The sequence below is a fragment of the Coregonus lavaretus genome (assembly GCF_964263955.1).
Source record: "Coregonus lavaretus genome assembly, chromosome: 5".
In the NCBI taxonomy this organism is placed as follows: domain Eukaryota; kingdom Metazoa; phylum Chordata; class Actinopteri; order Salmoniformes; family Salmonidae; genus Coregonus; species Coregonus lavaretus.
The window spans coordinates 53,001,811-53,290,168 of NC_139992.1; positions in this window are offsets into that span (position 1 = coordinate 53,001,811).

Sequence of the window (288,358 nt, forward strand, 5' to 3'; positions counted from 1 at the left end):
GGCATTAAACGGGACCCTTCAATGGCTGAAGGGTCAAAAGGGAAGAGGCCACACTTCTTAAACCCTTCCACCACATAGCGCATGTCCTTGCAGCGCTGGTACGGGTAGCAGAATACTCGGGCAAATTCTGATTTGTTTACCATATAGGAGTGGTCAAAATGGCTAAGGTCTCCAGCTACCTAGGAGAACTCAGCCTTTAAAGGGCCCAAATATGCCATGTCCAGCAGCTGCAGGACATGGATGCAGTGTGGTGGAAGACAAATAAGTATAATCCCTTCCCTTAGTGCCGCCGCGAGCACCTCCGGGTCCATGTGGCTCTTGTGCCCATCGAAGATGAGAAGGAGCTCCTTCACTGCATGCTTAATGAAGTGCTGATTGTGCAAACGCCCCCGTCAGAGGACTCCAATTTTGATACAGTAAAGCTTGACAACATTTAGCGTGATATGAATTATCTAATGCTTACAAGTTCTTTCCTTTTTGCTTACTTAGCAGTTCTAACAACATTTAGCAACTAAGCTAGCAACATTAGAAAATCCGGTAGCTATATTTCAGAGGTAAAAAGTTGGATATTAAATGATGTGTGGTCTGTCTTTTGAAAACTCTCAAAACCGAACTTACATAAATTGCACTGAAAATAGACATATAGCCAGTAGCCACCCAAACTAGGTCTATCTGAAATATGAAAATGATCAATGAAATAGTCAGGTAGCCTATTGTTCTGGCAATCATGAGTCAGTAGTAGATTGCTAAACTGTATTTTACATTAATGATAAACATAGGCCTAATCTGTTTTTGCTAGGCAAAACTGAAGGAAACAAAACAAGTTCTTTCTTTGTTTTGAACACACTGAAGTCGAAAGTTGGAGATTTCCGAGTTCGCAGTTGTTTTCACCGGGCCTCCCGAGTGGCGCAGTGGTCTAAGGCTGTGCCACTAGAGATCCTGGTTCGAATCCAGGCTCTGTCGTAGCCGACCGCGACCGGGAGACCCATGGGGAGACCCATGGGGCGGCGCACAATTGGCCCAGGGTAGGGGAGGGAATGGCCGGCGGGGATGTAGCTCAGTTGGTAGAGCATGGTGTTTGCAACGCCAGGGTTGTGGGTTCGATTCCCACGGGGGGTATGAAAAATAAAAAATAAATAATGTATGCACATGTAACTGTAAGTCGCTCTGGATAAGAGCGTCTGCTAAATGACTAAAATGTAAATGTAAAATGTGACTTGCGGCCAGTGGGTTCAGAACTGGTCATATTTTGGTCATAATAAAGACATTACATATTTGTTTCTTAAACTGGTCATATTTTGGTCATATGACGTCGCGACCATAATATACCCAGAATAAGACATCAAAATGACGTTGTGTGCCCATTGGGCAGTATGGTCCCAGCTCTCCCTGCGCTGTGAGTCATGTGGGTCGAGTCAGCCAGGCTAGTTATACCCACCATGCCTGGAGTATCCAGCAGACTCGGACACTTTTAGACTATCTCAAATGTCTTGGCCCCATTCTGTCTGGTCCACTGAACCCTCTGGATTGCGGTCTCCATCATGTATTCCGCAACCTGGTTTGCCGGCCAGATGTTGTTCAGCCACTTGGTCATCTGGGCTGCCCTCTCACATTTGACTCTGTTGTGAACACAAAGTATTCAATGAATTATAACAATCCGTTTTCAAAATACACAACAAATCTTTCAACATGTGTCGCTTGGTGTGTCCACAGTCCTATGTATTCATGTTTGTGACCCGAGGACCTCCCCTTGTGTATAAAAAGGTGGTATTTACAGAATACTCACTGCGTGTAAGGCTTTCATGTGCTTCTTTAACTTCAGGCTATAGTCGAGTTGTCCAAAAGCTAGAGTTAGCTATTTTTTCTTCTGCAAAAGAGAGGGTAAAAGGGAAAGGGGGTACCCTAATCAGTTGCACAACTGAATGTATTCAACCGAAATGTGTCTTCCGCATTTAACCCAACCCCTCTGAATCAGAGAGGTGCGGCGGCTGCCTTAATCATCATTCACGTCTTCGGCGCCCAGGGAGCAGTTGTTGTTGGGGCTAAACTGACTTGCTCAAGGGCAGAACGGCAGATTTTTCCACCTTGCTGGCTCAGGGATTCGAACCAGCGAACTATCAGTTACTGTCCAAACACTCTTAACTGCTAGGCTTAACCACTAGGGGGAAGATTGTAAGGGATAGTTTCACCCACAATTCTAAATTAAATCTTTGAGGGAAGGGCTGATAATCCAGGTCAAATGTTTGAACAAAGGCAAGGGAGTGAGAAAATAGCAAAATGAATAGGGGCGGCAGTAGCTTCGAGGTTAGAAAGGCAGGCCGATATTCAAAACCCCGAGCTGCCTGCAGGTAAATCTGCAGGGAGTGATCCATCAGCCAGTGGGTTACCAGCTACAATATCTCTGTATACCAGTGGAGGCTGCTGAGGGGAGGACGGCTCATACTAATGGCCGAAACGGAGCGAATGGAATGGCATCAAACACATGGAAACCATGTGTTTGATAACATTCCACCTATTCCGCTCCAGCCATTACCACGAGCCCGTCCTCTCCAATTAAGGTCCACTAACCTCCTCTGCTGTATACTACCTACTGCTGTTATGCCCTTGAGCAAGGACTTTACCCCTAAGTGCCCATGAGCTGCGCCCAGCTTGTGATGTGTGTGTTGTGTGGCAGGTTGGTCACTATGACAGAATATTTCCTCAAACTTTGGAATCAAAGAGGCAAGGTTCCACTCATTCCGCGTATCTTTAAAAAGCTGTCCATTCATTGGCCTTGACCTCTGTATTTAGTACAGTACAGAAATAAAGAAATGTTAGAAACATAGCTAGCTAGCTAGCTAAACTAACTTGGCTACATCACATTTAAGGTAAACTCTAACATTAGCTAGCTAACAGAATTTGCATCCATCCTCCTCAACTTCACAAGTCCGACTAAAGCTGCCACTGTCAGCAGACAAAACCGACAGACTGGGTTAGAAGTATGGTCACTGTGGTCAAACCTAACAAGATCCGGATATGTATGGATCCACAGGACTTGAACAAAGCGATCAAACGAGAGCACTACTGACTGCTCACTGTTGAGGAAGTTGTATCCATCATGCCAAACGCTAAGATATTCTCTGTATTGGACAAGAACCAAGGGTTCTGGCAGATAAAACTGGACAACTAGAGTTCCAAGCTCTGTACATTCAACAAGCCCATAGGAAGATATTGATTCCTGCATTTACCCTTTGGTGTCTCATCTGCATCTGAGTTGTTCCAGAGATCCGTGGCACAGATGATCGCAGGCCTGGATGGAGCAGTCAACATCATCGATGATTTGTTGGTCTGGAGTCAAAGCATATTCAAGAAGTCGCTACATTAAGCTCCTTCAAGGCTGCAGAGGACGTTCCTCTGACTTCAAAGATACAGTCTCACTGTCACCTTGAGCCATCTCCTGCCTCTCCTCCCCCATCTCATAGCAGAGTTGAAGGAGCACAGCAAGGGGAGCATGCCAATCAACGATGGTCGCATGTAACGAGCCGTGGAAGCCGAAGACAGCAGCCTCCCACAAAGCAGTCTACACTCCCAACGAGAGGGAGCGGATACAAACAACTAATAGTTTCGCCGCCCTGGAGCCTGATCTTCCTGCACCTTCGTCGCTGGGGGTACCTGTGTCTGTGGCTGCTGTGCCTTCTCCTTCCCATAAGATTTCGAAGTCAATGTCGGGAACCTTCTTGTCAGAGGCCTGCACCAGGTGCCAGGAGCTACGGGCTCAAGTTATCCTGCCTCTCACCCGTCCTTAAAGGGTTCTCTGAATCCTGTGAAGCGTGGGAGTGGGCGGATTTCTTTGTCCTTCTCGCCAGCCATGAATTTGGGCAGCTCCATGGTAAGAAATGTCACTGTTCCAGATGCAAAAACACTGCCCTATCCCGGAGCTCGAGTAAATTACACTAAGCTTCTCCCGAATGTTCTACGCCAGGAGATGGAAATCGATTCTATCGTAGTCCATGTGGGTTTTAATGACATTATGAAGGGCAGCTCTAAACGTTTGAAACTGGATGTTAAAGAGTGGATTGATTCTCTGCTAGACACCAATACAATACCCATCATATCTAGCCCTGTGCCGTCTCTGAATTGTGGCATTGAATGCTTCAGCAGGATTCTTTCTCTTTACAACTGGCTGCATGATTATTGCAGCTCAATGGGTGTACATTTTGTTGACAATTTCAATATCTTTTGAAAACAAAACATGTTTTATAAGGAGGATGGGATCCAGCCAAATAATTTGTGTTACTGGATCTTTTCACAGCATTATAAGGCTGCGTTGAGACAATGACTTATCAATAACCCAAGCCTAGCTGTGTCGCTGAGTTGTCATAATGCTTCAACAAATATACATTATCCCAGGGGCGTTGGTAGACACTATTTAAGAAACCTAATTTATGTCCCTCTAACTGCCCTGAATGCCTCTGCTGGTCCTACAGCTATTGTGCGCAGTAATCATGTGCAAGAGTTATGATGGTAGCACTGAGGCGGTGTGCCCAAGTAGGAAGTCCATTGTGTGAAGCTCAACCTGCACTAACATAAATAACATGAGCATGTCTACTTCTGCTAAGTTTCCCAGTAAAGCAATGAAAACAATCAAGCATCCCAGAAAAGTGCTACAAATAGCCCACGTTAACATATGCAGCTTAAGAAACAAGGTTAATGAAATCAATAACTTGCTAGTAACAGATGACATTCAAATTCTGACTATCTCTGAAACTCACATAGATAATACATTTGATGATACAATGGTAGCAATACATGGTTATAACATTTACAGAAAATACAGAAATGCCAATGGTGGAGGTGTTGCTGTTTATATTCAGAACCACATACCTGTAAAGCCTAGAGAGGATCTCATGTTAAATACCGTTGAAGTAATATGGCTACAGGTTCATCTGCCTCACCTAAAGCCCATTCTTGTGGGAAGCCGTTATAGACCACCAAGTGCTAACAGTCAGTATCTGGATAACATGTGTGAAATGCTTGATAATGTATGTGATATCAACAGAGAGGTATATTTTATGGGTGATTTAAATATTGACTGGCTTTCATCAAGCTGTCCACTCAAGAAAAAGCTTCAAACTGTAACCAGTGCCTGCAACCTGGTTCAGGTTATCAGTCAACCTACCAGGGTAGTTACAAACAGCACAATAATGAAAATATCAACATGTATTGATCAAACTTTACTAATGCTGCAGAGATTTGCTTTAAAGCAGTATCCAAATCAATCGGATGTGGTGATCACAATATAGTAGCCATATCTAGGAAAACCAAAGTTCCAAAGGCTGGGCCTAATATAGCATATAAGAGGTCATACAATACGTTTTGTAATGATTCCTATGTTGTCGATGTCAATAATATTTGTTGGTCTGAGGTGTGTAATGAGGAGCAACCAGACACTGCACTTGACATATTTACTGTGTGAAGTTGCTTATTCCAGTTAGTAATAAGCATGCACCCATTACGAAAAGGACTGTAAAAACTGTTAAATCCCCGTGGATTGATGAGGAATTAAAAAATTGTATGGTTGAGAGGAATGGCAAATAAGTCTGGCTGCACAACCGATTGGCAAACGTACTGCAAATTGAGAAATCATGAGACTAAACTGAATAAAAAGAAGAATAAACTATATTATGAAACAAAGTTAAATGACATAAAGAATGATAGCAAAAAGCTTTGGAATAGCTTAAATGAAAGTTTGGGCAAAAAGGCATCATTTATTGAATCCGATGGCTCATTCATTACAAAACCCACTGATATTGTCAATTACTTTAATAATTTTTTCATTGGCAAGATTAGCAAACCTAGGCATGACATGCCAGCGACAAACGCAGACACCACACATCCAAGTATAAACGGATCAAATTATGAAAGACAAGCATTGTAATTTTGAATTCCGTAAAGTGAGTGTGGAAGAGATAAAAAAAAGTATTGTTGTCTATCAACAATGACAAGCCACTGGCGTCTGACAACTAGGATGGAAAATTACTGAGGATAATAGCGGACGATATTGCCACTCCTATTTGCCATATCTTCCATTCAAGCCTACTAGAAAATGTGTGCCCCCAGGCCTGGAAGGAAGCAAAAGTCATTAAACTAACCAAGAATAGTAAAGCCCCCTTTACTGGCTCAAATAGCCGACCAATCAGCCTGTTACCAACCCTTAGTAAACTTTTGGAGAAAAAAAATCTTTGACCAGATACAATGCTATTTTACTGTAAAATGAGACAAAATTAGAAAAAGAAATCCAGAAAATCACATTGTAGGATTTTTTATGAATTTATTTGCAAATTATGGTGGAAAATAAGTATTAGGTCACCTACAAACAAGCAAGATTTCTGGCTCTCACAGACCTGTAACTTCTTCTTTAAGAGGCTCCTCTGTCCTCCACTCGTTACCTGTATTAATGGCACCTGTTTGAACTTGTTATCAGTATAAAATACACCTGTCCACAACCTCAAACAGTCACACTCCAAACTCCACTATGGCCAAGACCAAAGAGCTGTCAAAGGACACCAGAAACAAAATTGTAGACCTGCACCAGGCTGGGAAGACTGAATCTGCAATAGGTAAGCAGCTTGGTTTGAAGAAATCAACTGTGGGAGCAATTATTAGGAAATGGAAGACATACAAGACCACTGATAATCTCCCTCGATCTGGGGCTCCACGCAAGATCTCACCCCGTGGGGTCAAAATGATCACAAGAACGGTGAGCAAAAATCCCAGAACCACACGGGGGGACCTAGTGAATGACCTGCAGAGAGCTGGGACCAAAGTAACAAAGCCTACCATCAGTAACACACTACGCCACCAGGGACTCAAATCCTGCAGTGCGAGATGTGTCCCCCTGCTTAAGCCAGTACATGTCCAGGCCCGTCTGAAGTTTGCTAGAGTGCATTTGGATGATCCAGAAGAGGATTGGGAGAATGTCATATGGTCAGATGAAACCAAAATATAACTTTTTGGTCAAAACTCAACTCGTCGTGTTTGGAGGACAAAGAATGCTGAGTTGCATCCAAAGAACACCATACCTACTGTGAAGCATGGGGGTGGAAACATCATGCTTTGGTACTGTTTTTCTGCAAAGGGACCAGGACGACTGATCCGTGTAAAGGAAAGAATGAATGGGGCCATGTATCATGAGATTTTGAGTGAAAACCTCCTTCCATCAGCAAGGGCATTGAAGATGAAACGTGGCTGGGTCTTTCAGCATGACAATGATCCCAAACACACCGCCCGGGCAATGAAGGAGTGGCTTCGTAAGAAGCATTTCAAGGTCCTGGAGTGGCCTAGCCAGTCTCCAGATCTCAACCCCACAGAAAATCTTTGGAGGGAGTTGAAAGTCCGTGTTGCCCAGTGACAGCCCCAAAACATCACTGCTCTAGAGGAGATCTGCATGGAGGAATGGGCCAAAATACCAGCAACAGTGTGTGAAAACCTTGTGAAGACTTACAGAAAACGTTTGACCTGTGTCATTGCCAACAAAGGGTATATAACAAAGTATTGAGAAACTTTTGTTATTGCTAAATATTATTGCTAAATACTTTTTTCCCCACTGTATTCTGCTGCTGGAAAAACATACAGTACCAGTCAAAAGTTTGGACACACCTACTTTACTTTTTACTATTTTATATGAAGCTGGTTGAGAGAATGCAAAGAGTGTGCAAAGCTGTCATAAAGGCAAAGGGTGGCTATTTAAAGAATCTCAAATATTAAATATATAAGAAAAACCCTTGAATGAGTAGGTGTGTCCAAACTTTTGACTGGTAGTTTATGTGTTATGTCTTTACACCCCCTTCTATATTGTGGATAAAGAGTTACCTGTCTAACAGAACATAGAGGATGTTCTTTAATGGGAAACCTGGAACGCTGCACATGTCCATCTGCAGCAGGCTATCAGGCGGAAAAAGACGAGCGCCGATCGCCACCGCAGTGAGGCTCCGGTGTATGCACCGGGAGATCGGGTCTGGCTCTCGACCCGAATCCTGCCCCTTCGCCTGCCCTGCTGGAAGCTGGGTCGGCGGTTTGTGGGGCCATTTAAAGTCCTGAGGAGATTGAACGAGGTATGCTATAGGTTACAACTGCCCATTAATTACCGCATTAACCCCTCGTTCCATGTGTCTCTCCTCAGGCCGGTGGTGGCTGGTCCACTCCAGGAGAATGAGGTACGAGAGGCTCCTCCGCCCCCGTTGGACATCGAGGGGGCTCTGGCGTACTCAGTCCGTTCCATCTTGGATTCGAGGCGTCGGATGGGGGGCCTGCAGTATCTCGTGGAGTGGGAGGGGTACGGTCCAGAGGAACGGTGCTGGGTCCCTAGGAGGGACATCCTAGATCCCTCCATGTTGAGGGACTTCCTCCGGAGTCATCCGACTCGCCCTGCTCAGCGTCCTCCTGGCCGTCCCCGAGGCCGGTGTCGGCGCACGGCTGGAGCCGGAATCAGCCGAGGCTACCCCTCCTCCTTGCTCAGGCAGGCTTCGGCGTTTGTCGTCCCCGGAGTACTAGCTGCCACCGATCTATGTTTCGGTGTTTGTCTAGTTTGTCCTGATTATTTTCACCTGTTTCCCATTATGTTACATTGTGTTCCGTGAGGTCGGCAGTGTTCGGGTGTATGCGTATTTTGTTCCTCCCTGTTTGGAGGTTTTGTTTGTATTTTGATTACTGTGCTAGTAAAGTTTGTCTGCCAGTAGCTCGGTGTCCTGCGCTTGACTTCGCTCACAGCATACACGTCGCCCTGACAGGACCTCGGAAAATTACAGTTGGCTCAGAACCGGGCAGCACTGCTGGCCCTTAAATGTACATGGAGAGCTAACATTAATAATACGCATGTAAATCTCGCACGGCTCAAACTGGAGGAGTGATTGACTTCTTCACTACTTGTTTTTGTAAGAAGTATTGACATGCTGAATGTACCGAGGTGTCTGTTTAAACTACTAGCATACCCCACAAGACATGCCACCAGAGGTCTCTTCACAATCCCCAAGTCAAGAACAGACTATGGGAGGCGCACAGTACTATGTAGAGCCATGGCTACATGGAACTCTTTACCACATCAGGTAACTGATGCAAGCAGTAGAATCAGATTTAAAAAACAGATAAAAATACACCTTATGGAACAGCGGGACTGTGAGGAGACACACACAGAGGCACAGACACATGCTTACACATACACATGATAAGCCTAGAGTCACTCCGCCTTTGCATACTCTCTCCCTTTCATTCTAAAATGTGTGGAATTATTTAAATAGGAATAGCTAGCTAGCTCGCCAGCCATTTCATACAGTTACAGCAGCAGTCTACTAGCTAACCACTGGACACACAGAATGTCGAGTGATGAGGTGAAATGTAACGTTAAACTCCAAAAAGTATTTGTATTGTAATACCATATGGCAACGTTGTGCAATTTGTCAAGTTACGTTATGTGTTCTGCCGGTTCCCTTGCTAACGTTTGCTAAACCAAAGCTAGTTTTACACAATTACAGCTACAGCTAGCTGCAATAGTTTCAACCTTGTGAAATTGTTTTGTAATAGCCAATGTATGTAAGAAAGTATTTCACATAGCAGGACAAACATCTAGCTAAAGTCCTTCATTGTATGCGCAGGTTGCGTTGGACAATATTGATGATGGCAGTCTGACTAGCAGGGCAAGAGGCAGGGCTAGAGGGAGAGCCAGGGGCAGAGGCAGGCAGCAGAGAAACAGAAATGAGGATGAGAGGCTTTTTGCTTTCCGACGTGATAGAATGGCTGCCTCACCGGTTTGTATTATGTTGAAAATGCCTATAGATTTAACAAAAATAAAGTATTTCTTCTTGAATAGTTCATGTATGAACAGAATAATTGGTGGCTGAATACATTTTGGTTGTTGGAATTTCTCCTTTCAATAGAAACATGATCTAGTTTCATGAATTTGAAATAGAAAGTAATGTGTGAATTGGCTTTGAATGAATTGTAGACCTTGACCATACGTATGAGAAATACCTTTAGGGTATGGATAGAAATATCACATTCTGCCTTACTGATAATAGGCTATGTGTGCATCTGTTCATTCAGGAATTCCTCATCAGGGAGCTGGGTGATGCAGACAACAGGGAGGTGGTGAGGCTGATGTTTCAGCGAGAGCCAGGGTTGGTTTTTGATGTCCTAGAGATTTACCGGCGGCGAAATGGTGAGCCACCACCTGCACATGTACCAGGTGCATCTGTGGCAACTGCAGGGAGATGCCTACAGACAGAGCGAGGAAGTGTTTTTGTCAGGGACCAGACCTCTGTGTAAGCCAGCTGCCACATTTCGCCCATTACTGCCTAGACAACGGATATTTACGTTTGCACAGGCGGTATAGGGTTGACATATTGGCAGTAGATGATGCAGCAGAGCCTGGAGATGATGCCCGGGAGTACCGGCATGCTGCCTACACACAGGTGCAGGAAACAGAGTTGTCATCCCCAGTTGCTGTGTTTGGAGGATCAGAGACACTTTCCTGATCCCCATTCACAGTACACTGGGTTCCACCCTGGGCACCAGGATTCTCAAAGTGTTTGGCATGATGACATACTAGTGTTATGCCCAAAGAGTGTCCGTTGCCAGACACTTATTTGCATGACATTAGCATGGCATCATGTCACTTGCTGTGAACAGAACACAACCTCTCCCTCAGTTTGCATTCTCCACACACAAACACCTGCCAGGTGTAACTTCAGGACATCAAACACCTTCTTACTGTCATATCAAAGATTCTAAAGGTTGTTAGTTTATTTCTCACACAAAAGTGTCATCAATGCACTTTCTCCCGGCACAACAAAGTTTAAATGGTAAAATATCAGATTTTATTTATACATCTGAAAGTGTGCTTGAATAAATAATAATTTTACATTAGTTTGTTTGCATATTTGTTTTTTTCTGGATATAAAGTTTCAAAGGCACAATATTACACATTTTAGACAACGTTTGTCTATATTGAAAATTGGTTATCATTTACATAATTCTACGGTTGAAATGTCACCCTCAAAACAACAGTTAACACCAATGACTTGTGCCAGGTCTATGCAGGTAAACGAGAACTTACTCCAAGCCTTGCTGTACATGGGATGTCCAGTGAAATTATTAGGTTATGGTACCGATATTCCAGAGGAGTTTTCAACTGGGATATAAAATACATAACTACTCCTGGACAAATTAACTCAATTACATATTTAAAGTGGTAATCAGCGAGTCGTCCATGACCGCAGGCTCCCCCCCCCCCCCCCCCCCGCTTCTTGTGTTGTTTAATTATACAATCTATGGTTGTGAGAGAGTGGGAGAGCGCATAGATGCGAGAGAGAGCGCTTGGGCATGAGAGAGCGTGCATGAGCGTGCATGAGAAAGCTCGAAAGTAAACAGCAGAGTAGTCACCTGCTAGCTAGTTGTAGATTTTTAGAAATGTTCTACTGAACAATCATCATCATCATCATTAGTATTGGATCTGGATCAACTCGACCCGAAAAGAGAAGTGAGAAAAAGAGGTAAGTGTTGGGTTTTGTTACAAATGAAATAACAAAAGAGGTGCGTCCTGGGGGTCGCAGACGACTCGCTGATTCCAGCTTTAAGGAGTTAAGATGCAATGTGAACATGATCAAACGCAAGTTAACCCTTAGCTACCAAGAAAAATGGTCAACTGATAAATGGCTAAAACAGAAACTCAGAATATAACCAGATCAAAACACCTATGATCCAGAATCTTGTGTCACTTGTCACCTAACAAGAAATAAAATGTGTGTGTGCCAGCCCAGACATAATATACACCCGTAGAGGCAGATAGAGCCCCATGAACACAGGGATGGGAGGATTAGATGAGGGTAAAGAAGCCAACAATATATTTTAATAGAGCTATGGCTGACAGGTGGTCCGGGTAAGACGTAGCAGCATAGGTGGATCAATGGATCTAGCAGTGTAAAGACCTTTATAGATTGTCACTCTTATTTTGTCTTCTAAACCAATGATTTGTTGGCAAGTTGGGATGTGTGATGTCACTTTTTGTGAAGAGCCTTTTAGGAGGAACTGCTTGGCAAATTGAATGAGGTGATCACGTGATGACGGTGGGCCTTTAATGAAGTAATGTACTCTCAAAAGTAAGGCCATGTTTACAGAGCAAAGTAAACCTATGAAAATGGTCTGGCACTGTATGCCCTCTGCACAGCATTAGATCAATACACATTCCATGTGTATGTTCCTGTCATCAGTCTGTGTGTGTGGCCTGGTACATGGAGAAAGTCGTGCATTCAGTTTTGGGGTTGGGACTGGGAGGCAGGCAGGCAGGGAGGTCACTTGATAGTGGAGGCTTCAGAGGGGTCTTTAGAGAGGTCCAGCAGCAGGGGTCTTGGTCCTTCAGGGCCTTTACTGTTAATCTAGAGATGTATTCCAACAGATAAGTCAGAAAAAATATAATTGTTACTATGAGGGGCAAAGAATTCTGTAGTGAAAAAACTAAATTAAACCGCTTTCAAATTCTGTCATTCTGAACTTGGTGTAAAACGGTTTGTATGTATGTGGGTCGTTACCTGGGTTTCTCACAGGGTTGCTGAGCTGGGGGAGGTTTCTGGAGCTCCTGCATGGTTCACCCAACGCTAGAGGGAGAGAAAGAATGCGGAATGTGGAGGTTTACTGTACCGATACCGTGAAATTATAAAAATACAACTATTCATTGACTGCATAGGTATAATCTCCTACAGGCTTTATTATAACTCACTCTGAGGTCTGATGCAATTCTACCTGATATTCCTGCCTTCAGTTTTTTACTTAACTAGGCCACTATTCACTTGTGGTTGCAGAAGTTCTTCAGTTGTTGGTCAAAGAATAGGGGGTATGAGTCCAAGTCTTCTAGGGTCTTCGGGCCTTAGGGTTCTTCTCCTTGGCATCACGCCACCAGATTCCAAACGCTTCCTCAAAATCTTGCATTGGAGGTCCGGAATGTATCCATATGTCTTCTTAATCTTTAGTGAGGAGACACTCCAACGTTTTGCATTTTTTTTATACAGTCTTCTATAGCTATAAATCAACATAATTTGAGAGTATGCATTGTGTTATAAAATATTACAAATGTACTTTCAAGAACAATTAGTAAGGTCACAGATCTTGCAATCTGAGTTCAACAGAACAAATAAGGTTGTGCATCACCTCCCTCAATGGTTTAGAGAAAGTACATTGGATGGTTTACAATACACTGCAAATGCTTCTGGTAGGAAAAATGCTTCTGGTAGGACTCAAGATCAGCTGTTGATCTGTAAAAAAACACACACAAAAGAACACAGACAAGTCATAATGAATGCATCATGAAATCAACTAAATCGTAATCCTCCTTTGGCTGTGTGCATGTCAAACATCACCCTAATGCAGGGTTTCCTAACCATCTCCTCTGTGACCAATAGACCAATATTTTTATACATTTTCTGGTGGTCCCTGAGGACAGTAATTCATAATGGACCATTATCTGTAACAAATTGCTAAATTGCTCTGGCAGCGATTACAGCCTCGAGTCTTCTTGGGTATGACGCTACAAGCTTGGCACACCTGTATTTGGGGAGTTTCTCCCATTCTTCTCTGCAGATCCTCTCAAGCTCTGTCAGGTTGGATGGGGAGCATCGCTGCACAGCTATTTTCAGGTCTCTCCAGAGATGTTAAATCGGGTTGGGCCACTCAAGGACATTCAGAGACTTGTCTTGAAGCCACTCCTGCGTTGTTTTGGCTGTGTGCTTAGGGTCATTGTCCTGTTGGAAGGTGAACCTTCGCCCCAGTCTGAGGCCCTGAGCGCTCTGGAGCAGGTTTTCATCAAGGATCTCTCTGTACTTTGCTCCGTTCATCTTTCCCTCGATCCTGACTAGTCTCCCAGTCCCTGCCGCTGAAAAACCTCCCCCAGCATGATGCTGCCACCACCATGCTTCACCGTAGGGATGGTGCCAGGTTTCCTCCAGACGTGACGATTGGCATTCAGGCCAAAAAGTTAAATCTTGGTTTCATCAGACCAGAGAATCTTGTTTCTCATGGTCTGAGAGTCTATAGGTGCCTTTTGGCAAACTCCAAGCGGGCTGTCGTGTGCCTTTTACTGAGGAGTGGCAGAGTGCTGCAGAGATGGTGGTCCTTCTGCAAGGTTCTCTCATCTCCACAGAGGAACTCTGGAGCTCTGTCAGAGTCATCATCGGGTTCTTGGTCACCTCCCTGACCAAGGCACATCTTCTCCGATTGCTCAGTTTGGCCAGGGGGCCAGCTCTAGGAGTCTTGGTGGTTCCAAACTTCTTTCATTTAAGAATGATGGAGGCCACTGTGTTCTTGGGCACCTTCAATGCTGAAGACATTTTTTGGTACCCTTCTCCAGATCTGTGCCTCGACACAATCCTGAATCGGCGCTCTACTGACAATTCCTTCAACCTCATGGCTTGATTTTTTGCTCTTAATTACTGGCAAACATTTTGAATACTACAGAGGGAGACATGACAGTACCAGAGAGATACACCCTTTCATAGGCTACTCAAAGAAGGCAGGAAACAAAGAGAGGGACACAAAAACACAGAAACCAACCATAGATGATGTACACACAAGAAAGTTCACACTACAAAATAGCCATCATTGAAAGGAATAGGAAAAAGGTATCTAGCTATTCTCCTATTGAAATTAAGCATGTGTTCTCACCTATCTGACAGCGTGGTGCTGGATGCCACTTGATAAAGCAGGCAGAGGTAACACTTTCCTTGGAGTGGATTGTGGTGGGGCCTTTTCATAACTAGAAGATGAGAAATTACATTTTTATTTTGGTCATGTCCCATTATTATATCACATTATATCTAGCTAGCTAGCTAGCTTGCTAATGAATGTCACAAAACCTAGCTAGTGAGCGTGGTTGTCAACTCTCTACCAAACTACATAATGTAAGCTAGCTAATGCAAAATGTATGTAGGTTCTAAATGATCATGACTCTCAAAAATACACATGCTTATGTCAATATCCTGACTGGTTTTAGATCGTAAATACCATGTACACCTTAGTTATTTATCAAGACAGCCATACAATTTAGATAGCATAAATCTAACCCGGATTCTCCATTCACAAACATCACAGCTAACATTAGCTAAATAGCTACTGTGTAGCTGGCGCAACTTCTTGGTAACGTTACCTGTCAAGCAGAAAACAGGCCATCTCTGCATCAGACTTCAGCCCTTTTAGGTCCATAACTTCTCTCCAGCAATTAAAATTGTTACCTATATTTACTCTGTTTTTTTCCGAGCCTTATCATTTAGTCGCTTGGCTAAACTTCTCATTTTTTTGGCACCTGTATCCACCACCAGTGGGGCTGCCATTGTTGATTGCGCTCGGAAGAAGATGACCACGCCTCCTAGTGACGCTGCTCAAAGAGGGAGGGTGCAACCCTCCAATTCGAAAACAAGAGACGCACTGTCTATTGTTGACCAAATGGAAAACTGAAATTGTGAACGCAATTTTGTAAGGGCCCAAAGCATTTTTTTTTGTGTGAAACACTATCATTCCACTATCACAGCAGATATATTATGGTCATTTTATGACATTATAATGCAACAATTCTACATAATGCTCCTTTAATGGTGCCTTAATGTTGCTGGATCCCAGGAAGACTTAAAGTGGATCCTTAATAAATACAAATACAAATACCTAGAAGCTAGGCAAAGAAATGCACATAACAGACACGTTGAGTAGAATGAAGATCTGCTGGGAGAGGAGTTGGTGGTAAACTGGATTATACCTCAGCTGCCAATCTATAATAATTATAATATGCCATTTAGCAGACATTTTTATCCAAAGCCACTTACAGTCATGTGTGCATACATTTTTACGTATGGGTGGTCCCAGGGATCGAACCCACTACCCTGGCGTTACAAGCACCATGCTCTACCAATTGAGCTACAGAGGAGAAGCTACAAGCGTTCAGGAAAGCAACAGCAGAAGATCCAAAATGCAACTGCTGAGAGAAACAGCAATGAGTGGATGGCCCAGTGAAAAGAGTGCGGTTCCCAAATAAATCCATTCATACTAGACATGTGCAATGCCACAGATGTCTCAAGTTTTGAGGGAGCGTGCAATTGGCATGCCGATTGCAGGAATGTACACCAGAGCTGTTGCCAGGTAATTGAATGTTCATTTCTCTACCATAAGCCGCCTCCAACGTCGTTTTAGAGAATTTGACAGTATGTCCATTCGGCCTCACAACAGCAGACCACGTGTAACCACACCAGCCCAGGACCTCTACATCCGGCTTCTTCACCTGTGGGATTGTCTGAGACCAGCCACCAGGACAGCTGATGAAACTGAGGAATATTTCTGTCTGTAATAAAGCCCTTTTGTGGGGAAAAACTCATTCTGATTGGCTGGGCCTTGCTCCCCAGTGGGTGGGCCTGGCTCCCAAGTGGGTGGGCATATGTCCTCCCAGGCCCACCCATGGCTGCGCCCCACCCAGTCATGTGAAATCCATAGATTAGGGCCTAATTAATTTATTTCAACTGATTTCCTTATATGAACTGTAACTCAGTAAAATCATTGAAATTGTTGCATGTTGCATTTATATTTTTTGTTCAGTGTAAGACCATGGGCAAAGATCGGCACTGATCTGTTTCACTACAACAGCTCAGAGTATCTTCTCTGTGTCGACTAATACTCAAAATATCCAGAGATCACCAAACTGAGTGAAACTACGAGCAGAGGTGTCATCACAGCCATGAATCGACATTCTCTAGGCATGGCATAGCAGATGTTGTCATTTCCGAAAATGGTCCATGCAACGAGTTCAGATGTTTTGCTTGAAAGCTGGGAGTTCGAGCACATAACTTCCAATCCAGGACACACTCAGTCAAATGGACAATAGGAGAGGACTGTGCAAACAGTCAAGAACCTGCTCAAGAAGGCACAAAGTAGCAAGAGTGACCCCTACATAGCTCTACTGGAGTACCGCAACACACCACTAGAGAGCATAGGGTTATCACCAGCCGTTCAACTACTATTGGGACGACAGCTGAAGTCCAAATTGCCAGCCTCTAACACCCTACTGACTCCTGAAGGTAATGTTCAAATCCAAGACAAGCTGAAGAACAGACAGCTTAAACAGAAAGGTTACTACAACAGACAAACGAGACAACTACCAGACATACATGAAGGTGAAAACGTCAGTATCCAGAGAGGAGACCTGTGGCAACCAGCTGTTGTGCTGAACAGGCATGAGCAGCCAAGGTCATTCGTTGCTCGTACGACGGATGGAAGAATATACAGGAGAATCAAAAAGCATCTGCTGAAGACAGGCGAACGAGCGTGTTGACAAACAGTGTCAGAGAGAGACATTAGTGTTGACTTTGGGATCACAAACACTCATGTGGATGATAATGATCAGTCAGTATCTATCAAGATCACATACCAGCCTGACACACCTCAGAGACAGTCACAACCGTGTCAGATAACTAGATCAGGTAGAGAGATCAACGTTTCAGCTAGATTCAGGGACAAAAAAACACGCAGCACAGACTTACACTTAGTTTATGTTCATGTATATAAATGAAAATAATTGGGATGATGTTGTAATTGAATGTAAGTGCTGATTGAAAGAAAGAAAATAAGGGTCAGAAGTTTTGTTTCTTTGTTTAGTTTTGCTGGATGTAAGATACACCAGTATTGCACATTTGAGGCATTATTTCATGTTTATGTCACATAAAAAATTTTATCAAATAAAAAACATCTTAAGAAAAGGGACGTGACGTACTATACAGGTATCCATAGCTGAACTAGAGTGAAGTAATGTGTGAAGTTTATAGATCTAGACAGATCTCTGTTGTCCGGTTCATTAATATTGTATCAATATAACAGTAGGTAGCTAGGTAGATAGCTTGTTTTCCATTTTCCAACAGATGTTTCTAATTCCCCTGATTGGTCATCAACGGTTACTGGTCTTGGAACTTGTTGCCACAGGTTTGCCACAGATTCAAATTGAATCCCGAGAGAATTGTCTGGTAGAAAAAAACCTCTGCCGAACTGTTTGCCACTAGCGGCAATAAATATTATTGTTGCCAAAGGTTTGCCGCAGATTCACCACTAGTGGCAAACGTTTGCAAACTTTTGGCAACATTTTGTGGCACACGATTTAGTTTGCAGAAAACTTGCCACAAACTTGCAGGACGTTTCAGCAACAAATTCATTTTTGTAAGGGTCTGAACTTTAAATGCAAAATGTAACCAAGAGAAAATGTCAAGCCCTACCCTTGTTACAGGTTGTTTAAAGGTCCACTTTCAGATGTTTTCTCTATTATTGTATTTTCCAACCTCTGATTCTCACATTCAGGATGCCACCGACCAAACAACAGTTAAATGGCACAACAGCAGTTGTGCAGTAGTACAATAATACAATGCATTCACAAACAGCAGGGTTCAAATTACCTGCAGGAGGCAAGTCCGTATTTGTTATGTAAATGCCTGGGACAGTATAGGCCTACCATGGTGTCATTCAGTTACAGTAACAGTTATATACAGTAGAGTATACATTCAAAACACACTGTTTGCTTCTCAGCTGGGCTCTCTGACTCTCTCCGACTTAGCTAGCCCCGCTACAGTGTTGTAATTGAAACGGATGGCTTCAGACTAGGAAAAGGTCACTAGTCGTCACCAGTCACATTCAGTTATGATACGGATCACTTAGGTCACGATACACGGGCCTGCTTAGACTAGTGTCACCTGCAAGTTGGGAGCCCGCTGCAGATCATGGCTACATCACATGCTCCATTAATTCTGGTGCAGGGAGTTAAAGATCACCCCTCTACATCCGGCGAGCATGCCCCAAAAGGAAAAGACAGTTGTTTTTCTGCCCTCTCAGAGGGGTGTCCTGTGGCTCCCTCAAACTGAGTTTAGGGGATTTGGATAGGTGGAAGGATTAATGGAACTGATGGGCAGATGGCTGGATGGGTTCAGTCTCTCCCTAAAATACAGTACCCTTTGAATACAGTTGTAGATACTGTAAAATATATGTGTAGAGTGTTTATTAATTATCTTTTGCTATCTCATTCTGTGACTTAATGTTCATGTTGAATTTGGGTTTAGGTTTAGGCAGGGACGAAATTAGAGAAAGGTCATCACTTTAAAATAAGTAGGAAACCCCAACAATTCCAGCCCTAACCTTAGGTGCATGCTTAGTTGATGAAATAAAAAATGTCCTAGAATAAATCAGGGCAAACATTTTTACGTTGGAGAAAATATGGCACAATCATGGATAGTCACTGGTGTGCCATGAGGATTTTGAAAGAATTATGATTTTGTATTTTTATTCCTTCTTTTACCAGGTGAGTTAACTGAGAATACATTCTAATTTACAGCAACAACCTGGGGAAAGTTCTAACACATAGTAAAAAATACATACAGTAGTTAACATACAAAATATATAAGCAAGCAAAAAACACAAACACAATAAAAAAAAACGACATAAGATCAAGCATAGAATCATAAGAAACAACCACATTATTCCTTAAAAAGGTTCTCAGACAGCCATCTGAACTGCCTCAGAGGCACCAATTCATTCAATTTTAGCGAATTCTGTAGACCATACCACAAGCAGGGTGCAAAATAGCTAAAGGCAGATTTTCCTAACTCTGTCAAGATCTAGGGATTTCCAGAGTTAGCCATCCCTGAGACCGTGTCTGATAGCTTTTATTTCTGTAAGTTAACAGAGAAGTGAGGTATGGTGGTAGTTTATGCAAGAGGGCTTTATAAAAAAAAAAGTGTGCAATGCATCGATCTACAAGACTTCAAAGAGGGCCAGCCTTCTTTCTGATACAGAGTGCAGTGTGCTGAAACTATCGGCCGTAATAATGCGTAATGCACTATGATAAACTGCGTCCAGTGGCTTCAATACAGTGGCAGCTGCATATATATATGCGATATCGCCATAGTCTAAGACCGGAATCAAATCACATGTGACAAATACAACAGGTATAGACTTTAACGTGAAATGCTTACTTAAGATAAAATAAGAATAATTTGCAAATAAGAAAAAAATAGTTAATAGTAGCACAACAAAATTAGAATAACGAGGCTATGTACAAGGAGTACAGGTACCGAGTCAATGTGCAGGGGTACGGTGTAGCTGAGGTAATTCAGGTAACATTATTTATTACAAGATTTAGTTGAGGTTTGGAGTTTAGTGAATGATTTGTTCCAAATACAATGCTTTTAGTTTTAGAAATATTTAACTTATTCCTTGCCACCCACTCTGAAACTAACTACAACTCTTTGTTAAGTGTTGCAGTCATTTCAGTCGCTGTAGTAGCTGACATGTATAGTGTTGAGTCATCCGCATACATAGACACAATGGCTTTACTCAAAGCCAGTGGCATGTCATTAGTAAAGATTGAAAAAAGTAATGGGCCTAGACAGCTGCTGGGGAATTCCTGATTCTATCTGGATTATGATGGAGCGGCTTCCATTAAAGAACACCCTCTGTGTTCTGTTACACAGGTAACTCTGTATCCACAATATAGTAGGTGGAGTAAAGCCATAACACATATGTTTTTCCAGCAGCAGACTATGATCAATAATGTCAAAAACCACACAGCCCCCACAATATTTTTAGCATCAATTTCTCTCAGCCAATCATCAGTCATTTGTGTAAGTGCTGTGCTTGTTGAATGTCCTTCTCTATAAGCATGCTGAAAGTTTGTTGTCAGTTTGTTTACTGTAAAATAGCATTGTATCTGGTCAAACACACATTTTTCCAATAGTTTACTAAGGGTTGGTAACAGGCTAATTGGTAGAGCACGGCGCTTGTAACGCCAAGGTAGTGGGTTCGATCCCCGGGACCACCCATACACAAAAAATGTATGCACGCATGACTGTAAGTCGCTTTGGATAAAAGCGTCTGCTAAATGGCATATTATATTATTATTATTATAAAGGGGGCTTTACTATTGTTAGGCAGCGGAATTACTTTTGCTTCCCTCCAAGCCTGGGGGCACACACATTCTAGTAGGCTTAAATTGAAAATATGGCAAATAGGAGTGGCAATATCGTCCACTATTATCCTCAGTAATTTTCCATCCAAGTTGTCAGACCCTGGTGGCTTGTCATTGTTGATAGACAACAATATTTTTTTCACCTCTTCCACACTCACTTTACGGAATTCAAAATTACAACGTTTCTCTTTCATAATTTGGTCAGAAATACTTGGATGTGTAGTGTCAGCAATTGTTGCTGGCATATCATGCCAAAGTTTGCCAATCTTGCCAATGAAAAAATAATTAAGTAGTTGGCAATATCAGTTGGTTTTGTTATGAATGAGCCATCTAATTCAATGAATGATGGAGCTGAGTTTGCCTTTTTTTCCCAAAATGTCATTTAAAATGCTCCAAAGCTTTTACTTTAATTCTTTATGTAATTTATCTTTGTTTCATAGTGTAGTTTATTCTTCTTTTTATTCAGTTTAGTCACATGATTTATTTTGCAGTATGTTTGCCAATCGGTTGTGCAGCCAGACTTATTTGCCATTCCTTTTGCCTCATCCCTCTCAACCATACAATTTTTCAATTCCTCATCAATCCACAGGGATTTAACCGTTTTTACAGTCATTTTCTTAATGGGTGCATGCTTATTAGTACTGTAACTGGAATAAGCAATTTCATAAATGTGTCAAGTGCAGTGTGTGTTTGCTCCTCATTACACACCACGGACCAACATATATTCTTTACATCAACAACATAGGAATCACTACAAAACGTATTGTATGACCTCTTATACACAATATTAGGCCCATTCTTTTGAACTTTGGTTTTCCTAGATATGGCTACTATATTGTGATCACTACGTCCAATGGATTTGGATACTGCTTTCAAACAAATCTCTGCGGCATTAGTAAAGATATGATCAATACATGTTGATATTTTCATTATTGTGCTGTTTGTAACTACCCTGGTAGGTTGACTGATAACCTGAACCAGGTTGCAGGCACTGGTTACAGTTTGAAGCTTTCTCTTGAGTGGACAGCCTGATGAAAGCCAGTCAATATTTAACCCCCCCGTTGTCCTAGGGTCAAAATGACCCGCCACTATGTTGAAACAACTTTATTTAATTTTTATATTTTTTGGATCATTTGTGAGAAGGAGGCAGTGATACTTTCTTTAAAGTCTCACTGCCTCCTTCTCACAAATGATCCCAAAAATATAAAAATGTAATAAAGTTGGTTCAACACAGTGGCGGGTCATTTTGACCCTAGGACAACGGGAGGGTTAAATCACCCAGAAAGTATACCTCTTTATTGATATAACATACATTATCAAGCATTTCACACAAGTTATCCAGATACTGACTGTTAGCACTTGGTGGTCTATAGCAGCTTCCCACCAGAATGGGCTTTAGGTGAGGCAGATGAACCTGTAGCTATATTACTTCAACAGTATTTAACATGAGATCCTCTCTAATCTTCACAGGAATGTAGTTCTGAATATAATCAGCAACACCTCCACCATTGGCATTTCTATATTTTCTGTAAATGTTATAACCTTGTATTGCTACCACTGTATCATCAAATGTATTATCTAAGTGAGTTTCAGAGATAGTCAGAATATGAATGTCATCAAATTATTGATTTCATGAACCTTGTTTCTTAAACTACATATGTAACGTAGGCTATTTTCAGCACGTTTCTTCTGTGATGCTTATTTGTTTTTATTGCTTTACTGGGAAGCTTAGCAGCAGTAGATGTGCTTATGGTCTTTATGTTAGTGCAGGGTGAGCTGCACACAGTGGACTTCCTCCTTGGGCACACCGGCTCAGTGCTAACATTATAAATCTGGTTCTTAGGCACATGATTACTGCATACAATAGCTGTAGGATCAGCAGAGGCAGTTAGAGGGACATACATTAGGTTACTTATATTGTGTCTAACGACGCCCCTGGTGTAATGTACATTTGCTGAAGCGTTTTGACAACTCTGTGTCACAATGGTAGGGATTAGCTGAGCTGGACTTGGGTCATTGTTAAGTCATTGTCTCAACACAGCCTTAAAATGCTGTGAAACGATCTAGGAACCCAAATGATTTGGGTGGATCCCATCCTCCTTATAAAATGTGTTTTGTTTCCATAAGGTATCGAAATTGTCAACAAAAGTTACAGCCATTGAGCTGCAATAATCACATAGCCATTTGTGAAGAGCAAGAATCCTGCTAAAGCATTCAATGCCACGATTCAGAGAGGGCAAGGGGCCAGATTTGATTGTTTTTTTGTTAGTGTCTAGCAGAGAGTCAATCAGCTCTTTAAAATCCAGTTTCAACTGTTCAGAGCTGCCCTTCATAATGTCATTGAAACCCACATGGACTACGATAGAATCGATTTCCATGTCCTCGCGTAGTACATTCGGGAGCAGCTTAGTAATGTATTTTATTCGAGCTCCGGGATAGGACATTGATTTTGCACCAGGAACGGTCACATTTCTTACCATGGAGCTGCCCAAAATCACGGCTGGCGAGAATGACGAGGAAATCCACCCACTCCCACGCTTCACAGGATGCATGCCTCCTACAGATGGAGAAGCCCCGCTCGATCCAGAGCAGGGACGGAAGGTTGCCGACGTTGACTTTGAAATCGTAGTAGTAGGCACTGCGGCAGCAGACACAGGCACCCCCAGCGACGAAGGTGCAGGATGGTCATGCTCCAGGACGCCAAAATTAGTTGTTTTTTGTATCCTCTCCTGGCCTCTCATTGGGAGTGTAGACTGCTTTGCAGGAGGTCGCTGTCTTCGGCTTCCACGGCTCGTGACATGCGACCATCGTTGATTGCCTTTCTCCTCATGCTGTGCTCCTTCGACGGCACTGTCAGATGGGGGAGCTCGGGGCAACACCGGCCAGTCGGATAACCACAAACTACAAGGCGGAGATGCAACCAGCAAGCGCGAACGCCGTCCAGCCTCCGGAGTAGAAAATTTAAACATTCCACTCTGCGTTTTCCCCAGTTTCTTATGTAGGCTGGCGACCTGCGTGACCAAGGAAGCCTCCTCAAGCCTCGGCAAGTAAACAATTGCCGCATTGGAACTCTGAGTGATCCGGTTTGTCCTGAAACAAAGCGTAATAGATACAGCTCCTACAGCGCTGGAACTGTTCATTTAGTTCTCCAGACAAAAAGGGCTCTATTGTAAAACTAATCTGGCACCAACTTCGTTAGCTTGATGGCTAGCAGCTTATCGTCTCTGTCAAGCAGGCTTCAACCTGTCTCTTAAGCAGGATTCTGGGACAAGAAATAGTGGTCCTAGCTGTTAAACGCTAACCGCTTTGTGGAATCCACGCAAAAACATGTTCTGTATTCGTTTTTATGAATAGCCTTTTTGTTTTAATCAAAAATAACAAACCGAGTAATTTCCAGCATACAATGTTCAGCTGCACACTCTGATGACGTAGTCTGCAAAGCATAATCAACAAAGCATGAGGTTAGCAGTCTTATGGCTTGGGGATAGAAGCTGTTCAGGAGCCTTTTGGTCCAAGACTTGGCGTTCCGATACCTCTTGCCATGCGGTAGCAGAGAGAACCGTCTATGACTTGGGTGGCTGGAGTCTTTGACAATTTTTATGGCCTTCCTCTGACACCGCCTGTTATAGAGGTCCTGGATGGCAGGGAGCTCGGCCCAGTGATGTAGTGGGCCGTACGCATTACCCTCTGTAGCGCCTTGCGGACGGATTCCAAGTAGTTGTCATATCAATCGGTGATGTAGCTAGTCAAGATGCTCTCAATGGTGCAGATGTAGAACTTTTAGAGGATCTTAGGGCCCATGCCAAATCTTTTTAGCCTCCTGAGGGGGAATAGGTGTTGTCGTGCCCTCTTCACGACTGTGTTGTTGTGTTTGGACCATGATACTGTATCTTTATCAGCGTCATAAAAGCTGATAGTATTTCAACCACAGAAAATATGTATCCAAGCCAACATTTTTGGTCATTTTCACAGCTTTCTATTTTCTTACAACCGGTCAAACTGATGTCATCTGGAAATGTTGCACTGAAAATTGTTATATTTTTATGTTGTTGAGTTATTGCTTTGCGGAAGAAGCAGAGATGACAGACAAAACTTTACTGACGTCAACTCGATTGAAGCATTCATTCGATCATTTTTGACATTATTCTGGTGAGAAAGGGTTTATTTAGTCTTCTAGGGCAACATATAATGACAGAAGAGAAGCTGCATTTATCTAGTTATAGACAAGTTTACTAACAAATAGCCTACCAAAATGTCGGAAATTATAAGCAGAAACATATTGAAATTAGGCTAAATAAATCCTGCATCACCTTTATTTTTTTGCCATATCAGACTGTATCCTACAGTGCATTTTCTATATTTGTGGGTTAGGTTCGGGTGCAGGCCTCAGATTTTCACTTTATCACATATACAGTGGGGAGAACAAGTATTTGATACACTGCCGATTTTGCAGGTTTTCCTAATTACAAAGCATGTAGAGGTCTGTAATTTTTATAATAGGTACACTTCAACTGTGAGAGACGGTATCTAAAAATCCAGAAAATCACATTGTATGATTTTAAGTAATTAATTTGCATTTTATTGCATGACATAAGTATTTGATACATCAGAAAAGCAGAACTTAATATTTGGTACAGAAACCTTTGTTTGCAATTACAGAGATCATACGTTTCCTGTAGGTCTTGACCAGGTTTGCACACACTGCAGCAGGGATTTTGGCCCACTCCTCCATATAGACCTTCTCCAGATCCTTCAGGTTTTGGGGCTGTCGCTGGGCAATACGGACTTTCAGCTCCCTCCAAAGATTTTCTATTGGGTTCAGGTCTGGAGACTGGCTAGGCCACTCCAGGACCATGAGATGCTTCTTACGGAGCCACTCCTTAGTTGCCCTGGCTGTGTGTTTCGGGTCGTTGTCATGCTGGAAGACCCAGCCACGATCCATCTTCAACGCTCTTACTGAGGGAAGGAGGTTGTTGGCCAAGATCTCGCGATACATGGCCCCATCCATCCTCCCCTCAATACGGTGCAGTCGTCCTGTCCCCTTTGCAGAAAAGCATCCCCAAAGAATGATGTTTCCACCTCCATACTTCACGGTCGGGATGGTGTTCTTGGGGTTGTACTCATCCTTCTTCTTCCTCCAAACACGGCGAGTGGAGTTTAGACCAAAAAGCTCTATTTTTGTCTCATCAGACCACATGACCTTCTCCCATTCCTCCTCTGGATCATCCAGATGGTCATTGGCAAACTTCAGACGGGCCTGGACATGCGCTGGCTTGAGCAGGGGGACCTTGCGTGCGCTGCATGATTTTAATCCATGACGGCGAAGTGTGTTACTAATGGTTTTCTTTGAGACTGTGGTCCCAGCTCTCTTCAGGTCATTGACCAGGTCCTGCCATGTAGTTCTGGGCTGATCCCTCACCTTCCTCATGATCATTGATGCCCCATGAGGTGAGATCTTGCATGGAGCCCCAGACCGAGGGTGATTGACCGTCATCTTGAACTTCTTCCATTTTCTAATAATTGCGCCAACAGTTGTTGCCTTCTCACCAAGCTGCTTGCCTATTGTCCTGTAGCCCATCCCAGCCTTGTGCAGATCTACAATTTTATCCCTGATGTCCTTACACAGCTCTCTGGTCTTGGCCATTGTGGAGAGGTTGGAGTCTGTTTGATAGAGTGTGTGGACAGGTGTCTTTTATACAGGTAACGAGTTCAAACAGGTGCAGTTAATACAGGTAATGAGTGGAGAACAGGAGGGCTTCTTAAAGAAAAACTAACAGGTCTGTGAGAGCCAGAATTCTTATTGGTTGGTAGGTGATCAAATACTTATGTCATGCAATAAAATGCAAATTATTACTTAAAAATCATACAATGTGATTTTCTGGATTTTTGTTTTAGATTCCGTCTCTCACAGTTGAAGTGTACCTATGATAAAAATTACAGACCTCTACATGCTTTGTAAGTAGGAAAACCTGCAAAATCGGCAGTGTATCAAATACTTGTTCTCCCCACTGTAGTTGCCGGTTGCGGATGGGTTATTAGAAATTGTGGGCGGGTGCAGGTGACCCGCACACCATTAGGGCACAGGGACTATGGTGATCTGCTTGAAACATGTAGGTATTACAGACTGGGTCAGGGAGAGGTTGAACATCTCAGTGAAGATACTTGCTCTGAGTACATGTCCTGGTAATCTGTCTGGCCCTGCGGCCTTGTGAAAGTTAACTTGTTTAAAGGTCTTACTCACATCGGCTACGGAGAGCGTGATCACTCAGTCGTCCGTTTTGTGCTCTCATGCATGGTTCAGTGTTGCTTTCCTCAAAGCCAGCATAGAAGGTATTTAGCTCATCTGGTAGGCTCGTGTCACTGGACAGCACGCAGCTGGGTTTCCTTTTGTAATCTGTGATAGTTTGCAAGCCCTGCCACATTTGACGTGTGTCAGAACCAGTGTAGTAGGACTGGAAGTTGGTCCTGTATTGATGCTTTGCCTGTTTGATGGCTTCTGTTTGGGAAAGATACGTACGGTCACTGTGGGGACGACGTCGTCGATGCACTTATTAATGACGCTGGTAACTGATGTGGTAAATTCCTCAATGCCATCAGATGAATCCTGGAACATATTCCAGTCTGTGCTAGCGAAACAGTCCTGTAGCTTAGCATCCGCTTCATATGGACCACTTCCGAATTGAGTTCGCCACTGGTACTTCCTTTTTGAGTGTTTGATTGTAAACAGGAATCAGGAGGATAGAGTTATAGTCAGATTTGCCAAATGGAGGGCGAGAGAGAGAGCTTTGTGTGCATCTCTGTAACACCCTGGCTCTGGGACTCTATATGTTGAGCCAGGGTGTGTTCTTTCATTGTGGTGTATTTCTATGTTGGGAGTTCTAGGTTGTTTATTTCTATGTTGGCCTGAGTGACTCCCAATCAGAGGCAACGAGTGTCAGCTGTGGCTGGTTGTCTCTGATTGGGAGCCATATTTAAACTGTCTGTTTTTCCCTTTGTGTTTGTGGGTTCTTGTTCCGTGTTGGTCTATGTTACCTAGGACGTTACGAGTCGTTTGTTGTTTTGTTTCATTGTCAGTATTTATCACTATAGATAAATAAACATGTTCGTTCATCACGCTGCGCCTTGGTCTACTTCCTACGACGATCGTGACAGAAGAACCCACCATACAAGGACCAAGCAGCGTGTCCAGGAGCAGGCAGACTGGACATGGGAGGAAGCGCCGGGAAAGGAGATGGAGAGGTTGGCGATGGCCCAGGTGGGCAAATCGTGGTCCTGGGAGGACATGCTCGGGGGCAAAGGGCCATGGGCTAGGATTAAGGCCATGGCGAGAGAGGAGCAGCGGCGTCAGCAGTGTCATCGTCGGACGGACGAGAGGCAACCCCAAAACATTTTTTTGGGGGGGCACACGGCATGGGCGGCTGGGCAGCAGGAGGCTGCCATGGGCGATTTGGAGAGGAGGCCACCGGGTTTGGGGGGCCAGAAGGCAGGTTGGCGGAGCCTGGATGGAGAGCAGAGCCAACTCCCCGTACTCAGGCATGGCAGCATGAGACTGGTCAGGTTCCGGGGTATGCGGAGCTGCGTACTGTGCCACGAGTGGTCCGGCATAGTCCGGTATGTCCTGTGCGAGCACCCCGCACGTGTTGTGCGAAGGTGGGCATGCAGCCAGGACGGAGTGTGCCGGCTCAGCGCTCGTGGCCTCCAGTGCCTCTCCTCGGTCCCGGATATCCTGCGCCAGTGTCACGTGCTGTTATGCCAGTACGGGTACACAGCCCTGTACGTCCTGTGCTGATGCCTCACACAGAGTGTGTGAAGGTAGGCATTCAGCCAGGACGGGTTGTGGCAGCTCTTCACTCCAGGTCTCCTATCCGTCTCCACAGCCCGGCCCGGCCTGTCCCTGCTCCACGCACCAAGCCTACGGTGTGCGTCGCCAGCCCGGTCCGGCCTGTCCCTGCTCCACGCACCAAGCCTACGGTGTGCGTCGCCAGCCCGGTCCGGCCTGTCCCTGCTCCTCGCACCAAGTCTACGGTGTGCGTCGCCAGCCCGGTCCGGCCTGTCCCTGCTCCTCGCACCAAGCCTACGGTGTGCGTCGCCAGCCCGGTCCGGCCTGTCCCTGCTCCACGCACCAAGCCTACGGGGTGCGTCGCCAGCCCGGTCCGGCCTGTCCCTGCTCCTCGCACCAAGCCTACGGTGTGCGTCGCCAGCCCGGTCTGGCCTGTTCCTACTCCACGCACCAAGCCAGGGGTGCGCATCGTCAGCCCGGTCCGGCCTGTCCCTGCTCCTCGCACCAAGCCTACGGTGTGCGTCGCCAGCCCGGTCCGGCCTGTTCCTACTCCACGCACCAAGCCAGGGGTGCGCATCGTCAGCCCGGTCCGGCCCGTTCCTACTCCACGCACCAAGCCAGGGGTGCGAGTCGTCAGCCCGGTTCGGCCCGTTCCTACTCCACGCACCAAGCCAGGGGTGCGAGTCGTCAGCCCGGTCCGGCCCGTTCCGGCTCCACGCACCAAGCCAGGGGTGCGCGTCGTCAGTCCAGCACAACCCGTGCCTGGGTCACCGGTGCCTGGTAAGGTACCGGTCAACTGCTCCACTACGGAGCTGAAGCTAACCGCTCCTGCTACGTCCAGTTCAGCTCCAGCCAGCGGGGCCAGACCGGACCAGGGGCGCTATGGGGGGTTTATTGGAGGGTGGTGGGCAAGGCCGGAGCCAGAACCGCCGCCGAGGAGGAATGCCCACCCAGCCCTCCCCTGTTTTGCTCTAGTTGAGGCGCGGTCGCAGTCCGCGCCTTTAGGGGGGGGTACTGTAACACCCTGGCTCTGGGACTCTATATGTTGAGCCAGGGTGTGTTCTTTCATTGTGGTGTATTTCTATGTTGGGAGTTCTAGGTTGTTTATTTCTATGTTGGCCTGAGTGACTCCCAATCAGAGGCAACGAGTGTCAGCTGTGGCTGGTTGTCTCTGATTGGGAGCCATATTTAAACTGTCTGTTTCTCCCTTTGTGTTTGTGGGTTCTTGTTCCGTGTTGGTCTATGTTACCTAGGACGTTACGAGTCGTTTGTTGTTTTGTTTCATTGTCAGTATTTATCACTATAGATAAATAAACATGTTCGTTCATCACGCTGCGCCTTGGTCTACTTCCTACGACGATCGTGACAATCTCTGTGTGTGGAGTAGAGGTGATCTAAAAAAAAATGCCTCTAGTTGCACAGGTGACATGCTGGTAGAAACGAGGTAAAGCGGATTTCAGTTTTCCTGCATTAAAATCACTGGCCATTAGAAGCGCCACCTCTGGGTGAGCATTTTCTTGTTTGCTTATGGCCCTATACAGCTGGTTGAGTGTGGTCTTAGTGCCAGCATCGGTTTGTCGTGGTAAGTAGACAGCTATGATACCATCGCGTGACTCCAAGTTTACTTTGATATGATGGAAGTTATATAAATTTTTTGTGATGTTATGCCTTTACTCGCATAAAAACTGTGGATGGAAACGTGGTTAGTGGTGCAACAACAACAGCCTATGCTAACACAAACCCAGAAGGCATCTAATTGTAAAGGACGAGATGGTGGGAGGGGGTATGACCAGTGGTGTGTTGGTGAGGTAAAGTGGGGGTGACTTTTGGTGTCCACAATCACCAGCATGGCTCCAGAATAGGTGCCTGACCAAATTTGTGTTTTTCACTGCCAAAATCCATTGGATCTCAAATGGTTGTAGATTTAATCTCGTGTCTGTTAAATTTAGGAAAATCGATATTAAAGTTATTATTTTTTGAAAGTATTTAAAATGTATTATAAAAAGTAAACAAGGTTTTATTGGTTTAATTTAGTACAATACCATAAGTAAATGTTGTAGGACTAGTAGTGCAATAGACATACTGTTCTCGAATCTGTAATTCATGAAGAAATGGATCATGGAGAGATTAATAGTTGTTGTGTTTTGGTGAATAATTGTCATTTTTTATTATTTTATATTTTTTATTTAACCTTTATTTAACCAGATAAGCCAGTTGAGAACAAGTTCTCATTTACAACTGTGACCTGGCCAAGATAAAGCAAAGCAGTGCGATAAAAACAACAACACAGAGTTACATATGGGGTAAAACAAAACATAAAGTCAAAAATACCACAGAAAATAAATATACAGTGTGTGCAAATGTAGCAAGTTATGGAGGTAAGGCAATATAGTTCATATGGTTATTGTTATGTAAAGCCTTTTCACAAGCTTCTTGATACAGCATGCTTGGTTTCCATCTCATAAAAATCCATCGGTTTTCTATTGTGCTTCTATAAAAACTATCCCAAGTCTCTCATCAAAAAGTAGGGGCTATTTGTATTTTATACCACTAGAGGGTGTACAACCATTGACTAAAAACAAAGACGAGGAAACTGCTGAGGGTATGGCTGTCTTATGCTCTGATTTTGGACCTAGTTTTCTTGTGTAAGATGTGAGACCTAAAGTTTTGCAGAGTTTCCTCTACTATTACTTGAGTGGTCCATGCTGTGCTATTTCTTGTGGGCCTTTCTTTTGTTTTTATGTTACAGCAATTTATATTGTAACATTAAATGTATATCCTTGCATTCAGTAATAATATTATAAAAGAGTTCTGCTGAGCGTTTGGGCCCTTAGCATTTGGTGTGTGTGTGTATGTGCGAAGGTACCGCAGGGCACTCCTTATTTGTCAGAGGGCCTCATGTGGCTTGTGTCTGTTCTCATCATCACCATCTCCCCCCATAGATCAGATACTGGCTGCCCAGGCCCCTCTTCCCCTGTCCCCCTGCCCCTAATGCTCCTCGCTCACAGCTTTAGTATTGTGTTTAGCTATTTAATGTAACACTTGGTTTTTCAGGAACACCCAATTATGTGTGGATAGTGAGGAAGTGTGTATGTGTGTTTGTGTGTGCATGTGTGCGCGCGCGTGTGTGTGTGTGTGTGTGTGTGTGTGTGTGTGTGTGTGTGCAAACAGTGAGAGAACCTTTTCTCCCTTTGTCCAAGTGTACAATATGAGTAAATAGCATGTATTGCAGAGAATTTCTGAATTAGTCACACATTATATAGCCTAAGGGAATTCAAGGAATAATTATGTATGCGGGTGCCATACACAACACATACATCTTCAAAATAATTTCAAAATAATTATTGCTTAATTTAAGCTGTCAGGGTGTTGACAGTGTTACAGCTGGTTGTGAAGCCCGTATACCATGGAACTCCAGTTCAGTGTCCCATTGAACTTCTGATGACTTCACACCAGAGTTGGACTTGTGAATATTTGCTTCCTATAAGAACCAATTCATGCTTGATCCGAAATGTGGTCGGAGGCGCCGTATGGATGGCGTGACACAATTGTGGAGCCTCCGGAGGCACGCAGAGGCCAAATTGAGCTCTGTACCGCATCGGCGTGCGCCTCTCAAATTTTGTAACAATATGGAGGGCTCCGTATAGACATGATTGGACGACGGTAGGTGAGGGCGGGAGGTCCTGTATAAACACAAACTGACTTCCTTGACAACACCTCTGTGCTACTCTGCAAATCATGAATGCCCTGACTTCTGCAGAGGCCATATCACCATTATTATTTTAAAACCTTTATTTAACTAGGCAAGTCAGTTAAGAACAAATTCTTATTTACAATGACGGCCTACACTGGCCAAACCCGGACGATGCTGGGCCAATTGTGCACTGCCCTATGGGACTCCCAATCACGGCCGGTTGTGATACAGCCTGGAATCGAAACAGGGGGTCTGTAATGACGCCTCAAGCACTGAGATGCAGTGCCTTAGACCGCTGTGCCACTCGGGAGCCCTAATGCTGCACGGCCAATGCAGATATTGGATTGACCTGTCACACGCTGGGCTAGAACTCCGGTCTCAGATGTGGAGAGCTGGGGGGTTCTACCCCTTAGCCACAGAGGAGGTATAGTTGGACCCAAATGAAACACCCAAGGCAATACTCCAGGCAAGTAGATTTAATGTAAAAACAAAGGTTCTTCGCACTTCAAAAATAGTCCAACAAAAGTTCTTCTCCGAAGGAGGTATATTAACAGAGGTAGAGTAACAAAACAGGAGGCAAAACAAAATAACTCCACGAGGGGAGAAAAACAAACTAAAGATAACTTAGAAAAGCTTACTTGGAAAGACACGGTGGGACAAAGCAGGAGACACATAGCCAGGACTCAAAAACCAAGTGAGAAACAAGGGGAAAACACACAGCTAAAATACTCTAGGGGAAACAAGGCACAGGTGACCTGGATCAAGCTAATAAGGACACACGAGGAAGAACTAAGGCAGAGGGGAACACAGATGACCTCTAGAGGCCCGGAGACAAACAGGAGGCAGGAAGCTGACAGTACCCCCTCCTCTAGGAACGACTCCTGACGTTCCTTCCAGAACACCCTGGCCTCAGGGTGCGAAAATCTCGGATCAAACCTGGGTCCAGGATGTCCCTGGCTGGAACCCAGGAGCGCTCCTCTGGCCCGTAGCCCTCCCAGTCCACCAGATACTGCAGAGAGTTCTGGACCCTCCGGGAGTCCAGTATCCGGCGGACTGTGTAGGCTGGCTGGCCGTCAATGATCCTGGGAGGTGGCGGGGGTCTGCGTGGGGGGGCAAAGGGAGAAGACAAGACAGGTTTAAGTAGTGAAACATGGAAAGTGGGGTTAATTCTAAGGGAGCGAGGGAGAACCAAACGATAAGAAACAGGGTTAACTTTTCTAGCTATGCGGAAAGGGCCGATGTATCTCTGGGAAAGCTTCTTGGATTCGACCCGGAGGGGCAGGTTCTTAGTGGCCAACCAAACTCTCTGACCAGCTCGGAAACTAGGGGCCGTCCGGCGGTGGCGATTAGCCTGACTTTGGTATCTCTGGGAGGTCCGAAGGAGGGTACGCCTGGCCTTCTTCCAGGTCCGCCTACAGCGTTGGACAAAGCGCTGGGCCGAGGGAACACCAACTTGCGCCTCTTCCTCTGGAAATAATGGAGGGTTGTAACCGAACTGGCATTCGAAGGGGGACAATCCGGTGGCTGAGGACTGGAGGGTGTTGTGGGCATATTCAGCCCAAATGATATAGGTGGCCCAAGACGTGGGATTACTGGCCGCCATACACCGCAGGGTGGTCTCCAGATCCTGATTAATCCGTTCCGTTTGGCCATTAGACTCTGGATGGAACCCCGACGATAGGCTGGCTGTGGCCCCAATAAGCCTGCAGAAGGCCCCCCAAAACCGGGACGAGAATTGGGGACCTCGGTCGGAGACCACGTCCAGGGGAATACCAAATATCCGGAAGACATGGTTCATGAGGAGCTCAGCAGTCTCCTTAGCCGAGGGCAGCTTGGGCAGGGGAATAAACCGAGCAGCCTTAGAGAACCGGTCTACCACCACTAGGATGACGGTGTTGCCCTGGGATGGAGGAAGTCCCGTAACAAAGTCCAGAGAAAGGTGTGACCATGGCCTTCGAGGAATAGGTAAGGGATGGAGCAGTCCCTGGGGTCGCTGGCGTGTTGACTTTCCCTGGTTGCACACAGGGCAGGCCTCAACATAGACCTGCACGTCCTTCTTGATGGACGGCCACCAAAACCGCCGTCGGAGGAATTCCAGTGTGCGAGCACTGCCTGGATGGCATGTCAAGGGCGACTCATGACCCCACTGCAAGACGCGGGCCCGAACAGAGAGAGGAACGTACAGGCGACCGGCAGGACCACCGCCTGGATCGGGCTCATGGACTAGGGCTTCTCGTACCCCTCTTTCTAGTTCCCACTGAAGAGGTGCGACGATCCTAGACCTCGGAATAATCGATGCCAAGGGCTTCTCTTGTACCTCGGGAGAATAGGCTCGAGACAGGGCATCCGGCTTGACGTTCTTGGTGCCAGGTCGGTAAGACAGGAGGAACTGGAATCGATTAAAGAAAAGGGACCATCGTGCTTGCCGAGGGTTCATCCGCTTAGCCTGTTGGAGATATTCCAGGTTCTTGTGGTCTGTGAGAACCTGGAAAGGGTGCTGAGCCCCCTCAAGCCAATGGCGCCACTCTTCCAAGGCCAGTTTTACCGCAAGCAACTCTCGATCCCCCACGTGGTAGTTGCGCTCGGCCTCAGACAGGCGGCGAGACATGAAGGCACACGGGTGTAATCTCCCATCCTCACCCCTCTGTGACAGGACGGCTCCCACCCCCACCTCTGAGGCGTCCACCTCCACCACGAAAGGTCTTTCTGGGTCAGGGATCACCAGAATCGGAGCAGAAGTGAAGCGGCGCTTGAGATCCTCGAAGGCCCCTGCTGCTTCCGGACCCCAGTGAATCTTGGTCCCTCCTCCCTTGGTAAGCGTCGTCAAGGGGGCTACCACCGAGCTGAAATTCTTGATGAACTTCCGATAGAAGTTAGAAAAGCCAATGAACCGTTGAACCTCCTTGACCGTGGCAGGTGTGGGCCAGCAGTGGACCGCTTTGACCTTCTTGGGATCCATCTCTAGGTGCCCGGGAGTGACAATAAACCCGAGAAACTGAGTCTGAGAAACATGAAATTCACACTTCTCAGGTTTAACGTAGAGGTGATTGTCAAGGAGCCTCTGGAGAACCCTGCTAACATGCCCCTCATGCTCCTTCAGTGACCTCGAGAAGATGAGGATATCGTCCAGGTACACGAAGACGAACAGATTAAGCATATCCCGGAGAACATCATTAATCAGGGCTTGGAATACTGCGGGAGCATTGGTGAGCCCGAACGGCATCACCCGATATTCATAGTGCCCCGTGGGCGTGTTGAACGCCGTCTTCCATTCGTCTCCTTGCCGGATCCGCACGAGATGGTAAGCATTGCGGAGATCCAGTTTAGTAAAAATGGAAGCCCCTTGAAGCAGCTCAAAAGCAGTGGCCATGAGAGGAAGGGGGTATCGATTCCGAACCGTGATCTTGTTGAGATCCCCGGTAATCAATACAAGGCCTAAGACCCCCGTCTTTCTTTTCAACAAAAAAAAAGCCCGCCCCAGCCGGGGAAGTAGAGGCATAGATGAGGCCGGCTGCCAAGGACTCCTTAATGTAGGTGTCCATAGCTGCGTGCTCGGGGGAGGACAAGGAAAAGATCCGACCTCTAGGAGGGCAGCACCCAGGGAGTAGCTCAATGGCACAGTCATACGTGCGATGAGGCGGTAAGGAAGTAGCCCGGGCCTTGCTGAACACTGCCTTGAACCGATGGTAAACACTGGGGACTCGGGAGACGTCAACAGACTCTTGAAACTGGGTACCAGGGGCTGAGGGACTCTGAAGCATGCAGGTGAGTTGGCAAGTGGGACCCCAGCTAAGAATGGTGCCAGTAGGCCAGTCGATCTGGGGAATATGTCTGCATAGCCAAGGGTGACCCAGGATAATAGGATACTCGGGAGAGTCAATGAGATAGAAGGTCTCCTCCTGCTGGTGTTGAGAGATGGTAAGTCGCAGGGACTGAGTCGCCTCTGTAACCTTTCCTGGTTCCAGAGGTCTGCCATCTAAGGCTGTAACTGCCTGGGGTTGAGGAAGTAGTTGGGTAGGGATCTTAAGTTCCTTAGCCAAGGTAACATCCAGGAAATCACCTGCGGCACCGGAATCGATCATAGCCTGGACCCGATGCTGGTGGCCCTCCCAGGACAGAATGGCTGGAATAGCCAGGACAGCGTTAGTAGGAGGAGCTCTAATTCTCCCCATCACAGCCCTCCTGTAGCTGGGCGGGGACAGGCGTTTCCCGAAAGCTCGGGGCAAGTGGAGCGGAAGTGGCCGGCAACCCCGCAGTAGAGGCACCGACGCTCCCTCATGCGACGTTCCCTTTCGTTGGGAGAAAGCCTGGAACGGCCTAACTGCATGCTCTCCGGGGAATCCTGGAGCAGTTCAGGAGCCGGGGAAGCTCTGAATGACGGAGTCCAAACAGGAGAAACAGAGCTGCTCAGAGGAACTTGGGACTGAGACATCTGGCGGCGAGCCGTTCTCCGCTCTCTTAGACGATTGTCCAGGCGGATGGCCAAGGCTATGAGGGACTCGAGATCTCCAGCTGGTTCTCGGGTGGCTAACTCATCTTGAAGGGGCTCAGATAACCCTCCCTGAAAACAGACCCTCAGCGCTTCATCATTCCATCCGCTCCTTGCTGCTATGGTCCGGAAATCAATGGCAAAATCTGCCGTGCTTCGGGAGCCCTGACGGAGAGACAGTAGGCGCTTGGAAGCCTCCCGCCCACTGACAGGATGATCGAACACCCGCTTGAACTCTTCTACAAATGCAGCGTGGGAGTCACAACAGGCCTCCTGGGACTGCCACACCGCAGAGGCCCAGGCGAGCGCCTTGTCTGAAAGAAGGGTAATGATGTAGGCAATCTTGGAACGGTCTGTGGGAAAACTTGAGGGTTGGAGCTCGAAGGTGAGGGAGCATTGGGTGAGGAAACCCTGGCAAGCGCTGGGTTTCCCCAGCAAAGGGCTTGGGAGGTGGTAGTCGGGGCTCCGCCACTAGAGAAGGCCTGTCGTCACTGGGGGGTGACCTGGGGGAAGGGAGAGGACCAGGGAGGCGTTCAAAGAGCTGGCGGAGGGAACTCATCATTTCGGCCAGGAGTTGAGAATGACTAGCCATCAGCTCTTCTTGTCGGCTGAGAACGGCTTCATGGCGCTGGAAAGAAGCCTCATGTCGAGTGATCACCGCCAACAGGTCCTGGGAACTGAGTGTTTCTGGGTCCATGATTGACTTGGTTTTTCTGTCACACGCTGGGCTAGAACTCCGGTCTCAGATGTGGAGAGCTGGGGGGTTCTACCCCTTAGCCACAGAGGAGGTATAGTTGGACCCAAATGAAACACCCAAGGCAATACTCCAGGCAAGTAGATTTAATGTAAAAACAAAGGTTCTTCGCACTTCAAAAATAGTCCAACAAAAGTTCTTCTCCGAAGGAGGTATATTAACAGAGGTAGAGTAACAAAACAGGAGGCAAAACAAAATAACTCCACGAGGGGAGAAAAACAAACTAAAGATAACTTAGAAAAGCTTACTTGGAAAGACACGGTGGGACAAAGCAGGAGACACATAGCCAGGACTCAAAAACCAAGTGAGAAACAAGGGGAAAACACACAGCTAAAATACTCTAGGGGAAACAAGGCACAGGTGACCTGGATCAAGCTAATAAGGACACACGAGGAAGAACTAAGGCAGAGGGGAACACAGATGACCTCTAGAGGCCCGGAGACAAACAGGATGCAGGAAGCTGACATGACCATACAATGCCTTTAAAGGGGCCTCATTTATCAACCATGCACAGGCCTACATTTCTTAAGGCTTGCACACATGGCACTGAATGTGCCTCTTAAAGGTGTTGCATGGTCAATCCGCCTCTGCATTGGCCTTGCAGCATTTAGGGTGTGATATGAAGAGTGTTTGATCCAATATTATGAAGATTGTAAATTGTATAAGAGAGCGAGGAAAGCCATGTGTTAGTGGTAACCAGAGTGAGGAGCAGAGGGTCGGTGTGCCAAGATAGATTGGGGGCCACTAGTGCTAATCTTAGGATTGGTGTGTGATGGAATGGACTGGCTAGGGTGAGATATGACACCAAGGAGAGGAATGATATGTCGGAAGTGAGTGGCAGCTAGTAATAGTTAGCAGCTGGGAAGGATCAAAGTAGACTGGAAGGGCACTATATAGGTGAGAGAGAGTCTATGTAATTCAGTCCTATGACAAGATGCAAAGCATGTTCGTCTTATTATATGATCCAGTACTGAAATAAATGTAAATCAAACTTCCAGCTGAGTGTCGACTACTCTCTTACATCCTGAACTTCTTCATACCAGAAACTCATCATAACAGGGTGATACGGCCTCTGCAGAAGTCATGGCATTCATACTTATTGTGCTTTGCCAAACAGCACAGAGCCGTTGTGAAGGAAGTTGTCAAGGAAGTCAGTTTGTGTTTATACAGGACCTCCCGCCCTCACCTACCGTCATCCAACCATGTCAATGTGGAGCTATACGGAGCCCTCCACATTGTTAAGACATTTGAGAGGAGCAGGCCTCTGTGTGCCTCCTGAGGCTCTGCGATTGCGTCACACCATCCATATGGCGCCTCTGACCACATTTTAGATCAAGCATAAATTGTCTCAGCATTCATCTGCCAACCGTTCAGTGCACTGTGTTTTAGGGACCAGACATCTGACTGCCTACAATTTTCATGCGATTCTACGTGTAAAATTGGTGTGTGCTCGGTTTGCAAATTATGTTCAGAGGTGCTAAGTACTGTCTACCAGCAAACGCTATTAGTGTGTCTGAGCCCTTAATAAATTCTGGTGTACTTTGAGATTCTAGGATTTGCTTGCACCACAAATTATTGGGATTTATCAGACTGTAGCACGCAACATACAGGGATGTTTTCATTGATGAATCAGAGTCATACTATACAGTGAGGGAAAAAAGTATTTGATCCCCTGCTGATTTTGTACATTTGCCCACTGACAAAGACATGATCAGTCTATAATTTTAATGGTAGGTTTATTTGAACAGTGAGAGACAGAATAACAACAAAAAAATCCAGAAAAACGCATGTAAAAAATGTTATAAATTGATTTGCATTTTAATGAGGGAAATAAGTATTTGACCCCTCTGCAAAACATGACTTAGTACTTGGTGGCAAAACCCTTGTTGGCAATCACAGAGGTCAGACGTTTCTTGTAGTTGGCCACCAGGTTTGCACCCATCTCAGGAGGGATTTTGTTCCACTCCTCTTTGCAGATCTTCTCCAAGTCATTAAGGTTTCGAGGCTGACGTTTGCCAACTCGAACCTTCAGCTCCCTCCACAGATTTTCTATGGGATTAAGGTCTGGAGACTGGCTAGGCCACTCCAGGACCTTAATGTGCTTCTTCTTGAGCCACTCCTTTGCTGCCTTGGCCGTGTGTTTTGGGTCACCTTGTCATGCTGGAATACCCATCCATGACCCATTTTCAATGCCCTGGCTGAGGGAAGGAGGTTCTCACCCAAGATTTGACGGTACATGGCCCCGTCCATCGTCCCTTTGATGCGGTGAAGTTGTCCTGTCCCCTTAGCAGAAAAACACCCCCAAAGCATGACGGTGGGGATGGTGTTCTTGGGGTCATAGGCAGCATTCCTCCTCCTCCAAACACGCGAGTTGAGTTGATGCCAAAGAGCTCGATTTTGGTCTCATCTAACCACAACACTTTCACCCAGATCTCCTCTGAATCATTCAGATGTTCATTGGCAAACTTCAGACGGCCCTGTATATGTGCTTTCTTGAGCAGGGGGACCTTGCGGGCACTGCAGGATTTCAGTCCTTCACGGCGTAGTGTGTTACCAATTGTTTTCTTGGTGACTATGGTCCCAGCTGCCTTGAAATCATTGACAAGATCCTCCCGTGTAGTTCTGGGCTGATTCCTCACCGTTCTCATGATCATTGCAACTCCACGAGGTGAGATCTTGCATGGAGCCCCAGGCCGAGGGAGGTTGACAGGTCTTTTGTGTTTCTTCCATTTGCGAATAATCGCACCAACTGTTGTCACCTTCTCACCAAGCTGCTTGGCGATGGTCTTGTAGCCCATTCCAGCCTTGTGTAGGTCTACAATCTTGTCCCTGACATCCTTGGAGAGCTCTTTGGTCTTGGCCATGGTGGAGAGTTTGGAATCTGATTGATTGCTTCTGTGGACAGGTGTCTTTTATACAGGTAACAAGCTGAGATTAGGAGCACACCCTTTAAGAGTGTGCTCCTGATCTCAGCTCGTTACCTGTATAAAAGACACCTGGGAGCCAGAAATCTTTCTGATTGAGAGGGGGTCAAATACTTATTTCCCTCATTAAAATGCAAATCAATTTATAACATTTTTTACATACGTTTTTCTGGATTTTTTTGTTGTTATTCTGTCTCTCATTGTTCAAATAAACCTACCATTAAAATTATAGACTGATCATTTATTTGTCAGTGGGCAAACGTACAAAATCAGCAGGGGATCAAATACTTTTTTCCCTCACTGTATGTGTGGGGCCTCCACTCACCTTTTATGGTAACAGAAACACCCTCATTTGCTGTATGATTTGGAAATGTTGGAACTGGGCCATGTCCGTTTCTAAAAGAAAGCGGAATACCAAATTTGATCACATTTCTGTAGAGGTGTGGGCAGAATGTTTTAATATTTTACAGGGACTTTTTCAAACAAAAAATGCATGCCGCCTATAGTGAGCGCCAAATACTGGCTGCGCATTCTTCAAGCTTGATTGGCTATTGGACAATTTAAAGTAAACGCTGCCTACAGTCCACACTTTTATGTCTTTATCAATACATGATTGTGTTTCTATCTCCTGCCTTGGTACAGGCTCTGAGATGAAATAAGCTGAAATTAACGGTCTATTTACTTTCGAGCATGTTTTTCTATTGAATGAGTGATCGATAAATGGTAGCCTACTATTTGTTGTGTAACGGCAGTAATAATTTAAACCAGTTATGTCAGTAAAGGAGAGAATTAGGCCTACATTTTAATGTTTTTATTAGCCTACTATTATTATAATTCCCGTGCATCAAACACCTCCCATTTCCCCCAAAAGAACAATAAGCCTATTTGATTGCAATACAACTGATCAACCTTCTTGAAGTTGTAAACACGCATGGTTTGAGATTTGCGTGGAGATATGCACACTTTCCCGTCAAATTCAATAGGCCTACCAACCGTTGCAGGAAAACTGGCGCAAGCAAGGTTTAGATGTTCTTGTTTTTTGCATGCACCTCTGATAAATGAGGACTCTGGGGCTTCATTTATAGCCTTGTGTAAATTTAACACTAAATATCTGTGAAGACTGAAAAGACTACACACTCACAAAGATATTATGATTTATAAACTTAGCGCATGGCATACATTCGCATGTTTCAGAACAGTTGTAAAATTGTGCACGTATGAATGAGCATTATTAGTCACCTTTTGAAAACATCATTCACCTTTTATGGTGACAATAACGCCCTTATTTGCTTTATACTTTGGAAATATTGGAATTAGGCCAAGACAGTCTCTAATGGAAATAGCAATGGCGAATTTGAACAAATGTCTTTGGAGGTGTTGACAGAATGCCTTCTTTTGCTGTGACATTTGCTGTATCTGGCCGTTTCTGAAAGACAAAAACAATTGCACATTGTTGTGGACTTGTAAACAGATCATTTGAATGCAATATGTTTTGCATTCACTTTTTCCCGAACCTAAATAGTCTATGCTGCACTGCTCAAGAATTCTGAAACATTGTCAACTTGAAAAAAAATAAAAGAAATACAGTAGGCCTACTTACACTCAGTGGTAGCCTACACACTTCAATGCAAAAGATAAAGTGTCTGTTCACCTGTTAAATTCTACTGTATGTAGTCCTCTGTAGCTCAGCTGGTAGAGCACGGTGCTTGTAACGCCAAGGTAGTGGGTTCGATCCCCGGGACCACCCATACACAAAAAATGTATGCACGCATGACTGTAAGTCGCTTTGGATAAAAGCGTCTGCTAAATGGCATATTATTTATATTATATTTATAAACCGCTCTCCCTGTCAGATGCATAGAGTAAAAACTTAAATTCTAATAGCCTATCGAATAGGCCCAATTAAATGAGAGGTGCGCATGGTAATTTGTTCTATGCTATTGGCTACTTCGGGAATATTAACTCATCATGGCCAGAAAAGGTAAGGAATTTATTCTGAAATAGTTATGATATATGTGTTATGTATTATGTTTATAAATGAAATATTGTCTACTTGAGAAATTTGACATTACAGTATTCAGAGATAACCTACAAACTTCAATCGAAAAGGTGAACTGTCTGTTCTACTGTTAAACTGCACTTCGGATGAGATCACAGAGCAAAATACTTAGCATCTCAATAGCATCTCTTTACTAGTGTGAAATGGGTCCAATTACATTTTAGTAATTTAGCAGATACTCTTATCCAGAGCGACTTACAGTTAGTGAGTGCATACATTTTCATACTGGCCCCCCATGGGAATCAAACCCACAACCCTGGCGTTGCAAACACCATGCTCTACCAACTGAGCTACAGAGGGCCAATGAGAGATGGGAGGAATGGTAGCTTATCCTAACTTGTTGTAGGTCTATAGGCTATGTTGTTTGTAGCCTATGAAACCATCACAGTCAGAAAAGGTGAGGGATGTATTCTTCAATGATCATGGAAATTAAATAAATAATAGGAAATAGATGACAAATTCAAATTATTTTAGAATGCAAAGATAAAATGAATCGATTTTCGCTCTTATCACTAATGGCAAATGATTGCATCTTGTTATTAGCCTATACTTAGCTACTTCTTTTTTTTGTTATGAATAAGAGTGTCATCATATATTCCCCATTTGCAAAAGGCTACAACTAGGCTACTTTTGCATTCTTGCAATGCAATAGAAACTGTGTGAACACATGTTCTAAAGTTTGCGGGAGGATAAGCACATTCTCACCTTAAATTCAGTTTTTATAAATCCCAACTTTTGCTTGAAAACTGGAGCACTCATGCTTTGGGGCATATTTTTAGCAACATTTATAAACGAGGCCCTTTATAATGTGTGTAAATTTCACACTAAATTATTGCACGCGCAATTTCTGAAAAGTCTGCACAGTACACAAATATTGAGATTTATCAACTTGGCGCATGCCATACATAGCATGTTTCCCGTTATAAATCAGACCTGTCATAAAACTGTGCACGCATGAATGAGCATTAAAACTCTGCCTGAAAAACGCCCCCCTATTCACCTTTTATAGTGACAATAACGCCCTTTATTTGCTGTATGATTTGGACTGTTGGAATTAGGCCACGGCATGCAAAATTGTTGTTTAATATTTAGTTTATCAATAGATTATTGGGTTTATATGTCCTGCCTGGGTATAGGCTCTGAGATTAAATAGGCAATGATGTCACGCTCCTATCGCACAGCAATAATATAGCCTACCCATACTGTCAACGATTTTACATAAAGCTACGGTTTATTTATTGTGTTGGCAAAATGTCTTAATCTTTAGCAGTCATTTATGCTGTATCTGGAAAATGACTGTCAGTTTCTGAAAGAGAAAACAATGGCAAATTGTTATGGACCTGTAAGCAGAATGTTTGAATTCCACTATGTTTTACATCCACTTTCCCCCCAACTTAAATATGATGGACTGCCCGTGAAATCTGAAACATTATCCAGGGCAGGCAATTTTTTTTTTAAAATTAAGATTAAGCAGCATGCATAGGCCTACTTCAATGTAAAAGGTCAACTGTTCAGCTGTTGTTTACTGGTGTCATAAACCGCGCTGCCTATGATATTGCTAAACTTGAAATGCATATAGCTTATCTATTTACCAGGCTACTAGGTCCAATTAAATGAGAGATGCGCATGGTAATTTGTTGTAGGCTATGGCTCCTTTGGCAATATGAACCCATAATGGACAGCAAAGGAATTTATTCTGCAATGGTTATGAAAATAAAATAATAGGAAAAAGATTCCATGTGTAATTATTTTAGATTCTATAAATTAAACATAGATTTTCACTCTATGCATAAGCTTTTCATCATATCCCCCACAATAGGGCTACTTTCTTGCCAGCTTGCAATGCAATATTTCAGCCACTAGCAGATGTCCGTATGCATGGTCTAAAGTTTGCGAGGAGGTGAGCACATTCTCAAGTCAAGTAGCCATAAAAAAATAAAAATAAGCCAACTTTTGCGTGAAATCTGGCGCACGCACATTTTGGGGTATATTTTATGTGTACACACGATTTATAAATGAGGCAACAGGTGTATGTCAATTACACCTGCACTGCTATCACTACGAGGGCACTACGTTCATCCAACTCTGGCCTGCTAGTCCCCCTACCTCTACGGAAGCACAGTTCCCGCTCAGCCCAGTCAAAGCTATTCGCTGCTCTGGCACCACAATGGTGGAACAAGCTCCCCCACGACGCCATAACAGCGGAATCACTGACCACCTTCCGGAGACACTTGAAACCCTACCTCTTTAAGGAATACCTGGAAAAGTATAAAAGTAATCCTTTCAAATCACATTGAGAGCTTACATCATTGACAGAAACAACTTGAATTGTTGCATCTCCTTGTGTTGTTGTCCTCTGGTGGCTAGCTAGCTAAAATTGGCCCTTTCCTAAACTAGCCATGGATGGAGATAGGGATTTGGACTTGTGGTTTTACTTAATTCTCTGTACTGGCCAATGATTATAACAGCGATTCTGATCCAACCATTAATTCATACATTGTTGTGCCCCTTGCCTGAGAGGATGAAAGTTCAATATGTAGCTAGATCTAGAAGGCTAATGTTAACTAGCTAATGTTGCCCATAAATGGAAGTTAGGCTAGCGAGCAAGCGTTTTAGCTAGGTAGCCTAGGACAACTAAAAATAAAAGTGTGTACTGTATGACAGAGTGATAGACTGTTTTGTCAACATGAAAGAGAGGAGGCTAGCATTGGCGTTTCTCTACAAGTAGGGTGAGTTAACATGTTTTTCTACTTGCACGAATGCGCACGCACGCACACACACACACACACGCGCGTGCACACAGAAATCAGAATCATGGACAGCCACATCATATTTAGCTTACATTGATTAGACTAAATTGTTTTTGGTATTCATTGTCACTGTATTAGACTAAGCAGAGGAGATTTGAAGTTGTTGAAATGTTGAAGTTGAAATGGTGCTGGAAAAGTGGAGGCAGCTCCTGTTTTCTTTGTGACTTGCGGTAACGCTCTGTGGTTCTAAATCAACAGTCGTAGCCGGCCGCGACCGGGAGACCCATGGGGCGGCGCACAATTGGCCCAGCGTCGTCCAGGGTAGGGGAGGGAATGGCCGGCAGGGGATGTAGCTCAGTTGGTAGAGCATGGCGTTTGCAACGCCAGGGTTGTGGGTTCGATAAAATAATGAATGTGCTAACTGTAAGTCGCTCTGGATAAGAGCGTCTGCTAAATGACTAAAATGTAAATGTAATGTAAATGTTTAATGGTCCGAAAATTAATGAATGAATTGACAGGTTATAGAGCAAACAACGCAATTATAACAACACATAGGTTGTAATATGGCTTTTTTTTTGGGGTGGGGGGGGGCTTCCCCAGTGATTTTACCCATGCACCGCTACTGTAGGCCCTGTGTAGCTCAGTTGGTAGAGCATGGCGCTTGCAATGCCAGGGTTGTGGGTTCAATTCCCACTGGGGGCCAGTATGAAAATGTATGCACTCACTAACTGTAAGTCGCTCTGGATAAGCGCGTCTGCTAAATGACTAAAATGTAAATGTACTGCTGTCACCTACTACCATATCCCGTTCAAAGGCACATTTTTTGTCTTGCCCATTCACCCTCTGATTGACACATACACCATCCATGTCTCAATTGTCTCAAGGCTTAAAAATCCTTCTTTAACCTGTCTCCTCCCCTTCATCTACACTGATTGAAGTGGATTTAAGAGGTGACATGAATAAGGTATCATAGCTTTCACCTGGATTCACCTGGTCAGTCTATGTCATGGAAAGAGCAGTTGTTCCTAATTTTTTGTACACTCAGTGTATACGTTTGACTGATTCATTCATTCAATGAATGATTCTTGTCTTTTGAACAATATTGTGGGTTCTGTTTTAACCATGTCATGGTTCCTAATACCAAACAGCTCATGACTAAAATAAAATAAAATGAGGCTTTAAGTGCATGGCTGGATTGAGAAGAATTTGGAATCTGTGAATCAATGCAGGATTATTATTTCAACATACTTTTCCTGTTAATTACAAAATTATATCTTAATCATGCTTTAGAATTATTAATTTTTTTAAGTGTAAAATTAACAAGGGCTTCTGGGAGTACTATAAAGTCCAAAAGTTATGGGTGGAGCTAGAAAGTTGTCTGTCAATTATTTTGAAAAATCTTTTACTTAAAAACTGGAAATCAAATGATCCTCCATCGTTAAAGACAGTGGAAGATCAAATGCATGATTATTTAAATATTGAAAAGGTGTGGGCGTCAGAGAAAACAGAATACCGCAATTTGAGGCCATATGGCATGGAGTCTGGAGATAGATACGGAGATAGATGTGGTGGGAACATGTGGGTCTGGGAAGGTGGGATGTCATTGATGTTTGTGTGCTTCTGACTGTTGTCTTTTGTCTGTATATGTTTATATTGTTTAAAAAAAAAAAAATCTTGCAAAAATAATAATAATCGATTTTAGTAATTTTTGTGAATAATGTAAGCTCTGAACCCACTGCCCTTCTCCTATTTAGCATGGGGGCCTATGTCATTGCAGTGCATACCAACTTGCACAAAAAAACGTTCTCTGCACACACAACATAACATTATCATCAAAATAACGAGGGATATTGAACCAAGACAGCTTAGTAACGGCCATAGCAAGTGAGTAAAAATAACAAAACTCTGCTTGTTATTTTGGGTCCCTGCTCTCTTTTCCCTGATGTTACCTCAACATGTACATATTATCATAAAAACAAAGCCTGTATTTTTATTCCTCCAGTGCCTCAGGCCTCGTTTGAAGACTTTTGGCCTTGTCTCTCGGTGTGTGTGTGTGTGTGTGTGCGCATGCATGTGTGAGCGTGAGGAGTGCGCACGTGTGTGCATGTGTGTTTGAAGACGTGGCCTTGTTCCCCGGTCCGTGTACGTGCGTGCATGGGTGTGTATGCACGTGCATGTGTGTGTATATGAAGACGCTGTTCCTTGGTCCGTAGCGGCGGCAGCCGGCAGGTTTCCAGGTCATCTAAGGCGATGTGCATATTTTGGACGTCGGCTCGGCTCGTTGTATTATTGTTTAATTCACAGACCATGGACTAATTATTTCAACAGCTAGAGCTCGGCAGTGAGCAGACTGACAGTTGCCGTCATTGGAGTGATCAGTCTTGTTTCCACGGGCCTCAGCCCGGGACCTTTTTGATGTATATTACCAGTAATTGGTGCCACAGCCCGCGACCATGTTTAGTAAACCTTTGTGCCATTTTCCAGGACGGTGCCCATGAAGAATTCTGGGAAGCTGGTCTGTCTGTCCATTTGTCTGAGGAGGAGAAGGAGATGGAGAAGGAGTTGTCTTGAGAATGATGATGAGATTGGGAAGGCTGCTCTCTGTGATCTGTTGTACCATATCTTATTCATCACCACTGTCATCATCATCATCATCATCATCATCATCATCAGTAAAAAAGACTGTAGCTCTCTCTCTCTCTCTCTCTCTCCCCTTTTAATGCCTGCCCTTAACTATTGAACTTCACCCTAATATGAAATTCGACAATACTTTGTACATGAAATCCCATTGGAGCAGCTGCACATTTTAAGTTACTTTATCTTAAACAAAGAATATACTATGAAATATGTTGTTGAGGAATGAAGAGGCGGTATGGTAAAGTTCAAGTTCAAACTCTATCCAAAAAATTAGCTTACTAATATCACTTTGGAAGCTAAAATACAAAGTCCACACATACATCTTTTTGAACCTAATATACATTTCCTAGTTTAATTATTTGTTTATTTATTTGTTTGTTTGTCGGGGCGAAAGTTGGTGGTATTACCAGAACCTCAGTGCTTGTTGAGTGGTATGGTGCTGATCCGGTGACGTGCCCAGTTCACGGTGGAGTTACAGTGTCTGGCAAGTAGGGTTAGGGTAAGGTTGGGGGGGTGGGACTCTAGCAGGTTACCGGCTGCCAGATCCTACAAGTGTACGCAGGCCAGATGTAGGCTGACAGGGAGCTGCTCATTAGGCTGAATCAGTGTCACGATGTGACAACTGGACAACTTGAGGCTTCTCTCGTCACCCACTCTACTCACCGCAAGCCTGGACCAGACCAGGTCATAGCCCCAGTATTGGCTTGTACCCCAGCACCAGCCCGGCAATGGGATAATCAATGTACCCCAAGCCCAGCCTCGGCCCCAGCCTCTATTACTCAGCCCTATAAGCTGCCTATAAGCCTATAGGCTCCAGCCTTCTCTCACAACTCCAGTACCAACCCTAATCCTACCACCAGCCCCATTCCCCATACCCCAGTCCTATACCCCAACACATCCCCATGCAGCTCCAACCCAGCTCCAACCTAGCCCCAGCTGTATGTCTGGTCAGCCCTGGTCCCTCTGGGTCCCCCTCCCCAGGCCGGAGTTGTGATATCTATATCAGTCTGCCCTAAGACCAGACAACAGGGCCCAGTGTGGCTCTAGAGAATTCCCCCTATCCGCCAACGACTAACTGTAAGCGCTCCTCCGCTCATATGCTTCAGCATCTCCTGTGTCCAAACCATTTAGCATCCGATGGGTCGCTTTGCTCTGAGCCATTTAGGCCATGTTGCAATTATAGATGTGTGGCTGTTGGTCGGTGATGAGCTTTGATCTATTTACGGTGAGATGGAATGGAAGGGGGAAGGAGGGAGGGGTCATTTCAGTCTCTTTCTACAAGAGGTTCAGATCACGCACCTCTGACATCGCTTGACATCCACTCTGTAACAGTGGATGATGTGATGCGGTAAGCATAGTATAAGTCAGTAACTTGCTCCTATGGCAAAACTTTACATTTGTTTATGTGCACATGTGTGTGTGTGTGTGTCCATGTGAGTGTTTGCCTGCATGTGTGTTTCTGTGCGTTCGTGCATCCATGTGTTTATGTCCACAGTACACATACTTACATGTGTGGAGGTGAGGGCTAGCCAAATGTGTCGGACAATCTCCAAACACACAATTAAAGGGTGCTGGTATAAACCCCATCTGTTGAGCTGCCAAAATTCACCAAAGGGCAAAATAGTAAGTGTTGGTGTACAGTTTTAACGCCTTGTCATCTTGGTTCGAAGTGCCTTAGGTGGTGAAAAATGGAAAACAAATGTTCTGCTGACAGCTTTCTTATGCCCAGGGTGTGTTAGTATTTATATCATAAAGGTGCTAACACATCCTGGTTTACAGGCTGACCATCGCTGGGGGAGTGTGTGTGTGTATGTGAGTGTGAGTGAGTGAGTGAGTGTGTGTGTGTGTGTGTGTGTGTGTGTGTGTATGTGTGCGTGTGTGTGTGTGTGTGTGTGTGTGTGTGTGAGGGAACATTCTGCATCTCACACTGTTAATTTGTATAGGAGCTTCTGGTGTTGGATACATTTTGTGATTAAATAATTCTGCTGTGGTGGGAAGTTATTTACTGTCCTATAACTCAAAGTTGGATATTACTGAATTATAACACTACCTTTTTAATTGTGAGTGTTACAGTTATTTTAGATGGGCCCATGGATAGACTAGGCTGTGGCTGGGGAATATATGGTCTCAGGCTGTGGCAAGGGCTGGGGCTGGGGCACGGGTATATGGCTGGGGCTGGGGTAGACAGCTGAGGCCTGGGCTGGAGGTAGAGAATACACTCTTAGAAAAAAAGGTGCTATGCACTCACTAACTGTAAGTCGCTCTGGATAAGAGTGTCTGCTAAATGACTAAAGAATTTTGTCCCCATAGGAGAACCCTTTGAAGAACCCTTTTTGTTTCCAGATAGAACCCTTTTGGTTCTAAGTAGAACCCTTTTGGGTTCCATGTACAGTATAACCCTTTTCACCAAGGGTTGAGAAACCATGGGGTAGAGGGCTGAGGCGGAGGCTGGAGGTAGAGTTAGAGTATAGGGCTGGGGCTTGTGTCTCTGTCCGTGTCCCTCTCTGTGTTTATGTTTGTAGTGGAGGCTTTAAGCAGGCTAAGTTTTAGTAAAATTCCCTCCTCCGGTCACTGCCCCGCCCCGCCCTGTCACTTGTCTTATTGTCATCATTTGCTTGTGTATTAAAAATTCAAGGGTCACTTGTATGCCATTTGGTGTTTGTCTCCAGTGTACCGGTGTGTCCTTGCTAACTAGTCAATTGTGACCACTTTGCAAAGCTGCGCCGGCGGCGCCTTGGGCGAAAGTGTGATTTCATAATGTTTATCGTGTAGCCTCATGGAAAAATGGTAATGATACCACCCCTGATATGAATAATGAATAACCTCATATCAATTCATAAATCTGGGGGGACGTACAACACATGACAATAAGCAAGCATACAGTATTATTCCTGTCGGTTTCTGTTGGTCTGTCAGACAAAAAGGGAAGGGTTACACACATGAGAAGTGTATAGCACTTTGAGCATTTAATAAGAAACAATAATAATAATAATAATAATAAAAATAATAATAATAATAATAATAATAATAATAATAATAATAATAATAATAATAATAAGACATTATAATAGGGTCATATGGTATGTGCTTATATTTGCTTAAGTCTTATAATGTATTATAACTGCACCATAATGCATTACCTGTCAGCCAAAGTGTAACCAAAGTGTTACATCAAGTAAGAGTAAAGCTAATGTACATACACAACGTAAGGACACAAGATTTTATCTTTAGTCACAGAGGTGTACTTCTTTACTCCCCTGACGTGAATGTGTGTAGATGTGTCCTGAGGTGAACCGAGTGTAAACAGCTATGGTTCCTCTCTGATGTTCTAGATGCCTCTCAGTCCTGTGGTCCCATGTCGCGCTGCTACCTTCCTACTGGATTTGTTCCAGCTCAGTGCAGTTAGAGTAGAGTAGTAAAGGCCCATGTGCTCTCATTCATAAACACACCCTACAGGCCTATAGTCCTCAGTGTCGATTATACTGTGAGGGTTAGGTTGAGCCAATGTTAAGGCTCACCTGGGATATAAATAGGGGGAAAAAATTATATAGGTACAGATTATATTAAATACACTTTGTGTTTCAGTTATATTTTAAGGTAAGCAGTAGCACTTCAGCATACTGTGTATGTAAGTAAACTGAATAGCGTATGTCAGGGCTATTCAATTTAGTGCTGGAGGGCCGAAACACTTCTGTTTTCCATTCTCTCCATCTAATCAGGGACTTTTCAGACCTGGGACACCAGGTGAGTCGACTCTCTGGCCAATCAGTAATATTTCTACTGTAAAAATAAATACTAGTAACATACAGCATTCCAAGGACTAGGCACCCCTTCAACGGCCCTTGGATAAAATGCCAGCATACTTTAACTAGCCTACAATCATATCTAGGATTATCGCAAATCCCGTCATTCCCTTTTAAAAGGTAGCCTATGTGTGCATCCATAATCATGTTTTTCTCGTAACCTCTCATGCAACACAAATACAATCCCTAAACAAAGTGATTGGTAGATGGTGATTTTTGGAGGTCTGCTTTGACCAGCTCATTAATTCAGTTAAATGAAGTGAGAAAGTGGGAATCAGGGTGAACCCAACAGGAAAAACAGCCCTTAAAACCATTTCCTGTGATTTGGTTAATGTGTGCAGAGCAGCTCCTCTCTCTCTCTCTCTCTCTCTCTCTCTCTCTCTCTCTCTCTCTCTCTCTCTCTCTCTCTCTCTCTCTCTCTCTCTCTCTCTCTCTCTCTCTCTCTCTCTCACACTCTTTCTCTCTCCCTCCCCTCACTCTCTCCTCCCTCTATCCCTGTCTCTTCTTCATTCCTTTCATATCCAACCCTCCCTCCCTCCCTCTCTTTGTCTGTCTCTCTCCATTGCTGGGTCAATGACTCCTGCTTTCGGTCGGTGCTCAGTCTCGTATCGTCCACCAGCTTGGGGCTGCAAGGGCTTAATGCCTCCTGACACTCCCAGCCTCATCACTCCCCGTTGCATTATTCCAATAATGTAGAAGGATTTCAGGGCCTGGGGATCGCGTGAGGGGATTTAATTAGGAAAACCCAAACAATCTAAACTCATAAAGCCCATTGAGAGACTGCAGACGGGAATGTGAACTTGTGCACTGTCCCTGTCAAATAAATTCCTTAAATAAATAGTTGGAGTGTCACAGAAAATGACTGGATGAATGTGTTATGTTCTCTTTAGTCTCACATTTTCACAGAAGTGTCTTCTGAGTTGTGTCTACACTCTTAGAAAAAAAGGTGCTATCTAGAACCTAAAAGGGTTCTTCAGCTGTCCCCTCCCCTTAGGAGAATCCTTTGAATAACCCTTTTTGGTTCCAGGTAGAACCCTTTTGGGTTCCATGTAGAATCCTTTCCACAGAGGGTTCTACATGGAACCCAAAAGGGTTATACGTGGAACCAAAAAGGGTTCTCCTATGGGGACAGCCGAATAACCCTTTTGGAATGCTTTTTTCTGTAGGGAAACAGAAAGTACACGTTTTCGGACTAACATTACCATTTTCAGAAATATCTCTAGGAATCTTTCTAGCCAGTAAACAAAATAGTTGGAAATATTTTTGATAAAATAGTTATGTATGCACATGGACAGCTTCTAGAGTGCACATACCTCTGAGTATGCTGATTTCTTTGGCCTATGTAACTCTAACTGGTAAGCAGGCCTATAGCAATATCAGTATCTTCTTTAAAGGAGCACCACTCTGAATTGTTGCTTAACCCAAGCAATGACCCTGCCACACACTATATCCATCCCCCCACACCAGATTCACCACAACACTATTACCCTTCTAGGCAAAAGGGATTCACTCATTGCATATCAACCACAGGGCTTTGGAGAACGAAAAGAGAATGAAAAAACGACCAGTGCCTACTCATCTGTTAAAAGCCAAAGTGATCTGGAAAGTTTGTATGGGAGGGTTTTTGACGGTGCCCTGCTGCTTTATCAGTGCAGCACATGCTGCAGGCACTGGCATCCCCTATTGCCTTCCAGGTCATTGGACAGGCTCAGCAGGGAGGGGATGGGGGGGGGGGGGCTCCAGTCCCGTGACACGTCCCTGATTCGCAGCTGGACGTGTAACAAGGTATCATAGTAAATGAGTCGGTAAAACATCACTGGTTTGAAGAGCGTGAAAAATTGTCATGATATCATTTGTAATTCCTGATCTGCTGGACTGCCGGTGGTGGTGGTGGAGGAGAGGAGAGGAGAGGAGAGGAGAGAGAGAGAGAGAGGGCAGCAAGGCTCTGTCTCTGGTAATGAAAGTTTTCATTCCTCTCCTCCCTTACTCTCTCTCTCTCTCTCTCACAGACTTGCCCCTTAATGCGATAAGGCAATCATTAAGCATACCGTGTGTCTCGGCCGTGTGGGTTATAGGTGTTGTGGCCTTGACACGAGAGCTTTATGACACCTTGTCCTGTTTGGAGATTTGGGTTTTGCTGTTCATCACACATGACTCATTATGAGCAGTCATGATGCTTCAGTTTGGATCGGGGTTTGTCCCAATGACTCATTAGCGTTCTCTTGGATTGTCTCTGTCCTACTGAGAAGTAGTAATAGTAGTGATGTGGAGTTGTCCTGAGACAGAGGTTAACTATCCCCTGTTGCTATAGGGTTGTGTTCAGTAGTGAGGAAACATTTAGGAAAAGTGTGAAATGGGCAGGTATTACCTGAACTTAACATCCAATTAGAACACAGGTTATGGGTTTGCGTTGCAAAACATTTTGGTATGGTGTCCCCTTCTGAATACGACCCATGTTTCAACAGTGTCAAGCCATGCTACAATAAGGACATTTCAGCCAACTGATGAAGAATCTACCCTGGTATATCTTAGACATAACAGCTTCATTTACTCACTAAGTAACATAATAAAAAGATCCCCATCCAAATCTGTCAGTTTAAGCTAGAGATATCCTGGGTTTTTTCAATCCACCACATCCGCCTAAACTCTTCATGCTTTTCTACGTCTGGTGGGAGGACAACACAATATCATTGCGTGACTCTAAGTTTACTTCAACATGATGATTATTACATCCATATTTGCGCATGAAAAGCATTTCCACCGCAATTGTCGTTTAATCTATTTCACCTACAAAAAAGTATCCACACTCGTCTGGCATATTTTGTGTTGTCGACATTAGGACATACTTGCTGTTTCCATCAGGCCTGTCATGAGATTTTTTATGCATCAGTTAATTAATCCACATAAAATGGTTGGATGGAAGCATGGTTAAAGGAAATCATGAAAACGCATTTGACACTTTCTCTATTTTGAAAGTTCTATATCTTGAAAACTTGATTGCTGACATGCAAAACATTTTGGGACTATGTCAACAGTGGACTAATGAAACAAATACCAAAATATTGTTTTTGAGTGATATTTTCCTTTAATATTAGATTCTTGAATGATGATATTTTGATGAGATACATAACGTAAAGATATTAATCATGGTTATATGGAAGCCTGTAATTAATTTCCCACTGGGAACACAGATTAATTGGTAGAAATAAGCTTTCAAGTAAACTTTTGTAAGACATTTTGGCAACTAATTTATTCATTTTATTACACAATCATACATGTTGATCTTATTCAACTACAAAAATAGGAATTGTTCCAATATTTCACATTTTACTCAATGATGTATGTCTATGGTTTTGTTTGAAAAGTACAGTAGCCCTGTGCTATTTTTATATATTTTTTTTTTTAACTTTTCAGGATGTGTGACAAATGTTTGAAGAACAACATAGCTACATACATTTTGTCAAATCATTACTGTAAAACTTCCATTTATTGTTTGTTTAATACAACAACACGTGGTGTGGATTACCTTTTACTTTGGTAGAAGCTCACATCAATATTGTATTATAGTAGTTTTGCACAAATGGTCATACTGTATTATAATCCATGTATTATATTTGTTCATCAATAAGAAAACCATGACTGTTTCCCCCCCAAAATTACAATAATAAAAGTTCAGCTTATGTAACAGAAATCCCTGACATATTTGAATTCTTCCTTGTGATCTTTAATGTTTCTATGTTTAGACTACAGTATGTGTGTGTTTGTGTGTGTGTGTGTGTGTGTGTGTGTGTGCGCACAAGCGTATGTGTGTTTGTTGGAAGGGGTGCTAAGGATGGACAAACACCAGCCGCCTGTCTGCAACCACAATGGAGACCTTGGATCTAAATGTCATGGTTTCATAACGGATCTACTGACATTTGTGTGATGGGATTTAGCTATGGGTTAATGTGGCCAACACTGGCACGCTGCATTGATGTCAGTCTAACCCGGGCCTGTGAAGTCTATCTTTCCATGTTTTTGGGTCCCCCTCCCCTCTCAGAACCATCTCTCAAAGAGATGAATTGGATTCTATGGTGGTTATGGCCAATTAATTTCTCAGGCAAGTCTGTTTGATATGTGGGTTTGTTTTATATCATGTCAATGCGCCTCGGGAGTTGTTATCGTTTAATTTTTTGGGGAGGCGATCGGTATTAAAATCAGAGCCATGTAAATCTAATCAATTATACAGTTTTGCAGATAAAATATTGGTAAATCAAAACACATTTTCCAAAAGTCACAGTATAATGAGAAATTTAAATTGGAAACAGAAACCATTTGTTTATTATAAATGCCAGGGTGAGGTGGTGACTTGCCATCCATAAATTTTGTCGTCCTTTTATGGTCCTTTTATCTCCAGCTACAGCCCTGGCACTAGTTCAAGATTTTTAATGAACCCAGACATCTGAGGCATCAAGCCCGGGTGATGCATTGTCCATTTGGATCAGGGAGTACAGAGGGGGGACAAAGGGGACGCGAGTTAAAAATATGTTTTTTCATATCAAATGTAATATTCCAGTCGCCTTAGACAGCGGTCATTAGATACTTCCTATGACTGAGATTGACAGCAAAATAACACGTCTTCAATATGTATTTCACAGCTAAATGGATTGTGTGTGTCTGTCTGTGTCTGTGTCTGTGTGTGTGTGATGGGAGGGGGTGTCTGTCTTGCTGTCTGTCTTGCTGTCTGTCTGTCTATGTGTGGCAGGTTGACGTTTATTGTCATTAGTCTTGTCCTGGAGGCAGAACTGAGCAATTTCCTCTTAGATAGGCCAGCTGCAATGTCAAAATTGGCTGTATTGTAAAAACTTGTGAAAACAAAAATTTACTTTTTGGTCTTAAATTAAGGTTAGAGTTAGGCATTAGGGTTAGCATTGTGGTTAATGTTAGGGCTAAGGTTAGGCTTAATTTTAAAACCAGATTTTATGACTTTGTGGCTGTGCCAGCTAGTGACTACTCTGCAAAGCTGCCTCCAGAACAAGATTCATTATGAAAAATGCTAACCTGCCTGTATATGTGTAGCAATGGGTTGACTTGAATCAAAAAATAATAACTCTTTGCTACAAGGAGACAGAAAACCCCCACTGTACCCCGCCCCCGCCTCCCCTCCTCCTGCTCTGGCGCGACCCGGTGTCGGCTGCTTTCTTGGGCTCAGGGGTTCCTATGGGAGACCAGAATGGAAGTCGAGCATCTTGCTGTGATCCAAAGGTAGTGTGCCAAATGCTATCAAAACTGGATTAGTAGCTTGCAATTGGTGGTGGGGGGGGTGGTGGGGGGGGGGGGGGGGTAATGCCAAGCAACCCACGAGTGGAATTTTTAAAACTACATTGCTTTTTTGTCTTGGATATGAAAAGGACAGACAGAGAGTACAATGAAATCAAACAGCAACAATTGAAAATGTGACTTATTACCCATAATAAACATAATACTAGTAGCATACTGTAAGTTATTATCAATTATGTTAAATATGCACCCACACAATATCAGTGTTATATCAATTACTATGTGTAGTCTGATAGTTCACATTGACTTGTTTGAATTTAATTTAATTATTTAGTTAAATGAGCTGACTGTTGTGTATTCTAAAGGTACAATGATGAATTATATTGTGATCCCTATTGTAGAATTCCGAAGGTCATATTTCCTCAACACATTTGTCAGCTGTTGTTTGGATTTTTTATCTAACTATGGCAGTGCATTTGTGTTAAAGTAATTGGTTCATATTGACTAACTAACATTTGTGTTGTATTATCAAATAATTTATGGGGGAAATAATTTAACAATTATTGGGGTTATGTACGTATACAGTACACTGTAGGAGATAATAATGTACAGTAGGTGGGGTAGCACTGGGTTGTTCAGCTATCCATTGATATTACTTTTTCCACTCATCACTGTAGTGTAGAAGGCTTAATTAGGAAGAGGAACAGTAGACAGTGCATTACTGACTAACCTTTATAGCAGGTTTTGCCATACCTTCCACTTCAATAAACATTTTTTACAACCCTTTTTAGTAAACTGTCTCTTCAAACAAAAGAGAAATCCATAAACTGTTTCCTAAAACTTTCAAACAACAGTACAACCTTGTAATCTGATACGTTACCCTGGACCACAGTGTCCAAGGAACACTCATATTTTACTACTACTGGTCCCTGGCACCTCCAAGCAGGGGGTACTAAAACTGGGATACCACCAAACTACACTAAATTAGCTCAAGGCATCTTCAAATAGATGTATGTGTATTTTTCTCTCATCATCTTCAGGTACAGTACTATAGACCTAACAATACAGTATGTCACGGTGAGCATGAGAGCACGCGCCCAGGCGTCCGTCCTTTGAATGCTGACATTTGGAGCGAATCCCCTGCTGACTTAATCCTGGCAAATATTGCGTGTCATTTGTGCTCCATACACGGACCTGGCTGACGGTAGTGGTAGTAATTCACCACTGCTGTGAGAGGGGACACCCGGGGTGCTGTGCCGTGCTGGTGCTGTAAGCTCTCTGTCTCGCTCTCCCTCTGTTACTTACCGTGTCACTCGCTCTTATCCTTTTCCATTTCTCTCGCTCTATATCTCTATTGTTCTCTCTCTGACTATTGATAGCCTCTCCCATCCTCAGTCTCTTACTCCCTGTGTCCTTATAATGTAGCCTCTCTCTCTCTCTCTCTCTCTCTCTCTCTCTCTCTCTCTCTCTCCATTTTTCCTATCATGAGCAGCAGGTCACTAGCATAGCTGGGGAGAAGGGCCATCTGTGAAGTAGGACACAACCAATGAATGAAAATCTAGTAAATTAATGAGCAAGTACTGTACATTTTAAGTAATATATACATTTAAATAAATGTATCTTTGCTGGGTTTTATTTTATTTTATTGGTGGCTTAATAGAATAATGATGAACAGAATAATGATCAATCGATATTCTTTACAGAAAACTATTTGCCACAATCATTAGACTTAGTTTGCAGAATGCAACAAACAATGAGGTAATAAAACTTTAATCTTTGTCAAATTTACTAAACATCAGCTATTTTTTTTCTATCACACCGACCTACCTTATGACTGTACTACACAAACTGTGTTGTAGCCTGATGTGAATGACACTTGAAGCTGTATAATTTTCTTCACTGTAAATAGTATTTACCTTTAATGTCATGTGCCACGAGGAATCCGCCCCTTCTGCCTCAGAGGTAAATCAGAGCTCATCGATTGCTCAAAAGAAATACACCGGTAGCCAATACCGCTTGCCTATAGAAAAACGTGGAAACAACATTGGGCAGTCCATAACCCGAGATGTCAGACGAGTTGTCCCACACATTGAGTTAGAAATTCTACTCTCAATGCTGTTGTGAACTAGGCTTTGTGTGACTACAAATTACTACGAGCTCCAGTAAACAGAAACGGAGCTCTTGGCAACAGTTTGGGAAGGCCCTTTCCTGTTTCAGCATGACAATGCCACCATGCACAGAAATGGTTTGTCGAGATTTTAGTCCTGCACAGAGCCCTGACCTCAACCCCATCGAACACCTTTGGGATGAATTGGAACGCCGACTGCGAGCCAGGCTTACTCACCCAACATCAGTGCCCGCCCTCACTAATACTCTTGTGGCTGAATGGAAGTCCCCGCAGCAATGTTCCAACATCTAGTGGAAAGCCTTCCCAGAAGAATGTAGGCTGTTAAAGCAGCAAAGGGGGGACGTAATCCATATTAATGCCCAGGACTTTGGAATGAGATGTTCGTCAGTTGTCCACATACATTTGGTCATGTAGTGTATTAGGGGTATGAACGTTCAATCGTTAAGGAAATTAGGATCGTTAAGAAAAAATCCCTAATGTTAGTAGGAGGAGAACATTACATTTTTTTTGCTACTTTAGGGCCATTCCACGGTAAGAGAGTGATGCGTAGACTCACTTATTCACTTTAAAATGTATGCCAAGCAAAAACAATTGAATGCAAAGTTTAACAAACCATACACCTACACTGAGTATACAAAACATTAAGGACACCTGCTCTTTCCATGACATAGACTGACCAGGTGAAAGCTATGATCCCTTCATGATGTCACTTGTTAAATCCACTTCAATCAGTGTATATGAAGGGGAGGAGACAGGTTAAGGAAGGATTTTTAAGCCTTGAAACAATTGAGACCTGGACTGTGTATGTGTGCCTTTCAGAGGGTGAATGGGCCAGACAAAAGGACATCCAGCCGACTTGACACAACTGAGGGAAGCGTTGGAGAATGGCGCCGGAGGGGATGGCTGCCGTTTTATGGGCTCCTAACCAACTGTGGTATTTTGTTAGTTTTTTTCGCATTGTTTGTAACTTATTTGGTACAGTTGCTGGTACCATCTCTTATGACCGAAAAGAGCTTCTGGACATCAGAACAGCGATTACTCACCTCGAACTGGACTAATATTTTTTCTTTAATGAGTCCGACGCGAAGGATGTATTGCTCTCCGGAGACCAGGCCCAAATCCCCATCATTTGCATGAACAAAAGGCGGAAATACAGAGGGAGAAGCTCGGGGTACCTTGTTAGGATTCATAGGTAAGTGAGTAAATCGCCATTACCATCGGTTCTATTGACCAACGTGCAATCACTGGAAAACAAACTCGATGATCTACGGTCGAGACTATCCTACCAACGGGACATTAAAAACTTGAATATCATGTGTTTCACCAAGTTGTGGCTGAACGACGACACGGATAATATAGAGCTGGCTGGGTTTTCCTGCATCGGCAGGACAGAGCAGCTACGTCTGGTAAGATGAGGGGCGGGGATGTATGTCTATTTGTCAATAACAGCTGGTGCGCGATGTCTAAAATTAAAGAAGTCTCTAGGTATTGCTCGCCTGAGGTAGAGTACCTCATAAGCTGTAGACCACACTATATACCAAGAGAGTTCTCATCTATATTATTCATAGCCGTCTATTTACCACCACAAACCAATGCTGGCACTAATACCACACTCAACGAGCTGTATAAGGCCATAAGCAAACAAGAAAATGCTCATCCAGAAGCAACGCTCCTAGTGGCCGGGGACTTTAATGCAGGCAAACTTAAATCCGTTTTACCAAATTTTTTACCAGCATGTCACATGTTCAACCAGAGGAAAGTTAATCTAGACCACCTTTACTCCGCACACAGAGACAAATACAAAGCTCTCCCTCGCCCTCCATTTGGCAAATCTGACCATAATTCAATCCTCCTGATTTCTGCTTACAAGCAAAAACTAAAGCAGTAAGTACCAGTGACTCACTCAATACAGAAGTGGTCAGATGACCTGGATGCTACGCTACAGGACTGTTTTGCTAGCACAGACTGGAATATGTTCCGTGATTCATCCAATGGCATTGAGGAGTATACCACCTCAGTCACCGGCTTCATCATTAAGTGCATTGATGAGGTCGTCCCCACAGTGACCGTACGTACATATCCCAACCAGAAGCCATGGATTACAGGCAACATCCGCACCGAGCTAAAGGCTAGAGCTGCCACTTTCGAGCGGGACACTAATCCGGACGCTTATAAGAAATCCCGCTATGCCCTCAGGCGAACCATCAAACAAGCAAAGCGTCAATACAGGACTAAGATTGAAACCTACTACACCGGCTCTGACGCTCGTCGGATGTGGCAGGGCTTGCGAACTATTACGGACTACAAAGGGAAACCCAGCCGTGAGCTGCCCAGTGACGCAAGCCTACCAGATGAGCTAAATGCCTTTTATGCTCGCTTCGAGGCAAGCAACACTGAAGCATGCATGAGAGCACCAGCTGTTCCGGAAGACTGTGTGATCACGCTTTCCGTAGCTGATGTGAGCAAGACCTTTAAACAGGTCAACATTCACAAGGCCGCGGGGCCAGACATATTACCAGGGCATTTACTCAGAGCATGCGTGGTCAAACTGGTAAGTGTTTTTACTGACATTTTCAACCTCTCCCTGACAGAGTCTGTAATACCCACATGTTTCAAGCAGACCACCATAGTCCCTGTGCCCAAGAATGTGACGGTAACCTGCCTAAATGACTACTGCCCCGTAGCACTCACGTCGGTAGCCATGAAGTGCTTTGAAAGGCTGGTCATGGCTCACATCAACAGCATCATCCCGGAAACCCTAGATCCACTCCAATTCACATACCGCCCCAAAAGAGCGACAGATGACTCAATCTCAATCGCACTCCACGCTGCCCTTTCCCACCTGGACAAAAGGAACACCTATGTGAGAATGCTGTTCATTGACTACAGCTCAGCATTAAACACTATAGTGCCCACAAAGCTCATCACTAAGCTATGGACCCTGGGACTAAACACCTCCCTCTGCAACTGGATCCTGGACTTCCTGATTGGCCGCCCCCAGGTGGTAAGGGTAGGCAACAACACATCTGCCACGCTGATCCTCAACACCGGGGCCCCTCAGGGGTGCGTGCTTAGACCCCTCCTGTAATCCCCATTCACCCACGACTGCGTTGCCAAGCACGACTCCAACACCATCATTAAGTTTGCTGACGACACAACAGTGGTAGGCCTGATCACCGACAACGATGAGACAGCCTATAGGGAGGAGGTCAGAGACCTGGCAACCTCTCCCTCAAAGTGAGCAAGACAAATGAGATTATTGTGGACTACAGGAAAAGTAGAGTATATTACATTATATTGTACTCTACTCATGTGTGCTCTAATTTTCTGTACTCTACTGTACTGTACTCTACTGCAACTGTGGTTTGTGACTACAATGATTTCCCATTGTGGCCAATTCAATTGCAGTCTTTCTGTTACATATTTTTTGGTCACATTAGGTAGGTTTCCATACAATTGGCGACAGATTTTCATTGCTTTTATTCTAAAATCTGCACAAAGAAAATATGTACAAATGTTATTGGTCACATGCACCGAATATAACAGGTGTAGACTTTACTGTGAAATGCTTACTTACAAGCCCATTCCCAACAATGCAGAGTTAAAAAGAAAAGTATTTGCTAACTAAAAAAAGGAATAGTAACACAATAAAAACAATAATGAGGCTATATGACTTGGTAATTGTATTCCTTGTAATGTGCAGGGGTACGAGGTAATTGAGGTAATACTGTATGTACTTATGGGTAGGGGTAAAGTGATTAGTCAATCAGGATATATAATAAACAGAGTAACGATAGCGTATATGAAAGTGTGTGTGTGTGAGTGTGTGGCGTCTATGTACAGTGTGTGTGTGTGTGTGTGAGCGTATGTCGTGTGTGTTGTAGAGTCAGTACTAATAATAATATGCCATTTAGCAGACGCTTTTATCCAAAGCGACTTACAGTCATGCGTGCATACATTTTTTTTGTGTATGGGTGGTCCCGGGGATCGAACCCACTACCTTGGCGTTACAAGCGCCGTGCTCTACCAGCTGAGCTACAGAGGACCACTAGTGTAGAATGTGTGAGTGTCTGGGTAGAGTCTAGTGAGTGTGGATACAGTAGAGCCAGTGCAAAATCAATTTGCGCGGGATCAATATAAATTGTCCAGGCAGCCATTTGATTAACTGTTCAGCAGTCTTGTGGTTTGGGGGTAGAAGCTGTTCAAGTGCCTTTTGATCCCACACTTGGTGCTCTGGTACCGCTTGCTGTGCGGTAAAAGAGAGAAAAGTCTATGACTTGGGTGGCTGGAATCTTTGACAATTTTTAGGGCCTTCCTCTGACACCGCCTGGTGTAGAGATCCTGAATGGCAGGGAATTCTGCCCCAGTTTTTTACTGGGCCATATGCACTACCCTCTGTAGCGTATTGCAGTCGGATGCCGAGCAGTTGCCAAACCAAGCGGTGATGCAGCCAGTTAAGATGCTCTGAATGCAGCTGTCGTGGTCGTGCCCTCTTCACGACTGTGTTGGTGTGTTTGGACCATGATAGGTCCTTAGTGATGTGGACACTGAGGAACTTTAAGCTCTCTATCCGCTCCACTACAGCCCTGTCGATGTGAATGGGGGCGAGTTTGGCTCTCCGTTTCCCGTAGTTCATGTTAAGCTCCTTTGTCTTGCCCACGTTGAGGGAGAGGTTGTTGTCCTGGCACTACACTGTCAGGTCTCTGAACTGCTCCCTATATGCTGTCTCATCGTCGTCAGTGATCAGGCCTACCACCGTTCTTTCGTCGTTGTGGTGAACAGGGAGTACACGAAGGAACTGAGCACGCACCCCTGAAGGGCCACGTGTTGAGGTTCAGCGTGGTGGATGTGTTGTTGCCTACCCTTACCACCTGGGGGCAGCCCGTCAGGAAGTCCAGGATCTAGTTGCAGAGGGATGTGTTCAGTCCAAGGGTCCTTAGCTTAGTGATGAGCTTGGATGGCGCTATGGTGTTGAATGTTGGGCTGTAGTCAATGAACAACATTCTCACGTAGGTTTTCCTTTTGTCCAGGTGGGAAAGGGCAGTGTGGAGCGCTATAGATATTGCGTCATCTGTGCATCTGTTGGGGTGGTATGCGAATTGGAGTGGGACCAGGGTTTCTGGGATGATGGTGTTGATGTGAGCCATAATGACCAACTTTTCAAAACATTTCATGGCTACAGATGTGAGTTTCATGGTGCGGTAGTCATTTTGACAGGTTAACTTGGCGTTCTTAGGCACAGGGACTATGGTGGTTTGCTTAAAACATGTAGGTCAGGGTTCTTCAATTCCGGTCCTGGAGGGCCGAGACACCTCTGTTTTTCATCCTCTCCTTCTAATAAGGGGCTAATTCAGACCTGGGACACAAGGTGAGTGCAATTAACTACCAGGTAGAAATAAAAAACAGAAGTGTTTCGGCCCTCCAGGACCGGAATTGAATAACCCTGATGTAGGTGTTACAGACTGGGTCAGAGAGAGGTTGAAAATGTCAGTGAAGTCACTTGATAGCTTGTCAGCGCATGCTTTGAGTACGCGTCCTGGTAATACGTCTGGCCCTGCGGCCTTGTGAATGTTAACCTGTTTAAAGGTCTTACTCACATAGGCTACGGAGAGCCTAATCATACAGTCGTCCGGAACAGCTGGTGCTCTGATGCATGCTTCAGTGTTGTTTGCCTCAATGCGAGCATAGACGGTATTTAGCTCGTCTGGTAGCCTTGCATCAATGGGCAGCTCTCGGCTGGGTTTCCCTTTGTAATCTCCCGAGTGGTGCAGTGGTCTAAGGCACTGCATCGCAGTGCTAGCTGTGCCACTAGAGATCCTGGTTCGAATCCAGGCTCTGTCGTAGCCGGCCGCGACCGGGAGACCCATGGGGCGCCGCACAATTGGCCCAGGGTAGGGGAGGGAATGGCCGGCAGGGGATGTAGCTCAGTTGGTAGAGCATGGCGTTTGCAACGCGAGGGTTGTGGGTTCGATAAAATAATGTATGCGCTAACTGTAAGTCGCTCTGGATAAGAGCGTCGACTAAAATGTAAATGTGATAGTTTGCAAGCCCTGCCACATCTGACGACCGTCAGTAGGTGTAGTAGGATTCGATCTTAGTCCTGTATTGACGCTTTGCCTGTTTGATGGTTCATCGGAGGGCTTAGTGGGATTTCTCATAAGTGTCCTGCTCCATTGAAGCGGAAGCTGTAGCCTTTAGCTCAGTGCGAATGTTGCCTGTAATCCCTGGCTTCTGGTTGGGATATGGTATGGTCAATGTGGGGACAACATCATCAATGCACCGGTGAATGATGTGGTAAACTCAATGCCATCAGATGAATCCCAAAACATATTCCAGTCTGTGCTAGCAAAACAGTCCTCTGGCTTAGCATCCGGTTCATCGGACCAATCCCGTATTGAGCGCATCACTGGTACTTCCTGTTTGAGTTTTTCTTTGTAAGCAGGAATCAGGCGGATAGAGTTATGGTCCAAGGCCGGGGGAGAGCTTTGTATGCGTCTCTGTGTGTGGAGTAAAGGTGATCTAGAGTTTGTATCCCTCTAGTTGCACAAGTGACATGCTGGTAGAAATATGTTAAAACGGATTTCAGTTTCCCTGCCTTAAAATCACCGGCCGCTAGGATGAGCATTTTGGGCTTTTGGCCCTATACCAGTCCCTCCAAGATTCTGCGATCGCATAATTCAATGCAAAATCAACCAATCAGTGCATATTATGCGAGAGCTCGCAATTTTGACCAATCCCTGCACTTTTAGCGTATAAAAGGGTCCAATCAAAAGCGGGTTCGTAATTTGACCAATTACTGCACTGTTACCGTGGAAAATGGCCCAATCCAACCACACGTCAACAACGTTTTTTCCCCCTGACCTGTCAGCGTATTCACGTGCGAAGATGATGGCTGATTGTTGATGTCTGACAGGCAGTACAATGAACAGAAATCAATCTCATTTGCCAACAAAAATAACAGCTAAAGACTGCGCGAAACAATTTCCAAATGTTTTACATGAAAGTGGGGGGAAATTGTTTTGCACTCCGTGCAACGTTGTGCTAGAACACAAGAGAAAGTTGACAATCAACAGTCACTTCGAATCAGCAAAGCATGAGAATGTCAGAACAGTTCGCACAGCAGTGTCAGATCACCATGACTGAAGTGGTAGCAGGGAAGACTGGCAAGCGCTGAACAGATCAAGGGCCTCCTGTAGCTCAGTTTGTAGAGCATGGTGCTTGCAACGCCAGGGTTGTGGGTTCGATTCCCACGTGGGGCCAGTATGAAAAATGTATGCACTCACTAACTGTAAGTCGCTCTGGATAAGTGCGTCTGCTAAATGACAAAAAAAAAAAAAAAAAAAAAGATTTAACAAAATAATATGTGAGTGGAGTTTTACTCCGCTAACCTTGGCTTTAGTAGGGTGGTCTGCACTCTGCTCTCCCCAGTCTGTCTATGTAGTGCAATTTGTCAGCTTTGCCATTTTAAACTCTCTGCAAACGTAATACGGATCACGAATGCACAATCTTTCTGGATGTTTTAGAAATGGTAATACTGTTTTAAAAGTACATATCAACCACAATACTCTATTTTTACGTTTTCAAAATGCCCCTTTCCAAAAGTGATCACCCCTCAATGAGGCAGTTTCTGCAACTTCTTGCAGGGAAGCCAGTGGCAGTCATCTTTGATGAAACTCCAGATGTTGAAGGAGTCCAAGATGGCGTAGTAGTGCAGTTGTGTTTTTATCGTATGTCTGTAAATAGCCTGTAAATACCCTATTTTTCTGTATTTTTCGTACATATTTCCCTATCAGACTTTTCATCCTTCTACAAAATATACTTTCCTGCAACCCATCTCACTCAATGTGGAACGGATTCTATTATTGACTTACCTTTATCTAGAATCTAGAATCTCCAGTTGAAACTAGCTAGCCAGCTAACTAGCTACTTGCTATTAGCCACAGCTAGCGGTATTTCACCCAGAACATTGGATTTTTTTCTGCGGGATTAATTTTAATCACTGGACATTAATCACCGGATATTCGGCCAGTCTGCACAGCGCGTTATCGACCCAGAACATATCAGTTTTTCCGCCGGAATCACTGAATCACTGGACCTTTAACTCCGGATTCATCGCTACCAGCTAGCTACAACAAAACGGACGCTGTGGTCTGGCTAATCATCCTGAGCTAGGCCCATCTCCCGGCTATCTACCTCTCTGTCAACCGGACGGGACCACCTAGTGTTGACACGGAGCCCTGCCGATCCTACACGACTGGTCTGGCGATGAAATCGTCTGATGTGGTTACGACATTAACCACGAAGATTCCATCCATCTGCTAGCCCCGGCCCGCTAGCACACGCTAGCCGTGGCCTCTTACTCACTAGTGCTTTACCACCGGACCTTATGATAACTCAGCTATACAGCTGATGTCTGCTGGACTGTTCCTTTTTACGGTACTACATCCTGTTTATGTTTAGCCTCAGCCCAAACATGGTTAGTTTATTGTTGTTTCGGTTATTTCTAATTGTACTATATCACTGTAGACCCCCCAGCCTAGCTAAACCTACCTTAGATAGCTCCTTTGCCCCTCCCCCTAAACACGCGGAGACCGACTCAATTGATGCCTCCAGCGATGCTATCTCTTTCATTGTTACCCAACGCTTAGGTTTACCTCCACTTTACTCATATCCTTCCATATCCTTGTCTGTACATAATGCCCTGAATCTTTTCCATAACACCCGGAAATCTGCCCCCTTTATTCTATGTACCCAACGCACTAGAAGACCAGTTCTTAAAGCCTTTAGCCGTATCCTTATTCTAGTCCTCCTCTGTTCCTCTGGTGATGTAGAGGCTAACCCAGGCCCTGCAGCTCTCAGTATCACTCCTACTCCCCAGGCGCTATCATTTGATGACTTCTGTAATCGCAAAAGTCTTGGTTTCTTGCACATAAATATCAGAAGTCTACTTCCTAAGTTTGAGTTATTCACTGCGTTAGCACACTCTGCCAACCCTGATGTTCTAGCAGTGTCTGAATCCTGGCTCAGGAAGGCCACCAAAAATTCTGAAATTTCCATCCCCAACTATAACATTTTCCGTCTAGATAGAACTGCCAAAGGGGGTGGAGTTGCAATCTACTGTAGAGATAGCCTGCAGAGCTCTATCATACTATCCAGGTCTGTGCCCAAACAGTTTGAGCTTCTACTTCTAAAAATCCACCTTTCCAGAAATAAGTCTCTCACTGTTGCCGCTTGCTACAGACCCCCCTCAGCCCCCAGCTGTGCCCTGGACACCATATGTGAATTGATTGCCCCCCATTTATCCTCAGAGTTTGTACTGCTTGGTGACCTAAATTGGGATATGCTTAATACCCCAGCCATCCTACAATCCAAGCTAGATGCCCTCAACCTCACGCAAATTATCAACGAACCTACCAGGTACAACCCTAAATCCGTAAACATGGGTACCCTCATAGATATCATCCTGACTAACATACCCTCTAAATACACCTCAGCTGTCTTCAACCAGGATCTCAGCGATCACTGCCTTATTGCCTGCGTCCGTAACGGGTCCGCGGTCAAACGACCACCCCTCATCACTGTCAAACGCTCCCTAAAACACTTTAGCGAGCAGGCCTTCCTAATTGACCTGGCCCAGGTATCCTGGATGGATATAGATCTCATTCCGTCAGTAGAGGATGCCTGGTTGTTCCTTAAAAGTAATTTCCTCTCAATCTTAAATAAACATGCCCCATTCAAAAAATACAGAACTAAGAACCGATATAGCCCCTGGTTCTCCTCAGACTTGACTGCCCTTGACCAGCACAAAAACATCATGTGGCGTACAGCATTAGCATCAAATAGCCCCCGCGATATGCAACTTTTCAGGGAAGTTAGGAACCAATATACACAAGCAGTCAGGAGAGCAAAGGCTAACTTTTTCAAACAGAAATTTGCATCCTGTAGCACTAACTCCAAAAAGTTTTGGGACACTGTAAAGTCCATGGAGAATAAGAGCACTTCCTCCCAGCTGCCCACTGCACTGAGGCTAGGAAACACTATCACCACCGATAAATCTACAATAATCGAGAATTTCAACAAGCATTTTGCTACAGCTGGCCATGCTTTCCATCTGGCTACCACTAACCCGGCCACCAACTCTGCACCCTCTGCTGCAACTTGCCCATGCCCCCCCCGCTTCTTCTTCACACAAATTCAGACAGCTGATGTTTTGAAAGCGCTGCAAAATCTGGACCCCTACAAATCAGCTGGGCTAGACAATCTGGACCCTTTCTTTCTAAAACTAGCCGCCGAAATTGTCGCAACCCCTATTACTAGTCTGTTCAACCTCTCTTTCATAACGTCTGAGATCCCCAGAGATTGGAAAGCTGCCGCGGTCATCCCCCTCTTCAAAGGGGGTGACACTCTAGATCCAAACTGCTACAGACCTATATCCATCCTGCCCTGCCTTTCGAAAGTATTTGAAAGCCAAGTTAACAAACAGATCACCGACCATTTCGAACACCACCGTACCTTCTCCGCTATGCAATCCGGTTTCCGAGCTGGTCACGGGTGCACTTCAGCCACGCTCAAGGTCCTAAACGATATTATAACCGCGATTGATAATAGACAGTACTGTGCAGCCGTCTTCATCGACCTGGCCAAGGCTTTCGACTCTGTCAACCACCGCATTCTTATTGGCAGACTAAATAGCCTTGGTTTCTCAAATGACTGCCTCGCCTGGTTCACCAACTACTTCTCAGATAGAGTTCAGTGTGTCAAATCGGAGGGCCTGTTGTCTGGACCTATGGCAGTCTCTATGGGGGTGCCACAGGGTTCAATTCTTGGGCCGACACTTTTCTCCGTGTATATCAATGATGTCGCTTTTGCTGCTGGTGACTCTCAGATCCACCTCTACGCAGACGACACCATTTTGTATACATCTGGCCCTTCATTGGACACTGTGTTAACAAACCTCCAAACGAGCTTCAATGCCATACAACAATCCTTCAGTAGCCTCCAACTGCTCTTAAACACTAGTAAAACTAAATGCATGCTTTTCAATCGAACGCTGCTGGCACCCGCCCACCCGACTAGAATCACCACTCTCGACGGGTCTGACCTAGAGTATGTGGACAACTACAAATACCTAGGTGTCTGGTTAGACTGTAAACTCAACTTCCAGACTCACATAAAGAATCTCCAATCCAAAGTTAAATCTAGAATCGGCTTCCTATTTCGCAACAAAGCCTCCTTCACTCATGCTGCCAAACATGCCCTCGTAAAACTGACTATCCTACCGATCCTTGACTTCGGCGATGTCATTTACAAAATAGCCTCCAACACTCTACTCAGCAAATTGGATGTAGTCTATCACAGTGCCATCCGTTTTGTCTCCAAAGCCCCATACACTACCCACCACTGTGACCTGTACGCTCTTGTTGGCTGGTCCTCACTACATGTTCGTCGTCAAACCCACTGGCTCCAGGCCATCTATAAATCACTGCTAGGCAAATCCCCGCCTTATCTTAGCTCATTGGTCACCATAGCAGCACCCACCCGTAGTCTGCGCTCCAGCAGGTATATCTCACTGGTCATTCCCAAAGCCAACACCTCCTTTGGCCGCCATTCCTTCCAGTTCTCTGCTGCCAATGACTGGAACGAATTGCAAAAATCTCTGAAGCTGGAGACTCTTATCTCCCTCAATAACTTTAAGCATCAGTTGTCAGAGCACCTTACCGATCACTGCACCTGTACACAGCCCATCTGAAATTAGCCCACCCAACTACCTCATCCCTATATTGTTATTTATTTTGCTCTTTTGCACCCCAGTATCTCTATTTGCACATAATCTCTTGCACATCTAGCATTCCAGTGTTAATACTATTGTAATTATTCTGCACTATAGCCTATTTATTGCCTTACCTCCATAACTTGCTACATTTGCACACACTGTATATATATTTTCTGTTGTATTTCTGACTTTATGTTTTTTACCCCATATGTAACTCTGTGTTGTTTTTATTGCACTGCTTTGCTTTATCTTGGCCAGGTCGCAGTTGTAAATGAGAACCTGTTCTCAACTGGCTTACCTGGTTAAATAAAGGTGAAATAAAAAAATAAAAAAATAAAAAAATCGCACCACTTGAAAAGGATACCTCGGGGAGAATTCTTGCCTACCTCGCAGAGACAGTGTTTCTGGAGCAGTGCAACCATTCAACAGTTTCCATGGCGGTGGTGAAATGTCTACATGACTACAATATCTCCAATGATGACGTCATTGTCTTTGACACAGACAATGCTGCGTTCATGAAGAAAGCCTACAAAGCTGCACTTCAGTCATTGTTTCCCAACTCCCTGCACATAACATGCATGGCTCACATCATGAATCTGATAGGGAGTGCTTTCCGCAAATCTTTTGATCAGCAAGACGCTACGTTTTTTCAGATGTTTTACCAGGCAGGGGCACGCAAAAGAAGATACCTTACCTTCCTCACCACCAAACTGGCAGCCTACATTTTTTGTAAGCTGTGATGCCATTTCACAGTGAGTATAAGTAATACTCTTTTTTATTCCTTGTCATTCACAGGTGTGTGGCCGAAGTGCACCACAGTCTGTAGAGAAACTCCATGAGATGCTACAAGACCAAGAGCTGGTTCAGTCGCTGCATATTCAGTTGAACATCAATGCAGACAAGTGCAAAGTCATCCTGCAGTTTCTCGACATCTTCCAGAGCAGACGCCCTGTGACAACAAATATCTTTCACTATTTAGAGGACTTGCAGATGAACATTGCAGCCAACAAAGAACTACAGTATGAGGCTTGTTCACACTACTTTGACGCAGTTGACGACTTGCCCATTGCTGTGAAAACAAAAATCTTGAGCACTGTTGAAGAGGCATACAGCAATGCAGAGGAAAAACGTACAAAGTACATGTCAGATGGACAGCCTGCCATGGAGTTCCTCCAAGAAGTTAGGGTGTTTGACCCACGTCACATTGCATTTATGGATGACAGAGTGTCCAGCTACAAGGCTATTCCAGGCTTCAGTAAGGTACTGAGAGATGAACTGGATGCCTACTTGACTAATGTAGGACAAGCAGCACTGAGAACCACAGTGAGTGGGGTGGTGGATTTGGATATCTTCTTGGATGGACTTCAAGAGAGACTTCCTGTGCTGAGCACCCTGGCCAAACGCTACAAAGATGCAGTCTCAAACTCAGCTGATGCTGAGCAAAGCAACAGTATCTACAAGCTTGTGTTGTCCAGCCGTAGGCGATCAACCTCTAACAACAACCTACGAGCCTTGGTCTTCATGTACCACAACCAACGACTCCGCAGTGGAGCAGTTGATATGGAGGAGGATACTGAGGATGAAATGGATGATTACATTGAGATATAGGCCTAGATGAGCTAGGCCCTTGGTCACCCCCCACCTTTCGTTATGTTCAGAAAAAGAGCTGTGTTTGTTCAAAAAAAAGAAACAGCCCAAAAGAGCACTTTGTCTCTAGTTATTTTCATGGAAGATGAACTTGAGATATAATATGTCTTAATTGCAGATTCGACCCCAGGTGTTTATTTTGTCCTAGTTTAATCTGTCTTACTACCTACAGATTATGGGGGCATGCTTTTTTTATGTTGGAACTAGCTTCCACCCCTTTTTTGTTCAGAAAAAGAGCTGTTTGTTCAGGAAAATGAACAAAATTGAGCACTTTAAATGTTTCTAATTGTTTTTGTATTATGTATTTTGCTTAAAATCGTCCTAAAACTGAGCACATATTAATTTTGTATTGCTTTATATGAAATTAACGTGAAAAGAAACATTGCAAAATATATCGCAGAATTTTTGAAAAGCTGCTGCAAAATCAGAACTACAGATGAAAACTCTCTTGGTAAAAAGTATGGTCTACATCTACATGTATTTTAACTTGGGCAGGCAGATCCTCGAGACTTCCTTAATATTTGAGATTGCGCACTAGCTGTTGTTAATAAAGACACATACACCACCCCCCTGATTTTACAGGACTCTGCTGTTCTGTCCTGCCGAGTCATGTCCTTGTTCAGCCATGACTCAGAGAAGCATAGTATGTTACAGTTCTTAATGTCCCATTGATAGGATAGTCTCCAATGAATCTAGTCCAGTTTATTCCCCAGCAATTGCACATTTGCCAATAGAACAGAGGGTAGAGGATATTTATTCTAGGGATGTGACAAATGGACAATTTTGTTTAACGTTTAAACTGCCATTTTTTAAATTGGTTTTTCATTAAAATTATCAGAAAAAATCATAACATTCCACATCAATTTACAATGTAGAATAATAGTCCTATTACATATGTAAGAAATTAAGTTATATAGACCGTAACCTTTTACAGATAGAATGAAGCTACTGTAACATGTCAATAGCAACAATGTATAACTTTTCAGACAATTTTAAAAAGTGTGGCATCTGAAGAGTCTGCTCTGGCATTTAATGTTCTATTGTTTTCCTGACAACAATAAACGCTGCTGATTGATGTGCTGCTGTGATGTTTATTATGCTGTTTTTAATGGTGGGATAGCTAGGTGTGCTTTCTTTCTACTTAATGTCTTGGTAAGTCACAGTATTTAAAGGACTTTAAAATACTTTTTTACACTCTCTTAGAAAGAAAGGGGCTATCTAGAACCTTAAAGGGTTCTTCGGCTGTCCCCATAGGAGCACCCTTTGAAGAACCCTTTTGGTTGCAGATCAAAAAGGGTTCTCCTATGGGGAGAGCCGAAGAACCCTTTTGGAACCCTTTTTTTCTAAGAGGAGAAAGTGGTCTGAATGCAGGCAGGCTGTACGCAGCAGCTCAATATTATTTGATTCACAGTTCTGGTCTCCAAGTGATGGAAGTTAGTCCCGCTTCAGAAGCAGCATTACTTTAAAGACAAGTAAAATGCTGTTTATCTCCGGAGAAGGTTTAAAAAGCAGTAGTGTGGCCTACCCTAACAGACAAACAAACATGCTGTAGCCGAGGCGCTTTCAAGGGGCCACATTCCATTATATCTGAAAAGGGTAATCGATACAGGCTACCGGTAGCCTACTGTAATTTCATATTATGAGACAAAAACACCCCCACCAACTCAGCAACGAAGAGTACCCCGTGCTCGCAAGACTGGCCCGAAGAAACCTCTGTATCCTGTATCGGTCCCATGAATAAACTATAATATTCTACAGGCAACAGACCGAAGACTGAACACACACTTGCATCATTAGCAAAGAGAAAGAGCAGGCAGGCCAGCACTAAGGAGAGAGAGGAGGGGCAGGCAGAACCGTGCGCATATGACTTGGTAATCTACATCTCGCAATGTCTAACTCTTGCATGCTTTACAAATTCACCAAAGTAGCCTAAAGTTTGCCTCTTCCTCTCTGGTTTTATTTAAATTACGTAACTTTCCACAGGCCTTTATAGCTATATTGTCTAGTTAGGATATAACACAGAAAATAATTTGTTTTGTGGTAATTGCACTGTGATTTTAATTATGTGGGGAAAACATTGTTTTTGGTTAGGGATTTTTCTTAATGTTAAACATCCCAACTTCATTTCAACGTTCACACCCCTAATGTATTCATTTGCCACTGTAGTCTCATCAGGGTGCCCGCGCATCAGCCTCTATAGTGGCGTCGTCGCCTTCTTCAAGTGTCGGGGATTAGGGCCTGGTCCGGGATAATTAATATGTCTTTCGACTCTGACTCATTGAAGTAGATGTCTTCATGCAAATCGAGGTTAGTGATAGCTGTTCTGATGTCCAGAAGCTCTTTTTGGTCATAGGAAATGATGGTGGAAATATTATGGACAACAAAAGTGAAGATCAGCGCAAAAGAAAGACACAAAATAGCACAATTGGTCAGGAGCCTGTAAAACGGCTGCCATTTACTGACTTGTTGTGGATTAAATCAGTGTGTGATGTAGTGCACATAAAATGTACTTTTATGTGCACTTCAATGTGTTTCCATCTAATTTTCAACTCTACCGGTAGTTTTGTCACAAACTGTTGAGTTAAACAGCAAATGTGCCTACTCTGGTCTTGGCGCTTGCGCTCTAGCCAACAGCTCACAGATAGGCTACAGTACGGGTAAGGTGTACAGGTAGGCTAGTCTACATGATGAGATTATTATGGATTTACATTTACATCATTTAGCAGACACTCTTATCCAGAGCGACTTACAAATTGGTGCATTCAACTTAGATAGCCAGTGGGACAACCACCTTTTATTATATATATATATTTTTAGTGGGGGGTGGGAGAAGAATAATTACTTTATACTATTCCAGGTATTCCTTAAAGAGGTAGGGTTTCAAGTGTCTCCGGAAGGTGGTCAGTGACTCCAATGTCCTGTTGTCGTGGGGGAGCTTGTTCCACCATTGGGGTGCCAGAGCAGCAAATAGCTTTGACTGGGCTGAGCGGGAACTGTGCTTCTGTAGAGGTAGGGGGGCTAGCAGGCCAGAGGTGGATGAATGTAGTGCCCTCATTTGGGTGTAGGGTCTGATCAGAGCCTTAAGGTAAGGAGGTGCCGTTCCCCTCACAGCTCCGCAGGCAAGCACCATGGTCTTGTAGTAGATGCAAGCCTCATCTGGAAGCCAGTGGAGTGTGCGGAGGAGCGGGGTGACATGAGAGAACTTGGGAAGGTTGAACACCAGACGGGCTGCAGCGTTCTGGATAAGTTGTAGGGGTTTAATGGCACAGGCAGGGAGCCCAGCCAACAGCGAGTTGCAGTAATCCAGACGGGAGATGACAAGTGCCTGGATTAGGACCTGTGCCGCTTTCTGTGTAAGGTAGGGTCGTACTCCGCGAATATTGTAGAGCACGAACCTGCAGGATCGGGTCACCGCTTTGATGTTAGCGGAGAATGACAGGGTGTTGTCCAGGGTCATGCCAAGGTTCTTTGCACTCTGGGAGGAGGACACAATGGAGTTGTCAACCGTGATGGCGAGATCATGGAGCGGGCAGTCCTTACCCGGGAGGAAGAGCAGCTCCGTCTTGCCGAGGTTCAGCTTGAGGTGGTGATCCGACATCCACACTGATATGTCTGCCAGACATGCAGAGATGAGATTCGCCACCTGGTTATCAGAAGAGGGAAAGGAGAAAATTAATTGTGTGTTGTCTGCGTAACAATGATAGGAGAGACCATGTGAGGATATGACAGAGTCAAGTGACTTGGTGTATAGAGAGAATAGGAGAGGGCCTAGAACTGAGCCCTGGGGGACACCAGTGGTGAGAGCACGTGGTGCGGAGACAGATTCTCGCCACGCCACCTGGTATGAGCGACCTGTCTGGTAGGACGCAATCCAGGAGATGCCCAACTCGGAGAGGGTGGAGAGGACGATCTGATGGTTCACAGTATCAAAGGCAGCGGATAGGTCTAGAAGGATAAGAGCAGAGGAGAGAGAGTTAGCTTTAGCAGTGCGGAGAGCCTCCATGACACAGAGAAGAGCAGTCTCAGTTGAATGACCAGTCTTGAAACCTGACTGGTTTGGATCAAGATGGTCATTCTGAGAGAGATAGCAGGTGAGTAGGCTAGAAACGGCACGCTCAAAAGTTTTGGAGAGAAAAGAAAGAAGGGATACTGGTCTGTAGTTGTTGACATCGGAGGGATCGAGTGTAGGTTTTTGAGGAGGGGTGCAACTCTCGCTCTCTTGAAGACGGAAGGGACATGGCCAGCGGTCAAGGATGAGTTGATGAGTGAGGTGAGGTAAGGGAGAAGGTCTCCGGAAATGGTCTGGAGAAGAGAGGAGGGGATAGGGTCAAGCAGGCAGGTTGTTGGGCGGCCAACTCTCCTGCTATCTCTCTCAGAATGACTCCCCTCTCATCTGGAGAGAGAGGGGAGAAAGAAGTCAAAGCATAGGGTAGGACAGTGTGAGCAGGACCAGCGGTGTCATTTGACTTAATAAATGAGGATCGGATGTCGTCAACCTTCTTTTCAAAATGGTTGACAAAGTCATCCACAGAGAGGGAGGAGGGAGGAGGAGGAGGAGGAGGATTCAGCAGGGAGGAGAAGGTGGCAAAGAGCTTCCTAGGGTTACAGGCAGAGGCTTGAAATGTAGAGTGGTAGAAAGTGGCTTTAGCAGCGGAAAGAGAGGAAGAGAATGTAGAGAGGAGGGAGTGAAAAGATGACAGGTTCGCAGGGAGTCTAATTTTCCTCCATTTCCGCTCGGCTGCCCGTAGCCCTCTTCTGTGAGCTCGCAATGAGTCGTCAAGCCATGGAGCAAGAGGGGAGGACTGAGCCAGCCGGGAGGATAGGGGACATAGAGAGTCAAAAGATGCAGAAAGGGAGGAGAGGAGGGTTGAGGAGGCAGAATCAGGAGATTTAGCAGAGGGAAGAGATGATAGGATGGAAGAGGAGAGAGTAGCGGGAGAGAGAGAGCGAAGGTTTCGACGGCACATTACCATCTGTGTAGGGGCAGAGTGAGTAGTGTTGGAGGAGAGCGAGAGAGAAAAGGATACAAAGTAGTGGTCGGAGACTTGGAGGGGAGTTGCAGTGAGATTAGAAGAAGAACAACATCTAGTAAAGATGAGGTCAAGCGTATTGCCTGCCTTGTGAGTAGGGGGGAATGGTGAGAGGGTGAGGTCAAAAGAGTAAAGGAGTGGAAGGAGGCAGAGAGAAATGAGTCAAAGGCAGACGTAGGGAGATTAAAGTCACCCAGAACTGTGAGGAGTGAGCCATCCTCAGGAAAGGAACTGATCAAGGCGTCAAGCTCATTGATGAACTCTCCAAGGGAACCTGGAGGGCTACTAACTACCTAATGTTAACGCTTCAGATAATTAGGTTAGAAAAACAGCTGAATGGTAGGTAGCTAGCTGGCATAATTTCAGGTACTCTTAAGCGTGAAATAACATTGGAAACAACTATCCACAGTTGCTAATAGTTACCAGTAGCTATGAGTAACAATATTAGCGCATTTTGTAATTGACAGATGCAGGGAAAGGAGCATCACTTTATCAAATCCTCCTTCAGAGTCACTTGCAGGTAAAACATTTTGATTTCTATATAGTATCAGAAAGAGCATATTCTGCAGTTTCTATGACACTTACTTTTGTCAAATACAGTGCATTCGGAAAGTATTCAGACCCCTTGACTTTTTCTACATTTTGTTACGTTACAGCCTTATTCTAAAATGTATTAAAACAAATAATAATCTCATCAATCTACACACAATACCCAATAATGACAAAGCGAAAATAGGTCTTTAGAAATGTTGGTTAATTTATTAAAAATAAAAAACAGAAATGCATTATTTAGATAGGTAATCAGACCCTTTGCTATGAGACTCGAAATTGAGCTCAGAAACCTGCCACCATCCCTACGGTGAAGCATGGTGGTGGCAGCATCATGCTGTGGGGATATTTTTCAGCGGCAGGGACTGGGAGACTAGTCCGGAACGAGGGAAGATGAACGGAGCAAAGTACAGAGAGATCCTTGATGAAAACCTGCTCCAGAGCGCTCAGGACTTCAGACTGGGGCGAAGGTTCACCTTCCAACAAGACAACAACCCTAAGTACACGGCCAAGACAACGCAGGAGTAGTTTAGGGAAAACGTGATGCTTGATATTCAGGCCAAAGAGTTCAATCTTGGTTTCATCAGACCAGATAATCTTGTTTCTTATGGTCTGAGTGTCATTTAGGTGCATTTTGGCAAGCTCAAAGCGGGCTGTCATGTGCTTTTTACTGAGGAGTGGCTTCCGTCTGGCCACTCTACCATAAATGCCTGATTGGTGGAGTGCTGCAGAGATGGTTGTCCTTCTGGAAGGATCTCCCATCTCCACAGAGAAACTCTGGAGCTCTGTCAGAGTGACCATCGGGTTCTTGGTCACCTCCCTGACCAAGGCGCTTTCCCCCCGATTGCTCAGTGTGGCGGGAGGCCAACTCTAGGAAGAGTCTTGGTTGTTGCAAACTTCTTCCATTTAAGAATGATGGAGGCCACTGTGTTTTTGGGACCTTCAATGCTGCAGAAATCTTTTGGTACCCTTTTTGCTTTGTCATTATGGGGTATTGTGTGTAGATTGATGAGGAAAATGTTTTATTTAATCAATTTTAAAATAAGGCTGTAACATAACAAAATACACATACACACAATACCCGCTTGGAGTTTGCCAAAAGGCACCTATAGTGGGGAGAACAAGTATTTGATACACTGCCGATTTTGCAGGTTTTCCTACTTACAAAGCATGTAGAGGTCTGTAATTTTTAAGCTTGAATGAGCTAGTGACTGTGACAGCATGGAATTCAAATGAGGAGATAGACAAATTGATCAGGGGAAAAAGAGAGAATGTCCACTTGGGAGAGATGAGGATTCCTGTGCCACCGCTGTGCTGACCATATGCTCTCGGGGTATGCGAGAACACATGGTCAGATGAGGAAAGAGCAGTAGGAGTAGCAGTGTTTTCAAATCAAATCAAATCAAATTTTATTGGTCACATGCGCCGAATACAACAGGTGCAGACATTACAGTGAAATGCTTACTTACAGCCCTTAACCAACAGTGCATTTATTTTTAACAAAAATAAAAAAAAGGAAAAATAAAACAACAACAAAAAAGGTGTTGAGAAAAAAAAGAGCAGAAGTAAAATAAAATAACAGTAGGGAGGCTATATATACAGGGGGGTACCGGTGCAGAGTCAATGTGCGGGGGCACCGGCTAGTTGAGGTAGTTGAAGTAATATGTACATGTGGGTAGAGTTAAAGTGACTATGCATAAATAATTAACAGAGTAGCAGCAGCGTAAAAAGGATGGGGTGGGGGGGCAGTGCAAATAGTCCGGATAGCCATGATTAGCTGTTCAGGAGTCTTATGGCTTGGGGGTAGAAGCTGTTGAGAAGTCTTTTGGACCTAGACTTGGCACTCCGGTACCGCTTGACGTGCGGTAGCAGAGAGAACAGTCTATGACTAGGGTGGCTGGAGTCTTTGACAATTTTGAGGGCCTTCCTCTGACACCGCCTGGTATAGAGGTCCTGGATGGCAGGAAGCTTGGCCCCAGTGATGTACTGGGCCGTACGCACTACCCTCTGTAGTGCCTTGCGGTCGGAGGCCAAGCAGTTGCCATACCAGTCTGTGATGCAACCAGTCAGGATGCTCTCGATTGTGCAGCTGTAGAATTTTTTGAGGATCTGAGGACCCATGCCAAATCTTTTCAGTCTCCTGAGGGGGAATAGGCTTTGTCGTGCCCTCTTCATGATTGTCTTGGTGTGTTTGGACCATGATAGTTCGTTGGTGATGTGGACACCAAGGAACTTGAAGCTCTCAACCTGTTCCACTACAGCCCCGTTTTCTGTGGTAATCCATGTTTCCATCAGCGCCAAGAAGTCAAGGGACTGGAGGGTAGCATAGGCTGAGATGAACTCTGCCTTGTTGGCCGCAGAACGGCATTTCCAGAGGCTGCCGGAGACCTGGAAATCCACGTGGGTCGTGCGCGCAGGGACCACCAGATTAGAGTGGCAGCAGCCATGCGGTGTGAAGCGTTTGTATGGCCTGTGCAGAGAGGAGAGAACAGGGATAGACAGACACTTAGTTGACAGGCTACAGAAAAAGGCTACAATAATGCAAAGGAGATCGGAATGAAATGAACTAAACATCTGGGAAAGCGAGAGAGCGGGGCCTCCCTCACTTACGTTTCACTGAAACACTCAAATATAACTCTCCCAACTTCCACTTTAGAAATTATAATTGTTGTAAACTACAGCGGTTCAATGTTTTCTAGGAATAGACTCTAACTTTGTTTATTCAGCTAGCTAACTTGGTACAGTATTCTTCTGTGAAAACCGTCCAGGGCACCGAATCCTATGACGCCATAGCCAACTAGCATGGCAGCCTCCAATAACACGATTTAGCACCAATATCCGGTTACAACAAACCACCAGTGTGTTAACACGCCAAACAGATCATTCGTGTCCGTGTCTAACGTTGTGTGAAGTTTTGGGTTAGTTTTGACAGTTTGAGTGAGTACTTCGTCAACTTATTCAGCCAGTTAGTTAGCTAGAATAGTTAGCATACTAGCTAGCCATTGCTCTCTGCCAACGAACCAACCCGTCCTCCCACGGCACAAAACACAGAGAGAGCCAAGCTAACGTTAACTAGTAACCCATGTCCCAAATTCCCTTGAACTACTCTGGTTACCAGTATGTAAAAACAAAACAAAAATAAATGCAGGTTATAACTTACCCTTAGTAGCTACTGTTAGCCAGTTAAGTGCAAAACTAGCCACTGAATCGATTCAGCCAGTTCGCATCTGTCCCAATGGAGAGAAAGCGTCTCCAAATATTACAGCTAGGTCGTTCCAGCTATTGTTTAGTTAGCTATCCAGGTAGCAACAAGCTAGCTACATTTCGAGTACAGTAGCTACTACCTAACGTTAACGCTTCAGATAATTAGGTTAGAAAAACAGCTGAATGGTAGGTAGCTAGCTGGCATAATTACAGGTACTCTTAAGCGTAAAATAACAGTGGAAACAACTATCCACAGTTGCTAATAGTTACCAGTAGCTACCCGCTAGCTAGCTAGTGGATAAGAGCGAGAATGTTTAATTCTGTAGCTTAATAAACTGCATGGTTTCCCAAGTCGTAGTGGGAGCGACCACACACCATATCATCGCGTGACTCCAAGTTTACTTCGATATTATGGTTATTATATCAATATTTGTATTTCTCGCATTATTAATTTTACCAACACAAAAATTATCTGTCGGTATTTATAAAATTGTACCGAAATTACCTGTTTCCATTTTCTTTATACGGTATGACTTTACTCGGATGGAAACGTGGTTTCTGTTACCGATTTGGTAACAGAGTGATGCACTTTAATCATTTAATAATTAATAAACAAAATAGTTTTCAGTAAAAACACTAACTAGGCCTAATTGGTACCTACCTTTATGTGTTACTTCTGTGAACCTTCATAATCCTCCCTCCTGAGTGAGAGAAATTTGAACATTTCTTAAAATTAGAGGGCAAATAATTTCTGCTAAACTAAATATAAATGTTGATATTAGTTGGCAGGGGCCTTTATTTCAACATGATTGTGTTTTGATGTATTTCTACCATTTAATACTTTTTCTAGTAGATATTTTGTAAGACTCCTTTTCCATCTATGTGACCAGCAATCAAAGCCTTGGTTGAAAAACGTATCTATGCCTTAATTTCCCAAAATTAGAGACTTAGCTTTCATTTGACACCAAATTTGATATGCTCTTATAAACTTCATATTCTGGTGCTCATGGGTCCTTTTAGATGGAAATGTCCTTAACCGGATCTGTCATGCACGAGAGAGAGAAGCATAGCAGCAGCTCAAGCAGGGAGTGGGGGGGTGTCTGTGTGAAGAGGGGAGCAGGGAGGGGGAGAGATGCAACCAAGTCAACAAACTTGTTACTTGTTATTTATTAGGGGTGGACTGGGAAAAAATTCAGCCCTGGCAATTTAGCTACACTAGCCCACATCACCGTGCGTGTAACAAACCCCCACCTCGTGACTCGTGCCACCCCAAAAAAATCAAACTCTTCCCTCCTCGCTTGTTGTCGGAGATGCATTTTTGCCATTTTAAAGCTCATTCCTTGCAATGCTACATATTTTGCCATGTCTTATGTGTTATGATACCTGATTGACTCAACAAAATCAATGGGGGCCCCCTGGGGGTCGAGGCCCCTGGGCACTTAATCTGGCCATGATAACTACAATATTTAGACAGCTAACGAGCTAATTTACCCATCTAGCTAACATGGACAATAGTTGATCAACTGGACATTTCTGACAGGTTAAAAATAGCTCTCTAAGGTCTGTCAGTGAATGACATAACAAGAGGAAAACTGCCCATGCACTACAAAATGTATTTTGAAAATGAACCTTGTGCCTTGTACTATTACAATTCTCAACAGCAGTAAGTTAAAAGCCTGACTGAGTTTTTTAAGTCGGGACCCTCATTGACCCCGTTCTGCTTCCGGATTCTGACCACGTCCGCCAGTTGAGTATGGCAGCAGTACACTATAGTACAGCGTTTCTCAACTTTTACTGTACCAGTGACCGGTGAAACATAGTTATCCTCCTTTTTAAACAGCTCTTTTTAAACAGCTTCATGTTTAAGACAAATACAACACGTAAAAGCACCACTGGAGATACATCTCACCACTATAACTGTGCCTCTGTTGCCTCCCTGTTGTGCAGTCTGTCTCTGCATCTTCTCTGCTGTCTCTCTGTGTCTGTCTGTATCTGTCTGTCTGTCACTCCTAAGTGTTAATTGCTATTACATAAAGAGCCAACATATTAAGGAACTAGCAGTACATCTGTGTCTTTCTGTTTTCTTCCTACCGCCACTGCACTCACCTGTCACACCCTGGCTCTGGGACTCATTATGTTGAGCCAGGGTGTGTTCATTTCTATGTGTGTATTTCTATGTTGGTGTTCATTCTAGTTTGTTGTATTTCTATGTTTGCCTGAGCGACTCCCAATCAGAGGCAACGAGTGTCAGCTGTTGGCTGGTTGTCTCTGATTGGGAGCCATATTTAAACTGTATGTTTTCCCTTTGTGGTTGTGGGTTTTTGTTCCGTGTTCGGTCATTGATACCGTGGACGTCACGAGTCGTTTCTTGTTTTGTTTCGTGCTTTAACTAATTAAAGTCATGTTTGTTCATCACGCTGCGCCTTGGTCTACTCCTTACCTCGACCTTGACAGAAAAACCCACCATAAAAGGACCAAGCAGCGTGTCCAGGAGCAGGCAGCCTGGACATGGGAGGCGCGCCGTAGAGAGGAGCAGCGGCGGCAAACGGGTCAAAGTCGGAAGGTCGAGAGGCAACCCCAAGAAATTTTTAGGGGGGGGGCACAGGGCATGGACGACGTGGGTACTGGAGGCGATAAGGGAGAGGGTGAGAGTAGAGGCACGGCGAGAGGAACTGTGTAGGCAGCTGAGGGAGCGGAGGGTTATGAAGAAACCCAGTCCCGCTCCTCACACCAAGCAAGTGGTGTGCGTCACCAGTCCGGTCCGGCCCGTTCCTGCTCCCCGCACTAAGTTAATGGTGCGCGTCGCCAGCCCAGTCCGGCCTGTCCCTGCTCCACGCACCAAGCCTACGGTGTGCGTCGACAGCCCAGCCCGGCCTGTCCCTGCTCCACGCACCAAGCCTACGGTGTGCATCGCCAGCCCAGTCCGGCCTGTCCCTGCTCCACGCACCAAGCCTACGGTGTGCGTCGACAGCCCAGCCCGGCCTGTCCCTGCTCCACGCACCAAGCCTACGGTGCGCGTCGCCAGCCCGGCCCGGCCTGTTCCTGCCACTCGCACCAAGTATACGGTGCGCGTCGCCAGCCCGGCCCGGCTTGTTCCTGCCACTCGCACCAAGTATACGGTGCGCGTCGCCAGCCCGGCCCGGCTTGTTCCTGCCACTCGCACCAAGTATACGGTGCGCGTCGCCAGCCCGGCCCGGCCTGTTCCTGCCACTCGCACTAAGCCAGGGGTGCGAGATGTCAGCCTGGTAAGGCCCGTCCCTCCTCCACGCACCAAGCCAGGGGTGCGAGTCGTCAGCCTGGTAAGGCCCGTTCCTTCTCCACGCACCAAGCCAGGGGTGCGAGTCGTCAGCCTGGTAAGGCCCGTTCCTCCTCCACGCACCAAGCCAGGGGTGCGCGTCGACAGCCTGGTAAGGATCGCTCCTGTTAAGTCCAGTCCTGCTCAAGCCGGCGGGGCCAGACTGGACCAGGGGCACTATGGGGGGTGTATTGGAGGGTGGTGGTCAAGGCCGGAGCCAGAACCGCCGCTGAGGAGGTATGCCCGCCCAGCCCTCCCCTGGTTTGTTTAGTTGAGGCGCGGTCGCAGTCCGCGCCTTTAGGGGGGGGTACTGTCACACCCTGGCTCTGGGACTCATTATGTTGAGCCAGGGTGTGTTCATTTCTATGTGTGTATTTCTATGTTGGTGTTCATTCTAGTTTGTTGTATTTCTATGTTTGCCTGAGTGACTCCCAATCAGAGGCAACGAGTGTCAGCTGTTGGCTGGTTGTCTCTGATTGGGAGCCATATTTAAACTGTATGTTTTCCCTTTGTGGTTGTGGGTTTTTGTTCCGTGTTCGGTCATTGATACCGTGGACGTCACGAGTCGTTTCTTGTTTTGTTTCGTGCTTTAACTAATTAAAGTCATGTTTGTTCATCACGCTGCGCCTTGGTCTACTCCTTACCTCGACCTTGACATCACCTCTTAGCTGTCTCTGCTAAACCTAGCATCCTTTCCCACAGAACTGGTACCAGAACACCAGGGGACCACACTGCCTGTGCTGAGCCCAGAAACATCCTAGTTGTGAATGAATAAACACACTTATTAGAAAAAGAAGAAAAACAAACAAATAGATGCCTCATAGATGACCTTTGGCTCATACTACCTTATGAAAACCTAACTACTTATATTGCAAATATAAGTGCCTGGCTGTCTTATATGTCCCCCCCTATCCTAAGGGTTAATTACTATTACATGTATAATATAGAGCCAATGTATCAATGAACTGGCAGTACACGTGTCATGTGTGTCTCTCTCTGTTTTCTCCCTACGTCCACTACACTTGACTGCTGCAGCAGCAGCTGAGATGTCTGTGTTGCTAAGCCTAGCATCACTGGGACCAGGGGACCACATTGCCTGTGCTGGTTCCAGCAACATCATAGGGTAACACTTTAAGGGTCAATAGTAAGCTATTTATAAGGCATTTACAATTTTTTTGCTCACCATTTGTGACCGACCACCTCGATTCGATCTTATGTTGCAAAATTTGAAATTGTGTTTTTTATATTGGATAAAAGTAGAGACTCAGAGCTACAGAATTGTACATCATACACTGCAGTTGAGGAACAATGGGAAAGTAATTCTGCTTTGAAAGCTGATGAACTTGTAACTCCACTTTTGAGAAAATGGCCCTTGAATGTTTTGGTACACCTACTGGAGAGCTCTTCTTTGTCTAATTGTATTTTCTAAAAACGTAGGCCTATTGATATCAATAGTGGAGCGTGCCCAGCATCTGCAGAGCACAGCCTTGAGGAACTCAGGCATATATCTTCCATTTGATAATCTGCTACCTAGGCTGAAGGAGTGATGCAGCCTATAACCATGCATGTTGAATTGTTGCAATAGCTTATTAAACTGTTACAAATTTAGTCTATAGCCGATTAAAATAGCAAAATAAATAACGACCATGACAGTAGATGGAAAAAATCATGGCGCTCGAAATGTCATGATTGTGGGTTCGATTCCTGGGGCCACGAACGGAAAATGAATGCATTCACACTGTCGCTTTGAATGAAAGCGTCTGCTTAATGTCACATGTATTATTTTTGCACACCTCATATTTGTGAGACATCGAACATTTTCTTACATGGAACTTTTGTAGCTATGGGTTGGCTGCCTGCACATTCTGAGAAGACAGAAGAAAATAAAACTGCGTATCTAAAGCGGGTGAGTTATGAATTGTATCACCAACTGTGTAACTTTGTCATAGTGTTTCTTTGTCATAACCCAAGGTTGTATGCCACATTTTTGCTGAACCTAAACATAGACAAAGTTTAATTCAAGATTGAGACCTCACATCACCAAGTCAACAATAGGCTACTATTTCCTGTCTGTTTTACAAATCTGTGATTGCAATTTCAATGTAGCAAATAGCAGCATACATGCATCGTCAATTGCCAACATCAATGCTTGCAGAGGTTTCCTTAATAGGGAGCTATCATTAACTCTAAAGGAACCAAAAACACATGATCCAGCAGCGGTGGCATCTGCTGCTCGAGCCATCTGCTTTGCAGCTCGAGCCGGACTCGGCGCCTGACGTTGTGTGATTCAGTCAGTTGGTTAACAGTTGAGGCCAGCCGGAGAAGATACCAAAAAGTTCAAAATAGGTAATTGTAGCTATTGTATTTGTAGTAGTATATTTTGTCGCAGTCGCTAATTCATTTGTGACATTGTAGCTAGCTTCATTTCTGGACTGGTCATGGTTGTTGTCAAAGTTTCTCCGTTAACGTCAGCTAATGTTAATGTTAGCTAGTTATCTTAGCTAACTGTTAGAGCAAAGGTAGCTAGCTAAGTCAATACATTTAGGGTCTAGCCTATGTGATATTAGGTAGCTAATTGAGCTAGCTAGTGTTTTTGTTTGTAAAACATCAGTAGTCTAGCTAAGACCAGCCAAGAAAGGACCCGGTTAACATAGCTAGCTAACAGTCACAGTTAGCTGTGCTAACTAGCGAACGTTAGCTAGTTAACTATGTCCAGTGAGTCACAAAGGACTCGCGCGACTCCAACTGGTCTAGAGCGGAGGTGGCAAAGAGCGCTCCAAGATATGATTATTTATTTCATTTAATGTGTACTATGGAAGCTAAACACTGAATTACAGTAATTTATATATATATATGGTTCTGTATAACATTAGCTACTTGAATTATTTGGATCTAGTTAGTGGTCGACCACAAAACAATAAATAGTTTTGCAAAACTATTCATGGTTGACCCTATACTGTCAATGAGTTAATCAGCTGCTGTCTTCTTTCATTGAAAAGCAAATCTATAAAAATAAAATAAACTATAAGTATAATGTAAAACAACATTATATGGGTTGAATGATTAGTGTTTCCAGCTGATCCCATTCCTCACTTGAACCCAATGTAAAGCGATGTGCTCAACAATACGTCTTCTTCTTTGTCTTCCTGCCAGCAGACTCTGTATCTCCACCCTCAGCCTCTGATGGACTGTCTCGACCTTCCACCACCATGCCTCAAATACTCAAAATGTGAATCTGAATGCTGGCACCCTGAGCCTGAGCTGGTGCGGCTGGACAGTAAAGGAGTCAATCTCAAATGTGAAAACTGTTCAAGGGTGTGTAGACTTTCACTAGGCACTGTATACCCATTGATTCTTGAATAAAATAAGGTATACATGCTTGTTGAGCTTAGTTTAACTGTTCTTCCCTATCAAAACCAAACAGTCCTGTTTAACTGAGAGAAAAAAAACACTGTATAGCATTAAAACATGGTTAAAACTATAATTTTGTATATAATGGATGGCCAGGCCTTGCATCCATAGCTCCTATATGTTTATGGTCAGTGCTAACTGGGATCCTTGGGACATCCCTACCCTAAACCATAACCCTAACCTTAACCCTTACCCTAACCTTACACATAACCAAATCCCTTACCTAACCTCAACCATTTTAAATGTCAACTTCAATGGGGTAGGGACGTCCAATGGATACTGAATAGCACGGACCATGTGTTTATCATCTGAGAGCTGTATCCATGAATACTGGGCAGGGGACACAAGATAAGAGAGACTGGTGTGAGAGACAGACAGTGGCCTGACCATAGAATTAGGAATTAGAATACTATTATGACATAGCCTGACAATAGATCACAGAAAATAATTTCATGAATTTTTCTTAGTGTTTTTATGGAAAACCAGCAGTTAAAAATGTAAGAGAAATTGTAAATTCCTCACACCCCTAGTGTATATCTGGCTCCACTAACCTGTTAATGAGATGCTTCCCCTCCAAACTGCTGTACTGTTGGTTTTGTACATCTGCACTTAATTTGTCTGGTTGGACTTAATGAGGAACTTCAAACAGTTTAAATGTAAATTACAAAGGAGGTAGTGGGGTTTGTAGTTCTAGTAATCTGTCCGTATTGGTCATCGGGAAACATGGTGCCAGGTGGCTTTAATTCAAGGCAGATTAATTTCTAGAGGCGCAACAGTGACAACCCGGCTAATCTGCAGTGTGAAGTGACTGTCACGCCAATCTGCTGTTGGACAGTGTGTATGTGTGTGAGAGGTGTACAGTGACAGTGTTTTACGCCTGAAGGGTTAAAGGATGTGTGCTTAGTGGCACTAATTAGTAGGCCTAGGCCCGGAATGATTTTAGTATGGCGATACTCGTTAGTGTCGTTGCAAGGAAACAAAACACAAAGCGGATTTAACTTCTTTAAGAAAATAGCCCTAATGTTGGAAACAAACATCATTATGTTGTCATCCAGAGTCACCTTTACTTTTTTTTCCAAGCTATAGCACACAATATTTTACATACAGCAGGAGCAAAGAGTTTGGTCTGCTTTGTGTAAAAACAATTAGCCATAGATCTTTTTTTGCTGGTATCGTCACAGCCCTAGTTATTAGGGCCACCAGCTCAGAGGAAAACAACTACGCTAAATTCATTTAGGCTTTTCACACTGTTTAAAAGGTAAAATAGCCTGTTGCTTATTAGTTGTCTGTATTTTCAAAACATTTATTTTATTGCATGTTCACAGATAATCTGCAGGGGGAAAATCCTATTTTAGAATCATTTTTATAGAAAGTTAATGAAATACACAAATTCTCAGTGTTTATTATATATTTGTACAAATGGAAGCAAACTTGAGAGCAGTGTACAGATGTGGCCGGGAGAGGAATGTGTTTTGTGTTTTATGGAGAGCCCTAGAGCTGTAGCCCCAGCCTCTCAGCCTCGAAGTTGCCGTCAGGGCAGACTGCTCTTTGTCAAAACACCTTCACGTCAAAGATCCAACAGCATCCTGGAGGAAACATTGACTGCTGCTATGAAGTCGACAAGTGATGAAATTCACCTAGAGCTTGTCAATTAGGCAACCGGGGCCTGGACCTCATAAGTTAATGGGCAGTTTCCCTTTGGTGGGTCTGCCAGGCCTTTATAGCACAAGTTATTAAAAAACAAAACAAGTGTAATGTCCCCCTATAACATTTTCAATTAAGACCCACCGCAAAAAGCCGCATGGATACTCGACAATCATGGCGGACTGTTTTGTAAAGTGCCGTTTTGTATAAATTGGGAGGTTGGTTTCTGATTGCCCCAGATTCTGAAGCCCTTCTTCTCGTGGAAATTGGCCTATATGGATACGGCTAAATTGAAATATTTCTTACAGAATAAATATGGAAAGCATATGCATAACCATGGTAGCAACAGTTTGGAGATAAGGGGAAAATTATTAGACTAAAGGTGAGGACACAACAGTTCACCTGACACAAGACTGAATCCAAACATTACACTGTTGATTTTATGTGCATTTTACATTTACTGTACTTTTCACCGTATTTGTTGATAATGAAATCTGAAAATACTCTGGGTACATTCAGTAGTAACATGATAAGAATATTCTTGGAAAACTTGGGGTACGTGCATCATAAGACAAAACAATTACAAGGGTTTGAGTGAGAGGTCTTGGGGTTTCCAAGTGGCCACACACCTCTCCAAAGTGTGCACAGTTCTTAAGTAATTTCAGTGCACTTTTATGACTCAAAGAAGAGTCTTCAAATATAACCAGGTTTACATCCAACCATTTCATGCGGATGAATTACCTGACGTATGAAAAAGTCAGGACTGGGCTGATGGAAACAGGAAATGCCGGTACAATTTTATAAATGCCGAATGACAATTTGTTCGTTCGACATGGTGGGATCTTTTTGTGTCTGTAAAATTAATAATGCGAGAAATGGCAGTGGAAGCGCCTTTGTGCGCAAATATTTATATAATAACCATCATATCGAAATAAACTTGGAGTCATGCGATATGTTGTGTGGTCCTCCCATTATGACTCGGGAAAGCATTCAGTATATTAGGCTACAGATTAAATAAGTTATGATGAACATCACAGGGTGATGAGCTTGATGCTACTTTCCAATAAATATTGAGGGTCTTATTCTGGTGAAATGATGATCGATGCTTGGCTGCAGTTTGACAAATAAAAATAATATCGCTCTTATCCATAATAATATCATAATGTAGAGTGGCTTGCGAAAGTATTCACCCCCCTTGGCATTTTTCCTATTTTTACAATTACAATAGAATTTTTAGGGGTTTGTATCATTTGATTTACACAACATGCCTACCACTTTGAAGATGCAAAATATTATTCATTATGAAACAAACAAGAAATAAGACAAAAAAACTGAAAACTTGAGGGTGCATAACTATTCACCCCCCCCACCCCCCCCCCCAAAGTCAATGCTTTGTAGAGCCTCCTTTTGCAGCAATTACAGCTGCAAGTCTCTTGGGGAATGTCTCTGTAAGCTTGGCACATCTAGCCACTGGGATGTTTGGCCATTCTTCAAGGCAAAACGGCTCCAGCTCCTTCAAGTTGGATGGGTTCCGCTTGAAGGAGCCATACCACAGATTCTCAATTGGATTGCGGTATGGGCTTTGACTAGGCCATTCCAAGAGTATTCATCCCCCTTGGCATTTTTCCTATTTTGTTGCATTACAACATGTAATTTTAATTGATTTTTATTTGGATTTCATGTAATAGACATACACAAAATAGTCCAAATTGGTGAAGTGAAATGAAAAAAATAACTTGTTTCAAAAAATTCTCAGATATAAATAACGGAAAAGTGGTAAGTGCAAATGTATTCACCCCCTTTGCTATGAAGCCCCTAAATAAGATCTGGTGCAACCAATTACCTTCAGAAGTCACATAATTAGTTAAATAAAGTCCACCTGTATGCAATCAAAGTGTCACATGATCTCAATATATATACACCTGTTCTGAAAAGCCCCAGAGTCTGCAACACCACTAAGCTAGGGGCACCACCAAGCAAGCGGCACCATGAAGACCAAGGAGCTCTCCAAACAGGTCAGGGACAAAGTTGTGGAGAAGTACAGATCAGGGTTGGGTCATAAAAAAATATCAGAAACTTTGAACATCCCACGGAGCACCATTAAATCCATTATTAAAAAATTGAAAGAATATGGGACCACAACAAACCTGCCAAGAGAGGGCCGCCCACCAAAACTCATGGACCAGGCAAGGAGGGCATTAATCAGACAGGCAACAAAGAGACGAAAGATAACCCTGAAGGAGCAGCAAAGCTCCACAGCGGAGATTGGAGTATCTGTCCATAGGACCACTTTAAGCCGTACACTCCACAGAGCTGGGCTTTACGGAAGAGTGGCCAGAAAAAAGCCATTGCTTAAAGAAAAAAATAAGCAAACACGTTTGGTGTTCGCCAAAAGCCATGTGCGAGACTCCCCAGACATATGGAAGAAGGTACTCTGGTCAGATGAGACTAAAATTGAGCTTTTTGGCCATCAAGGGAAATCAAATCAAATCAAATCAAATCAAATTGTATTGGCCACATGCGCCGAATACAACAGGTGCAGACATTACAGTGAAATGCTTACTTACAGCCCTTAACCAACAGTGCATTTATTTTTTATAAAAATGTAAAATAAAACAACAACAAAAAAGTGTTGAGAAAAAAGAGCAGAAGTAAAATAAAATAACAGTAGGGAGGCTATATATACAAGGGGGTACCGGTGCAGAGTCAATGTGCGGGGGCACCGGCTAGTTGAGGTAGTTGAAGTAATATGTACATGTGGGTAGAGTTAAATTGACTATGCATAAATAATTAACATTCTTGGAAATGTCTGGCGCAAACCCAACACCTCTCATCATCCCGAGAACACCATCCCAACAGTGTCATGCCCTGGCTCTGGGACTCTGTTATGTTGAGCCAGGGTGTGTAGTTTCTATGTGTTTGTGTTCTAGGTTCTTTATCTAGCTCATGTGTTTCTGTGTTGGCCGGGGTGGTTCTCAATCAGAGGCAACGAGTGTCAGCTGTTGCTTGTTGTCTCTGATTGGGAACCATACTTAGGCAGCCTGTTTTCCACAGTGTTTTGTGGGATCTTGTTCCGTGTTGGTTTTGTGTTGTAAACCAAGGACTTCACGTATCGTTTTGTTGTTTTGTTCGTGTGGTTGAATATAAATAAAAGTATGTTCGCATATCACGCTGCGCCTTGGTCCACTGTGTTTGACGAGCGTGACACAAAGTGAAGCAAGTGTCTCCGGAAGGTGGTCAGTGACTCCGCTGTCCTGGCATCGTGGGGGAGCTTGTTCCACCATTGGGGTGCCAGAGAAGCGAATAGCTTTGACTGGGCTGAGCAGGAACTGTGCTTCCGTAGAGGTAGGGGGGCTAGCAGGCCAGAGGTGGATGAACATAGTGCCCTCGTTTGGGTGTAGGGTCTGATCAGAGCCTGAAGGTAAGGAGGTGCCGTTCCCCTCACAGCTCTGTAGGCAAGCACCATAGTCTTGTAGTAGATGTGAGCCTCAACTGGAAGCCAGTGGAGTGTGCGGAGGAGCGGGGTGACATGAGAGAACTTGGGAAGGTTGAACACCAGACGGGCTGCAGTGTTCTGGATAAGTTGTAGGGGTTTAATGGCACAGGCAGGGAGCCCAGCCAACAGCAAGTTGCAGTAATCCAGACGGGAGATGACAAGTGCCTGGATTAGGACCTGTGCCGCTTTCTGTGTAAGGTAGGGTCGTACTCTGCGAATGTTGTAGAGCATGAACCTGCAGGATCGGGTCACCACTTTGATGTTAGCGGAGAACGACAGGGTGTTGTCCAGGGTCACGCCAAGGTTCTTTGCACTCTGGGAGGAGTACACAATGGAGTTGTCAACCGTGATGGCGAGATCATGGAGCGGGCAGTCCTTCCCCGGGAGTAAGAGCAGCTCCGTATTGCCGAGGTTCAGCTTGAGGTGGTGATCCGACATCCACACTGATATGTCTGCCAGACATGCAGAGATGCGATTTGCCACCTGGTTATCAGAAGGGGTAAAGGAGAAAATGAATTGTGTGTCATCTGCGTAGCAATGATAGGAGAGACCATGTGAGGATATGACAGAGCCAAATGACTTGGTGTATAGAGAGAATAGGAGAGGGCCTAGAACTGAGCCCTGGGGGATACCAGTGGTGAGAGCACGTGGTGCGGAGAAAGATTCTCGCCACGCCAGCTGGTAGGAGCGACCTGTCAGGTAGGACGCAATCCAAGAGTGAGCAACGCCGGAGCTGCCCAACTCGGAGAGGGTGGAGAGGAGGATCTGATGGTTCACAATATCAAAGGCAGCAGATAGGTCTAGAAGGATAAGAGAAGAGGAGAGAGAATTAGCTTTAGCAGCGTGGAGAGCCTCCGTGACACAGAGAAGAGCAGTCTCAGTTGAATGACCAGTCTTGAAACCTGACTGGTTTGGATCAAGAAGGTCATTTTTAGAGAGATAGCAGGGGAGTTGGCTAGAGACGGCACGCTCAAGAGTTTTGGAGAGAAAATAAATAAGTCATACTGGTCTGTAGTTGTTGACATCGGAGGGATCGAGTGTAGGTTTTTTGAGGAGCGGTGCAACTCTCGCTCTCTTGAAGATGAAAGGGACATGGCCAACGGTCAAGGATGACTTGATGAGCGAGGTGAGGTAAGGGAGAAGGTCTCCGGAAATGGTCTGGAGAAGAGAGGAGGGGATAGGGTCAAGCGGGCAGGTTGTTGGGCGGCCCTCCGTCACAAGTCGCAAGATTTCTTCTGGAGAGAGAGGGGAGAAAGAAGTCAAAGCATAGGGTAGGGCAGTGTGTGTCATTTGGCTTAATAAATGAGGATCGGATGTCGTCAACCTTCTTTTCAAAATGTTTGACGAAGTCATCCACAGAAAGGGAGGAGGGAGGGGAAGGAGGAGGAGGATTCAGCAGGGAGGAGAAGGGGGCAAAGAGCTTCCTAGGGTTAGAGGCAGAGGCTTGAAATTTAGAGTGGTAGAAAGTGGCTTTAGCAGCAGAAACAGAGGAAGAGAATGTAGAGAGGAGGGAGTGAAAAGATGACAGGTTCGCAGGGAGTCTAATTTTCCTCCATTTCCGCTCGGCTGCCCGGAGCCCTCTTCTGTGAGCTCGCAATGAGTCGTCAAGCCATGGAGCAAGAGGGCAGGACTGAGCCAGCCGGGAGGATAGGGGACATAGAGAGTCAAAAGATGCAGAAAGGGAGGAGAGGAGGGTTGAGGAGGCAGAATCAGGAGATTTAGCAGAGGGAAGAGATGATAGGATGGAAGAGGAGAGAGTAGCGGGAGAGAGAGAGCGAAGGTTGCGACGGCACATTACCATCTGTGTAGGGGCAGAGTGAGTAGTGTTGGAGGAGAGCAAGAGAGAAAAGGATACAAAGCAGTGGTTGGAGACTTGGAGGGGAGTTGCAGTGAGATTAGTAGAAGAACAGCATCTAGTAAAGATGAGGTCAAGCATATTGCCTGCCTTGTGAGTAGGAGGGGACGGTGAGAAAGTGAGGTCAAAAGAGGAAAGGAGTGGAAAGAAGGAAGCAGAGAGACCTCAATCCAATTGATAATCTGTGGTATGAGTTAAAGATTGCTGAACACCAGCGGAACCCATCCAACTTGAAGGAGCTGGAGCAGTTTTGCCTTGAAGAATGGACAAAAATCCCAGTGGCTAGATGTGCCAAGCTTATAGAGACATACCCCAAGAGACTTGCAGCTGTAATTGCTGCAAAAGGTGGCTCTCCAAAGCATTGACTTTGGGGGGGTGAATAGTTATGCACCCTCAAGTTTTCTGTTTTTTTTGTCTTATTTCTTGTTTGTTTCATAATAAAAAATATTTTGCATCTTCAAAGTGGTAGGCATGTGGTATAAATCAAATGATACTAACCCCTAAAAAAATCAATTTTAATTAAAATAGGAAAAATGACAAGGGGGGTGAATACTTTCGCAAGCCACTGTATCAGGTTTTAGAATTGGGTGTATGGTAGCCTATCTCCGTTACCTGTACCTCTGTTACTAAAGATCAACAAAAGTAAATGTTTTGAAAAAAGTATCCAACCTAAAACTGGAAATATCTAAAAGATACATATTAGTAGATACATATTAGTACGTTGTTTAATATGCAAATTAAATGGACACTGAGCATCTGACCTTTTCATGTACACTTGTTACTGGTAACTGAGTTACAAATGTTCTGAACATAAGAATGTGAGCACCTTTACAAACTTAAGTCTATGGATATCTGCTAGCATGCTAGTAGATATCCATAGACTTCCAGTCATTGCGCTAATGCTAGTTAGCATTGGCTCGCAAAACTACCTCTAACTTCCTTCATACTGGACACAGAGACATAAAAATGGTATCCACAAGTTCATCTGACTGGGGAATTAGATAAAGGGCCTCATTGCCAAAATCCCGAAGTATCCCTTTAAGGATAAACATTTTCCTCCAAATTAGGTTTAAAATGGACCATATTTAGCCTATATTCTTTATTGATATTTTCTCAACTAAATATCCCGTATCAGATGGAGAGAATATGTGTCTTGTTCTGCATTTCTTTTAAAATGTTCAAAGTAAATCCTCCCATTCATGTTGTGGCTGGCAGAGTAGGGGCCAGCCTCTGCATCCCATAGAAAAACAAATGAGTGCTGAGTAAATACCAATGTGTTGACACCTCATTTCCTCCTTGATTGGTGCTGGTGGCCAGGAAGGCCAGAGGTAAACTATGTGGCCATAATCCTGAGTCGCTCTCGAACCAGGATTGGAATAGCCGGGGTCGTGTTCATTAGGGCACGCCACAACAATATGTTTCAAAATCAAGTGTTTCTTATTGGACAATCTCCTCGTTTCAGAGCGTTTCGTTCCTACTGAACCCAACCCGGGTTGGAAAGCAGGAGGCCAAGAAAAACTTGCGAGGCCCTATTTCTGACTGTAGCCTAATGTTTTTAAGCCCAATTTAATCTGCTTACTGCTTTAATGGCAGCCCAGGGCCTGGTGAGACCAAAGTTTGTTGACAATTTTGATGGATGCCGCTGAAAAAGAAGTGAACTATTTTTAAAAGCCTATCTCACTTTTTTCCCCCTTGTAAAATATGTTGAATCCTAATTCAAGCGGCAGATCATTTATATTGTCTGTTCAGATAAACAGTAGTGCCCCGAAAACATGATGGAGTGAAACTGCAACATCTGTGTGTGTGCACACGCAAGCGTACACGTGTTCGCTCTGAGAAATACTTTTTCTTCCCCTTATTTTCAAGCCAGTGCATCAATAAATCACTCTATTACCTGTTGTTGACCCTAGCTAAACTGGCCTTTGAAATGCGTTACAGAGCATTAAGTTAACACGTGTTGCAGTGGGAAAACAAAGCTCTCGTAGAACGGGGCTTGGGGGACCATACCAGCTGAGTAAATTGTGCCGGGGATGGGATGGTAAGAGAGTGACCAAGCAGAGAGAGAGGCCTGCACTTGTCCCAAGGCATGCACGCACACACACACGCACACACGCACGCACACACACACACACACACACACTAGAGGATCCCATACGGCTAGCAGATGGATATTTTACCCCCGGGCCTTTGATCTGCGGCAACCTCCTTGGTCGAGGAGCAGGGGCTTCCTCGGAGTCTTCAGAGCCCATGCACATGGGATCGCATCTGTACAAACAGGGTCGCCGCTGTGGAATGTGTGAACAATGAAACAAAATAATCTCATTCTGGAGAAGAACGCTGGGGGGAGTGGGGGCTCGGGCCTAACGGGGCGGTTTGTGTGGTTTAGAGATTGAGTGTGGTGGTCAGATGGGGAAATATGCGCAGTGTTTTTAATGATAACAAGAAAGTGGGAGATTTGTGTGTTTGGCTTAAAATTACATGCGGTGAGCCAATGGAAGTGGTGTGCTGAAATTGGTGTGATGAAATCTCCTGTAAAACAATAAACCTTTTCAGATTAGCCAAGAGTATAGGCCTATAGCAGGGTTTTTTAACATGGCAAAAAAAGGTTTGATATCTTAGCTAAAATGTCATTGTGTGTAATTATTGACTAAATGTATCCTACCTTTTGTGTCCATTGGCTACCAATCCTCTATGTGACTGTCTTGTTGGTTGGAGAATAGCTTTAGCTCCAGCACTTTGTTTTGTTCAGACATGGAACCCTTGTATTGAATGAAACATACTGTATGTTTGTATGCTCTACCCCTATGAGTCCTCATTGTACATTTTTCACCTAAATTATTTGCTTAATGGTAAATTAGGCTGAATTGTAATGTTCTGTTTATAGCCATCCTATTTATTTTGAATAGTACACATTGACCTCTTCTGAGAAGCCCACCCAGTCTCGTTTGAGGTGCTGAATGGAAGGCCTATTTGTTGGACCTGCATTGGAACATGCAATGTAGGCACGATTAGCATTCTCTAGGCCTAATACGCCCCTGAAAGAGAGAATTGGGTCGGTACAATACGTACCCCACTTAGTGTTAATTGGGTGGCAGGCAGAGTTGCGTGTGGCTGGGATATTACTTCCAGGTTCAGTCTGAGTCTCTCCATCTGGATTTGCCCTTAGGCCCAGATCTAGGATCAGTTTATGGGTTACCTCTCCTAATTCTAACTCTCAGGGGGAGAAATCCCATAAACTGACCTTAGATCAGTGTCTAGGGGCAAGTCATTCAGGGCCAGGTCACGCCATGGATAGCGTCTACATTAAAAAAAAGCAAATTCAGTCACTTGATGCTATACATACAATGAGAAAGGGCTTTTTGTAGTTTCTAGACTACACTTCATTATGTTTGTAACCAGATCCTAACAAAAGTTATGATGGTTTAATCATAGTGTTACTTGCTTACAACATCAAGCATGACTGTTGCAAGTTTTCCCCTTTTTCTACAGCAAATTACATATGCAGTATATACATTAGAAACATTATTATCCTTTTTAATTAATTATTGGACATTACTTTAAAAGGTCTAATGTGTAAAAATAATTTGTTCATGGATTTAATTAATGTAAATCAGGTTTTAGAACTGAGTGTGGTAGCCACTTCTGTTAAATGTACCTCTGTTACCAAAAATCAACAAAAGTAAATTTTTTGAAAAATGTATCCAACCTAAAAACGTGGATATATCTCAAAGAAAGCATATTAGTACCTTTTTTTTTATGGACAATGGACATCTGTTACCTTTTCTTATACCCTCATTACTGGTAACGGTTACAAAGGTTCTCAACATGACAATGTGAGCAGTTTTTAATATTTTAGATTTCTGAAAATGCTTTTAAATCAGGCAGGTCTACAGTATTTCTCCAGTATTTTGTCTTCAATAGAAAGTTCAAGCTTGCAAGGAGCATAGCTAAGCCCAACCACGGTGTTCCTCTCTGGACCTCCTCCAGATGACTCACCCACAGATATAAATATATAAAGGTAACTGCCAAAATAAAGGAAACACCAACATAAAGTGCGTTGGGCCACCACGAGCCAGAACCACTTCAATGCACCCTTGCATAGATTCTACAAGTGTCTGTAACTATTGGAGGGATGCGACACCATTCTTCCACAATAAATTCCATCATTTGGTGTTTTGTTGATGGTGGTGGAAAACGCTGTCTCAGGCGCGGCTCTGGAATCTCCCATAAGTGTTCAATTAGGTTGAGATCTGGAAACTGATATTGGGGTTGGGGTAAGGGGGGCGGTAGAAGGATTACTTTATCCTATCCCAGGTATTCCTTAAAGAGGTGGGGTTTCAAATGTCTCCGGAAGGTGGTGAGTGACTCCACTGTCCTGGCGTCGTGAGGGAGCTTGTTCCACCATTGGGGTGCCAGAGCAGCGAACAGTTTTGACTGGGCTGAGCGGGAACTATGCTTCCGCAGAGGTAGGTGAGCCAGCAGGCCAGAGGTGGATGAATGCAATGCCCTCTTTTGGGTGTAGGGACTGATCAGAGCCTGAAGGTACAGAGGTGCCGTTCCCCTCACAGCTCCGTAGGCAAGCACCATGGTCTTGTAGCAGATGCGAGCTTCAACTGGAAGCCAGTGGAGTGTGCGGAGGAGCGGGGTGACGTGAGAGAACTTGGGAAGGTTGAACACCAGACGGGCTGCGGCATTCTGGATGAGTTGTAGGGGTTTAATGGCACAGGCAGGGAGCCCAGCCAACAGCGGGTTGCAGTAATCCAGACGGGAGATGACAAGTGCCTGGATTAGGACCTGTGCCGCTTCCTGTGTAAGGCAGGGTCGTACTCTCCGAATGTTGTAGAGCATGAACCTACAGGATCGGGTCACCGCCTTGATGTTAGCGGAGAACGACAGGGTGTTGTCCAGGGTCACGCCAAGGCTCTTCGCACTCTGGGAGGAGGACACAACGGAGTTGTCAACCGTGATGGCGAGATCATGGAACAGGCAGTCCTTCCCCGGGAGGAAGAGCAGCTCCGTCTTGCCAAGGTTCAGCTTGAGGTGGTGATCCCTCATCCATACTGATATGTCTGCCAGACATGCAGAGATGCGATTCGCCACCTGGTTATCAGAAGGGGGAAAGGAGAAGATTAGTTGTGTGTCGTCAGCGTAGCAATGATAGGAGAGGCCATGTGAGGATATGACAGAGCCAAGTGACTTGGTGTATAGCGAGAATAGGAGAGGGCCTAGAACTGAGCCCTGGGGGACACCAGTGGTGAGAGCACGTGGTGCGGAGACAGCTTCTCGCCACGCCACTTGGTAGGAGTGACCGGTCAGGTAGGACGCAATCCAAGAGTGAGCCGCGCCGGAGATGCCCAGCTCGGAGAGGGTGGAGAGGTGGAGCTGATGGTTCACAGTATCAAAGGCAGCAGACAGGTCTAGATTGACAAGAGCAGAGGAGAGAGAGTTAGCTTTAGCAGTGCGGAGAGCCTCCGTGACACAGAGAAGAGCAGTCTCAGTTGAATGACCAGTCTTGAAACCTGACTGGTTTGGATCAAGAAGGTCATTCTGAGAGAGATAGCAAGAGAGTTGGCTAAAGACGGCACGCTCAATAGTTTTGGAGAAAAAAGAAAGAAGGGATACTGGTCTGTAGTTGTTGACATCAGAGGGATCGAGTGTTGGTTTTTTGAGAAGGGGTGCAACTCTCACTCTCTTGAAGACGGAAGGGACATAGCCAGCGGTCAAGGATGAGTTGATCAGCGAGGTGAGGTAAGGGAGAAGGTCACCGGAGATGGTCTGGAGAAGAGAGGAGGGGATAGGGTCAAGCGGGCAGGTTGTTGGGCGGCCTGCTGTCACAAGTCGCAAGATTTTATCTGGAGAGAGAGGGGAGAAAGAAGTCAAAGCATAGGGTAGGGCAGTGTGAGCAGGACCAGCAGTGTCATTTGACTTAACAAACGAGGATCGGATGTCATCAAACTTCTTTTCAAAATGGTTGACGAAGTCATCCACAGAGAGGGAGGGGGGGAGGAGGATTCAGCAGAGAGGAGAATGTGGCAAAGAGCTTCCTAGGGTTAGAGGCAGATGGTTGGAATTTAGAGTGGTAGAAAGTGGCCTTAGCAGCAGAAACAGATGAAGAAAATGTAGAGAGGAGGGAGTGAAAAGATGGCAGGTCCGCAGGGAGTCTAGTTTTCTTCCATTTCCACTCAGCTGCCCGGAGCTCTGTTCTGTGAGCTCGCAATGAGTCATCAAGCCACGGAGCTGGAGGGGAGGACCGAGCCGGCCGGGAGGACATAGAGAGTCAAAGGATGCAGAACGGGAGGAGAGGAGGGTTGAGGAGGCAGAATCAGGAGATTGGAGGGAGAAGGATTGAGCAGAGGGAAGAGATGATAGGATGGAAGAGGAGAGAGTAGCGGGAGAGAAAGAGCGAAGGTTGCGACGGCGCATTACCATCTGTGTAGGGGCAGAGTGAGTAGTGTTGGAGGAGAGGGAGAGAGAAAAGGATACAAAGTAGTGGTCGGAGACATGACGGTGAGAGGGTGAGGTCAAAAGAGGAGAGGAGTGGAAAGAAGGAGGCAGAGAGAAATTAGTCAAATGTAGACGTAGGGAGGTTGAAATCCCCCAGAACTGTGAGGGGTGAGCCATCCTCAGGAAAGGAACGTATCAAGGCGTCAAGCTCATTGATGAACTCTCCAAGGGAACCTGGAGGGCGATAGATGACAAGGATATTAAGCTTAAATGGGCTAGTGACTGTGACAGCATGGAATTCAAATGAGGAGATGGACAGATGGGTCAGGGGAAAAACTGAGAATGTCCACTTGGGAGAGATGAGGATTCCTGTGCCACCACCCCGCTGACCAGATGCTCTCGGGGTATGCGAGAACACATGGTCAGACGAGGAGAGAGCAGTAGGAGTAGCAGTGTTTTCAGTGGTAATCCATGTTTCCGTCAGCGCCAAGAAGTCGAAGGACTGGAGGGTAGCATAGGCTGAGATTAACTCTGCCTTGTTGGCAGCAGAACGGAAGTTCCAGAGGCTGCCTGAGACCTGGAACTCCACGTGGGTGGTGCGTGCAGGGACCACCAGGTTAGAGAGGCAGCAGCCACGCGGTGTGGCCTGTGCGGAGAGGAGAGAACAGGGATAGGCAGAGGCATAGTTGGCAGGCTGCAGCAGATGGCTACAATAATGCAGAGGAGATCGGAATGAAATGAACTAAACATCTGGGAAAGGAGAGAGCAGGGCCTCCCTCACCACAACTCCCAAATATAACTCTCCCAACTTCCACCTCAGAAACTATAATTGTTGTAAACTACAGCGGTTCAATGTTTTCTAGGAATAGACTAACTTAGTTTATTCAGCTAGCTAACTAGGTGCAGTATTATTCCGTGAAAATCGTCCAGGCACCTAGTCATAAGACGCCACAGCCAGCTAGCATGCCGGACTCCAACAACACGGTTTAGCGCCAATACTCGGCCACAACAAACCACCAGTGTATCAACACGCAAGCAGATCGTTCGTGTCCGTGTCTAAAGTTGTGGGTTAGTCCCGACAGCTTGAGCGAGTCCGTCGTCAACTTATTCAGCCAGTTAGTTAGCTAGAATAGTTAGCAAACTAGCTAGCCATTGCTTTCAGACAAAGAAGAACCCCTCCTTTCACAGCACGAACACACAGAGAGAGCCAAACTAACGTTAACTAGTCACCCATGTCCCGAATTCCTTGAACGACTCGGGCTATCAATATGTAAAAAACAAAAAAATGTAGGTTATGACTTACCCCTAGCAGTTACTGTTAGCTAGCCAAGTGCAAAGCTAGCCACTGAATTGACTCAGCCAGTTCGCGTCTGTTTGCTCGGTCGTTCCAGCTATTGTTTACTAGTAGCTATCCAGGTAGCAACAAGCTAGCTAAATTTCAAGCACAGTAGCCACTTGCTACCTAACGTTAACGGTTCAGACAATGAGGTTAGAAAACAGCTGAATGGTAGGCTATTATTGTATGTCATTATTGTAGGCAGCCAGCTGGCGTAATTACAGGCACTCTCAGGCGTGAAACAACTATACCGTTGCTAGTAGCTACTCGCCAGCTAGTCCAGGTGGTGGGTTAGCTAGCTAGCTTCGTGCTACACCGGGCACAGCCGAATACAATACTAACCTACAATAATTATATACAACAACCCACGATAACTACCTACAATACCTAACTACAATCTAAATACATAGTTTAAGCCTTACTCGACAAAGCCCAAGCTATGTATAAAGCCAAGCTTACCCGACGCCAAGCTTACCCGACGACCTCCTCCTTCGACGTTCACAGCATACGGTTTCCATCGTTTTCATACTCATCAAAGTATTCAGTGACCACTCATGCCCTGTGGATGGGGGCATTGTCATCCTGTGGGGGCATAGCCATGGAAGCCAAAATGTGAACATTTTACCTATGCTCCTAAATATTTTGCTGTGCGACCTGGAATTTTCATTTAGGAGCACCAGTGCACCTAGAAAAAGTATGGATTCTAGCTTTATTACCTCAAATATTTTTCAATGTGCTCCTAAATGTCTTTGTGTGTGCGGTCTAGGGCTGTGGTGGTCATGAAATTTTGTCAGCCGGTTATTGTCATTCAAAAGACTGCCGGTCTCACGGTAATAGACCTTTAATTAACATAAGCACATGTATACAAGCCTCATACAAGCCGCTGATGTGTGCCTTTGGAACATCTACATTAAAGAAAGTCTAAGAAATTTGAATATACACAATCAAAATAAATACATTATTTATTTTAGGCAGGTCTAAAGAAACATTATGATATGAAGAAAATGTATTTCAGAAGATCAGAATATGATTTGGCCTACTATGTTATCTGGCTATATGCCATTTCACAGGCTTGTTCGTTTAGCAGACAAGATATGCTTATAAGTAAAAGTTCCATGCAATTATTTTATATTATATGATTTTATAGTAAGAAGAATATAAATGAACTTAGCAAAATAAAATAGAAAGGATATTTTTCCCGTTCCGGAGCGAGAGTGTGAGCAAATGAATAGGCTATGTTGAGCGTAAATGTGATCATTTGAAACAGGTCCTATATGCTACATTTAGAGTTACTTGCCTTAGAAATCAAAATATATATGGGCTGTATGATGTGACTATGGGCTATTGATGAATTGAGAAAGTCGCAAAAAAAAAGCTTGCGCTCTGTTCCTTGCTTCAGGCTGCACAAGCTGTTCTCTCATCAAGTGACATATTTTCAACCATCAGACTATTCTCAATTTAATCTTGTCTTTACTAATATGTTCAATTAGTTTCGAGAAAGAACATGGGGCAAGACAAAAAAGACATGTCATCCGTATGCACTGGAATAGCGAATGGAGGCCACTTTCCAGACAGAATTTTTTTCACTCATGTCAGGTAGGCTACTTCCGCCCAAACTCTGTATGCCGTGAGCTCTCCAACCATGTTCCTGCAGCTACCCAATGCTTTTTTGGGGAAACCAAGTGAAATCTGTTTGGGATCATTGATAGTAACATGTTTTCACAACAAAACGTATTGACAGCCCCTCTGCGCGCAGGAGAAAGGAATGAAGGAGATAGGGGAGGAGATGGAAACTCACGGTGGTGAGATATTCTGTAGCTAAAGGTAATGTGTCAGTGTATAAATTATTTTCATAATTAATTTTTTCCTATTACTAGGCTATTCAACATCAAATACAAATTCACTATAATTGTAGGCTAAATCAGATTTTATTTATTTAGGCTAGACCAATTATGTACAATTTTTTTCTGTTTTCTTGGCATGTGTAATATGCGCTAGGCTATGTATTGTATAACGAACGACACAATCATTATTTTAATTCAGGGGTTTTTTCGGCATAAGCTCTAATATGCATATGGATGTTTTGAATTAATCATCACCTTAAAGCACTGTCCATTTCGTTGTGTTAGGCGTTGAAACAACATCCACAATGACCATGTTTTCCACTCAGTTTCAACCTATTGGTTTAACTTCTTTCTTCAAATTGATCAATCACAGTGAAGTGAGTTTTAAAAGCACATACTGTTTTGATGATAAGTGTTGGATGTGATTTTCGATTACATTTGCATTGATGTCAGAGTGGTTAGAGGGAAAATAGAGCGACCTGATGATCGTTAGTGAGTTGGGTACTACTAATGCATGTCCAGAGTGCATAAAAGCAGATTACCATGACTCAACGGTCACATATAATTTTACTGCGGTCTTGACTCATGACTGGCGGCAATACTGTCACCGCAACAGCCCTACGTTTGCCTACAAGGGCAAAGCCATGTAGGTCACACAAAAAATGGACATATCTTTTTAATAATCAGGGCCAAATCTTAACGCTATATATTTTGTCACACCCTGATCTGTTGTGATTGTCTCCACCCCCCTCCAGGTGTTGCCCATCTTCCCCATTATCCCCAGTGTATTTATACCTGTGTTCTCTGTTTGTCTGTTGCCATTTTGTTATGTTTCTTCAAGCCTACCAGCGGTTTTCCCCTTGCGCCTGCCTTTTGCAAGTTTCTGTTTTCTAGTTTACCCGGTTTTGACGATTCTGCCTGCCCTGAGCCTGCCTGCCGTTCTGTACCTTGTCACACCACCCTGGATTATTGACCTCTGCCTGCCCTGACCCTGTGACTGCCTGCCGTTCTGTACCTTTAGGACTTTGATCTGGATTACTTACCTCTGCCTGCCCTTGACCTGTCGTTTGCCTGCCCCCTGTTTTTGTAATAAACTTTTGTTACTTCCAGACTGTCTGCATCTGGCTCTTCTCCTAAAACGTGATAATATTTATTTGTAGATACTGTATTTGTTAGTGCTTTAATGCAATACTAACAAGTAATTGTTCAAATATCTTTTAATGCATATTTTTTTGGTTAGTGCTTGGTCATGGAGTCACAGCTGCCCAAAAACAATGCATTGACTTTACATAATTTTTATGCATTTTATGACTCCAATATGGCTCCATGACACACACAATCTTGTAACTCCTTTACCAGACATCTGTTTGGAGAATCTGTATTTCCATGATGAAATATTGCTTCAAATGATACCAAAATAGGTATTGATATAGTCAACTAAGTACTTTATCAGATATGTTACATTAATGGATTATCACTAAAGAACCACATGTTATGCAGGTTTGTATACACCTCCCCCAAAATAGATATTAACTGGCTGTGACTCCGTTACCAAGCACTAAGCTACAGGACTGTTTCGCTAGCACAGACTGGAAAATTTTCTGGGATTCATCTGATGGCATTGAGGAGTTTGCCACATCAGTCACTGGCTTCATTAATAAGTGCATCGACGATGCCATCCCCACATTGACCGTAATTAGGTACATATCCCAACCAGAAGCCATGGATTACAGGCAACATCCGCACAGAGCTAAAGGCTAGAGCTGCAGCTTTCAAGCAACGGGACACTAATCCGAACGCTTATAAGAAATCTCGCTATGCCCTCCGACGAACCATCAAACAGGCAAAGTGTCAATACAGGACATCGGATGTGGCAGGGCTTGCAAACTATCACGGATTACAAAGGGAAACCCAGCCAGGAGCTGCCCAGTAACGCGAGCCCACCAGACGACCAAAAAATTTTCTTCACTGACATGTTTTACCTCTCCCTGACCCAGTCTGTAATACCTACATGTTTCAAGCAGACCACCATAGTCCTTGTACACAAGAACGCCAAGGTAACCTGTCTAAATGACTATCACCCCGTAGCACTACATCTGTAGCCATGAAATGCTTGGAAAGGCTGGGCATGGCTCACATCATCACCATCATCCCAGATACGCTGGACCCACTCCAATTCACATACCGCCCCAACAGATCCACAGATGACACAAACTCTATTGCACTCCACAATGCCCTTTCCCACCTGGACAACACCTATGTGAGAATGCTGTTCATTGACTACAGCTCAGCGTTCAACACCATAGTGCCCTCCAAGCTCATCACTAAGCTAAGGACCCCGGAACTGAACACCTTCCTCTGCAACTGGATCGTGAACTTCCTGACGAGCCGCCCCCAGGTGGTAAGGGTAGGCAACAACACATCCGCCATGCTGACCCTCAACATGGGAGCCCCTCAGGGGTGCGTGCTTAGACCCCTCCTGTAATCCCTATTCACCCACGACTGTGTGGCCGCGCACGACTCCAACACCATCATTAAGTTTGCCGACAACACGACGGTCATAGGCCTTATCACTGACGACAATGAGACAACAAACAGGGAGGAGGGCAGAGACCTGGCAGTGTGGTGCCAGGACAACAACCTCTCCTTCAAAGTCAGCAAGACAAAGGAGCTGATTGTGAACTACTGGAAACCGAGGGTCGAGCACGCCTCCATTCAATCGACGGGGCTGTAGTGGAGCGGGTTGAGAGCTTCAAGTTCCTTGGTGTCCACATCACTAAGGACCTATCAGGATCCAAATACAGCAACACAGTCGTGAAGAGGGCACGACAACGCCTCTTCCCCCTCATGAGGCTGAAATGATTTGGAATGGGCCCTCAGATCCTCAAAAAGTTATACAGCTGCACCATTGAGAGTATCTTGACTGGCTGCATCACCGCTTGGTATGACAACTGCTTGGCATCTGACCATAAGGCGCTATAGAGGGTAGTGCGTATAGCCCAGGCTCCCTGTCATCCAGGACCTCTATACAAGGTGGTGTCTGAGCAAGGCCCTAGAAATTGGCAGACTCCAGCCAACCAAGTCATAGACTATACGCTCTGCTACCACACGGCAAGCGGTCTGGGACCAAAAGGCTCCTGAACAGCTTCTACCCCCAAGCAATAAGACTGCTGAACAGTTAATCAAATGGCTACCCGGACTATTTGTATTGACCCCCTTTTCATAATTGTTTTACACTGACACTCCAACACACTCACACACACACACACACACTCTAACACAAACATATACATACAGTAGACACACTTTCACACTCTTTCACACTCTTTCGCACTGCTACTCTGTTTATTATCTAACCTGTTGCCTAGTCACTTTTTCCATACCTACTGTACATGTACATATTACCTCAATTACCTCTTACCCCTGCACATTGGCTCGGTACTGGTACTCCTTGTATATAGCCTTGTTATTGTTATTTTATTGCATTAATATATTGAACAAAAATATACTGTAAAGTGTTGGTCCCATGTTTCATGAGCTGAAATAAAATATATAAGAAATGTTCTATACGCACAAAAAGCTTATTTCTTTCAAATGTTGTGCACAAATTTGTTTTCATCCCTCGTAGCGCGTATTTCTTCTTTGCCAAGATAATCCATCCACCTGACAGGTGTGGCATATCAAGAAGCTGATTAAACAGCATGATCATTACACAGGTGCACCTTGTGCTGGGGACAATAAAAGGCCACTCTAAAACGTGCAGTTGTGTCACACAACACAATGCCACAGATGTCTCAAGTTTTGAGGGAGCATGGAATTGGCATGCTAACTGCAGGAATGTCCACCAGAGCTGTTGCCAGAGAATTGAATGTTCATTTCTCTACCGTAAGCCGCCTCCAACGTCGTTTTAGATAATTTGACATTACATCCAACTGCCCTCACAACCACAGACCACGCCAGCCCAGGACCTCCACATCTGGCATCTTCACCTGCGGGATCGTCTGAGACCAGCCACCCGGACAGCTGATGAAAACTGAGGAGTATTCATGTCTGTAATGAATCCTTTTTGTGGGAAAAACTCATTCACATGGCCCCTGCCCAGTCATGTAAAATCCATAGATTAGGGCCTAATGAATTTATTGCAACTGACAGATTTCTTTAAATGAACTGTAACTCAGTAAAATCTTTGAAATTGTTGCATGTTGCGTTTATATTTTTGTTCAGTATATTTCCTTTTTTTATTGAGCAAATTGTTCTTAGTTTTTAACTCTGCATTGTTGGGAAAGGGCTCGTAAATAAGCATTTCACAGTAAAGTCTACACCTGTTGTATTCGGCCATGTGACGAATACATTATTTTATTTTATATTACATTTTTTGCATGAAAGATATATTTAAACAATTACTTGTTAGTAATTGCATAACATTGCACTAAAGCACTAACAAATACCTACAAAAACATATACAGTGGGGAGAACAAGTATTTGATACACTGCCGATTTTGCAGGTTTTCCTACTTACAAAGCATGTAGAGGTCTGTAATTTTTATCATAGGTACACTTCAACTGTGAGAGACGGAATCTATAACAAAAATCCAGAAAATCACATTGTATGATTTTTAAGTAATTAAGTTGCATTTTATTGCATGACATAAGTATTTGATCACCTACCAACCAGTAAGTCTCCAGACCTGAACCCAATAGAAAATCTTTGGAAGGAGCTGAAAGTCTGTATTGCCCAGCGACAGCCCCGAAACCTGAAGAATCTGGAGAATCTGGAGAAGGTCTGTATGGAGGAGTGGGCCAAAATCCCTGCAAACCTGGTCGAGACCTACAGGAAACGTATGATCTCTGTAATTGCAAACAAAGGTTTCTGTACAAAATATTAAGTTCTGCTTTTCTGATGTATCAAATACTTATGTCATGCAATAAAATGGAAATTAATTACTTAAAAATCATACAATGTGATTTTCTGGATTTTTGTTATAGATTCCGTATCTCACAGTTGAAGTGTACCTATGATAAAAATTACAGACCTCTACATGCTTTGTAAGTAGGAAAAGCTGCAAAATCGGCAGTGTATCAAATACTTGTTCTCCCCACTGTATAGCATTAAGACTTGGCCCTGATTGTAAAAAAGATATGGCAGTTTTTATGTAGTGGGAGTGTAACTCCTTTACTGCGTGACCTTGACCATCATCCATCTCACTGACTTTCTTTCTCCGTCTGCACAGTGTTCCTACAGTCTTCTCACGGCACCTGGGTTGGCCCATCGCCACGGTGATGGTTGCATGGCATTTGACAGGAAGACGATGTAGGTGTAATTTGGGCTGGAGTTTCCTGTCTGATTTAGCCAGCTACAACACCTTAACCCAGCGTTTGATAAACTCGGTGCTTGCGACCCCAAGGGGTGAATGTTTTAGTTTTTGCCCTAGCACTAAACAGCTGATCCAAATAATCAACTAATCATCAAGCTTTGATAATTTCAATCAGCTGTGTAGTGTTAAGGCAAAAAACTAAACGGACACCCCCCTTGGGGTCCCGAGTACCGAGTTTGGAAACCGCTGCCTTAAAACCGTATCAGTCCAGAGACCCTAGCAAAAATCGGCTTTTCATTGATCTGACTTTCATTTATCTGCATGTCCAGCCGTTACAGTTGAAGTCGGAAGTTTACATACACTTAGGTTGAAGTCATTAAAACTCGTTTTTCAACCACTCCACAAATTTCTTGTTAACAAACTATAGTTTTGGCAAGTTGGTTAGGACATCTACTTTGTGCATGACACAAGTAATTTTTCCAACAATTGTTTACAGACAGATTATTTCACTTATAACTCACTGTATCACAATTCCAGTGGGTCAGAAGTTTACATACACTAAGTTGACTGTGCCTTTAAACAGCTTGGAAAATTCCAGAAAATGGTGTCATGGCTTTAGAAGCTTCTGATAGGCTAATTGACATCATTTGAGTCAATTGGAGGTGTACCTGTGGATGTATTTCAAGGCCTACCTTCAAACTCAGTGCCTCTTTGCTTGACATCATGGGAAAATCAAAAGAAATCAGCCAAGACCTCAAAAAAAAAATATTTGACCTCCACAAGTCTGGTTCATCCTTGGGAGCAATTTCCAAATGCCTGAAGGTACCACGTTCATCTGTACAAACAATAGAACGCAAGTATAAACACCATGGCACCATGCAGCCGTCATACCGCTCAGGAAGGAGACGCGTTCTGTCTCCTAGAGATGAACATACTTTGGTGCGAAAAGTACAAATCAATCCCAGAACAACAGCAAATGACCTTGTGAAGATGCTGGAGGAAACAGGTACAAAAGTATCTATATCCACAGTAAAACTAGTCCTATATCGACATAACCTGAAAGGCCGCTCAGCAAGGAAGAAGCCACTGCTCCAAAACCGCCATAAAAAAGCAAGACTACAGTTTGCAACTGCACATGGGGACAAAGATCGTACTTTTTGGAGAAATGTCCTCTGGTCTGATGAAACAAAAATAGAACTGTTCGGCCATAATGACCATTGTTATGTTTAGAGGATAAAGGGGGCGGCTTGCAAGCCGAAGAACACCATCCCAACTGTGATGCACGGGGTGGCAGCATCATGCTGTGGGGGTGCTTTGCTGCAAGAGGGACTGGTGCACTTCACAAAATAGATGGCATCATGAGGAAGGAAAATAATGTGGATATATTGAAGCAACATCTCAAGACATCAGTCAGGATGTCAAAGCTTGGTCGCAAATGGGTCTTCTAAATGTACAATGATCCCACGCATACTTCCAAAGTTGTGGCAAAATGGCTTAAGGACAACAAAATCAAGGTATTGGAGTGGCCATCACAAAGCCCTGACCTCAATCCTATAGAAAATGTGTGGGCAGAACTGAAAAAGCGTGTGCGAGCAAGGAGGCCTACAAACCTGACTCACTTACACCAGCTCTGTCAGGAGGAATAGGCCAAAATTCACCCAACTTATTGTGGGAAGCTTGTGGAAGGCTACCTGAAACGTTTGACCCAAGTTAAACAATTTAAAGACAATGCTACCAAATACTAATTGTGTGTATGTAAACTTCTGACCCACTGGGAATGTGATGAAAGAAATAAAAGCTTAAATAAATCATTCTCTCAACTATTATTCTGATATTTCACATTCTTAAAATAAAGTGATGATCCTAACTGACCTAAGACAGGGACTTTTTACTAGGATTAAATGTCAGGAATTGTGAAAAACTGTGTTTAAATGTATTTGGCTAAAGTGTATGTAAACTTCTGACTTCAACTGTATATTTAGCCTCAAAATGAAGTGTTTTACCATTGTCTTTTCAGGACTACCAGGGCTACAAGTAGAACACAAAACAATTTCACATAAATAGTTGCATTCATGAGTTTTATTGACAAATGTCAATACAAAAAGGTCAGCCAAAGCAAAAACCTGATAAAGGAATTTATATGAATTCTCACTTGGAAATTAATATCCAACTAGTCAGTGACAACTGTGTGGAGTTTGGAGTTTGACAGTAACTGTGAGCTTATTACAGTATTCTAGACACTATGTCCTCTGATTTCCTATGATCTTCTATGTAGAAGAACCCCTTACCTTCTAACGACTCTTGTGTAGCTTGTGAGTATCATAGAGCAAAACATGTCAGTGTGAGTTTCAGCTATTCATAGATAGCTTTTAATAGTTTGAAGCTCAAACCATTCGGACTCTGTAGATGTTTTTGTAAAAAGACTAACAAACACCGCTCTAGCTCCCGTTAATCACACGGACTAATGGTTGGTATCTACGGATGCAGAAGAAATAGACAAATCCAAACACACAATGTTTAAAAGGGGTTAAAGTCCAAAATGCACTAGCGTTACGGTTGGACTCAATGGGTTAATGAGTTTACAATGTTGGGGTTTACAGCATTGTGTGCCTGTGTGTGTGGTGGCAGGGGGGTTATGTCTGTCTGTGAGGTGTGTGTGTGTGTGTGTGTGTGTGTGTGTGTGTGTGTGTGTGTGTGTGTGTGTGTGTGTATGTGTGTGTGTGTGTGTGTGTGTGTGTGTGTGTGTGTGTGTGTGTGTGTGTGTGTGTGTGTGTGCATGTGTGCGTGCACGCGTACCTGAGTGGGTCAGTGTATAGATTGGCTGAGGGATTGTGTGTGTGTGTTTCTTTCTACCTGTGTGTTTGTGGGTTAGTGCTGTTGTGTGTGTGTGTGTGCGACCTGTGAATACATGTGTGCATCAAATGTGTTTGTGGGGGATAACATAGGTTACATTTATGGCTGTGGTTGGTAATAGTTGCAATTCCACATCGGGCCTCATGGTGTCAGTGTTGACAATGTTCTGTGGAGAAATTTGCTTTGATGTGTTTGGTGGTTTTGCTCCTCAGTCTCTGTCTCTGAATCTCTCCCTATTAATCAAAATGATTGATTGGATATCTGAGTCTGTTTGCCTGGACTGTCAAAAAGCTTCAGCACAGAAAAGTTATGCACCTGGGAAATTGGTTTACCTGACCGAGCCGTCTTCATTTGAATGAATAAACTGTAACCATCCAGTGGATGGATGGATGGATGGGGCCTGTGTTTTTTTATGGACATTGAGAGGATTTTCAAGAAGGCCAACGCAACACTGTCAGAAGTTTTGTCTGTTCACATTGTCAATATCAGTGATGGATAAAACATTTCAGATTATTTGTGTGTTTATTAACAGCCCATGACATTGAATATTACTCTGAACTGATTGCATTTTAGATGAAATAAATAGCCTACTTGAAATTATATTTAAATGCAGACTAAATAATTATATCCTCGCCACCCTCTTATTTTTTTAAGCTCATGAATTTCCAATACTGTATGATTACAACAAATACTAGTCACAGGACAGGAATATTAAAATGAGGGTCTTAGCATCCATTGGTGTGCAATCCTCCTCGTTTAATGGCCAGATGTAAAATTAAATATTAAAAGAACATAAGCAATAAGAGGCCTGATAATAATGGGAACAGATTTCCCATGGTGAAGCAGAATGTAAATGGGTGAATGGGACCCTGAGGAAGGGGGTTGGCAGTTTGTGTGAGTGTGAGTGTGTGTGTGTGTGTGGGGGGGGGGGGGGGGGGGCTTGGGGGTCTTGGCAAGGGGGTCTGGGGCATTTTTGTGTGTACTTGCAGCAGTGTGGATTATGTCTTCTGTATGGCCCCCACTGTTTACTACACTGTTGTGTAGAAAGAAAAGAATGGTCTAAGGCTGGGGAAGGGGACTGGGTTTGTGTCTTGGCTAGTGACATTACCAGAGCTGGTGCTAATGCAGGGCTAAAAGAAGGATGAAGGGGTAGGCTAGGTTGAAGATAACCACAATCTGAAACTGCCTCCTCTCTCTGCACCACCTGGACATGTTTAACTTTTTCCCCCTCTGTATATCACCCTGTTTTTTTATGTCACATCCTGTCTATTGTACAAGTATGATACAGGGTGTCTAAGCTGTAGTAACGGTGGGGTGATGTTTGTGTTTGCTTTGTTCCCTTAATAGTGTGTGAGAGAAATTACTTCTTACATTGCTGGTGGTATCAGAAGACACACACACACACACACACACTCGGACACCATCAAAGGAGCCTTTAGTCAAAGGACAGTGGTGTCTCTGTGTCCTCATCACTCTCCTCTAATGATGCATGCAGTGGGCCCTACGTGTGTTTAAAACATTCACTCTCCATCCTCCCTTCATTCTCTCTCTCGCGGCCGTGTTTGTTTGTCTGCTGGATTTTGTTTGTTTATTGTTTCCAGATGGTAGACGGCAGACTTAATTTGTGTGGCTTTCAAGTTTCCCAGAGAGCTTTTTACTGCCTTGGCTCAAGCGCTTATCCTGTTTCCTCTAGCCGGGCTTTATGATGGCCCTTTTACTCAGCAACTGGAAACAACTGTCAGTACGAGTCTGTGGAGAGGAAAGGAGAGGAGAGGAGGAGAAAAGTCTGTCTTTCTGACACTGTACTAGGAAGATCTCCATCTCTTTAACCACAGGAGAAGGGCATATCTGATGGAGATGGTTCTGAAGTGATGGAATAGAATAGAATAGATTCAACTACAATTACAGGCCTACACTAAAAAGAAACCGGAGGGTGAGACTAATTTGAGATTTTTGTTTGTAAGACAGGACAGGTAGAAAACTGTTGAGTCTGGCAAAATTTTCCCAAGGACCTATCTGATCTAGTCTGTGCATCATTACTCAAGTCCCACGTCATTCATTTATAGGCACCCAGGAGGGTAGCTCTTTATCCAAGTTAAACGTGTGGGAGGACCCGCGGTTGTATTTACTCATAGGATGCGGTTTTAAAACCAACCCAGAGCAGTAGTCAAAGCTCCCAGCTATGTAAAAATAACCCTAACCCTAACCCCCCCCCCCCCCCCCCCCAACCTTAAGAGGGCCGTTTCTCCTGGGCCCTCCCTTGGCTGAATGAGTGATTACCCCCGGCATTCCAACCAACCTAATCCCATTTCTACTAGTGATTTAACCCAAGGCCAGCCATGGCAGAGGCGCCGCCACCGCCTCTCAACCGGCTTACACCGTACTTTAATTTAATTTAAATTGATTTAAAAAGGGAAATCCCATTGAGACCAATGCCTCTTTTACAAGGGAGCACTGCACACAATCATACACATTCACAATATTTACATTTCCAACGCAATAAAACATGGAATTTAAGAAAAGTAACTTACAAAACACAATCATGAAAAACAAACACATTCCTCATTAAAAAAAGTCATCAACCAGCCGTCTGAACTGCCCTAGCAGCACCAAAACATCCAACTTTAGAGTTCTGCCGATCATTCCACAAATAAGCTGCAAAAAAACTAAATGCAGATCTAACTAACTCAGTTGATACCGAAGGGATCTCCAGAGTTAGCCATCCCTGTGATCGGGTCTGGTGACTTGTATCTCTGTAATTTAAAAAGAAGCACTAGAAGTTGACAGAGTTGAGGATCTGTATCTATTTCTCAAATGCCTGAAAAGCTACCAATCCGCTACACAGTTTTTCTAGCCTTGGTCCAGGCCTGATTTCTCATCATAACAAGATCTGAAAGTTCTATAAAGAACCAAGGCGTTTAAAGGGTGCGTGTTTGTGTCACGACTTCCGCAGTGGCTGCCTCCCCTCCTTGTTCGGGCAGGTTTTGGCGTTCGGCATCACCGGCTTACTAGCTACTGCCGATCCATTTATCATCACTCCATTTGTCTTGTCTTCAATCACACACACCTGGTCTTTATTCCCTCATTAGTCATTGTATAAGTGTTCCCTCTGCTTCCTTGTCTGTGTGGGTGATTGTTTATTGTGGAGGTTAGTGAAGCGCGTGTATTTTGTATCGACGGGAGTATTTTCCAGTGCGCCTGTTTTGTGCCCTGGAGTGTGTTTGACGCATTTCTGCGTAAACCTGTATTTTGCGGATTAAAGCCTGTTATTCTGTGATTTACCCTCCTACCCTTTGTCACATGCACAGGATACAGAAGGTGTAAAAGGTACAGTGAAATGGTTACTTGCATATTTGTATAGTAGCAATATCAAAAATAGAAAGTGTCCATTTAAAAATATTTTCTTAATATTTTATAATTATTAGATGATGCTTACCCAGACACACTTGTCTAAATTAATGGGTCATGTGAAATAAATGCTATAACCACCACCCAGACACATCTAGGTGTGGCCCTCTGTAGTTCAATTGGTAGAGCATGGAGCTTGTAACGACAGGGTAGTGGGTTCGATCCCCGGGACCACCCATACGTAAAAATGTATGCGCACATGACTGTAAATCGCTTTGGATAAAAGCGTCTGCTAAATGGCATATTATAGGTAAGTGGATGGGTCACTATTGTCTAGACATGTGCACATGTTCATGAAATAAAATAGATGGCCGTAATCACCCCCAGGCTAACCTGGTGAAGTGGACTCTTTGTTTAGACATAGCTAGCTAGCTAAATAATGAACCATAATCCCAACCCATACAGTACAAACAGAATGTCATAACTAGCCACCATGCATGAAATGCTGTAGTATGAATCTTGAGATAAAATGGTTTACCTCAAAGTATGCAGACACCCCTTCATATTAGTCAATTCGGCTATTTCAGCCACAACCGTTACTGACAGATCTATAAAATCGAGCACACAGCCATGCAATCTCCTTAGACAAACATTGGCAGTAGAATGACCCGTACTGATGAGCTCAGTGACTTTTAACTAGGCACCGTCATAGGATGCCACCTTTCCAACAAGTCAGTTCGTCAAATGTCTGCCCTGCTTGAGCTGCCCCGGTCGACTGTAAGCGCTGTTGTTGTGAAGTGGAAACGTCTAGGAGCAACAACGGCTCAGCCGCGAAGTGGTAGGCCACACAAGCTCACAGAACGGGACCGCCAAGTGCTGAAGCGCGTAGCGTGTAAAAATCGCCTGTCCTCGGTTGCAATACTCAATACCGAGTTCCAAACTGCCTCTGGAAGCAACGTCAGCACAAAAACTGTTCATCGGGAGCTTCGTGAAATGGGTTTCCATGGCCAGCAGCCGCACACAAGCCTAAGATCACCATGCGCAATGCCAAGCGTCGGCTGGAGTGGTATAAAGTTCGCCGTCATTGGAATCTGGAGCTGTGGAAACGCGTTCTCTAGAGTGATGAATCACGCTTCACCATCTGGCAGTCCGACGGACTAATCTAGGTTTGGCGGATGCCAGGAGAATGCTACTTGCTCGAATGCATAGTGCCAACTGTAAAGTTTGGTGGAGGAGGAATAATGGTCTGGGGCTGTTTTTCATGGTTCCAGCGAAGGGAAATCCTAACGCTACAGCATACAATAACATTCTAGACGATTCTGTGCTTCCAACTTCGTGGCAACAGTTTGGAGAAGGCCCTTCCCTGATTCGTCAAGATCGGTGTGGAAGAACTTGACTGGCCTGCACAGAGCCCTGAACTCGACCCCATCTAACACCTTTGCGATGAATTGGAACGGCGACTGCGAGCCAGGCCTAAACACCCAACATCAGTGCCCGACCTCACTCATGCTCTTGTGGCTGAATGGAAGCAAGTCCCCACAGCAATGTTCCAAAATCTAGTGGAAAGCCTTCCCAAAAGGGGGAACCAACTCCATATTAATGTCCATGATTTTGGAATGAGATGATCGACGAGCAGGTGTCCACATACTTTCGGCCATGAAGTGTAGCTAAAGCTAACCAACTGGGTTCAACGTTAGCCTAATGTTAGCTAGCTAGCTATAACTAGCAATGCAAATGGCTTTCTGAGATCCAAATAATATTACTACACAGATCATACACGTAACGTTAGCTAGCGAGCCAGCAAGCTAAAATTCAGCAGTAGCAACACTTATGCAGTTCTCCATGGCTAACGTTATATCTTTCAAAAAAGCCATGGTAGCAGTTATCTACACATACTAAGCAGCTCATGTTACAGACAGAAGCATGCCACATGGCAGAACAATCCGAACTCATCTCTCAGCATGTCCAGCCCATCCATTATCTCAGCCAATCATGGCTAGCGGGAAGGTTCCTGTCATTTTGTGTGGCTAAACCAACTAGGTTCATAATTTAACATTTTATTTATTTACATATGGCATACAAGTTTGTTATTAAGGCATATAAATGTTCACATGTTCAAGAAGGTATTTCAGCCAAAAAACACCTTTTGATTAAAACAACACACACTACTGTTCAAAAGTTTGGGTCACTTAGAAATGTCCTTGTTTTCGAAAGAAAAGCAATTTTTTTGTCCATTAAAATAACATCAATTTCATCAGAAATACAGTGTAGACATTGTTCATGTTATAAATGGCTTTTGTAGCTGGAAACGGCTGATTTTTAATGGAAGACATACAGAGGCCCATTACCAGCAACCATCAGTCCTGTGTTCCAATGGCACGTTGTGTTTGCTAATCCAAGTTTATCATTTTAAAAGGCTAATTGATCTTTAGAAAACCCTTTTGCAATTATGTTAGCACAGTTAAACTGTTGTGCTGATTTAAAAGAAGCAATAAAACTGGCCTTCTTGAGACTAGTTGAGTATCTGGACCATCAGCAATTGTGGGTTCGATTACATGCTCAAAATGGCCAGAAACAAATAACTTTCTTCTGAAACTCATCAGTCTATTCTTGTTCTGAGAAATGAAGGCTATTCCATGCAAGAAATTGTCAAGAAACGGAAGATCTCGTACAACGCTGTGTACTACTCCCTTCACAGAACAGCGCAAACTGGCTCTAACCAGAATAGAAAGAGGAGTGGGAGGCCCCGGTGCACAACTGAGCAAGAGGACAAATACATTAGTGTCTAGTTTGAGAAACAGACACCTCACAGGTCCTCAACTGGCAGCTTCATTAAATAGTACCCGCAAAACACCAGTCTCAACGTCAACAGTGAAGAGGCAACTCCGGGACGCTGACGTTCTAGGCAGAGTTCCAAAGGAAAAGCCATATCTCAGACTGGTCAATGAAAAGAAAAGATTAAGATGGGCAGTCTGAGATATGGCTTTTTCTTTGCAACTCTGCCTAGAAGTAGTACACAGCGTTGTACGAGATCTTCAGTTTCTTGGCAATTTCTCGCATGGAATAGCCTTAATAGCCTGGAGCCTGGAGGTGTGTTGGGTCATTGTCCTGTTGAAAAACTAATGATAGTCCCACTAACCCCAAACAAGATGGGATGGCGTATCGCTGCAGAATGCTGTGGTAGCCATGCTGGTTAAGTGTGCCTTGAATTCTAAATAAATCACAGACAGTGTTACCAGCAAAGCACCCCCACACCATAACACCTCCTCCTCCATGCTTTACGGTGGGAAATACACATGTGGAGATCATCCGTTCACCCACACCGCATCTAACAAAGACAAGGCAGTTGGAACCAAAAATCTCCAGTTTGGACTTTCCACCGGTCTAATTTTCATTGCTCGTGTTTCTTGGCCCAAGCAGGTCTCTTCTTCTTATTGGTGTCCTTTAGCAGTGGTTTCTTTGCAACAATTCAACCATGAAGGCCTGATTCACACAGTCCCCTCTGTACAGTTGATGTTGAGATGTGTCTGTGACTTGAACTCTGTGAAGCATTTATTTGGGCTGAAATTTCTGAGGCTGGTAACTCTTATGAACTTATCCTCTGCAGCAGAGGTAACTCTGGATCTTCCATTCTTTATAGAAATTCTACAAATTAACTTTTAAGAAGGCACACCTGTTAATTGAAATGCATTCCAGGTGACGACCTCATGAAGCTGGTTGAGAGAATGCCAAGAGTGTGCAAAGATGTCATCAAGGCAAAGGGTGGCTATTTGAAGAATATTAAATATAAAATATATTTTTATTTGTTTATCACTTATGTTATTGATTTGTTTAACACGTGTTATTTCATAGTTTTGATGTCTTCACTATTATTCTACAATGTAGAAAATAGTAAAAATAAAGGAAAACCATTGAATGAGTAGGTGTGTCCAAACGTTTGACTGGTAGTGCATATACATCTACACAGTTGAAGTCGGAAGTTTACAGTGAGGGAAAAAAGTATGTCAAAGACATGATCAGTCTATAATTTTAATGGTAGTTTTATTTGAACAGTGAGAGACAGAATATCAAAAAGAAATGCATGTCAAAAATGTTATAAATTGATTTGCATTTTAATGAGGGAAATAAGTATTTGACCCCTCTGCAAAACATGACGTAGTACTTGGTGGCAAAACCCTTGTTGGCAATCACAGAGGTCAGACGTTTCTTGTAGTTGGCCACCAGGTTTGCACACATCTCAGGGGGGATTTTGTCACACTCCTCTTTGCAGATCTTCTCCAAGTCATTAAGGTTTCGAGCCTGACGTTTGGCAAGTCGAATCTTCAGCTCCCTCCACAGATTTTCTATGGGATTAAGGTCTGGAGATTGGCTAGGCCACTCCAGGACCTTAATGTGCTTCTTCTTGAGCCACTCCTTTGTTGCCTTGGCTGTGTGTTTTGGGTCATTGTCATGCTAGAATACCCATCCACGACCCATTTTCAATGCCCTGTCTGAGGGAAGGAGGTTCTCCCTCAAGATTTGACGGTACATGGCCGCGTCCATCGTCCCTTTGATGCGGTGAAGTTGTCCTGTCACCTTAGCAGAAAAACACCCCCAAACCATAATGTTTCCACCTCCATGTTTGACGGTGGGGATGGTGTTCTTGGGGTCATAGGCAGCATTCCTCCTCCTCCAAACACTGCGAGTTGAGTTGATGCCAAAGAGCTCGATTTTGGTCTCATCTGACCACAACGCTTTCACCCAGTTCTCCTCTGAATCATTCAGATGTTCATTGGCAAACTTCAGACGGGCCTGTATATGTGTTTTCTTGAGCAGGAGGACCTTGCGGGCGCTGCAGGATTTCAGTCCTTCACGGCGTAGTGTGTTACCAATTGTTTTCTTGGTGACTATGGTCCCAGCTGCCTTCAGATCATTGACAAGATCCTCCCGTGTAGTTCTGGGCTGATTCCACACCGTTCTCATGATCATTGCAACTCCACGAGGTGAGATCTTGCATGGAGCCCCAGGCCGAGGGAGATTGACAGTTCTTTTGTGTTTCTTCCATTTGTGAATAATCGCACCAACTGTTGTCAACTTCTCACCAAGCTGCTTGGCGATGGTCTTGTAGCCCATTCCAGCCTTTTGTAGGTCTACAATCTTGTCCCTGACATCCGTGGAGAGCTCTTTGGTCTTGGCCATGGTGGAGAGTTTGGAATCTGATTGATTTCTTCTGTGGACAGGTGTTTTTTATACAGGTAACAAACTGAGATTCGGAGCACTCCCTTAAGATTAGGAGCACAATCTCAGCTCGTTACCTTTATAAAAGACACCTGGGAGCCAGAAATCTTTCTGATTGAGAGGGGGTCAAATACTTATTTCCCTCATTAAAATGCAAATCAATTTATAACATTTTTGACTTGCGTTTTTCTGGATTTTGTTGTTGTTATTCTGTCTCTCACTGTTCAAATAAACCTACCATTTAAAATTATAGACTGATAATTTCTTTGTCAGTGGGCAAACGTACAAATCAGCAGGGGATCAAATACTTGTTTCCCTCACTGTACAGACACCTTAGCCAAATACATTTAAACTCAGTTTTTCACAATTCCTGACAAAGTAATCCCAGTAAAAATTCCCAGTTTTAGGTCAGTTAGGATCACCACTTTATTTTAAGAATGTGAAATGTCAGAATAATAGTAGAGTGATTTATTTCAGTTTTTTTTCTTTGATCACTATCCCAGTGGGTCAGAAGGTTACATACACTCAATTAGTATTTGGTAGCATTGCCTTTAAATTGTTTAACTTGGGTCAAACATTTCGTGTTGCCTTTCACAAGCTTCCCACAATAATTTGGGTGAATTTTGGCCTATTCCTCCTGACAGAGCTGGTGTAACTGAGTCAGGTTTGTAGGCCTCCTTGCTCGCACACGCTTTTTCAGTCCTGCCAACACATTTTCTATAGGACTGAGGTCTGGGCTTTGTGATGGCCACTCCAATACCTTTACTTTGTTGTCCTTAAGCCATTTTGCCACAACTTTGGAAGAATGCTTGGGGTCATTGTCCATTTGGAAGACCCATTTGAGACCAAGTATTAACTTCCTGACTGATGTCTTGAGATGTTGCTTCAATATATCCACATTATGTTCCTTCCTCATGATGCCATCTATTTTGTGAAGTGCACCAGTCCCTCCTGCAGCAAAGCACCCCCAGAGCAAGATGCTGCCACCCCCGTTCTTCACGGTTGGGATGGTGTTCTTTGGCTTGCAAGCAACCCTCTTTTTCCTCCAAACATAACGATGGTCATTATGGCCAAACAGTTCTATTTTTGTTTAATCACACCAGAGGACATTTCTCCAAAAAGTACCATCTTTGTCCCCATGTGCAGTTGCAAACCGTATTCTGGCTTATCTATGGTGGTTTTGGAGCAGTGGCTTCTTCCTTGCTGAGCGGCCTTTTAGCTTATGTGGATATAGGACTCGTTTTACTGTGGATAAAGATACTTTTGTACCTGTTTCCTCCAGCATCTTCACAAGGTCCTTTGCTGTTGTTCTGGGATTGATTTGCACTTTTCACACCAAAGTACGTTCATCTCTAGGAGACAGAACGCGTCTCCTTCCTGAGCGGTATGACGGCTGAGTTGTCCCATGATGTTTATACTTGCGTACTATTGTTTGTACAGATGAACGTGTTACCTTCAGGCATTTGGAAATTGCTCCCAAGGATGAACCAGACTTGTGGAGGTCTAAACATTTTTATCTGAGGTCTTGGCTGATTTCTTTTGATTTTCCCATGATGTCAAGCAAAGAGGCACTGAGTTTGAAGGTAGGCCTTGAAATACATCCACAGGTACATCTCCAATTGACTCAAATTATGTCAATTAGCCTATCAGAAGCTTTTAAAGCCATGACATCATTTTCTGGAATTTTCCAAGCTGTTTAAAGGCACAGTCAACTTAGTGTATGTAAACTTCTGAGCCACTGGAATTGTGATACAGTGAATTATAAGTCAAATAATCTGTCTGTAAACAATTGTTGGGAAAATTACTTGTGTTATGCACAAAGTAGATGTCCTAACCGACTTGCCAAAACTATAGTATGTTAACAATAAATATGTGGAGTGGTTGAAAAACGAGTTTTAATGACTCCAACCTAAGTGTATGTAAACTTCCAACTTCAACTGTATGCTGTGGTCCTGTGATAAACTGACACCATTTTGGGATAATGTTTGCGCTATCATTTCATTGTGTCTAGGAATTTATATCCATGTATTTCCACGATTATGTCTTTGGAAATGTAAATATTTGTGTTCAGTATCAGAGAAAGGTTTTGTAATCTAGGTATAATTGCTGTAAAAAAAGTGTATAGCCATTAATTGGAATGCCTCATATTCACCCTTAATATCAAACTGGAGAACTGAACTATCTAGCTACATACCGTTGGATTTTGTATATTATACAATTAAATAAAAACCGGTCACCTTGGGGAATGTGTTTGTACGTTGGGAGTTTAGTTTTTGTGTTGTTTGTGGGGTGCTGTAGAAAAACAAACTAATTGTCAAACCTTTTTTTTTTTATAACTCCTAAACCTAATTGTAACCCCTGAGCCTAAAATAATGTCCCCATGGGGGAGAATTTTCTCTGTTTTACTATCTTTGTGGGGATTTTTTGGGATTTCCGATAGAATAGTAATACATGCGCACACAGACACACACACACCCAACCCTGGCAGGAATCTGGTCAGCAGGCAGCGAGGGTATGTTTGTATCTCCCGAGTGGCGCAGTGGTCTAAGGCACTGCATTGCAGTGCTAGCTGTGCCACTAGAGATCCTGGTTCGAATCCAGGCTCTGTCGTAGCCGGCCGTGACCGGGAGACCCATGGGGCGGCGCACAATTGGCCCAGCGTCGTCCAGGGTAGGGGAGGGAATGGCCGGCAGGGATGTAGCTCAGTTGGTAGAGCATGGCGTTTGCAACGCCAGGGTTGTGGGTTCGTTTCCCACGGGGGGACAGTATAAAAAAAATAAAAAAATAATGTATGCACTCACTAACTGTAAGTCGCTCTGGATAAGAGCGTCTGCTAAATGACTAAAATGTAAATGTAATGTAAATGTAATGCTCTAATTAAAACCAGTAGATATTTCTGATCATTCTGATTCCCATGATGGTCCCCACTTTCAGACACCAGGGTGTAATATGGGAAGTCCCACCCTGTGATGGATGGACGGATAGTTTTCCTATTCTGCCTCTGTGTTGAAACTCCAAATATTTAGTTTTCCATTTCATAACAGGCCTAGTCATTGATATGGATGCCAAGAACCGACATACCACCATTTATTTTGCTTGCTCTTACTTAAGAGTTTAGAGTCACCACTGTTTCAGTTTGTCTCAAAGGGCCCCATATAAACCACTCGGGCCATTGAAAACAACACTAGCGTAACCTATTCTATGCTTATGAAAACATGAAAGTAAAAAAGCTACGTAACTCTTTGATTCCCCCATTAAAAGCGACAATGGAGGGGTTCCGTCACATTTTATGTCCATTCCAGATGTTGCGATCAGGGTCGTTAGGTCTTCCTGAAGTGCTATAATACGCCGTAAATCATTTCCAACTTACGTTCAATAGAACGCTGGTGTGTGTGAGTGTTGAACTCTTTTTTTTTTTAAGACTAAATCCTCATCTCATTATCACCTAATAGCTGATGTGCCAGCAAAACAAGACTAACAATTCTCTCTCGATTTGGCTTCAGTGAGCTTACAAGGTGAATTATGTTATTACCTCTGCAAACAACACTAATAGAGTTGTCTGCCTTACACAGGAAGCGGCACAGGTCCTAATCCAGGCACTTGTCATCTCCCGTCTGGATTACTGCAACTCGCTGTTGGCTGGGCTCCCTGCCTGTGCCATTAAACCCCTACAACTCATCCAGAATGCCGCTGCCCGTCTGGTGTTCAACCTTCCCAAGTTCTCTCACGTCACCCCGCTCCTCCGCACACTCCACTGGCTTCCAGTTGAAGCTCGCATCTGTTACAAGACCATGGTGCTTGCCTATGGAGCTGTGAGGGGAACGGCACCTCCGTACCTTCAGGCTCTGATCAGTCCCTACACCCAAACGAGGGCATTGCGTTCATCCACCTCTGGCCTGCTGGCCCCCCTTCCTCTGCGGAAGCATAGTTCCCGCTCAGCCCTGTCAAAACTGTTCGCTGCTCTGGCACCCCAATGGTGGAACAAGCTCCCTCACGACGCCAGGACAGCGGAGTCACTCACCACCTTCCGGAGACATTTGAAACCCCACCTCTTTAAGGAATACCTGGGATAGGATAAAGTAATGTACATATTTATATTCAGTCAGCATTAGAAGGTATGGCTATGTGTCCACTTGACTGCACTGTCTGTCATCCTGGCCTGTTGGTTTAAATGTGTGGACCAACACCAGAACCCAAAGCCTTTGGACTGGGAGGCCTTGGGCTTTTTATTGTTAGATAGCGGAGTCTGGTAATCTGGTTTTGATCTATCCTGATCTATCTATCCCGAAGAGACTCCCAATCATATGATTACGAAAAAAGAACAATGTACAAAAACCACCAGTGGTGCTTTGCCTGTCTGTTTGCCCTCTATGAGTAGGAGGCTTTTACACTGATATTAGCCCATGTTCATGTGCTATTCTCCAATTTGAAATGAATATCCTGCATCTTTATTTCAATATAAGTTCATCACCATCAGGATAATTGTGTGTGCAGTCTGTGCAGGGTCATTCCACATGAAACCAAAAAAAAGGGGAACTATCTGACCGCACCCCTTTCGATTAGAACTAGTGCTGAGCAATTAGAGCTTATCTAGTTCGGTTTCGGTTAGATTATTAAAAAAGAATCCGTTTTCGACTTCGGTTTCGATAAACACATTTTAAACATGAAATGCATTATGAAATAATTACGTTAAAAAACAATTGAGCTTTTTAATGGAAATTCCAAAGCCAGAAATAGTGAACATTCAATTGCCAAAACATTGAACATATTCTATTGTCTCTGTCAAGTACACATTGGGTAGACATCAATAGAAAATAATTATGAAATAATACAACATTTCAGTTGATTACATTATAATTTTTCATTCCTCCTCTGCTCAGGCAGTAGCAGCCAAACAACGCTATCTCTGTACTCTCCATACTGTTCTGTCTTTAGTCATCCTATTTAGGGAGTGGTCGAAATGTACACAATTGTTACCCTGAGGAAAATGCGGGAGGGTCATGCTTTTTTAGTATTTTTTTATTTAGTCCAGGGGAGGGTCATGTCATTTTTAATCGATTAAATATCATATTGCTCAGGGTCTAAGAATTAGTTGCTTATTACTGTATCTCGATGTGTGCCCAATGATGCCTCTCATCCCTGATTCTCTGCTGAGCGCACAATATCAAGTGTGCCTAGTGTGGTCTCAATAAAATTATCCATAGCCTATACTGTAGGCTATATGAAGAGCATGCTCGGAGAAGCACAGGGCAAAGTTATATTTCTAAGAAAATGTACTTTCTTCCCGAGTTTTTGCACTGCTGGCATGGTATATATAAAACTAGGCTACACTGCATTACACAATGCAATGGATAGGCGTTCCCAATCATGAGCCCCGACCTGCCCTGCTCTTGCTGATGTAAACCATTTTGTGCTGCCTAATCAATGACTGTGCTGTGTACAGTGGCACTTCAGGAGGCGAGTCAAAGCCTTGTTCGGCAAAAAACCACATCTTTGTCCAAAAAATGCAATATCTGTGCAGGCTTAATTTGACTTTAGGCTACTAAAAACAAGAGGGCTTTCCTATTCAAAAAATAAGAAATAAGCCTACCTGTTCGACAGACAAAATTATAGTCTACTATCCATAGATTCTTTGTCAGCCAATTCCTTCAGTTACCATGCACTCCATAAATATCTGTCAGTGAAGAGCTTGGTGTGTTATGTTAAAACCAGGGCTCAAATTGAGAGGGTATACGAGGGTATTGTGGCTTTTGTTAAAGAAAATAGCTAAAAGCATAGACCTACCCCTTGTTAGCTTAAACAAATAAAATAAAAATAACAGACCTGATTATATAATGCAATCTATAACGACGCTTTAGTCCGCAATGCTTTATTCTAGAAACAAGCTGTAAAATGCCTGGGAAAGATGTGACTCCGATGCATATGGGATATCTTTGGTTTGTTTCTGACTTTGAGGCTGGACTACAACCTTCTATAGACGAGGAGACAAAACATGTACTTTGCTTGGGAAGTACTTTGTAATTCTGTCACTATCAATTGATGTTCAACATGTCAACAGGCTACTAAACAACATACTAACTCTAAATCAGTCAGGAGCAAGCCAGGTAGCCTATTTATTTAGGCTATATTATTATTATTTCAAGGCTATAGTCTGCCATTTTTAAGAAATCAATTGTGATGCATTTGTGACACGCTACAGGTTGGCAGGAAGGCTCAGCATTTCAACAACACATCAACAACAGCACTTCAACAAACATGCCTATTTTGCATTTAGGCTGTATAAAATGAACAAATAAAATAAAAAGTATTACTTTGAATTAAATAATATTCAACGAAAAATGCCTTATTAGGCTATACAGTCATTCATACAGCCTTTGAATTCACTTTTAGAAACACACGTTTGGCCAGTTTTTGGTTTGAGGATCATGTGGTGAGCTAGGCATGCCTAGTTTGTTAATTTAGCTTAGCAGATGTTCTTATATTCCCATGCCCTAATCACAGTCAAAATCTATTTTGCAAAAACAATATCATGGAATAAAATAGAATAAATTGCAAAATGATAGTTTCCAAAATGAAAAAAAGTGCATATAGACCTTTCACCCTGGGGGAATCTGGGCTTGTTTTCATCATGTCTGAGGCATTTCTAGGACGGTGAGAAGTGTTTCACACATAATTGCCAGTAGGAAGGCAGGTCAGGGCTTTGCACGGTGAATGATACACCCTATGACGGCTTTCAGTGTATTGGGGGGATAGATATGGTTGTCCTTGTTCGATAGAGCCATTGGATGTCTTCCAGCAATGTTCCTATAAGTGGATTCATTGCTAAATATATATAATATATAAGCAGACAAATACGGTGCCTAGCTAGGTAAGTTATTTTTCCTGCAAGCCACCTAGCTAACTTTCGTTTGTCTACCAAAACCCATATTGTGTATTGCTGGCTAACACCCTGTGTTACAGTAAGGGGGAATTCAAATAATTTTTCGGTTTGATAACTTACCTCGCTACCGGTAGCCATATCTATGACTAAAAAATAGGTTTTACAATCGGATATCTTCTCGTCTTCTCTTTTTAGTTGTAGATATGGCTAGCTACTAAAAGCAAGTTACAACGTTTCAACCAGCCACCTAAAGCTAGGTTTATCAGCAAACGTTAGAACGTGACTGGTGTTGGCTAGCTAGTTAGCCTGGCACCTGCTAACGTGTTATGCGCCACCCCTCGCTTTTGTAACTTGTTCGCAAACATATGTAACATCAGCAACTGTAAATAATTTGACAAGCTAGCTATGTAACATAATTGAAAAGGGTTAACATTGGTTATGATTAGGACCATGGATGCATTCCAATCTCTCAAAAATATAGGCATGACACAAGATGGGACTCCAAACAGATGTAAATAACAAGTATTGCATATCCGGCAAGCTAGCTAGCTAAGTTTACCAGCAAACAGTGAGGAGAAACAATAATACAGCAATTTACTGTTGTAAATCTCTAAAACCGAAGCAGATTTTATTATAAAAATATTTGCCTAAGCATGCCTGATAGACATGGCTGTAGGTAGATACTGTCTGCCTACCTACCTAGGCTTATTTGTATGGTCTGGTCACTGTGCAAAGGTTGAGGGTTATGCCATATTTCTTTCTATTAGGCTAGATATTGTTGTAAATGTAATATATGTGCCTGTGCACATGAATGCATGTTCAACTAGTCTACCCTAATGTTGATGTTATGGCATGGTTCAACTGTTTAAACTGTACAATAGAGTATAATTTTGTTTAGTTTTTTTGTCTTACAGAAATATTGTGTGGTGCCTGGTATTCTTCCTTGAGTGGATTCTAGATACAGAAACATAATTAACTTGCCTGCGTGAGTCATTGTAGAAAAGCTGTATCCCTCTCGGGGGTTTAGACATTAGGCAGGATTTCAAGCAGAAGACCAATGAGGAGCTGAATGGCAGTTTGATCATGACAACACTCCTCCCACAACTTTACAAGTATTCTCTGAATTTTCTGTATGTTTCGTTGGAATGGCAATTTCACCATGACCACCTCTCCCATCATCTGCTGATCACCAGTTCTCTTAGCTACAGATTGTTACACCAGATATTGTGATTTAACCAAAGATTTTTGGTATCCATTACTGGGAGTTACAGGAGAAGTATTGTTTGGTGTAGCAGAGAATTTTCGACCAACCTTAGCGATGCTGTCTTCGTCCTCAATTCGGGGAAACAGGAGTCTCATAAAATGTCTTTGTCCAGTTGCAGGGGGTCAGTTTGAATTTAGAAAATGCTCCGTTATTAAAATAAATACTTGTTTTGCTCCATAAAGTCATCCAACAATATGTGCGCCGCCATCGTGTCTATTTCAAGTCTTCTCACACATTGATTGAGACAGGTCTCTGTCATCATGACATGCAGCAGTTTGGGGTGAACGCCCACCTTTCGCGATCAATGAGAGAAGACTTGAAATAGACAAGATGTCAGCAAAAATCTTTGGGTAAATCACATTATCTGGTGTAACAATCTGTAGCTACAGATCTCTGCACTTGTGTGTCTCTACACCTGAGACAAACTCGACCACACTGAACTACACTGTTCATACACATTTTTTTGTATGTTAATTTGACCATATAACATTCTTGTTGAATACCCAGTTCTCTTGAGTTAGCATTAAATAGTGTATACTCCCCTGTATTTTAGAAATTGACAAATAAACGTCAACCATAATTTAGAACACCGGATTTTAATAATTAGCTGGTTGGAAAGTGAACCAGGTTAGTTACAACTGGATTTGGAGTGAAAACCTACAAGAGGGTAGCTCTCCAGGAACAGGGTTGGAGACCCCTGTTCTACCACAGGAGGTTCGTGGCACCTTAATCGGGGAGGACAGGCTTGGGTAATGGCTGGAGCGGAATGAGTGGCATGGTATCAAACACATGGTTTCCATGTGTTTGATGCCATTCCATTTGCGCCGTTCCGGCCATTATTATGAGCCGTCCTCCCCTCAGCAACCTTCCGTGTGTTCTACGTGGTCTTATGCTGTTTTAGGAAGGCAGTTCTTACACAATATGAATTGTTGTGTATAGGAGAAATGGCACCTCAATCACTCTCATACACAACCATACATTTACTTACTGTCACAACCCTGCACAACCAAATCCCCCTTCCTCATGTCAAAGTACTGTCTGTAAACCTCCCCCAGCCCATTGACTTTGACAGATCATTCTTGTCAATAGTAGCCCTTTGCAGGGGAATTTTGTAGACATGTCTTTGTATTGTGTTTTGAGAATGTGCAGAGAGAAGAATGAGGTGGTTGTGTCATTACTGTTGTAGTCTTGATTTTATACCTTTCAGTGTCCCTTGCTGGTTTCTGTCCCACAATTTTGCTATGCTCCATAACCACAAGGTGTTTCCGCTCCCTCATGCCTGTGTACCCAAAATGCCCCCGCTTTGGGATATTTTTCAGCAGGGCACTGTGGAATGACTCCAGATAACCTGAGTTTTAGAAAAATAAAAGGTAAAAAGAGAAGATGGGTAGGACTAATTGATGACCTGGTCTGGAAGGTACTCTGTTGTCCTCAGGTTACCTTTAACCACCTGTAACCCCATAACACAAACCATACAAACACTACCCAATTCATGTTTATACCATGCTAAATGTAAATTGCGCTAAATTTGCCATCATTTTGTAAATATTTTGCCCAACTTACCTTCACCTTGTGCAGAGCTAGGGGTTGGAAGCGCATGTTGGTGGAAACATATTCTGTACCACCTACAACAAAATACAGAACAATACACAATTTAACCACCACACTAATTGTATTGATCTCCATAAGACTGGCTAGCTAAGCATACCTTACATAGACGTTTGAATATTGTCAGCTTGCTGTTATCTAACAAGCATCACTAAATTGGCAGCAAGATTGCTAGCCAGCTGAGACTGGCTGAGAACCAACTAACCAACCATAGATTATTTATACACGTTCATCATTGCTACCAACACACAAACGGAGAGTGAGTTAGGTATATCGACAATTCTAATTTTAGTAAAGGAGTGTTTTCCAAGGGTGGAATAGATGGCTACCAAATTGATACCAAATAAGCGTAATATTAGCTAGCTTACGTTAGCTAACATCAGTCAAAGATAGAATGAAAAAACAAACATGTTTACTCTGCCGAAGGTAGGTACCAGTTTAGCAGTGACTACCAGTACCATGGCATAAGAGAAACTGATTGACAGTGTGTATACCAAAAGATAGGCATATGATTTAGCTGATGGCTTTCAGAGTTCAATTCAGGACTGTAACGTTAGCTAGCTAGCTAGCTAGCTAGCTAGCTAGCTTACCCAGCTAGTCCAGCTAGGCTAGCTAGCTAGCTAACGTTAGTTTACCTCTAATTGAGAATCTTCTGTTTTGTTGTGAAGGGGGAAAATAAATCGATGGTATCACATCACTTCTCAGCTGTCATTAAAATGGATTCCCCATGAGTTCAGCCTGAAAATCCCTCTGACAATCTTTGGTCACCGCATCATTATTGATAGCCGGTAGGTAGAATGGTGAAAGGTAACACATTTTCACACTTGTTTGTAATTACCACAGCAAGGCACAGAACACCACACAGGCATGATGACAAACATAAGCAAAATTGATTGACAGTACCTATACCAAAAGATGGCTATACGGTTTTGCTGATGGCTTTCAGAGTTCAATGGAGGAGTGTAACATTAGCTAGCTAACTTACACAGCTAGTCACACTAGGCTACCTAACGTTAGGTTACCTCTAATTGAGAATATTACATTTTGTTGTGAAGGAAATATATCAATGGTATCGCATCACTTCTCAGCTGTCGTCGATATGGATTCCCCATCAGTTTAGCCTAAAAATCCCTCAGATAATCTTTGGTCACCGCATTTTTCTTGATATCAGCAAGCCACTAGCAGAATCGGGGTTAATCTCTGGTAGGTAATTAGCACAGCAAGGCACAGAACATCACACAGGCATGATGACATTAGTGAAAAAGAAACGTTTTCAAAAACATCTTGCCTACAGAAGTTCTGTGATTACTGTGTGTTGGTCATTCAAAGTAAACAACGCCATTATTCAAATTTGTGGGCATGCCCCATCTACCTAGCGGGCAGTATCAGTATTCACTATGAATGCCAGACTTTGTGGTTCACAATGAGCAGGCGAATACAAAGGGAGTCGAAATATCACGATTTGATCAGTTAAATGAAAATGTGAGAGTTCTAGCTTGTGGTTTGGGTTTGTGATGTTTATGATAAAAAAACGTAATGTTGATAAAATAGTAACGACTATATGCCATGGCAGAGCCAGAGTGAAATTCACCATTAAACAATAAATTACTTTTTCTCTGTCACGGTTTCGGCCGAGGCTGCTCCTCCTCCTGGTTCGGGCAGGCTTCGGCGGTCGTCGTCCCCGGAGTACTAGCTGCCACCGATCTATGTTTCATGTTCGATTGGTTTTGTCTGGATGTTGTACACCTGTGTCTTGTTAGTCCTCGTTAGTGTCCTATTTAGTTCTCGTTGTGTGTGCTTGTCGTTGTGTGTGATTGTACTACTGTTTCGTGTTTGGAGCTACATTTTTCCCTCCAGTGTTTTAGAGGGTTGTTTGCACATGCTTGTGCGTATTTCGTTTTGTCGCCTGTGTGCGTCGTTCATTTTGCCTTCAGGCTTATTGTGCTTCGGTTGGATATATATATATTGCACTAAAGCCTTTGGACCGAGCCTCTGTGTCCTGCGCATGATTCCTACACCACACCCACCTTCAGCACGCCTTGACAGAATCACACACCACTGTAATGGAATCAGCAGGATCGGCAGTGACGCCTGTGTCGCTCGAGGAGCATCTCCTCGAGCAAGAGGACCAGATCCGACAACTGGAGACCGCTCTACAGGAGGTAATCAACATCATGCACCGATGGGAGGCCAGCAGTGTACCCACACCTCCACCTACCCTGTCCATCCCATCGGTCGGTCCACCAGTCCCAAGTTCGGAACCCAGGGGGATTCGGCTCTCGCTCCCGAGGGCGTATGACGGAACAGCTGCCGGGTGTCAGGGGTTCCTCCTGCAGGTAGAGCTCTACCTGGCCACTGTACACCCGGTGCCCTCGGGATACGAGAGCGTTTCCGCCCTCATCTCATGTCTCACGGGCAAGGCGTTGGAGTGGGCTAACGCCGAGTGGAGGAAGATGGACGCCAACACCATTACCTACGCCGAGTTCTCCCGCCGCTTCAAGGCCGTGTTCGACCATCCACCTGAGGGCAAAGCGGCGGGGGAGCGTCTATTCCATTTGAGACAGGGGGGGAGGAGCGCTCAGGTGTTCGCTCTAGAGTACCGGACTCTAGCGGCGGATGCAGGGTGGAATGAACGGGCTCTCATCGACCATTTTCGATGTAGCCTAAGAGAGGACGTTCAACGTGAGTTGGCCTGCAGGGATACCCATCTTACCTTCGACCAGTTGGTCGATATGTCCATCCGTCTGGACACCCTGCTGGCCACCCGTGGACGTTCCGAGGGGAGTCCGTACATTCCGCCCTCCGGCACCTCCGAGCCGAGCCCTATGGAGCTCGGGGGTGCCGGCGCTAGAGAACGGAGTAGGAAGAACCCGAGGGGGCCTGTCTCCTGCACCAAGTGCGGTCGTGGAGGGCACACTACGGCCAGGTGCTGGGGAGGGTTCTCCGGGAGTAACGACAACAGGCCACGCACTGGGGGGGCCTCCCAGGTGAGTAGACGTCCCACTTACCCAGAGCTTTCTGTTGCACACTTTTGTATACCTGTTTGCTTTCCACAGGATGCACCTCATTCCCAGCATAAGGCGCTAGTAGATTCAGGCGCAGCTGGGAATTTTGTTGATCGTAAGTTTTGTTTTGAGTTAGGGATCCCTCTCCTACCTGTTGTCAAACCTTTTCCCGTTCATGCCTTAGACAGCCGCCCGTTGGGGTCGGGGTTGATCAGGGAGATCACAGCGCCACTTCGGATGTGTGCGCAGGGGGGTCATGAGGAGACTATACAGTTGTATCTGATCGACTCTCCTGCGTACCCAGTGGTGCTGGGGATTCCCTGGTTAAGCACCCATAACCCTGCTATTTCGTGGCAACAGAGGGCTCTCGATGGGTGGTCTGCTCAGTGCGAGGGGCGATGTCTGAGTGTTTCCGTGGGGGCGACTTCGGTGGAAAGTCCAAACCAAATGCCCGCACTGCACATTCCGCCTGAATATGGGGATTTAGCACTCGTGTTTAGTAAAACTAGGGCGACACAGTTGCCTCCTCATAGACAGGGGGATTGTGCGATTGATCTCCAGGCAGGAGCAGCGCTCCCACGGAGCCATGTGTATCCTTTGTCTCAAGAGGAGAGGAAAGCTATGGAGACTTATATAGCCGAATCTTTGAGACAGGGATACATTCGGCCCTCCACTTCTCCCGCCTCCTCGAGCTTCTTTTTTGTGAAAAAGAGAGATGGAGGGTTGCGCCCGTGCATTGATTACCGTGGTCTCAATCAGATTACTGTGAAATACAGTTATCCACTCCCTCTGATTGCGACCATGACGGAGTCATTGCATGGAGCGCGGTTTTTCACAAAACTGGATCTCAGGAGCGCGTATAACTTGGTGCGCATTAGGGAGGGTGACGAATGGAAGACAGCGTTTAGTACCACGTCAGGTCATTTCGAATATCTCGTCATGCCATATGGGTTGATGAATGCTCCATCAGTCTTCCAATCCTTCGTAGATAACATTTTCCGGGATATGCAGGGACAAGGGGTGGTCGTGTACATTGATGACATTCTGGTGTACTCGTCTACCCGAGCCGAGCATATAACCCTGGTGCGTCGTGTATTGAGGAGGCTGTTGGAGCACGATCTATATGTCAAGGCAGAGAAATGTCTGTTTTTCCAGGAGTCGGTCTCCTTTTTGGGTTATCGGTTGTCCGCGTCAGGGGTGAGAATGGAGGTGGATCGTGTGTCCGCTGTGCGTAATTGGCAAACCCCAACTACTGTAAAAGAGGTGCAGCAGTTTTGGGGCTTTGCGAATTACTACCGGAGGTTTATCCGGGGTTTTGGACAGGTGGCAGCTCCCATCACGTCCCTGCTGAAGGGGGGTCCGGTGCGCCTGCAGTGGTCAGCCGATGTGGACAGGGCCTTTAGGAGACTGAAGGACCTGTTTACGTCGGCTCCGGTGCTAGCGCATCCGGATCCCGCATTACCCTTTCAGGTCGAGGTAGACGCGTCTGAGGCTGGTATAGGGGCCGTTCTCTCTCAACGGTCCGGCACGCCACCTAAACTCCGCCCCTGTGCTTTTTACTCTAAGAAGCTCAGCCCAGCGGAGCGTAACTACGACGTTGGGGACAGGGAGTTGTTAGCTGTAGTTCAAGCCCTTAAGGTGTGGAGGCATTGGCTTGAGGGGGCTCAACACCCTTTCCTCATTTTGACTGACCATCGGAACCTGGAGTACATCCGGGCAGCGAGGAGACTGAACCCTCGCCAGGCTCGATGGAGTATGTTTCTCACCAGGTTCGTATTTAAAATCACGTACATCCCTGGGTCCCAGAATGGTAAGGCAGATGCGCTGTCCCGGCGGTATGACACGGAGGAGAGGTCCGTTGAGCCCACTCCCATACTACCGGAGTCTTGCCTTGTGGCACCGGTGGTGTGGGAGGTCGATGCCGAAATCGAGCGAGCGTTGCGTACCGACCCCAGCCCTCCACAGTGTCCTGAGGGTCGGAAGTACGTTCCGTGCGAGATTCGGGATCGACTCATTTACTGGGCTCACACGTCACCTTCCTCTGGACATCCGGGTATCGGCCGGACGGTGCATTGCCTCAGCACTAAATACTGGTGGCCCACTTTGGCTAGGGATGTGAGGGTTTATGTCTCCTCCTGCTCGGTGTGTGCCCAGTGTAAGGCGCCCCGACATCTGCCCAGGGGTAAGTTACAACCCTTGCCCGTTCCACAACGACCATGGTCCCACCTCTCGGTGGATTTTGTGACAGACCTTCCCCTCTCTCAGGGGAATACCACCATCCTGGTCGTTGTGGACCGGTTCTCTAAGGCCTGTCGTCTTCTCCCTATGGCGGGTCTTCAAACTGCCCTACAGACCGCTGAGGCCCTATTTACCCATGTCTTCCGGCATTACGGGGTACCCGAGGATATAGTGTCTGATCGAGGTCCCCAGTTTACCTCTTGTGTTTTGAGAGCGTTCATGGAGCGTTTGGGGGTCTCGGTTAGCCTTACCTCAGGGTACCACCCGGAGAGTAACGGGCAGGTAGAACGTGTCAACCAGGATGTGGGTAGGTTTCTGAGGTCGTATTGCCAGGACCGGCCGGAGGAGTGGGCACGGTACATTCCCTGGGCCGAGATGGCCCAGAACTCTCTCCGCCACTCCTCTACTAACCTAACCCCCTTCCAATGTGTGTTAGGTTACCAGCCGGTTCTGGCACCTTGGCAGCAGATCCAGATCGAGGCCCCTGCGGTGGATGATTGGATGAGGCGCTCGGAAGAGACGTGGAACGCTGCCCACGTCCACCTGCAGCGGGCCGTCCTTCGTCACAAGGCGAGCGCCGATCTCCACCGCAGTGAGGGGCCGGTGTACGCACCCGGAGATCGAGTCTGGCTCTCTACCAGAAACCTACCCCTCCGCCTGCCCTGCCGGAAGCTGGGTCGGCGGTTTGTGGGGCCCTTTAAAGTCCTGAGAAGATTGAACGAGGTGTGTTATAGATTACATCTACCTGTTGAGTATAAGAATATTAACCCCTCGTTCCATGTGTCTCTTCTCAGGCCGGTGGTAGCTGGTCCACTCCAGGACAATGAGATAGGGGAGACTCCTCCGCCCCCACTGGACATCGAGGGGGCTCCGGCGTACACCGTTCGGTCCATCTTGGACTCTAGACGCCGGAAGGGGGGTCTCCAGTATCTCGTGGAGTGGGAGGGGTACGGCCCGGAGGAGCGGTGCTGGGTGCCGCGGAGGGACATCCTAGACCCATCTCTCCTGTCGGAGTTCCACCGGGACCATCCCGCGCGCCCTGCTCCGCGTCCTCCTGGTCGTCCCCGAGGCCGGGGTCGGCGCACGGCTGGAGCCGCGCGTCAAGGGGGGGGTACTGTCACGGTTTCGGCCAAGGCTGCTCCTCCTCCTGGTTCGGGCAGGCTTCGGCGGTCGTCGTCCCCGGAGTACTAGCTGCCACCGATCTATGTTTCATGTTCGATTGGTTTTGTCTGGATGTTGTACACCTGTGTCTTGTTAGTCCTCGTTAGTGTCCTATTTAGTTCTCATTGTGTGTGCTTGTCGTTGTGTGTGATTGTACTACTGTTTCGTGTTTGGAGCTACATTTTTCCCTCCAGTGTTTTAGAGGGTTGTTTGCACATGCTTGTGCGTATTTCGTTTTGTCGCCTGTGTGCGTCGTTCATTTTGTCTTCAGGCTTATTGTGCTTCGGTTGGATATATATATATTGCACTAAAGCCTTTGGACTGAGCCTCTGTGTCCTGCGCATGATTCCTACACCACACCCACCTTCAGCACGCCTTGACATTCTCGATTCATTGATGATCAGATACTTCAGTTGTAACTGATTTTGTTGCGCTAACTTTTTAGTTGATAGACACTTTAGCACTGTTCCAAACGTAGACTATCCTCTTTTTTAGCAATAGACTCTATAGAAATCAAAACATCTCTAGTGCTGCTGCATGTGCTCATTTGTTGTCAAGCTCTGTTGTGGTATTAAAAAATATTCTGCTTGTCTCCAGTCATGTAGAATTGCAAGAAATGCATTCATGAAAGGCTATTTTTTCTCAGACCACAAATAAGATGATAGATTCATGCAGTGCTTTTATTATAATGCATTCGGAAAGTATTCAGACCCCTTTACTTTTTCCACATTTTGTTACGTTACAGCCTTATTCTAAAATGGATTAAATTGTTTTTTCCCTCATCAATCCACAGAATACCCCATGATGACAAAGCAAAAACTGGTTTTTAGAAATAAAAAAAATAAAAACATAAGTCTTAAGACCCTTTACTCATTACTTTGTTGAAGCATATTTGGCAGTGATTACAGCCTGGAGTCTTCTTGAGTATGACGCTACAAGCTTGGCCCACCTGTATTTGGGGAGTTTCTCCTATTCTTCTCTGTAGATCCTCTCAAGCTCTGTCAGATTGGATAGGGATCGTTGCTGCACAGCTATTTTCAGGTCTCTCAAGAGATGTTCGATCGGGTTCAAGTCTGGGCTCTGGCTGGGCCATTCAAGGACATTCAGAGACTTGTCCTGAAGCAACTCCTGTGTTGTCTTGGCTGTGTGCTTAGGGTCGTTGTCCTGTTGGAAGGTGAACCTTCGCCCCAGTCTGAGGTCCTGAGCACTCTGGAGCAGGTTTTCATCAAGGATCTCTCTGTACTTTGCTCCTTTCATCTTTCCCTCGATCCTGACTAGTCTCCCAGTCCCTGCCACTGAAAAACATCCCCCAGCATGATGCTGCCACCACCATGCTTTACCGTAGGGATGGTGCCAAGTTTCCTCCAGATGTGACACTTGGCATTCAGGCCAAATAATTCAATCTTGGTTTCATCAGACCAGATAATATTGTTTCTCATGGTCTGAGAGTCCTTCAGGTGCCTTTTGGCAAACTCCAATAAAGGCCTGATTGGCGGAGTGCTGCAGAGATGGTTGTCCCATCTCCACACAGGAACTCTGGAGCTCTATCAGATTGACCATCAGGTTCTTGGTCACCTCCCTGATGAAGGCCCTTCTCCACCGATTGCTCAGTTTGGCCGAGCTGCCAGCTCTAGGAAGAGTCTTGGTGGTTCCAAACTTCTTCTATTTAAGAATGATGGAGGCCACTGTGTTCTTGGGGAACTTCAATGCTGCAGAAGTTTATTTTGTACCCTTCCCCAGATCTGTGCCTCAACACAATCCTGTCTCTGAACTCTACAGACAATTCCTTTGACCTCATGGCTTGGTTTTTGCTCTGACATGCACTGTTAACTGTGGGACCTTATATTGACAGGTGTGTGCCTTTCCAAATCATGTCCAAACAATTGAATTGACCACAGGTGGACTCCAATCAAGTTGTAGAAACATTTCAAGCATGATCAATGGATACAGGATGCACCTGAGCAAAATTATATACATTTGCTAAAATTTATAAAAACCTGTTTTCGCTTTGTCCTTATGGGGTATTGTGTGTAGATTGATGAGGACATTGTTTTATTTAATCCATTTTAGAATAAGGCTGTATAGTAACAAAATGTGGAAAAAGTAAAGGGGTCTGAATACTTTACGAATGCACTGTATTTTCACAATTGTCCGTGGTGGTCTGCAAATCCAAAACCTTCTGGCTACTTTGCCATGTAATGCTTACAAAATGAAGAACAGCTTCTAAAACGGCTTATCTAAGGTCTGTCCTAGGAGAGAAGGTAAACCATAGGCATGCTCTCTGCTATCCAATTTGATTCAATTATTATTTTGGGTATGGGGGAGGGTCATTTGTATTTTTTTTCAAGCGTTCAGGGAGGGTTGGATAAAAATATATTTTGCTGAAGGGAGGGCCATCCAAGGAAAAGCCATCTCAGACTGGTCAATGAAAAGAAAAGATTAAGATGGGCAGTCTGAGATATGGCTTTTTCTTTGCAACTCTGCCTAGAAGGTCAGCATCCCGGAGTCGCCTCTTCGCTGTTGACGTTGAGACTGGTGTTTGCGGGTTCTATTTAATGAAGCTGTCAGTTGAGGACCTGTGAGGCGTCTGTTTCTCAAACTAGACACTCTAATGTATTTGTCCTCTTGCTCAGTTGTGCACCGGGGCCTCCCACTCCTCTTTCTATTCTGGTTAGAGCCAGTTTGCGCTGTTCTTTGAAGGGAGTAGTACACAGCGTTGTACGATATCTTCATTTATCTTGGCAATTTCTCGCATGGAATAGCCTTCATTTCTCAGAACAAGAATAGACTGGTGAGTTTCAGAAGAAAGTTATTTGTTTCTGGCCATTTTGAGCCTGTAATCGAACCCACAATTGCTGATGCTCTAGATACTCAACTAGTCTCAAGAAGGCCAGTTTAATTGCTTCTTTAATCAGCACAACAGTTTTCAGCTGTACTAACATAATTGCAAAAGGATTTTCTAATGATCAATTAGCCTTTTAAAATGATAAACTTGGATTAGCAAACACAACGTGCCATTGGAACACAGGACTGATGGTTGCTGGTAATGGGCCTCTGTATGCCTTCCGTTAAAAATCAGCCGTTTCCAGCTACAATAGCCATTTACAACATTAATAATGTCTACACTGTATTTCTGATCAATTTGATGTTATTTTAATGGCCAAAAATGTGCTTTTCTTTCGAAAACAAGGACATTTCTAAGTGACCCAAACTTTTGAACGGTAATGTATAATGTACAGTCCCTTAGCTAGGCTAGCTGCAGAGCTGTCTGACAAAATAATTTTGACTAGTTCTTCAAAGAAGATAAGGCATACTTTCACAAACTGTCTCTATCCCTTTCTTTCGTTGTTGTGTTGTGTACTTTCCTCCCTTATGCAGACTATGTGGTCTGTGTGCATCTAACCTAACGTAGCAGGCATAAAAGTGTATATCCATCTTTGCCTGAGCTGAAAATAACTGCCGCAATGGATTGTGGTCATTGTAGTTAATCACCACGTTTCTGCGCTGAACTAGGTTGAATATTTGCTTAATGAAAACCACAACTCACTTCAGCCCAGCGTCTCACATATTTCTTGAGTTGATTTCTCTCATGAATGATTAGATTTCTCTCAAAACAAACCTACATGGAATTCAAGTAAATTAACCGATGTCGGTCAATTAGTTGTTTAGTAACCAAAAACCCCCAGGTATGTTGGTTAATCGCTCAGCATTAATTAGAACTAAACTTTACCTAGTTTCTAGGTGTTTGTCCATGGTAGAAAAGGTCAATGTGAATATTGGACCTGACTGACTAACCAGAGTTATAGGTGTGACACTCTGGCTCCACGGACCTTTATTCTTGAGCCAGGGTTGTTCATGTTCATTTGTTTTGGGTGTATTTCTATGTGGGGGTGTCTAGGTTGTTGTATTTCTATGTTGGGTGATTGTGCGTGTTTGTATTCATTGACTCCCAATCGGAGGTAACGAGTGTCAGCTGTCGGCTCGTTAGCTCTGATTGGGAGCCACATTTAAGATGTAGGTTTTCTTGTGTTTGTTGTGGGTTATTGTTCTATGTTCAGTCTGTGTACTGAGGACGTCACGGATCGTGTTTTTGTTTTGTCGGGTGTTTCTTTATTTATTAAAGTCATGTTCACTCGCAACGCTGCGCTTTGGTCTCATCCTTACGACGCTCGTGACAGAATAACCCACCACAACGAGACCAAGCAGCGTGTCCAGGAGCCAACGCCCTTTCCGGATATCCACTTCGACTGGGTCAAGCCGCGTGAGGAGGAGAGAAGTTGGACTTGGGAGGAGAGGATGGAGAGTCTGGAGAGTCTGGCGAGGAAGATAGATGCCTGGTCCACGGGGAGGAGAGACCCCCAGAAAATTTTTTGGGGGGGGCTCACGACGTCGGGGCAGAAGGTGTACGGCCCGGAGGAGTGCAAGAGGTTGGCAGATATGGCCGCCAGTACAAGGGGGCTACTGGGTGAAGCAGGGAAGGAAAGTGTTGAGGCACGGCATGAGGTACTGGGGTGTGTAACCAGTTCGGTCCGGCCCGTTCCTAGTCCCGAGGTGCAGCCAGTAGTGTGTGTTCCCCCTACGGTACGGCCTGTTCCGGCCCCTCGCACTAAGTGTACGGTGCGCGTCGCCAGCCCGGTTCAGCCTGTCCCTGCACCACGTAGGATGCCTACGGTGTGCGTCGTCAGCCCAGCCCGGCCTGTCCCTGCGCCACGTAGGATGCCTACGGTGTGCGTCGCAGTCCTCAGCCCGGTACCTCCTGTTCCGGCACCACGCACCAGTTCTACGATGCGCTTCAGACGGCCAGAGTCTGCCGTCTGCCCAACGGGGCCTGAACTGTCCGTCTGCCCAACGCCGTCTGAACTGCTCGTCTGCCAAGCGCCGCAGGAGCTGCCCGTCTGCCATGAGCCTGCAAAGCCGCCCGTCTGCCATGAGCCTACAGAGCCGTCCGCCAGACAGGAGCAGCCAGAGCCTTCCGCCAGACAGGATCAGCCAGAGCCTTCCGCCAGACAGGATCAGCCAGAGCCTTCCGCCAGACAGGATCAGCCAGAGCCTTCCGCCAGACAGGATCAGCCAGAGCCTTCCGCCAGACAGGATCAGCCAGAGCCTTCCGCCAGACAGGATCAGCCAGAGCCTTCCGCCAGACAGGATCAGCCAGATCCTTCTGCCAGACAGGATCCGCCAGAGCCAGCCAGCCAGGATCCGCCATTCAGTCCGGTGCTGCCCCTCAGTCAGGTACTGTCCCTTAGTCCGGTGCTGCCCCTTAGTCCGGTGCCGCCCCTTAATCCAGTGGGGTTTAGTTGGGGGGTGGTCATGAGGAAGGGTAGACTAAAGCGGAGAGTGACTAAGGTGGAGTGGGGACCACGACCTGGGCCAGAGCCGCCACCAGGGACAGACGCCCACCCAGACCCTCCCCTAGACTGTATGCTGGTGCGCCCGGAGGTCGCACCTTTAGGGGGGGGTAATGTGACACTCTGGCTCCACGGACCTTTATTCTTGAGCCAGGGTTGTTCATGTTCATTTGTTTTGGGTGTATTTCTATGTGGGGGTGTCTAGGTTGTTGTATTTCTATGTTGGGTGATTGTGCGTGTTTGTATTCATTGACTCCCAATCGGAGGTAACGAGTGTCAGCTGTCGGCTCGTTAGCTCTGATTGGGAGCCACATTTAAGATGTAGGTTTTCTTGTGTTTGTTGTGGGTTATTGTTCTATGTTCAGTCTGTGTACTGAGGACGTCACGGATCGTGTTTTTGTTTTGTCGGGTGTTTCTTTATTTATTAAAGTCATGTTCACTCGCAACGCTGCGCTTTGGTCTCATCCTTACGACGCTCGTGACAATAGGTCCTCAAAGTTTACCCATTTTGCCTTTTTTCGGGCCCCCAATGACAATGAGACATCCTTATCTTGGTCCTTGATAAAGACAAAATATTGATTTTGATATAATTTGAAAGCTTACAAACAGGGTTGTCAAACAATTGTATCATTTATTGGAGAAAAAAATATGTATACTTTTTTTACCTTTGACGCTAACTATCTAAAAACTAGTAAACTCAGATTAGTTTCCTTTTCACATAGCTTCTAGTTTACACCTTATTTCATCTCATATGAGGTGTCTGTGTTGTGCCCGCCATCAGTTGAGAGACAGCATATTCTTAAATACAGGGTGGGTGTCATGTTTTGGCTGATAATTTTACTAAAATGTGAATATAATTGGAATTTCAACTTTCAGATGGTAGAACTAAACCAAGAACTACTGCTGCTCGTTATACCACTCATCCCATTCCTTCTCGTACCAGTTATTTTTACGTAGATCTGTTCACAAGAGTTTACAGGTCCGCATCAGATAATGTTGACTTGAATGGGAAATATCCATTGTTTTTAAATTATATTGTCATTCTTCCATAGGAAACCTATTGAAATCATAGAAGTATGAATCGAATAGACTTTTCCATTCATGTTTTCATTCGACGATTTCATTGGACCAGTGACCATCTTTGTGGTAGGAATTGGAAGTTAACATTTCAGTTAAATTTCAACTTAGAGTGATCTGAAGGGATAGGTCCATTCTATAAATTATATTTTATGTGATTGAAAGGACACCCACCCTATATTCAAGAGTATGCTGCTTTGTCTCAACCAATGGCGGGCACAATACAAAAACCTCAGATGATGTAAAATAAGGTCTATGTTACAACATAATGCAAAAATTATAAACATCAGAGATGATGCGTTTTTATATGTTATTGACATTAAAGAAAAAAATGTACATAATTTTTATTTGACATTTTTCTATACTTTTTAAAATAATTTGATAATGCTTTCAATTGATATAAAAATTAACAATTTAGGCCTATATTTTTCAGTGATGAAGATATGGATGGCTCATGGTTCGGTGGAGTATGCAAAAGGGGTCAACTTTGAGCACCTCTATATTTTTGCATTCAGGTCCAAAGGTCACTTTCTGACCACTTCTACCATGGGCAAACTTGTATGGAATGTTTTGTTAAAATAAAAAGGCATGCAGTCAAAAGGTGACATTTATTTTACTTTAGAACAACCCTGCATTAAATACAGTACCAGTTCCAAAAATCTAATCAAATCAAATGTTATTGGTCCCCGCGTACACATATTGTCACGGTTTCGGCCGAGGCTGCTCCTCCTCCTTGTTCGGGCAGGCTTCGGCGGTCGTCGTCTCCGGAGTACTAGCTGCCACCGTTCTATGTTTCATGTTCGTTTGGTTTTGTCTGTTTGTAACACCTGTCCCTTGTTTGTGTTTGATTGTGTTCCCTATTTAGTTTCGTTTATTTGGGTCAGGTGTTATGTGTGATTGTTATTGTCAACTTGCCTCCGAGGAGTTTTCTCTCTCGTTTGTTGTATTTTTCGAGAGTTCGCACTGCGTGCGCTTTTTCCTTGTTTTCCGCACTGTGTGTTGTGCGTAATTGTTCGCGCCGCCCGGTTGGGTTGGCGACTCATTCCTGTGTTGGATATTACTAAAGTCTGTTGAAGTACATCCTTGTTCCTGCGCTTGATTCCCTTCACTACATCCACACACAGCACTCTGACAGAATCACACATCGACCATGGAATCAGCAGGAGCGACCGCGCCAACAGCAAGTATGGAGGAACGTCTTCGTGGGCAGGAGGACCGGATTAACCAGGTCTGTCACGCCCTGGAGGGGGTGATGAACACTCTCCACCGATGGGAAACCAGCGGGGTACCCACGACCCCACCTACCGAACCATCCCCATCGGTCAGTCCTCCTGTCCCATCTCCGGAACCCAGTGGGATTCGGCTCTCGCTCCCGAGGGCGTACGACGGCTCCGCTGCCGGGTGTCAAGGGTTCCTGCTGCAAGTGGAGCTCTACCTCGCCACCGTACACCCGGCACCCTCGGGACACGAGAGCGTCTCAGCCCTCATCTCCTGTCTCACCGGCAAGGCGTTGGAGTGGGCCAACGCCGAAGGGAGGAGAATGGACGCCGCTACCACGACCTATGCGGAGTTCTCCCGCCGCTTCCGTGCTGTGTTTGACCATCCACCAGAGGGGAAGGCGGCGGGGGAGCGTCTGTTCTACCTCCGACAGGGGATGAGGAGCGCCCAGGACTTTGCCTTGGAATTCCGGACTCTAGCGGCCGATGCAGGGTGGAATGAGCGGGCCCTTATAGACCACTTCCGTTGCAGCCTCCGGGAGGACGTCCAGCGAGAGTTGGCGTGCAGGGACACCTCGTTGACCTTTGACCAACTTGTCGACATGGCCATTCGGCTGGATACCCTGCTCGCCACCCGTGGACGTCCCGGGTGGGGTTCGCCCATTCCACTCTCCAGCACCTCCGAGCCGAGCCCTATGGAGCTCGGGGGTGCTGGCGCTAGAGAACGGAGGAGTAGGAACCCGAGGGGGGCCGTTCCTTGCACTAACTGTGGCCGTGGAGGGCACACCGCGGCTAGGTGTTGGGGAGGGTCCCCCGGTGGAGGAGAAGGCAGGTCACGCATTGGGGGGTCCCCCCAGGTGAGTAGGCGCCCTACTTACCCAGAGCTTTCTGTCGTTCACCTAACCTTGCCTGTTTGTTTTCCACAGGTTGCACCTCGTTCCCAGCATAAGGCGCTGGTAGATTCAGGCGCAGCTGGGAATTTTGTAGATCGCCAGTTTTGTATAGAGTTAGGGATTCCCCTCCTTCCAGTTGATAAGCCTTTCCCTGTTCATGCCCTAGATAGCCGTCCGTTAGGGTCTGGGTTGATTAGGGAGGTCACAGCACCCCTTCAAATGATGGCACAGGAGGGTCATGAGGAGACGATTCAGCTCTATCTGATTGACTCTCCTGCGTATCCGGTAGTGCTGGGCCTTCCCTGGTTGATGACCCATGACCCTACTATTATGTGGCGAGAGAAAGCTCTTAAAGGGTGGTCTGCCCAGTGTGAGGGGCGGTGTCTGGGTGTTTCCATAGGGGCGACCTCGGTGGAAAGTCCGAATCTAATGACAGCACTGCATATTCCCCCCGAGTATGAGGTTTGAAACTGGTGTTTAGTAAAACCAGGGCGGCGCAGCTGCCGCCTCATAGACGGGGGGATTGTGCGATAGATCTCCAGTCAGGAGCAGCTCTCCCGCGGAGCCATGTGTATCCCTTGTCTCAAGAGGAGAGGAAGGCAATGGAGACGTACATCGCTGAGTCTCTGAGACAGGGATACATACGGGCCTCCACTTCACCCGCTTCCTCGAGTTTCTTTTTTGTGAAGAAAAAGGATGGAGGTCTGCGCCCGTGTATTGATTACCGCGGTCTCAATCAGATTACGGTGAAGTACAGCTATCCACTTCCTCTGATTGCGACTATGACGGAGTCATTGCACGGTGAGCAGTTCTTTACAAAATTGGATCTCAAGAGCGCATATAACTTGGTGCGCATTAGAGAGGGCGATGAATGGAAGACAGCGTTTAGCACGACTTCCGGACACTACGAGTATCTAGTCATGCCATATGGGTTAATGAATGCTCCCTCAGTCTTCCAATCCTTCGTCAATGAGATTTTCCGGGACATGCAGGGACAGGGAGTAGTCGTGTACATCGACGATATTCTGGTGTACAGTCCTACCCGAGCAGAGCATGTAGCCCTGGTGCGCCGAGTATTGAGGAGGCTGTTGGAGCATGACCTATATGTCAAGGCAGAGAAATGTCTGTTTTTTCAGAAGTCGGTCTCCTTTCTGGGTTATCAGTTGTCTGTGTCAGGGGTGAAGATGGAGGTAGACCGGGTGTCAGCTGTGCGTAATTGGCAGACCCCAACCACTGTGAAGGAGGTGCAACAGTTCTTGGGTTTTGCAAATTATTACCGGAGGTTTATCCGGGGTTTTGGACAGGTGGCAGCTCCCATAACGTCTCTGTTGAAGGGGGGTCCGGTGCGCTTGCGGTGGTCAGCTGAGGCGGACAGGGCTTTTGGGAGACTGAAGGACCTGTTTACCTCGGCGCCGGTGTTGGCGCATCCGGATCCCTCTTTACCTTTCCAGGTAGAGGTGGACGCGTCAGAGGCCGGTATAGGGGCCGTTCTTTCCCAACGTTCTGGCACACCACCTAAACTCCGTCCCTGTGCGTTTTATTCTAAAAAGCTCAGTCCGGCGGAGCGGAATTATGACGTAGGAGACAGGGAGCTGTTAGCCGTGGTACAGGCCCTAAAGGTGTGGCGGCATTGGCTCGAGGGGGCTCAACACCCTTTCCTCATTCTAACTGACCATCGTAACCTGGAATACATCCGGGCAGCTAGGAGACTGAATCCTCGCCAGGCCCGCTGGACTATGTTTCTAGCCCGGTTTGTGTTTAAAATCACTTACATCCCTGGGTCCCAGAACGGGAAGGCAGATGCTCTGTCTCGGCGGTATGACGCGGAGGAGAGGTCCGTTGAGCCCACGCCCATACTACCAGAGTCTTGTCTGGTTGCACCGGTGGTGTGGGAGGTTGATGCCGAGATCGAGCGGGCGTTACGCACCGACCCAAGTCCTCCACAGTGTCCAGTGGGTCGGACGTACGTTCCGCTCGAGGTACGCGATCGCCTCATTTGTTGGGCTCATACGTCCCCCTCCTCTGGACATCCGGGTATCGGCCGGACAGTGCACTGCCTTAGCACGAAGTACTGGTGGCCAACGTTAGCTAGGGATGTGAGGATTTTTGTCTCCTCCTGTTCGGTGTGTGCCCAGTGTAAGGCGCCCAGACATTTGCCCAGGGGTAAGCTACAACCCCTGCCTATTCCACAACGACCCTGGTCCCACCTCTCGGTGGATTTTGTTACCGACCTTCCCCCCTCACAGGGGAATACTACCATCCTGGTCGTTGTGGATCGGTTCTCGAAGGCCTGTCGTCTCCTTCCCATGCCGGGTCTACCCACTGCCCTACAGACCGCTGAGGCTCTGTTTACCCATGTCTTCCGGCATTACGGGGTACCCGAGGATATAGTGTCTGACCGAGGCCCCCAGTTCACCTCCAGAGTGTGGAGAGCGTTTATGGAACGGTTGGGGGTTTCGGTAAGCCTTACCTCGGGTTACCATCCGGAGAGTAATGGGCAGGTTGAACGTGTTAACCAGGAGGTGGGTAGGTTTCTGAGGTCTTATTGCCAGGGCCGGCCGGAGGAGTGGGCGAGATACGTTCCCTGGGCCAAAATGGCACAGAACTCTCTCCGCCACTCCTCCACCCAACTAACCCCTTTCCAGTGTGTGTTAGGGTACCAGCCGGTTCTGGCACCTTGGCACGAGAGCCAGATCGAGGCCCCTGCGGTGGATGAATGGGTACGGCGCTCGGAGGAAACATGGAACGCTGCCCACGTACATCTGCAGCGGGCCATCCGTCAGCAGAAAACGAGCGCCGATCTCCACCGCAGTGAGGGGCCTGTGTACGCACCTGGAGATCGAGTCTGGCTCTCGACCAGAAACCTGCCCCTCCGCCTGCCCTGCCGGAAGCTGGGTCGGCGGTTTGTGGGGCCATTCAAAGTCCTGAGGAGGTTGAACGAGGTGTGTTACAGGTTAGAACTGCCTATTGACTATAGGAATATTAACCCCTCGTTCCATGTGTCTCTCCTCAGGCCGGTGGTAGCTGGTCCACTCCAGGAGTATGAGATAGAGGAGACTCTTCCACCCCCGTTGGACATCGAGGGGGCTCCGGCGTACACTGTGAGGTCCATCCTTGATTCGAGACGCCGGATGGGGGGTCTTCAATATCTCGTGGAGTGGGAGGGGTACGGCCCGGAGGAGCGGTGCTGGGTGCCAAGGAGGGACATATTGGACCAGTCCCTGCTGACCGAGTTCCATCAGGGTCATCCTGCGCGCCCTGCTCCGCGTCGTCCGGGTCGTCCCCGAGCCCCGGGTCGGCGCACGGCTGGAGCCGCGCGTCAAGGGGGGGGGGGTACTGTCACGGTTTCGGCCGAGGCTGCTCCTCCTCCTTGTTCGGGCTGGCTTCGGCGGTCGTTGTCTCCGGAGTACTAGCTGCCACCGTTCTATGTTTCATGTTCGTTTGGTTTTGTCTGTTTGTAACACCTGTCCCTTGTTTGTGTTTGATTGTGTTCCCTATTTAGTTTCGTTTATTTGGGTCAGGTGTTATGTGTGATTGTTATTGTCAGCATGCCTCCGAGGAGTTTTCTCTCTCGTTTGTTGTATTTTTCGAGAGTTCGCACTGCGTGCGCTTTTTCCTTGTTTTCCGCACTGTGTGTTGTACGTAATTGTTCGCGCCGCCCGGTTGGGTTGGCGACTCATTCCTGTGTTGGATATTACTAAAGTCTGTTGAAGTACATCCTTGTTCCTGCGCTTGATTCCCTTCACTACATCCACACACAGCACTCTGACACATATTTTACAGATGTTATCGCAGGTGCAAAGAAATCCTTATGTTTCTAGCTCCAACAGTGCAGTAATACCTACCAATACAAAACAATAAACACAAATCCCCCAAAAATCTAAGAAAGAAATTAAGAAATCAGAACGAGTCTGGAATATATATTGAACAAAAATATAAACACAACATGTAAAGTGTTAGTCCCATGTTTCATGAGCTGAAATAGAAAATCCCAGACATTTTTAATATGCACAAAAAGCTTATTTCTCTAATATGTTGTACAAAAATGTGTTTACATCCCTGTTGGTGAGCATTTCTCCTTTGCCAAGATAATCCATCCACCTGACAGGTGTGGCATATCAAGAAGCTGAATAAACAGCATGATCATTACACAAGTTCACCTTGTGATGGGGATAATAAAAGGCCACACTAAAATGTGCAGTTTTGTCACAACACAATGCCATAGATGTCTCAAGATTTGAGGGAGCATGCAATTGGCATGCTGCCTGCAGGAATGTCCATCAGAGATGTTGCCAGAGAACTGAACGTTCATTGCTCTACCATAAGCCAATGTTGTTTTAGAGAATTTGGCTGGATGTCCAACCGGACTCACAACCGCAGACCACGTGTAACCACGCCAGCCCAGCCCTGCGGGATCGTCTGAGACCAGCCACCCGGATAGCTTCTGAAACTGTCGGTTTGCACAACCAAAGAATTTCTGCACAAACTGTCAAATCGCCTCAGGGAAGCTCATCTGCGGGCTCGTTGTCCTCACCAGGATTTTAACCTGACAGCAGTTCGGTGTCGTAACTGACTTCAGTGGTCAAATGCTCACCTTCGATGGCCACTGGCACGCTGGAGAAGTGTACTCATCACGGATGAATCCCGGTTTCAAATGTACCGGGCAGATGGCATTGTGTGGGCGAGCGGTTTGCTGATGTCAACGTTGTCAACAGAGTGCCCCATGGTGGCGGTGGGATTATGGTATGGGAAACGAACACAATTGTATTTTATCGATGGCAATTTGAATGCACAGAGATACCGTGACGAGATCCTGAGGCCCATTGTTGTGCCATTCATCCACCGCCATCACCTCATGTTTCAGCATGATAATGCACGGCCCCATGTTGCAATGATCTGTACACAATTCCTGGAAGCTGAAAATGTCCCAGTTCTTCCATGGCCTGCATACTCACCAGACATGTCACCCATTGAGCATGTTTGCAATGCTCTGGATTGATGTGTACGACAGCGTGTTCCAGTTCCCGCAAATATCCATCAAATTTGCACAGCCATTGAAGAGGAGTGGGACAACATTCCACAGGCCACAGTCAACAGCCTGATCAACTCTGCGAAGGAGATGTTGCGCTGCATGAGGCAAATGGTGGTCACACCAGATACTGACTGGTTTTCTGATCCACGCTCCTACTTTTTATTTTTAAGGTATCTGTGACCAATGGATGCATATCTGTTTTCCAAGTCATGTGAACTCCATAGTATGATATAATTAATTTATTTCAATTAACTGATTTCCCTATATGAACTGTAACTCAGTAAAATATTTGAGAGATGAGATCTCTCCCTATTTCTATAGTACCTTCAGAAAGTATTCACACCCCTTGACTTCTTCCATATTTTGTTGTGTTACAAAGTGGGATTAGAATTGATTGAAGTGTCATGTTTTGTCAACGATCTATACAAAACTCTGTCAAAGTGGAAGAAAAATTCAAAAATGTTTTAATTAATGGACAATAAAAAAAAATATATAATTAGATAAGTATTCAATCCCCTGAGTCAATACATGTTACATTCTCCTTTGGCAGTGATTACAGCTGTGAGTCTTTCTTGGTAAATCTCTAAGAGCTTTGCACACCTGGATTGTGCAACATTTGACCATTATTCTTTTCAAAATTCTTCAAGTTCTGTCAAATTGGTTGTTGATCATTGCTAGACACCCATTTTCAGGTCACACCATAGATTTTCAAGTAGATTTAAGTCAAAACTGTAACTCGGCCACTCAGGAACATTCACTGTCTTCTTGATAAGTAACCAGTGTAGATTTGGCCTTGTGTTTTAGGTTATTGTCCTGCTGATAGGGGATTTCATCTCCCAGTGTTTGGTGGAAAGCAGACTAAACCAGGTTTTCCTCTAGGATTTTGCCTGTGCTTAGCTCCATTCCGTTTCTTTTTTTATCCTGAAAAACTCGATTACAAGTATACCCATAACATGATGCAGCCATCACTATGCTTCAAAATATGGCGAGTGGTACTCAGTAAGGTGTTGGATTGGATTTGCCCCAAACATGACACTTTGTTTTCAGGACTAAAAGTTAATTGCTTTGCCACATTTTTTGCAGTATTACTTTAGTGCCTTATTGCAAACTGGATGCATGTTTTGGAATATTTTTATTCAGTACAGGCTTCCTTCTTTTCACTCTGTCAATTAGGTTAGTATTTTGGAGTAATTACAATGTTGTTGATCCATCCTCTGTGTTCTCCTCACAGCCATTAAACTCTGTAACCATTTTAAAGTCACCATTGGCCTCATGCTGAAATCCCTGACTGTTTCCTTCCTCTCTGTCAACTGAATTAGGAAGACGCCTGTATCTATGTAGTACCTGGGTGTATTCATACACCATCCAAAGTGTTAATAAGAACTTCACCATGCTCAAAGGGGTATTAAAAGTCTTTTTTTTTACCCATCTACCAATAGGTGCCCTTCTTTGCGAGGCATTGGAAAACGTCCCTGGTCTTTGTGGTTGAATCTGTGTTTGATATTCACTGCTCGACTGAGGGACCTTACAGATAATTGTATGTTAAACACTATTGTGGCACGCAGAGTGAGTCCATCCAACTTATTGTGACTTGTTAAGCAAATTTTTACTCCTGAACTTATTTAGGCTTACCATAAGAAAGGGGTTGAATACTTATTTACTCAAGACATTTCTGCTTTTCGTTTTAAATGAATTTGTAAAACTTTTGAAAACGTAATTCCACTTTGCCAATATGGGGTATTGTGTGTCGGCTAGTGACCAAAAAACTGAATTTAATCCATTTTATATTCAGGCTGTAATACAACAAAATGTGGAAAAAGTCAAGTGGTGTGAATACTTTCTGAAGGCACTGTATGTAATGGTGTGTATGGACAGTATGGGCAGTATATGAATAGAAAAGGTGTGTACAGCAGTAGTTACAGTTGAAGTCAGAAGTTCACATACACTTAGGTTGGAGTCATTAAAACTCATTTTTCAACCACTCCACACATTTTTGTTAAGAACTATAGTTTTGGCAAGTCGGTTAGGAAATCTGCTTTGTGCATGACACAAGTCATTTTTCCAACAATTGTTTACAGACAGATTATTTCACTTATAATTCACTGTATCACAATTCCAGTGGGTCAGACGTTTACATACACTAAGTTGACTGTGCCTTTAAACAGCTTGGAAAATTCCAGAAAATTATGTCATGGCTTTAGAAGCTTCTGATAGGCTAATTGACATCATCTGAGTCAATTGGAGGTGTACTTGTGGATGTATTTCAAGGCATACCTTCAAACACAGTGCCTCTTTGCTTGACAATATGGGAAAATAAAAAGAAATCAGCCAAAACATCAGAAAATAATTGTAGACCTCCACAAGTCTGGTTCATCCTTTGGGAGCAATTTCAAAACGCCTGAAGGTACCACGTTCATCTGTACAAACAATAGTACGCAAGTATAAACACCATAGGACCACGCAGCTGTCATACCGCTCAGGAAGGAGACGCGTTCTGTCTCCTAGAGATGAACGTACTTTGGTGCAAAAAGTACAAATCAATCCCAGAACAACAGCAAAGGACCTTGTGAAGATGCTGGAGGAAACCGGTACAAAAGTATCTATATCCACAGTAAAACGAGTCCTACATCGACATAACCTGAAAGGCCGCTCAGCAAGGAAGAAGCCACTGCTCCAAAACCGCCATAACAAAACCAGACTACAGTTTGCAACTGCACATGGGGACAAAGATCGTACTTTTTGGAGAAATGTCCTCTGGTCTGATGAAACAAAAATAGAACTGTTTGGCCATAATCGTTATGCTTGCAAGCCGAAGAACACCATCCCAACAGTAAAGAACGGGGGTGGCAGCATCATGCTGTGGGGGTGCTTTGCTGCAGGAGGGACTGGTGCACTTCACAATATAGATGGCATCATGAGGAAGGAAAATTATGTGGATATATTGAAGCAACATCTCAAGACATCAGTCAGGAAGTTAAAGCTTGGTCGCAAATGGGTCTTCCAAATGGACAATGACCCCAAGCATACTTCCAAAGTTGTGGCAAAATGGCTTAAGGACAACAAAGTCAAGGTATTGGAGTGGCCATCACAAAGCCCTGACCTCAATCCTATAGAAAATTATTGGGCAGAACTGAAAAAGCGTGTGCGAGCAAGGAGGCCTACAAACCTGACTCAGTTACACCAGCTCTGTCAGGAGGAATGGGCCAAAATCCACCCAACTTATTTTGGGAAGCTTGTGGAAGGCTACCCGGAACGTTTGATCCAAGTTAAACAATTTAAAGGCAATGCTACCAAATACTAATTGAGTGTATGTAAACTTCTGTCCCACTGGGAATGCGATGAAATAAATAAAAGCTGAAATAAATAATTTTCTCTACTATTTTTCTGATATTTCACATTCTTAAAATAAAGTGGTGATCCTAACTGACCTAAAACTGGGAATTTTTACTGGGATTACTTTGTCAGAAATGGTGAAAAACTGAGTTTAAATGTATTGGCTAAGGTGTATGTGAACTTCCGACTTCAACTGTATGATGAGCCTTAACTAGAACACAGTATATACATATGAAGTGGGTAAAACAGCATGTAAACATAAGTAAAGTGACCAGTGTTCAATGACTATGTACATAGGCCAGCAGTACAGGAGGGGGCTTGTTGGGCCCCCGTCTTGAGGATCAGCGTGGAGGAGGTGTTGTTGTCTACCTTCACCACCTGGGGTCAGCCTGTCAGGATGTCCAGGACCCAGTTGCAGAGGGCTGGGTTCAGACCCAGGGCCCCGAGCTTAGTGATGAGCTTGGAGGGCACTATGGTGATGTAGGCTGAGCTTTAGTCGACAAGCAGCATTCTTACATAGGTATTCCTCTTGTCCAGATGGGATAGGCCAGTGTGCAGTGCGATGGCGATTGCGTCATCTGTGGATCTGTTGGGGCGGTATGCAAATTCTAGTGGGTCTAGGGTGTAAGGTAAGCTGGGGTTATATGATCCTTAACTATCCTCTCAAAGCATTTCATGATGACAGAAGTGAGTGCTACAGGGCAATAGTCATTTAGTTCAGTTGCTTCACAAACACTGTTTTGGATACTTTTTCTAACACATTCCCATCCCAAAGACAACACTCTTTGCCCTTTAGAGTCTGAGCACTGGCTTCTGTGTCCTGTCTACACACATTAACCACGGGACAGATCTAACCAATCAGAAGGCAGCGTAGCCCGGGACACGGGTGAATCGCCATGCCTTTTTAGTGGCGTCTGCAGCGATGCGTTACTTCCTCTCCAGGCTTCTGTCTCCTTTAGCGCCACAGCTGTCCGGATAGGTGACTCTCCACGCTCCCCTCCCAAAAACCTGCGGACACATGCTGCTAACCCCCCAAACACTAAATAGGAGCATTAGACACACCGCGTTAAGGGGCTGCTGGTACGGGGGGCTGTGGCTGAGGGTGCGTGTCCTGTCCTGGTGCTGGGGGACAGGACAAGCCACACACAGACACACAGACAGACACATGGTCACACTCTTATCTGTCTGTCTCTCTTTCTCTTTTTCTGTTACGCAAACAAACTCCCCTGGGTCTGTCTGGAAGGATAAATGGTACATCAGTGTGAAAGAGTGACACACACACACACACACATAGCATTATGTCTCCCCTTTAGAGCCACCACATCTCACTGTATTCTCTCTGTCCATCCACAGGCCAGATACAGTAATTTAGATATTCCACTTCATGTTAAAGCATTGTGTCTCTTTGTCCAATGCTTGACTTCCGCTCTCTCCGCTGTTTGATGTGTCATTATGCTGCCCCTCGAGTTGTCATGTCATCGTCTTTGTGCCCCCGATGACTTCCCTACTCACCCTCCCCCTGCCCTCGGTTCCTCCCCGCCACAACTACAGCACAGCTCAGCGCTGCGAAAATACCCACAAGGCCAATCTGCACAAATGTAGTGTTGCAGATTTTTTATTATGCACCAGCAGCATCGCACCCCAGCAGGGTATATCCAAACATGCAAATTAATTCATAGCTAAATGCTGCTATATGTAGTCCGAGAGCGCTGAGAGGGGAGAGGAAAAATCAAACACAGGTTTACACTAGTGAGCGTACAACGAGAGATGGGAAAGAGAGAAGGAGCCCTACAGGCACTTCGAGCTGCCTTCATTAATGTGCAAAGCAAATGGAATAGTAAAAATGATAATACCACCACTGCTATGAATACAGAGGGAAGAGGCCTTTGATTGCGGGGGAATTTCAATGGGCATAAGAAATGGACCCACATAAAATAGATGTAAAATAATATTTGTGCAACTGTTAAAAAATCTAGTTAATGAAGCAAAATAATAAAATAAACTTAATGAGTTGGAATTATAAGCAGATTTGCGCTCTCTCCGGAAAAGGAACATTGACCAGCTTGGAATGAGAAAGTTTGGCCAAACGCTGGTCAAAATAGGCATCTGAAGGCTTTTGTATGAACTGTAGTTTATCAGAAGCATTATTACATGGTATTTTATGTTTGTAAAAAGACAAGACCTGCCCCTGCTCACGCTTTTGACGTAATGAAAGCCTGTCCAAGTAGCCTCTGTAATAGCCTAGCCGTAGTCTACCTCATTAGCCATCCTTCTAGCCTAGTTGTAATGAACTTTAGCATGAAAGTACTTGTGCATGACTTTGGGTTGGAATGCACCCAGCTGGCCTTTAAAAGGTGATAATTGGAAAATACAGGATGCAGCCGGAGTCAGGAGGTGGGACCTTCGTGTTCCACTGAGTTAGCTGATAGAGAGGGGGGGGAGGAGGGGTGGAATGTGGTGGTTTAAAGAGAGCTCTTTTACAAATAGGCCTATGTCTTAGTGAGAATGGCTTGAAACTGTGCTTAGTTAGTTCTACAGTACAAATATCTGATCCAAATGAGTACAAGGTAAAAATCTGTCGTTCTGCCCCTGAGCAAGGCAGTTAACCCACTGTTCCCTGGGCGCCGATGACGTGGATGTTGATTAAGGCAGCCCCCCGCACCTCTCTGATTCAGAGGGGTTGGGTTAAATGCGTAAGACACATTTAAGTTGAATGCATTCAGTTGTACAACTGACTAGGTATCCCCCTTTCCCTTTCTCATACTGTAATGCCTGACACAGCATTCCTTCACTTACTGGGTAAGGAAATGGCTATTGAGGTCTAGAAGCCTGGACCGGGAGCGCTTCTCTTTACAAGGTTCAGTTGAAAGCGTGTCTGAGCTAGCGCTAGCCTAGCATAAGCCTCCGCAGCTGGACTCTGTTAGCACATTCTCCTCTGAGAGGACATGACAGCGATAAGGGTCTTTTGAAGTTCTGCTTTACTACAGGAGCTCTTTAGGGGAGATAGAGCTGTGGGGCAGTCTTTGTTGAACTAAAGTCGCTGACCTGAATGGCTGTCCCAATTCCATCAATTGCGGATAATGGAAAAAGCTCACTGTGGGTACATTTAGAATGTTTACGAACTGACTCAGTTCATCTTGGGTACATTGTCATTGGATATTGACACAAATCACACCTGTCTATAAAATACAGTGTGAACTTTTTTCATTTTATTTTCAACTGATTGAATTGTTGTTAGGCTAGCACTTGTTTGTTGTACAATAGTACGGAAGCTGCACTAGCTGTAAACCTTACAGTTGATCCTCTCAGAGTTGTAGTTGAAAAAAAAACTTTAAAAAATCCTGGAACTTCTGAACCTACTACATAACGTCACTAGAAACCGCTTGAAAATATTTTAGGTGCGTTTGTCAATCCAAACAGAGTGATGTATCGTCCCGTCCTGTTCGACCCATGTCAATCAACAGACGTTTCCATCGCAGCTATGTCAACGGCCATTCCACGTTCTGTACAGGAAACTGCCTCAGGAAGAACCAGTGGAATCTTCTTAATGACTTCCTGTAGCTTCGGCCCAGTTTTACTGTACTCAAGCCTGACCCTTGACCCTAACTCAAAGAGGTTGTCAGTCAAACGGTAATCATCAATGACACTGTAATCTACACCAGGCCCAGCTTGCCATTACAGAGTATGATGCCAAGTGTCGAATAACATTTTTCAAATTCTTTGGGAAAGGCCTCACACAGCTTGTTTTGCCACTCAGTCCCCAGTGTTTGTTTTGAAGTTGACATGTTAATGAAGAAAATGCATAAAAGTGGATTGGCAGTATAGGTACATGTATATTGCTTCATTTGCATATTTTAATATAGTATTTCAGAAAAGGTGTTGGCCTAATACAAAGAATATGTGTCTACATTCAACTGGTAATGGCCATTGTGATATATGTAAAGACAAACAAATACCCTATTCAGGCTACAGTACCTGTAATTATATACAGTGGGGAAAAAACGTATTTAGTCAGCCACCAATTGTGCAAGTTCTCCCACTTAAAAAGATGAGAGAGGCCTGTAATTTTCATCATAGGTACACGTCAACTATGACAGACAAAATGAGGAAAAAAAATCCAGAAAATCACATTGTAGGATTTTTAATGAATTTATTTGCAAATTATGGTGGAAAATAAGTATTTGGTCAATAACAAAAGTTTCTCAATACTTTGTTATTTACATTTACATTTACATTTTAGTCATTTAGCAGACGCTCTTATCCAGAGCGACTTACAGGAGCAATTAGGGTTAAGTGCCTTGCTCAAGGGCACATTTACGTCATTTAGCAGCGACTTACAAATTGGTGCATTCACCCTATAGCCAGTGGGATAACCACTTTACATTTTACACCCTTTGTTGGCAATGACACAGGTCAAGGCCACTCCAGGACCTTGAAATGCTTCTTACGAAGCCACTCCTTCGTTGCCCGGGCGGTGTGTTTGGGATCATTGTCATGCTGAAAGACCCAGCCACGTTTCATCTTCAATGCCCTTGCTTATGGAAGGAGTTTTTCACTCAAAATCTCACGATACATGGCCCCATTCATTCTTTCCTTTACACGGATCAGTCATCCTGGTCCCTTTGCAGAAAAACAGCCCCAAAGCATGATGTTTCCACCCCCATGCTTCACAGTAGGTATGGTGTTCTTTGGATGCAACTCAGCATTCTTTGTCCTCCAAACACGACGAGTTGAGTTTTTACCAAAAAGTTATATTTTGGTTTCATCTGACCATATGACATTCTCCCAATCCTCTTCTCGATCATCCAAATGCACTCTAGCAAACTTCAGACGGGCCTGGACATGTACTGGCTTAAGCAGGGGGAAACGTCTGGCACTGCAGGATTTGAGTCCCTGGCGGCGTAGTGTGTTACCGATGGTAGGCTTTGTTACTTTGGTCCCATCTCTCTGCAGGTCATTCACTAGGTCCCCCCGTGTGGTTCTGGAATTTTTGCTCACAGTTCTTGTGATCATTTTGACCCCACGGGGTGAGATCTTGCGTGGAGCCCCAGATCGAGGGAGATTATCAGTGGTCTTGTATGTCTTCCATTTCCTAATAATTGCTCCCACAGTTGATTTCTTCAAACCAAGCTGCTTACCTATTGCAGATTCAGTCTTCCCAGCCTGGTGCAGGTCTACAATTTTGTTTCTGGTGTCCTTTGACAGCTCTTTGGTCTTGGCCATAGTGGAGTTTGGAGTGTGACTGTTTGAGGTTGTTGACAGGTGTCTTTTATACTGATAACAAGTTCAAACAAGTGCCATTAATACAGGTAACGAGTGGAGGACAGAGGAGCCTCTTAAAGAAGAAGTTACAGGTCTGTGAGAGCCAGAAATCTTGCTTGTTTGTAGATGACCAAATACTTATTTTCCACCATAATTTGCAAATAAATTCATAAAAAATCCTACAGTGTGATTTTCTGGATTTTTTTTATTCTCAATTTGTCTGTCATAGTTGACGTGTACCTATGATGAAAAGTACAGGCCTCTCTCATCTTTTTAAGTGGGAGAACTTGCACAATTGGTGGCTGACTAAATACTTTTTTTCCCCACTGTAGTGATGTTTCTTTGGAGAGGAAAAATTACCATTATGGATGTTTCTCAATACTTTGTTATAAACCCTTTGTTGGCAATGACACAGGTCAAGGCCACTCCAGGACCTTGAAATGCTTCTTACGAGGACTTGACTGCATTTATGGATGTGGAAGTCTGAAACAGAGTCTGATGATTTGTTGATCAAAATCTATCATAACATGTCTGTTGTCATCTGGAATGTTTTTAAAATGTCAACGGAATCGATAGTACCTTAGAGGTCAGATGGCTATCCACGTTTTAACATAAGACTAAGGCTACAAACTCAGACTTTTGGTAAAATGTTCAGTCTCACTAAGAAATCTTGTCCATTTCATGTAACGTCCATAACGATTATGATTTGCTTTATTCCTCCAATATGCCAATGTTTAGAAGTCTGCATTTTGGGGTATACGCTCCCCCAAGGGGTACTATAAAATAGTGGTGGTCAGTGCCGTTTAAGATGAGGGAGGACCATTTTTTTTTCATGAGCATGTCCTTATTTCTATTACAGCATATTTGATTACTGTCATTCATATTCCATTCACCCAGTTCAATGTAACGGGTAGGTTTAGGCTACTACATGATAGTCAAATTTTCCCTATAACCATCATGAGGTTGCTACAACCTAGCCTATGAATGAAAGTTTACAACATAGGTTGTGACACATGGACAGAAAGAAACATTCAATACCGCCTTGCACACTCTTGCCTGCATCTAGCTGAAATAGTATGTAATCATTAGTCCAACAGTTGCAAACAAGAGTTTATTTTGGACAAATTCAAGCATATTTATCCCCGTTTTGTTCCATTTGCTTCCGTTTAAGAAATGTTCTTCAACAGAATCAGCGGAATGAATACACCCCTGATCATACCCAGTCAAAGCTATTTGCTGCTCTGGCACCCCAATGGTGGAACAAGCTCCCCCACGACGCCAGGACAGCGGAGTCACTGACCACCTTCCGGAGACACTTGAAACCCTACCTCTTTAAGGAATACCTGGAATAGTATAAAGTAATCCTTCTTCCCCCACCCCCATAATTTTTTTTTTTTTAAAGGTGGTTGTCCCACTGGCTATCATAAGTTGAATGCACCAATTTGTAAGTCGCTCTGGATAAGAGCGTCTGCTAAATTATGTAAATGTAAACACAGTTCACATTCATAGCAGCCACGTTGTATTCCTTCTCGCATCTATGCTCTCTCCTCCTCTCACCTCTTCCCTTTGCTTGTGGACTTCAATGCACAACACATCAGCTGTATGTGACCAGGCAAAAAAAAAACTTTCCAAGCCAAACCGCTACACACAGCCTACATCGTTGTCACCATATTAGCTAAAGTAACATCATAGTCAGCATAGCTAATAGAACTAGCGTGTTAGTAAACCCGCTATAATCATGCAGTAACGTTACAGTGTACAGTCAGTAAGCAGTTACACCGGTGGACCCGGTGGCAATACATTAGTAAAACCAAAAGCTTACCTTGACTTGGAAGAGTTCCAGTGTGGTGTTGGATAGTCATAGCCAGCTAGCTAGCATAGCATCCCTCTGTTTGAACAGGGTTTTCAGTAGGCTAAACTAGCTAGCTGCATTTGCTAGCTAATTAAGTGAAAATGAAAATGAAAAAAAAAAATACTCTCTCTCTCTCTCTTGCTTCTCCTTCATTTTGGAAGAAATTAATTTGTTCAAAATGTCTCTCTTTGCGTCAACTACTCACCACATTTTATGCACTGCAGTGCTAGCTAGCTGTAGCTTATGCTTTCAGTACTATATTAATTATCTGATCCTTTGATTGGGTGGACAACATGTCAGTTCATGCTGCAAGAGCTCTGATAGGTTGGAGGACGTCCTCTGGAAGTTGTCATAATTAATGTGTAAGTCTATGGAAGAGGGTGAGAACCATGAGCCTCCTAAGTTTTGTTTTGAAGTCAATGTACCCAGAGGAGGACGGAAACTAGCTGTCATCCGGCTACATTATGGTGCTACCCTACATAGTGCTGTTGAGGCTAATGTAGACCTTTTTAGCAAAATAGTGTGTTTTAATCAATTATTTGGTGACATATGATTATATTTAGTATAGATTTATACATTCCAAGCCAAACCGCTACACACAGCCTACATCGTTGTCTAGAATCACTTTTTTAATGTTTTACAATTTTTATGAAATTCACTGAGGAGGATGGTCCTCCCCTTCCTCCTCTGAGGAGCCTCCACTGCTATAAACGCTTACGTCTCTTTTTGTCGAGCCAATCGCGACCACGAAGGTACAACACTGCGTACAGACCCATCTGCCCCTCAATGTATGCGTTGTACAATACGTCAAGCTTCACTGTATTTGGGTTGGAAACAGCTGTGAAGGAGCTGTAGCCCATTGCATGTTTGAGTCTGTTACTAAAGAATGTTAAACAATGTTGTCTGTTTGCTGCTTTTCATTAAATTGTTTGTCTGTTCTTTAGGCTATGGCCTAAAATACATTAGTTCATATGGGCAGAATATTAGGCTTGCCTACAGACATTTTTGATCAGTAATGGGAATATACAGTTCAGGCGAAAATATTTGGATCTGATAAAAGGCCAACATATTTTTTCAATTAAAAATAGACTATTTGTCATGACTAGAGAAATGGAAACATTGTGATTTTAGAAACACAAAGTAATGATAGCTCATGATTAAAATGACTGCAGTCAATCTGTTATTGGCCTCACACCATCATCATCGGCAGTTAAACCAATGTTCCCCGGACGTCGATGACGTGGATGTTGATTAAGGCAGCCCCCCGCACCTCTCTGATTCAGAGGGGTTGGGTTAAATGCGGAAGACACATTTAAGTTGAACGCATTCACAACTGACTAGGTATCCCCCTTTCCCTTTCCCACTAGGCGACTCATTTGTTGTCGTTCTAAATGTCTTGAAAAATGGAAAGGAAAATACCGTTGGGTGTTGCGCAATAGCCTATACACTACTGTGCACAGTGGACTACAGTAGGTGTCCAATCCAACACACAGAAACATATGAAAACATGAACTCATTATCTTGATGCTTTCTTACTATAGCCTGCTGTAATAAAGCAGACAATAGCACTTTAAATCACTTGACTGTCATTCAGAAAATTATTTTCTGTATCAGCTGAAGATTGTTGAAAATGTCCCCATGTAGGCCTAACACAACAGCTGGATGCCTAATGTGCATCCAACAATTTATTATTTTTTAATTATTGAAGAACCATATTAATGACTGTATAGGTCTATCGATGTTGGTGTTATGAATCAAGCTAAGGTGACACTTTTGATAGAAACGTAACATTTTCCAAACAAATAAATAATACTGAACAAAAATATGAAAGCAACATGTAAAGTGGTGGTCCCATATTTCATGAGCTGAAATAAAAGATCCCAGAAATGTTCCATAAGCACAAAAAGTGTATTTGTCTCAAATTTGGTGTACAGATTTCTTTACATCCCTGTTAGTGAGCATTTCTCATTTGCCAAGCTAATCCTTCCACCTGACAGGTGTGGCATATCAAGAAGCTGATTAAACGGCATGGTCATTACACAAGTTCACCTTGTGCTGTGGGACAATAAAAGGCCACTCTAAAATGTGCAGTTTTGTCACACAACACAACACCACATACAAAACCAGTCAAAAGTTTGGACACACCTACTCATTCAAGGGTTTTTCTTTATTTTTTACTATTATTTACATTGTAGAATAAAACTATGAAATAAAACATTTTGTATCATATAGTAACCAAAAAAGTGTTAATCAAAATATATTTTATATTTGAGATTCTTCAAATAACAACCCTTTGCCTTGATGACAGCTTTGCCCACTCTTGGCATTCTCTCAACCAACTTCATGAGGTAGTCACCTGGAATGCATTTCAATTAACAGGTGTGCCTTCTTAAAAGTTAATTTGTGGAATTTCTTTCCATCTTAAAGCGTTTGAGCCAATGAGTTGTGTTGTGACAAGGTAGGGGGGGTATACAGAGGATAGCCCTATTTGGTGAAAGACCAAGTCCATATTATGGCAAGAACAGCTCAAATAAGCAAAGAGAAACGACAGTCCATCATTACTTTAAAACATGAAGGTCAGTCGATACGGAAATCTTCAAGAACTTTGAAAGTTTCCTCAAGTGCAGTCACAAAATCAACAAGCACTATGATGAAACTGGCTCTCATGAGGACCGCTACAGGAATGGAAGACCCAGAGTTACCTCTGCTGCAGAGAATAAGTTCATTAGAGTAACCAGCCTCAAATAAATGCTTCACAGAGTTCAAGTAACAGACACAGCTCAACATGAACTGTTCAGAGGGGACTGTGTAAATCAGGCCTTGATGGCCGAATTGTTGCAAAGAAACCACTGCTAAAGGACACCAATAAGAGGAAGAGACCTGTTTGGGACCTGTTTGGGCCAAGAAACACGAGCAATGGACATTAGACTGGTGGAAATTTGTCCTTTGGTCTTGAGTCCAAATTGGCCATTTTTGGACGCGGTGTGGGTGTACGGATGATCTCCGCATGTGTATTTCCCACCGTAAAGCATGGAGGAGGAGATGTTATGGTGTGGGGCTGCTTTGCTGGTGACACTGTCTGGAATTATTTAGAATTCAAGGCACACTTAACCAGCATGGCTACCACTGCATTCTGCAGCAATATGCCATCCCATCTGGTTTGGGCTTAGTTGGTCTGTCATTTGTTTTTCAACAGGATAATGACCCAACACACCTCCAGGCTGTGTAAGGGCTATTTCACCAAGAAGGACAGTGATGGAGGGCTGTATCAGATGACCTGGCCTCCACAATCCCCCGACCTCAACCCAAATGAGATGGTTTGGGATGAGTCGGACTGCAGAGTGAAGGAAAATCAGCCAATAAGTGCTCAGCATATGTGGGAACTCCTTCAAGACTGTTGGAAAAGCATTCCAGGTGAAGCTGGTTGAGAGAATGCCAAGTGTGCAAAGCTGTCATCAAGGCAAAGGGTGACTATTTGAAGAATCTCAAATATATAATATATTTTGATTTGTTTAACACTTTTTTGGTTACTACATGATTCCATATGTGTTATTTCATAGTTGTGATGTCTTCACTATTATTCTACAATGTAGAAAATAATAAAAATAAAGGAAAACCCTTGAATGAGTAGGTGTGTCCAAACTTATGACTGGTACTGTATGTCTCAAGTGTTGAGGGAGCGTGCAATTGGCATGCTGACTGCAGGAATTTCCACCAGAGCTTTTGCCAGAGAATTTAATGTCAATTTCTCTCCCAACGTCGTTTTAGAGAATTTGGCAGTACGTCCAACCGGCCTCACAACCGCAGGCTACGTGTAACCGCACCAGCCCTGGTCCTCCACATCTGGCTTCTTCACCTGCGGGATCATCTGAGGCCAACCACCCAGACAGCTGATGAAACTGTGGGTTTGCACAACCGAAGAATTTCTACACAAATTGTCAGATACCGTCTCAGGGAAGCTCATCTGTATGCTCGTCGTCCTCACCAGGGTCTTGACCTGTCTGCAGTTCCGCATCGTAACCGACTTCAGAGGACAAATGCTCAACTTCGATGGCCACTGGCACGCTGGAGAAGTGGACAAATATTTATACACTGAACAAAAATATACACGCAACATGCAACAATTTCAAAGATTTTACTGAGTTACAGTTCATATAAGGAAATCAATAATTAATTAGGCCCTAATCTATGAATTTCACATGACTGAAAATACAGATATGCATATGTTGGTCACAGATACACTATAAATACAAAAGTATGTGGACACCCCTTAAAATTAGTGGATTTGGGTATTTCAGCCACACCCGTTGCTGAATGGTGTATAAATCGTGCACACAGCCATGCAATCTCCATAGACAAACATTGCCAGTAGAATGGCCTTACTGAAGAGCTCTGTGACTTTCAACGTGGCACCGTCATAGGATGCCACCTTTCCAACAAGTCAGTACGTCAAATGTCTGCCCTGCTAGAGCTGCCCCGGTCAACTGTAAGTGCTGTTATTGTGAAGAGGAAACGTCTAGGAGCAACAATGGCTCAGCCACGACAGACGTATCTGGGTTTGGCGGATGCCAGGAGAACGCTACCTGCTACATACTTTTTTAAAAAGGTAGGGGCGTGGATCAGAAAACCAGTCAGCATCTTGTGTGACCACCATTTGCCTCATGCAGCACGACACACACGCATAGAGTTGATCAGGCTGTTGATTATGGCCTGTTGAATGTTGTCCCACTCCTCTTCAATGGCTGTGCGAAGTTGGTGGATGTTGGCAGGAACTGGAACACAATGTCGTACACGTCGATCCTGAGCATCCCAAACATGCTCAATGGGTGACGTCAGAGTATGCAGGCCTTGGAAGAACTGGGACATTTTTAGCTTCCAGGAATTGTGTACAGATCCTTGCGACATGGGGCCATGTATTATCATGCTGAAACATGAGGTGAAGACGGCGGATGAATGGCACGACAATGGGCCTCAGGATCTCGTGACAGTATATCTGTGCAATTTAATTCACACGTCATCAAACACGTCACACTTCCGCGTTGTCTGTGTGCTGCTGTGCTGTTTGTTGCTACTTGGCTAACTGCCAAACCTTTCTTTTTTTACTTTTAATTACCGTTTAATCAAAACTCTGCATTTAACCAATCTAACAACATTTTAGTTTTGCCTCGCTGTCACACCCTGGCTCTGGGACTCTATATGTTAAGCCAGGGTGTGTTTATTCTATGGATTGTATTTCTGTGTTGGCCAGAGTGGTTCCCAATCAGAGGCAACGAGTGTCAGCTGTTGCTGGTTGTCTCTGATTGGGAGCCATATTTATAGAGGCTGTTTTCCCACAATAGTTGTGGGATCTTGTTCCAGTTGGTTTGTTCCTTTTGGGTTATTCCGTGTTGGTTGTGTTTAACCTTTGGACGTCACGGTATCGTTTATTGTTTTGTTCGAGTGTTTACTCTCTTTCAATAAAGTATGTTTGCCTGCAACGCTGCGCCTTGGTCTACTCCGTCTAACGATCGTGACAGAAGATCCCACCATACCAGGACCAAGCAGCGTGTCCAGGAGCAGGCAGCCTGGACATGGGAGGAAGCGCCGGGAAAGGAGCTGGAGAGGTTGGCGATGGCCCAGGTGGGCAAATCGTGGTCCTGGGAGGACATGCTCGGGGGCAAAGGGCCATGGGCTAAGATTAAGGCCCTGGCGAGAGAGGAGCAAAGGCGTCAACAGTGTCGTCGTCGGACGGACGAGAGGCAACCCCAGAACATTTTTAGGGGGGGGCACACGGCATGGGCGACTGGACAGCAGGAGGCTGCCACAGGGCGAAATGGGAGACGAGGAGAGAAGGCCACCGGGTTACGGGATCCATTGGTGAGAGGAGGGAAGGAAGTTGTCGAGGCACGGCGAGAGGTACTGAGGTGTATTGCCAGTCCGGTCCGGCCCGTTCCTGATCCCCGTTTAAGGCCAGTGTTGTGTGTTCCCAGTACGGTCCGGCCTGTTCCTGTTCCTCGCACCAAGCGTACGGTGTGCGTCGCCAGCCCGGCCCGGCCTGTTCCTGCTCCTCGCACCAAGCCTACGGTGTGCGTCGCCAGCCCGGCCCGGCCTGTTCCTGCCACTCGCACCAAGCCTACGGTGCGAGTCGTCAGCCCGGCCCGGCCGGTTCCTGCTCCTCGCACCAAGCCTACGGTGCGCGTCGCCAGCCCGGCCCGGCCTGTTCCTGCCCTTCGCACCAAGCCTACGGTGTGCGTCGCCAGCCCGGCCCGGCCTGTTCCTGCTCCTCGCACCAAGTCTACGGTGTGCGTCGCCAGCCCGGCCCGGCCTGTTCCTGCCACTCGCACCAAGCCTACGGTGTGCGTCGCCAGCCCGGTCAGGCCTGTTCCTGCTCCTCGCACCAAGCCTATGGTGTGTGTCGCCAGCCCGGTCTGGCCCGTTGCTGCTCCACGCACCAAGCCAGGGGTGCGCATCGTCAGCCCGGTCTGGCCCGTTCCTGCTCCACGCACCAAGCCAGGGGTGCGGGTCGTCAGCCCGGTCCGGCCCATTCCTGCTCCACACACCAAGCCAGGGGTGCGAGTCGTCAGCCCGGTCCGGCCCATTCCTGCTCCACGCACCAAGCCAGGGGTGCGAGTCGTCAGCCCGGTCCGGCCCGTTCCTGCTCCACGCACCAAGCCAGGGGTGCGAGTCGTCAGCCCGGTCCGGCCCGTTCCTGCTCCACGCACCAAGCCAGGGGTGCGAGTCGTCAGCCCGGTCCGGCCCGTTCCTGCTCCACGCACCAAGCCAGGGGTGCGCATCGTCAGCCCGGTCCGGCCCGTTCCTGCTCCACGCACCAAGCCAGGGGTGCGCATCGTCAGCCCGGTCCGGCCCGTTCCTGCTCCACGCACCAAGCCAGGGGTGCACATCGTCAGCCCGGTCCGGCCCGTTCCGGCTCCACGCACCAAGCCAGGGGTGCGCATCGTCAGCCCGGTCCGGCCCGTTCCTGCTCCACGCACCAAGCCAGGGGTGTGCGTCGTCAGTCCGGCACAACCCGTGCCTGGGTCACCGGTGCCTGGTCAGGTACCGGTCAGCTGGTCCACACCGGAGCTGAAGCTATCCGCTCCTACGATGTCCAGTTCAGCTCCAGCCAGCGGGGCCAGACCGGACCAGGGGCGCTACGGGGGGATTATTGGAGGGTGGTGGTCTAGCCCGGAGCAGGAACCGCCTCCGAGGAGGAATGCCCACCCAGCCCTCCCCTGGTTTGTTTATGTTCAGGCGCGGTCGCAGTCCGCGCCTTTAGGGGGGGGTACTGTCACACCCTGGCTCTGGGACTCTATATGTTGAGCCAGGGTGTGTTTATTCTATATATTGTATTTCTGTGTTGGCCAGAGTGGTTCCCAATCAGAGGCAACGAGTGTCAGCTGTTGCTGGTTGTCTCTGATTGGGAGCCATATTTATAGAGGCTGTTTTCCCACAATAGTTGTGGGATCTTGTTCCAGTTGGTTTGTTCCTTTTGGGTTATTCCGTGTTGGTTGTGTTTAACCTTTGGACGTCACGGTATCGTTTATTGTTTTGTTCGAGTGTTTACTCTCTTTCAATAAAGTATGTTTGCCTGCAACGCTGCGCCTTGGTCTACTCCGTCTAACGATCGTGACACTCGCTCAACTTTTTTCAGTCAACTTTCTCACCCCGGATGCTTTATCTGGACATGGTTCTACAGGACCTCCACCAGCCGATAAAGCTAAGTAGTAACATTAACGATCTGCCATGTCATTTCAGTAGATGTACCATAGTATGCAGGAGAACTATTGCCTTATGGTGAGAATAGCCATGTTGCAAGGGCAATTTAAGTGTAGGAAAGGATGAAACAGTGTCTGTGCCAGCAATAAGTACAGATAGTAGTATAAATCCCCCTGCACAGTCCCCGCAGGGGGACAATTTTCTCCAGGCTTCTGGGAAGAAATGCTGTCGGCATGCTCAACCAGCCGCTGTCGCTCAATCAGCCGACAAACTTTCAACCGATTATCCCCATTAAGCAATGAGTCAAAGTCAGAGGCCGAGCCTTATCAGGTCTCTCCTCCACCCGTTACGGGGTGTGAGCCGCCAAAGTCTCCTACCATTAGCTCTGACAAATTGAAAACCCTAGTCATTGGCGACTCCATTACCCGCAAGATGTAAAAAAAAAATCATCCAGCGATCATACACTGTTCACCAGGGTGCAGGGCTACCGACGTAAAAGGCTAATCTGAAGATGGTGCTGGCTAAGGCTAAAACTGGCGAGTGTAGAGAGTATAGGGATATTGATATCCGCGTCGGCACCAACAATGTTAGGAGGAAACAATCAGAGGTCACCTAGCGCAAAATAGCTTCAGCGTGTAAATTTGCTAGAAAGGTGTGTCGGCATTGAATAATCGTCTCTGGCCCCCTCCCAGTTAGGGTGAGTGATGAGCTCTACAGCAGTCTCACAACTCAATCGCTGGTTGAAAGCTGTTTTCTGCCCCTCCCAAAAGATAGAATTTATAGATTATTGACCCTCTTTCTGGAACTCACCCACAAACAGGACCCAGCCTTGCCTGCTGAGGAGTGACGGACTCCATCCTAACATATTTAGCTTAAGAAACAAGGTTCATGAAATCAATAAAATAGCTGACCAATCAGCCTGTCACCAACCCTTAGTAAACTTTTGGAAAAAATTGTGTTTGACAACATACAATGCTATTTTACTGTAAACAAATTGACAACAGACTTTCAGCATGCTTATAGGGAAGGACATTCAACAAGCACACCACTTACACAAATGATGATTGGCTGAGAGAAATTGATGATAAAAAGATTGTGGGAGCTGTTTTGTTAGACTTCAGTGCGGCTTTAGACATTATCGATCATAGTCTGCTGATGGAAAAACGTATGTGCTATTGCTTTACACCCCCTGCTATATTTTGGATAAAGAGTTTCCTGTCTAACAGAACAGAGGGTGTTCTTTAATGGAAGCCTCTCCAACATAATCCAGGTAGAATCAGGCCAGCTGTCAGGCCCCTTACTTTTTTCAATCTTTACTAATGATATGCCTTGAGTAAAGCCAGTGTGTCTATGTATTCGGATGATTCAACACTATACATGTCAGCTACTATAGCGAGTGAAATCACTGCAACACTTAACAAAGTGCTGCAGTTAACAGACAGGGCTCTTCCTCTAGCTCCACAATGAGATAGGGTGCAGGCCAGGCAGCAGGCTGTTAGCCAGCCTGCCAGCTTAGTGGAATCTGCCGCTAGCACAGTCAGTGTAGTAGTCAGCTTTGTTTTCCCCATTGAGACCGTGTCCGTGCCTCGATCTAGGTCAGGAAAATCTAAACATGGCGCTGTTCGCCTTAGCTATCTCACTGGAATTAAAACTTCCTCCGACCATGTCATTTTTTTAAAAGAGACTGTGATAATACCTCACAACTCAAAATAGGACTACTTAATGTTAGATCCCTCACTTCCAACTTAGTCAATTAACTAATCACTGATCATAAGCTTAATGTGATTGGCCTGACTGAAACAGGGCTCAAGCCTGATGAATTTACTTTGTTAAATTAGGCCTCTCCTCCTGGTTATACTAGTGACCATATCCCCGCGCATCCCGCAAAGCCGGAGGTGTTGCTAACATTTTTGACAGCAAATTTCAATTGATATTAAAGAAAACCTTTTCGTCTTTTGAGCTTCTAGTCATGAAATGTATGTAGCCTACCCAAGTACTTTTTCTAGCTACTGTTTACAGGCCTCATGGTCCATATACAGCATTCCTCATTGAGTTCCCTGAATTCCTATTGGACCTTGTAGTCATGGCAGATACTATTCAATTTTTTTGGTGACTTCAATATTCACATGGAGAAGTCCACAGACACACTCCAAAAGGCTTTCGGAGCGATCATCAACTCAGTGGTTTTTGTCCAACATGTCTCCGGACCTACACATTGCCACGGTCATACCCTGGATCTAGTTCTGTCCCATGGAATAAATATTGTGGATCTAAAAGTTTTTCCTCATAATCCTGGACTATCGGACCACCATTGTATTACTTTTGCAATCGCAACAAATAATCTGGTCAGACCCCAACCAAGGGTTATCAAAAGCTGCGCTATGAATTCTTGGACAACCAAAAGATTCCTAGATGCCCTTCCAGTCTCCTTCCACCTACTCAAGGATGTCGGAGTACAAAAATCTGTTAACCACCTAACCAAGGATCTAAATTTAACCTTGCGTAATACCCTAGATGCAGTCACACCTCTAAAAACAAAAAAACATTTGTCACAAGAAATTAGCTCTCTGGTATACAGAAAATACCTGAGCCCTGAAGCAAGCTTCCAGGAAATTGGAATGGAAATGGCACGCCACCAAACTGGAAGTCTTCCGACTAGCTTGGAAAGACAGTACCGTGCAATATCGAAGAGCCCTCACTGCTGCTCGATCAGCCTACTTTTCCATGCTGATTGAGGAGAATAAAAACAATCCCAAATTGGTTTTTGATACTGTCGCAAAGATAACTAAAAGCAGTATTCCCCAAGAGAGGATGGCCTTCACATCAGCATTGATAAATTCATGAGATTCTTCAAAGAAAAGATAATGATCATTAGAAAGCAAATTACGGACTCCTCTTTGAATCTGCATATTTCTCCAAAACTCAGTTGTCATGAGTCTGCACAGAACTGCCAGGACCTAAGATCAATGGAGACTCTGTAGTTTTTTATCATGTATCTCTTGAAACATTCACGAAAATAGTCATGGCCTTTAAACCTTCCAGCTGCATACTAGATCCTATTCCAACTAAACTACTTTTAGAGCTACTCCTGTGCTTGGCCCTCCCATGTTGAACATAATAAATGGCTCCCTATCCTCCGGATGTGTACCCTAAAAGTGGCAGTAATAAAGCCTCTCCTGAAAAAGCCAAACCTTGACCCAGAAAGTTTTTGACTATCGGCCTATATCAAATCTCCCACTCCTTTCAAAAACGTTAGAAAAAGCTGTTGCGCAGCAACTCACTGCCTTCCTGAAGACAAAGAATGTATACGAAACACTCCAGTCTGGTTTTAGACCCCATCATAGTACTGAGACTGCACTCGTGAAGGTGGTAAATTACTTTTTAATGATGTCAGACCAAGGCTCTGAATCTGTCCTCGTGCTTCTAGACCTTAGAGCCGCTTTTGACACGATCGATCACCCCATTCTTTTGGAGAGATTGGAAATCTAATTGGTCTACACAGACAAGTTCTTGCCTGGTTTAGAGCTTCTGTCGGAAAGATATCAGTTCACCTCTGTGGATGGTTCGTCCTCTGACAAATCAATTGTACATTTCGGTGTTCCTCGTTTTAGGTCCACTATTGTTTTCACTATATAATCTACCTCTTGGTGATGTCAATCAGAAATACAATGTCAGCTTTCACTGCTATGCAGACGACACACGGCTGTACATTTCGATGAAACATGGTGAAGCCCCAAAATTGCCTACCCTGGAAGCCTGTGTTTCAGACATAAGGAAGTGGATGTTGGCAAAATGTTTACTTTTAAACTCGGACAAAACAGAGATGCTAGTTATAGGTGCCAAGAAACAAAGAGATATGTTGTTGGATCTGACAATTAATTTTGATGGTTGTACAGTCGTCTCAAATAAAACTGTGAAGGACCTCGGTGTTACTCTGGACACTGATCTCTCTTTTGACGAACATATCAAGAATATTTCAAGGGCAGCTTTTTTCCATCTCCGTAACATTGCAAAAATCTGAAACTTTTTGTCCAAAAATGATGCAGAAAAGTTAATCCATGCTTTTGTCACTGCTAGATTAGACTACTGCAATGCTCTACTCTCCGGCTACCCGGATAAAGCACTAAATTAATTTCATTTAGTGCTAAATACGGCTGTTAGAATCTTGACTAGAACCAAAAAATGCAATCATATTACTCCAGTGCTAGCCTCTACACTGGCTCCTTGATAAGGCTAGGTCTGATTTTAAGGTTTTACTGCTAACCTACAAAGCATTACATGGATTTGCTCCTAACTATGTCTCAGATTTGGTCCTGCCGTACATACCTACACGTATGCTATGGTAACAAGACGTAGGCCTCCTTATTGTCCCTATAATTTCTAAGCAAACAGCTGGAGGCAGGGCTTTCTCCTATAGAACTCCATATTTATGGAATGGTCTGCCTATCCATGTGAGAGACGCAGACTCTGTCTCAACCTTTAAGTCTTTACTGAAGACTCATCTCTTCAGTAGGTCCTATGATTGAGTATAGTCTGGCCCAGGGGTGTTAAGGTTAACAGCGAGGCACTGGAATGACGAACCACCCATGCAGTCTCTGCCTGGCCGGCTCCCCTCTCTCCAATGGGATTTTCTGCCTCTGACCCTATTATGGGGGCTGAGTCACTGGCTTACTAGTGCTCTTCCATGCCGTCCCTAGGAGGGGTGTGTCACGTCGTGCCAGGCTTTTTACGCTATACTCGACTTGAGGTTGAGTCACTGACGTGAGGAGGAGATCTTTGTGGGCTATACTCAGCCTTGTTTCAGGGTAGTAAGTTGATGGTCTGTTGATATCCCTCTAGTGGTGTGAGTGGTGTGCTTTGGCAAAGTGGGTGGGGTTATATCCTGCCTGGTTGACCCTGTCCGGGGTTATCGTCAGACGGGGCCACAGTGTCCCCCGAACCCCCGTCTCAGCCTCCAGTATCTATGCTGCAATAGTCTATGTTCCGGGGGACTATAGTCAGTCTGTCCTATCTCGTGAAATTCCCCTGTCTTATCTGGTGACCTGTGTGAACTTAAGTATGCTCCCTCTAATTCTCTCTCTCTCTCTCTCTCTCTCTCTCTCTCTCTCTCTCTCTCTCTCTCTCTCTCTCTCTCTCTTAGGACCTGGGCCCTAGGACCATGCCTCAGAACTACCTGGCCTGCTGACTCTTGGCTGTTCCCAGTCCACCTGGTTGTGCTGCTGATCCAGATTCTGCAGTTCACCGGACCTGCTGTTTTCGACCCTCCCTCCCTCCCTCTCTCTTTCTCTCTCTCTGTCTACCGCACCTGCTGTCTCAACCTCTGAATGCTCAGCTATGAAAAGCCAACTGACATTTACTCCTGAGGTGCTGACCTGTTGCACCCTCTACAACCACTGTGATTACTATTTGACCCTGCTGGTCATCAATAAATGTTTGAACATCTTGAAGAACGATCTGGCCTTAATGGCCATGTACTCTTATAATCTCCACCAGGCACAGCCAGAAGAGGAAAGGCCACCCCTCAGAGCCTGATTCCTTTGTAGGTTTCATCCTAGGTTTTTGCCTTTCATGGGAGTTTTTCTTAGCCACCGTGCTTTTACATCTGCATTGCTTACTGTTTGGGGTTATGCTGGGTTTCTGTATAAGCACTTTGTGACATCTGCTGATGTAAAAAAGGCTTTATAAATTGATTTGATTTTATTCAAATTACCATTGATAAAATTATGTTGTGTTTGTTGTCTGTAGCTTATGCCTGCCCATACAATAACCCCACAGTCAACATTGGCACTCTGTTCATAAAGTTGGCATCAGCAAACTTCTTACCCAGACAATGCCATACACGCAGTCTTTCATCTGCCCGGTACAGTTATGTCACGAGTGTCAATGTAATGCGGTGGGTCGAAGTCAGGCGCAGGACACAGAACTCAAAGAAACATACTTTACTGAGAAATGAGTAAAGAATACAATACAGACATATCTCCACACAGGGAGGAACTAACCCGCTCACAAACGACACACGAAAAGAAAACAACCACGCACAAAACACATTGGGTGCCACTGGGTTAAATAGGGAAGGCGTGATTACAATAATGGGCAACAGGTGTGTGACAATAGAAAACAGGTGCAACATAGAACATAGATCGGCAGCAGCTAGTATTCCGGTGACGACGAACGCCGAAGCCTGCCCGAGCAAGGAGGAGGGGCAACCTCGGCAGAATCCGTAACAGTACCCCCACCCCTGACGCGCGGCTCCAGCCGTGCGTCGACAGCGGCCTCGGGGACGGCCTCGGGGACGGCCAGGAGGACGCGGTGCGGGGCGAGTCGGGTGATTACGGTGGAAATCCCTCAACATGGAAGGATCGAGGATGTCCCTCCTAGGGACCCAGCACCGCTCCTCCGGACCGTACCCCTCCCACTCCACAAGATACTGCAGGCCTCCCACCCGACGCCTCGAATCTAAGATGGAACGGACCGAGTACGCCGGTGCCCCCTCGATGTCCAGTGGGGGCGGAGGAACCTCCCGTATCTCAGACTCCTGGAGTGGATCAGCTACCACCGGCCTGAGGAGAGACACATGGAACGAGGGGTTAATACGATACTCAGGAGGAAGCTGTAACCTATAACATACCTCGTTCAATTTCCTCAGGACTTTGAATGGCCCCACAAACCGCCGACCCAGCTTCCGGCAGGGCAGGCGAAGGGGCAGGTTTCGGGTCGAGAGCCAGACCTGGTCCCCCGGTGCATACACCGGAGCCTCACTGCGGTGGAAGTCGGCGCTCGCCTTCTGCCGCCCGATGGCACGCTGCAGGCGACATGGGCAGCGTTCCAGGTCTCCTGCGAGCGCCGAAACCATTCATCCACCGCAGGTGCCTCGATCTGGCTCTGATGCCAAGGTGCCAGAACCGGCTGATAACCTAATACACACTGGAATGGAGTAAGGTTAGTGGAGGAGTGGCGGAGTGAGTTTTGAGCCATCTCTGCCCAGGGGAGGAAAACCGACCACTCCCCCCGCCGGTCCCTACGACCTCAGAAACCTACCCACCTCCTGGTTGACTCTCTCCACCTGCCCGTTACATTCAGGGTGAAACCCTGAGGTCAGGCTGACCGAGACTCCCAGACGTTCCATGAACGCCCTCCAAACCCTCGAGGTGAACTGGGAACCCCAATCAGACACTATATCCTCAGGTATCCCATAGTGCCGGAAGACGTGTGTAAATAGGGCCTCAGCAGTCTGTAGGGCCATAGGGAGACCGGGCAGAGGAATGAGGAAGCAGGATTTAGAAAACCGATCCACAACGACCAGGATCGTGGTATTCCCTTGTGAGGGGGGAAGATCCGTCACGAAATCCACCAATAGGTGGGACCACGGTCGTTGTGGAACGGGTAGGGGTTGCAATTTTCCTTTGGGCAGGTGTCTAGGAGCCTTACACTGGGCGCACACTGAGCAGGAAGAAACATAAATCCTCACGTCCATAGCTAAGGTGGGCCACCAGTACTTCCCACTAAGACAATGCACTGTCTGACCAATACCAGGATGACCAGAGGAGGGTGACGTGTGAGCCCAAACGATCGTGGACCTCCAGCGGGACGTACACCCGACCCTCTGGACACTGGGGAGGAGTGGGTTCGTTACGCAACGCCCGCTCGTCCGCGTCCACCTCCCACACCACCGGTGCCACCAGACACAACTCCGGAAGTATGGGAGTGGGCTCCACGGAACTCCCCTCCATATCATACAGTCGGGACAGAGCATCTGCCTTAGCATTCTGGGAACCTGGCCTGTATGACAGGGTGAAACAAAACCGGGTGAGAAACATTGACCACCTTGCCTGGAGAGGGTTTAATCTCTTCGCCGCCCGGATGTACTCCAGATTGCGGTGGTCAGTCAAAATGAGAAAAGGGTGGTTAGCCCCCTCAAGCCAATGTCTCCACGCTTTCAGGGCGTTGACCACGGCCAACAGCTCCCGGTCCCCCACATCATAGTTGCGCTCCGCCGGACTGAGCTTCTTAGAAAAGAACGCACAGGGGCGGAGCTTTGGTGGTGTGCCCGAGCGCTGGGAAAGTACAGCACCTATCCCAGCCTCCGACACGTCCACCTCAACCGTGAAGGCCATTGACGGATCCGGATGCACCAGCACTGGAGCCGAGGTAAACAGGTTCTTCAGATGATTGAATGCCTTGTCCGCCTCCGCTGACCACCGCAGACGCACCGGTACCCCCTTCAGCAATGAGGTAATGGGAGCCGCTACCTGACCAAAGCCCCGGATAAACCTCTGGTAGTAATTGGCCAATCCCGAAAATTGCTGCACCTCCCTCACCGTGGTTGGAGTCGGCCAATTACGCATGGCCGAAATGCGGTCACTCTCCATCTTCACCCCAGACGCGGACATGTGGTACCCTAGGAAGGAGATGGACTACTGAAAGAACAGGCATTTCTCCGCCTTGGCATACAGGTCATGCTTCAACAGTCGTCCAAGTACTTTACGCACCAGGGACACATGCTCGGCCCGTGTAGCGGAGTATATGAGAATGTCATCAATAAACACCACTACACCCTGCCCGTGCAGATCCCTGAAAATCTCATCGACAAAGGCTTGGAAAACTGATGGAGCATTCATCAACCCGTTTGGCATGACGAGGTACTCATAGTGTCCTGAGGTAGTTCTGAAAGCCGTCTTCCACTCATCTCCCTCCCGAATACGCACCAGAATATACGCGCTCCTGAGATCCAATTTCGTGGGAGAAGCGCGCCCCGTGCAGTGATTCTGTCACACATGCTATCAGAGGTAAGGGATAGCTGTACTTGACAGTGATCTGATTTAGCCCACGGTAATCAATGCACGGGCGTAACCCACCATCCTTCTTCTTCACGAAAAATAAGCTTGAGGAAACAGGTGAAGTGGAAGGCCGAATGTATCCCTGTCTCAGAGATTCGGAGACATATGTTTCCATGGCCGCCTTCTCCGCCTGTGACAGAGGATACACGTCACTCCAGGGAAGTGCAGCGCCTACCTGGAGATTTATCGCACAATCCCCCGGACGATGGGGTGGTAATTTAGTCGCCCTCTTCTTACTGAAGGCGGGAGCCAAATCGGCATACTCAGAAGGAATGTGCACTGTGGAGACCTGGTTTGGACTCTCCACCATAGTAGCCCCCAAGGAAACCCCTACACACCTCCCTGAGTACTGACTGGACCATCCCTTGAGAGCCCTCTGTTGCCAGGAAATAGTGGGATCATAAGTGGTTAACCAGGGAAGTCCCAACACCACAGGATACGCAGGAGAATCAATCAGATGGAGACTAATCCTCTCCTCATGACCCCCCTGCGTCCTCATTAAGAGTGGTGCGGTAACCTCCCTGATTAGACCTGACCCTAGCGGGCGACCATCTAATGCGTGGTCAGGGAAGGGCACCTTAACAAGAACAGTAGGAATCCCTAACCTATGAGAATATTGACGATCAATAAAATTCCCAGCTGCGCCTGAATCTACTAGCGCCTTATGCTGGGAATGAGGAGAAAACTCAAAAAACACAACCTCTATACACAACTGACCAACAGGGAGCTCTGGGTGAGTCGGGTGCCTACTCACCTGAGATGGTCGACCAGTAGTCTGCTTACTGCCTCGACTCCCTGGGGACCCTCCCCAGCACCGGCCCGCAGTGTGTCCTCTGCGTCCACAGTTGGTGCAGGGGACGGCCCCTCTCTTGGTCTCCCTAAGCGCAGTACCTCCGAGCTCCATGGGGGTAGAGTCGGAGGTGCTGGGGGATGGAATGAATGGGCCCCGATCAGAGCGTCCGCGGGTCTCCAACAGGTTATCCAGCCTGATGGACATCTCCACCAGTTGGTCCAGGTTGAGATTGGTATCCCTGCAGGCCAGTTCCCGCCAAATGTCCTCCCGTAGGCTGCACCGATAGTGGTCGATCAGGGCCCTCTCATTCCATCCAGCACTGGCTGCCAACGTCCTGAACTCCAGCGCAAATTCCTGGGCGCTCCACTTCTCCTGTCGTAGGTGGAACAGATGCTCGCCCGCTGCTCTCCCCTCCGGTGGATGATCGAATACCGCCCGGAAGCGGCGGGTGAAATCCTTGTAGTGGACCGATGCAGCGTCAATTCCTCCCCACTCGGCGTTGGCCCACTCGAGCGCCTTCCCCGACAGACAGGAGATGAGGGCGGACACGCTCTGGTATCCGAGGGCGCCGGGTGAATAGTTGCCAGGTAGGTCCTACCTGGAGAAGGAAACCCTGGAGATGGAAACCCTGACACCCAGCTGGTGTACCGTCATATGCCCTCGGGAGCGGGAGCCGAATCCCACTGGGTCCAGGTGGCGAAGGGGTGGACTGTGGAATGGGTGGTAGAGTGGTTGGAGGAGGTGTGGGAAGGCCACCTCTCTCTCAACGGTCCATAGTATCCATCACCCTCTCCATTGCAGTGCAGAGAGCCTGGATGATACTCTCCTGTCGTTGAAATCGTTCCTCCATCGATTCGGACTGACTGGCTGTACCTGCTGACTCCATAATGGTGCGTGGTTCTGTCACGAGTGTCAGTGTAATGCGGTGGGTCGAAGTCAGGAGCAGGACACAGAACTCGAAGAAACGTACTTTACTGAGAAATGAGTAAAGAATACAATACAGAAATATCTCCACACAGGGAGGAACTAACCCACTCAGAAACGACACACGAAACGAAAACAACCACGAACAAAACACATTGGGAGCCACTGGGTTAAATAGGGAAGGTGTGATTACAATAATGGGCAACAGGTGTGTGACAATAGACAACAGGTGCAACATAGAAACATAGAACATAGATCGGCAGCAGCTATTATTCCGGTGACGACGAACGCCGAAGCCTGCCCGAGCAAGGAGGAGGGGCAGCCTCGGCAGAATATATTATATTTTTGTTCAATGTACATTTAAGTATGGCCTCCTAAAACTAGAACCGTCTTTTGGGAATGTAACATTTAAATATAATTGTACTAACTCTGCCAGGCCATGGGTCTTACTACTGTAAAATAATGATAGGCACACAAACTAAAGAAGACTTGATTAGTGTTTTATTGATTTAAGATTCTCAGACACGGTCCAGACAGACAAACAAAACAGTACAGTAGGCTATACTGTACATTGCACAAGAAGAGTATAGGCTATTTAAGAGAATGAATGCAAATGTCCTGTACACCCTTTACTTTTTCCACATTTTGTGTTACAGACTGAATTTAAAATGGATTCAATTGAGAATGTGTGTCACTGGCCTACACACAATACCACATAATGGCAATGTGGAATTATGTTTTTAGATATTTTTACAAATTCATTAAAAATGAAAGCTGACATTTCATGAGTCAATAAGTATTCAACCCATTTGTTATGGCGAGCCTAAATAAGTTCTAGAGTAAAAATGTGCTTAACAAGTCACATAATAAGTTGCATGGACTCACTCTGTGTGCAATAATAGTGTTTAACATGATTTTTAAATGACTACCTCATCTCTGTACCCCACACATACAATTATATGTAAGGTCCCTCAGTCAAGCAGTGCATTTCAAACACAGATTCAACCACAAAGACCAGGGATGTTTTCCAATGCCTCGCTAAGAAGGGCACCTATTGGTTGATGGGTAAAAATAAAGAAAACAGACACTGAATATCCCTTCGAGCATGGAGAAGTTATTAATTCCACTTTGGATGGTGTATCAATACACCCAGTCACTACAAAGACACAGGCGTCCTTCCTAACTCAGGGATTTCAGCATTATGCCAATGGTGACTTTAAAACCGTTACAAAGTTGAATGTCTGTGATAGGAGAAAACTGAGCATGGATTAACAACATTGTAGTTACTCCACAATACTAACATAATTGACAGAGTGAAAAGAAGAAAGCCTGTACAGATACAAATATATGTTTGGGGCAAATACAACACATCACTGAGTACCACTCTTCATATTTTCAAGCATGGTGGTGGCTGCATCATGTTATGGGTATGCTTGTCATTGACAAAGACAAGATTTAGAATAAAAAGAAACGGAATAGAATTAAGCCCAGTCAAAATCCTAGAGGAAACCTGGTTCAGTCTGCTTTCCAACAGATACTGGGAGACAAATTCACCTTTCAGCAGGACAAAAACCTCAAACACAAGACCAAATATACACTGGAGTTGCTTACCAAGATAACACTGCATGTTCCTGAGTGGACTAGTTACAGTTTTGACTTAAATCGGCTTGAAAGTCTATTGCAAGACTTGAAAATGGCTGTCTACAAATGATCAACAACCAACTTGATAGAGCTTGATGAATTTTTAGAAGAAAAATGTGCAAATATTGTACAATCCAGGTGTGCAAAGCTCTTAGAGACTTACCCAGAAAGACTCACAGCTGTAATCACTGCCAAAGGGGATTATAATATGTATTGACTCAGGGGTGTGAATACTTAGGTAAATTAGATATTTCTGTATTTCATGTTCAATGCATTTTCAAAGATCTGTAAAAACATGTTTTTAATTTGTCATTATGGGTTATTGTGTGTAGATGGGTGAGAAAAAATATATATATTTAATGCTGTGTTCAGGCTGTAACACAACAAAATGTGGAACAAGTCAAGGGGTATGAATACTTTCTGAAGGTACTCTATCCTGCTAATGAAAAATAACTAGGCCCAATTGATAATATTTGAAACGATTGTTTGAACTGCTGGATCTGAATAAATGGGTTAGATGGATTGCTTCGATAGTCCAGCAATAGAATTGCAAGATGTTCATATGCTAATAATCGAAATATTCTGCTTAAAAAGAGCTTGCACCGCTACCCTCAGCATTCATTGTTCTTAGAGGTGGTCAGAATAAGCTGCAATTCAAGACAAATGTATCCTGTCTGTGTGTGGAAAAAAATATCCTGCCGCATGAAGGCTACTAGGGATTTACATCTTTCCCTTTCAAGACGATTCGATATGTACAGTTGAAGTCGGAAGATTACATACACCTTAGCCAAATACATTTAAATTCAGTTTTTCACAAGTCCTGACATTTAATCATAGTAATAATTCCCTGTTTTAGGTCAGTTAGGATCACCACTTTATTTTTGAAGAATGTGAAATGTTAGAATAATAGTAGAGAGAATAATTTATATCAGCTTTTATTTCTTTCACCACATTCCCAGTGGGTCAGAAGTTTACATACACTCAATTAGTATTTGGTAGCATTGCCTTTAAATTGTTTAACTTGGGTCAAACGTTTCGGGTAGCCTTCCACAAGCTTCCCACAATAAGTTGGGTGAAATATGGCCCATTCCTCCTGACAGAGCTGGTGTAACCGAGTCAGGTTTGTAGGTCTCCTTGCTCGCACACGCTTTTTCAGTTCTGCCCACACATTTTCTATAGGACTGAGGTCAGGGATTTGTGATGGTCACTCCAATACCTTCACTTTGTTGTCCTTAAGCCATTTTGCCACAACTTTGGAAGTATGCTTGGGGTCATTGTCCATTTGGAAGACCCATTTGCGACCAAGCTTTAACTTCCTGACTGATGTCTTGAGATGTTGCTTCAATATATCAACATTATTTTCCTACCTCATGATGCCATCTATTTTGTGAAGTGCACCAGTCCTTCCTGCAGCAAAGCACCCCCACAGCATGATTCTGCGACCCCCGTGCTTCACGGTTGGGATGGTGTTCTTTGGCTTGCAAGCATCCCCCTTTTTCCTCCAAACATAACGATGGTCATTATGGCCAAACAGTTCAATTTTTGTTTCATCAGACCAGAAGACATTTCTCCAAAAAGTACGATCTTTGTCCCCATGTGCAGTTGCAAACCGTAGTCTGGCTTTTTTATGGCGGTTTTGGAGCAGTGGCTTCTTCCTTGCTGAGTGGCCTTTCAGGTTATGTCGATATAGGCTCGTTTTACTGTGGATATAGATACTTTTTTACCTGTTTCCTCCAGCATCTTCACAAGGTCCTTTGCTGTTGTTCTGGGACTGATTTGCACTTTTCGCACCAAAGCATGTTCATCTCTCAGAGACAGAACGCGTCTCCTTCCTGAGCGGTATGACGGCTGCGTGGTCCCATGGTGTTCATACTTGCGTACTATTGTTTGTACAGATGAACGTGGTACCTTCAGGCGTTTGGAAATTGCTCCCAAGGATGAACCAGACTTGTGGAGGTCTACAAATATTTTTATACGGTCTTGGCTGATTTCTTTTGATTTTCCCATGATGTCGAGCAAAGAGGCACTGAGTTTGAAGGTAGGCCTTGAAATACATCCACAGGCAGGGACGGCTTGTTCAATAGGGCGATATGGGCGACGCACTGCCAAACGGGAAAAGGAAGGGATTTTTTTTCTAATCAATTATAAAAAAAAATATATATATATATATATAATTTTTTTTTATAAATTTATAAAAAATTATATCACGGCAACAGCAGTTATCAGTGTTCACGTCTGATCTGCCAGCCACTGAATGTCAAATCAGGCTAAAGTCGTGCTTCAAATGGCCCCGCCCGTTTTTTGGGCGATTTCAGTCAGGTTGAAAATCGCCCAGAAGTCTCTCATAGCCTGTCATGTAAAATCTATTTTTTTCACATTTCAAAGCTTTCAATACATTCTCTATGGGTGTCTGTGGGCTTGCACTTACGCGCTTTCGTCATACGTGACGTAACGTTGAACGTAACTAAGACAATGGCGGCTATCAGCGTCTATGTTGCGACCTGCAGTGTGGCGTTATTTTATGTTTTTAATTTGTAGACTTAGTTTACAAACATTCTGCAAACATTCTGCTTTGGACTGATCTTCGGTTTTGGACTGATCTTGTTGATCGTGTACATACCCGCTACGAACGGACTAAATAATGAAAACGCTGCTGGCAGAGAGGTGGAGCCGGCCACCTTCACCCTGGTCAGAGCGGACCGCGATCCTGGTAAGAGAGCGACTCTGTACCCCGACATTGAACTGCTTTCTGTGTCATTGAACCTTACTATTGTTGATAAAACAAGTTTACTGGAGAACGGAGAAAAAGTAGAGACTTTTGGACAAGGTGGATAATTGTATAATATAAGGCAGTTTATTCAGAGGTAAAGATATCTGCAATCGCGTTCACGGACCCGTTCGTCAAACTCTTAGGGAGCTATAAATCAAGCCCCATTACTTACCATATCAGATAAGAGAAATTGCTGCAGCTACATATATTTTACATCCTGGCCCTACATAGTTCACTATTTGCATCACTTACCAAAATATTACATGTGGTTATATATGCTTGGAAAGTGGAGATGCCATAGAACGTCAAAAAAGTAAACATTGCTGGAGACACATTGCGTTTGCTAGCGAAGAGATTTGTTGTGGCAAATGAACTTGGGCTGGGAATTGCCAGGAACCTCACGATAAGATATATGCATCAGCATTGCGAGTCTCATGATTCTATACGTATTGCGATTCGATACTGTGATTTTATTGCGCACCATATGTCTGTTGCAGAGGGATCAGAAAGCCATGAGAACGAGTTTTGATCAGTCATGGAAATAAAAGTGCTGAAAACAAATTGGCTCCCAATGTGAAAAGATTGAGAACAAGCTATGAAGGAACAATAATGGTGTTTTGGTGCAGGTACAGCCAACTAGCGCTAAAATATTGCGATATTGTCAATACAGTATATCGTAAAGTATCACTATGTAACTCGATTTCTTTCACCCCAATCCCTCAAATTAACGGTAAATAACTGAATTGTTTGCCCCATATTTAGCTAAGATGATTAGCTAGCCAGCTAAAATGTTTTATTTAGTTAGCAGTCGCATCTACAATAGTTTACTGTCAATAACATGTCTCCAAAAATGACGTGGTGTCTCCAATTGTGTTGACATTTTACAATTGCAATGCGCATCCATGAGTATCCACTTTCTGTAGCTCAGCTGGTAGAGCATGGTGCTTGTAACGCCAAGGTAGTGGGTTCGATCCCCGGGACCACCCATACACAAAAATGTATGCACGCATGACTGTAAGTCGCTTTGGATAAAAGCGTCTGCTAAATGGCATATTATTATTATTATTATTATTATTATCTGAAGAGAGCCCCGAAACATTGTGTGCAGACATTTTATGCAATAAATGAAGTAGGTTCAATCTAGTAGTTCTGATCTTCTGATTGGTCCTGATGAGTTGGGCGAGGTCCCCTCCAGGCTACTGTCACTGTTGCATTGGCTCTGAGTCGGGTTCTCTGTCTTCAAATGTTCAGCCTAAGAGAGGGGATTTTTGTGTGTGTGTGTGTGTGTGTGTTTAACAGTGATGATGTGTGTGTGTGTGTGTGTGTTTAACAGTGATGATGTGTGTGTGTGTGTGTGTTTGTGTGTGTGTGTGTCCTCAGAGCAAGAACTCGTGAGTTGGAAGAGCTGAGAGGCCTATGGCGTGGGTGTTGTCCTTGGCCACCTGCTGACAAGGCTGACAAGATAGGACCCTTTTGTCCATTGTTATTGGATAGGAACATAACTTATAACCAGCTCCTGACCTAAATAGATCTTAGCCCTCCTATTATGTTGTGGGTCAATTTGACCCGTTTCCACTTTTGCGTTGTCTAAAATACTAGTTAACCACTCTTTTTCGCCATGAAATTACATGACTTTTCCTCATTTAGGGTCATGAACCTAACTGCAAAATGTGGACACACTGATGTGTTGTGGAATGTCTGTGTACATTTTGTATACAAACATGATGTTGTGGGTCATTTTGACCCGGAGGCTTTCATGTGTATATATATTTGCACAGGTGCAAAACAAAAAAGTGTCTTTGATTTATTTTGTTTTGACTGGTCCTGGTTGCACTTTTAGAATTGTGTTTGGGTTAAAAAGGGCTTTCCCAAGCTTCTCCTCAGTGTGAGAGCAGCAGGTCCCTGACACAGACACTCAAAAATGAGCTCCAAAAGATTTTCAATCAATGAAGTCTTATCACAAATTCTGGACTGTGACAGTGAAAAAGAAGAAGAGGTTTCAGAGACAGAGGATATTTCAGAGATAGAGGACAATGCTGTTGATGATCCAGATTTTGTCTTCATTGAAGAGGATTCAGAGGAGGAGTCTGCCGTACCATCCCCTACATCAGATGAGAGACAGAGCATGCAACAAGCATCATCAAGAGAAGAGAAGACATGGAAGTCTAAAGATGGTCATATTGAATGGTCACCGTCACCACAACGAGGTCAAGGTAGACTCTCAGCTTCCAATGTAATAAAAATGGTTCCAGGACCTACACGATTTGCTGTCACTCGAGTCCATGACATACAATCAGCTTTTGAGCTCTTTTTACCCCAAGCAATAGAGAAGATTGTTCTGGACATGACCAACTTGGAGGGGAGCCGTGTGTTTCAAGAGAACTGGAAGCCACTGGATCGGATTGACTTGCATGCATACATTGGATTGCTCATATTAGCTGGAGTCTACCGGTCAAACGGAGAAGCAACGGCCAGCCTGTGGAATGAAGAGAATGGAAGGCCAATATTTCGGGCAACAATGTCTCTACAAGAATTCCACATAATTTCTCGGGTGATTCGCTTTGATAACCGTGTTACCAGACCGGGTCGACGTGAAAGAGACAAACTAGCTGCAATCAGAGATGTATGGGATAAATGGGTGGAAATTCTACCGTTACTGTACAATCCCAGTCCTCATGTTACAGTTGATGAACGCCTTGTTCCATTCAGAGGACGTTGTCCCTTCAGACAGTATATGCCAAACAAGCCTGCAAAATGTGGCATCAAAATATGGGCAGCATGTGATGCCACATCAAGCTATGCATGGAATATGCAAGTTTACACTGGGAAGCCACCCGGCGGAGTGCCTGAGAAAAACCAGGGGATGCGGGTGGTGCTGGACATGAGTGAAGGGCTGCAAGGTCATAACATCACGTGTGACAACTTCTTCACATCCTACCGCCTTGGTGTTGAACTACAGAAGAGAAAGCTGACCATGGTTGGAACAATCAGAAAAAACAAACCTGAACTTCCCAGTGAGCTTCTGAAAATGCAGGGCAGAACTGTGCATTCCTCTAAATTTGCTTTCTCTGAAAATGCAACTGTTGTTTCATACTGCCCAAAGAAGAACAAGAATGTTCTTGTAATGAGCACAATGCACAAAGATGCATCGCTGAGTGCAAGAGAGGACATCAAGCCACAAATAATACTGGACTACAATTCCACCAAAGGAGGAGTTGACAATTTGGATAAAGTCACAGCAACATATAGTTGTCAGCGCATGACTGCCCGCTGGCCTTTGGTGATTTTCTACAACATTGTGGATGTGTCTGCTTACAATGCCTATGTCCTGTGGACTGAAATCAACCAGCAATGGAATGGTGGCAAATTGTACCGACGCCGGCTTTTCCTAGAGGAGCTCGGCAAAGCTCTCATCACTCCCAAGATCCAGAGGAGAGTCCGGCCTCCTCGGTCGACAGCAGCTGCATCTGCCGTCCAGAAAATTCAAGCTGGACCATCAACACATGCCTCCAATCAACCAGAAATGGATCCAGTGGATACAGGCAGTGGCAAGAAACGGAAAAGATGCCAGCTCTGCCCCCCTCGACAAGACAGTAAAACAAGCACCACTTGTGTAGAATGCAATAAATACATCTGCAGAAAGCACACACACACATTGTGTTCAACATGTAGAGAGAAAGACTGAAGGGATAATATGGACCAATAGGGGGGGAAAAAACCTACTTGGGGAAACTGAAAAATCTTGTTTGTGAGAAAGGAAATATGTTTAACAAATAGTTCTTAAATATTGTTTAAAAAAAATAAAAAGTATTGTATTTCTTCTTTCTGAAATGTCTGATAAGACAAAATAAAGTTGTTTCTGTTTTTACTTAATTCTTTGACTGTCTTGAGTGTGTTTAAACTGTGCGGGTCAATTTGACCCGTAACATAATGGATGTCATTTTTTTCCAGAAAAGCACAAGGGTTAGCACAACATTTTACTCAACATATCATATTCCATATTCACTATAACAAATATATTTACTACGACATTAGCAAGAACCGCCACATCCTCAGCCGGCTAATCCAGTGTGTGAAGTTTTGCGGAGTGTTTGAGTTAGCTTTGCGAGGCAAAGATGAAACTGAGGGCTCCACCAACCCTGGTAAGCCAACACTTTTGAGATCAGTCAATAAATGCTTCTGGTATTGACTTATATGCTGCCCCTGTCTTCATGTTGTTGCTGGACATATCTTTTTTTAAATGTGTGTAGGTCACCTAAATCATCAGAAAAATTGCCCCTCCTGAGAATTTTTTCAGGAGCCGCCACTGTCCACAGGTACACCTCCATTTGACTCAAATTATGTCAATTAGCCTATCAGAAGCTTCTAAAGCCATGACATCATTTCCTGGAAATTTCCAAGCTGTTTAAAGGCACAGTCAACTTAGTGTATGTAAACTTCTGACCCACTGGAATTGTGATACAGTGAATTATAAGTGAAATAATCTGTCTGTAAACAATTGTTGGAAAAATGACTTGTGTCATGCACAAAGTAGATGTCCTAACCGACTTGCCAAAACTATTGTTTGTTAACAAAAAACTTGTGGAGTGGTTGAAAAACGAGTTTTAATGACTCCAACCTAAGTGTATGTAAACTTCCGACTTCAACTGTACATTACATGACCAAAAGTATGTGGACACCTGCTTGTCGAACATCTCATTCCAAAAATCATGGGCATTAATATGGAGTTGCTCCCCCCTTTGCTGCTTTAACAGCCTCCACTCTTCTGTGAAGGCTTTACACTAGATGTTGGAACATTACTGCGGGGACTTGCTTCCATTCAGCCACAAGCATTCGTGAGGTCGGGCACTGATGTTGGGCGATTAGGCCTGGCTCGCAGTCGGTGTTCCAATTCATCCCAAAGGTGTTCGATGGGGTTGAGGTCAGGGATGTGTGCAGGCCAGTCAAGTTCTTCCACACCGACCTCGACAAACCATTTCTGTATTGACCTCGCTTTGTGCACAGGGGCATTGTCATGCTGAAACAGGGAAGGGCCTTCCCCAAACAGTTGCCACAAAGTTGGAAACACAGAGTCATCTGGAATGTCATTGTATGCTATAGCGTTAAGATTTCCCTTCACTGGATGATTTTTACACACTACGCGCTTTGGCAAATTGGCAGTCCCGTTCTGTGAGCTTGTGTGGCCTACCACTTCGCGGCTGAGCTGTTGTTGCTCCTAGACGTTTCCACTTCACAATAACAGCACTTACAGTTGACTAGGGCAGCACTAGCAGGGCAGAAATGTGATGAACTGACTTTTTGGAAAGATGGTGTCCTATGACGGTGCCACGTTGAAAGTCACTGAGCTCTTCAGTAAGGCCATTCTACTGCCAATGTTTGTCTATGGAGAGCGTAAAGCTCCACACACACACACACACACACACACACACACACACACACACACACACACACACACACACACACTTTTGATCTGAAATCACCATCACCCACTAAGTAATTTGTCATTTTTGCAGATTAAAAGTGTTAGAGCGTATACATCACTGACAAACTGAAATGGACCACCCACACAGACAGTGCTGTGAAGATGGCGCAACAGAGCCTCTTCAACCTCAGGAGGCTAAATACATTTGTCTTGGCACCTAAAACCCTCACAATCTTTTACAGATGCACAATTGAGAGCATCCTGCCGGGCTGTATCACCGCCTGGTACGGCAACTGCACCGCCCGCAACTACAAGGCTCTCCAGAGGGTGGTGCGGTCTGCCCAACGCATTACCAGGGGCAAACTACCCACCCTCAAGGACACCTACATCAACCAACGTCACAGGAAGGCCAAAAAGATCATCAAGGACATCAACCACCCGAACCACTGCCTGTTCACCCCGCTATCATCCAGAAGGCGAGGTCAGTACAGGTGCATCAAAGCTGGGACCGAGAGACTGAAAAACAGCTTCTATCTCAAGGCCATCAGACTGCTAAACAGCCACACTAGCACATTAGAGGCTGCTGTCTATAGACAGTCTATATTTACAGTCTATATTGATTACATAGACTAGAAATCACTGGCCACTTTAAGAAATGGAACATTAGCCACTTTAATAAGGTTTACATATCTTGCATTACTCATCTCATATGTATATAGTGTATTCTAAATTATTCTACTGTATCTTAGTCCACGCCGCTCTGACATCGCTCATCCATATATGTATATATTCTTAATTCATTCCTTGATTAGATTTGTGTGTATTGGGTATACAGTGGGGGAAAAAAGTATTTAGTCAGCCACCAATTGTGCAAGTTCTCCCACTTAAAAAGATGAGAGAGGCCTGTAGTTTTCATCATAGGTACACGTCAACTATGACAGACAAAATGAGGAAAAAAAATCCAGAAAATCACATTGTAGGATTTTTAATGAATTTATTTGCAAATGATGGTGGAAAATAAGTATTTGGTCAATAACAAAAATTTCTCAATACTTTGTTATATACCCTTTGTTGGCAATGACACAGGTCAAACGTTTTCTGTAAGTCTTCACAAGGTTTTCACACACTGTTGCTGGTATTTTGGCCCATTCCTCCATGCAGATCTCCTCTAGAGCAGTGATGTTTTGGGGCTGTCGCTGGGCAACACTGACTTTCAACTCCCTCCAAATATGTTCTATGGGGTTGAGATCTGGAGACTGGCTAGGCCACTCCAGGACCTTGAAATGCTTCTTACGAAGCCACTCCTTCGTTGCCCGGGCGTTGTGTTTGGGATCATTGTCATGCTGAAAGACCCAGCCACGTTTCACCTTCAATGCCCTTGCTGATGGAAGGAGGTTTTCACTCAAAATCTCACGATACATGGCCCCATTCATTCTTTCCTTTACACGGATCAGTCGTCCTGGTCCCTTTGCAGAAAAACAGCCCCAAAGCATGATGTTTCCACCCCCATGCTTCACAGTAGGTATGGTGTTCTTTGGATGCAACTCAGCATTCTTTGTCCTCCAAACACGACGAGTTGAGTTTTTACCAAAAAGTTATATTTTGGTTTCATCTGACCATATGACATTCTCCCAATCCTCTTCTGGATCATCCAAATGCACTCTAGCAAACTTCAGACGGCCTGGACATATACTGGCTTAAGCAGGGGGACACGTCTGGCACTGCAGGATTTGAGTCCCTGGCGGCGTAGTGTGTTACCGATGGTAGGCTTTGTTACTTTGGTCCCAGCTCTCTGCAGGTCATTCACTAGGTCCCCCTGTGTGGTTTTGGAATTTTTTCTCACCGTTCTTGTGATCATTTTGACCCCACGGGGTGAGATCTTGCGTGGAGCCCCAGATCGAGGGAGATTATCAGTGGTCTTGTATGTCTTCCATTTCCTAATAATTGCTCCCACAGTTGATTTCTTCAAACCAAGCTGCTTACCTATTGCAGATTCAGTCTTCCCAGCCTGGTGCAGGTCTACAATTTTGTTTCTGGTGTCCTTTGACAGCTCTTTGGTCTTGGCCATAGTGGAGTTTGGAGTGTGACTGTTTGAGGTTGTGGACAGGTGTCTTTTATACTGATAACAAGTTCAAACAGGTGCCATTAATACAGGTAACGAGTGGAGGACAGAGGAGCCTCTTAAAGAAGAAGTTACAGGTCTGTGAGAGCCAGAAATCTTGCTTGTTTGTAGTTGACCAAATACTTATTTTCCACCATAATTTGCAAATAAATTCATAACAAATCCTACAATGTGATTTTCAGGAAAAAAATTTTATCCATTTGTCTGTCATAGTTGACGTGTACCTATGATGAAAATTACAGGCCTCTCTCATCTTTTTAAGTGGGAGAACTTGCACAATTGGTGGCTGACTAAATACTTTTTTCCCCACTGTATGTTGTGCAATTGTTAGATATTACTTGTTAGATATTACTGCACTGTCGGAGCTAGAAGCACAAGCATTTCGGTACACCCGCAATAACATCTACTAAACACGTGTATGTGACCAATACAATTTGATTTAATTTCATGTATCAATACTTATCTTTAAAAATGTTGCTATGACATACTATATTGATTACTGCATTGTTGGGAAAGAGCTTGCAAGAATGGCATTTCACTGTACTTGTGCATGTGATAATAACACTTTAAAATTGAATATATAGAACAAGTTTGGAATTCATCCCTGTCTCATAATCAAATGGTTTACACCATTTGAAATTTGATGGAGTGAGCTTCTCTTCTTCTCCCACTATAAAAGTCCTCGTTATGAAATTATCAACTTTACCCTGTAAATCTAAAAATTACCATACAGTGCATTCGTAAAGTATTCAGACCCATTGACTTTTCCACATTTAGTTACGTTACAGCCTTATTCTAAAATGGATTAAATTGTTTTTTCCCCCTCATCAATATACACACAATACCCCATAATGACAAAGCAAAAACAGGTTTTTAGACATTTCTGCTAATTTATAAAAAATATCACAGTATTATATTTACATACAATACCAGTCAAAAGTTTGGACACACCTACTCATTCAAGGGTTTTTCTTTATTTTTTATATATTTTTTTACATTGTAGAATAATAGTGAAGGAATCAAAACTATGAAATAACACATATGGAATCATGTAGTAACCAGAAAAGTGTTAAACAAATCAAAATATATTTTATATTTAATATTCTTCAAATAGCCACCCTTTGCCTTGATGACAGCTTTGCACACTCTTGGCATTCTCTCAACCAGCTTCATGAGGTAGTCACCTGGAATGCATTTTAATTAACAGGTGTGCCTGATTCACAGAGTTCAAGTAACAGACACATCTCAACTGTTCAGAGGAGACTGTGTGAATCAGGCCTTCATGGTCGAATTGCTGCAAAGAAACCACTACTAAAGGACACCAATAAGAAGAAGAGACTTGCTTGGTCAAAGAAACATGAGCAATGGACATTAGACCGGTGGAAATTTGTCCTTTGGTCTGTAGTCCAAATTGGACATTTTTGGTTCCAACCGCTTTGTCTTTGTGAGACTCTGTGTGGGTAAATGGATGGTATGCACTTGTGAATTTCCCACCGTAAAGCATGGAGGAGGAGGTGTTATAGTGAGGGGGGGCTTTGCTGGTGACACTGTCTGTGATTGATTTAGAATTCAAAGGCACACTTAATCAGCATGGCTACCACAGTATTCTGCAGCGATACGCCATCCCATCTGGTTTGGGCTTAGTGGGACTATCATTTGTTTTTCAACAGGACAATGACCCAACACACCTCCAGGCTGTGTAAGGACTATTTAACCAAGAAGGAGAGTGATGGAGTGCTGCATTAGATGACCTGGCCTCCACAATCCTCCGACCTCAACCCAATTGAGATGGTTTAAGATGATTCCAGGTGAAGCTGGTTGAGAGAATGCCAGGAGTGTGCAACGCTATCATCAAGGCAAAGGGTGACTATTTTTGTTTACTACATGATTCCATGTGTGTTATTTCATAGTTTTGATGTCTTCACTATTATTCTCCAATGTAAAAAATATAAAAAATAAAGAAAAACCCTTGAATGAATAGCTGTGACTGGTACTGTAAGTATTCACTCCTGCATTGTCTTGGCTTCGGGACAAGTCTCTGAATGTCCTTGAGTGGTCCTTGAGTGGCCCAGTGGCACAGCCAGATTCCAGACTTGAACCCGATCTAACATCTCTTGAGAGACCTGATAATAGCTGTGCAGCAACGATCCCTATCCAATGTGACAGAGCTTGAGAGGATCTACAGAGAAGAATGGGAGAAACTCCCCAAATACAGGTGGGCCAAGCTTGTAGCGTCATACCCAAGAAGACTCGAGGCTGTAATCACTGCCAAAGGTGCTTCAACAAAGTAATGAGTAAAGTGTCTGAATACAAATTTCTAAAAACCAGTTTTTGCTTTGTCATCATGGGGAATTTTGTGTAGATTGATGAGGGGGAAAAAAATTTAATCAATTTTAGAATAAGGCTGTAACGTAACAAAATGTGGAAAAAGTAAAGGGGTCTGAAAACTTTCCGAATGCATTATAATAAAAGCACTGCATGAATCTATCATCTTATTTGTGGTCTGAGAAAAAATAGCCTTTTATTAATGCATTTCATGCTATTCTACATGACTGGAGACAAGCAGATTATTTGTTAATATCACAACAGAGCATGACAACAAATGAGTGCATGCAGAAGCAGGCCAAAGAGTTCAATCTTGGTTTCATCAGACCAGAGAATCTTGTTTCTCATGGTCTGAGAGTCCTTAAGGTGCCTTTTGGCAAACTCCAAGCAGGCTGTCATGTGCCTTTTACTGAGGAGTGGCTTCCGTCTGGCCACTCTACCATAAAGGCTCTACCGACAATTCCTTCGACCTCATGGCTTGGTTTTTGCTCTGACATGCACTGTCAACTGTGAGACCTCATCTAGACAGGTGTGTGCCTTTCCAAATCATGTCCGATCAATTGAATTTACCACAGGTAAAGGATGATCAATGGAAACAGGATGCACCTGAGCTCAATTTCGAGTCTCATAGGAAAGGGTCTGAATTCTTATTTAAGTAAGGTATTTCTGTAAAGTGTCTGAATACTTATGTTTTTTTTATGTTTAATACATTTGCAAACATTTCTAAAAACCTGTTTTCGCTTTGTCATTATGGGGTATTGGGTGTAGATTGACGAGGAAAAAAAGTAATTGAATCCATTTTAGAATAAGGCTGTAACGTAACAAAATTTGGAAAAAGTCAAGAAGTCTGAATACCTTCCGAATGCACCGATCGTTTCAAGCAAAACTACCAAATCTGTTGCTGATGGTGAACCTAAACAATCAAAATATGATGAGAGTTGTCTCTCCGGTGGTAGCTTAAGCTACTTTTATTCCAGTAAAACACAATTTTCAACAGCGTATTTGATAAAAGATAACCTAGCCTCACCTAGACTCATAAACACAATCACATAATATAGGTTACAGCTCGCTTCACATCTTCCACGGTGCTTCACAGCTTCCCCAGGAAAATCTAAGTATTGTAGCCTCATGTGGATGAAAGAGTAGCAGACCAAGGAGTTCGCTTCTGCAGCAGCGTTGGTGGTAAAACTCGGTGCTTTGACTAAACACACACATCAAAAGCTTCCGCTGTCCTATTTCTGTCTGTCTGTCTCTGTCTGATTGTAATGTCTTGCAGTCAAATCAAGGTGAATGAAATGAAGAACAAAAATATATATATATTTTGAAATGTAGGTCCATGCTTTGTCTTTTAGCACCCAGTTGAAGGCTCTGATGCCCAAACACTTTTTTTTCACAATGAAGAAAACTTGATCTTGAATTTCCATTTTCCTTCATGTAGAGGAAGGAAGGGGCTATGGTGCCTGCCCATCCCGACCCATCCAGCTCCACACCTCTTGTGTAGCCTTCCCCTTCCCTCTCTCTTTCCACATCAACTCCACTGTTTTTGTTTCTGTATAGTTCTGTACTGTCTCCAGTTTCCACCTTTATACTGTGTGTCACTTGTGGGCATACACATGAGAGAAATATGGAACCTGTGGCACAGTGGATCACATATTTACTCACAAATGGTCTCATTAACGGTAGCTGCCGTTAACTAGCGTTGGCCTCGGTGGAATGCCCTGTGAGAAGCCATGGCAGACTGCCTGCATTAAACCAATAATTTAGCCTAACAAACATTTCACACTGCATTAGGCCTATCTCTTCAGATGGTTTATATTTGTAATATTTGTAACTTCACATTACAATAAAAAAAAAAAAATGTTTCATTCATTGCACTGTCATGATGAAAGTTAGTCAACAGACTTTTGTCTGTGTCAGACGTGGATGCTGGATGTTGAACGGAATGCAATGACGTCTCCGTCGGGATAGCCACTGCTCAACTGGATGCGGAAGTGTAACCAGATCTGAACGGATTATGTAGTGATTAGCATTTTGCCTGTACATTTCATAATAAATGTTATATATTGTTTTGGACATTGTTTAAGACATTCGTTAAGATTAAAGTTGGCTGTTATTGTTGCAAAAACAATTATTTTGGCTGTAGCAATCGGGCTAGCTAGCATTCTATTTGAATTATTTTTAGTGTAATGCAGTTGTTTGGTGACAATGGTATAAACATATATTCGGCATTATATTCATGTGAGCATTATAATATGATTATAAACCAAAATAAATGTGGAATGGCATGTATTATTACACTTCGGCTGGGCTTTCTTATTGCTAACGTTAGCCATCGTAGCATTGCATTTTCTTTGTAATATTTTTAAAACTTCACCTCAGAACGCAATTAGCTGTGCTTCTTTGATATAAACTCTGTGGTGGTATTGCATTTGGTAGACTTGGTGTTCCACAGACTATCAAAAATAGTTTAGTTTACAAAGACTATGAGTGGGGCTTTCTTATTGCTAATTTGTAGGCTACTGATTCAATATTTATTTCAAAAAACACACTCTAATTATACATTTCTTCAATGTGATACTTTATTATTTTAATTGATTAACGTATTTATTCAGGGTAGCCCAATTGAGACCAGGGTCTCATTCCCAATGGTGCCCTGAGTACAAACATTTTCTCACAACAGGAAGAACAATTTACATTACAATTAATTCCCACGGGGGGCCAGTATGAAAAAAATTATGTATGCACTCACTAACTGTAAGTCACTCTGGATAAGAGCGTCTGCTAAATGACAAAAAAAAAATATATATAATAATAATACAAATAACCACAAGGCACAACCTCAACACCACAATTTCAACAAATAAACCACTACAACCAATATTGTGTAGTAGGGCTTTGTAAACAAAAAGGGAGTAATGAATTGATCTACGGGACTTGAATGATCTACAGGGCTTAACGTATTCATTATTATCTATAGCCTATTGAAGGCTATTAGCTATGTTTGTATGATTTGTTGATCAGATGTAACCAAGTCTAAATTGACTGATCTGGCTAGGTTCACCAAGTGTCCAGTAGAGGGTGCAGCTACTCCAGGAATCCACTGAATTCATAAAACCGATGCAGATAGACCTAGGGTTGCTCGAGAGGTTAAGAGCTGGTGAGGAAGGAGTAGATCCAGTAAATATTGTAAGTGAACATTTAAGAACACAGTACTATGCTTTCTTGAATATATTCACAAATGGATCTAAGACCCTAAAACAGGGATGACAGGTGTAGCTTTTAGTGTTCCTGAGTTTAAGGTGGCACTGACAAAAAGAGCAACGGATCATTTATCTGTTTACACAATGGAGTTGCTGGCCATGCTCTTGGCTGCAGAGTGTGGAGGAGGTGAGGCCAGACAAGGTAGTCATCTGCTCTGACTCCTGTGCAGCACTGATGAGCTTAAATAAATTTGTGTCATGGAGCAGACAAGATGTATTGTATCAGATTTTGTAGTGCTTGTATAGGGTGAGACAGATCGGGGTATTTGTGATGTTCCTCTGGGTACCAGCTCATGTGGGAGTGAAGGGGAATGAGTGTTCTCGCCAAGCAGGCACTCAACCATCCTAATGTTGAAATGGGAGTCGTAGTATGGGAGCCGGATGCTGGATGTTGTATTACTGTAAAAAAAAAAAAAATACAGTACATAAAAAAAAAATACATGACAAATCGTGGGACTCTTATTTTGAAATTGGAAACGCAGGATTTATTTTGGCGTAACAAAGCAAGGGACTCATATTTTGAAGTGTGTTACATCCAGCTCATAGTAACTCAGAGCCTGATGCCGGATGATGTAACTCTAAACCGGATGCTGGATGTAACTCTGAGCCGGATGCTGGATGTAACTCTGAGCCAGATGCTGGATGTAACTCTCAGCCGGATGCTGGATGTAACTCTGTGCCAGATGCTGGATGCTGGATGTAACTCTGTGCCGGATGCTGGATGTAACTCTGAGCCGGATGCTGGATGTAACTCTGAGCTGGATGCTGGATGCAACTCTGAGCTGGATGCTGGATGTAACTATCAGCCGGATGCTGGATGTAACTCTGTGCCGGATGCTGGAAGTAACTCAAATAATTGCGAGACCAGCAAGCAGCGGCGGCAGCCTAGGCCAAGACTCAGGAGGGTAAATGACAAATGAGTAAGTTGTTTTGCTGTCAGTAGCTAGCTAGCAATATAAGCTCTCTTTTAACCGAGGCAGTGTTGTTCAGTACAGTACAATTTGGTGATCGATTCGGCCATAACAGGGCTTGCTAGTACCACTACAAGCCAAGCTAGCCAAGTTTAGCTAGCTAGCTGTGTTTGCTATACCTAAAATCCACTGTAGTCTAACGTTATAGCTAGCTAGCTAACTAGCTAGCCTCAGTGCCTCTCATTAGGAGCTAAACTGGATAAATGTTTTGATGACGATGGCAGAGAGTAAAGGAATGACTTTGGCTTGATGACTCATATTAGTCTTGGAGTAACTATACCTGTATGTTGTAGCTAGCTACCCAGCTAGATAACGCGCGTCTGTGAGATGTCTCATAATCTACACTATGCTGCTACAATACTGTAGGAATACAGACAGTACACAATGACTGCCCATGAATGTGTAATGTAGTTTTCTTCTTTCTCTCACAGACAATACCGGTTGGATAGAAAGAAGTTGATGACTCTCAAGAGGAGAAGTGAAATATCCCATAACAACAAACTCCCCTTGTATCAGAGTCACTCCGAACACCTCACTGCACCACCCAAACACACCATACTGTATACAAGTATTCCCTTTGTAGAACAGTAGTATTTCTTATAGGTGTTAGTAGTATATTTTTCTTCTGCTGTATGTATGTCATACACTGCCATAACTGTTCTTGCATACTGCTGTGTAAACTCACCTCGGTCTCCAGAGCAAATAAACTTTGACTTGAATACAAGCCATGTCTACGTAGCTGCTATATTGACAGACTAATCTACTGTTTTATTAAAACAGGTTTACTTGCCAACAAATTCGTTTAAATGATACACCAACTCCCTGCATAATTTGTTTTAGCAGTAAGATTGAAGCTATTCTATCCAAATACATATCATGAATATCACAATGACTTGATCAAGAAGATGAAGTCAACACTTTATTGGTTTCTGATGCAGCTGGAATCACTTAGTCACTTGTCAGTACACTTGTGAAAAGGATTATGTAAAACACCATTATATACAAATGTACTACAGCCAGAAATATCTATACCACAATGCAGTTGTGAGCATGCTAGGCATTCTATGTTATACTACAACATCAGCCTAACTGAATATGGATGTCTTGTTGGTTGAATGTTTCAGGCAGGTTCCAAAATGTTCTTCAGCTGGTGAACCTCTTCTTGTGTTGGGTAATGGCAGCTGGTTTAGCAGGCTTTGGCACTGTGGCAATGTTGGCAGGGCTGTTGGGTTTGGGGGGCTGTGACTCTGGCTCCTTGTAAACAACTGTCTGGTCCTTTCTGCACTCCACAGCCAGGTAGACAAGCCTCGTATACTTTCTTCACCACCCACTGCTTCGACCTCTTACAGAAGATTTGATTTGTACTGCATGTCTCCTGGAAAGACATGAAGACTGATAATGTGGATGTGGAAAACATGAAGACTGATCATGAGGATATGTAACCATACAATAAACCACGTTAATCTGTAAACAAAAAATGGTACAGTAGACAGTGTTTTGTTACACCCAGAGTCAATAATGGGGCATTGAGATGGGCTGTTAGCAAAGATGTGAAAAGTTTTAGGGGGGCTTGACTTGTAGACAGTATTGTTGTGTATGAGCACCTACAGTTGTGATGTTGAGTAGACACACACTGCCAACAATAGATTGAATAGGCTAGAAGAGAATACTAACAGCCCCTCTCCCCCATGCCAAAGAACTGACTGCAAGGGTGTGAAAACTATGAGGAGCACAGTTTAGTGTATTGGTGATTTTGTTTTCACAAGAGAGTATTGTGCTTTCATAAATACCTTTGGTTGTCCTGGCTTGATTCAAAGTCAGATGATGTTGAGCTTGAGCTTATTTCAGGCTGAAAGCTTTCATCCAATGGGTCTTGGCAGCAGCTAATCGGGATCCATAATAAATACAAATACTAATGTCAATATATCATGCATACTAACCACACAATACCCACCCCCAACAGACACCAGTCAGTCACCCGCACCATCCCGTCCTTACGAATACCTCCCTTTCTCCAATTTAGACTTTAAGCCTTGCATGAACAATGAACTAAGCCTCCATAATTACAGAGAAAATGACAGTAGAAGTTGTAGCCTACTTGTAAACACACCAACTATGACAACAAGACAAAGTCCATGTTTATGCCTAGCTCCAGTATATTTATTTGCTCATCATGGAGTCATGGAAAGATTTAGTAGATTTTAGTACGATTTTAGAAGATTACTTACACTAGTTCCTGGTGCTGAGATTGATGTTGATGCCTCTGCAGCTGTTGATGGGATCTGACTCTAAATAGAACACGTTAGACACTGCGGTAGTTAGCTAGCTAGCTAACGGTTAGATAGCGGTTAGCTAACGTAACCAAACTAGCTTGCAAAGTTACAAATCACATTGCCAGATAGCAGCTGGCTAATTACATTGATATGCTTTGGAATGTCTAGCCAGTGTATTATGAAAGCTAGCTAGATTATGGTTTAGATAAACAAAGTTAGTTCGCTAGCTAGCTACACTGAACAAAAGTATAAACGCAACATGCAACAATTTCAAAGGTTTTAGTGAGTTACAGTTGAAATTAATTGATTAGGCCCTAATCTATGGATTTCATATGAGTGGGAATACAGATATGCATCTGGTGGTCACAGATACCTTAAAAAAAGGTAGGGGCGTGGATCAGAAAACCAGTCAGTATCTGGTGTGACCACCATTTGTCTCATGCACCACTACACATCTCCTTCGCATAGAGTTGATCAGGCTGTTGATTGTGGCCTGTGGAATGTTGTCCCACTCCTCTTCAATGGCTGTGCGACGCTGCAGGATATTGTCCTGTGTAGCTCAGTTGGTAGAGCATGGCGTTTGCAACGCCAGGTTTGTGGGTTTGATTCCCACGGGGGGGCCAGTATGAAAAATGTATGCACTCACTAACTGTAAGTTGCTCTGGATAAGAGCGTCTGCTAAATGACTAAAATGTAAATGTAAATATTGGCGGGAACTGGAACGCGCTGTCTTACACGTCGATCCAAACATGCTCAATGGTTGACATGTCCGGTGAATAAGTACTAGGACATTTTCAGCTTCCACGAATTGTGTACAGATCTTTGCGACATGGGACTGTGCATTATCATGCTGAAACATGAGGTGATGGTGGCGGATGAATGGCACGACAATGGGCCTCAGGATCTCGTCACAGTATCTCTGTGCATTCAAATTGCCATCGATAAAATGCAATTGTGTTTGTTGTCCGTAGCTTATGCCAGCCCATTCCATAACCACACTGCCACCATGGGGCACTCTGTTCACATTGTTGACATCAGCAAACCCCTTGCCCACACACTGTCTGCCATCTGCCCAGTACAGTTGAAACTGGAATTCATCTGTGAAGAGCACACTTCTCCAGTGTGCCAGTGAGCATTTGCCCACTGAAGTTGGTTACGACGCCGTACTGCTGTCAGGTCAAGACCCTGGTGAGCACGACGAGCATGCAGATGAGCTTCCCTTAGATGGTTTCTGAAAGTTTGTGCAGAAATTCTTCAGATGTGCAAACCCACAGTTTCATCAACTGTCCGGGTGGCTGGTCTCAGACGATCCCGCAGATGAAGAAACCAGATATGGAGGTCCTGGGCTGGCATGGTTACACGTAGTCTGCGGTTGTGAGGCCGTTTGGACGTACTGCCAAATTCTCTAAAACGGCGTTGTAGGCGGCTTATCGTAGAGAAATGAACATACAATTCTCTGGCAACAGCTCTGGTGGACATTCCTTCTGTCAGCATGCCAATTGAACGCTCCCTCAAAACTTGATACATCTGTGGCATTGTGTTGTGTGATAAAACTGCACATTTTAGATGGCCTTTTATTGTCCCCAGCTCAAGGTGCACCTGTGTAATGATCATGCTGTTTAATCAGCTTCTTGATATGTCACACCTGTCAGGTGGCTGGATTATCTGGAGAAATGCACACTAACATGGATGTAAACAAATGTGTGCACAAAATTTGAGGAAAATAGGCTTTTTGTGTGCATGAATCATGAAACATGGGACCAACACTTAACATGTTGTGTTTATATTTTTATTCAGTGTAGTTAGCTAGGTTCGACGACATGGCAACCGCATCTTCAGTTCTATTTCGAAATCCTCTGGCTGAAAGTGCTGGCTACAAACAGATATTTTGATATTACTCACATCAATTAGACCACGGGGCGGTCCTCCACGTCCTGAAATTGCTATCCCTGAGTTTCAGCAACGCTCGTATTTACGTGTAGTGAGGAAATCCTCACACATACAGTACCAGTCAAAAGTGTGGACACACCTAATAATTTCAGGGTTTTTCTTTGTAGAATAATAGTGAAGACAACAAAACTATGAAATAACACATATGGAATCATGTAGTAACCAAAAAAGTGTTAAACAAATCAACATATATTTTATGTTTGAGATTCTTCAAATAGCCACCCTTTGCCTTGATGACAACTTTGAACACTCTTGGCATTCTCTCAACCAGCTTCATGAGGTAGTCACCTGGAATGAATTTCAATTAACAGGTGTGCCTTCTTAAAAGTTAATTTGTGGAATATCTTTCCTTCTTAATATGTTTGAGCCAATCAGTTGTGTTGTGACAAGGTAGGGGTGGTATACAGAAGATAGCCCTATTTGGTAAAAGACCAAGTCCATATTATGGCAAGAACAGCTCAAATAAGCAAAGATAAACGACAGTCCATCATTACTTTAAGACATGAATGTCAGTCAATACGGAACATTTCAATTACTTTGAAAGTTTCTTTAAGAGCAGTCACAAAAAACATCAAGCCCTATGATGAAACTGTCTCTCATGAGGACCACCACAGGAATGGAAGACCCAGAGTTACCTCTGCAGCAGAGGATAAGTTCATTAGAGTTACCAGCCTCAGAAATTGCAGCCCAAATAAAAGTAACAGACACATCTCAACATCAACTATTCAGAGGGTACTGTGTGAATAAGGCCTTCGTGGTCGAATTGTTGCAAAGAAACCACTACTAAAGGACACCAATAAGAAGAAGAAACCTGCTTGGGCCAAGAAACACGAGCAATTGACATTAGACCGTTGGAAATGTGTCCTTTGGTCTAGAGTCCAAATTGGAGATTTTTGGTTCCAACCGCCGTGTCTTTGTGAGACTCGGTGTGGGTGAACGGATGATCTCTGCATGTGTATTTTCCACCGTAAAGCATGGAGGAGGAGGTGTTATGGTGTGGGGATGCTTTGCTTGTGACACTGTCTGTGATTTATTTAGAATTCAAGGCACACTTAATCAGCATGGCTACCACTGCATTCTGCAGCAATACGCCATCCAATCTGGTTTGGGCTTAGTGGGACTATCATTTGTTTTTCAACAGGACAATGACCCAACACACCTCCAGGCTGTGTAAGGGCTATTTGACCAAGAATGAGAGTGATGGAGTGCTGCATTAGATGACATGGCCTCCACAATCCCCCGACCTCAACCCAATTGAGATGGTTTGGGATGAGTCGGACCGCAGAGTGAAGGAAAAGCAGCCAACAAGTGCTCAGCATATGTGGCACTCCTTCAAGACTGTTGGAAAAGCATTCCAGGTTAAGCTGGTTGAGAGAATGCCAAGAGTGTGCAAAGCTGTCATCAAGGCAAAGGGTGGCTATTTCAAGAATCTCAAATATAAAATAGATTTTGATTTGTTTAACACTTTTTTGGTTACTACATGATTCCATATGTGTTATTTCATAGTTTTGATGTCTTCACTATTATTCTAATATGTAAAAAATAGTAAAGATAAAGAAAAACCCTTGAATGAGTAGGTGTGTCCTAACATATGGTATGCTACAGTAGAAATGACAACACGATTTACAGAAAATAAGGCACTTAGTTATAAGGCACATTTCCAAAGTAATTATTAGTAAGGAAAACAACAATGAAGGCAATGCGAGCACCAGCCAGATAATGTGCCAGGGGGAAAAAGTGTCTGCAAGACTGCGCAAATGTCTGCATACATGATCTGCGGAAACACTTGGGAAGTACTTGGGCTCTCATTTAAGAGAGAAGTGTGTCAAGCTCAGTAAAGCCTCAAACATAAATTGTCCACAAGAGTGAAATGGGCTACTTCTATATGAATTAATGAGGAGGCGGAACACACCTCAATTCAAACTATTGTTAGAAAATAAAGCTTGTTAGAAAATAATTTGAAATTGACAAGTTGAAACATAGCCTATAGGTAATTATCAGGCAGCGTTTCTTGATTTGAGTCCAGCACGGGTTAACAATCACATTTTGGAACAGTAAGTGCATTCTGACATCACATGCATAAAAAAAAACTCATGCTGGGGTGACCGTTATATGTTGACTACACCGGGCACGCACGTGTGTCCGCAATCGTGTGCATGTTGATTTTGTCCATCCACACCAGACACGATGAGGACACCAACTATAACTCTGAACCAACTATATTAATTTCAAGACAGGTCGAAACGCGTGAAACATTCATGGACCTGTTGCTAGCTAATTTGTCCTGGGATATAAACATTTGGTTGTTATTTTACCTGAATTGCACAAGTTCCTTTTTTTCTTGGATCTTTGTAGAATTTTGACCTATTCTGAGTCACACAAAATCGTGTGTTCTCTACTCCGACAATTAATCAACAGATAAAAGGGGAAACCTAGTTAGTTTCTAGTAATCTCTTCTTCTTCTTCTTCTTCTTCTTCTTCTTCTTCTTCTTCTTCTTCTTCTTCTTCTTCTTCTTCTTCTTCTTCTTCTTCTTCTTCTTCTTCTTCTTCTTCTTCTTCTTCTTCTTCTTCTTCTTCTTCTTCTTCTTCTTCTTCTTCTTCTTCTTCTTCTTCTTCTTCTTCTTCTTCTTCTTCTTCTTCTTCTTCTTCTTCTTCTTCTTCTTCTGTGGACTTTATATGGAGGTTGGCAACCAACTTTAAGGTACATTACCACCACCAACTGGACTGGAATGTGGACCTCAGTTCAGCTTTCAATCACCCACGTGGGTATATGCTCCTAATAACCAATGAGGAGATCAGAGAGGCGGGACTTGCAGCGCGTCAAGCGTTAAAAATTGACTCGTGCAAGCATTTTGGGTGAAATGATTGAATAACATGTATGTGTACATTTCTTTTGCAACGCTCGTGCACACAACACGGGTGTTGTGGTCAGCACGTTAGAGATATTTGGAACTCAAACGTGAAAAGGTTAATAGCATATTAATGGATATATATATAGTGAAATAGAGCAGCAGTGAAATTTCCCTTTAAGAGGCACTGGTTAATAGCTGGCACAGCCACAAAGTCATAAAATCTGATTTTAAACCTAATCCTAACCTTAACCCTAACCTTAACCACACTGCTAACCCTAACCATAAATTAAGACCAAAAACCACATTTTTGTTGTAAGTTTTTTACAATAGGCTATAGCCAATTTTGACTTTGTTCTGCCTCAAGGACAAGACTCATCACAATAAACGTCAAGCTGCTTAAAAGGCATTAGAAGAATAGAGACATCTATTGTAGGATAAATCAATGTTAGAATTTACATAGCTGGCCATAAATGGATGTTGCATTTTACTTTCTCGGTTGGCTATGTAGGCTTCTTCTAACCCATTACTTTCTACTACAGATAATTCTAGGATTAGGCTAGATATTTACATTTTTTTTAAACAATCTGTCAGATTTCTAGTCATTACAATTAATTTAATACCCCTTGATCTTCAAGAATTGAAATATGGAAATATAGATTAGCCAAATTGTTTTACCTGAGCATAACCCAAAAACTAAGGACTAATTAGCCAACTCTGTTGTTTATGAATTTGTTGTCATGTACGACTGATTGGGCTCATTGCGTGAAGTTGAAAAATAAATGCTGCTCTCGGAATGGCATGCTTTGAGTACTTCCTAAAAATGCTATTTGCATGTGAAAAATGAATTCCATATGCTGCATTTGCCATAGGCCTATTGTTTGTTGACACTTTGATATCTCGATAATTTGCAGCTGTTTAAGTCTATCAATAGTGTGCGAGTTTGAGCATGTGTCCTTTAGGCCTATGGAATTTTTTTTTGAATCAGCACAAATTAGTAGCCCAACTCGTAGTCTTCTTAAATTAAACTTGATTTTGACAGTATTGAGCACAATACCACAGAGAAGGAGGGAGGAACTCAAACATATTCCATAGGCTTGGATCCGCACTATGCAGGTGTTGCAAGACCACATTTTTCACTGGCTGTCCACTGTTGCAAAACTTTTCTTAAACGGAAGCAAGCGGAACAAAATCGGGAGGGACCTACCTTTGTCTGATAGAAACTTTTGTTTTGCGCTGTTTGCTTCTGTTTGGTTCTCAAAAGGTAAACGGTTTCCGTAATGAATACACCCCTGGTCGCAAAAACAATGATTGAAAGGCAGTTTAAACTTCTTAAATTCAACCATTATTGGGTAAAATACACATACATTTGTGAACAGCCATCCACAACAACCACAATCCATAAGGCGCAAATGGCTAAATGAGAGAGCAGCAGTGTGATTCACTTCAATGCGCTATGTAGCCTAGATAATATTAAGTGATATTCAAATTGCCCGTAGGCTACACCAAAGCTGTCATCCTTACCTCCAAGCATTTATTCAAAATGGATCATCTTTTGATGCCGACAGCAGTCGCATCATTGGAAGACATAGCATGGACTGTAGCCTCCAAAAGCATATTCCTGCTCTTTTCCAGCTATCCATCAAACACATTTGGTGTGTCATCATAGTGGTCTCTGACGCTCAGGCGTAACAAACTTAAACTAGCGATTTCGTTTAATGCTGATTGAATGTCATTGAGAAAACAGAAAAGTGTCAAATAATGTTTTCGCAAACATACTTTCTGAATTTAAAAGTAATCCTAGAAGTAATAATCTAGTTTTTCTAAAGTATATGTGATCTGCTTACAATATTTTTGCTGGTAAGGTAACACGTACATGTAATCCGTTACTCCCCAACCCTGTATGCTTGATGTAACATCCAGCATCCAGCTCAGTATTAGAGCCCCTACATAATTTTGTAGTGTAGAATGTCCACCTGAGATTGGAAACGTGGGGGTTCGAACCCCCGTCAAATCATACCAAACAGTCTAAAAATGGTAGCCGATGGCACTCGGCATTAAGGAGATTGATTGGGAGTAAGACATTCCGATAGACTAGCATCCTGTCCATGGGATGTACTTGTACATCAAGCTGCGTCACACTACAGAAACTGGGGATTCTGGCTTGGACAAGGCTACTTACTTACTATCATTGTGTACTAGTCCACCTGTTCTGTAGTTAGCCTTTGAAAGGGTTAAAGACTGCTGTACTTTCACAGATAATGGTAACGCATATTATACACGTTACTTGCATATTACAAACCTGGGAATGGTTGGCTTTTAATCACTGTCCCCACACAATCTTGTTTTGGTCTGGGTGGAGGAGAGAGGAGAGGAAAAGAGGTGGGGGAGAGAGGAGGAGGAGGGGAAGAACGGAGGAGGAGAAGGAGGAGGAAGAGAGATATAGAGTGGACAGTGTAGTAGAGGGAGAAGAGATGAAAGGACGATTGTAGGAGAGATGGAGAGAGGAAGAGGGGGATGGCGGGACCATGGGGGTGGGGGGCGCTGCCAATGGATTTTGCATCAGTGTTGTGGGGGGTTTGGTGGGCCAGGCCTTCAGGAAACTCCCTGGTGTGACAGGAGCAATGGGGCCTAAGCCAGTATTAATTAAAGACAGTGGTTGGGCTGGAGTCCACAGCAAAAGGCTAAAAAATAACTGAGGTATTTGTGGACAGTGCCTTCAGAAAGTATTCACACCCCTTGACTTTTTACACATTTTGTTGTGGTACAACCTGAATTGAAAATAGATAAAATTGAGATTGTTTGTGTCACTGGCCTACATAATGTCAAAGTGGAATTTGTTTATATATATATATATGGCAAGCCTAAATAAGTTCAGGAGTAAAAATATGTATTTTGCTTAATAAGTTGCATGGACTCACCCTGTGTGGAATAATAGTGTCTAACACAATTTTTTAATGACTACCTCATCTCTGTACCCCACACATACAATTATCTCTAAGGTCCCAAAGTCGAGCAGTGAATTTTAAAACACAGATTCAACCACAAAGACCAGGGAGGTTTTCCAATGCTTTGCAAAGAAGGGCACCTATTGGTAGATGGGTAAAAATGAAAATAAAAGCAGACAATGAATATCCCTTTGAGCACGGTGAAGTTATTAATTACACTTTGGATGGTGTATGAATACACCCAATCACTGCAAAGATACAGGCGTCCTTCCTAACGCAGTTGCCGGAGAGGAAGGAAACCGCTGAGGGTTTTCACCATGAGGCCAATGGGGATTTTAAAACAGTTACAGAGTTTAATGGCTGTTTTAGGAGAAAACTGGGGATGGATCAACAACATTGTAGTTACTCCACAATACTAACCCAATTGACAGAGTGAAAAGAAAAAAGCCTGTACCGAATAAAAATATTCTAAAACATGCATCCTGTTTGCAACAAGGCACTAATGTAAAATTGCAAAGCAATTAACTTTTTGTTCTGAATACAAAGTGTTACTGTATGTAATGTTTGGGCCAAATCCAATACAACACATTACTGAGTACCACTCTCCATATTTTCAAGCATAGTGGTGGCTGCATCATGTTATGGCTATGCTTGTAGTCGTTAAGTTTTTCTGGATAAAAAAGCAACAGAATGGAGCTTAGCACAGGCAAAGGGGAGGAGGGTGTAGAGTTTTTTTCTGGACAGGACAGGGCCTAACTATACTGGCCCAATGAGCACATGTCCTAGAGATATCCCTTAATGGGACAGTGGTTAGGGCGTTTGTCATTGTTGCTGGTGGCTGTGGGTTGAGACCCGCTAGGGGAATCACCCTACTCTCACATTCTTAACAACATATGTTAATGTCATTATTGTTAACAGTTACAACACACCTACCTGATATAATTAAAATGAGTTTCTCATTGAAAGATAGGAATCTGTAGGAAAACCCCTTGAGCACAAATCATGACCACATTTCCACTACCTCATAAATGATCAGTATTTACTAATTCTATATAACTGAGAATCTCAAAGAGAACTATTGTCTTTTTAAAATCTACACCACATACAGTATACCATGTAGAACAAACATGTCAAAACTCATTTTAATTACAGTAGATCACATAGGTGTGTTGTAACTGTTGACATTAACATATATTGCTAAGAATGTGAGAGTAGGATGACTCCCCTAACGCGTCTCGAACCAGCTCCAATGACGAACAGCCTAACCACTGTCCCAATAAGGGATAGCTCTAGGGAATGTGCTTATTTAGCCAGTATAGTTAGGCCCTGTCCATAAGAAACCCTAAACCCTCCTCCCTATACACTTATGCAGATGAAACAACTTGATAGGTGTATGCAATAGGTTGAATGCACTTTGAAGTAAATCTCAGCTCTGTTAAAAGTACACTCAAGAAAACTTTTTTATTGATCATAGTGATTCAGGAGTATCATTATTAAAACATGCCCCACCAACATTAGACAACTATACAGAAAGCCCTTAAATTGCTGAAATAAGTCTAATAAATCAATGATGAGAATAGTCAGATTAACCAATACCTGACACAGACATGGTGGTATAGCGGGAATATCAAAGTACTGTGAACCAAGAGGTTGTGAGTTCAAATCCCAGGTGAGGACATGTTGAATAACAATTACTGTGTAAACGAACATGCACAGTGTGTCAAGTATTTAAGTTGAAAACACTATTTTAAAAGCAGTGTGTGTATCTCTAACCTTACAAAAAGCTAAGAATGGCTCACTGATTCACCCATCAGGGCCTTGATTATAACAGTTACAAGAAGTGATGTGTAATGAAACATTATTTGTTTTGGAGAACGTTTCTTTGGGACCATCAGTCAACGTCCTGACAACTGATTCACAGAAATGTTCCTGCAACGTTCCCATGAAACGTGTCTAGAGTATTAATATATTGTGTTCTGAGAACATGGTAACCATCTTTTGTGTATGTTGGGTGGGACGTTGATGGAATATTCTCTTAACCCAAAGAAAACTGAACATATGAATGTTCTTGCAACGTTCCCATGAAACGTGTCTAGAACATTAATGTATTATGTTCTGAGAACATGGTAACCATGTTCTGGGTAAGTTCTATTTGACATTAAGGGAATGGTCTCTTGGAAACATTGCTTGCACATCACGGGAACATTCCTATGAAAACATTTGTTAATGACCTAATGAGAGCCTTACGGGAACGTTCTCTAAAGTTGTGGGAACATTTGTTGTTAGCTGTGTGGATATCAGCATTATGCTGATTGCTAGTCATCTCTCTGGTCAGGTCAAATGGGTTATGAACATGATGTGACTATGTTGTTATTGACATGATTTTCCATGTTGTCTGACCTGATGTTTATAGTGATGCCAGGAGAGTAGTGATCCCCTCGTGCCTCTGAGAGTGGCATAGATCTTCTGTCAGCCACTCAGTGCTTACCCAAGCGAGTGGGAGATCAGAGTGAGGCTATTTTAGCTGCTAAAAAACATGAATCATAGTATCACTCACCCTCTCTCACCCTTCTCTCTCACACATGCACACGAGTACACACACACACAGACACACACACACACTGCCCTTCCTCACCCTCACCTGACTGAAAGTGGCATCCTTCGGGAGGCACCAGGGCAGTAGCAAGCCAGGCCTGTCTAAGAAGCAGCAGAATGCAGGCCATCTGACACAATGTTCACCTGCAGGTATTAAGACTGGCAAGGAAGGATTTCGCTCTCTCGCTCACACACACACAGAGTTCACTCTGAGTGCACTTATCATGAATACATTATTTACATTTACATTTAAGTCATTTAGCAGACGCTCTTATCCAGAGCGACTTACAGTTAGTGCATACATATTTTTTTTTTTTTTAATACCCCCCGTGGGAATCGAACCCACAACCCTGGCGTTGCAAACGCCATGCTCTACAAACTGAGCTACATCCCCTGCCGGCCATTCTCTCCCCTACCCTAGACGACGCTGGGCCAATTGTGCGCCGCCCCACATTATCAACACACTGGCTCTTCAGGTGAATTACATTACACACACACACACACACACACACACACACACACACACACACACACACACACACACACACACACACACACACACACACACACACACACACACACACACACACACACACACACACACACACACACACACACACACACACACACACACACACACACAACTATTATATCCACCCCTCAATAGTGTAGCCTACTTTCTGAGAACTGTTCACAAATACAAATACATAATGATACTATAATTCAATGGAACACAGATGGTTGAAATAACTGGCCTGGATGTCAGCTTCAGGATCTTCCCAGATCATTCAGAGTAACTTTCGTTTTGAGGAGTTGATGTTTGATGAAAGAAGCATAAGCTACTGTATTTATTTATTTTGTTTGACCGGATGCACTCTAAACAGAAAGATAATTTTGCACTATGGCCTATTTATTGCCATACCTCCATAATTTACTACATTCGCACACACTGTATATATCATTTCTGTTGTATTTTTGACTTTATGTTTTGTTTACCCCATATGTAACTCTGTTTGTTGTTTTTATCACACTGCTTTGCTTTATCTTGGCCAGGTCGCAGTTGTAAATGAGAACTTGTTCTCAACTGGCTTACCTGGTTAAATAAAGGTTAAATAAAAAAATAATAAAAAAATAACATTTGTCTGGCAAACATCTGCAGTTGTTTTAGGCTACCACTAGGGGGCACAGTCCAACATACCAAGAGGATAGCTGTCGACTTTGACAAGGAGACAGAGAAAGCGATCAAGAAAGCAACAACAATTATTTTTAATTAAATTGAATTTTCTCCAAACAACTGAATTGTCCCCTCTCGGCCTTATCGACACGCCGCCTATCGCCTTTCACACTGTACCGGTTCCAGCTAGATATCCCTGTTTTGCCTTCATCCTCTCTCTCCCTCTCAACCGCTCCCTCTCTTTGCTTCCGGCCTTAACACGACAACCTACCTCCTATTGCTCCACCTCCCCAGGGTCCCCAGGCTTCTCTGGCCCCGTGCCTAGCCCTCTCTCCTGGGTAGAGATCCAAAGCCATTTCCCTGTCATCCCTGCTCCATAAAGGGTGCTGTGTGCCCAGATGGGGGCATTGATTTGGGCGGGGGGTGTTGGTTAGCGCAACATTCACCTTTTATTTTCTCCCCCTTACCCTGACTGTTTATGCAAATGTTGTACTGCTCCTTCGTTCTCTCCTTCTCTCTCCTGCTCTCCTCCCTATGTTCTCCCTCATCCCTCTCTCATCTCCTACTTGACCCCTGACATTCTACTGTAAGATCTACCAATCAAGGGTCTCCCAGCACCTCTCTCTCCCTCATCCCTATCTCTTTACCTAATCATCTCTTTCTTCCCATCCAAGGACCCCAGCCACCTGCAGAGCCCATGTTTCCACCCATCAGCTGTAGCAGTAAGGACTAAGGGATCTAGACAGAGCAGTGTTTCCCCTCAATGATTTTCCAGGCGAGGCAAAAATGCCTCCAAAGCAACATCCATGCCGCCCTATTATGTCATGGGTAACACTGAAACTCTGTGTTCCATAGGCTGTGCTAATGCTATGGGCTATGGCTATGTGTCTGTGACTTACTGTACACCATCAAATAAAGTAAAGACACTCTCTTCTCTCTGGCTAGCCGCTAGCATATTCTTTTTGAAGACATTGACATATTGACATTCATTACATTTTAGGTTGTTATTTTATTTGTCTTTGGCATTGTACTGCATTCATTGACTCAGACTGTGACACGCTTTGGTTAGGAGCATGCAGTGCTGTGAAAAAGTATTTGCCCCCTTTCAGTTTTTCTCTATTTTTTCAAATTTTTGACAAAATGTTTTTACATACAAATAATGCAAAATTATTTCATTTATTTTATAAACAAAGTTATGCAACACCCAATACCCCCGTGTGAAAAAGTAATTGCCCCCTTACACTCAATAACTGGTTCTGCCACCTTTAGCTGCAATGACCGGAGTTGATCATTCTCTCACATTGCTGAGGAATTTTGGCTCACCCTTACATGCAGAACTGCTTTAACTTTTCGAGCATGGACATCTCATTTCAGATCCTACCACAACATCTCAATCGGGTTTAGGTCTGGACTTTGACTAGGCCATTCCAAAACCTCTAATTTGTTGCATTTCAGCCATTCTGATGTAGACTTGCTTGTGTGTTTTGGATCATTGTCTTGCTGCATGACCCAGCAGCGCTTCAGCTTCAGCTCACGGACGGATGGCCTGACATTCTCCTTTATAATTATTTGATACAGAGCCGAATTCATGGTTTCTTCAATGATGGCAAGTCATCCAGGTCCTGAGGCAGCAAAGCATCCCCAAACCATCACACTACCACCGTCACGCTATTAGGTTCTTACTGTGGAATGCATGTCATCCAAAAAGTTCCACTTTTTACTTTCTTCCAGGAGTCTTGACGAACATCCAGGTGCTTTTTAGCAAACTTGAGTCTACTTTTTGGACAACATGGGTGCCTTGAAACCAACTGAAACCATATCTGTGATGAATTATGTTATATAGCCCCTAAAAAACGTAAATAATTTGCTATCATATTAACGCTCATTATGCTTGGTTTCTGGCTCTTTAAGTAGTTTTCAGCTTAGTCAAAATCTCATTACCGTAACGCATCCGGGTAAATTTTATAGGACTTTACATGCATTTAATTTATACAAAATAATTAACATATTTTAATTGAAACCAATGACATACTGTTTAATGTGGTACATATTCAAAGACCGTTATCATTTCTGGGTATTCACATTACAAACTAGTCATATTTGAGATAAGCGCCATTTGTCCGAGCACGTGTTTCTCATTACCGTAGCATTTCTTCAAGTTTCTGTACAAAGTACAGTGTTTTAATTAATCAATAAGAAGACAATATCAAAGATGGCTACAAGGTAAGCTAGTCTTTTCTCTTTTATTATGTTTAAATTTGATAACTGCCCTCATACACCCCATTTACCCATTTTAGATTATCATTACCATAACTGTGTAATACTTGATGTTTGAGCAAAATGATTGATTATTTACAGTATAATAGATTAGAAAGACCATGAATTGATGAAGTAATTTTTTTTGCTGAGTCATAATGACTTCTGCCATTGTTAGCTAAATTTGCTAAGGGCTTCTCATTATCAGAATGCCCCTTTCTCATTACCATGACATAATGGTTTTCTGTTACGTAATTAGAAGTTCAGTTACGTTAATGTTAAAAACAGTTTCTGATGCATGTACAATGTAACTCCATCACATTATGTGCACAACAGGTACACCACTAACCAAACAACAGTGCTAGGTGTATGCACATTTGAATTAAAGGGTAACTACACTCATTCTTTTTTTTCTTTTTTTTTTAGACCTCAAAAATTGTTTCCTGATGTGGTTTAAGCATTGTTGTGGACTTTTGTTTTATTTGGTTTTAGAAAAGTGTAATTTTGAGAGTGAAAACCTGAAAAAAAATGGCAAAAACCCTAAATCTGAACAACCACCACCCCTACCCCTTTTGTATCCCACAACTGCAAAAAAAAAAAAAAAAAACACTGAGTTACCATTTCTAATTCTGAGGTTTTTTAAAGGCACGTTACACTTCTAAAGTTTGATGTTTTCAGTACTCAAGTGGTCTACTGTCAACAAATGTCCCCATCCTAAATCTGTTTTGTAGATCCAGCTGTATGCAAACAATCCAAAATGAATGGAAAAGATGAGCACCAAATAATTTCCTGATTTGTGGTGCTTATCTTTTCCACTCATTTGGGGTTGAGGCATTTAGCATGATGTTCTAATTGTTGGCATGCGAAAATTACTCTTATTGACATTAAACTACTTTTGAGGTCAGAAAACATCTAACAAACTTTAATATCAACTGTGTTAAAGGGACATTACACTAAACTTCAAAGATGAATTGTCAAGATGAATACATGATGATGTCGAAACATTGATGGTTTACCCAATACATTACTGTGACTTTATAAATAAAATGTGGGACTCTCTTTATTTTTATAGCCTGCAGTCGATAGTCAGCAACTCTACTAACTTTTTTGGGTGTTCACCAGCTCATGCTTTTCACAAGATGAAGACACACCCCATGCCATTGATTGTGTAGAGCCAGCTGTATGCCTCAACACCAACATTTCCAGATCTCATTTGGTGCTTATCCTTTTCATTAAATAGTTGTTTTTTTGCACATAGGTGTATCTACACAATGAATGGCCTGGGATGTGGACTTGAAGGTATAGTTCACACAAATTACCAAATTACATATTGGTTTCCTTAACCTGTAAGCAGTCTATGGACAATATAAGACAGCAATCCATGCTTGGGTTTTGTTTACCTGGTCACTGTCTCCAGCTTTTAAGCATTTATAGCATAAAACCAAAGTAAGTGAATATCCCTGATATTTCATATCCAAATCCTCTTAAAGTAACTTTATTGAGCTACAATACATTTTTTGAAACTTTTGGATGATGTGGACATGGAACATGAAAATGCTTACATCGGGGATGTCCACTTGCATTGCTAAACTGTGTCCTAGCCTCTCCAAAATTGTTATCCTAGGTCATTTCAACATTCACGTTGATTCAACAAAATGTTCCTCTGCCACTGACTTCCTGAACCTGCTAGACTGTCTTAATCTGGTACAGCATGTCAACGTCCCCACACATAATCGTGGACATACACTAGACCTCATCATCACTGGAGAAGTCCCTGCCTCAGATCTGGATGTACATGAGCTAGGTGTATCTGACCATAACCGCAAGCTAGAGCATCTATGGTGAAGTACTGGCCTAACTCTACACCTACTGGCCTATAAAGACCACCAGGCTTGCTATTTCAAAGCATAAAAGCAGCCCGCTCCACCTTCTGCTCTGCCATGATAGACAACGACCGATGAAATCCCAGAACCTTGTTTTCCACCATCATTCGCCTCCTTCACCCTACAGACTGGCCCTCCGACATCAACTACCAAACAATGCAACATATTTGCTGAGTTATTCAACGCTAAAATCAACACCATCCAAGAGACCATTTAAGAAATGAAAACTACCAGTGGCCTTCTTGACCCTATTCCAACATCACTGTTCAAAACATGCTCAGCCGCACATCAAGTTTGTAACCAATCTGTTCAACAAGTCCCTCCACACTGGGCAGGTGCGGTCAGTGTTTCAAAAAAACATCCCTTGACCCAGACCTTGATCCAGTCTGGCTTCAGACCATGCACAGTACTGATACATCCCTGGTGAAGGTTGTTAATGACCTGCTCATGGCTGCAGATGCAGGATCCCCCATCATCTTGGTGTTGGTTCAAAGATGGCATAGCAGTGCGGTAGTGTTTTCTGTAGTGTCCGCATGTAAATAGCCAGTTTTTAGTTTTTTTGTCTTTTTCGTATATATTTCTCAATCTCACTTTCCATCCTTTAACTAAATATACTTTCCTGCAACCTGCCTCACCCAATGTGGAACGGATTCTGTTGTTTCTTCATACATTTTAATCCAGAACCTCTGGCTGAAACTAGCCAGCTAGCCAGCTAACTAGCTACTTGCTATTAGCCACCGTTAGCGGTCTTTACCATTGTCTGTGGCCATGGCCTGCACTACCTACCAGCCAGCTCTAGCCTGGACAATTGTCGGCCAGTCTGCACAGTCTGCACATTGTGCTATCGAGCCAGAGCATATCGGATTTTCTGCCGGAATCACTGAATCACTGGACCTTAACACCGGATCATCGCAACTAGCTAGCTGCAACCGAATGGCTGTTGTCGTTGTTGGCTAATCACCACTGTCCTGAAGCTAACCCCAGTTAGCCTTGAGCTAGCCTCAAGCCAGGCCCATCTCCCGGCTATCTACCTCTCTGTCAACCAGACGGGACCTCCTGGTGTTGACATGGAGCCCCGCCGATCCATCACGACTGGTCTGCCGACGTAATCGTCTGATGTGGTTTCAACAGGCTTCCCGTTGCGACGACCACGAAGATCCATCTGCTAGCACCGGCCCGCTAGCACACACAATCAACAGCCGTACCTCCTGCTCGCCTGTGCCGTAGCAGCCACCGAACTGCTCCCGGACTTACTTATTGCTGTTCACTGGACCTTATGATCATGCAGCTACACAGCTGATGTTTGCTGGACTGTTCCTTTACACAGTACCCCATCCTGTTTAGCCTCAGCTCAAACTTTCGTCGCCATTACCAGCTGTTGTCTTAGCTCTCTCGAATAGCACCTGTGACTGCTTTATGCCTCTCTCCCATGTCAATATGCCTTGCCTATTGCTGTTTCGCTTAGTTCTAACTGTACTTTTTCAATGTAGAGCCCCCAGTCCTGTTCAACCTGTCTCAGATAGATCCTTTGTCCCACCCCCCACACACGCGGAGACAGGCTCAATCGGTGCCTCCAGTGATGCTTTTTCCTTCATCTTTGCCCAACGCTTAGGTTTACCTCCACTGTATTCATATCCTTCCATATCCTTGTCTGTACATAATGCCCTGAAGCTATTCTACAATGCCCGGAAATCTGCCCCTTTTTTTCTCTTTTAAGACCAGTTCTTAAAGCCTTTAGCCGTATCCTTATTCTACTCCTCCATTGTTCCTCTGGTGATGTAGAGGTTAACCCAGGCCCTGTAGCACCCAGTATCACTCCTGCTCCCCAGGCGCTATCATTTGTTGACTTCTGTAACCGCAAAAGCCTTGGTTTCTTGTATGTTAACATCAGAAGCCTCCTCCCTAAGTTTGAGTTATTCAATGCGTTAGCACACTTCGCCAACCCTGATGTTCTAGCAGTGTCTGAATCCTGGCTTAGGAAGGCCACCAAAGATTCTGAAATTTCCATTCCCAACTACAACATTTTCCGCCTAGATACTACTGCCAAAGGGGGCGGAGTTGCAATCTACTGTAGAGAGAGCCTGCAGCCTGGTTCACCAACTACTTCTCAGATAGAGTTCATTGTGTCAAATCGGAGGACCTGTTGTCTGGACCTCTGGCAGTCTCTATGGGGGTGCCACAGGGTTCAATTCTCGGGCCGACTCTATTATCTGTGTATATCAATGATGTCGCTCTTGCTGCTGGTGACTCTCACATCCACCTCTACGCAGATGACACCATTTTGTATACATCTGGCCCTTCATTGGACACTGTGTTAACAAACCTCCAAACGAGCTTCAATGCCATACAACACTCCTTCCGTGGCCTCCAACTGCTCTTAAACGCTAGTAAAACTAAATGCATGCTCTTCAATCGAACGCTGCTTGCACCCGCCTGCCCGACTAGAATCACTACTCTCGGCGGGTCTGAATTAGAATGTACTACAAATACCTAGGTGTCTGGTTAGACCGTAAACTCTCCTTCCAGACTCACATTAAGCATCTCCAATCCAAAGTGAAATCTAGAATCTGCTTCCTATTTCGCAACAAAGCCTCCTTCACTCATGCTGCTAAACATGCCCTCGTAAAACTGACTATCCTACCGATCCTTGACTTCGGCGATGTCATCTACAAAATAGCTTCCAACACTCTACTCAGCAAATTGGATGTAGTCTATCACAGTGCCATCCGTTTTGTCACCAAAGCCCCATATAATACCCACCATTGTGACATGTACGCTCTCGTTGGCTGGCCCTCACTACATATTCGTCGTCAAACCCACTGGCTCCAGGTCATCTATAAATCACTTCTAGGCAAATCCCCACCTTATCTTAGCTCATTGGTCACCATAGCAACACCCACCCGTAGTATGCATTCCAGCAGGTATATCTCACTGGTCATCCCCAAAGCCAACACCTCCTTTGGTCGCCATTCCTTCCAGTTCTCTGCTGCAAATGACTGGAACGAACTGCAAAAATCTCTGAAGCTGGAGACACTTATCTCCCTCACTATCTTTAAGCATCAGTTGTCAGAGCAGCTTACCGATCACTGCACCTGTACACAGCCCATCTGTAATTAGCCCACCCAACTACCTCATCCCCATATTGTTATTTACATTGTTATTATTTTACTCATTTGCACCCCAGTATCTTTATTTGCACATCATCTTCTGCACATCTATCACTCCAGTGTTAATACTAAATTATAATTGTAATTATTTTGCACTATATCCTATTTATTGCCATACCTCCATAACTTACTACATTTGCACACACTGTATATAGATTTTCTATTGTGCTATTGACTGTACGTTTTGTTTATTCCATATGTAACTCTGTGTTGTTGTTTTTACCGCACTGCTTTGCTTTATCTTGGCCAGGTCGCAGTTGTAAATGAGAACTTGTTCTGAACTGGCTTACCTGGTTAAATAAAGGTGAAATTAAATAAAAATTAAATAAAAAAATGATTTGTCTGGACCTCAGTGTTGCTTTTGACACAGTAGATCACTCCATTCCACTGTAGCGCCTCAGAGAGCACACGGCCATCTGTGGGACTACCCTAAACTGGTTCACCTCCTACCTCTCTAACCGTGACTAGTATGTCACCCTCGGTGAGCCAAGATCAGAGGAGTCAACCATAACCTGCGGTGTTCCACAAGGGTTGGTGCTAGGACTCATTCTCTTCCTGCTCTACATGCTCCCACTTGGCCAGATCTTCAGACAGCACAGTGTCCAATTCCACTGCTACGCAGACAACACAGGTGTACATTAAAACCAAGGCTGCAACATTAAATTAAATAACTGGGACACTTAACATAGAGCTCCAGTCAGTTTTAGAATGTGTAACTAGCAATAGGCTGATGCTAAATATTAAAAAACAAAAATATTTTTTGGGGGGGGACAAATCACTCGCTCAATGCTAAACCTGGTGAAAACTGCTGGGTGTAACCCTAGATAGCAAGCTGTCATGGTCAAAACATATTGACTCAATGGTTGCAAAAATGTGAAGAGGTCTGCCCATGATAGGGCGTTGCTCTGCCTTCTTAACATCTCAGTCGACCAGACGGGTCCTACAGGTCCTAGTTTTGTTGCACCTGGACTACTGCCCAGCTGTGTGGTCATATGCGGCAAAGAAGGACATAGGTAAATTGCAGTTGTTCCAGAACAAAGCATCACCTATCACACTTAGATGTACACGGAGGGAAAGTGTCAGTAACATGCATGTCAGTCTCTGCTGGCTCAAAGTTGATGAGAGATTTACTGCGTCATTATTGGTCTTAGTGCAAAGTATTGATATGTCTGTTCAAGCAGTTGGCACACAGTTCTGACACTCATCGGTACAACACAAGACATGCAACCAGAGGTCTCTTCACAGTCCCAAGGCCCAGAACAGAGGCTGGGAAACACACAGTATTAAATAGAGCCATGACTACATGAAACTCTCTGCCACCCCAGGTAACCCAAGCCAGCAATAAAATCAGTTTTAAAAAACAGATAAAAAACACCTAATGTCGTAGAAATATTTGACTCAAAAGTAGTCAACTCAAAAATATCTCTCAAGAAACTGGAACCTGTGAATCCAAAAATTAGACTTGTATTATCTAATAACGAAAGCCGAGCAGATCCATGGAACGGCGGTCTCTCTTTGGCTTAGCGCTTCCTTTTATACACACACAAATGCACAAACAAGCTTTAATGGCATATTCAGTTACCCCCTTATGGCAAATTCCTAACTTATTTTAGTTCTGCACCACCCTTCTTTTCCAACGTCCAGCTGTCACACACTGTCCACTCCAAAAGGTCATAAATGATTTTTTCTATATGAAGCCTCTCATTCTATCATTCTATTGGTTGTGTGGCCTAGGCCCCTTCTTAAAAAATAACTAATGTAATGCATACAATGTGTCCATAATAAGCACATGGGCCACAGTTTGAGAGCCCCTGTGAAAGAGCACATACATTCATTTAAACATAGTCTATACCACATGGCTCATTAAAGCATGCATCTGGATTAAAAAATATCAAACATGTTTATTATATTTTACCTTTGGCATCTCCCTACATTCCATCTCCTTAATGATACATACAATAATTGTCAAGAGTTGCTGTAGGTAGGTGTGGTGTGGAATCAGGCGCAGGACGCAGAAGTATATCCAAACAAAGTCTTTAGTAGAATCAACACAAAATAATCCAAGAACAGCCCGGAGGCGAGAAAAGCGAGCACAGGCGTAACCAAACGGGCGCACTAAACATGTGCGTAAATCTCTCCTAAAAACAACAAGGAGGCAAACTACTAAATAGCGACCAAAATAAGTAGCGCAGCAACACGACAAGGAAACAATTACACACAACACCTAACTAACAACAAGGAACTAAATAGGGTGCTTAATGAGACATAACACAAAACAGGTGTGACAAACAGACAAAACCAATCAAACAAGAAACATAGAACGGTGGCAGCTAGTACTCCGGAGACGACGACCGCCGAAACCTGCCCGAACAAGGAGGAGGGGCCGCCTCGGCCAAAACCGTGACAGTACCCCCCCCTTGACGCGCGGCTCCAGCCGTGCGCCGCCCCCGGCCTCGGGGACGACCAGGAGGACGCGGAGCAGGGCGCGTAGGATGACCACGATGGAATTCGGTCAGCAGGGACGGATCCAGAATGTCCCTCCTCGGCACCCAGCACCGCTCCTCCGGACCGTACACCTCCCACTCCACGAGATATTGGAGACCCCCCATCCGGCGTCTCGAATCCAGGATGGTCCAAACAGTGTACGCCGGAGCCCCCTCGATGTCCAACGGGGACGGAGGAGTCTCCTCAATCTCAAAGTCCTGGAGTGGACCAGCTACCACCGGCCTGAGGAGAGACACATGGAACGAGGGGTTAATATTCTTGTAATCAATGGGCAGTTGTAACCTGTAACACACCTCGTTCAATCTCCTCAGGACTTTAAAAGGCCCCACAAACCGCCGACCCAGCTTCCGGCAGGGCAGGCGGAGGGGCAGGTTTCTGGTTGAGAGCCAGACTCGATCTCCAGGTGCGTACACTGGCCCCTCACTGCGGTGTAGGTCGGCGCTCGCACTGGAAAGGGGTTACACACACTGGAAAGGGGTTAGTCTAGTGGAGGAGTGGCGGAGAGAGTTCTGTGCCATCTCGGCCCAGGGCACATATCTCGCCCACTCCTCCGGCCGGCCCTGACAATATGACCTCAGAAACCTACCCACATCCTGGTTGACTCGTTCGACCTGCCCATTACTCTCCGGGTGGTAACCCGAGGTAAGGCTCACCGAGACCCCCAACCGTTCCATAAAGGCTCTCCAGACTCTGGAGGTAAACTGGGGGCCTCGATCGGACACTATATCCTCGGGTACCCCGTAATGCCGGAAGACGTGAGTAAATAGAGCCTCAGCGGTCTGTAGGGCAGTAGGAAGACCCGGCATGGGAAGGAGACGACAGGCCTTCGAGAACCGATCCACAACGACCAGGATGGTGGTATTCCCTTGTGAGGAGGGAAGGTCGGTAACAAAATCCACCGAGAGGTGAAACCAGGGTCGCTGTGGAACGGGCAGGGGTTGTAATTTACCCCTGGGCAAGTGTCTGGGCGCCTTACACTGGGCACACACTGAGCAGGAGGAGACATAAACCCTCACATCCCTGGCTAACGTTGGCCACCAGTACTTCGTACTAAGGCAGTGCACTGTCCGGCCAATACCTGGATGTCCAGAGGAGGGTGACGTGTGAGCCCAATAAATCAGCCGATCCCGGACCTCGAGCGGGACGTACGTCCGACCCACCGGACACTGTGGAGGGCTAGGGTCGGTGCGTAATGCCCGCTCGATCTCCGCATCGACTTCCCACACCACCGGTGCCACCAGACAAGACTCCGGTAGTATGGGAATGGGCTCCACGCACCTCTCCTCCGTGTCATACCGCCGGGACAGGGCATCTGCCTTCCCGTTCTGGGACCCAGGGATGTAAGTGATCTTGAACACAAACCGGGCGAGAAACATAGTCCATCGAGCCTGGCGAGGATTCAGTCTCCTAGCTGCCGGAATGTATTCCAGGTTACGGTGGTCGGTCAGAATGAGGAAAGGGTGTTGAGCCCCCTCAAGCCAATGCCTCCACACCTTTAGGGCCTGTACTACGGCTAACAGCTCCCTGTCCCCTACGTCATAATTCCGCTCCGCCGGACTGAGCTTCTTAGAATAAAAAGCACAGGGGCGGAGCTTAGGTGGTGTGCCGGACCGTTGTGAAAGAACTGCCCCGATACCGGCCTCAGACGCGTCCACCTCTACTTGGAAGGGTAAAGCGGGATCCGGGTGCGCCAGCACCGGAGCCGAGGTAAACAGGTCCTTCAGTCTCCCAAAGGCCCTGTCCGCCTCAGCCGACCACTGCAAGCGCACCGGACCCCCCTTCAGAAGAGACGTTATGGGAGCTGCCACCTGTCCAAAACCCCGGATAAACCTCCGGTAGTAATTCGCAAAACCCAAGAACCGCTGCACCTCTTTAACTGTAGTTGGGGTTTGCCAATTACGCACGGCAGACACTCGGTCCACCTCCATTCTCACCCCTGACGCAGACAACTGGTAACCCAAAAAGGAAACTGACTCGTGAAAGAACAGACATTTCTCGGCTTTGACATACAGGTCATGCTCCAACAGTCTCCTCAATACCCTGCGCACCAGGGCTACATGCTCGGCCCGAGTAGAACTGTACACAAGAATATCATCTATGTACACCACTACTCCCTGCGCCTGCATGTCCCGGAAAATCTCATCTACAAACGATTGGAAGACTGATGGAGCATTCATTAACCCATATGGCATGACGAGATACTCGTAATGGCCGGAGGTAGTACTAAATGCTGTCTTCCACTCATCGCCCTCCCTAATGCGCACCAAGTTATATGCGCTCCTGAGGTCCAATTTTGTGAAGAACCGTGCCCCGTGTAATGACTCCGTCATGGTCGCAATCAGCGGGAGTGGATAACTATATTTCACAGTCACCTGATTGAGACCGCGGTAATCAATACACGGACGCAAACCTCCATCCTTTTTCTTCACAAAAAAGAAGCTCGAGGACGCGGGAGAAGTGGAAGGCCGTATGTATCCCTGTCTCAGAGACTCGGCAATGTAAGTCTCCATTGCCCTTTTCTCCTCCTGTGACAAAGGATACACATGGCTCTGCGGGAGCGCAGCTCCTATCTGGAGGTCTATCGCACAATCCCCCTGTCTATGAGGCGGCAACCGTGCCGCTCTGGTCTTACTAAACACGAGTGCCAAATCATCATACTCAGGCGGAATGTGCAGTGCTGGCATCTGGTTCGGGCTCTCCACCGAGGTCGCCCCTATGGAAACACCCAGACATAGCCCCTCACACTGAGCAGACCACCCTTTAAGAGCCTTCTCTCGCCACGAAATCGTAGGATCATGGGTAATCAACCAGGGAAGCCCCAGTACCACCGGATACGCAGGAGAGTCGATCAGATAGAGTTGAATCGTCTCCTCATGACCCCCCTGCGTCATCATCCTAAGTGGCGCTGTGACCTCCTCAATCAACCCAGATCCTAACGGACGACTATCTAAGGCATGTACAGGGAAGGGCTTATCGACTGGAAGGAGGGGAATCCCTAACTTAACACAGAATTTACGATCTACAAAATTCCCAGCTGCGCCTGAATCGACTAGCGCCTTATGCTGGGAACGAGGTGCAACCTGTGGGAAACAAACAGGTAATGTAATGTGTACGACAGAAAGCTCTGGGTAAGTAGGGCGCCTACTCACCTGGGAGGACTCCCCAATGTGTGACCTGCCATCTCTCTCACCAGGGGACCCTCCCCAGCACCTAGCCGCGGTGTGCCCTCCGCGGCCACAGTTGGTGCAGGACACTGCCCCCCTCGGATTCCTTCCTCTCCTCCCTCTAGCGCCAGCACCTCCAAGCTCCATCGGGCTCGGCTCGGAGGCGCTGGAGGGTGGAATGGGAGGCCCCCACCTGGGACGTCCGCGGGTCGCGAGCAGGGTGTCCAGCCGAATGGCCATGTCCACCAACTGGTCAAATGTTAGTGTAGTATCCCTGCACGCTAACTCTCTGCGGACGTCCTCCCGAAGGCTACATCTAAAGTGGTCTATGAGGGCCCTCTCATTCCACCCTGCATCTGCCGCCAGAGTCCGGAACTCCAGCGCAAACTCTTGAGCACTCCTCATCCCCTGTCGGAGGTGGAATAGACGCTCCCCCGCCGCCTTCCCCTCTGGTGGATGGTCGAAGACAGCACGGAAGCGGCGGGAGAACTCCGCATAGGTGACTGTGGCGGCGTCTATTCCCCTCCATTCGGCGTTGGCCCACTCCAACGCCTTGCCGGTGAGACAGGAGATGAGGGCGGAAACGCTCTCGTATCCCGAGGGCGCCGGGTGTATGGTGGCAAGGTAGAGCTCCATTTGTAATAGGAACCCCTGACACCCGGCAGCGGTGCCGTCGTACGCCCTCGGGAGCGAGAGCCGAATCCCACTGGGTTCCGGTAGTTGGACGGGCGGGCTGTCCGATGGTGATGGTGCGATAGATGGGGGTGTGGGTACTCCGCTTGTCTCCCATCGATGGAGGGTGTTCATGACGCGGTGCAAGGCGTGCCCGATCTGGTTGATTCGATCCTCTTGACCACGAAGACGCTCCTCATTGATGTCGGTGGGTGCTCCTGCTGATTCCATATGTGGTGTGTAATTCTGTCAAGAGTTGCTGTAGGTAGGTGTGGTGTGGAATCAGGCGCAGGACGCAGAAGTATATCCAAACAAAGTCTTTAGTAGAATCAACACAAAATAATCCAAGAACAGCCCGGAGGCGAGAAAAGCGAGCACAGGCGTAACCAAACGGGCGCACTAAACATGTGCGTAAATCTCTCCTAAAAACAACAAGGAGGCAAACTACTAAATAGCGCACCAAAATAGGTAGCGCAGCAACACGACAAGGAAACAATTACACACAACACCTAACTAACAACAAGGAACTAAATAGGGTGCTTAATGAGACATAACACAAAACAGGTGTGACAAACAGACAAAACCAATCAAACAAGAAACATAGAACGGTGGCAGCTAGTACTCCGGAGACGACGACCGCCGAAACCTGCCCGAACAAGGAGGAGGGGCCGCCTCGGCCGAAACCGTGACAATAATTATATATAATCCCCCCTTTGGGACTTTACTAAGTCCCAGTAATACAAAGATTAATTGCAAAAAAGAATGTAAGCATATGCATTTACTTATTCTTAACCTTGCCATATGTGGTTACATTTTACGTGCATATATTTAAACCAATCTTCCTCATTACTTCCCTCATCCTGATGAGGAGTCAGAGCCCAGTCAGGTATTGGTTACAAGTCTGGAAGGTTTTCCTCTAAATTAACCTCCACATTTTTCTATTGGGCTTTGTGACCATGGCAAGCCCATCCACCCCCAGGAACAACCCCATACAAACATTCAGAATTCCCAAATGGACAGTACATTGGTCCTCCTTTAACATTTACAAAATGTCCCATATTCATTTACATATTGTCCTGGAGCTCCCTGAACTGGGTATATTTCTTTGGCTGAACTAGTGACAATGATCTGTACAGTCATTTGCTTTACTGTGGTTTGGATCAACAAATTATTTTAACAGAGGTAGTATACAGCAAAATACCATTCCCATTACTACAAGTGCTATGGCTATCATGATTGCCATCTTTGTAAACATTGCTCCCCACTTCTGTTTAGTTGTAGCATTTCTCATAAATGTATTAGTATCCTAACACATCAAAATATGCAACTCTATCTTAACAATAATATCTAGGACATGTTAAGAATGGTGTAAACATCTTTAGCTTACATAACCTTTTTTACCCATATCACAAGTAGTATAACGATCAAAAGAATCAATATCAATATCTAATCCATTAATTGCAATGTCAACATCATTAGACATTAATATGTATAACTTATTCAGATCAATCAATCCACTTATAATTCATAATCATAATCCAATTAATTACCCAAAACAACTTTAGAATGACAATTCTTAATTAGCCACCTTGGTTCCATCATTCAAAGTTAAAACTCTCACCTTGGCACATATTGACACTGGCGGAATGTATATTTATATTATCATAATTCTAGCATTAACTTCCTCATAACAAGAATTACAACAGATCAGTATCTTACTGCATTCCTAGTCTAAATTACTATAAATTTAGCAGTGTATAATACCTCCTTAACCCTCCCGTTGTCCTAGGGTCAAAATGACCCGCCACTGTGTTGAACCAACTTTATTTAATTTTTATATTTTTGGGATCATTTGTGAGAAGGAGGCAGTGAGACTTCAAAGAAAGTATCACTGCCTCCTTCTCACAAATGATCCAAAAAATATAAAAATTAAATAAAGTTGGTTCAACACAGTGGCGGGTCATTTTGACCCTAGGACAACGGGAGGGTTAATCAACATACTACCTCAACTAACACTCCCTTCCTCTACCGGCACTCAATCTTCTGGCGTCTTCATTATGTTCTTCAGATAGCTTCATAGTTCATCTTGGATTGCCCATGGCAATATCCCAATTCCAATGTCACACCTGAACGACCTCACCTCTACCCCTATTCTGTTTTGTCCATTTGCCAACCAGTATACCCAAACTACGAAGAACGTTGCATTGGCAGGGACCTCTCTCTTCCTGCTCACTCCACATGGACTCCTGTCACATTCTTGAGAGAAAAGGCACAAAAGAGAAGGCAATTGATTGCTTTGATTTGATGCTGGATTCAGGTCTCCTGGCAGAAGGTGTGTCGGACAGGAACGTCTTCAACGCCTTTGTTGTTCCTCTTCAGCTGAGTAGAGGGTTTTTGGTTTTTATTGAGGTTTACACCATTCTGGACCGAATTATCTCTGCTATGCATTACGACACCATCCGTAGTAACCTCAGGATAGGACAGATCATAACAGTTTTGTTGAGTTAATTTCCAATCCAAAACATCCCTATTAACATTGTCTACATGACAAATCATTATGTTTCATCACTCATTCTTAATACCCATTTCTATCTAATGCCTGATAGATTTTTCTTTGAGGGGTCCCTGTACTCCAAAGGCTATCTGTTTAAACACCCCCTAGTTTCACATTCTCCCTTGAATTCTCCCAAATTATATAACCCAATTGTTTTACTGTAACATTCCTATATTTTTGCTCATACTCTATTTGACATTACTCTGGTGTTTCCCTTTTCCTTGTTCATATTCTAACAATTGCTTACACTTCTCTCCTCATCCTGGTTGATCATAAAATTGTTTATAGTTAGAATTTCCTAAATATTACAAAAGTTGTGATTGAATCCTAGCACACAGTCCTGGTAACTGTGAAGATTTTGAACTACTGTTAATTCTTTAAACGGAGATGTGGTGCATATTAGACTATTTTCTTTATTTAATTGTAATATAATATATTGTACTCATCTATACCAATCATTGTTTAATGGCTCCTTCCATTCCCTCTCTTCTGTATTTTAGTTATTGTTCCTGCCTGTGCAGGAATATACATTCTAATCCTGTCTATTTCCTTTATATGTCTTGTTCTTCTGCTCTTTATTATTATCAGCACTCCATTCCCCTTATTCTCAGGGAACTAGTCAAGTGCAGAGAAATCAATGATAAGGATATCTGGTGCATCTTGGAGGTCTGGAATCTCTCGGTGGTCTGGAATCTGTTGGTGGTCTGGAATCTCTTGAAAGTCTCTTAATCATCAGTTCCCTCACTCTGGTACAATGGTTTAGATGATACCTGATCGCGCTCCCCTCTATCCGTCCCGCCGTTGGTGTAACCTGGACAACGATGTATGGTCACTTTAGCTGTTAACCTTCCTCAGTCACTAGGGTCTCCGGATCAGCCAGAGTCCCTCTCAATCTATCGACATCGGTCTGCGAAGAGTGTCCTTCTACCAGCCTACCGATAGGGAAGCTCGGAGTTACTGCTGCAAAGACACACAAGCACAGACACACACAAAAGACAAGAATACTACCAATGGCTGAGGTTGAAACACTCGTATAGTGGGAAACATGGATCTAAGTATCTGTCTCCGCCACGTTTACCATCATTGAGGTATCCAACAACACCTGGTACAGGCCCCTCCACATAGGGTCTTTCCAGCTCTTTCTTATGTAGTCTTTTGCTATCACATAGTCTCCAGGGTGCAGAAAATGCTCAGATTCTCCTACTCAGTTGAGCAGAGTTATCTTCACCTTATGAAAATAAAATCTTAAGAACACAGTTAGGTTAGGTGAGACACAGTATGCTACTTATGTCCTCTCATCCGTCAGGAGAAGCCTTGAGATTATAAAGCGCACCTGCTTCCAGCTCATTTCATAGACAGACCTCCTCTACACCCTACCTCCTATCACACAAAAAAAAAAAAAAAAAAAGATTTAACCTAACCCATAACACATTATTACTACTGCTCATATCCTTAATACAATTTGCATATCTTACCACAAAAACATTAAAAACATAAAAACCATTAAACCATTAAAACTACTGTAAGGCCAAAAATTATTAAAACACCTGTAAAACACCTGTAAGCCCAAATTTTTTTTTTTCGTTAACACCTTCCCCCCTTTGGACAAACCCTTGAAATGACAACCCTTGACAATATCTTAACCCAATTGCATTCGATAACATTATTCAAGGATATCTCTTCCTCAAGACTAACTCTCCCACTTCATCTTTGTCCTGTTTGGGATGATATATAGGATTAATGCCAAACGATATACTTCTTTTACAATTCCTTATTATAAACAACCCCTAATTCAGTATTCCTCCAAGAGTTACAGTGTGGATGATCAGGCCACACCATAAACCCAGGACAGACTGCAGAGGTCATTGAACTCATTCAATTAATTGTTCCATCAAAAAGTATACTACTCATTAACAACCATCAAAACATTTCATAAATGTTGTATCCCAAGTATACAGTAAGTACAGCTATTTTCAAAATAAATCACACATATTTACTTATCCCTCAGTAAATAAAAACCCAAATTACATGTGTATGCCCCTTTAAGATATTTCACGTCCCCATCCCATAAAAACAAAAACAAATACAAATAAAAATCCTATACAGCTAACATTTCATACTAAGTGATTTGTTTGTGGTTATTCGAACACCATATAGTAAAACAATAAACAACCAAAAAATGGCCAGGTCTTATTTATAATCTCAGAAAATATTTCAAAGAAAAGAGAATCACTTCCCCCTTTTTCCTGGAAGAAAAAGTACACATTTAGTGAGTTTCCATTTTGATACCTCTTAATCAGTCCACACAATCTAAATTCAAAATTCTCACTCTCTTGCCACATCTCCTGACCCCTCCTTTCCAACAACCCTCCAGAACATCACTAGTGACTGCTCCCTTCTCCGGTGAATTCCACAATTCAGCGCACATACAAATAAATACAATCCCATAAGATTTAACCCCCTAGGCTTTTCCTTAGCCACAAATACAGTCAATTTCTCCGTGTAAGGAATCAGTGATATTTGATCCCAAGTATCTATTAAAATATTGTTTGAGACATGGGTCTCCTACATCTCCTTCATCATTCATTCTGTAGGGTATTTCCATCAATCCCAGAAAAGACTCTCAACCAAGACACATCAGACATTTATCATGTTTCATTAAGTGGAATATACACCTATAACATAACAAACCCATAACCACTTTCCAGTAATCTAATAATTTCAACCTGTTGCATTGTTTTTAATGTTTTTTTTGGTTCACTCTCCCTCTATTGTTATCATTCTAGCTTTGTATTATTACTGGATTAATGACATATGTGATAACTGTTTCGCATTAGATTGTGCCTTTTTCTCATAATGTGGTAATTGTAGCCTATTGCATTAATTTAGTTTAAAATACAAACTTGTTGTTGAACAAATCTAGAACCTACATTAAGTCGGTACTATCCCATCAGCATAATAGTTAAAACTACCTACACTCCACTGGTCCATGTAACGAAAACAAATTATCGTTTTAGAATTCATTAACTATTTGTATACATCTCTGGTGTCACGCAAACTATAGAATAAAGTAATAACAATTAGAATTTGTCAAATAAATGTTTTCCATCCAACTATTCAAACTTGCTTCAAATATCTCTTTCAGCTCGATACAGTCAAGCAAGTACGACTCTCTTTTACCCGAGAACTAGATCATGGCATTAGTAAAGTCTATTCACAACCCAACAATAACTAATAGTATATTTATATTCATATTATTAAAAGACCTTACTTTCATTCCAGTCTACCTAAACAATTCAAATTATGGCCATAACTCTATCGCAATTGCCAGTCCGCTATTCAAATGTATGTAACGGTCCTTTCTGATTAGACTATAGTCACTCCTCCCTCTTTACCGTTGAATAAGTGAGTCCTTCAGTCTGAAAAGACGCAGGCTGCTAAATCGTCCAGTCTTATCCTGACTGTTCCGTCAATCTAAACATTTACATTACATTTTAGCAGACGCTCTTATCCAGAGCGACTTACAGTTAGTGAGTGCATACATTATTTTTTATATATATTTTTATTGTTTTTTCATACTAGCCCCCCGTGGGAATCGAACCCACAACCCTGGCGTTGCAAACGCCATGCTCTACCAACTGAGCTACATCCCTGCCGGCCATTCCCTCCCCTATCCTGGACGACGCTGGGCCAATTGTGCACCGCCCTATGGATCTCCCGGTCGCAGCCGGCTATGACAGAGCCTGGATTCAAACCAGGATCTCTAGTGGCACAGCTAGCACTGCATCGCACTTTTCATCTCACTGCGCCACTCGGGAGATTAAACTAAACAACCCACAACCATAGTTGAACTATACTTAGAAAACCTAGACTCTAATCAGCGATGCAGAATCTATGCTTTATTGAAATGACAAGTTAATCCTCCTTTATTCCAATGATAATGATCAGTAGTTTTAGTATCTGGCACATACCACACTTCATCAGAAAATAGCTTTGAAGGACACAGATCTCACACGCTCAACGTAAACAACTTAGAAGTCAACGAGTCAACCCCACATTCAATGATTTGGAAACAGATCTAAAAACCTTAACCAAATGAATTATATTTTCCCCCTAATATACTAAAATTCCTTGACTATATCACCTCTGCTTCTGAAATAATAGATAGCTTATTATAATGCTTAATTCTATCACATGCGCTATGTACTGTCTCTCATCCCCCACGTACGTCTACGTGTTTGGGCGTACAAGTCAACACCTATTATTTTATCCAATCCCTCGTAATAAATTACACTCCCATGAAATCCATTCTATTCTAATATATTCACATCTACCAAACCATCCATGTTTCTAATGATTCTTTATTACCACAAATCAGTTAATCATAATTTAGTCTCAGCGGAACAACAACTAATTACCCAAATCCTTCCCCTCAGTCATAGAATCCTCACAGAATCGTATAGACTGGTCACTATTCACTGATCTTACAAAATTATATGACAGGCATTGTTGTACGAAACTCCAAGATATCATTTACAAGAAAAGCTTATTATTCAAACGTATATAAAATTATCATACGCACCTCTATATCTCATCATTCAAACTTCAGAGCGCGACTCATTTAGACCATTATACCACTCTAATTCCACATTCATACAATGTTGTTCTCAAACGCGCTTAATTACTATTTGTATGTAGCTCAGCTGGCAGAGCATGGCGCCTGCAATGCCAAGGTAGTGGGCTCGATCCCCGGGACCACCCATACACAAAATAAATGTATGCACGCATGACTGCAAGTCGCTTTGGATAAAAGTGTCCGCCAAATGGCACATCATTATTATTATATTATAACCTACAGTAATATTTTATTCTATCAAAGGGCCCAAATTTGGAATGTTAACCCTATTCCAGTCATTATTTAACTGTAGTCAATGTATCACAATCCTACATCACCTCTAAAGTTTCCAAATATAATGTCAGAAACACACCCTGAAAGATTGACCAAAATACAATGCATAGACGTCATATGATCACACCGGTACACGTGACCTGTTCCACCAACAGGATTCCTCATACCCCTCCTAGTAATGTGAATTTACCACTCAGTTTAAATGTATATCCACATAACATTAATTATTCTCTTTCCTAATGCAAGATTGGGCATGCCCTTTCTCCACCAGGCAGAAGCTTCAAACGACCTCAAATATAGTCCCTTTCCTTACAGAAAGGCTATTTACTTGTGTGGTCCTCTGTAGCTCAGCTGGTAGAGCACGGCGCTTGTAACGCCAAGGTAGTGGGTTCAATCCCTGGGACCACCCATACACAAAAAATGTATGCACGCATGACTGTAAGTCGCTTTGGATAAAAGCGTCTGCTAAATGGCGTATTATTACTTGCAGGATTTCTTATTATTCTCACTCACACAGATGAGCAGCCACTTGTGCCCAAATGAATCAGACAGTTGAATGACTCACAGTAGCCCAAGCAAACCACTCATCTACATGAGATGATCTACTCTATCTAACACGTTCTCTATATTTTGAAGCCTTAGTGACTGTTTAACCAGTTCACCTACTCAGGATGACCGGTGTTAACTTCCAATTTATGTCACCTACTCCGGATGACATATCTTTTTACCTGATCGACCCTTTCTGATTAACTTCCCTGACACAAGAAAGACAATTTTATACAGGATTTCTATTTATTTAGCCCCCTAGGTGATACACTTCCTTGACACACCTGGACTTCTACCCATCCTACGCTGTCCTAAGCGACCTGTAAATTATGCCCTCCTTCTCTGATTCACTTTCTCGACACAGAGAAAAAGCGATATTTGTACAGGATTTCGCCTACCTAAGCGGTCCTAAAAAATGATTCACTTACTCGACACGTTTTATAGCGGTATTCGTAGGGCTTTCTAACATGTTATTGTTTGATCGTTCAACCAGATGGACAACGACCCGTGCCGAAATGACCCAGACAAAGTGATCAGCAAGATGAATCAAATGAATCGACCGAATTGAACAGACGCATCAGATGAGCAGCCGAGTGACCCCGATGACTGAATGCACGAATTGAGCAATCGAATCAAATAGATTGATCAGACTGTCCAGATGAGCAACCCGAATGAGACAGATGAATCATCCAACTTGACCACAACCAATCAAATCACAATGGATTAAACAGAATGACCAGCAGGACAATTGAATCAAATGACTTGAACAAACGGTTCAGACGAACAACCGAGTGACATCGACGAGTACAAGACGCGTCAAACAGTCGGTTTAGTCAAACAGATGCAATCATACTGACCAAATGATCAACTCAAACGAGACAGATAACCCATCCCACTCAACCACAATGACTGACTCACACCAACCCAAGCAGACCATCCACCTACCGAGCTGATCTACTTAAACTATTTTCTACTTATTGCAACCCTCAAGGCTTTTCATTATTTAACATGCATTTTAAATCCAAAAGCTCCCAGTCTCTAATTTTCTGGTTCTTAAATTTGGAGAGACCTACTTGGTATAGTGCAGCTGAGGCCGGGCCCCGGATCGAACCACACAAACGTTATACTATATAAGTAAGAACTTGGTTTACCTTATTTTTTATTTTTTATTTTTTTTAAACGGCCGCTTTTGTTTGTATGGTCCATCCAAGCCGTTTCACAACTGCAGATGTACACCGTCTCTGGTCCCTGTTTCCAACTCCTGGCAACGCTCGCCAATTATGTCGTAGAAATATTTGACTCAAAAGTAGTCAACTCAAAAATATCTCTCAAGAAACTGGAGTCTGTGAATCCAAAAATTAGACTTGTATTATCTAATAACGAAAGCCGAGCAGTTCCATGGAACGGCGGTCTCTCTTTGGCTTAGCGCTTCCTTTTATACACACACAAATGCACAAACAAGCTTTAATGGCATATTCCTAACTTATTTTAGTTCTGCACCACCCTTCTTTTCCAACGTCCAGCTGTCACACACTGTCCACTCCAAAAGGTCATGAATGCTTTTTTCTATATGAAGCCTCTCATTCTATCATTCTATTGGCTGCGTGGCCTAGGCCCCTTCTTAAAAAAGAACTAATGTAATGCATACAATGTGTCCATAATAAGCACATGGGCCACAGTTTGAGAGCCCCTGTGAAAGAGCACATACATTCATTTAAACATAGTCTATACCACATGGCTCATTAAAGCATGCATCTGGATTATAAAATATCAAACATGTTTATTATATTTTACCTTTGGCATTTCCCTACATTTGCCTTAATGATACATCAAATAATTATATACTTACTGTACAAAGGGGACTGTGAAGAGACAGCCATTTTATATATCTTGTATTTAATTTGCACTGTACTATGTATTAGATCTAGATATTGTCTGTATGTACTGATATGTAGGCTATGTATGACATTTTAAATGTATGTGTTTCAGTCCTTGACATAGTTATGTACTATGTATTATGTCATGTTTCATGTGGACCCCAGGAAGAGTAGCTGATGCTTTTGCAGCGGCTAATCAATCAATCAATCAATTTTATTTTATATAGCCCTTCGTACATCAGCTGATATCTCGAAGTGCTGTACAGAAACCCAGCCTAAAACCCCAAACAGCTAGTAATGCAGGTGTAGAAGCACGGTGGCTAGGAAAAACTCCCTAGAAAGGCCAAAACCTAGGAAGAAACCTAGAGAGGAACCAGGCTATGAGGGGTGGCCAGTCCTCTTCTGGCTGTGCCGGGTGGAGATTATAACAGAACCATGCTAAGATGTTCAAAAATGTTCATAAGTGACAAGCATGGTCAAATAATAATCAGGAATAAATCTCAGTTGGCTTTTCATAGCCGATCATTAAGAGTTGAAAAAAGCAGGTCTGGGACAGGTAGGGGTTCCATAACCGCAGGCAGAACAGTTGAAACTGGAATAGCAGCAAGGCCAGGCGGACTGGGGACAGCAAGGAGTCACCACGGCCAGTAGTCCCGACGTATGGTCCTAGGGCTCAGGTCTCTCAGTTGGCTTTTCATAGCCGATCATTAAGAGTTGAAAACAGCAGATCTGGGACAGGTAGGGGTTTCGTAACCGCAGGCAGAACAGTTGAAACTGGAATAGCAGCAAGGCCAGGCGGACTGGGGACAGCAAGGTGTCAGCATGCCCGGTAGTCCTGACGTATGGTCCTAGGGCTCAGGTTCTCAGAGAGAAAGAGATAACGAGAGAATTAGAGAGAGCATACTTAAATTCACACAGGACACTGGATAAGACAGGAGAAGTACTCCAGGTATAACCAACTAACCCCAGCCCCCCGACACATAAACTACTGCAGCATAAATACTGGAGGCTGAGACAGGAGCGGTCCGGAGACACTGTGGCCCCATCCGAAGAAACCCCCGGACAGGGCCAAACAGGAAGGATATAACCCCACCCACTCTGCCAAAGCACAGCCCCCGCACCACTAGAGGGATATCCTCAACCACCAACTTACAATCCTGAGACAAGGCCGAGTATAGCCCACAGAGGTCTCCACCACAGCACAAACCAAGGGGGGGCGCCAACCCAGACAGGAAGATCACGTCAGTAACTCAACCCACTCAAGTGACGCACCCCTCCTAGGGACGGCATGAAAGAGCACCAGCAAGCCAGTGACTCAGCCCCTGTAACAGGGTTAGAGGCAGAGAACCCCAGTGGAGAGAGGGGAACCGGCCTGGCAGAGACAGCAAGGGCTGTTCGTTGCTCCAGAGCCTTTCCGTTCACCTTCACACTCCTGGGCCAGACTACACTCAATCATAAGACCTACTGAAGAGATAAGTCTTCAGTAAAGACTTAAAGGTTGAGACCGAGTCTGCGTCTCTCACATGGGTAGGCAAACTGTTCCATAAAAATGGAGATCTATAGGAGAAAGCCCTGCCTCCCGCTGTTTGCTTAGAAATTCTAGGGACAATTAGGAGGCCTGCGTCTTGTGACCGTAGCGTACGTATTGGTATGTACGGCAGGACCAACTCGGAAAGATAGGTAGGAGCAAGCCCATGTAACGCTTTATAGGTTAACAGTAAAACCTTGAAATCAGCCCTTGCCTTAACAGGAAGCCAGTGTAGGGAAGCTAGCACTGGAGTAATATGATCAAATTTCTTGGTTCTAGTCAGGATTCTAGCAGCCGTATTTAGCACTAACTGAAGTTTATTTAGTGCTTTATCCGGGTAGCCGGAAAGTAGAGCATTGCAGTAGTCTAACCTAGAAGTAACAAATGCATGGATTAATTTTTCTGCATCATTTTTGGACAGAAAATTTCTGATTTTTGCAATGTTACGTAGATGGAAAAAAGCTGTCCTTGAAACAGTCTTGATATGTTCGTCAAAAGAGAGATCAGGGTCAAGAGTAACGCCGAGGTCCTTCACAGTTTTATTTGAGACGACTTTACAACCATCAAGATGAATTGTCAGATTTAACAGAAGATCTCTTTGTTTCTTGGGACCTAGAACAAGCATCTCTGTTGGCGATTCCTAATAAATACGCAATACCAAGTCTGACACAATATCTGCTCTGTCAACCTTGTCTAACTGTCTGGAAGAGGTTAAGTCTTGGATGCAGAACAACTTCCTCCAACTCAACAGCAGCAAGACTGATATGCAACCCCCCAGCAGATCACCAACCCCTGCATTATCCGCCATGTCATAGATGGCAACATCATCCCCCTTCTCCTCAGTCATCATCAACCTGGGTGTGAAATTCGACCATGCTCTCTCCTTCACTGCCCACATTAGTCTATCACCTGAAGAACATCTCCCGCCTAAGACCCTCTCTCACCACTTCTGACGCAGAAAAGCTTATCCATGCATTAGTTTTCTCCAGAAGTGATTATGGGAATGCAGTACTTGGGGGCCTGTCTGCAAACTCAATTTATAAATTACAGCTAATTCAAAACAGTGCTGCAAGGATTCTGACACAAACAAAAAAGTATGCCCACATCACCCACATTCTTGCTGACATCCATTGGCTATCTGTCCCTCAAATAATTTACTTTAAAATTATCCTCCTGGTCTACAAAGCCCTAAATGGCATCACACCTGCCTACCTGTCAGATCTACTCTCATCCTATGAACCTCCACTCACTCTACGGTCAAGCCACGCCAAAATGCTTCATGCACCCAGGACCCGGCGCCGAACAGGACTTCATCAAAGCTAGAGTAGAGAAGCATAGAGAGTAACTGTACGGAAATCCAAAGCTGCTTGAGGAGTACAGAAGAACTCTTACTGTCTTCCTGGTGATTGTAGGTGAAGTACTGGTAGTGGGGGTGGGATGGGTTGGAGGTTGCGGAGTTAGTGATTCATTTGGTGTTCTTAATGCTTCATATGGTTAATATGGTTCAAAATGATCTTTTTCTGTTCTTGATGAAGTATAATTTTCTCATTTGCTCATTACCGTAATGTGGTCTCTTATCTACCGTAACATGTATCTCATTACTGAAATGCATCATCAATTATATAATATTCCTAAAATAATATTAGCTACGGAATTGAAAATATTTGAGCTTTGCATAACATTTATTTTTCTCTTTATATTGGTGTACTTTTTAATATTAATAATAGTTTAATACAGAAATAATTAAAAAATCCAGGTTTATATTACATGCCACACGTTACGGTGATGAGAATTGATTAAAATAATAACATGCAACATTTTCCCCTTGCTATGTTATTTTTTCTAACTTTACAAGTGTTATGGTAATTAGGTTTATTTGTGCATGATCTTGGACAATGTATAAAAATCATAAAATCTGAACAGTTAAGATGATGAATTTAACATAGACAATAATTTGAATTTTTATCCATTGCAAAAGACAATTTGTTTGTCTTTTCAAATTTTACAAAGAGTAATACCAAGTTTGTCATTTAGCAGACACTCTTAGCCAGAGCGACTTACAGGAGCAATAAGGGTTAAGTGCCAGGCTCAAGGGCACATCGACAGATTTCTCACCAGGTCGGCTCGGGGATTCGAACCAGTGACCTTTCAGTTCTTAGCCCAATGCTCTTAACCGATAGGCTACCTGCAAGAATCACCCTCAAGTTCGAAAACCCACAAATGTCGCTGTGTTAAAGCAGTTCTGCATGAAAGAGTGGGCCAAAATTCCTCTATAGCGATGAGAGAGACAACTACAGGAAGTGTTTGGTTGCAGTCATTGCAGCTAAAGGTGGCACAACAAGTTATTGAGTGTAAGGGGGCAATTACTTTTTCACACAGGGGCATTAGGTGTTGCATAACTTTGTTTATTAAATGAAATAAGTTTTCACATTTTGCGTTATTTGTTCACTCAGGTTCCCTTTATTTAATATTACGTTTTGGTTGAAGGTCTGATACCATTCAGTGTAAAAAATATGCAAAAATAGTGAAAACCAGTAAGGGGGCAAATCGTTTTTCACAACACTGTGCATGCACATTTTTGCTGCATGTCAATGGTATAATGTAATGTTTAAACAATCAAAAGTCCTCTCACTTGAAGAGCCAGTGTGTTGATAAATTATTCATAGTTTTATGTATTCAAGACAGGTTATGTAAGTGCACTCAGAGTGAACTTTGTGTGTGTGTGAGCGAGAGAGCGAGATCCTACCTTGCCAGTCTTTATACCTGCAGGTGAACATTGTGTCAGATGGCCCGCATTCTGCTGCCCTGGTGCCTCCCGAAGGATACCACTTTCAGTCAGGTGAGGGTGAGGAAGGGGAGTGTGTGTGTGTGTAGGGTTTTCCATAAGTACATTGTGATGAGGTGTGAATGAAGGAGTCAGGCGCATGAGGTAAAACACCGAAGTCCAGAGTTTATTCAGTTTACACAAATAAAACGCACCCAGCGTCAAAACGAAACTAACAAGGGAAAATAATCCACCTTGGCAAATACACATGGAAGAGTAGCTCAACCGAGCTACTCGATCTCACAATAAACAATCACTCACAAAGACAAGGGGAACAGAGGGAACACTTATACACATACTAAATAGGGGAATGAACACCAGGTGTGTGTGATTGACAAGACAAGTGGAGTGATGAGAATGGGATCGGCAGTAGCTAGTAAGCCGGTGATGACGAACGCCAAAACCTGCCCGAACAAGGAGGGGAGGCAGCCTCGGCGGAAGTTGTGACAGTACCCCCCCCTTGACGCGCGGCTCCAGCAGTGCGCCGACCCCGGCCTCGGGGACGGCCAGGAGGACGCGGAGCAGGGCGAGTCGGAAGGCGACGGTGGAAATCCCTCAACAGGGAGGGATCGAGGATGTCCCTCCTTGGGACCCAGCACCGTTCCTCCGGAACGTACCCCTCCCACAGAGGAGGTGGAGGAACCTCCCGCACCTCAGCCTCCTGGAGCGGACCAGCTACGACCGGCCTGAGAAGAGACACATGAAACGAGGGGTTAATACGGTAATCAGGCATTTGCCTTCTGACGACGCACGGCGCGCTGGAGGCGAACGTGGGCAGCGTCCCAAGTCTCCTCCGCGCTGAAACCAGTCATCCACCGCAGGAGCCTCGGTCTGGCTCTGGTGCCACGGTGCCAGGACCGGTTGGTAACCCAAAACACATTGGAAGGGTGTTAGGTTAGTGGAGGAGTGGCGGAGAGAGTTCTGAGCGTATTCTGCCCATGGCAGGAACACCGACAACTCCCCCAGCCTGTCCTGACAGTAGGTCCGCAGGAACCTACCCACATCATAATTCACCCTTTCCACCTGCCCATTACTCTCGGGGTGAAATCCAGAGGTCAGGCTGAACGAGACCCCCAGACGTTCCATGAACACCTTCCAGAATCTAGACGTGAACTGAAAACCTCGGTCGGACACTATATCCTCTGGTACCCCGTAGTGCCGGAAGATGTGAGTAAACAGAGCCTCCACAGTTTGTAGGGCCGTGGGGAGACCGGGCAGAGGAAGGAGGCGGCAGGACTTCGAAAAGCGATCCACAACGACCAGGATAGTGGTGTTACCTTGGGAGAGGGGAAGATTAGAAAGAAAATCAATACTAAGGTGAGACCATGGTCGTTGTGGAACTGGTATAGGTTGTAGCTTACACACTGGGAGGTGCCTAGGTGCCTTACTCTGGGTGCACACTGAGCAGGAGGAAACATACACCCTCACGTCCTTAGCCAAGGTAGGCCACCAGTACTTCTCGGTCAGGCATCACATTGTACGACCGATACCTGGATGACCAGAGGAGGGTGACGTGTGTGCCCACTAGATCAGACGATCACGGATAAGCGCTGCCACGTACTGCCGCCCAGCTGGACACTGCGGTGGAGATGGATCTGTGCGTAATGCCTGTGCTATATCCACGTCCATCGCCCATACTACCGGCGCCACAATGCATGAGGCCGCGAGTATGGTGGTGTTGTCTATCGGCCTCTCCTCTGAGTCATACAGCCAAGACAGTGCGTCTGCCTTCACGTTCTTCGTACCCAGAATGTATGAGAGTGTGAAATCAAACCGGGTAAAGAAGAGGGCCCATCTGGCCTGGTGAGAATTCAGCCTCCTCGCTGCCCGAATGTACTCCAGGTTACGGTGGTCTGTCCAGACGAGGAAAGGGTGTTTCACCCCTTCAAGCCTATGCTTCCACACCGTCAAAGCTCGGACAACAGCCAGCAGCTCCCGATCACCAACGCCGTAGTTCTGCTCTGCCGAGCTGAGCTTCTTCGAAAAGAAGGCACAGGGGCGGAGCTTGGGTGGGGTGCCCGAGCGTTGGGATAAGACAGCACCTATCCCTACCTCGGACGCATCCACCTCCACTACGAACGGTAGTGATGGATCGGGGTGAGCCAGTACCGGGATGGAGGTGAACAGACCCCGCAATCTACTGAAGGCCAAATCAGCCTCAGCAGACCAGCGGAGCTGGGATGGCCCACCCTTCAACAAGGAGGTAATGGGAGCTGCGACCTTGCCAAAGCCCCGAATATACCTCCGATAGTAGCTGGCAAAGCCAAGGAAGCGCTGCACCTCCTTCACCGTGGTTGAAGTCGGCCAATTACGCATGGCTGAAATGCAATCTCCCTCCATCTCCACACCTGAGGTAGTAATGCGGTATCCGATAGCATGGCATCACAGCAGGCTAGCTCCCGTCGGACGTCCTCCCTTAGGTTGCACCGGAAATGGTCGATCAGGGCCTGCTCATTCCACCCGGTCCCCGCTGCCAGCGTCCGGAACTCCAGCGCGTAGTCCTGTGCGGTCCTCGTCCCCTGCCTCAGATGGACCAGTCATTCGCCCGCCTCTCGTCTCTCAGGCGGGTGATCGAAAACGGCCCGAAAGAGGCGAGCAAACTCCCCGTAGTCCTCCAACACGGCACCTCCCTCGTTCCACACCACGTTGGCCCACTCCAGGGCTCTCCCACAAAGGCAGGAAACGAGGACGGATACCTTCTCCCGCTCCAGTGGCGCCCGCCTGATGCTGGAGAAATACAGCTTGAGTTGGAGCAGAAATCCCTTACATCGCGCTGCCGTCCCATCAAACGCCGGTGGCCGGGATATCTGGATCCCTCCAGGGGCTGGGGTGTAGGTGGCTGGATCCGGTTGACCAGCTGGTCTCGATAGATCGGGTCCTCTCCTCTTCAGGTGTTCTACTACCTGAAGAACCCAATCCATCGCTTTCCCCAAGCTGGCCAGCATCGAGGAATGCTCCTGGACCTTTGCCACAACTCCTGGCATGCGGTCTTCTCCTGCTGACTCCATTCAGCGGGTGAGTGATTCTGTGATGAGGTGTGAATGAAGGAGTCAGGCGCAGGAGGTAAAACACCAAAGTCCAGAGTTTATTCAGTTTACATAAATAAAACGCACCCAGCGTCAAAACAAAACTAACAAGGGAAAATAATCCACCTTGGCAAATACACATGGAAGAGTAGCTCAACCGGGCTACTTGCTCTCACAATAAACAATCACAATGACAAGGGGAACAGAGGGAACACTTATACACATACTAATTAGGGGAATGAGCACCAGGTGTGTGTGATTGACAAGACAAGACATGACAAGTGGAGTGATGAGAATGGGATCGGCAGTAGCTAGTAAGCCGGTAACAACGAACGCCGAAACCTGCTCGAACAAGGAGGGGAGGCAGCCTCGGCGGAAGTCGTGACATACATGGAGTAGCCAGACAAATAGAAAAAGTAGCCAGGATTTTGTTTTGCACAATGAGCTGTATTTTGGTGGCCTCTGGTACATTCTAATGCATTTATTCCATCCGAAATACTTGTATTGTCTAGGCCTATATGATCAGGAATGTTTTCTAAGTAAGATAACCTTTTTTAAACATTAAACCTGTCTTCTCTTGAGATTCAAGTCATATTTACAGTTTTACCGCAAGATATGAACTACCACAAAGATGTTTGTTCATCAAATTATGTATTTTATTGGCTCTGCTGCTGTGGACACTTAGGGTAAGGAAACCAATGTGTCATTTTGTAATTTGGGTGAACTATCCCTTTAACAGTTTGGCCTGTCAATCAATTACTGTGGCTGAGATTGTCAGGGGAGGGGGCAGGATGTTTGTGAGTCCCAGAGTTGGTAGGGTTTCAGACCTGTCAATCAATCACTGTGGGTGGGACTTTAAGAGAAGGCAGTAGATTAGTAATCTAGTCAGAAGAACTAGTCTAGTCTACCCTTTCAATTTAATTTATTGTGGCAAAAACTAAACCTAGTCTACTCTTTCAATTTAGTTTATTGTGGCAACACCTAAGAATAAAGGTTGTGTTCTGTCAAGTAAACATGGATTCCCTATTGAGAAACAATATACTGTATAATTGCAGGAAAATGTTTTTAGAAATGCTAAAATGTTGATGGGGAGGACCCCCAGACCCCCCTGCCAGATTGTGCACCCCCACTTTTCTACCAAGTCAGGCACCCATGAATAGACATACAGGTATGATTGAAGAATGAAGCAAGTGTTTAACATGAGTTTTGCTAAACAGAAAGCAGCAGTTGACTACTCCATTGTTGACACTTAAATCACATAGTATATCAATATCAAATAAGTATCATGACATTAGCTTTTATAACCTTTTACAATCTGTTTTCGTTTTTTATCATATTTTGGACCAGAATTACTCTATCTCCACTACCTATTGTTCCTTTAGTGAGGATTCAACATCTTCATCAAATGTTTTTTTCATAATTTATCTGCAGATAATTGCCAAAAAGCAGTAGTAGCCTACCAGTATGCAGATTTGGGAGACAAATGAATGGCTCTCTCACCTCACCGATGGTTCACCTAAAAGATCCGTTAAAAAAAGCATGTTTGTTCGTGAACAACCAAACCCATCACTAGGCTACATTGACAAGAAACTTTAGCGGTCACTGGCAAGACCGTCATGGGCTTTGAATCCTAGGAAAACACAAACAAGTTCTTTGCCTTACTTATCTCGGTGCGATACCATGGACATATAACTATGTTGTATGGTTTATGAATAGCAAATCGATATAGGAGATTGCCTTTATTCAGTCAGTTCAACACCTTTTTAATAAATTAGTCAACACAAGCTGTTCGATCGTCAATCAAAGAACAGCAAATAGCCTATGCCCCCCGACTCCGTGGCTGGCTAAAGGCCTATGATAAATAAATGAATGTGCCACAAAACAATAATTAAGTGGATTTCAACTCATCGTTACTACTTACATTACATGGGACGTTTAAATTCACTCACAGGAGAAGATGAAGAAGCATCATGCTCTCCCTCTTCCGTGAAAATAAATTTGACCGTAGCCAACCACAGCGCACAAAAATAACACATGCACCGAGACGCGGGACAGACAGCAGACTGGGTTTGTGACTGACAGGTGCCTGTCCTCTCAATAGATCACTAGAAGATGCATATCGTTCATTCTAGCGGGAGAAGGCTATATGGACTTTTCTGACTGACGAATTTAAACTTTGAAATGGAAAGCAGCCTAGTTACTGAAGTGGGAAAAGTAGGCAGCTGACAATTAGTCTGTTATTGGCTGTTTAGCGCTTATTGAAAACACTGTGAGTGTGAGTGTGTGTGCGTGACATGGATGTGTGTGTGTGAATGTATCTGTTTGAGCATTTACTGTACATGTGCTGCTGAGTCTCTCAGTGTGTGTTTGTGTGTGTTTGTCCCAGTTTGTGTCTGTGTGTGTGTGTCCATGCGCGTATCTGTGCATGTGTATGTGTGTGTCCATACGTGTGTGTAACCTATGTGCCTCAGTGTGTGTCCGTACGTGTGTGTGTTGGGGGTGCGGATTACGGAGCTGACAGCAGAGTGTTGAGGGGCTGGTGGCAATCCCAGTGCATGCTGGTCTCTCTGCCTTCCAATTTACCAATAAGCTCCTTAAAAACAAACTAATCAATCTCTGTCTCTTTTTCTCTCTCTCTCCCTATCTCTCTATTTTCTCTATCTCTCTCTTTCTCTCTAACTGTCTCTCTCAATTCTCAATTCAAAATACTTTATTGTAGGGCTGGGTGATTTATCAAATTAATTTGATTATTTCGAATATATGTTTTTGCGCGATATTCCAAATGCATGTATCCAGAATCTAGTTTTTATATATTTATTTATTTATGAACGTTTATGTCCACTTGATCTCATGTTGTCTTTTTGGTTTTATCTCCTTCGGTCCTTCTACTGCAACTGTGCACCTACACAACAAAGCTGAGAGATCACTTCTTCATCTCTGTGACAAGCGGTTTCAACTTGTTAGTTGCTTTTTGCATTTGAGGTTTGGTCCAACAGAATCGGTCATATGGACACCGGAAGACATTGAGACATTATTTTACTATAATAGAGGAGAAGTTAGCCTTTCTAACAATACCCTTTTTATGTCTCAACTCCTCAAATTGCTCTCTTCGCAGACACTACCAAAACAGGAGTAGCAATGGACATTGATTCTGGAAAATTAATGCTCAGTTTGTCGCTTGCGGCATTGAGGTACTTAGCCAAAGACTATTATATTAGCTGTCTAGTCTGTGTTTTATAAATGTGCAATAAGCATAAAACAAATTATACAAGGAATTGGCAAATCGTTCTCATTCTGAGAAATAAGGTAGGCCACTTGGCTAGCATGCTGTACAAACAGTTGGAGACGGACAGAAGGGTGTGTCTATAGCAATTCAACTGTTCTACATTATCTGGCAAATAGATCCAAGTTGGCTAAACTTGAAATATAAAGATTAGCTGGCTACTCACTAGCACGTGGGCTTGTGCTTGAGAGATTGTTTATGTGACTTGTGTTCATTTTCTATAATGCCTGCTACAAGAAGTTAGGCAAATCAAATTACATTTTATTTATCGCATGTGTTGAATATAACTGGTGTAGACTCTACAGTGAAACGCTTGCTTACAAACCTTTCCCAATATTGCAGAGTTGAAAAAATAATAATGAAAAATATAATAGTAACTAACACAAGAGGAATAAAATAAAATACACAAGAATGGAGCTACAGCTGAAGTCGGAACTTTACATACACCTTAGCCAAATACATTTAAACTCAGTTTTTCACAATTCCTGACATTTAATCCTAGTAAAAATTCGCTGTCTTAGGGTCAATTAGGATCACCACTTTATTTTAAGAATGTGAAATGTCAGAATAATAGTAGAGAGAATGATTTATTTCAGCTTTTATTTATTTCATCACATTCCCAGTGGGTCAGAAGTTTACATACACTCAATTAGTATTTGGTAGCATTGCCTTTAAATTGTTTAACTTGGGTCAAACATTTCAGGTAGCCTTCCACAAGCTTCCCACAATAAGTTAGGTGAATTTTGGCCCATTCCTCCTGAGAGAGCTGGTGTAACTGAGTCAAGTTTGTAGGCCTCTTGCTCGCATACGTTCTATAGGATTGAGGTCAAGGCTTTGTGACGGCCACTCTAATACCTTGACTTTGTTGTCCTTAAGCCATTTTGCCACAACTTTAGAAGTATGCTTGGGGTCATTGTCCATTTGGAAGACCCATTTGCGACCAAGCTTTAACTTCCTGACTGATGTCTTGGATGTTGCTTCAATATATCCACATCAGTTTCCTTCCTCTTGATGCCATCTATTTTGTGAAGTGCACCAGCCCTCCTGCAGCAAAGCACCCCCACAGCATGATGCTGCCACCCCCGTGCTTCACGGTTGGGATGGTGTTCTTCGGCTTGCAAGCTACCCCTTTTTCCTCCAAACATAACGATGGTCATTACGGCCAAACAGTTCTATTATTGTTTGATCAGACCAGAGGATATTTCTCCAAAAAGTATGATCTTTGTCCCCATGTGCAGTTGCAAACCATAGTCTGGCTTTTTTATGGCGTTTTTGGAGCAGAGGCTTCTTCCTAGCTGAGCGGCCTTTCAGGTTATGTCGATATAGGACTCATTTTTCTGTGGATATAGATACTTTTGTACCTGTTTCCTCCAGCATCTTCACAACGTCCTTTGCTGTTGTTCTGGGATTGATTTGTACTTTTCGCACCAAAGTACGTTCATCTCTCAGAGACAGAACGCGTCTCCTTCCTGAGCGGTATGATGGTTGCGTGGTCACATGGTGTTTATATTTGCGTACTATTGTTTGTACAGATGAACGTGGTACCTTCAGGCATTTGGAAATTGCTCCCAAGGATGAACCAGACTTGTGGTGGTCTACAATTTTTTTTTTCTGAGGTCTTTGCAGATGTCAAGTGAAGAGGCACTGAGTTTGAAGGTAGGCCTTGAAATACATCCACAGGTACACCTCCAATTGACTCAAATTATGTTAATTAAACTATCAGAAGTTTCTAAAGCCATGACATAATTTTCTGGAATTTTCCAAGCTGTTTAAAGGCACAGTCTACTTCTGACCAACTGGAATTGTGATACAGTGAATTATAAGTGAAATAATCTGTCTGTAAAGAATTGTTGGAAAAATTACTTGTGTCATGCACAAAGTATATGTCCTAACCGACTTGACAAAACTATAGTTTGTTAACAAGAAATGTGTGGAGTGGTTGAAAAACAAGTTTTAATGACTCCAACCTAAGTGTATGTAACCTTCCGACTTCAACTGTATATACAGAGAGTACCAGTACCAGATCAATGTGCAGAGGTAACAAGTACTTGAGGTAGATATGTACATGAAGGGTAAAGTGACTAGGCATCTGGAATAGAAAATAATAAGAGTAAAATAAAGAACAGAGTAGCAGCAGCAAATTATGAGTGTAAAATTTTTATTTTGTGTGTTGTGTCAGTATGCGTGTGTTTTATTTTTGGCCCCTAACACCCTCACAAACTTTTACAGATGCACCATTGAGAGCATCCTGTCGGGCTGTATCACTGGGCGGCAGGTAGCTTAGTGGGTAAGAGCGTTGTGCCAGTAACCGATAGGTCGCTGGTTCTAATCCCCAAGCCGACTAAGTGAAAAATCTGTCGATGTGCCCTTAAGCAAGGCACTTAACCCTAATTGCTCCTGTAAGTCGCTCTGGATAAGAGCGTCTGCTAAATGACTAAAATGTAAAATGTAATGTATGGCAACTGCACCGTCTGCAACCGCAGGGCTCTCCAGAGGGTGGTACGGTCAACCCAACGCATCACCGGGAGCACACTACCTGCCCTTCAGGACATCTACAGCATGTACATAGACATGGAACACTGGTCACTTTAATAATGGAACACTGGTAACTTTAATCATGTTTACATACCACATGGTGGTGGCAGCATCATGCTTTGGGGATGTTTTTCAGCGGCAGGGACTTGGAGACTAGTCAGGAACGAGGGAAAGATTAACGGAGCAAAGTACAGAGAGATCCTTGATGAAAACTTTCTCCAGAGCGCTCAGGAACTCAGAATCGGGCAAAGGTTCACCTTCTAACAGGATAACGACCCTAAGCACACAGCCAAAACAATGCAGGAGTGGCTTCGAGACACGTCTCTGAATGTCCTTGAGTGGACCAGCCATAGCCCGGACTAGAACCAGATCTAACATCTCTGGAGAGACCTGAAAATAGCTGTGCAGCGACGCTCCCCATCCAACCTGACAGAGCTTGAGAGGATCTGCAAAGAAGAATGGGAGAAGCTCCCCAAATACAGGTGTGCCAAGCTTGTAACTTCGTACCCAAGAAGACTCAAGGCTGTAATCTCTGCCAAAGGTGCTTCAACAAAGTACTGAGTAAAGGGTCTGAAAACGTATGTAAATGTGATATATATATATATATATATATATATTTCTAGTAAACAAAATCTGCAAAACAGTTTTTGCTTCCTCATTATTGGGTATTCTGTGTAGATTGATGATTTTTTTTTTTTTTTTTTATAAGGCTGTAACGTAATAAAATGTGGAAAAAGTCAAGGGGTCTGAATACTTTCCCAATGCACTGTATATATATATATATATATATATATATATATATATATATATATATATATATATATATATATATATATATATATATATGCATTTATATACAGTACCAGTCAAATGTTTGGACACACCTACTAATATTTTCTACATTTTGAAATATTCCGTATTGACTGACCTTCATGTCTAAAAGCAATGATGGACTGTCGTTTCTCTTTGCTTATTTGAGATGTTCTTGCCATAATATGGACTTGGTCTTTTACCATATAGGGCTATCTTCTGTATACCCCCCCTACCTTGTCACAACACAACTGATTTGCTCAAATGCATTAAGAAGGAAAGAAATTCCACAAATGAACTTTTAAGGCACACCTGTTAATTGAAATTCCAGGTGACTACCTCATGAAGCTGGTTGAGAGAATTCCAATAGTGTGCAAAGCTGTCATCAAGACAAAGGGTGGCTACTTTGAAGAATCTCAAATATAAAATATAAGTATTGGTCACCTACAAACAAGCTAGATTTCTGGCTCTCACAGACCTGTAACTTCTTCTTTAAGAGGCTCCTCTGTCCTCCACTCGTTACCTGTATTAATGGCACCTGTTTGAACTTGTTATCAGTATAAAAGACACCTGTCCACAACCTCAAACAGTCACACTCCAAACTCCACTATGGCCAAGACCAAAGAGCTGTCAAAGGACACCAGAAACAAAATTGTAGACCTGCACCAGGCTGGGAAGACTGAATCTGCAATAGGTAAGCAGCTTGGTTTGAAGAAATCAACTGTGGGAGCAATTATTAGGAAATGGAAGACATATAAGACCACTGATAATCTCCCTCGATCTGGGGCTCCACGCAAGATCTCACCCCGTGGGGTCAAAATGATCACAAGAACGGTGAGCAAAAATCCCAGAACCACACGGAGGGACCTAGTGAATGACCTGCAGAGAGCTGGGACCAAAGTAACAAAGCCTGCCATCAGTAACACACTACGCCGCCAGGGACTCAAATCCTGCAGTGCCAGACGTGTCCCCCTGCTTAAGCCAGTACATGTCCAGGCCCGTCTGAAGTTTGCTAGAGTGCATTTGGATGATCGAGAAGAGGATTGGGAGAATGTCATATGGTCAGATGAAACCAAAATATAACTTTTTGGTAAAAACTCAACTCGTCGTGTTTGGAGGACAAAGAATGCTGAGTTGCATCCAAAGAACACCAAACCTACTGTGAAGCATTGGGGTGGAAACATCATGCTTTGGGGCTGTTTTTCTGCAAAGGGACCAGGACGACTGATCCGTGTAAAGGAAAGAATGAATGGGGCCATGTATCGTGAGATTTCGAGTGAAAACCTCCTTCCATCAGCAAGGGCATTGAAGATGAAACGTGGCTGGGTCTTTCAGCATGACAATGATCCCAAACACACCGCCCGGGCAACGAAGGAGTGGCTTCGTAAGAAGCATTTCAAGGTCCTGGAGTGGCCTAGCCAGTCTCGAGATCTCAAGCCCATAGAAAATCTTTGGAGGGAGTTGAAAGTCTGTGTTGCCCAGCGACAGCCCCAAAACATCACTGCTCTAGAGGAGATCTGCATGGAGGAATGGGCCAAAATACCAGAAACAGTGTGTGAAAACCTTGTGAAGACTTACAGAAAACGTTTGACCTGTGTCATTGCCAAAAAAGGGTATATAACAAAGTATTGAGAAACTTTTGTTATTGACCAAATACTTATTTTCTACCATAATTTGCAAATAAATTCATTACAAATCCTACAATGTGATTTTCCGGATTTTTTTTCCTCATTTTGTCTGTCATAGTTGACGTGTACCTATGATGAAAATTACAGGCCTCTCTCATCTTTTTAAGTGGGAGAACTTGCACAATTGGTGGCTGACTAAATACTTTTTTTCCCCACTGTATACTTGGATGTGTAGTGTCAGCGTTTTTTGCTGGCATGACATGTTTAAGTTTGCTAATCTTGCCAATCAAAAAAGTATTGATGTAATTGGCAGTATCAGTGGGTTTTGTGATGAATGAGCCATCTGATTCAATGAATGATGGAGCTGAGTTTGCTTTTTTGCCCAAAATGTCATTTAAGGTGCTCCAAATCTTTTTACTATCATTCTTTATGTCATTTATCTTTGTTTCATAGTATAGTTTCTTCTTATTTTTATTCTGTTTAGTCACATGATTTCTGAATTTATAGTACATTTGTGCAGCCAGACTTATTTGCCATTCCTTTTGCCTCATCTGTCTGAACCATACCATTTTTAAATTCCTCATCAATCCACAGGGATTTAACCGTTTTTAGAGTCATTTTCTCAATGGGTGCGTGCTTATTAGTAACTGGAATAAGCAAGTTCATAAATGTGTCTTCAGTGCCTTGTTTCAAACCGGATGCATGTTTTAGAATATTTATATTCTGTACAGGCATCCTTTTTTTCACTCTGTCAATTGGGTTAGTGTTGTGGAGTAACTACAATGTTGTTGATTCATCCTCAGTTTACTCCTATCACAGCCATTAAACTCTGTAACTGTTTTAAAGTCACCATTGGCCTCACAGTGAAATCCCTGAGTGGTTTCCTTTCTCTCTGGCAACTGAGTTAGGAAGGACGCCTGTATCTTTGTAGTGACTGGGTGTATTGATGCACCACCCAAAGTGTAATTAATAACTTCACCATGAGCAAAGGGATATTCAATGTCCTTTTTTTTCTTCTCCCATATACCAATAGGTGCCCTTTGCGAGGCGTTGGAAAACCTCCCTGGTCTTTGATGTTGAATCAGTTTTTGAAATTTACTGCTCGACTGAGGGACCTTATATATTATCGTTATAAAATCATGTTAAACACTATTATTGCACACATAGTGAGTCCATGCAACTTATTATGTGAGTTGTTATGCAAATATTTACTCCTGAATTTATTTAGGCTTGCCATAACAAAGGGGGTGAATACGTTTTGACTCAAGACATTTCATCTTTTAATTTTTAATTTATTTGTGAAAACATATATATATATATATATATATATATATATATATATATATATATATATATATATAAAAGCATTATTCCACTATGATATTATGGTGTATTGTGTTTAGGCAAGTGACCAAAAAATCTACATTTAATCCATTTTAAATGGATTGTGAAAAACTGTAAGGGGTGTGAATACTTACTGAAGGCACTGAATACTTTCTGAAGGCATGTGTCTATACATGTATGTTTGCCAAGGCAAACATATAAACACATATCAAATCAATGATGAGGCAGATAGGGGATAATAATAGGACAAATAATAATACTCATTAAGAAATTAATGAAGACAAAAAATAAATAGTGAGAAAGACACAAGTGGTATTGTTGTTGCTCTGGTTGGTCGTTCCACTGGCTGTCATTACAGGTGTGACAGGAAGCTACATATTTTGCAGCTAATATGCCCACAAAGTTTTTTTTTCTCCCAATAGATATTGGGTTTTCTCCTTTTCTGTTTTGGCAAAGAAAATTGCCCATCTGTATAGTTTTTGCAGTTTAGTTTAAAATCCAGCTCTGTCTCCACCTCTCTCTGAGGGCAGAGTGAGCACAACCTGTCCTCTCTGGGTAGCCAGATCTGCCTGTGACTGCCGGTTTCTATGGCCAGGCTGTGCTCACTGAGTCTTTGTTTTGTGATAATTTGGTTGGGCCAGATTTTCTGAGTGCTGTCCTGAGGCTTTGCTGGGTTGGTAGTGGTTAGTGAACTTAGCCCCAGGATCAGCTGGCTGAGGGGACTCTTCTCTATTGTCACTTCTTTGTAATGGTAGGAGTGGGGGTCACTTGTTTGTAAATTATTATTGATATGGTGGGGCTCTTTTTTGGATATTAATCAGACTAGGGAATTGGCCTGATTCTGCTCCCCATGCGTTGTTTGGAGTTTTTCTCTGTACTCAGGATGCTCTTATGGAATTCTGCATTCAGGGTTACAATTGAGTGTTTGTCCCATTTGTCAAATTCTTGCTATGTAAGCGGACCCCACACTTCACTGCCATATACTTCAATTGGTTATATTATTGATTTGAGATCCTTATTGGTATGTCTAATTTAATAGATATTTTAATGACATAGAAAGCCCTCCTTGCTTTGTCTTTCAGTTCATTCACGGCCAGGTTGAAGTTCCCTGTGGAGCAATGTTTTGTCCCAAATATATGCAGGTATGTGTGTGTTCTATATGAGTGGAGCCCAGTAAAAAAGTATATTGGTTTCCCTGACTTCTCTCTCTCTATCTGTCTCTCTATCTAACTCGCTCTCTCTCTCTCTCTCTCACAAGAAGCTCTATTGGAAATTGTAAGAACTCACCTTACCAAAATAATTTGTAATAGCATCAGTATAACAGTAACAGAGTTAAGCGATATTAATGGAACAACAAAACATGTATAAGTTATATAGTGCAGAATTTCTAGAAATGCTAGTATTATTCATTTATTAGCTGTTCTCTCTCTCTCTCTCTCTCTCTATCTCTCTCTCTCTCTCTCTCTCTCTCTCTCTCTCTCTCTCTCTCTCTCTCTCTCTCTAGCTTCTCTCTTTCTCTCTCTGTTTTCCTCAGAGAGAGTGAGAGAGAACCCTACTCCTCCTCTTCTTCTCCCCAAAGAGACCCAGTGTCAGATTGAGAATGGGGTACAGGAGTCAACTCCTCCTCCTCCCTCTGGTTAGCACACGGTAGAGTCCTAATGTTGATGGAAGACACTGTTAACACAACAATGATCACACTGATTAGTGTCTGTTAGTGTATACTATAGAGACAAAATAAAAAGAAGACTAGTATCCCAATCGGACTCATCAAGGTATAGAATAAATAAGAGATTAGCTATGCCTACAGTAAAATACTTACTAAACATGTGGACGAAATGTGATATAGATTATAAATTGCACTGCCACTTTTTGTCTTTTTGTAGTTGCATAAGATGAGTTTTGGAGTATCTCCCCCAAAATAAGATTTTTTAAGATGTAACACATCTAAACAGTTACAGTATGTTCTCAGAACACATTTAAAGTATATATTTAGTAGTGAAGGGCTCCCGAGTGGCGCAGCGGTCTAAGGCACTGCATCTCAGTGCTTGAGGCGTCACTACAGACCCCCTGGTTCGATTCCAGGCTGTATCACAACCGGCTGTGATTGGGAGTCCCATAGGGCGGCGCACAATTGGCCCAGCTTCGTCCGGGTTTGACAGGTGTAGGCTGTCATTGTAAATAAGAATTTGTTCTTAACTCGCTTGCCTAGTAAAATAAAAAATTCTAATAAATAAAAAGGGAGGAAAAATCAATACATTTACATATCAAAATGTATTGATTATTATTATTTGACTCCATGTAGCCTATCGATTTGTACAGATAAAAATAAATAATTGCTACTGTAGGTAGCGTTAGTCATGCAAAAAATAGTGCTGGAAGAATAGCATCACACAATGACCAGAGAGCACAGTCCAGTAAGCTTCTACTGTACCCATCTAATCATGCACAAACACACACACACACACACACACACACACAAAAATGCACACGCACACGCACACAGACACACACACACACACACACACACACACTGCCCCTCTCCTGACTGTGAGAAACAGAGACAGGGGAAATGTTTTGGAGAGATAACACAACCTGAGGTATTGACCACCTCACAGCCCCCGCTGTCAACCTGTAGAAACAGCCCAAAATATATTTGCATGAAGTAAATGAGTCTCTCTCACCACGTCAGGCCCTGCTACCTAAGGCCAAAGGTTTTACTGTCCCAGATGCAGGCTCCATCTGCCCTCCTTCTCTTCGTCCTCTTCTTTATTCTTTGTTAACTGTTGAATAGACGTCTGGTGGATTGGACAGCACTCAACTGATGATATTGTTGAGTACCGTATGATATATTTAAATATTGTGTGTAGTAGGAAACAATGCATTCATGATTATTTGATGAGTGACTGATGTTAGCCTAACTACACTAGGCTACTTTCCTTCTTGTCACAGAGCATTAATCAACTCCATTAGATTCAGAATTTCAGTCATTTCAGAATTCTTCCATTAATACTTATCTCATGCAAGTACTGTTTCTGTCAGTGATAGCCAGTCCATTCCTGATTTGGTTGGCTAGGGAGTAGCAGGTCAAACGGGGTCAAGGAGAGGGCCACTGTGCTATGATCCTGCGTGGCTAGGGGATACTGCAAGCCATATAGGCCCTCTATAAGCTTGTTATTGCCTGACTTTGCGATGCGGTTTTACAAAGGTGAGCCCACAAGCAGCTTCCATAAAGGTTCCTTTCACCTTAGGACCAAAAGTAAGGGCTAAAGCTGACTGGCTTGCAGAATAGACCTAGGCCTTGGGCCTTTATGTCTTTGGGGGTCGAGTAATGGGGTCTGGCTGGAGGCTATCAACTTTAACATTTTATGTATGCCACCTTTTGTAACGTGTGGGGGACATTATTGACGTTTGACCTGTGTTTGTATTTCCTACCTCTCCTTTGCCACTAATCAATCACATCATCGATCCAATAATCAGAAGGGGGTGATGGGTAGAGAGAAAGGGACCCTGGGTACGAAGTGAGGGATCCTGGTATAGGCCTCGGGCTAGATTGGGAGATGTTGTTCACCTCTGCAGTGTCAAAGTGTTGGCTAAGTTTCACTCAGTAAGGTCTGTCTCTGTGACCTGAGACTGTTAATAAGGTGTCTATAAAATCGAATGAAATTAAATGAAATTGTATTTGTCACATGCTTCATAAACAACAGGTGTAGACTAGTGACACGAGGAATAAATACACAGTGAATAACGAATTACAATAAAGAGTAAAAACATGGCTATATACAGGGAGTACCAGTAACGAGACGATGTGCAGGGGTACATGGACCAAAGGTATGTTGACACCTGCTCGTCGAACATCTCATTCCAAAATCATGGACATTAATATGGAGTTAGTCCCCCCTTTACTGCTATAACAGCCTTCACGAACAGTTTGTGTGCTAACGTTGGTTCCAGAGGCAGTTTGGAACTCGGTAGTGAGTGTTGCAACCGAGGACAGATTATTTATATGCACTATGCGCTTCAGCACTCGGCGGTCCCATTCTGTGAGCTTGTGTGGCCTATCACTTTGCGGCTGAGCTGTTGTTGCACCTAGACTTTTCCACTTCATTATAACAGCACTTGTTAACCGGGGCAGCTCTAGCAGGGAAGAAATTTGACGAACTGACTTGTTGGAAAGGTGGCATCCTATGACGGTGCCACGTTGAAAGTCACTAAGCTCTTCAGTAAGGCCATTCTACTGCTAATGTTGGTCTATGGAGATTGCATGGCTGTGTGCTCGATTGTATACACCTGTAAGCAACGAGTGTTGCTGAAATAGCCGAATCCACTAATTTGAAGGGGTGTCCACATACTTTTCTATATATAGTGAAGGTAGTGGTAAAGTGACTAGGCAACAAGATAGACAATATACAGTAGCAGCAGCGTGTTTGTGTGAGTGTGTGTGTGGCGTCAGTATGCATGTTGTGTGTGTTGGCGTATGTAGTGTGTGTGTTGGGGTGTCAGTGTAAGTATGTGTGAGTGTGTGGGTAGAGTCCAGTGTATGTGCATAGAGTCAGTGTAAGAGAGTTAGTGCAAAAAAGGGTCAATGCAGGTAGTCCAGTTAGCCATTTGATTAGCTATTTAGCAGTCATACTTAGCAGTCTTATGGATTAGGGGTAGAAGCTGTTCAGGGCCCTGTTGGTTTCAGACTTGGGACACTGGTACCACTGCCGTGCGGTAGCAGAGAGAACAGTCTATGGCTTGGGTGCCTGGAGTATGTGACAATGTTTTGGTCCTTCCTCTGACACCGCCTGGTATAGAGGTCCTGGATGGCTGGGAGCTTGGCCGCAGTGATGTACTAAGTCGTATTCACTACCCTCTGTAGCGCCTTGCGGTCGGGTGCCTTGCAGTTGCCTTACCAAGCGTTGATACATCCAGTCAAGATGCTCTCAGTGGTGCAGCTGTATAACCTTTTGAGGATCTGATGACTGTTATGTGAATTATTTAACAAACTATTTCAGTGTCTCTGTGCGTCTCCCAAAATCAAGAAACGGACAGAGTCCCGGTCTGCATAGTCAGAGATGTTTATTCATTGAGAATTCTGCCATCACAATTTCAGAGTCCATCTTTTATACTCACAAGTCATACAAAAACCTTTAGGCAGGCTGTAGTTTTCCACTTTATAATTGCTCTCCTGACCATCAGTTCACACACACACTTTCTTATCATAGCCTATTCCCTGCATTCCTCAGTTATCGCCGTTCTCACAATATTCTGCACCATGTTTCATATTCCTTAAAAAGCCTGACAGTTTCTCTCCTTCCCTAAATTGGGAGGCCTCTTTATCTTGGTTTCTCAGTTGTCTGTAGACAGTTCTCCTTGTCCTTTGTTGTCTGGTCTAACTCTTACTCACATTGCTAAATAGTAGCTCAATGTCATAATCTTTACTGGTCCTACACTCACACATTCTAACACATTTCACACAGTTTCAGGGTGTAATAATTAGTCATTAATCATTATTCTATCAATGGCCCATGCCAAATATTTTCAGCCTCCTGAGGGGGAAGAGGCACTGTTGTGCCCACTTCACAACAGTGTGGTGTGTGTGGACCATGTTCATTACTTAGTGATGTGGACACCGAGGAAGTTGAAGCCCTCGACCCGCTCCTCTACAGCCTCATCGATGTGGAGTCCATGATCAGCTCCTTTGTCTTGCTGACGTTGATGAAGAGGTTGTTGTCCTGGCCCCACACTGCCAGATCTCTGACCTCCTCCCTATAGGCTGCGTCATTGTTGTCGGTGATAGCCCTACCACCGTCGTGTCTGCAGTGTATTTGCGTTTCCAAAGAGAACGTTTCTTATTATATTAAAAAGAATAGTGTGTGTGGTGTCCACAGGGAAAATAACTGTATATGTGCCTGTATCTTCTTGGAATTTATTTGTTAATTTAATTTATCCAATGTGCATCACTATTGATTCATAAGAGTTAGAGCAGAAGCATGCAAATTAGTGTGTGCGTGTGTCTGTGTGTGCATACGTGTGTTCCTGCATGCATGTACAGTATGTGTCTGTGTGAATGTGTTTGTCTGTGCGTCTGTGTTGGGGGTTTAATATAATTTGGGCAGATTTAATAAGTGCATGTCAAACAAATTCCTCTCCCTTTGCGTGCCAGCCTGAATGTAAATGTTGTGATGCTGTGTGTGTCTGCCTGAGGTGGGCATGCTTCAACTGTAAATGAAGCCTGGGCATCAATTAGAATGGGTGACACACACACACACTCCTTTGTTAATGTTAGAAATATTATTTTCCTCTAACTATCGAGAAATTAAAAGTGTGTGTTATCCAAGAACACAGAGGCCCATTGTAATTTTTTTGCCATTGTTTACTTCTGAGAGAGAGAGAGAGAGAGAGAGAGAGAGAGAGAGAGAGAGAGAGAGAGAGAGAGAGAGAGAGAGAGAGAGAGAGAGAGAGAGAGAGAGAGAGAGCACGCGCAAAGCGGGATATTTTTGGTCCACCCCCTCCGGTTTAGCCCAGCTGACAGACGGTCAATCCTTGTGGGTTTAGGTTAGTCAATCCAGGGGGAGCCACTACTTTTTGTGTAAATTTTTCTATTCTTTCACCATGTCATTTGGTTGTGAGGTGCCATTGTCCCCCCAACTCTCTCCCTTCTTTATCCCTGCTCCCTCCGCCGTGTCATCCCCTCGCGGTCAGCACTTTTGTTTGCCTTTGTCTTTTGGGCCGTACCTTAGAAGTCCATCTCTCTCTCTTTTATCTCCCTCTCTGCATTTCATGCATAGGGGAACAGTTGTTGGCCTGTCGCGGGGCTGTTCCAGTGGATTTCCACCAGTGGGGTGTCCTTTCATTCATTTAAAAGTGCTACAATGGGCCTGAATGGCTGTCGCCAAGTGCACGCTCTCTCACTCTCAGAGAGTGCTTTATTTTGTTTTCCCAGAGTCAATAAAAATGCTAAGTTGAAAAGCTAACTCCCCCTCCTCCTGCCCTTTTTCTCCACAGTCAACAACTTGTTTTGGGCCTATTTTGTATATTTTACCCCTCCCTCAATTATCTCTAAATGATAGAACAACATCATTTGTATTTTCGTCTGTAAAAGGTATCAGAAATTTGTACAAAATAAATGCATGAAATAAAATATAATACTTTAGATAAATGGTAGCCTATTGGTCCACATTCTTTAGTTTGGGAAGACAAGTGTAACTCCTGTCTGTCCCATTTTCTCCCTATATCCCCATCCTGTGTTTCCTTGCCCAGCACCTCAGATATACTGTAGACATCTCCCCTGGTCCAAGGGTTGGGCAGAATTTAGACCTGTGTCCCTGTGTGGAGGGGTGAAGAGAGCCAGGCAACAGAATACTGCGGCTGTCTGTCGGTGTGTCATCTGTATGGGGACTATTGTACAGATTGTGAGGTGGGAGAAAGCAAGGAGAAAAGGCAGGGACATTTTATGAGGGATTACGGTGGAGAGAGAAGGCATTGAAGATAACCGCCATGACACCTTGACAATCCTCCTTGTGCGGATTAAGGCATAAAACTCCATTGTCATGAGACCAGGCTGGGAGAGAAGGGAGGGGGAGAGGTGTGACAATTATACCATGTGTGTATTGATAGGGGCGAAAAGGATATGGCTGAGGGGAGAGGGGAGAGGGGGACACAAGGAGACAAAGATGAGGGAGAATGGGTGTGGGTATGGACAAGGAATTATGGTTGAGGGAGTGGTATGGGTTAGGTAAAGGGTAGTCAGACTGAAATTGGTGGCCACCAGCTGACACATCACTGAGCCAGACCTTGCTCTCATATTATTAGAATGAGAGAAGGATGAAAGAAAGGAGGATAAGATAAAAAGAAAAGCTAAATAACTGTTTGATTCTCCTCCGCCCGTCTTAATTTTGCCACTTGTGTCTTCAGTCTTCAGACCTGAGACTCGCTATAAACACACACAGAAACAGCTTCATGCTAAGCCAGAGGCCGGCACAGGGATCTTCTTATGGAACAAGATAAATATTGATTACTTTCTGAACAATTTATTTCACACCCCTCCCGTCGCCTTCATGGCCACCGCTAGGCTTGTTTACCCTTCACACCATCGATTTGATTTCCTCCCCATTCCCTTTTTATTCATCTTTATTTATTTTCTCCAAATTTAATCGGAAACCTTCTTTCTGGAAGTCATTTGCATATTAAAAAGCGCCTGATTATAACGGTGGAAGAAACACAGATCTTTAATTTTGTGCGTTTAGACACAGCTTCTTGCCCATGCTGCAGGCCGGGAGATAGTTGTGGAAATCTGCATATTGAGAAGGGACGCTGCGGTTGTCAAGGTTTCTATTAGATCTATTATTCAGGCTGTGCAATATGTTTGTAGATGGTTAATAGATCATTTATAGATAGATAATTTATAGGCACCAGCACTTGCCAGGCTATATTTTATACCATATATTACAAGTGCGGCTATTCTTCTCTGTGCTGTTCTGTAGTCTGGTGGAGGGAAGATGGCTCATTGTAATGGCTGAAATTAAGCAAATTGAAATGTATCAACACATAATGTTCCATGTGTTAACATTTCATTCATTCAATATTTTTATTTTATTTTTATTTCACCTTTATTTAACCAGGTAAGCCAGTTGAGAACAAGTTCTCATTTACAACTGCGACCTGGCCAAGATAAAGCAAAGCAGTGCGATAAAAACAACACAGAGTTACATATGGGGTAAAAAAAAACATAAAGTCAAAAATACAACAGAAAATATATATACAGTGTGTGCAAATGTAGCAAGTTATGGAGGTAAGGCAATAAATAGGCTATAGTGCAAAATAATTACAATAGTATTAACACTGGAATGCTAGATGTGCAAGAGATTATGTGCAAATAGAGATACTGGGGTGCAAAAGAGCAAAATAAATAACAATATAGGGATGAGGTAGTTGGGTGGGCTAATTTCAGATGGGCTGTGTACAGGTGCAGTGATCGGTAAGGTGCTCTGACAACTGATGCTTAAAGTTAGTGAGGGAGATAAGAGTCTCCAGCTTCAGAGATTTTTGCAATTCGTTCCAGTCATTGGCAGCAGAGAACTGGAAGGAATGGCGGCCAAAGGAGGTGTTGGCTTTGGGAATGACCAGTGAGATATACCTGCTGGAGCGCAGACTACGGGTGGGTGCTGCTATGGTGACCAATGAGCTAAGATAAGGCGGGGATTTGCCTAGCAGTGATTTATAGATGGCCTGGAGCCAGTGGGTTTGACGACGAACATGTAGTGAGGACCAGCCAACAAGAGCGTACAGGTCACAGTGGTGGGTAGTGTATGGGGCTTTGGAGACAAAACGGATGGCACTGTGATAGACTACATCCAATTTGCTGAGTAGAGTGTTGGAGGCTATTTTGTAAATGACATCGCCGAAGTCAAGGATCGGTAGGATAGTCAGTTTTACGAGGGCATGTTTGGCAGCATGAGTGAAGGAGGCTTTGTTGCGAAATAGGAAGCCAATTCTAGATTTAACTTTGGATTGGAGATTCTTTATGTGAGTCTGGAAGGAGAGTTTACAGTCTAACCAGACACCTAGGTATTTGTAGTTGTCCACATACTCTAGGTCAGACCTGTCGAGAGTGGTGATTCTAGTCGGGTGGGCGGGTGCCAGCAGCGTTCGATTGAAAAGCATGCATTTAGTTTTACTAGTGTTTAAGAGCAGTTGGAGGCTACTGAAGGAGTGTTGTATGGCATTGAAGCTCGTTTGGAGGTTTGTTAACACAGTGTCCAATGAAGGGCCAGATGTATACAAAATGGTGTCGTCTGCGTAGAGGTGGATCTGAGAGTCACCAGCAGCAAGAGCGACATCATTGATATACATGGAGAAAAGTGTCGGACCAAGAATTGAACCCTGTGGCACCCCCATAGAGACTGCCATAGGTCCAGACAACAGGCCCTCCGATTTGACACACTGAACTCTATCTGAGAAGTAGTTGGTGAACCAGGCGAGGCAGTCATTTGAGAAACCAAGGCTATTTAGTCTGCCAATAAGAATGCGGTGGTTGACAGAGTCGAAAGCCTTGGCCAGGTCGATGAAGACGGCTGCACAGTACTGTCTATTATCAATCGCGGTTATAATATCGTTTAGGACCTTGAGCGTGGCTGAAGTGCACCCATGACCAGCTCGGAAACCGGATTGCATAGCGGAGAAGGTACGGTGGTATTCGAAATGGTCGGTGATCTGTTTGTTAACTTGGCTTTCAAATACTTTCGAAAGGCAGGGCAGGATGGATATAGGTCTGTAGCAGTTTGGATCTAGAGTGTCACCCCCTTTGAAGAGGGGGATGACCGTGGCAGCTTTCCAATCTCTGGGGATCTCAGACGTTATGAAAGAGAGGTTGAACAGACTAGTAATAGGGGTTGCGACAATTTCGGCGGCTAGTTTTAGAAAGAAAGGGTCCAGATTGTCTAGCCCAGCTGATTTGTAGGGGTCCAGATTTTGCAGCTCTTTCAGAACATCAGCTGTCTGAATGTGTGTGAAGGAGAAGCGGGGGGGGCATGGGCAAGTTGCAGCGGAGGGTGCAGAGTTGGTGGCCGGGGTAGTGGTAGCCAGATGGAAAGCATGGCCAGCCGTAGCAAAATGCTTGTTGAAATTCTCGATTATTGTAGATTTATCGGTGGTGATAATGTTTCCTAGCCTCAGTGCAGTGGGCAACTGGGAGGAAGTGCTCTTATTATCCATGGACTTTACAGTGTCCCAAAACTTTTTGGAGTTAGTGCTACAGGATGCAAATTTCTGTTTGAAAAAGTTAGCCTTTGCTTTCCTGACTGCTTGTGTATATTGGTTCCTAACTTCCCTGAAAAGTTGCATATCGCGGGGGCTATTTGATGCTAATGCAGTACACCACAGGATGTTTTTGTGCTGGTCAAGGGCAGTCAAGTCTGAGGAGAACCAGGGGCTATATCGGTTCTTAGTTCTGTATTTTTTGAATGGGGCATGTTTATTTAAGATTGAGAGGAAATTACTTTTAAGGAACAACCAGGCATCCTCTACTGACGGAATGAGATCTATATCCATCCAGGATACCTGGGCCAGGTCAATTAGGAAGGCCTGCTCGCTAAAGTGTTTTAGGGAGTGTTTGACAGTGATGAGGGGTGGTCGTTTGACCGCGGACCCGTTACGGACGCAGGCAATAAGGCAGTGATCGCTGAGATCCTGGTTGAAGACAGCTGAGGTGTATTTAGAGGGTATGTTAGTCAGGATGATATCTATGAGGGTACCCATGTTTACGGATTTAGGGTTGTACCTGGTAGGTTCGTTGATAATTTGCGTGAGATTGAGGGCATCTAGTTTGGATTGTAGGATGGCCGGGGTATTAAGCATATCCCAATTTAGGTCACCAAGCAGTACGAACTCTGAGGATAAATGGGGGGCAATCAATTCACATATGGTGTCCAGGGCACAGCTGGGCGCTGAGGGGGGTCTGTAGCAAGCGGCAACAGTGAGAGACTTATTTCTGGAAAGGTGGATTTTTAGAAGTAGAAGCTCAAACTGTTTGGGCACAGACCTGGATAGTATGATAGAGCTCTGCAGGCTATCTCTACAGTAGATTGCAACTCCACCCCCTTTGGCAGTTCTATCTAGACGGAAAATGTTATAGTTGGGGATGGAAATTTCAGAATTTTTGGTGGCCTTCCTGAGCCAGGATTCAGACACTGCTAGAACATCAGGGTTGGCGGAGTGTGCTAACACAGTGAATAACTCAAACTTAGGAAGTAGACTTCTGATATTTACGTGCAAGAAACCAAGACTTTTGCGATTACAGAAGTCAGCAAATGATAGCGCCTGGGGAGTAGGAGTGATACTGAGGGCTGCAGGGCCTGGGTTAGCCTCTACATCACCAGAGGAACAGAGGAGGACTAGAATAAGGATACGACTAAAGGCTTTAAGAACTGGTCTTCTAGTGCGTTGGGTACATAGAATAAAGGGGGCAGATTTCCGGGTGTTGTAGAAAAGATTCAGGGCATTATGTACAGACAAGGATATGGAAGGATATGAGTACAGTGGAGGTAAACCTAAGCGTTGGGTAACAATGAAAGTGATAGCATCACTGGAGGCACCAATTGAGTCGGTCTCCGCGTGTATGGGGGTGGGACAAAGGAGCTATCTAAGGCAGGTTTAGCTGGGCTGGGGGATCTACAGTGAAATAGTACAATTAGAAATAACCGAAACAACAATAAGCTAACCATGTTTGGGCTGAGGCTAAACATAAACAGGATGTAGTACCGTAAAAAGGAACAGTCCAGCAGACATCAGCTGTATAGCTGAGTTATCATAAGGTCCGGTGAACAGCAATAGGATAGTTCGGAGGCTGCTAAAGCACTAGCGAGTAAGAGGCCACGGCTAGCGTGTGCTAGCGGGCCGGGGCTAGCAGATGGAATCTTCGTGGTCGACGTCGTAACCACATCAGACGATTTCATCGGCAGACCAGTCGTGTAGGATCGGCGGGGCTCCGTGTCAACACTAGGTGGTCCCGTCCGGTTGACAGAGAGGTAGATAGCCGGGAGATGGGCCTAGCTCAGGATGATTAGCCAGACCATAGCGTCCATTTTGTTGCAGCTAGCTGGTAGCGATGAATCCGGAGTTAAAGGTCCAGTGATTCAGTGATTCCGGCAGAAAAACTGATATGTTCTGGGTCGATAACGCGCTGTGCAGACTGGTCGAATAATAGTCCAGACTAGAGCTGGCTGGTGAGTGGTGCAGGCCACGGACAATGGTGAAAAACCGCTAACGGTAGCTGATAGCAAGTAGCTAGTTAGCTGGCCACTCCCGTCCGGTAGACCTAGAGGTAGATATGAGCCTGGATCTAGGCTAGCTCGAGGCTAACTGGTGCTTGCATCGGGGGCAGTGGTGATTAGCCAGACAGCAGCATCCATTCGGTTGCGGCTAGCTAGTTGCGATCCGGTGATTAATGTCCAGTGATTAAATTAATCCCGCAGAAAAAAAAATCCAATGTTCTGGGTGAAATACCGCTAACTGTGGCTAATAGCAAGTAGCTAGTTAGCTGGCTAGCTAGTTTCAACTGGAGATTCTAGATAAAAGGTAAGTCAATAATAGAATCCGTTCCACATTGAGTGAAGCGGGTTGCAGGAAAGTATATTTTGTAGAAGGATGAAAAGTCTGATAGGGAAATATGTACGAAAAATACAAAAAAAAACTGGGTATTTACAGGCTATTTACAGACACACGACAAAAACAGAACTGCACTACTACGCCATCTTGGCATCTAATTCATTCATTCCATTTATTCCATTCCAGCCATTACAATGAGCCTGTCCTATAATTTAAGGTGACCCCAAAGTCTGACAGTCAGTAGAGAAGAGGTACAGTATCCGACCTAGGCTTTAGGCCTAGCTTGTAATATATACTGTGCATTCGGAAAGTATTCATAACTCTTTACTTTTTGCACATTTTGTTAAGTTAAACTCTGAGTCAAAGCGTCATTCCGTTATCGTGGAATTGCCCAAAAGGGTGTGTTTGTTAGCAAGGTAAACGGAACCAAAATATGAATGCAACATGCAACGATTTCAAAGATTTTCCTGAGTTACAGTTCATATTATGGAGGACTAAAAGTGCCACAATTAAATAAATAAATACACCATTAAATAATTACTTAAATGTGTCATTAATTAATTAAAATTAGAATTAAATACATAAATGTGTAATTAAATGTATCATTAATTAATTCAAATACCGATTCATTTAATGTAAAATACATATATAATTATTTCACTATTTACATTTACATTTCATGATCCTGCATTGCAGTGATTCATGAATTACTTAAAACTGTCAAACTGACCCATCAAACTCAGTGGGCGGGGCTAACGCGAATCTAGTCTGATCCATTGCTTTGGTCTGAAGTAGAGTAGGCCAACCTGGATAGAGACAATGGAGGATCTCCGTGAACTTTCCAGGGAGTTGGTTAGAGACATTTTAAACTTAGCAGAGGATGTAGAAGCAGGACCTGCTGACATTTATCCGGAATTGATTTGTCTTGGCTTGATGCAGAGGGTAACCAATCAGGCGTTAGGTTCCGCCTACCAACTTTTGATGGGTCAGTTTGACAGTTTTAAGTAATTCAGGAAGCACTCCAACGCAGGACCATGAAATGTAAATGTAAATAGTGAAATTATTATATATGTATTTTACATAAAATGAATCGGTATTTGAATTAATTAATGACACATTTAATAACACATTTATGTATTTAATTCTAATTTTAATTAATTAATGACACATTTAAGTAATTATTTAATGGTGTATTTATTTATTTAATTGTGGCACTTTTAGTCCTCCATATCATATAAGGACATCAGTCAATTCAAATAAATGTATAAGGCCCTAATCTACGGATTTCACATGACTGGGAATACAGATATGCATCTGTTGGTCACAGATACACTCCATCACCAAAAGTATGTGGACACCCCTTCAAATTAGTGGATTTGGCTATTTCAGCAACACCCGTTGCTGACAGGTGTATAAAATCGAGCACACAGTCATGCAATCTCCATAGACAAACATTGGCAGAAGAATGGTCTTACTGAAGAGCTCAGTGACTTTCAACATGGAACCGTCATAGGATGCCACCTTTCCAACAAGTCAGTTCGTCAAATTACTGCCCTGCTAGAGATGCCCCGGTCAACTGTAAGTGCTGTTATTGTGAAGTGGAAACGTCTAGGAGCAACAACGGCTCTGCCACAAAGTGGTAGGCCACACAAACTCACAGAACAGGACACCCGAGTGCTGAAGCGCGTAGCGCGCAAAAATCCTCTGTCCTCGGTTTCAAAACTCAATACCATGTTCCAAAATGCCTCTGGAAGCAACGTCAGCACAAGAACTGTTCGTCAGGAGCTTCATTAAATGGGTTTCCATGGCCTGCTGAGCAGCCGCACACACGCCTAAGATTACCATGCGCAATGCCAAGTGTCGGTTGGAGTGGTATAAAGCTCACCGCCAATGGACTCTGGAGCAGTGGAAAATCGTTCTCTGGAGTGATGAATCATGCTTCACCATCTGGCAGTCCGACGGACTAATCTGTGTTTGGCAGATGCCAGGAGAACGCTACCTGCCCGAATGCATAGCACCAACCGAAATGATCAGTCTATAATTTTAATGGTAGGTTTATTTGAACAGTGAGAGACAGAATAACAACAAAATAATCCAGGAAAAAGGAAGTCAAAAATGTTATAAATTGATTTACATTTTAATCAGGGAAATAAGTATTTGACCCCCTCTCAATCAGAAAGATTTCTGGCTCCCAGGTGTCTTTTATAAAGGTAACGAGCTGAGATTAGGAGCACACTCTTAAAGGGAGTGCTCCTAATCTCAGTTTGTTACCTATATAAAAGAGACCTGTCCACAGAAGCAATCAATCAATCAGATTCCAAACTCTCCACCATGGCCAAGACCAAAGAGCTCTCCAAGGATGTCAGGGACAAGATTGTAGACCTACACAAGGCTAGAATGGGCTACAAGACCATCGCCAAGCAGCTTGGTGAGAAGGTGACAAAAGTTGGTGCGATTATTCGCAAATGGAAGAAACACAAAATAACTGTCAATCTCCCTCAGCCTGGGGCTCCATGCAAGATCTCACCTCGTGGAGTTGCAATGATCATGAGAACGGTGAGGAGTCAGCCCAGAACTACACAGGAGGATCTTGTCAATGATCTCAAGGCAGCTGGGACCATAGACACCAAGAAAACAATTGGTAACACACTACGCCGTGAAGGACTGAAATCCTGCAGCAAGGTCCCCCTGCTCAAAAAAGCATATATACAGGTCTGTCTGAAGTTTACCAATGAACGTCTGAATGATTCAGAGGAGAACTGGGTGAAAGTGTTGTGGTCAGATGAGACCAAAATAGAGCTCTTTGGCATCAACTCAACTCGCCGTGTTTGGAGGAGGAGGAATGCTGCCTATGACCCCAAGAACACCATCCCCACCGTCAAACATGGAGGTGGAAATGTTATGCTTTGGGGGTGTTTTTCTGCTAAGGGGACAAGACAACTTCACTGCATCAAAGGGACGATGGACGGGGCCATGTACCATCAAATCTTGGGTGAGAACCTCCTTCCCTCAGCCAGGGCATTGAAAATGGGTCGTGGATGGGTATTCCAGCATGTCAATGACCCAAAACACACGGCCAAGGCAACAAAGGAGTGGCTCAAGAAGAAGCACATTAAGGTCCTGGAGTGGCCTAGCCAGTCTCCAGACCTTAATCCCATAGAAAATCTGTGGAGGGAGCTGAAGGTTCGAGTTGCCAAACGTCTGCCTCGAAACCTTATTGACTTGGAGAAGATCTGCTAAGAGGAGTGGGACAAAATCCCTCCTTAGATGTGTGCAAACCTGGTGGCCAACTACAAGAAACGTCTGACCTCTGTGATTGCCAACAAGGGTTTTGCCACCAAGTACTAAGTCATGTTTTGCAGAGGGGTCAAATACTTATTTCCCTCATTAAAATGCAAATCAATTTATAACATTTTTTGACATGCGTTTTTCTGGATTATTTTGTTGTTATTCTGTCTCTCACTGTTCAAATAAACCTACCATTAAAATTATAGACTGATCATGTCTTTGTCAGTGGGCAAACGTACAAAATCAGCAGGGGATCAAATACTTTTTTCCCTCACTGTATATCAGTGATTTATCAGCATGGACAGAAAATGAGTATCCTCAAGAAGGTATTTTTAAAAGGGATAAGTTACAGATAGATCGAAAATATATAATTGACAATATCGCCGTAAGCAACACAAAATTGGATTTATTGAGTGCACGATGGCCTGGAAATATAATTAATAAGGAGCAATAGTCAGCTAACAAAGTTAAGTAGTTGAATGGAACAACATAGGCTATCTTATGAACAAAGAGCAGAAAGTTATTTTAATCTGAAGTGTGCATAATAAGTTATACAAATATGTATGATAATTTGATATACGTTTGGATAATAAGCTTTGATATAATGTTATCTTGTGGTTCCGTACATCAATGCCCATCATAGTATATCACGAAGTGATATTGACAGTGGGATGTAGTTTAGAAAGTAGAGACAAGTATATATTTTCTGGGAGGTTTGACTTTGACAGGGTTTCCGGAAGGTTAAAGAACCGGTGAGGATCCCATGACAGGAAGGTCAGTGTGCGGGAAAATAAAGTTGTTGTTTTTTGGTTCCGCTGGGAGTATGTTTGAAGAAGTTGATTTGTGTCGATTGAGAATTGTTTAAAAACACGAAGGGATTGTTTGATGTGAGTACCTAAGGATTTCTAAATTCTATATGGATTATGTGAAGATATGAATTTTATGTGTGTGTAATCGATTACTAGGGATTTGATAAAGTAATAATTGGAATAATATTTATACATTAACTTGTTGATCACCCAAACTTAGACGTACGTAAGGGATGGGAAACAATAAATGAACGTTTTCTGAGTTGGTGCCGTGATGGATCATTTGATAGAGATAAGGTTTAAGAAATAAACTGCCCAAAGAGGGAGTATCTTATAACATACTACAAAGCCAATTCAGGGTTTCCATTAAACTAATTATCATTGCGGAGCTAAGGTGATGAAATTAAATAATTGAATGATGTATCAGATGTTAAGACAACCAACCATTGTAATTGGGCTATTTGCGGGATTTCTTTGTCACTTCAATAGCAGTGGATTAATGGCATAGAGTAAAATCTGGGTTTCTGAGTGTAATTCAACTGTTGGTATGTGTTGCTTAGACAGATACTGCAGACAATGTTGGTTTTCTGATGTAGAATGGAAGATTTAGCAGCGTGCTTGGTTCAAATTGAAAATTTGGAATAGCGAGACGATTTCGAGGTAGTCATTTTTTGAGGTGCATAATGGTTTGCTAGTTTAAACTACTGTGAATGGAGTCGTAATTTCAATAACTAAATTGAATATTAATACTATGTATACAAATGGAATATATGCTTGTCAACTACAGCAAGTGTTTGGTTTGTTACCTGTAGCCTAATCAGAAAGGACAGTTACCTAGATCTGCTGACTTCTAATAATGGTGTATTGGTGGTTTCATAAGAACTGTGGCTATGATCTTAGTTGATAACAGGGGAAATAATAGTATAGTGCCGAAGCACAGGGAAGCAAGTCTGTTATCTTAATGGGAAGTGAAACAAGGGGACAAAAATTATAAAAAGAGTATTAAAAAACACCAAGGATAAAAACGCAGCGTTGGAAAGAAGCAGAGTATGAAAGATACCATTAACTGAGGATGTAGAAACTTTTAGCTGAGATCACTACAGAAATATTACTGACCCACTATCGTAACAGAGACACTGAACTAAAACATGAAGCTACAATAGCAATCTAGGATTATGAAAGTTGTCAAGTTAGTTTTTTAACCCTACGATAGAGGTAAATGCAGAATGCTGTTTGAGAATGGGTTTTATTTTTTGTCTGCAAGTAAGAATAGGAGAGTTTCCAGGTGTTGGTCTGCGGGTGTTAGCAACTGGGGCTCGCTGAACTCGAGCGAGCTGTAAGGGACATAATGGGTTAAGTTTGGTGTATTGGGATCACTGGTTGCTGCGGAAAAGGAGGAAGTCAAAGGGGGGTGAGTGTTACCAGTGTGAAAAGGCTAGCTACTTAGCGGTGCGTGCTAGTAGTGTTTCAATCAGTGACGTCACTCGCTATGAGACCTTGAAGTAGTTGCTTACCTTGCTCTGCAAATGACACAGCTTTTGTGGAGCGATGCTAACTGTTGTCGATGTGTGCAGAGGGTCCCTGCGGAAGCAACACTGTTACATTGATGCTGTTGACCCAGATCAATGGTTGCATTGATTAGATTATACGAAAGGGATTATCCTACCAACCCATGGCAGCATAGGATAACATAGTAGTGGCCTCCCTGTGAATAGATGTTTTAGACTATAATTACATTTACGTCATCTAGCAGACGCTCTTATCCAGAGCGACTTACAGGATCAATTAGGGTTAAGTGCCTTGTTCAAGGGCACATCGACAGATTTTTCACCTAGTCGGCTCGGGGATTAGAACCAGCGACCTTTCAGTTACTGGCACAACGCTCTTAACCACTAAGCTACCTGCCGCCCCAGATTATTTAACAATAATCTGCTAAAGTAACATTGGATGGAAAGACAGAGATAGTGGATAATAGAGATTGTAGAGGGTTTTCTGGGTTAAAAGGAAAGTAGGTTAATTGGGAAATGAGACATGTCGAATTGGATTGTTTGAGTAGATTGGTATTAAAATAATGCTTTCTAGTAATGTGAATGCAAATATGGTATTAGGTAGTAGTGGTTTGTGGATGGAATTTACTAATGCCATGATTTAGTCAGCGGGTGAAAGAGAGTCGTGCTGGTTGGGCTATATTGGGATGTAAAGGATGCAGGGGGTAATGTGAAACAGAGATCTGAATATTTGAATAGGAAATGTTCTTTGACAATTTTTAATTATTATTATTCAATTCTATAGTTTGCGTAACACCAGTGAGTTATGTAGACAGTTAATTAATTATAAAAATGATATTCTGTTTCTAGTATGTTGAACAGTGGATGGGAGGTAGTTTGGCTATTACGCTGATGGGGAAGTACACATTTTTGTAGGTTCTGGATTTATTAAACAAAAGGTTTATATTTTAATACATCAATGCAACAGGTTGCGATGATTACATTACCGGAAAGGAGTTATGGGTTTATATTAGAAGGAGTAGTCAACTTAATGAAACGTGGTATTATCTGATGTGTTTTGAGTAGGATTATTTACTCTAGGATTGGTGGAAGTACCCAGTTGAAGTCGGAAGTTTACATACACTTAGGTTGGAGTCATTAAAAATCGTTTTTCAACCACTCCACAAAGTTCTTGTTAACAAACTACAGTTTTGGTCTGTTAGGACATCTACTTTGTGCATGAGACAAGTAATTTTTCCAACAATTGTTTACAGACAGATTATTTCACTTATAAATCACTGGATCACGATTCCAGTGGGTCAGAAGTTTACATACACTAAGTTGACTGTGCCTTTAAACAGCTTGGAACAGTTCAGAAAATGATGTCATGGCTTTAGAAACTTCTGATAGGCTAATTGACATAATTTGAGTCAATTGGAGGTGTACCTGTGGATGTATTTCAAGGCCTACCTTCAAACTCAGTGCCTCTTTGCTTGACATCATCGGAAAATCAAAAGAAATCAGCCAAGACCTCAGAAAAAAAATTGTAGACCTCCACAAGTCTGGTTCATTCTTGGGAGCAATTTCCAAACGCCTGAAGGTACCACGTTCATCTGTACAATAAATAGTAAGCAAGTATAAACACCATGGGACTGTAGCCCCTCAATGATTATCCCTTACCTATTGCATATTACACTACATAATCAAAAGTATTTGGCCACCTGCTTGTATAACATTTCATTCCAAAATCATGGGCATTAATATGGAGTTGGTCCCCCTTTGCTGCTATAACAGCCTCCACTCTTCTGGGAAGGCGTTCCACTAGATGTTGGAACATTGCTACGTGGATTTGCTTCCATTCAGCCACAAGAGCATTAGTGAGGTCGGGCACTGATGTTGGGCGATTAGGCCTGGCTCGCAGTCGCCGTTCCAATTTATCCCAAAGGTGTTCGATGGGGTTGAGGTCAGGGCTCTGTGCAGGCCAGTCAAGTTCTTCCACACCAATCTCTACAAACCATTTATGTATGGACCTCGCTTGTGCACGGGGGCAATGTCATGCTGAAACAGGAAGGGCCTTCCCAAAACGTTTGCCACAATGTTGGAAGCACAGAAGTGTCTAGAATGTAATTGTATTCTGTAGCGTTAAGATTTCCCTTCACTGGAACTTAGGGGCCTAGCCCGAACCATGAAAAACAGCCCCAGACCATTATTCCTCCTCCACCAAAATTGACAGTTGCCACTATGCATTCGGGCAGGTAGCGTTCTCCTGGCATCCGCCAAATCCAGATTCGTCCGTCGGACTGCCAGATAGTGAAGGGCGATTCATCACTCGAGAGAACGCGTTTCCACTGCTCCAGAGTCCAATGGTGGTGAGCTTTACAGTACTCCAGCCGACGCTTGGTATTGCACATGGTGATCTTATGCTTGTGTGCGGCTGCTTGGCAATGAAAACCCATTTCATGAAGCTCCCGACAAACAGTTATTGTGCTGATGTTGTTTCCAGAGGCAGTTTGGAACTCGGTAGTGTGTGTTGGACAGATGATTTTTACGCGCTACGCGCTTCAGCACTCAGCAGTCCCATTCTGTGAGCTTGTGTGGCCTACCACTTCGCGGCTGAGCCGTTGTTGCTCCTAGATGTTTCCACTTCACAATAACAGCACTTACAGTTGACCGGGGCAGCTCTAGCAGGGCAGAAATTTAAAACGGACTTGTTGGAAAGGTGGCATCCAATGACGGTGACACATTGAAAGTCACTGAGCTCTTCAGTAAGGCCATTATACTGCCAATGTTTTTCTATTGAGATTGCATGGCTGTGTGCTCGATTTTATACACCTGTCAGCAACAGGTGTGGCTGAAACAGCCGAATCCACTAATTTTAAGGGGTGTCCACATACTTTTGTTTATATAGTGTATAATAGACGATAGATATTCTGCTGGTTAAAGCAACTGCGATATTATTCCATCTACTGAGGTTGGATTGAATTGACTTGAGCGCTCTGTTAAAGTTTCTGGCAAAGGAAGGAAATATATCTACTCTCAAATATTTTAAATGGGAAACGATTGGGATTCCATAAGTAGAGATGGAGTCCTCCATTGGGGTCTTGAGAGGAAGTAGGGCTGATTTGGTTAGATGAATTCTATAACTTGAGATGAAGCTGAATTTATCTATGATCTTCAATGCGTTTGGGAGCGATTAAAATACACTGCTCAAAAAAATTAAGAGAACACTTAAACAACACATCCTAGATCTGAATGAATGAAATAATCTTATTAAATACTTTTTTCTTTACATAGTTGAATGTGCTGACAACAAAATCACACAAAAATTATCAATGGAAATCAAATTTATCAACCCATGGAGGTCTGGATTTGGAGTCACACTCAAAATTAAAGTGGAAAACCACACTACAGGCTGATCCAACTTTGATGTAATGTCCTTAAAACAAGTCAAAATGAGGCTCAGTAGTGTGAGTGGCCTCCACGTGCCTGTATGACCTCCCTACAACGCCTGGGCATGCTCCTGATGAGGTGGCGGATGGTCTCCTGAGGGATCTCCTCCCAGACCTGGACTAAAGCATCCGCCAACTCCTGGACAGTCTGTGGTGCAACGTGGCGTTGGTGGATGGAGCGAGACATGATGTCCCAGATGTGCTCAATTGGATTCAGGTCTGGGGATCGGGCGGGCCAGTCCATAGCATCAATGCCTTCCTCTTGCAGGAACTGCTAACACACTCCAGCCATATGAGGTCTAGTATTGTCTTGCATTAGGAGGAACCCAGGGCCAACCGCACCAGCATATGGTCTCACAAGGGGTCTGAGGATCTCATCTCGGTACCTAATGGGAGTCAGGCTACCTCTGGCAAGCACATGGAGGGCTGTGCGGCCCCCCAAAGAAATGCCACCCCACACCATGACTGACCCACCGCCAAACCGGTCATGCTGGAGGATGTTGCAGGCAGCAGAACGTTCTCCACGGCGTCTCCAGACTCTGTCACGTCTGTCACATGTGCTCAGTGTGAACCTGCTTTCATCTGTGAAGAGCACAGGGCGCCAGTGGCGAATTTGCCAATCTTGGTGTTCTCTGGCAAATGCCAAACGTCCTGCACGGTGTTGGGCTGTAAGCACAACCCCCACCTGTGGACGTCGGGCCCTCATACCACCCTCATGGAGTCTGTTTCTGACCATTTGAGCAGACACATGCACATTTGTGGCCTGCTGGAGGTCATTTTGCAGGGCTCTGGCAGTGCTCCTCCTGCTCCTCCTTGCACAAAGGCGGAGGTAGCGGTCCTGCTGCTGGGTTGTTGCCCTCCTACGGCCTCCTCCACGTCTCCTGATGTACTGGCCTGTCTCCTGGTAGCGCCTCCATGCTCTGGACACTACGCTGACAGAAACAGCAAACCTTCTTGCCACAGCTCGCATTGATGTGCCATCCTGGACGAGCTGCACTACCTGAGCCACTTGTGTGGGTTGTAGACTCCGTCTCATGCTACCACTAGAGTGAAAGCACCGCCAGCATTCAAAAGTGACCAAAACATCAGCCAGGAAGCATAGGAACTGAGAAGTGGTCTGTGGTCACCACCTGCAGAACCACTTCTTTATTGGGGGTGTCTTGCTAATTGCCTATAATTTCCACATGTTGTCTATTCCATTTGCACAACAGCATGTGACATTTATTGTCAATCAGTGTTGCTTCCTAAGTGGACAGTTTGATTTCACAGAAGTGTGATTGACTTGGAGTTACATTGTGTTGTTTAAGTGTTCCCTTTATTTTTTGAGCAGTGTACATTGTCTAGACAATATACAAATACATATATAGTATAATATTGTCTGCTTATAATGAGATGAGGGAAATTGGTGTTATTTACTTTGATTGACGAATTGCCTCGGCCAGGGGTTCCATGGATAATCAAAATAGCACAAGCTAAATTGGATCACCTTGTCTACTGCTTCTACTGATTCTGTACAGAGCAGAGAAGATATTGCCTGTTATAACTATGGCTGAGGGATTGGCATATAGCATTTTAATCATATTAATGAAATTGTAGATATTTCCCATATGTTCCAAGACAGACCAGATATATGACCATTGTAGTCTATCAAAAGCTTTTTCTGCATCAAGAGATAATACAGCCCAAGGAGCTGTTGTTTCTGATTAAGCATATACAGTGCATTCGGAAAGTATTCAGACCACTTGACTTTTTCCACATTTTGATACATTACAGCCTTATTCTAAAATTGATTAAATAGTTTTTTTTTCCCCTCATCAATCTACTCACAATACCCCATAATGACAAAGTAAAAACAGGTTTTTAGAAATGTTTGCCAATTTATAAAAAACGAAAATATCACATTTACATAAGTATTCAGACCTTTTACTCAGTACTTTGTTGAAGCACCTTAGGCAGCGATTACAGCCTTGAGTCTTCTTGGGTTTGATGCTACAAGCTTGGCACACCTGTATTTGGGGAGTCTCTCCCTTTCTCCTCTCAAGCTCTGTTAGGTTGGATGGGTAGCGTCTCTGCACAGCTATTTTCAGGTCTCTCCAGAGATGTTAGATCGGGTTCAAGTCCGGGCTCTGGCTGGGCTACTCAAGGACATTCAGAGACTTGTACTGAAGTGACTCCTGCGTTGTCTTGGCTGTGTGCTTAGGGTCGTTGTCCGGTAGGAAGGTGAACCTTCTGAGGTCCTGAGCGCTCTGGAGCAGGTTTTAATCAAGGATCTCTCCGTTCATCTGTCCCTCGATCCTGACTAGTCTCCAAGTCCCTGCTGCTGAAAAACATCCTCACAGCATGATGCTGCCACCACCATGCTTCACCGTAGGGATGGTGTCAGGTTTCCTCCAGACGTGACGCTTGGAATTCAGGCCAAAGAGTTCAATATTGGTTTCATCAGACCAGAGAATCTTGTTTCTCATGGTCTGAGTCCTTTAGGTGCCTTTTGGCAAACGCCAAGCGGGCTGTCATTTGCCTTTTACTGAGGAGTGGCTTCCGTCTGGCCACTCTACCATAAAGGCCTGATTGGTGGAGTGCTGCAGAGATGGTTGTCCTTCTGGAAGGTTCTCCCATCTCCACAGAGGAACTCTGGAGCTCTGTCAGAGTGACCATCGGGTTCGTGGTCACCTCCCTGACCAAGGCCCTTCTCCCCTGATTGCTCAGTTTGGCTGGGCAGCCAGCTGTAGGAAGAGTCTTGGTGGTTCCAAACTTCTTGCATTTAAGAGTGATGGAGGCCACTGTGTTCTTGGGGACCTTCAATGCTGCAGAAATGTTTTGGTACCCTTCCCCAGATCTGTGTCTCGACACAATCCTGTCCCAGAGCTCTATGGACAATTCCTTCGACCTCATGGCTTGGTTTTTGCTCTGCAATGCACTGTCAACTGTGGGATGTTATATAGACAGGAGTGTGCCTTTCCAAATCATGTCCAATCAATTTAATTTACCACAGGTGGACTCCAATCAAGTTGTAGAAACATCTCAAGGATGATCAATGGAAACAGTATGCACCTGAGCTCAATTTCGAGTCTCATAGCAAAGGGTCTGAATACTTATGTAAATAAGGTATTTCTGTTTTTGCTTTGTCATTATGGGGTATTGTGATTGATGATGAAAAACGCATGGATTTTTATGGGAATGTGGGTATTATGCTAATTAGATTTTTGCCGGGGTGCGGACATCAACCTTAGGGGGTTTAACAGCCAAAGCATTGCAGGGAATACTGAATGAAGATGTTCCCCCCTCCCAGGCCCTTTAACCTGTGTAGGGATTTGATTTGGATTGGACTGTGACCGAAGGACTGGGATGTTTTTTTTATTTATCTGTAGTTTTTTGTACAAAAAAAAGAACAAGAAGTAACGTTCATGCCTGGAGTGGTCGATGGATAGAAGGAGGAAGGCCTATCGGTCTTTCTGTCTTTTGATAACGTTTTTCTACGGTCATGGATAGAAGGGATACAGCTTTTTTTTATGAAAGTCAAAAGTTGAATTACATTTTAGCTAACCCTAACCCTTTTCCTAATCTTAACCTAATTCTCCTAACCTGCTATATTAATTATCCTAACCTGCTGTGTAAGTTCTCCTAACCTGCTATGAAAGAGTCAATTCTGATGTTAATTTGACAAAATCTGGATCAATTCTAGCCATGATCTTTTTATACAGACTCATTTAAAATTTGGGTATGTGAGATATGTGGTGAGACCGTATGTAAAAAAGCGGCTTGTCGTTCATCAGAGGAATCCTGAGATACTAACAGTGAAGAAGGTAGACTTTGTTGTGTTTATTGCATAAGAGATAAATTGCACTGGATAAACTAACAAAAAATAGAAAATCATTGTGAACTCCTGAGCCTGTGTAGGGATCTGAGAAGACATTTGAATCCGATTGAAGGAGTAAAGTTTTTGCTTTTGTTCACCCTTACCCCGTCCAATATTATTTCTGCATTAAAGTTGATACGTTTTCACCCATCCCGGTAGGTGGTGGCATGCACCTCTAACATTGGTTGTGGACCACCATAATACCATAGAAGAAGAAGAAGAAGAAGAATAAGTAATTTTAGGACATCGTCGTCAGAGATTGGATTATCGTACCAGTGTTGAATGACCAAACTGAAATAGCTAAGGAAATTGAGCAAGGCTGTAGAATTGGCTAACGAACAGCGGACGGAAAAAAGATGGCGGAAGTGCATGATGAAGTGGATTCTGAATCTAATGGCGGTAGAATCAAGGAGAATTGGAATATTGTCCAAAAGAAAGGAAAACGGAGAAAAGTAGAGTACAGCAATGAGAATGTCACTTTGTATCTTGTAGGAGTACGGTTTGTAAATGATGAGCAGCTGATCGAATTACCAATCTTGAGGAATCCATTTGAGAAATCCAAACTGGTGGAGAGAGTGCTGGGTAGAGTGAAGGCTGTGAGGATCACGAGAGGTGGGCTGTTTTTGTTTTTTTGAAGAAACGTGTGTTGCGTCTCACCCGATTTGATAGGTTTGAAGTGTTGTGTGTGTCTCTTAGGAACAGAGCTCCCCTCAAGGGGGTTATATCTGGAGTCTCGTGGGAAGTAGATGTTGAAGAGATGTTCCTGGAGTGATTGATGCACGTCGGATGAATCGTGTGGTGAATGAAGAAAAAGTGAAGAGTCTATCTGTTCTTTTGTTTTTTGATATGGAGTCTCTCCCTACTCAAATGCAGTTAGGGTATATTAACTACAGAGTCTGAGCATGTATCCCAATACCAAAATGACGGTCATATGTGTGAAAAGTGTATTTTGTGTGTGTCATCCCTGCCCTGTCACACCACTTTCTGTTTGTTTCTACGCTCCTTTGCGTTTTTCCTTTTTAGCACTGATTCTGCAGATTATAGCAGCTAGTTTGAAGAGTTTTACTTGCATTGCTCAAATCAAATCAAATTTTATTTGTCACATGTGCCGAATACAACAGGTGTAGACCTTACAATGAAATGCTTACTTACAAGCCCTTAACCAACAATGCAGTTTTAAGAAAAATAAGTGTTAAGTAAACAATAGATAAGTAGAAAATAAAAGCAGTAAAATAACAGTAAAAATAACAGTAAAAGTAACAGTAGCGAGGCTAAATACAGGGGGTACCGGTACAGAGTCACGGTTAGTCGAGGTAATTGAGGTAATATGTACAGGTAGGTATAGTTAAAGTGACTATGCATAGATAATAAACAGAGAGTAGCAGCAGCGTAAAAGAGGGGGTGGGGGGGGACAATGCAAATAGTCCAGGTAGCCATTTGATTAGCTGTTCAGTAGTCTTATGGTCTTATGGCTTGGGGGTAGAAGCTGTTAAGCCTTTTGGACCTAGACTTGGCGCTCCGGTACCGCTTGCCGTATATGTAGTTGTCTCAATATATAGTTGTCTCAACTAATTTGATTGAATGCACTTTCTGGTAAATTGATCAAAGGGATCCTGATAATGACTAAATTGAATTGTTTTGAGCTGAACTCATTGATTTCAGAAGTGGAAACACCTGTATGTATTGGGTATGTATTTTAAATTATTTTGTATTGCCTGGCAGGTTTGCGTTCCTTTTATAAGAAGACAGACAGATTGAGGCTCTCCCTGCCACCTCTTGCATCCTAGGATGAGTAGCTAAATTAACCACAGCCCTTGCAGCCGACATTCTGTAGTTTTCACCCCGACCATCTAGCCACTGACTCAGCGAGCCAGCATTGTCAGATGCAGATGAGAAGCAGATGTGATTGACGACCACATACCGTTCACAACGAGCAACACCAGATGCACTGGGAGCTCAACTGGATCCATCAATTCCTTGGCATTGGTGAGGCTGTGCAAACTGTGTGTGTGGAGAAAACGTGGAGGGTGGAGGTACCAGCTGTGAGAGAAGTACCAGCTATGAGAGACCTGATTACTCTAGCACTGGTGGTACACACCTAGTACTGAAGTATTGAAACATTGCGTCATTTCTCAATGACAGCGAAGGACCAATTACAGGGAAGAAATGAGTGCCCACTTGCGAGAAGTAACCTAATGAGATGAGCAAGGACATTAGGTTCAACATTCGCCAGTTGTTGTTCTGGCCACAGCATCTGTCACTGTAGTTAACAAGTTTTCTCTCTTGGCTTGAACAGTGGAGTAAACCTGGTCTGGACCCACTTCAGGACACAGCTTGACACTTCTAAAGATCCCCATTTGGGCAACTCCTTCATGCAAGATGCACATAGTTGCAGGCTCCTATGTTCCTAACTCTTGAACGCAAAGGTTGGTATGTACATCATGCCATGCAAATCTAGACATATAACATGGCAGTCACTGTTGGCTTTGACCCACTCTGTGTTGTTTTGGAGCTGTGAATATGCTTCCTCAGCTTTCCTGTGGTGCAGCTCAATCTCAGCCAACACCTTCGTCCTCTCCTCTTCTGTGGCTACTGATGACAGTTTGGTGGAGAATCTATCACATTTAGAGCAAGTGTCGGTCCTTGGTTGGCCAAATGTGATATTCTGCTGAGTGAAAATGTCCCGGTAGAGCCAGAATTTTGCCTTCGCCATGGGGTTCTTCTCTTTGTAGAGCCTGTACATGTGGAGCAGATTAAGATCTGGACTGAGGTACTCTCAGTGTCACGATCGTTGAACGGAGTAGACCAAGGCGCAGCGTGATGAGCAAACATATTTTATTATCCAAAGTGATAATACGAACAAAACAATAAACGATGACGTGACGTCCTAGGTTTAACACAACCAACACGGAACAAACCAAACGGAACAAGATCCCACAAACACTATGGGAAAACAGACTGTTTAAATATGGTTCCCAATCAGAGACAACCAGCAACAGCTGACACTCGTTGCCTCTGATTGGGAACCACTCTGGCCAACATAGAAATACAAAACTAGATTCCCGACATAGAACAACAACACATAGAATCTACACACCCTGGCTCAACATATTTAGTCCCCAGAGCCAGGGTGTGACAGTACCCCCCCCCCCAAAGGCGCGGACTGCGACCGCGCCTCAACATAAACAACACAGGGGAGGGCTGGGTGGGCATTCCTCCTCGGAGGCGGTTCCGGCTCCGGGCTTGCCCACCACCCTCCAATAATCCCCCCGTAGCGCCCCTGGTCCGGTCTGGCCCCGCTGGCTGGAGCTGGACTGGACATCGTAGGAGCGGATTGCTTGAGCTCCGGTGTGGAGCAGCTGACCGGTACCTGACCAGGCACTGGTGACCCAGGCACGGGTTGTGCCGGACTGACGACGCACACCCCTGGCTTGGTGCGTGGAGCAGGAACGGGCCGGACCGGGCTGACGATGCGCACCCCTGGCTTGGTGCGTGGAGCAGCAACGGGCCGGACCGGGCTGACGATGCGCACCCCTTGCTTGGTGCGTGGAGCAGGAACGGGCCGTACCGGGCTGACGATGCGCACCCCTGGCTTGGTGCGTGGAGCAGGAACGGGCCGTACCGGGCTTACGACTCGCACCCCTGGCTTGGTGCGAGTGGCAAGAACAGGCCGGGCCGGGCTGGCGACGCACACCGTAGGCTTGGTGCGAGTGGCAGGAACAGGCCGGGCCGGGCTGGCGACGCGCACCGTAGGCTTGGTGCGAGTGGCAGGAACAGGCCGGGCCGGGCTGGCGACGCGCACCGTAGGCTTGGTGCGAGTGGCAGGAACAGGCCGGGCCGGGCTGGCGACGCGCACCGTAGGCTTGGTGCGAGTGGCAGGAACAGGCCGGGCCGGGCTGGCGACGCGCACCGTAGGCTTGGTGCGAGTGGCAGGAACAGGCCGGGCCGGGCTGGCGACGCGCACCGTAGGCTTGGTGCGAGTGGCAGGAACAGGCCGGGCCGGGCTGGCGACGCGCACCGTAGGCTTGGTGCGAGTGGCAGGAACAGGCCGGGCCGGGCTAGCGACGCGCCCCATTAGCTTGGTGCGGGGAGCAGGAACAGGCCGGGCCGGGCTGGCGACGCGCACCATTAGCTTGTTGCGGGGAGCAGGAACAGGCCGGGCCGGGCTGGCGACGTGCACCATTAGCTTGGTGCGGGGAGCAGGAACAGGCCGGGCCGGGCTGGCGACGCGCACCGTAGGCTTGGTGCGAGGGGCAGGAACAGGCCGGGCCGGGCTGGCGACGCACACCGTAGGCTTGGTGCGAGTGGCAGGAACAGGCCGGGCCGGGCTGGCGACGCGCACCGTAGGCTTCGTGCGAGTGGCAGGAACAGGCCGGGCCGGGCTGGCGAAGCGCACCATCAACTTAGTGCGGGGAGCAGGAACGGGCCGGACCGGACTGGTGACGCACACCACTTGCTTGGTGTGAGGAGCGGGACTGGGTTTCGTCATAACCCTCCGCTCCCTCAGCTGCCTACACAGTTCCTCTCGCCGTGCCTCTACTCTCACCTTCTCCCTTATCGCCACCAGTAGCTCCACCCTCTGCACCACTAACTCCTGCTCCCTCTGCACCAATAGCCCCCTTAACCTGGTGGCCTCCTCACCTAACCTCCTAATACGCCCTGTAGCTGCCTCCTGCTGCCCCGTCGCCCATGCCGTGTGCCCCCCCCCTAAAAAATGTTTGGGGTTGCCTCTCGTCCGTCCGACGACGACACTGTTTACGCCGTTGCTCCTCTCTCCGTCGCGCCTCTACCGTCTCCTTCCATGGACGGCGATCCATCCCGGCCTGGATTTCCTCCCAGGTCCAGGACCCCTGCCCGTCCATTATCTGCTCCCACGTCCAGGCTGCCTGCTCCTGGACACACTGCTTGGTCCTGGTATGGTGGGATCTTCTGTCACGATCGTTGAACGGAGTAGACCAAGGCGCAGCGTGATGAGCAAACATATTTTATTATCCAAAGTGATAATACGAACAAAACAATAAACGATGACGTGACGTCCTAGGTTTAACACAACCAACACGGATCAAACCAAACGGAACAAGATCCCACAAACACTATGGGAAAACAGACTGTTTAAATATGGTTCCCAATCAGAGACAACCAGCAACAGCTGACACTCGTTGCCTCTGATTGGGAACCACTCTGGCCAACATAGAAATACAAAACTAGATTCCCGACATAGAACAACAACACATAGAATCTACACACCCTGGCTCAACATATAGAGTCCCCAGAGCCAGGGTGTGACACTCAGTTCACATCCCCCCTCATCCTGGAATAATGTTGTTTGATGTCCTCTATCACAGTGAGATGTATGCAGTGTGACCTGCAAAACAGAAACAGTCATTACTAACAATAGGAGATAATGTTAGGATCTATAGACAAAATACTCAAAGAGCATATTGTGTTGGTAAAAAATATACAATGGACACGGACAACCCTAGTAACATGTAATTCGTCTATTTATTAACTTATTTATTTATTGTGCGCTCAGATTGATTATAACATTGTATGAAAAATGAACATTAGTCATGCATTAGCCTACCTATTGCTTGCCTATCCTGTCCGTTAACAGAGACCTAGCCTCAGTAGGCCTAACTTGCTTTCCGTGTTCTGCCTCTGATCCTTCACCTTGTCCTGACTCTGTGCGACCTCCAAGTAGGCCTAACTTTTCCTGAATAACCTGTGCAAAATCCAATATCTGAACACAGTCATTATAAAATGTTATTTGGACACAAATCAATTTACGAGGTGGCCAGGGCCCCATTGTGAACATATTTCTGCCCAGTGTGGATGCACTCAGGCCACTGAAAGCACATAAATGAATTTATGTTAATCTGAATAGCAAGAAAATACAGTGGACCCAATATAGACAGAAGAGCCACATCCAGCTCACATGTAAGTATCATGTGTGGATGCACTTATTGGGTTCAGAGAGTGTTCTGATCAGCATATTCTGATTTAAGTAAGAAATGTAGACATAATACATAGCTTAATCATACCTGTAGACGGCTGTTTGTCAGTTGATATACTGACATGAATGTGTTCTTGCAGACAGTCAGTCTCTGGCCTCCCTGTTGTAAGGTGTATTGAAACCTATGTTTTCTTTTAGGCTGGTCCTGAGGCTGCCTTCTTCACTTCACTTTGTGCTGGATTGAAAACACACACAGGTTTGCAACATTGTATCATATCAGTCAGTGTGATGTCTGATCCCTTTGACTCTCCCCTCTGTCTCCCCCTATTATTATTATTATTATTATTATTATTATTATTATTATTATTATTATTATTATTATTATTATTATTATAATTATAATAATCCCCCTGCTCATTCCTGGGCTGAGCCTACACAGACACCCCCCCCCCCCCCTCCCATACACACACACACACACATTCTCCAATGTTGCAACATTGTATCATTACTGCCTGACCAGGACCTCAGTCCCCATGTCTGTCAATCAACATATTACAACAAGAGCCTTGACAGTTTTGATGATGTTTTCATCAGGGCGCCACCCCACTTTTGACAGTCACAAAGACCCGGGTTCATGTACTAGTCAGGCACTAATATCTCATTAAGCTACTAAAATAAACTGATGCCTGCATAATTCTCTACACCCATCTTACTGAATGTATGAAGTAGCTCTACATGTCCCTAACTAGCCTAGCATAAATAATATAATAAGAAGAAGAAGAATGAAAAATTAGCTAAAACAATGTAACACTATACATGTCCATTAACCCATAACTAACAGTAACAAGGATGATAGACAATCTGCTTGAATATCCTTGTCTAGCTTACACTACATTAGTAATGGTCACACTCTCCCTCTTTAGACCAGCGCAGCAGGATTGCAACTTCTACTAGTGTATCATCTGCTTTAACATTCTATGAGTGTACAATAATATGGTTATTCAGTCATTTAGGATCTTATTTAGATCTCACCTGCTCCAAACCGATGAGAATCAATGCTTGCTCCTTCTCGTATGGGACTGTGTAGAATCCGCTGAAAAGCTGCAACTTGCGCTCCTCCTTCAACTTTCCACTGTATGTATTGGCACACACTTTTCCCTAATGCAGGAAACAGTGTAATGTTACCGATAGCCATGTATCATCAGGTGGATAGGTAGATGTAAATTATACGTTTCTCATGACTAATCTAGCAACCACTTTTTTAATGTGTAGCCTATTAGCTGATAGGTTTCGCTCTAGTTACACAAGCGAGTCAACACAGAACAACATAACGTTGTTAGCTAGCTACGTTAGCTAGCTAGCTACGTTACCTAACTAGCAAGCTAGCTTGGTTGATATATTGTACAGTTCTTCCTCAAACCTCTTTTGGACAAGTTCCCCGTTTTTTCTTGCCCCTTGCGATTAATATAAGGCTTCCCCACAGCCCTCAATGTATTTTGTTGCCTGTCCTTCCATTCCTTTAGATAATTTTTTATTTTCCTATTTTTTTTTTCTAAAATACCAGCTCATTACCGCATGAAAGTCTTTCGAAAACACTTCATTTAATAGAGAGCATTTAAAATAGTGTTGTTTGATGTTTATTTAATTTATTAAAACATTTCTGGGGACATTGCTTTTGTTGAATAAACCTGGGTCAATGGAAAAGTGCCTACAGACTACAAATACAAAGCTGCCCATTGCTGCCCATTGACTGTATTCCAATATAAATACAGTATAGGTTACATAGACCTTTATATTTGAATGATATTGAAATAAAAGTTTGATTTAGCTATTTGTACGCTACTGTCTGTAATTCTTGCCTCAGTGGCCAGTTCACCCTGTTCAGGAAAATGGTTCGCTCCTGCAGACAGTGAGTCACGCGACAGTGGCTTGCTATATAAAGCAGGTAGACAGGCATTGAGGCATTCAGTTACTATTCGATTGAACGTTAGAATGGGCAAAACGAGTGACCTAGGCGACTTTGAGCGTGATATGATCGTCGGTGCCGTGCGTGCCTGTTCCAGTGTCTCAGAAACAGCCGGCCTCCTGGGCTTTTCACGCATGATAGTGTCTAGGGTTTACCGAGAATGGTGCGACAAACAAAAAACATTGTCAACGGCAGTCCTGTGGGCGAAAACAGCTCGTTGATGAGAGAGAGGTTGAAGGACAATGGCAAGTTAACAAGCGGGCCACAAACAGTCAAATAACGGTGCAGTACAACAGTGGTGTGCAGAACAGCATCTTGGAATGCACAACTCGTCGGTCCTTGTCATGGATGGGCTATTGCAGCAGACGACCACACCGGGTTCCATTCCTATCAGCTAAAAACAAGAAGAAGTGGCTCCAGTGGGCATGTGATCACCAACACTGGACAATTGAGGAGTGGGAAAACATCCCAGTTCCTGTTGCGTCATGCTGATGACAAAGTCAGGATTTGGTATAAGCAGCATGAGTCCAAGGCCCCATCCTGCCTGGTGTCAACGGTACAGACAGGTGGTGGTGGTGTAATGATGTGGGGAATGTTTTCCTGGCACACATTAGGTCCCTTGATACCAATTGAGCAACGTTTGAACGCCACATCTTGTTGAATCTATGCCCTGAAGAATTCAAGCAGATCTGGAGGCAAAGAGAAGACCATCCCGGTACTAGATGGGTGGGTGTACCTAATAAATGGGACACTTTTCATGATGTGTAATGTGCATAATGATGTGCCAAATCTTGATATAATGCATTATTATAGGGTAAGCATTAGAATAAGTTGAACTAAGCTCATGAGGCATCTATAAGTTCTATTCTTCAAGAATCAATGGGTACATATAATGAATTATTAAGTCCAAAAATGTATGTAGCAACTGCTGATTGCCACTGTAAGGTAAGAGGGAGAACGCTGATCTGAGAGCAGTGCTTCCTTTCTTTCGATCCTATCAATATGGACACAGGCCTCAACGACACACTTAGCGAACGTTCTATATGCGGGGTGTTTTGGGAAACGCATGTTACATCTTTGGCCGTTGTAGAAAAGATGCAACTTTTAAACACTTGTAAGCCTAAATTCCATTGCTATCGGGAAAATGGGCCCTGGATAGCTACAGACAGGTGACCTTCGGTCTCTGCTTCGGTCTCTTCTTTGGCAACGCCACACCGTTAATAACTAGCTACAGGCTTGCTAGTTAGCATTATATTCCTCCTGCTAGTAGCCAATGATAGTTTTTCCTGTCAGTGAACACGTCTAGGTCCTAAAAATTATGCCAGTTATTTAGCCAGCTAGCTAGTTATGACTAAATCAGAAATACTCATATCTGGCTAAATAACCTAGCTTTGACCTAGCTAGTTAAAGTTATCAACCAGGTCTTGGCTACAATTCCTAGATAGTTGTCTAACGCTAGCTATAAACAGCCGAGTTGACTTCCCATATTAAAAGGCCTTTTATGAGTAGAATGGCTAACTAGCTAATTAACATTAGTATTTGAACGTGTTATTTGTTTCTGGCAGTCTAGATCTTATATGACGCTTTTTAAAATAATTTTCTATATTAAGGATATCCACTTGTAATCCACCAAAACATTTGAAAATACATTACAACTCCAATCAAATTAAGTACATTTACACTTTTCTCAAT